Source organism: Rana temporaria, chromosome 2 (assembly GCF_905171775.1).
Source record: "Rana temporaria chromosome 2, aRanTem1.1, whole genome shotgun sequence".
Taxonomy (NCBI): domain Eukaryota; kingdom Metazoa; phylum Chordata; class Amphibia; order Anura; family Ranidae; genus Rana; species Rana temporaria.
Window position 1 is genome coordinate 303,326,155 of NC_053490.1, and position 279,980 is coordinate 303,606,134.

At 45.1% G+C, this 279,980-nt stretch overlaps 1 protein-coding gene across 3 annotated transcripts; it reads right to left on the reverse strand.

Annotated features, from left to right (window-relative positions):
• Nucleotides 1-98,897: 98,897 nt before the first annotated feature.
• On the reverse strand, nucleotides 98,898-241,759 carry ZMYM4 (zinc finger MYM-type containing 4). Of its 3 annotated transcripts, none has more exons than XM_040337306.1 (27): nucleotides 241,619-241,759; nucleotides 224,984-225,457; nucleotides 212,693-212,754; nucleotides 206,650-206,820; nucleotides 192,986-193,064; nucleotides 192,474-192,804; nucleotides 190,784-190,958; nucleotides 190,477-190,689; nucleotides 183,798-183,948; nucleotides 181,385-181,500; nucleotides 180,843-181,166; nucleotides 179,352-179,502; nucleotides 173,211-173,383; nucleotides 169,697-169,847; nucleotides 160,623-160,769; nucleotides 152,854-152,891; nucleotides 152,628-152,772; nucleotides 151,580-151,695; nucleotides 150,424-150,592; nucleotides 137,764-137,943; nucleotides 134,856-134,947; nucleotides 132,735-132,906; nucleotides 131,556-131,707; nucleotides 103,344-103,455; nucleotides 102,995-103,243; nucleotides 102,729-102,858; nucleotides 98,898-101,072 (listed from the first exon to the last, which is right to left on the reverse strand). In XM_040337306.1, the coding sequence occupies exons 2-27, from the start codon at nucleotides 225,447-225,449 to the stop codon at nucleotides 100,868-100,870; spliced, it is 4,470 nt and encodes a 1,489-aa protein (XP_040193240.1). In that variant the 5' UTR covers nucleotides 225,450-225,457; nucleotides 241,619-241,759; the 3' UTR covers nucleotides 98,898-100,867. The 3 variants fall into 3 exon arrangements, with proteins under 3 accessions (XP_040193240.1, XP_040193239.1, XP_040193241.1); XM_040337305.1 differs by lacking the exon at nucleotides 241,619-241,759 and adding an exon at nucleotides 241,425-241,530; XM_040337307.1 differs by lacking the exon at nucleotides 241,619-241,759 and adding an exon at nucleotides 241,352-241,402.
• Nucleotides 241,760-279,980: the final 38,221 nt, after the last annotated feature.

The window sequence follows — 279,980 nt, forward strand, 5'->3', positions numbered from 1 at the left end:
CCACTCTGCGCAGCAGGCGAGGAAGAAGCTTCAGAGGAGGGAAGGCGTAGATTAGGCGATAGTGACCCCATGGTGCTACCAACGCGTCTGACGCGTCCGCCCACGGATCCCTTGACCTGGCCACGAACCATGACACCTTCTGATTGAGACGGGACGCCAGAAGGTCCACGTCTGGAATGCCCCATCTTTGGCATAGACTCTGAAACGCTTCCGGGTGTAGTGACCATTCTCCTTAGTCTAGTGTTTGGCGACTTAGGTAGTCGGCTTGCCAGTTCAGCACCCCCGGAATGGACACGGCCGACAGAGCCGGAACGTACCTTTCGGCCCACCGGAGGATGTGCGCGACTTCCGTCGCTGCAGCCGAGCTCCGTGGGCCCCCCTGATGATTGAAGTACGCCACGGCCAGTCGACTCACCCAAATCTGGTAATCCAGAGATGAAGGAAGCTTGTTCCAACGTGACAGAATCTCTTTGCAACACTTGAGTGAAATTGGGCATACGGCACTGCCTCGAAAGAGGCCACCATCAGACCCAACACTCTCATGCAAAAGCGAAGCGACGCCCATTTCTGGGTCGTCAACCGCTGCACCGCAGACTGCAGTGTCTGTAGTTTTTCCGTTGGGAGGAAAACTCTCGCCTCTGAGGAGTCCAGGACTAACCCCAGGTATTCCAGCCGCTGAGACGGTACCAGTACTGACTTCTGGGTATTCAATAGCCAACCGAATTCTCGGAGGGCCCGACAGGTGATAGACACGTCCTCTTCTAATTCTGAGCTCCCAGAAGCTCTCAGAAGAAGGTCGTCCAGGTATCCTACGATATCGATCCCGCACTGCCTCAGCAGGGCCAGAATCGGAGCGAGCACCTTGGTGAAAACCCGTGGTGCCGAGACCAGGCCGAACGGGAGGGCCACAAATTGAAAGTGGTCCTCTCCGACCGCAAAACGCAGAAATCTCTGGTGTTTTGCGCATATGGGGATATACGTGTCCTTGATATCCAAGGATGCTAGGAAATCCCCCTGATGGAGCACTGCCACTACTGAGCGAATCGACTCCATCCAGAATTTTTGCACTTTGACAAAACAATTGAGGGCCTTGAGGTCCAGAATTGGACGAACCCCTTCTTTTTTGGGGACAACAAACAGATTGGAGTAAAACCCCTGAAACCGTTCCGTTGAGGGAACCGGTACAACCACTCCCCTGACCAGCAGATCCTGGACAGCCCCTGACAGATCCTTCTGGCGATCCGGAGGTTGGAGGGAAAAAAATCTGTTTGGTGGGCAAGAGAGAAACTATCTTGTACCCCGAGGAAACTACTTCACAAAACGGTCGGAAAGAAGAGACCTCCACCGAGCCGCAAATTCGCAAAGTTGGCCCCCCGCCCGCATCATGCAGAGGCAGGCTTGTTGTACCAGCGGGGCGCCTTAGCACCCTAAAAAAGTTTTCCTGCCGCACTTGGCGGGCAAAAAAAACGCTTGGGGGTAGTAAAGGAGGGCCCTTGCTTACGGCTAGGCTCCTTACCCTTTCCAGATTGCGGGAGCAGAGTGCTCTTACCGCCTGTGGCATCCTTTATGATGTCATCCAGGGACGCCCCAAAAAAGCCGTTCACCCTTAAAGGGCAAGTCCACCAAGGCCTTTTTAGAAGATTGGTCCGCAGACCAACACTTCAGCCACAAGAGGAGGCGCAGCACCACCGCGGAGGCCCTGGAGAGCAAGGGGAGCGTATCCAGGGCCGACTCACAGACAAACTTTAGGCCCTGCACCAACCAACTGGTCGGCTAGGTCCACACAGGTCTCAGAAGCATTCTGTGCCTCCAGCTCCTGCAGCAAGGACTTTGCCCGTTCGGTAAGTGTCTGCGACACCAGAGCCCCGGCCAAAACCGGTCTCACCGCCGACCCTACCAGTGTGAACATGAAGCGGGCCACAGCCTCAGTTCTATCTGCATGGTCCTTAAAAGCGGGAGCCCCTTCCACAAGTAAAGTGGTAGCCTTGTTCAGTCTGGACACAGGGGGGTCCACTGATGGAAGAGAGATCCACTTTTTTTTAAAAAAGTCCTCCTCAAAAGGATAACGGACCGCAAAGTATTTTGGAACAGCAAAAACTTTCTGCGGCCGATCCCTTTACTTGTACAACAATTTGTCCAGATATAGAACACAAGGAAATACTTTTGCGGGGTGGCTTGTGGAACCCAAAAGGGACTGGCATGTCTGATGCCTCTGCCGAATCCTCAAGTTTCTGGAGGATCTTGCACCACAGTGATAAGAGCTCCAACAAATTTTTTTATCATGCGCTGACCCTGAAGCCGAGTCACCCTCACTGTCTGTGTGGGCTAAGCCTGCATCATCTGACATAACAGAACCAGGGCCAGACGCAGAAGCAGGGCCTGATTCCATGTCAGAGACATCCCCAGAAGAAGGCGTAGGGAGGGGGGCGCTTTTTACCCCCCTTCTGGCTACTCGCCGCTTCAATCCTGGCAACAAACGCCTCTAGGACTGCCGTCATAGCATCCACTGAGGCCACAGGAATAGGGGCACTAAGGGTTAACTCTGGCATGCTTGGGGTATATGCCGCCCTTGTACTGCAAGGCAGTACCCACAGGCCAGCATGCGGGCTACAAGAAAATGGCCGCCGAGTCGAAAGAGGCGCGTCACCGGCAAAAATGGCGGCCATACACATGTTTTAAAAAATACAGTGACAAACACAGCAGACACAGTAAAAGCACCAGACTCTGCAGGCGCCCCCCAGCACACACAGCATCATACAGGACAGGAAAAACAGCACCCCACAGCAGCGCAGCCACCCGGTAGTAACGGAGCCCCCCAGGGACCCCCCACCTCACGGCCGGCACCCAGAAAGCGGGGAAGGAGGGAGAGGAAGGGAGAGAGGAAAGCAGGGCGGACCCTCGATCGACCTCCCCAGGGATGCACCAGCCGAACCACCGTGCCAAGGCAAGGGGATACTACTTACCCGTCCTGCGACCAACGGCTGGAGGCATTCCAGACAGAACCAGCGACCGCTTACGGCATGGCTGTCGGCCCGGCACACTGTGACACGGCCATAGAGACCGGTCATATGTGTGCATGTCGCTCATCGGCCACCCCTGGAGCAACGGGGAATGTCATGGACGGCCCAGCGCATAGCTAAAGGCTGGCACACGCTCGATGGTCGAACATGGGGGGACTACAAGGATCGAGTATCCAGCCTGTCACCCAGTCGGCAGTTGATTGTAGATCCCAGGATCCCAAAAAAAGCAGGAAAAATAAAATAAAAGCAAAAAAAAAAAAAAAATAGCCTAAAAACCGCCAGAGCACATGGGCCCAGAGGAGCCATGTCTTCTAACGTTAGGCAGAAAAAAAATGGGGCTGCATGATGCAGAGAGTGGGATGTACCCGGGGACCCGCCCCCTGGGAGGTGTTGTACTGAAAGAAGTGTTTTAACACTTGAAGTGCTGTTTTTTTTTTACTAAGTCTCTCCTGAAAGGAAGGATATATAACCCTAAGGTGAATGCTGCTGTGTCCGTCCATGAACGGAAGAGAAAATATATAATTTATTTTTTTTACTTTCTGCTACAATACATGTGCAAAAAAAAATATATATATATAAAAAAAAAAATGTATTCATCAGTTTAGGCAGATAAAAAAAACATTAAAAAGTGCAATAGGCATATATTGATTGGTTTGCGCAAACGTTATCTCATCTACAAACTACAGGATAGGATTTAGGGACTTTATTTTATTGTTTTTACTGGTAATGGTGGCATCTGCGTTTTTTAGGGGGACTGCGACATTACGGCGGACAAATCTGACCCCAGATGACACTTTTTGGGGACCAGTGCTATAAAAATGCACTGATCAATGTAAAAATTACACTGGCAGGGAAGGGGTTAACACTAGTGGGTGATCAAGGGGTTAAGTGTGTTCCCTGGGTGTGTTCCAACTGTAGGAGGAATGGGCTCACTGGGACAGGACAGAGATCACTGGGAACAGAAGATCTGACATGTCATTAGGCAGAATGGGGAATCGCCTTGTTTACATAGGCAGTTCCCCGTTCTGCCTCTGTGCACAGCAATCGTGGGTCGCCGGCGTACAGGTACATCGGTTTGCGCAGGAAAGCCGACCTGCTGCAGAAAATGTACGCAAGCAGGTCAGTAAGTGGTTAAAAGGATAAGTTCACCTTTCATAACATGTTATGAATGCACCGGGCACCGCCCATGCCCTCCACCCCTAATCCCTGCTTTGACAACAGACCGGGGATCATCTCCCCATGTCTGCTGCCACAATAAAAGAAAAAAAAAAAAAAGAAAAAAAAAAAAGGGACGTGGCCGTGCTGGGTTCTGCCCACCCAGCTGTGTCACTCATTCAGAGTCCTCTGTGAATGGAAAACTACAAGGTTCGGCAGCCTTTACTGCGATGTGGTAGTTCATTGAGTCTTCCTGTCAGAATGCATCAGCTTCTTCGTACAAGGTAAAGGCATGCCGATATACTGACAGATCTGCAGGTGACCTGCATGGCATCAGCGATTAACCGATTTCTAGTGCAATGCTTTACAGCAGGGCTCAAAATTTAAAGTCCTGAGCTACTAGCCAGACCTCAAGGGTAACTCGCAACCAGTTGTTCCGCCCAACCCCTACCCTGCACCACCCTCAATTCCGCCCTCATAAAATGACACTTAAATGTTTTATGCAGAAGTTAAAAAAAATATATATTAACAACAACTTTGCCCGCCAATGCAGCCTACCTGGGTGTTCCCCGCCGCGCTTTGTCCGGGAAACTCTGACAGATCATCCATCCCAGAGTTGGATGGGTGATCTGTCTATCAAAAAGGAGGGGCTGTATATGACAGCGCGCAACGGGGAACACACAGCTATTGAAATGAAAGCCGTTATGTTCTCCGCGTTCTGATCAACCGGCTCTCCTCTCTCTTCCCCTGCGGTCGGTGGGAGAAAGGCTCCTATACAACTCAGGCTGATGGCGGCGCTAGCCCCCCCCCCCCCCCCCCCCGCTCACAGGCACCATAAAAAATAAATGCACATTGTTTTTACCTGCAAAAAAGTGGGCGTTTATTTTGTCAAAAGGTGAACTTAAAATACTTAAACTGGGAATCTACACAAGCTACTTACATTCATGACTGTTAGGCCTCACCTATAATGTAGTTATAATTGGCTGGACCAGCACAGATTTTGTTAGAGATTTGAGCTTGCAGTTTAGGTGAGGTAGTGTGGGGGTTTTTCCCATTGGAAAAATTTGATGAATGAATGAATGAATGAATGAATGAATGACTTGTATAGCGCAACGCATGCGAACTGAATCGCCTCTGGGCGCTTTTTCCAGCCAGTATCTGCTTGGCTGGTGCGGTCATTTTTACCCCATAGGATCATGACACGCTAGGGACACACAGTCATACACACATATATACATATATACTGGGCCAATTTGGACGAGATCCAATATACCTACCAGCATGTCTATACCTGCACACATCTACCGGATAACATTTGTATTATTTATCTGAATAGTCCTTCACACAATTGTTCGCTAAATGTATTTTTGTGCAGCCTTCTATACACAACACAATTAAAAGAAAACAGACCAGAAAATGATTACCAAACATAAAAAACAGACAACATAATACGTATATTACTAACCTTAAAACAGTTATGCTTGCACATCAACTAGTTCTGGAGGCATTGGAGACTTGGGATGTTTGCTTTCAAAGTGCTGCTTGAACGTTTTAGGGTCTGGCATCTGTGTCTAAATTTGAATCAAAATACAAATGGAAAACCATTAAAGAAATAGCACAAATACAACAAACCAAAATGACTCTGTGTTCCCTCTTTCTATCCTAATGACTTCTTCTAAATTCCTGCTGCCAGCAGAAAGCCCTTGTTCTTCCTTCTGAAAAAGGCAAGTAAACTAGAGTTGATAAAATCCCCAGATTATGAGCAAGCTTTCAAGAGATCACAAAACTCACCATGATATTAGACAGATATTCATACAATACTGCTCACAATCGTTAATTGGTTGATTACAATTTCATCAAGCGAGTGGAACTACACAGATATAATGAGCTTGAATTCTAACTGCCCTCCCTCGAAAGCTTCATTCAGATGGGCAAAAAAAAAAAAAAAAACACAACACACACACACACACATAGGGGCGGCTATACACGGTTCAAATCTGGGCCGGTTCAGCAGGAATTGGGCAGGCTGAACGTACCAAGTTGATCGAGTGATCAACTTGGATGCAACCAGCCTTCCGGATTCACTTTCCATTATCGCCAGTGGCCATCACTACTTCCCCCACCCGCCAGGAGAAGACAATGTCCCTACAGGAGGGATTTCCCTGTCGGCACTGTCTGTGCGAATTTTGGGTTGCAGAAAAGAAAATCAGGTCATACACGGTGCAAATAAGAAGGACATCTGTTGTGACATGCAATAAATTAGAAGAAAAGGCAACATCTAAACTAGATGGTTCCTCTAGAACTGCTTATTTAATCTATGTTGCCCAACTACTTCCATACCAGGTCAATTCTGGCATTTCTCTTCTACATGTAAAAATCCTTTTTTTGGCTAGAAAAGTACTCAAACTCCATAAAACATACACACATATATGTACATATATATACACACATATACATTTTAAGCAGAGGCCCTACAGAATAAAAAAGAGTGGGTGTTGCAATTTTTTGTCACGCGGTATTTGCGCAGTGTTTTTTCAAACACCATTTTAAAAAATAAAACACAATACCCAATTTTTTGGTAAACTATTAAAGAGGAGAAGCTTTAAAAATAGTGTACGCTCATGGAATGGTGCCAAACTACGGTACTTAAAAATCTCCATAGGCGAAGCTTAGGCAATTTTTTTTTTTTTTTTACAGGTTATGAGTTTCAGAGGAGGTATAGCGCTAGAATTATTGCTCACACACACAGTGATGTCATCATGTTTTCCAGGAAAAAATGGCAGTGTTCTGGTCCACGGCCAGCTATATGGCAACTCGGCGACACAGCCGAATCAGATCCTGGGCTCTGCGAACACACGGGAGAGCCCACAGGTGGGTGGCGCTGCCTTTAAAAGGAATCCAGTGGCTAGCTAGCTGCTAGGATGGCATTTACATTGTAGGAAATTGCTGGCTGAAAAAATATAAATAAAAAGGATACCGGGACGATGGCTGTAGCTACAGGCATCATACTGATATCTTCACTTTAAGTACAGGATGTCCTATAATGTCCGACGGGCAGGAAGTGGTTAATCACAAATAAAATTTGCCAAGTAAATACTGTTAATATGCGTGTTTCTCTATGGTCATAGACTGCCCCATTTGGGCAGTCTCTTTACGCACATCTGCTTTTCCACTTCACTCTCATAAAGTTAATACACAAGTTTCACTTTTTGACCAACATACATTCACCACCTATATGACAACATTACTAAACAGCTTAATCTATTGTCATGGGGAAAATATGCCATTATATGGATCCTATATAAGGATAATCAATGTTTGGAGTGATCCCATATACTGTTAATATTCATAGTAAATTAACAGGAATGTCCAATAGGTTAACAGTCTAATCATTTTCTCTGCCCTATTTGCTGCAGGTGCAGACTCTCCCTGTCCCTCTGAGGGAGTCTTAGCGTAGCTCCTTGCAAGCTCTTTTGAGCCAAGTTCTTCGCCCTTGGGGAGGTGGGAACAGTCACAGAACTTTTCCGAATTATCTACCTGATTTTTAAACAATCTTTTTGGCTATGAGATGATCTACTCCATTCTTTAGTGTTAAATAAAGTACTAAATGTATATATTTATTTATTTTAGTGCATGATGAAATTCTCTGAAAATTTAGATTTTTAATGCATCTCTTTAGAGCAAACCATCCCCCAGAAGACGACCATAAATGCACAGGTCGAAACGCGTTGGGATGGCCACACAGTTAAACATTATGTAATGAAATACTGTGTTCTCTATGTTTGCATTGCTGTAATATGGAAAATGTATTGTAGCTTATAGCCAGAATTTGTATATTTTAATTCGTAATATGACACTGAAATTTTTCATTAAATAATTTTTCTATATATTTTACTTCTGATCCTGCTACATTACTTGGGGGAATCTTCCCATATCGTTTGTATTTGGAGTGTGCAGTCTTTACATCTCACCTAAATGCGTCTTTCCCATATATTCATAGACTGCTAACCCTCTGCACTGGTCCTTTCTTCAACAAGTGGTAGGACAAGTAATGTTACCACCTCAGACACAGCATTGTTGGTGCCAGACACAATACAGTGCGTTGAAAAAGTATTCACACCCCTTGAAATTTTCCACATGTTGTCATGTTACAAGCAAAAACCGTAAATGTATTTTGAGATTATGTGATAGACAGTGGTACATAATTGTGAAGTGGAAGGAAAATGATAAATGGTTTTCAAAACTTTTTACAAAATAAAATATGTGAAAAGTGTGGCGTGCATTTGTATTCAGCCCCCCGAATCAATACTTTGTAGAACCACCTTTCGCTGCAAGTCTTTTTTTTTTAGTAAGTCTACCAGCTTTGTACATCTAGAGAGACATTTTTGCCCATTCTTCTTTGCAAAATAGCTCAAGCTCTGTCAGATTGGATAGAAAGTGTCTGAACAGCAATTTTTAAGTCTTTTTAAGATTTTCAATTGGATTTAGGTCTGGACTTTGACTGGGCCATTCTAACACATGGCTTCTCGCAAACTGGACTTCTTATGGCTTTCTTTCAACAATGGCTTTCTTCTTGCAGATTTGTTTTAATTTTTGCCAGGAGAGAGGAAAATTCAATTAACTGCAAAGATGATAGCCATACATTTTCTAACTGCAGAAGAGACCTCTCATACTTGCAAAGCATGAATTGCAACAGTCACTTAAGCTGCACATGTAATGGCATATCGTTTACAAATCAATACAGGAGGTCATGCATATGTTAATCTGCAACAAAAAGCAACAGATGCCTTTCTTTTGTAAACCGATTTAATCTCGTGGATCATTTAAATTAGGCGCGCTCCCGCGCCGATCGTAATGCGCATGCTCCGTCGGGTAAATTACCCGACTTGCATCGCGCTAAATGACGTCTCACGGACGTCATTTGTTTTGACTGTAACGTAAATGGCGTCCAGCGCCATTGACGGACGACTTATGTAAACGACGTTCAATTTTGAAATTTCGACGCGGGATCGACGGCCATACTTAACATTGAGTACGCCACCTAGGGGGCATCTTTATCTTTACGCCGCGTATCGCTTACGGAAACGACGTTAAAACACTACGGCGGGCAAGCGTACGTTCGAGAATCGGCGTGAGTAGTCATTTGCATATTCTACGCTGACCGCCACCTAGCGGTCAGCGTAAATATTGCAGTCTAAGATACAACGGCGCAGGCTGGTGTATCTTAGGCATGTTTAAGTGTATCTCATTTTGAGAATACACTTAAACATAGGAAAGGGACAGTTACAAAAATGGAAGCGCATACCTCTAGGGCAGTTTACAAACGTTGTAAGAACACAGTTATCACACATTTAAATAAGAATACAAATCTTTAGTGAGGTAACAGTATTTCTAGGAATTGTCCAGCAACATGAGAGAACTGTTTCCTGCAGAGGAAGGAACCAAACAGAACAGTGAAAAATCATTCATATCCCCTCATCTTTCAGGCAAGATTATCCTCCCTCAGGGCAGAAGGGAAACAAATATGAATAAAACACCTAAAGATATGCTGGGAAGGAGCCTTGTTGTCCTGGAAGATTCCTAGAAATACTTTACCAGTAAAACTAAGTGGAGGTTTCCCCCCCAATCATCTTCCAGGACAACAATATGCATTTTCACAAAAGCAAAGTCCCTGGAGAATAAAATTAGAGGTGTTGCAATCTTTATGCCACATGATATTTGCACAGCATTTTACCAAATGCAAAATTTCTATAAAAAAAAAAATAAAAAAAAAAAAATTATACACTTTATTGAATGTTAGTTCACACAAAATATAAAAGTCCCAATTTCTTGGTAGAATATAAAAGATAATGTTACGCTGAGTAAATAGTAGGGGTGCAACGGATCAAAAAACTCAGTTTTAGATTTCACAGTTATTTTCAACACAAAACGGAGCTTATGTGCTTAAATACAGTGGGCCTGGATTCAGATAGAGAAACGTCGGTGTATCTCCTGATACGCCGTCGTATCTCTGAGTTCCGTCGGTCGGATCTATGCGCCCGATTCATAGAATCAGGTTCCGCATAGATCTCCCTAAGATCCGACAGGTGTAAGTGACTTACACCGTCGGATCTTAGGCTGCAATCTCAAGCTGGCCGCTAGGTGGCGCTTCCGTTTGTATACGCGAGGAATATGCAAATGAAGAGTTACGCCGATTCAGAAACGAAAGACAGACGCTTTTTTTTTTATGTCGTTTGCGTTCGTTTTTTTTCCGGCGTATAGTTACCCCTGCTATATGCGGCGTATCCTATGTTAAGTATGGCCGTCGTTCCCGGGTCGAAATTTTGAAATTTTTACGTCGTTTGCGCAAGTCGTTTGCGAATACGGATGGACATAATTTACGTTCACGTCCAAACCAATGACGTCCTAGCAACGTCATTTAGAGCAATGCAAGCTGGGAAATTATGTGCAGTTCGTTCGGCGCGGGGACGCGCCTGATTTAAATGTTACACACCCCCTAGCCGCGGAATTTGAATTCCGCCGGGGGATTTACGATACGCCGCCGCAACTTTTGAGGCAAGTGTTTTCTGAATAAAGCACTTGCCTCAAAAACTTGCGGCGGCGTAACGTAAATCAGATAGGTCAGCGGATCTCTAGATCCACGTAACCTATCTGAATCTAGCCCCCGTATATGTAAATCTGACGGACTGTTTACATGTTAAATTTTAAAAGCAGCAGCAAACCTTACATGCTTGCTAATGTGATAGAACACCTCTGATTTTCACATTTAGTTAAATTAGCACATTTAGTCACATTAGCAAGCATGCAAGGTCAGCAGGTTTTAAAATTTAACATGTAAACAGAATCAGTCAGATTCACAAATACTGTATTTAAGCACATAAGCTCTGTTTTGTGTTGAAAATAACTGTGAAATCTAAAACTCTGATTGGTGTAACAAGATGTCCGCTTGCCCCCTAATCACTATCATTACTCTAGTATAACAGGTGTCCCCAGGGCCGCCATCAGGAATTATGGGGCCCCTTACACAGCTTCAGGCATGGGCCCCCTGGAGCAGAGAACCGGAGGGGGGGGCTGCCGCCTGAAATTGAGAAGCGGGGGGGGGGGGGGAGATTGAGAAGCGGGGGGGCCCTTTACACAAAAAAGAAGAAATAAAGAAAAAAATATATAAAAAAAAGGGGGTAGCCATCTGGGGACCTCTGGGCCCTTTAATAAAAATAAAAAAAGATATAAAGATATATAAAAAACATATATATTTTTTTTAAAAAAGGGTTGCCATCTGGGCCCTTTAATAATATATATAAATGTGTGTGTGTGTGTATGTGTATGTGTATGTGTATATATATATATATATATATATATATATATATATATATATATATATATATATATATATAAAGAAATTACAAAAAAGGGGGGTTGCCATCCGGGACCTCTGGGCCCTTTAATAAAAATGAAAAAAAGAAACCTCTGGGCCCTTTAATAAAAAAAAAAAATTATATATATATATATATATATATATATATATATATATATATATATATATATATATATATAAAAATTAAAATAAACATTTATGAAAAAAAAGGGGGGTTGCCATCTGGGGACCTCAGGGCCCTTTAATTAAAATATATATATATATATATATATATATATATATATATATATATATATATATATAAACAAAAATAAAAAAATAAACATTTATAAAAAAAAGGGGGGGATTTGCCACACATGGGGCCCTGGGGACCTCTGAGCCCTTTAATTATATATATATATATATATATATATATATATATATATATATATATATATATATATATTGTCCTTACACACACACACACATATATATATATATATATATATATATATAAACATATAAAGACAAAAAAATATATATATAAAAAATATATAAAGACAAAAAAAATATATTATATATATATATATATATATATATATATATATATATATATATATATATAAAAAATATATATATATATAAAAAATATATAATTTTTTTTATAAAAAAGGGAGGTTGCCACCCGGGGCCCTGGGAACCTCTGGGCCCTTTAATAATAATAATAATATTATATATATATGGGGACCTCCGGACCTCTAAAAAAAAAAAAATGTCCCTTTATTAAAAAATAAAATAAAAATATATAAATAAAATATTTTTTTTATAAAAAATAAATAAAAAAAGGGGGGTTGCCATCCGGGGCCTCCGGGCCCCTGGGGACCTCCGGACCTCTAAAAAAAAAAAAATGTCCCTTTATTAAAAAATAAAATAAAAATATATAAATAAAATATTTTTTTTATAAAAAATAAATAAAAAAAGGGGGGTTGCCATCCGGGGCCTCCGGGCCCCTGGGGACCTCCGGACCTCAAAAAAAAATTGGCCCCTAAAAAAAAAAAAAAAAAAAAATTTTTTTTTTTTAAGGGGGTTGCCATCCGGGCCCCTGGGGACCTCCGGGCCCCTTACAGGTGTAATGCCTGTACCCCCCCTGATGGCGGCCCTGGGTGTCCCCCCTCCTGTCTTCTCCCCACTGGGGTCCCCCTTCCACTCTGGTGTCACTGGGGTCCCCCCTCCTCCGCTCAGTACAGACAGCCATGCTCCCCGGGTGATGGTGTCTCTCCTACCGGCAGGTACAGATACACTGTCTCCACATGTCTGCGGTCAGTGGTCCCGGGTCTGTAGTCAGCGCGCTGAGGAGTGTCACGCTGTGCACTGGGCTCTGGCAAGCACACTATCTCCACTGGGGTGGAGCAAGATGGCGGCGGCGACATAACGTCACTTCCTGACGAGAGTCGCCGCCGGGTGTACCAAGATGGCCGCCGCTCCGGAGCTAGACCGAAGCCGGGGACTTTCCTACGACCGAGGCTGCGGATCGCGTGGTGTGCCGATCCGAATGGGGTAACCTGTTCGGATCACAGATCGGTGATGATCCGTTGCACCACTAGTAAATAGGTACCAAACATCTCTCAATTTAAAGATCGTGTACGTCCGTGCAATAGTGGCAAAATACGGTACCTAAAAATGTCCTTAGGCGACACTTTAAAACACAGGAGGTCAGGCACCAAAATTATTGCTCTCACTCTGGCGTTCGTGACGATACTTCACCATGTGGTGCAATCATCATTTACATAGGAACCTTACCTGCACATTTGTGCGTGAACATGGGGAAACAGAACATTTTATTATTTAAATTAATTTCTGACACAGTACCTTAACTTTTTTTGTTTTACTTTATTGCTATCCCAAGGGATGAACATGCCATGTGCCATGCCAGGTCCTCTTTTTGGAGGAATCTAGGGTTCTAGTAGACCCCAGATCTCCCATTTGACTTCCAAAGCAGCCAGTTAAACCAACAACAGTTTTGACAGCTGCTTTACAAGCCAGTAATGGCTTGTAAACAAACCAGAAGTGAAGAAATCCTGATGGCTACTTCCAACAGGATAATGCACCATGTCACAAAGCTCAAATCATCTCACCAGTTTTTTTTTTAACATGACAATGAGTTCACTGTTCTTTACTGTCCTCCACAGTCACCAGATCCCAATCCACTAGAGCACCTTTGGGATGTGGTGGAACAGGAGATTCTCATGAATGTGCAGTTGACAAATCTGCAGCAACTGCGTGATGCCATCATGTCAATATGGACCAAAATCTGAGGAATGTTTCCAACACCTTGTTGAATCCATGTCACGAAGAATTAAGGCAGTTCTGAAGGAAAAAGGGGGTCCAACTTGGTACTAGCAAGGTGTACCTAATAAAGTGGTCGGCAAATTTACATTTTTTATTTATTATTTTTTAGGGGGGGGGGGGGGGGCGGGTGGATTGTCAGTGTTTTTTTTAATATTATTTGGAGGCAGCACGGAGCATGGGGGGGGGGGGGTGAAGTCAGCATGGAGCACGGGGGGGGTGAAGGCAGCATGGAGAAGACTTGCAACTCCCCTGTCGCACCGATTACCCAGGTGAAGCATCGGAGCATTTCCGTCCCCCGAGTACAAGTCACACACTGCACAGCTCAAAGAGAGAAAAGCCATGTGTAATTTGAGACCTGAGGGGGAGGGAAGAAACATACCACCCTCTACACAACCTCACAGGGAAACATGCACAGCTGAGACTGTCAATCACAGGCTGTGTACTGGAAGCCCCCTCCCCATCTCAGTCGATAATCGGCACAACCTGTTAAAAAATTAGTTTGCAGGCACAAATCACACTCTTTGGATCAAAGCAACTACACATTAATTAAGGATAGGATATGCTTTGTTCATTTTTCATGTCAGAGGTTTTCAACCACTTTATCGAACAGTCCAGTAAGAGTTCAAAGGGCGATCTAGTTAGTCAATTAAAGCGACAAAACGAGGCAAATTTGCTTTGAATCTAGGAGCCATCTAAAAAAAGTTAGCAGCCAGTTTTTTGTTTTCAATTACACTTACCTAGGCGGATGCAGCATCTGTCCCCCACTGGCTCGAAGACCGCGCTATGTGAGCAGAGAGCTGGTGACTGGGCTGTGGAGGGGGCAGGAGCGGCTGGTTCAGGCTCTCAGTGGCTCTGAGCCAAGTGCCAATCCAGGCTACTGGGTGGGCCCCCACCATATAGTTTCAATCATTCCCCAGCCTAGACCGACACTGACATCAGCGGACAGCAGGCTTCAATCCACTGACAGCTGAAAGCAGGTCACAGGAGTGCAGAACAAACTGTACTCCTGTGATCCACAGAAGTACAGCCAATGAGCTTTTACTGTACTCTCCTTTAACAAAGCTTACAGGTAGAACATGCAACATGTTCCCGAGAGGGAACTCATCCTTTAACCCTTTCCCTGCCAGAGCCATTTTTTGCATGAATCGCAAAAAGTGGCCTGATCTTTGACCAGACAAATGGTCTGGGGCTTAAGTGGTTAAAGTTAATTTTAGGGCATTTTAGAACCCCTTTGAGACAGTGAAAGGGACTAGGGACACAGATTCCCCAGTCCCTTTCTCCGCAGCCTCAGCTAAAATGAATGGACAGGAGGCTCCTCTCCATTCATAAACCGAAGCATCGCAAAAACAGGTTAAGATGTTTCACTTATATGAATGGACAGAGTCAGTGATCACCGATTCGCAAAAGGTAGGAGTCGGGTTTAGCGGCTCCTACCTCCGCTCGCCATCCTGACAGATCAAGGACAGAGGGAGTGGAGGACGACATTGAGGGGGACCCAGAGCGCAGAGGGGGAGAGCAGCAGGAGGGGGACATGGAGTGTGGCACCGATCACCGCTGTATAAATTTCACTAAAGCAGCTGAAAGGGGGGTGGGGGGGTCCAGGGAGAAGCCGTCAGGCTTCATTGAAATGTATACAGGCAGATCGGTGCATGCAGCTCCCCCGATCATCCCTGACTGCCCAGGTATCGGGTGAAGCATCGGAGCATTCCCCCCCCCCCCAGAGTACGAGTACTCGGGGAAATGCTCGGTTTCGGGACAACCCTATCCACTATCTAATGGCTTTGTAATCTGTGCTTCCCCGAAAATAAGCCCTACCCTAAAAATTAGACCTAGCGCAATTATCGGAGAGGGCTGGAATATAAGCCCTACCCCAAAAATAAGACCTTGTAAAGTTAATTTAAAAAAAATTATCCGCTTTGTAAAACGTCCACACTGGCATAAGGTGCAGTGTGTCCCCCCTGCAATAATCATGCAAAATACCCCATCCACATCTTCCACTGACCCGCCGGAGGTCTTCTCTCCTCCTGGCTGACGTCTGCAGCCCCTTCTTCTGCAGTGCTCGGAGCGGATTGACTTCAGCGGGAATCTCGGAGCGGAGAAGAGCTCAGGCAGGTTACATTATCGCCAAGGGCTGCTGTAAAAAAGGTACTTCTCATAAAACAGCCACAAAGGGAGACACACTGCACCCTACACCAGCACAATACTCCCACAAAATGGACTACACAATCTTGAAAGTACTTTAACCAAGATGTTTTTTGGGGGATTAAAATAATGTCAAAATACTGATACTAATAAGACATCCCCGAAAATAAGCCATAGGGTCTTATTTTCAGCCAAAATTAATATAAGACCCGGTCTTATTTTCGGGGAAACATGGTATTGTTTATGAAATTGTTTCTTACTGTGTTTTTCTGCCTGTAGCGTCCCCTGAGCTACTGAAACTCTTTCTTTTCCTCCTCACTTCTTTGGAACAAGTAGTGCACGTTAGTTGCAGTCCTGTAAACTGCTCTATGCATGCTACAAATCCAATAGTCCATTGTCTATCTCGAGAGTGAGCAGCTATGCTTTTACATTCAGTGAGACTATGGGGAATGAATGTATCTACCCTCTAACTCATGGGTCTTCAAACTACGGCCCTCCAGTTGTTCAGGAACTACAATTCCCATCATGCCTAGTCATGTCTGTAAATGTCAGTGTGTTGCAATGCCTCATGGGATGTGTAGTTCTACAACAGCTGGAGGGCCATAGTTTGAGGATCCCTGCTCTAACTGGAAGTTGGATCACAGCAGCAAAAAAAAAAAAAAAATGAATTTAGAATGTATTAGGAGCAAGTTCTTGGTTTACTGAAAAAAATAATCTAGAATTGCAGGTGAAACTATTCTTTTAGCATTAAGAGAAAACAAATATTGCCTCTGAAAAAAAAAACTTCTCTCGATCAGAATTTTCTGCCCAGGAACAAGGCTGTCAACTGAAGGAATTCTGGTTTAGGGAAGACTGACCTTCTCTGTAGGTCTGCAAACCAAGTTTTGCTCGGACACCAATTAGGGATCTATATAATCTTTCACTTGTGTCTTGGACAAAACGTAACTTCTGAAGCATACCCCAGGCTAAAATCAAAATCTTGTGATAGAGCAACCTTTTGCGCAAGAATATTTTTCATTGCATTTACCTTTCTGTTCAATCTCAGTGTAAACAAATCTACAACGGGCATTACAGAGTAATGTCATTACAAGATTTGATGCTCCCTTTATGGGGACTGTGGAGATGAAAAATATATTTTTCTCCCACAATCTCTTGGGATATAGGGCATTTGGGGGGTGGGGTTGAAAAGTTTAAGTGCTTGGGTGTAATTTTAATTGGGAACACTTTTTTTTTTATTATTTTCTTTCGCTAACCTTTATTTTTTTTATCACATAGTGGACAAAAAGTCCCCTATGTGGCGATTTATTAAACATTTTTGGATGAGAGGTTATCTTCAATGTGACATCAGGGGTCTAAAAGACTGCAAATGTTTTACCTGCCTTCCAGAGAAGCTAATGGATCACAGATCACGCTTCTTTCATGCCATACTGGCTGGTGAAAGCAATTATTTACACATTGTTTCCAAGTTATTAGTGAGGAGGGAAGATCAGCAAACAAAGGTTTGCTGATCGTGCTTCCCTTTACCCATCGGCCTCAGGTCTGCCGAGGAGCGATTGGATCCCAGGAAACAGGGCGGGTATGAAAGGAATAGCAGTTACAGGGGTGTGTGAAAGCGATCCCTGTGAATGACACAGCTGTGTGGGTGGAGTCCCAACAGCAGCTGCAGGGGAGAAGAACCCCCACTCGCTGTCACAGCGTGGGGAGTGGATTGAGGGTGGCAGCGGAGGCATTTGCACCATGTTACACCTCAAATACAGGTGTAACATGGTGTAAAAGAAAAACAAAAAACAGTCTTTAAAGCCTCAGAGGAGGAATTTTCATTAGCTTCCTCTTCCTGAGCAACCACTGCCCCGGAAGACTGGAGGGTAGATGCCATCTCCAGCCGCACAGTATAAACAAAATCTTTCATTAAAGCAAAAGTTTCACATGCCATCAGATTTCGAACACAATCGTTATAAAGAAACTTAGTGCCAGATGCAGACATTTTCTCACTGCCTTTACCACAGTGCTTTTTAAAGCAACTAGACCCCAATGCTGTTTCTGCAGGTGGGGTAGTACAAGTCTGAACTCAGGATTTTTCAGCCATGGGGCCCCTGCAACAAGAGAAGGCACATAGATCTCTAACTAGGTGCACAGTGACCAGGCTCAAAAGGGGAGGGAAGGAAAATCTATTATAACCCAGCAGTCACCCCCTACCGACCATCACAGTGAATAACAGACCAGCAGGTACATACACAATATGCCCAGAGGGAATGCTCACCCACTGGATGTCTTTCCTTTGACCACAATGTTCAGTGGTGCTTTGTCTTCCTCAGCCTCCCTTGGATCAATGGGTGGGATCCGCTGCAGCTCTCCATGCTGTGCCAAGCATGCATTTCATTGAGGCCAGAAATACCTCATCTGGAACTCAGCGTTACGACATGGGATCCCAGAATTAGGTCAGATACTAGCTTGGACCAAAAAATGCTCAAGTCCCCATGGCCAGGAAAAAATAAAGACACCCTAGGCCACAGCTCAGGACATCACACCTTGGATAATTGCATGTCCCCAGACTGGGGAGGAGGACTACAGGGCAACAACGGCGGGGCCTTCAGGAGTTAACTTAAAAAAAAAAAAAAAAAAAAAGGGGCACGATCCCGGGAAAAAAAAAAAAAAGAAGGGGGGGGAGGAGGCTACCATCAGGTTAGGCAGACAGACACTGCAGATCTACACCAATATAGGTTTGGCTGCTCCTGAATGGCAGGAAACTCCAGACTGATGGACTATGGGAAGGGGGGGGGTTCTTCACTATTGTGCTTGTGAATCCTGCAGAGGAAGGAACCAATCATTTCTCATGTTGCGGTAAAGGAAGATGTTCGGGGAAATAGATATTACCCTGCACACAGGACATGTGAAGACTAAAGCTGCCTTTGCGGCAGCTTTCTGATCAGACCCATGTTTCTTCTTCTCCGCTTGCTTCTTGGCATTCTTTTGCTGGGATTGTATCTTCTGCTGTCCCCTTGCCATCTTGCCAGCCCTGTAAATGCATAGTAAAGGTTATTACTTACATAAGTAAAGCTTTCAGTATCACTTGCTCTGAACTGTTGCAGTATTAAAGTTTATCAACCACTTGATTTGCAGGCCTTTTTTTTACCTTTCAGAATTTGTAGTGTACCCCATTATGAATTGTTGTTTTTTTTTTTTTTTCAGGACAGACAGAACTTCAATTTGAATGTATTTCTATGGTTTTTATTGGGAGGGGAATAAAAAAATTACAAAGTGTGGGAAAATGCATTTTCCTGTAGTTTTTTTCCCCAACAGAGAAATCATGTAACTTGCATACCCTATATATTTACTGCAAAATATCAACAAAGTCTTATTTTTAGAATATCATATCAGGGCGATTTATGTAATGTAGCAGAAAAGTGACGCTCAACATTATATGCATTTGTTCTACTTTAAAGCGGGAGTTCACCCATTTAAAAAAAAAAAAAAAATCTCCCCTTAGCTTCCTGCTCGTTCGGTCTAGGGGAATCGGCTATTTATATTAAAATAGGTGCAGTACTTACCCGTTTTCGAGCTGCATCTTCTTCCGTCGCTTCCGGGTATGGGTCTTCGGGAGCCGGCGTTCCTTCTTGAGTGACAGCCTTCCGAGAGGCTTCCGACGGTCGCATCCATCGCGTCACTCGTAGCCGAAAGAAGCCGAACGTCGGTGCGGCTCTATACTGCGCCTGCGCACCGACGTTCGGCTTCTTTCGGAAAATCGTGACGCGATGGATGCGACCGTCGGAAGCCTCTCGGAAACCTGTCAATCAAGAAGGACCGCCCATTCCCGAAGCCCATACCCGGAAGCGACGGAGAGGATGCGTCTCGTAAACGGGTAAGTACTGCACATATTTTTAAATAAATTGCCGATTCCCCTAGTAATAACGAGCAGGAAGCGAAGGGGGAAAAGTGCCCTCTAAGGGTGAACCCCCGCTTTAAGAGAGCTAACCGTATATACTCGAGTATAAGCCGAGTTTTTCAGCACATTTTTTTGTGTGCTGAAAATGCCCCCCTCGGCTTATACTCCAGTCACCTTTTTACGCCTGATCTCCCGGACTTTGGGGACCCAGTACCGGCCGGCCGTAGGTCCCCTGGACCCCATGTAGCCCAACTTGGCACACATGTAGCCCCACTCTTCCTCTATAAGTGTGCAAAGTTTATTGTCCAGGGGAACCTATGGCCGGGGAGCACCGATTTTTCAAAGCCGGGCACCCCTTCCATAGACTCCCATGTTAAACGGTAATATCTCCAGTGACTTTGGGGACCCGGTACCAGCCGGTCGTAGGTCCCCTGGATCCGGAACTTGGCACACAGATAGCCCCATGTATCCTCTACAAGTGTACAAAGTTTGTTGTCGGGGGGACCTATAGCTGGAGAGCACCCCTTCCATGAACTCCCATGTTAAACGTCAGTCGAGGCATGGACACAGTGAGGCATGAAGACGGAGACCCTAGGCTTATACTCGCGTCAATAAGTTTTCCCAGTTTTTTGTGGTAAAATTAGGTGCCTCGGCTTATATTCGGGTCGACTTATACTCGAGTATATACAGTAATTCATTTTTTGGTGATGCATGCAGTGGAAAAAGAAAGGAGGATTGCAAAAATCATAAGCATAACTTTAAAATAAGATTAACTTAAGTTGACGAGGGTACAACGTTGTATTTTTTTTTTTTTTACAGGGTTTTTGATTGCAAAAATTCAAACATAACTGCTTGCAAAGTGAACATAAATGCCATCCCTTCCATCTGATGCCATTGTTTGAAATCTGGGGAGAGACTATTTTTATATACATATATTGTTCCAACACCAGGTTCAGGAGATGCCTGGTACCCTGATGTCTACTACATCACTACAAGACTAAAAGTGGCCATAGATGGATCAAAATTTAGCTGGTTAAGCAGGGACCAGCTGAATTTAAATCCATGTGTGGCCACTGCAGTTAAACAAAAATAGATCTACAAATCCATTTCTGTTCAACTGCCCTGTAAAAAAAACACTTGATCAGCGGCTGCAGCGCTGTTCTGTGTATTCTGACAGTCAGAATACAATAGCACAATAGTTAGGATTCCCCCATCCACCTCAAATGTGTGGATGGGGAATTGGTTCATTTTTTTGTTCAGCCAGTAGGCCGAATGATAGAACTGAACCATGTTAAAAGTGGAGTTCCTGGGAAAACAAAAATTAGAAGTCAGCAGCTACAAATACTGTAGCTGCCGACTTTTAATATAAGGACACTTACCTGTCCAAGGAGCCTGCGATGTCGGCATCCAAAGTCGACCCGTCCCTCGGCTCCGGCATCCTTACGAAGGGAAACAGGAAGTGAAGCCTTGCCGCTTCACAGCCCGCTACCTATTGCGCATGCAGACATTGTGTAGATTGTCGCACAGAGTGTGGCGATCTTTCCCTGGACGTGGGGGCAGATAACTGCATTTGACAGGAAGGGGGGAGGAATGCGATCTGTGGAAGTTCCATTTCTGGGTGGCACTTTAAGTTGCCTGGGCTGGAACCTCCAGTCCAACAAGCCTGAAAATGGGCCCGATCTTCCAGATTCTGTCAACAAAATAGCTCAGCAAGACTGCGAACATTTAATAAATGACCATGGGATATGTGAATATAAACCAGTGGTTGCCAACTTGCAAGTTATAGAGGGCCTCACCTATGGCCACATATAACATTTATCATATGTAATGCTACTGAAGACGGACTAGAAAGACAGACTGTGGTACAGGAGTGACCAAAGAATGGACTAAAGTGGTAGCAGATCATCATCTGCTGGGGACATGTTACATGAGACTGTTGCTATTAAAGCAGATATATAGGTTTCCTGTCACTTTAAATAGTTTGTTTGGACCAAGCTGCTCCAAAACAAACTATTTCCTTCACTAACTGCTGCACTGGCTCAAAGCACTGTATGAAGTGTGTGTAGCTTTAGCTCCATTCAGTACACAGTGGCAGGTTCCGGTCGTGAGACAGAGTCTTCCAATCTTACACCTGGAACAAAGCGGCACTTAGCTATTCAGAGGCAGCTTTGTATTCTGTGAATGATAACAAAGATTCCTCCAATTGGCCAAGTCAGGAATTGTGACGTCATCAGCCAATCAGAGGCGGTTTTGTGTTCATTACCAGAATACAAAGCTGCCTCTGAATAGCTGAGGACACTCGTTTCGGTCCAGCTGTGTAAAGGCAAGAGTGTGCCTCACAACTGGAACCCAGCACTGTGACACTGCAGTTAGGCTGCATTAACACTGGAGCGGGCAGGCGTTGACGGTAAACCGCTGCTAGTTTTAGCGGCACTTTACCATAACTTTAGCAGCGCTATTCAGCCGCTAGCGGGCGGTATTAACCCCTTCATCGGCCGCTAGCGGGCTTAATAACGTCCTGCCAGCGCATCGCCTCAGTGTGAAAGCACTCAAGCTTCCACACTGAGACTGCAGGGGAGGTGTGTTTCAGGTGCTTTACAGGCCCTTTTCTTTAGCCCAAAAGCGACTAAAACATGCCTCAGTGTGAAAGGGGTCTTAGTGAAGGATAAAGTTCATTTGGATCAGCTTGGTCCAAACAAACTATTTAAGTGACCTGGAGATCAGCTTTAAACGCCCCTTTACAAAATCAATACTTGGCTGCAATACAAACAGCTATAAGGGGGCCCTGCATGTTGTGTGATTATATCTCTTTTGAATCACTTTAACCCACAATCTCTCTTTCTCCCCTCTCTCTACAACTTACTCCGCTTCTATATAGGAACACATTTTCTTTCCTCTGCTTTGTAGAGCCCATTTTACATGGATCTATGTAATCCAGAAAACATAGCTCCTCAGCTGACATATCCCAATCACTGGCAGTGGGATTCATTTTTATACTTCAATCCAGAATAAAACTATAACTCCTGCTTTGTCCTATGAGACGTGTAATGAAGCGGTCACAGAGCTGCCTGCATTTAGTGCTGGTCACACATAACATGTCTGGCCATATAGGAGCACCGAGGAGAGCACAATCATTTCCCCGGGCATAAGAACATGGCAATGGGCTGAGGAGCCTCTACTGATAACAGCAGCATCCATGAGCCCAGCTGCCATGCCCTCCATGTTGTCTGCCCAGACTCTAGTCTTCCCCAGCACCGGCGCTCGTCTTGGCAAACCCTTACCTACCTCTCTTCCTCCTCCTCAAGACACCACCAAACCGCACCCAACTCCTCTCCTGTCACGATAGTTCAATCACGCGGTGTCGCGACACACGGACAGCACTCACATCCGGGCCTTTCCGGCTTCTTCCAGTTTCGCCATTACGTCACTTCCTCGCTAGGTCGAGAAAGAGTGCTGCTAGGCAACAGTCACCATAGAGTAGATATGTGTAATAGAGTGAACGCTGGCTGTCCTCTGGAAAAGGCTCAGTGGGGGGTCATTTGCCACAAGAAAAACATTAAACAGACCAGACTTGTGCAAAATAAAAAGCAAATATAAAAATTAACTAATATGCATATCTGCTCGGCTTATTAAATTAACCACTTGCCTTGTAAGCCAATTCTGACACTTCTACATGCAAAGAATCATATTTTTTTTTGCTAGAAAATGACTCAAACCCCCCTTAATCATTTTTTTTTTGCTGAGACCCTAGGGAATAAAATGGATGTCGTTGTAACTTTTTATGTCGCACGGTATTTGCGCAGCATTTTTTCAAATGTGCTTTTTTTTACGAAAAAAAAGCATGAATTAAAAAAAAAATTAAAGTTAGCCCGTTTTTTTGTATAATGTGAAAAATGATGTTACGCAGAGTAAATAGATACCTCACATGTCACACTTTAAAATTGCGTACGCTCGTGGAATGACGCCAAACTTTGGTACTTAAAAATCTCTATTAGGCAACATTTAATTTTTTTTTATTTTTTTTACAGATTGCCTGTTTAGAGTTACAGAGGGGGTCTTGGGCTACAATTATTTCTCTCGCTCTAACGATCGCGGCGATACATAACATATGTGGTTTGACCGCCATTTACATATATGGGCGCAACATACGTATACGCTTGCTTCTGCGTGCAAGCACGTGGGGACGGGGTGCTTTAATTTTTGTTTTTATTGTTTATTTTACTTTTATATTTTGACACTTTCCCTTTATACTTTTTTTAACTTTTTTTTTTTTTATCACTTTTATTCCTATTACAAGGAATGTTAAAATGCCGTAATAGGAATAGGGCATGACAGGTCCTCTTTACAGAGAGATCTGGGGTCTATGATAGGTAGATTCACAAAGAGTTAGGCCGGCTTATCAGTAGATAAGCCAACCTAACTCTGAATCTACGCCGGCGTATGTTTAAGCGTATGCTTAAGATACGCTTAAACAAAGCTAAGATAGGCCGGCTTGCGCCGTTCTATCTTAGCTTGCAATGTTTCTGATGGCCGCTAGATGGCCCTTCCATTGCGGCCGGCGTAGATTATGTAAATGAGGGGATACGCCGATTCACGAACGTACGCCCCGGCCTACGCCGTCAAATTACGTAGTTTCCGTAAGGGATAGGCCGCCTAAAGTTAGAGCTATGCTCTAGTGGCCTAGCCAATGTTAAGTATGGCCGCCGTTCCCGCTGCAAAATTCGAAATGTTAACGTCGTTTGCGTAAGTCGTCTGCAAATCGGGATTTACGTTGTTTACGTCCACGTCGAAATCAATAGGCCCGTACTTAGCCGCAATGCGCACTGGGAAATGTAGTCGCCCGGCGCATGCGCAGTCAAAAAACTTAAAAAAACGTGAGGTCAAGCCTCATTTCCATACAACACGCCCCCCTCCAAGTCATTTGAATTAGGCGCCCTTACGCCCGCTCGTTTGAGGCTACGCCGCCGTAGATTAGCAGGTAAGTGGTTTGAAAATCACTACTAGCCTAACTAATTTACGGCGGTGTAGCCTAAACAGGCTAGGCTAGGCCGTCCTAAAGATAAGCCTTTCTATGTGAATCTACCTAGGAGTCCCTAGATCTCGCCTCTAGGCTGAAAAGCCTGAGATCAACATTTGAAAAAACGATCTAGGCTTCCCAGCTGAAGAAACGGCAGTGTTTACATCTGCCGAGGCCGAACATGACGTCATAATGTCGCGCCTGGCCTCCAAAGGTCATAGAGATGACCGGGAACCATTGTGATAGACGTGAAACTAAAATGAAAATTTTATGTTATGATTAGAAATATTAAAGTGTATTTCGGTAATATTTCTTTAGTATACTGCTTATTTTCCTTGATGAAGATTTTGTCATATCAGGAATGAAATGAAGAGATAGGTGTTTTAAAGTTATAAGTACATCTTGGAACTTAAGGTTGACCATACAAAGATATGTTATTAAAAACAGATGTAACCCTCCCTCCTGGATTCCTCAGTTGTAACAGGAAAAGCCTTCCCATCCCCCTCCTTCTCACTCAGACTGCTTGGAAGGAAAATGTGCAGAGCTGAATGAACTTTTTTCTACACTGGATGATGTGGGCAGCATGCCCAAATATGGACTTTGACTTCCCCTTCTACACACTCAGAACATGAAATGGACTTGTGAGGAGAAACCTCCCTTCTATATGAATTGACCAATAAAAGACTCACAAGGGTGATGGGGAGGGATTGATGGGTGTGTTGTGTGATATTCTCTCTGTGTTTTAAATAAAGAACCAGCAGGGTTTGTTCTTCCTGTTGGCCCTTGGACGATGGAGAGGTGAGGATGTGAAATCATTCTGTGTCTAGATGCATTTGTTTCACCCATAGTTTTTTGAAATCATCCGGCAGTATGGATAACCCTGATTCCTCATCAATTGGCGCCAACGTGGGTTCGTTGCTTTATTTGGGAAATGCAACGCGTCTGTGCGGGTGGAGACGGGCTGCTCACCTACACTTCGGTGCAGGCGTTTTGCGCTTCCTCAAATCAAAGACGAGATTTCTTGAGCAACGCTTGTAACCCTTTGTCCCGTCTGCCGGGTTGATATCTGTGTTTTTATGTTTAAGTGTTGTGTTAGTTTGAATGTGACTGTTTCAGGGGTCTATGTCTGTAGGCTGTGGGCGGACAGTATATTTCTTTCAGGGGTCCTGAGTCGGTGGCGCATGGTAAGTGTGTCTTAGGGTGGAGATGTTTATGTGTGCATGACTGTCCCTGGATAGGTTGGCAGTATGCCCATGTCAATATGTCTGGTCTGAATGAAGAGGTTTTTGGGGTTAGCTAAGTAATGGGGGGTTACTTTTGCTTGGCTTGGTGAGTCGAGATTTGGCCTGGCACGGTTGGTCAGGATTTGGGGGGTTCCTTGACTAAGGTAGTTCAAGGCAGAGTTTTTTTTAAGGGGGTTCCTTTTTAAGGGGTACAGGGTGTGTCAGTCACTAAGACGAGCGTTGACTGAGGGGGGACTGGAATTAACTTGGGGGGTTGCTTTGGCCTAAGCGAGTAGCGTTGGCTTTTGGCTTGAGAAAAATTGGGGGTTGCTAGTATTTTTGGGGGGATTCAAATTGGGGTGTATCAGTAAGTTGCTTGGCTTGGTGAGCCGAGATCCTTGACTAGGGCAGTTCAAGGCGGAGTTTTTTTTAAGGGGTACAGGGTGCTGTAATGAGGGGGACCCGGATGTGTCCCAGATGCCAGGCCACTCTGGGAAATTGGGGCTCATTTTTGGGGTTAAACTTTATGGGATTCTTATTTTTTTTAATTTTAGCTAAATTGGGGTTACCTTGGGGGGACCGGGGTTAAAGCAGGGTGCGGTACTGAGGGGGACCCGGGTGTGTCCCAGATGCCAGCCCACTCTGTAAAACACATTTTTGGGGTTAGGGGCTAAGAAAGCAGGGTGTGGTAATGAGGGGGACCCGGATGTGTCCCAGATGCCAGCCCACTCTGTGAAATTGGGGTTAAACTGGGGGTTGCTACATATTTTTGGGGTTAGGGGTTAAGAATTAGCGTCCTGCAGACAGGGGGGCTGAACGAGCCGTGTGTTTTGTGTGTTCTGTGTTGTTTTATTGTTTGTCCGTGCGTTTTTTTTTTACATGCATTCTTGTTCTGAGGGCTGTTAGCAGCCCACTATAAATGGCAGACAAGCACGTGCTGCAGCCAATTTTTTTTTTCTTTTTCATTTCCATCCCCCCCCCCTCTCCAGGCTGTGTGGAGTTCTATCAGCAGACTTTTTTTTGGAGTTTCAGATTTCTCTGCTGGAGTAACCAGGCAGTGATGGCCCCCTCCCCTCTCCCCCCCCTTTAACTCTTTCCCTGCTGGGCAGGATTTCTCTTTAATTCCCCCCCCCCCTCTCCTTGCTGCCAGTCTGAGAGGAACACTGTGAGATATGTGTGTATATATGTCGTGGTTTGTCTGTTTCAAAATCTCAGCAGCTGCTGGTGTATCTTTTTGATTCGCAGAAGTTTGGGGTTTTTGGGATAACGCAGACTATTTTTATATCCGAATCTATGTGTACAGTGGGGCTTATTATTTTTGCTGTTTTTTTTTATATTTCTGGGATGCCTCCCTGATATAATATATACTCCTGCCCCCTCCCTGGTGGGGGGATAGAACTGGATGTGTGAGGAATGTGGGAGGTCCAGACCCCCGTATCCTGCCCGCCCTGAGCTCTGCCACATTTGCAAGTTGGAGGATAGCCCCCCTCTCTCCCCCCCCCCAGGGACGACAACCTAGGAGACAGTTTTTTTTGTAACACAGAGGTTTTTTTTTAACAAAAGGTTGACTTGGGATATTGCACTGTCTATGTCCGTTAGAGTCTACGATTTCAGTTGCTTTGTCGCAATTAATAAACGGTAATCAGTAAATAATGGGATATTTCTCCTGAGGTTTAAAAAATATGGAACAGACATTTGATGCACATAATAAGCAATTGTTAAGTCTTTATTTTACAGTTAAAATCTTCTACAGAGAATTAATTTAGGTGAATTATTTCGTCCCGTTTTTTTATCCTTTTAATCGGATAGATTAAATGCGTGTTCTGTGGGGACCTGTCCCATCTGGGTTGCCCACTTACACTTACACTGACGATGCCATGCACTGTATTTTGACTTGATACATAGAGGGCTTTTTGCCAGTTTGGTTGTTGTAATGTGATACCCAGGGCCTGTTATTGTCTTTTCGTTTCCCTCATGTTCTGCCCACGATGCCTGCTGGATGCATGGGCCCCGCCCGACTGCCCCTTCCTTCCCCTCACATTCTGCCCAACTGTATGCCCGGCTGGAGGAAGCATGGGCCTGCCCGGATGCTCTTCCCTGCTGAAGGCTTTGCCTCGTTCTGAACGCATATGGTGTCGCCTCCTGCCCGCTGCCCGCTGCCCATACTGGATTCTGTGCCCTCCGGCCCACGGGCCTTCTTCTTCATGCCCTCCTTAGTCTGTCCAGGGGGGGGGTAACTACAATGCCACTTCGCTGGACAGACACGTAAGGGAGGAGAATGATGTAGATGGGAGTGGCAGACCTACCTGGAGGAGGAATCCGCTCATGTACCCACTGTCATGTGTGCCCCGACCTCAATGCCTTGACCTCATGGGGTGCCCAAAAGCGGTAGAGAGAGTGTGTAAATCCTGGCGTTCATGACTACAGAAGCTGTGTTCACAAGTCACAAATGAGGGATGAGGAGATTCTGGGTATCACATTGGAACAGTAGAACATTTTACATAGTACATTTAAATGGTTTTATTCCACATGCTGTGCCATGCCATCCTCAGGGTTAAGTGGGTAAGGGGCCCCAAGGGGGGAGCATTCAATACATTATCCCTTTCTGAAATCTTGTTTGAGACAGTCTCTAGATTAGATTGTTATGAGCTATGATTATGTGACCGCTTTTGAAAATAGGTAACTAATATTCGTGTACGAGTTTTTTCTCACATTTCTGATGTAGGTACCGATAATTACCAATATCCCCTGGGTGATGATTAAAAGGTTCCTTCGAAAATATTCTCTGGAGATGAGTGATATGATGGACTGTGCCCACAAATCTGAATGAAATTATATATCTTTTTTCAAATACATGGGATTGTGACCACTGGGGTTTGTGGGTTGGAATATCTCAAAGGGGGGTCCCGGTTACATGGGGTAGTTAGTTAATTAATGTCAGAGTGTAAAGAAGTTCTTTAATGAGATAATTAAGTTTACTTCTGCCTGTAAATGTTTATGAATATGTTATCCCCAACAACTGAAAATGTATTATGACATGTCAAAGCATAAACATGGGATTAGAACAAAGGTTTAATGGGAAAATTGTTGATTGAGATTGTGTGAAGAATTGTATACAATTCAGTCTATGGTAAACAACATGGTATTTTATATTTAACTGAAATCCTACAGATCTGGTTGTAAGAATTAATAAGTTGAGGTTTGAGCAATGTTTACGACAGATTCTAAACTTGGGTTTGGTTTATTATAAGGTTCCCCAGAGAAAAATATTAAAATATGAAAGTTATGTTCAATCTAACAACTTTATAAAAAATATTATTATAAAAATTGTAAAAATAAAATTAAAAAATAAACAAGAGTTAAAAGTTATTATAAAGTGACATTTTGGATAAAATATAGATTATGAGTGACATTATCGAAAGAAAACAATGGTCGGTTCATGCGCAGGGACTGGTCAGTGGATTTCATGAGATTTGTCCTCTAAGCGATCTTTTGTCGCTATTGGAAGTTAAGGAATGTCATGTTATAATGTGATGTACATGATTTTTGGCAGATGTACAAACCAAATATGTTTTAAAGTTTTTGAAAAAGAGTTAAAAATGAGAAAAACGATGCAATTCGATTGGATTGTATATGGTCTAAAACTTGTACAATCTGCTCCAAGCATGGGGGGGGGAACATATGTTTCCTCTTAAGAGCTTGTTTAAGTGATTTTCCCTAAGAAGATGCTGGAGATCAGATTACATGGTCTGACACACTGTATCAGTGCTAGCGTTGAAATCAGACACCCAGTGTAAACATCCTCAACTTTGCCTAGTTTGAAGGGAAAAATAAATAAATATCAGAGTTTATGTTAAGTAAACTATGGAAGCGTATTATGAGGGTAAATCTTTCTTTAATAATAAAAGGTAATTTGTACACAATCATTAGAAGATCTGAAAGAAAGCCCTTATTAATAAAGTATTATTTTTCTCTTTCTTTTCCTTTCTTTCTTTTTCTCTCTCTCTCTCTCTCTTTCTTTTGCTCTTTCTTTCTTTCTTTCTTTCTCTCTCATTCTTTCTTTCTCTCATATGTTACTAAACTGTGGGTTTTTGCACCATTTGGTTTGAAGAATACCTTACTTTGAGGGTGTCATTTTAAAGAGAATGATAATGGTGTTAATCTGCATAGCTTAAGAAAGTCAGTTAAAATAGTTTAAAAATAAAAATACAATATGGATAGATGATGCAGATGATGATGATACAGCTATATTTATGGATTAAAATGTCACTTTCTAGGCTTCAGATTGACGAATGTATTAATGGAAGGATAATTGATCTCTTATATTTGGATCCATGTAGGGGAACAATGAAACTTCTGTATGTTCGTTTATGCTGAAGGCTGCTATGTTTGTTTAAACAGACATGCGACAAGAATATTCATGCTGCATGATCAGTCCTGAAAACTAGTGTAATGTAATAAAGTTTCTTTAGGAAATAAAATATTTAGGACAGAGCCCAATATAAAATTAAGATGCTAATGAAGGGAAATATAGTAATTTGGTGGGAACGGATGCTTTCCTGAAATTTAACTTAGTAATGTAAATGTAGATTGGATAAATTATGGTTGCTATGGTCAATAGAGGTTTGTTAACTATAAACAAGAATGCATTCCAGTATATTACTGAACACCTAGAGGCCACTTCACAAATGACTTTGTATAAAATTATGGCCTTATACAGGATATTAGGTGAATAAGGGGGGGTGCATCTGGAATGTCACCTGGGGACAATATTTTGGGTGATAACACATTTGTGCTCAGGTATAGCAATTTTGTTTCTGTTTATATTGGTTATGATAATGTTTTGTTATATTGACCATGTCCTCCATTACCGTCCTTGTCTGTTAAGAAATAACAAAGAGAATGAACTGATAAAATATTCATTTCAAGGGGGGGCTGTGATAGACTTGAAACTAAAATGAAAATTTTATGTTATGATTAGAAATATTAAAGTGTATTTCGGTAATATTTCTTTAGTATACTGCTTATTTTCCTTGATGAAGATTTTGTCATATCAGGAATGAAATGAAGAGATAGGTGTTTTAAAGTTATAAGTACATCTTGGAACTTAAGGTTGACCATACAAAGATATGTTATTAAAAACAGATGTAACCCTCCCTCCTGGATTCCTCAGTTGTAACAGGAAAAGCCTTCCCATCCCCCTCCTTCTCACTCAGACTGCTTGGAAGGAAAATGTGCAGAGCTGAATGAACTTTTTTCTACACTGGATGATGTGGGCAGCATGCCCAAATATGGACTTTGACTTCCCCTTCTACACACTCAGAACATGAAATGGACTTGTGAGGAGAAACCTCCCTTCTATATGAATTGACCAATAAAAGACTCACAAGGGTGATGGGGAGGGATTGATGGGTGTGTTGTGTGATATTCTCTCTGTGTTTGAAATAAAGAACCAGCAGGGTTTGTTCTTCCTGTTGGTCCTTGGACGATGGAGAGGTGAGGATGTGAAATCATTCTGTGTCTAGATGCATTTGTTTCACCCATAGTTTTTTTAAATCATCCGGCAGTATGGATAACCCTGATTCCTCATCACCATGGGTGGTAGTCCCCTGCCTGTATAAACAATCAAGTGGCTGAACAGTTGCTATGATTGTTTTTACAGTGCAGGGAATCGCCAGCAGAAAAGGAGGATAGGAAGATCGATATGATAGATAGGAAGTCCACAACGTCACATGATGTCGTTGGGCAGGAAATGGCTAAAATGATTATAAACTTAATTTTTTTTTTTTACCTTAAAGTGGAGCTCCACCCAAAAGGGGAAGCTCCACTTGTTTGCAGCCCCCCCCCCTCCACTGGGGGGAGCAGGTACCTAGTTTTGACTAGGTTCCCACTTCAAGGTAAGATCTACAAGTATTTCCGGCCCCTCCACACAGGTCCCAGAAGATGGCGGGACCATTCGGAAAGCGTAGTAGGAAGCCGCCTGTGAAGCCTGAACGCTTCACTGCTGGTTTCTCTTACTTACAATTCCGGCACCCGAGGCCGAATGACAAATCGGCTCGGGGTGCCGATATCATGGGATCCCTGGACAGGTAAGTGTCCTTATATTAAAAGTCAGCTGCTGTCTTTGAATTTTTTATTTTTTTTATTATTTTAGACTTGAGCTCCTCTTTAATGTATTTCCTGCAAGACCAGGCCTTTTCTGGCACATTTTGTTTACATGTAACAATCAATATTTGTTGGTAGATAATTTGTTAAAACCCCTGGAAGTCTAGTGAAGCAAAAAAGAAATAAAAATGCTCTGTAAATACCACATAAACATTGAAGTAAATTCACTAAGGGCCCTTTCACACGGGCGGACAAACGGTCCGTTTTTTACAAGTCCGTTTGCTGAGCAGACGGACACACACGGGGCGGATCAATACGCATCCGCTCCGTGTGAAAGAGCCTTAACAGAAATAAATAACTAAATACATGTGTTAAATAAGTAGTGGCCCAGACACACTTTTCAGATCAGCCCTGATTCCTGCACTTCATACCTCAGATCAGCCTAGGGTTGCCACCTGTCCAAAATTCACCCAGACAGTCTGGGCTTTGAATCATGTGTCCTGGTTTCAGTCTGCCTGAAACCCAGACACAGTGTTCAGACCGGGTTGTGGATCCCCAGGTAACCAAGATAGTCACACACAAATCTGTTGCCATAGCGCACCACATTACTACTCTCCTTGGGGCACCCAAAGGTGTCCTGGGTCTTTTATAATCCTACAGTGTATACTATGAAAAAAAAAATTGTCCCTGTGTCGCTAAAGTGTTCAGGCTTGGCTTGAAGAAAATGTGGCAACCCTAGATCAGCCCCAATTCCTGCACCATCACACCTCCGACCAGCCCCAATTCCTGTACCTTCACACCTCTGATCATTCCAATTCCTGAAACTACACACCTCCGACCAGCCCCAATTCCTGTACCTTCACACCTCTGATCATTCCAATTCCTGAAACTTCACACCTCCGACCAGCCCCAATTCCTGTACCTTCACACCTCTGATCATTCCAATTCCTGAAACTTCACACCTCCGACCATCCCCAATTCCTGTACCTTCAAATCTCATATCACCCCAGTTCCTGCACCTTCACACCTATGATTACCCCATTTCCTGCACCTTCACACTTCTGATCAGCCCCAATTTCTGCACCTTTACACCTCAGATCACTAGGGTGACCACATTTCCAAACATTCCCCCCCCCCCCCCTTTCTAAAAAAAGATAACTTTTTATAAAAAAAAAATTGTGACCCCCCCCCCCCATGGTTTTCACCGGTTCATCCTGGGACCTGTAGTTCTTCACTAGTTGGGGGGGGGGGGTCGCATCTTCAGCTCTGAGGGGTTCATGGTGGGACCTGTAGTTCTTCACTTTTGGGGGTCACATTCCCCCCAAAAGTGAAGGACTACAAGTCCCAGCATGAACTCCTAATATATAAAGATGTAACCCCCCCCCCCCAATTTGAAGGACTACAACACCCAGCATGAAACCCCTGAGATCTAAGGGTGTGATGTGATCCCATAGATTTCACAGGTTTATGCTGGGACCTGTAGTTCTTCACTATTTGGGGGGAAGGGGGTCTCATATCTTCAGCTCTGAGGGGGGGGGTTCATTCTGGGACCGTAGTACTTAACTTTGGGGAGGTCACCCCCCCCCCCAAAGTAAAGGACTACAAATCCCAGCATGAACCGATGATATCTAAAGATGTGACCCCCACCCCCCCCCCATTTTGAAACTCCCTGCTTGAACCAATGAGATCTAAGGGTGTGACCTCATAGATTTCACAGATCTATGCTGGGACCTGTAGTTCTTCACTAGTTTGGGAGGGTGTCACATCTTAAGCTCTGAGGGGTTCATGCTGGGATCTGTGTCAGTTTCATTCCGGGACACTGTATTGTCCCAGAGTGAAGGTGCCCGGGACAGACCTGCAGAATGCGCGACTGTCCCGGGCAATCCGGGACACGTGGTCACTAGGGTGACCACATTTCCAAACTGCCATTCAGGGACAACCCCCCCCCCCCCTTTCTCAAAAAAGATAACTTTTTATAAAAAAAATTGTGATCCCCCCATGGTTTTCACCGGTTCATCCTGGGACCTGTAGTTCTTTATTAGTTGGGGGGGGTCGCATCTTCAGCTCTGAGGGGTTCATGGTGGGACCTGTAGTTCTTCACTTTTGGGGGTCACATTCCCCCGAAAAGTGAAGGACTACAAGTCCCAGCATGAACTCCTAATATCTAAAGATGTGACCCCCTCCCCAATTTGAAGGACTACAACACCCAGCATGAAACCCCTGAGATCTAAGGGTGTGATCCCATAGATTTCACAGGTTTATGCTGGGACCTGTAGTTCTTCACTATTTGGGGAGCATGGGGGTCTCACATCTTCAGATCTGGGGGGGGGGTTCATGCTGGGACCTGTAGTCCTTAACTTTGGGGAGGTCACACCCCCCCAAAGTAAAGGACTACAAATCCCAGCATGAACCGATGATATCTAAAGATGTGACCCCCCCCAATTTTGAAACTCCCCACATGAACCCATGAGATCTAAGGGTGTGACCCCATAGATTTCACAGGTCTATGCTGGGACCTGTAGTTCTTCACTATTTTGGGGGGGGGTGTCACATCTTAAGCTCTGAGGGGTTCATGCTGGGACCTGTGTCAGTTTCATTCCGGGACACTGTGTTGTCCCAAAGTGAAGGTGCCCGGGACAGACCTGCAGAATGCGGGACTGTCCCGGGCAATCCGGGACACGTGGTCACCCTACTTGAGATCACCCCAATACAGACCCTTCTCAACACCTCAAATCAGCCACAATTTCTGCATCTTTACACCTTAAATCAGACACAATTTCTGCACCTTCACACCTCATATCACCCCAAATCCTGCACCTTCACACCTCAGATCACCCCAATTCATGTACCTTCACACCTCAGATCACCCCAATTCACACCCTCCTCAACACCTCAAATCAGCCACACTTTCTGCACCTTCACACCTCAGTTCACCCCAATTTCTGCACCTTCACACCTCAGATCACCCCAATTCCTGCACCCTCACACCTCAGATCACCCCAATACCTGCACCATCACTTTGTTAGACAAAAACATGGTTGAGAGAAAGAGCATGCTTGTACTAGGACGACAGGATATCATGCTGGCAAGGTCTTGAAAACAATTGGCTGAATTGAACAGCCTTAAAAGAGGCTACCACGAGGCCCTACAACTCTCAGTGAATCTCATTGTGGAATGTCTCTTTGATCCCAACTCCTGAGAACTTTCTTCTCTTGAAGGAAAACATTTGCTTGGGATACGTCCAGGACAATATGACCACACACTGGAGCATTTAAAATTGCTCTGTGGATGTTTGCAGACAGTTGGAAGGAAGATAAGTTCTTCAGGAGAAGGTTGTCCTAATAACCTTTAACCTGGATGCCTTGAGTTTCTAGGACCTAGGACCTTTGTGAAGCAGGTGGATCGGCTAAAGGCATTGTGACAAACTGGAAATTATTGTTTGCCATGCAAAGGGCAGGAAACGCTGATGAGCTGGATACATGGGAATATTCAGATAGAAATCTTGGATGTCTACAAATGCCAGGTATTCCCCTTGTCTCAGAAAGGTAATAACAGACCTTGCAGATTCCAATCAAAATTTGGGAATTTGAAGGTATTTTTTGAGGGATGTTAGGTCCAGAATAGGATGAATGCCCCCATTGGGCTTTGGTACCATAAACAGGTTTGAATAGAATCCTTTGAACCGGTCTTATGACGGGGCTATCACGAAGACTCTCTGGCACAAGAGGTGGTTCAGGGCATTCTAGTGATTAGACCTGGAACCTGGTTGGTGTATACAACATTTGTTTGCATGTGTAGGATGCCAGCTGTTCTGCTTCCGTGGTCAGAAGTGTGGCTTTAGGTTTCTATCCAAAGATATACAAAGTATACATGCAAACAGATATTGTATACACCAGGTGCCAGGTTCAGGGCCGCCATCAGGAGGATACAGGCAGTACACCTGTAAGGGGCCCGGAGGTTTTTTAAAAAAAAACATTTAAAAAAAATCATTTTTGTAAGGAGCCCGGAGGTCCCCAGGGCCCCCGGATGGCATCCCCCCTTTTTTTTATAATACATATATATATTGTGACGAGATCCTTTCTCGCCCAGTTCTGCTCTCCCGACACTCCTCTGCTACCAGTGAGTCAGCTTGCAGATTGCAGCGTCTGATGGTCCAGTCATCCAAGGTTCCGGGATCCGAATTACAGCTATGTGCCATTCGGACCCATTAAGAACAAACACCAGGCAGGCTGTATGTAAGTTCCAACAGGACTCTTTATTTTCAAGTACACAGCACACTTTTATACAGAATTTTGGAACATCCCACTCCCAACAACCGCTTTCCTATTGGTCAATTGTAAAGTATATGCAGTCTTCACTCTGGTCCTCCTTGACCATGCAAATGAGGACTTGAAATAGTCAACAGGGATTGATCCAATAGCTTGGATAGAAAGACTTGTGTATTGAGACAGAAGCCCCAGGGGGTAATCAATGTACACAATAACCCGGTCTACTTAATTACTACCTCTGAGAGGTTACATTCCTTTTAGACAATAGAATGCTAATTCAATACAGCTGACAGGCTTCTAACCTTTAGAACAATACAAAGTCCCTTAGCGTACACACATACATCTTCAAACATACATAATAGATTCAATTAACCTTCAATCCCCAATTCTAGCCAGACGGACTGTCTCCGACACCCGCTCTTAACCTGCAGAACACAATAAAAGGTATTTCACAAGCTGGTTCCACTTAGGCCCCATACACACCATAGAATCTATCCGCAGATAAATCCCAGCAAATGGGTTTCTGCGGATAGATCCTATGGTGTGTACACGCCAGCGGATCTGTTTCCGCGGAGAAATCTCCTCTGGGATGGATTCCAGCAGATCGAATATTTGTTGTGCTGCACAACATATCCATCTGCTGGAATCCATTCCAACGGATGGATCCGCTCGTCTGTACAGACTTACCGGATCCATTCGTCCAAAGGGATTCCCCGCACGCGTCGTAATGATTTGACGCATGCGTGGAATTCCTTATATGACAGCGTCGCGCCCGTCGCCGCGTCATAATCGCGGCGACGGCGCGACACGTCATCGGCAGAGGATTTCCGCGCGGATTTCAATGCGATGGTGTGTACACTCCATCCCATCGAAATCAGCAGAAATCTTTGAGAGGATTTATCCGTGGAAACGGTCCGCTGGACCGTATCTGCGGATAAATCCTCTCGTGTGTATGGGGCCTTAGCATTTCAAAAGCCGGTGTCCTTGCGTTGAATGTCCCTCTCCTGTGTAACAGATGTCAAGTAGAAACACTTTAATATCTCAAGATCCATGACATATATATATATATATATATATATATATATATATATATATGTATATATATTTTTTTTATTAAAGGGCCCAGAGGTCGCCAGGGGCCTGGATGTCCCCAGGGCCCTGGATGGCAACCCCCATGTTTGTTTTTAATGAAATATATATATATTTTCTTTTATTAAAACATTTTTTTTTTTTATATATTTTTTTTTTGTTTTTATTAAAAGGCTCAGTGGTCCCCAGGGCCCCGGATGGCAACCCCATTTTTTTATAAAAAATATTTTTTGAATTTTTTTATTTCTTTTTTTTTCCTTTTTATTAAAGGGCCCGGAGGTCCCCAGGGCCCTGGATGGCTACCCCCCCTTTTTTTTATTTATTTTTTATACATTTTTAATATTTTTTTATATATTTTTTTGTTTTGTTTTGTTTTCATTAACCACTTGCCTACAGGGCACTTTCACCCCCTTCCTGCCCAGACCAATTTTCAGCTTTTAGCGCTGTCACACTTTGAATGACAGTTGCGTGGTCATGCAACACTGTACCCAAATGATTTTTTTTGATTTTTTTCCCCACAAATACAGCTTTCTTTTGGTGGTATTTGATCACCTCTGCGTTTTTTATTTCTTGCGCTATAAACAAAAGAAGAGGACAAGTTTGAAATAAAACACAAACACAGATCCACAGAGAGAGTACGCCGGTGTATCTACTGATACGCCGGCGTACTTTCAAATTTCCCGCGTCGTATCTTTAGTTTGAATCCTCAAACCAAGATACAACGGCATCTGGGTTTGATCCGACAGGCGTAAGGCTTCGTACGCCTTCGGATCGTAGATGCAATATTTCGGTGTCCGCTGGGTGGAGTTCGCGTTGTTTTCTGCGTCGGGTATGCAAATTAGCTATTTCCGACGATCCACGAACGTACGCGCGGCCGTTGCATTCTCTTACGTCGTCTCTAGTCGGCTTTTTCCAGCGTATAGTTAAAGCTGCTTTTTTGCGGCGTATAGTTAGATTTGCCATGTTAAGTATGGCCGTCGTTCCCGCGTCGAAATTTGAATTTTTTTTTTTTTTTGCGTAAGTCGTCCGTGAATCGGGATGGACGTAAGTCACGTCTAAGTTTAAAAAATGACGTCCTTGCGACGTCATTTCGCGCAATGCACGGCGGGAAATTTCGAAACGGAGCATGCGCAGTTCATTCGGCGCGGGGATGCGCTTCATTTAAATGAAACACCCATTTTTTAATTTTTTTATAAAAAATATTTTTTGAATTTTTTTATTTCTTTTTTTTTCCTTTTTATTAAAGGGCCCGGAGGTCCCCAGGGCCCTGGATGGCTACCCCCCCTTTTTTTTATTTATTTTTTATACATTTTTAATATTTTTTTATATATTTTTTTGTTTTGTTTTGTTTTCATTAACCACTTGCCTACAGGGCACTTTCACCCCCTTCCTGCCCAGACCAATTTTCAGCTTTTAGCGCTGTCACACTTTGAATGACAGTTGCGTGGTCATGCAACACTGTACCCAAATGATTTTTTTTGATTTTTTTCCCCACAAATACAGCTTTCTTTTGGTGGTATTTGATCACCTCTGCGTTTTTTATTTCTTGCGCTATAAACAAAAGAAGAGGACAAGTTTGAAATAAAACACAAACACAGATCCACAGAGAGAGTACGCCGGTGTATCTACTGATACGCCGGCGTACTTTCAAATTTCCCGCGTCGTATCTTTAGTTTGAATCCTCAAACCAAGATACAACGGCATCTGGGTTTGATCCGACAGGCGTAAGGCTTCGTACGCCTTCGGATCGTAGATGCAATATTTCGGTGTCCGCTGGGTGGAGTTTGCATTGTTTTCTGCGTCGGGTATGCAAATTAGCTATTTCCGACGATCCACGAACGTACGCGCGGCCGTTGCATTCTCTTACGTCGTCTCTAGTCGGCTTTTTCCAGCGTATAGTTAAAGCTGCTTTTTTGCGGCGTATAGTTAGATTTGCCATGTTAAGTATGGCCGTCGTTCCCGCGTCGAAATTTGAATTTTTTTTTTTTTTGCGTAAGTCGTCCGTGAATCGGGATGGACGTAAGTCACGTCTAAGTTTAAAAAATGACGTCCTTGCGACGTCATTTCGCGCAATGCACGGCGGGAAATTTCGAAACGGAGCATGCGCAGTTCATTCGGCGCGGGGATGCGCTTCATTTAAATGAAACACGCCCCCTAATCACCGATTTGAATTACGCTTTGAATTACGCGCCGTTACGCCGACAGAGATAGACTACGTAACTTTCGGAGCGCAATCTTTCAGGATTCGAACCAAAGCCGGAAAAGTTACGGCGGCGTAGTGTATCTCTGATACGCTGCGCCCGTGCAGATCTCTGTGGATCTGCCCCAATATTTTTTATTTTTAGCTATAATAAATATCCATTTTTTTTTTAAACAAATTTTTTCCTCAGTTTAGGCCGATACGTATTCTTCTACATATTTTTGGTAAAAAAATCGCAATAAGCGTTTATTGATTGGTCTGCGCAAAAGTTATAGCGTCTACAAAATAGGGGATAGATTGATAGCATTTTTATTATTATTTTTTTAACTAGTAATGGCGGCGATCGGCGATTTTTATTGTGACTGCGATATTGTGGCGGACACATCGGACACTTTTGACACATTTTTGGGACCATTCATATTTATACAGCGATCCCCGCTATAAAAATGCATTGATTACTGTATAAATGTGACTGTCAGGGAAGGGGCTAACACTAGGGGGCGAGGAAGGGGTTAATGTTTTCCCTAATTAGTGATTCTTACTGTGGGGGGAGCGGAGTGAATGGGGGAGGTGACTGATGGTTGTCCCTATATACAAGGGATACACCATCGGTCCCTTCTCCCTGACAAGACATGAATCTGTGTGTTTACACACACAGATCCACTTTTCTGCTCAGTTCCTGAGCAATCGTGGGCACGCGCACCGGGTCCGCGCACCCCCTTGTGGTGTTTAAAGGCGCAACGTCAAATGACGTCCACCGAGGATAACAGAGTCTTCCTCCTGCTGTCTTTTGACGGTGGGCGGGTGACTAGTGATTAAAGGGCTCAGAGGTCCCCAGGGCCCCGGATGGCAACCCCCCTTTTTCTTTCTAAAAATGTTTTTTTTACATTTTTTTAATATATATTTTTATATTCGCGATGGCAGCACCCCCCGCCCCCCCCGCTTCTCAATTCGAGGCACCCCCCCGCTTCTCAATTCACGAACCACCACCTGCTTCTCAATATGAGGCAGCAGCACTGCCCCCCCAGGTTCTCTGCTCCAGGGGGCCCATGCCTGAAGCTGTGTAAGGGGTCTCATCATTCCTGATGGTGGCCCTGGCCAGATCTAATCAGGACTTTAACAAGTGAGTGTATTTTATTTATGTAATAAACGTACCGAGCGGTGTTACACTGTGAGATTTCTTCCTGTCAACATATCCCTTTAGAGTAGTAATTCCGGGCTACAAAGTTGAGCTTAGCGAATTCAAGAGAAGCTGGAATTTAACCACTTCCGTACACAGGACGTCCTGGACTTCAGTGGGGGATATCTGAATGATACCTGTCAGATAACCTTTTTTTAGGCGGCGATTCTGTGCACCATAAGGCTGCATTCACACCTTGGCGTACAAAATCGCTGCGTTTTGTCCCGCGAATTGCGGCGACAAATTGCGGCGTTTTGTACCGCAATTTTGCGGAGACAAAACGCCGCGATTGTGAATGCAGCCTTACCCCCTCTATGGAGATGGTTCACATCTCCTATGCCGAACGCCGAAAGCCGCCTGAAAAAAAGGTCCGGGACTTGTTTTCAGGCGGCAGGCGTATGGCGTTCGGCGTTCAGCGTGGAGATGTGAACCATCTCCATAGAGGGCAATGTGAAATCATCCCTCCAGTGTCTCAGGGGCGGCTGCGGTGTCGCACTACAGGCGTATATACGCCTAGGTGTGAACGGGGGCTAAGAATTATCATAGCGCCGCTTGACCCTTCTTACAGGCGGCGGGAGGGGACATTCCCCCCTCCCGTCGCCATCTGGTGCTTCTTCGGGCTCTCCCGTGCCATCGGAGGCCCGGAGAATGAATCGGCCACCGCCGAATAAAGAGCATAGAAATTTCCGTCGGAGGCCCGGGCGCGATGTTATGACGTCACGCCCAGGTACCCAGAAGTAAACAAAGCCGTAATTGCGGTTGAAAGCATGAGATCTGTGAATTTTTTTTCCCAATCTCATGCTTTCCAGCCTGGAGGAGAGATGTGGGGTCTTATTGACCCCGCATCTCTCCATAAAGAGGACCTGTCACACACTATTCCTATTACAAGGGATGTTTACATTCCTTGTAATAGGAATAAAAGTGATAAAAAAAGTAAAAAAAAAGTGTAAAAATAAAAAAAATTAAGTAAAATAAAAAAAATATATATAATTTTTTTTTTAACCACTTCAGATCCGCGCTATAGACAAAAGACGTCCGCAGCGCGGACCTGAAGTGCCGGGTGGACGTCCTGGGACGTCCTGTGTTTACATCGCCCTGCGCGTCCCCGCGATCGCGCATCGGGCGAAAAACTGTGTTGGCCGTGTCCCTCGGACACAGCCAATCACAGATCGTGCTGAATAGCCAATCACAGCGGCCATTCAGCACTCGATCGAGCCGTCCAATGAGAGATGATCTCAAATGTAAACATATGAGATCATCTCTCATCGCCGGCTTTCTCTCCTCACACACAGACCGCGTGTGAGGAGAGAGTGACAGTGAGAGAACCGTTACAGTTAGTGAGTGAAAACACACACATCAGTGCCCACAGTCCCTGCCAGTGCCACCAGCCAGTGCCACCTGCCAGTGCAATCAGCCAGCGCCACCTGCCAGTGCAATCAGCCAGCGCCACCTGCCCCTGCCATCAGTGCCACCTGCCCCTGCCATCAGTGCCACCTGCCCCTGCCATCAGTGCCACCTGCCCCTGCCATCAGTGCCACCTGCCCCTGCCACCTGCTTGTGCCATCAGTGCAATCTGCCATCAGTGCTACCTGCCAGTGCGATCTGCCATCAGTGCCACCTGCCAGTGCAATCTGCCATCAGTGCCACCTGCCAGTGCCACCTGCCCGTGCCACCTGCCTGTGCCATCTGCCCGTGCCATCTGCCCGTGCCACCTGCCCATGCCATCTGCCCGTGCCATCTGCCCGTGCCATCTGCCCGTGCCATCTGCCCGTTCCATCTGCCCGTGCCATCTGCCCGTGCCACCTGCCCGTGCTACCTGCCCGTGCTACCTGCCTGTGCTACCTGCCTGTGCCATCTGCCTGTGCCATCTGCCCGTGCCATCTGCCTGTGCCATCTGCCTGTGCCATCTGCCCGTGCCATCTGCCCGTGCTACCTGCCCGTGCTACCTGCCCGTGCTACCTGCCCGTGCCACCTGCCCGTGCCACCTACCCGTGCCATCTACCCGTGCCATCTGCCCGTGCCATCTACCCGTGCCATTTGCCGTCATCAACAACAATGGCTAAACGATCGTTTTCCCTCAAGGAGGCGTACGAAATTATTGCGGCCGATGAGAGCAACGGGGAGCTCCCCGATTCGGATTCCTCCGCAAATTCAGACGCCGAATCTGACGTTGACTACGAGCCGGTAGTCAGCAGTGGAGCAGAGACATCCCCGGAGGAGGAGGAAGAGGAGGAAGAGGAAGAGGAAAAGGAAGAAGAAGAGGAAGAGGAAGAAGAGGAGGAAGAAGAGGAGGAAGAGGAAGAAGAAGAGGAAGAAGAAGAGGAAGTAGAGGAGGAGGAGGGTCCGCCCGTCAGACGAAGGCGTATTGCTGAGGAGGCAGTGCCATCCACCAGCACCGTGGTGCCATCCACCAGCACCCGTGTTTCATCCACCGGAACCGCAACACCTCGGCAAGCAAGGTCACGTACCAGTAGGTCCCATGCCAGCCTTCCCTATTCCCTTCAGTACCCCTTGTGGCTTCCTCCTAATTCAGGAGAAGCCAACATTTCCCCTTTCACGGCCCAGCCAGGAGTCCAAGTGGACACAGAAAATGTTGCCCCGATCGATTTTTTTAATCTAATTTTTACTGACGACTTTCTTTCCTCAATTGTTTCCCAGTCCAATCTATATGCCGAACAATTTATTTCCAGTAACCCCACGTCCTCCTATGCCCGTCCCTTCGAGTGGAGACCCGTAACAGTGGAGGAATTCAAACATTTTTTGGGCCTCGTATTCTGTATGGGACTAAACTATAAAAACCAAATACGTTCATATTGGTCAAAACGCCCCATATACCACATGCCCATCTTTTCCTCAAAAATGCCCAGGTCCAGATATCAAATGATTATGCGATTCCTACATTACAGTGACAATACCCAGTGCCCTCCCCGAGATGACCCAAATTTTGACAAACTTTATAAAATTCGGCCACTACTAGATTATTTTTCCCAAATTTTCCCCCAGTTGTTTACCCCGGACCAAAACATCTGTGTTGACGAGTCACTTGTCAAATTTTCTGGTAGGCTCGGCATAAAGCAATTTATTCCCTCCAAAAGGGCCTATGGAGTGAAGCTCTACAAATTATGTGACCATGCCACCGGATATACCTATGCCTTCAACATATATGAAGGAAAGGACAGCCAGCTACACCCCCCTAATTGTCCAGACTACATTGGGACCAGCGGGAAAATAGTTTGGCAACTCCTAAACCCACTAATGGAGAAAGGCTACCACTTGTATGTGGACAATTTTTATACCAGTTTGCCCCTGTTCCGAAACCTCTAGAGAAAAAAAACACCCGCATGCGGCACCGTACGGTCGAACCGGAAGGGCTTTCCTCAAAGCCTCGTCACCAAGAAACTAAAAAAAGGGGAGACGGCAAGTGCACGCAATGAGGAAGTTCTGGCCGTGAAATGGAGGGACAAAAGGGATGTGTACGTTCTTTCTACCATCCACAAAAACACATTTGTTACCATCAGGAGGAGGAATGGGCAAACCCGGAAACCAAAATGCATTCAAGATTATAATAAGTTCATGGGGGGGGTCGACTTGAACGACCAGATGCTGGAACCGTACCTTTCCACGAGAAGATCTTACCAGTGGTACAAGAAAGTTTCTATTTACCTATTCAATTTGGCCATGTACAACACCTACGTATTATATCGGAAATCCACTGCAAGACCCAAATCCTACCTTTATTACCAGGAGGAAGTCACCACTGCCCTTTTATACCCCAGCAACCCACCAGCAAGCATTCGTTCCGATGTGGTTAGCCGTCTTTACGAGCGCCACTTCCCAGATAGAGTCCCTCCCAGACCAACAGGCCAAAAACGTCAAAAGAAATGCCGGGTGTGCTCCAAAGGAGGAGTGAGAAGAGACACCACTTATTATTGTGCCCAATGCCCTTCCCAACCAGGCCTCTGCGTAGTTGACTGTTTCCGCATTTACCATTCCTCACTAAATTATTAGTCCCTTCCTGCCATTTACCTTCACACCCCTTATACCTCTGCTTATGACCCTGGCTTGTTATTCGACCACGATTCTGCCTACCGATTTTGTTTATACCTCTGCCCGATGTGGAACTGACCCTGGACTGTTATTTGACCACGCTTATGCTTACCGATTATGTTTATACCTCTGCCTGATCTGGAACTGACCTTGGACCGTTTGACCATTCGTTTTGCCTGCCTCTTGAACTGATCTTTTACCCTGCCAGTGGACTAGTGGGATTCAAAGCACAGGGGTCTCACATGTGAGGGGCTCCAGAAATGTTTTTCTGGATGAAGAAAACTATTGTTTGTTTTCTCATTCTAGATTAGGGTCTGGTTGCCCGGAGGCTTCAAAGAGATTTGGGTGGGAGAAGCCTCTACCCCTGTCCCCATTCTGTCCTGAACGAGGCCCTACTTCTGCCTGCTGCCTGTAGGACCTATGCCATCATGCCTGAGGTGACTATTGACAATATCCCTGCCTGTTGCCTGGAAAATTGCATTTTCTTTTGCTGACCAAGTCCCTGCCTGCTGCCTGGACCAGTGCTATCGTCCCGTGGACAACTGCGCTACTAAAACCACAGGTACATTTTTTTGTTTACCCTTTGCTTAGCATAATGTATTTTGGGGTGTAATTCTTGTCATGTGCATGCTATGTGTCCCTAGAACACCTGTTGGTGTTCCTTGCATGTTGGGCCTCTGTATGTGGTCAGGCTGTAAAAAAAGTCTCACACATGTGGTATCGCCATACTCAGGAGGAGCAGCAGAATATTTTTTGGGGTGTCATTTTTTCTATGTACATCCTATGTGTTGGAAATATCCTATAAATGGACAACTTTCTGTAAAAAAAAAATGCGTTTTTATTTTTTCCCACATTTTCCAAAAACATCTGGAAAAAAATAAACCGTTCAAAAGACTCATTATGCCTCATAGATTATACGTTGGGGTGTTAGCTTTCCAAAATGGGGTCACTTTGTGGGCATTTCCATTGTCCAGGTGCTCCAGGGCCTTCAAAAGTGTAATAGGTAGTCAACAAGTTAGATGTGTAATTTATGCTCCTAGAACACCTGATGGTGCTCCCTGCATATTGGGGCTCTGTATGTGGTCAGGCTGTAAAAAAGTCTCACACATGTGGTATCGCCATACTCAGGAGGAGCATCAGAATATATTTTGGGGTGTAATTTTTTCTATGTACATGCTATGTGTTGGAAATATCCTATAAATGGACAACTTTCTGTAAAAAAAAATGCGTTTTTTATTTTTTCCCACATTTTCCAAAAACATCTGGAAAAAAATAAACCGTTCAAAAGACTCATTATGCCTCATAGATTATACGTTAGGGTGTTAGCTTTCCAAAATGGGGTCACTTTGTGGGCATTTCCATTGTCCAGGTGCTCCAGGGCCTTCAAAAGTGTAATAGGTAGTCAACAAGTTAGATGTGTAATTTATGCTCCTAGAACACCTGATGGTGCTCCCTGCATATTGGGGCTCTGTATGTGGTCAGGCTGTGAAAAAGTCCCACACATGTGGTATCGCCATACTCAGGAGGAGTAGCAGAATGTATTTTGGGGTGTACTTTTTGCTATGTACAGGCTATGTGTTGGCAATATCTTATAAATGGACAACTTTGCATAAAAAAAATTGCGTTTTCATTTTTTTTCCACATTTTCCAAAAACGTTTGGAAAAAAATGAAACGTTCAAAAGACTCATTATGCCTCATAGATTATACGTTGGGGTGTTAGCTTTCCAAAATGGGGTCACTTTGTGGGCATTTCCATTGTCCAGGTGCTCCAGGGCCTTCAAAAGTGTAAGAGGTAGTCAACAAGTTAGATGTGTAATTTATGCTCCTAGAACACCTGATGGCGCTCCCTGCATTTTGGGCCTCTGTATGTGGCCAGGCTGTGAAAAAGTCCCACACATGTGGTATCGCCATACTCAGGAGGAGTAGCAGAATGTATTTTGGGGTGTCATTTGTGGTATACACATGCCATGTGAGAGAAATAACCTATTACAATGACAATTTTGTGAGGGGGAAAAAATAAATAAAAAAAATATTAATTTTGCAAAGAATTGTGGGAAAAAATTACAACATCAAAAACCTCATCATGCATCTTACTAAATACCTTGGAATGTCTACTTTCTAAAAAGGGGTCATTTGGGGGGTATTTGTACTTTCCTGGCGTGTTCAGGGCCCCAAGAAATGAGATAGGCACCGGTACAACAGGTGTGATCATTTTTTTATGATTTGCACCATAGCTTGTAGACTCTCTAACTTTCACAAAGAGCAAATAATATCCACTAATTTGGGTTATTTTTACCAAAGACATGTAGCAGTATAAATTGTGGCCAAAATTTATGAAGAAAAATTAATATTTTGCTAAATTTTATCGCATAAACTAAGAAAAATTAATTTTTTAAAAATTTTCCGCCTTTTTTCATTTATAGCGCAAAAAATAAAAAGTCCAGAGGTGATCAAATACCACCAAAAGAAAGCTCTATTTGTATGAAAAAAAGGACAAAAAAATCATTTGGATACAATGTTGTATGACTGAGTTATTAACATTCAAAGTGTGAGAGTGCTGAAAGCTGAAAATTGCTCCGGGAACGAAGGTGGTTTAAGTGCCCAGTAAGCAAGTGGTTAAATGCCCCTGTCCCCAGTAGCTCGCAGCCAGAAGCGAACACGCACGTAAGTCCCGCCCACATATGTAAACGCCATTCAAACCACACATGTGAGGTATCGCTGCGTGCGTTAGAGCGAGAGCAATAATTCTAGCACTAGACCTCCTCTGTAACTCTAAACTGGTAACCTGTAAAAAATAAATAAAGCGTCGCCTATGGAGATTTTTAAGCATCGAAGTTTGGCGACATTCCATGAGTGTGTGCAATTTTAAAGCGTGACAAGTTAGGTATCTTTTACTCGGCGTAACATCATCTTTCACATTATACAAAAAAATTGGGCTAACTTTACTGTTCTGTTATTTTTTAATTCATGAAACCGTTTTTTCCCCCAAAAAAGGCGTTTGAAAAATAATTGTGCAAATACTGTGCGAGATAAAAAGTTGCAATGACCGCCACTTTATTCCCTAGAGTGTCTGCTAAAAAATATATATAATGTTTGGGGGTTCGGAGTAATTTTCTAGCAAAAAAAAACGATTTTTACATGAAGAAGAGAAGTGCCAGAATAGGCGCGGTATGGAAGTGGTTAAAGGGGACATGGTCCATAAATGTAATTGACCACACTAGCGATAGTTGGTCATGTATATTTGGTGAGTGCAAATCCATGTGGGGCACTATATGCACCAAGTGTGGCAGGCGCAACACTATGAAGTGCCTTTATGCGCTGTGGCATTAGAAGAATCTTGATTTCTCTGATCTTTTAGTCCAAACAAGACTATCTGTTAGGGCTCTTTCACACGTCCGTTCCGTTCGTCCGTTTTTTGGACGTCCGTTAACGGACCGCAATGCTTTCCTATGGGTTAGCGTCTGTTAGCGGATGAGCATCCGCCAACGTCCGTTAACATCCGTCTCCGCTAAGCTCCGTTTTTTTGAACGGAAGAAAACCCTATTTTTCTTCTGTCAAAAAAACGGAACGGACGAAAAACGGACGTTCACATGGGACTTTGAACTTTGCACAAATTTGTATATACATTTGTTAATATTTTTTTTTTTTGATTGTGAAGCACATTAATGGTGCAAGTTATTCTTTGTTTACTATACTAGTAGGTAGATTCAGTAAGAGTTAGGCCGACTTATCAGTAGATAAGCCGGCCTAACTCAGAATCTACGCTGACGTATGTTTAAGCGTATGCTCAAACAGAGATACGCTTAAACATATCTAAGATACGACGGCTTGCGCCGTCCTATCTTAGATTGCAATTTTTCGGATGGCCGCTAGGTGGCACTTCCATTGTGGTCGGTGTAGATTATGTAAATGAGTTTGTACGTCGATTCACGAACGTAAGCCTGGCCGCCGCAGTCGATTTACGCCGTTTCCGTAAGGCCTTAGGAGGCCTAAAGTTATTCCACCTATTAGGTGGAATAATAATGTTAAAGTATGGCCGCCGTTCCCGCCGCGAGATTCGAAATTTTAACGTCATTTGCGTAAGTTGTCCGCGAATCGGGATTTACATCGTTTACGTCCACGTCGAAATCAATAGGTCCGTGCGGTGTACGTAACCGCAATGCACACTGGGAAATGTAGTCGCCCGGCGCATGCGCAGTGACAAAAAAACGTCAAAAACGTGAGGTCAAGCCTCATTACCATTAAACACGCCCCCCCCAACCCATTTGAATTAGGCGCCCTTACGCCCGCCGCATTTACACTACGCCGCCCTAAGTAAGGAGGCAAGTACTTTGTGAATCATGTACTTGCCTCTCTTACTTAAGGTGGCGTAGTGTAAACAGCTAGGCTACGCCGCCGCAAATTAGCGCGCCCCTACTTGAATCTACCCAACAGTGATTAACGTGACATGCCCGGTTTATTGCAAACTGTTTGATCAGTTCTCTTACAAATTAGTGCACATATTAACTGCAACTGTCACAATAATTTATGTTTGAGGTAAGCATCAGTTTAATTAATGTCATTTAGAACGTATCCAAGATGCAGAACCATTTTCTTTATTTTTTACTCTCTGCAGAAAAGCAGAGCAGAAGGTAATTGCTTTTGTTTCCTGTGCAAGGATAAGATTATGAAATACAGGGTCATGTCAGTTGTTCATTGTCCTACTCCAATTAGTTGCATCTTGATGTTCTGAAAGTGTAGCGAGAAATTGGGCCTGCCAGATTACAAACAGCCTTTAGGAGCATCTCAAACTTTCTATCTGCAGAATCTTTGAAATAAGGTACCCCTTCAACAGTAACAGTGAGATGTTTGTCTAGGACAGAGACTGCAGGATCAACTACAGGAATAGCCCACTTCTTTGCAAACTCTTTTTTTTTCCACTGGATAGAGTTCGGCAAAGATTTTGGGGGAAGCGAAAGTCCTCCCAGAAGTAACCCAACCATCAAACTGCACATTCTATCTCTTCATGAAAAATAAATGTTTTGTAGGTCTCTTTGTACCCAAAGGTCCATGGTAAGACGGAGGAGAGTCAGGTTGCACAATACCAAGGTTTTTTTGGACTAAGGCAACAAGCTTTTCTTTTTTTTTTTTTCTTTAAACTTTATCTGGTTTGTTGTTATTAACATCATAACATCATTTGTATCCATTTCATTGTATCAATCTCCACAGTTAAAAAAAAAAATACTCCCTTTACCCTTTGTAAGATGGGGGTTGTTAGCTCTCGTGGTAGATGCGTTTTTCCAGTCATTCAAGCCAGTCAGGAACTATATTTAAGGGCATGGTAGCCCATTTTTATTAAAAGGAAACAAAAGTCCAAACAACGGTTTCCCATGCAGGGGGTTCTTCTCCATCAAATACACAGAACAGAACATGCTAGCCCACCTGGCTCTCTGTAGCAGTATCTGTAGCAGTACTTCTGTACTTTATCCTGGTCACCCAGACCAGCGGACTCCTCAAAGTAGACAGCTTCCCTTTAGTGTCTAGAGCTCTGCCTCTTGCAGTCACCAACGTTATGGCTGCCTCTTGCAGTCACCAACATTCTGGCTGTCTCCTACAGCCTCTCTGACTTCTGGAGACCTTTCTGTTTCCTAGTGTGGAGCTGTCTCCAACTGGGAGCCATGAGGTCTTCCTACACTCTCATTATAAGGGCTGTGCTCACCTGAGCACACACCCTGCTGGTAATCAACAAAGTCTGGATTCAGGGTTGGAGTTCCCGTCCCACCCCAGACACTGTGGAATCTCCAAACTACAGAGCCGCATTTCAAATTACCAAAACCTGGAGAAAGCTGCAAAAGCAGTCTTCTCCAGTCCATATCTACGCTCTGTAATCTTGCACCCAGCAAATGAGCATACCCTGTGTCCAGCAAACTGTCCATTTTACCGTGACAGTAGCTCCTACTGCCACATATCCCCCCTTTGTTTCGAACCCGAAGGGGGCGGAACACACCAGCCCGAATCCTTGATTGGGGCACCTCTGCACCAGCTGTTCGCTGCATAGGCCCAATCTTTTTTTCGGGTGCGTTTCCAGGCACGCCCTACCCTTGGACCCTCTTCTTTTGGGGTTCCATACAATTTCAGGAGAGGAAGTGCTTAACAGGGCACCCCTGGTCTTTCTAACAACCCTTCTGCCTCCACGCTTCAGGTTCCAAGGTTATCCAATGACTTTGGACACCATACTGTCATGTACCTTTAACAAATTGTTTGGTTCATCATTGACAGACATATTTAAACCAACATTACACCTCTCAATGTTGCACAAGTCACCAATGCCTTTTTTTTCAGCATTTGCTAGGGCAGAGTCTGCAGAGGGCACACATACCAGAGGGTCGCCATCCCCCACAGGCACCTCACAGGACGACACCTCCCCTGGGTTCACCCTCTCTGCAGGCAGCTGTCCTAACACTTGACATGTTCTGATGCCATCTGTATTTTATCCACCTGAAGAGACAAGCTCTCGTCTGATCCACATACAATTTTTACTGCACTTCTGTTTGTCACCTAAACCAAACATTGGACTGGGGACGCCAGTCTCTTTAAACCCCTTCGGTTGAGCCCCTGGTGCTCTACCAGAGCACTGCCAGGTGCTTGACTCATACCCAACTTCTCAGGTTTAGCACCATGAACTGCACCCTTACCAGTAACAACATCACTTTGACACGCCACGTCAGCATAATTTTTGTAGGTCACGGACAAAGTGTCTGCTGTGTGCTCGCCCTTATATGGCCCATATTTCTCACAAGGGTTAACCCCTGCAGCAGCCACCGCGCCCTCAGGTATAAGCTGTTCTGCCGTCCCTCCTGCTGGCACAGCAGAAACTTTGTCCACCTTACTTTTATGCATGAAAGCCTCATCTATCAGGGACATTAGATTTTTACCCCAACTATCCCAATCTGTTGTAGCTGTGCTCCATCCATCGGCGCTCCTTAGCCCTGATCCAAACGCCCAAGGACACATATTAGAACAGATGGGTTTAGTTGCAGATTCATTACCCAAATTACAAATCATGGCAGACTTCGGTAACACATGTTTTAGCACCACAGGTTGCAATACACCACAACCACCACCTTGCTCGGGTGGCGCTCCATAAGCCTCACACACCTTTGCATTTTTCACAGGTTGTGTTAACCCACCATTTACCTGCACATTTTTAGTACTAGCAGCTTGCACTAACACATTACCATTACACGGTACAGTTCCACACTGTGCCACTAGAGTGACATCTCAGTTGTCCATGGCAACATCCGACTCCAATACATGAAGTTCCCTGGAGATTTCTGGGGACAACTGTGCTGTCTTACCACCAGTTGCTACAGTCAACGGCCCATTTGTGACAACAGCTTTTGCTCTGAAAGAACCTGGGGTTTTCCCAATAGTAGCAAACGTTTCATTAACACTTATAGCATTTTTAGTTTTTTTCAGGTTGTCCTAGCCCACTGCCTACTTGAGACTGGCAGACATTAGACAAAAACACTTGTAGTCATTAACACAGGTTCTATTTGGACTTCAACCCCTGCATTCCCACTGGGTAGGGAAAAGTCATTCTCAAGTGCACATTTAGTGGCTCCACTAACTGGGGTCACTCTCACATCATCATGGACAGTCTCGTAACCAGTTCTTTTATACCTGAAATCAGCAGTCCCAGCCATCATTTCATTAAAGACAGTCTTATACACCGCAGTAGTTGGGGTCACCATCTTCATTTGAGTACGTTGTCTTAAGAACCAGTCCTCAGCCGCACATTTACTGGCCAACTCCCCCTGGTGGCCACGGGATGAAATCACAGCAGGCATCTCCCACTGTTTAGCACTCCCTGCAGACACAACAGAAAACTCCTCCTTGTCACGACCCTTGCAGGCAGGCACACCCCATGGTCCACAGACAGCCCGACTGGCCTCCTCTTTGTTGCTATGGGCAATCACTCTCTGTCCTGGCTTTTGGTCAGCCTCTCTTCTGGCACATAATACAGGCTTTGCAGACCTTTGTATGAATAAGCACTTTTTCCAGATTTTTTGCTGTGACATCCATGTTGTGACCAGTTTTTATTAAAAGGAACAAATTTTTATTTTTGGAGTGCGGCCGTCGCGGCTCTTTCTTATACATTTTTGCACCTTATATACAGTACTTGTTATCCATCCATCCTTTCGCTGCATTCAATAAGTATGGGATCACTGTTCTTTTTTATTTATATTTATTTTGTACTACTTATTCTATTAAATAAACATGCCAATAGGTCATTTAAACATGCCCATGGGTCATTTAATATCTCCTTCCCTGTAATTTCCCTTAAATAGATTTGTATCTCTTGCCAGAATTCCTTTATTTTAATACAGTCCCACCATATGTGGGCCATGTTACCAATTTGATTGCATCCTCTCCAACACAATGGAGATTTTTCCTGTTGAATTTTATGGACTTTCTCAGGTGTCAGATACCATCTCACTAGGCACCTGTAATTAATTTCTATAGTGTTTATGTCAGTCGCGTAATCATGTACCCTGCCCATCACTTTGGCCACTTGTTGATCATCTATCTGTCAATTATAGTGAGTATAGGGGGCGCTGTGCAAAAACTAATATGCATCCATACCACATAATATGATAGTGAAATAGTGATTAAATTTAGTGTTAACACCAGGGCTGTGGAGTCGGAGTCGGAGTCGAGGAGTCGGAGGAAATTTTGGGTACCTGGAGTCGGAGTCGGCAAACAATGCACTGACTCCGACTCCTACTAAATTTAGATTGGAATAAAAAAAAAAAAAGCAAGTTTAAATGTCCCAATTCACAAAAAGTTATAATTAATGACTTCTCTACTGTAAGAATAAAGACCAATGCATGCAGTGCCTCACGTAACCGCAAAACGAACACGTTAAGTGACCGTGAAGAAGCATGCTTTTCATGTGCTTCACTATATGGCACGCACCGCACAATTAGGAGCTGCAATACTTATACTTTCCATAGTGTTGTGTTCTGCTTTTACAGGGAACGCATGTTAGAGAACCAGTAAGTGTCCAAATAAAAAAATTCCAACAGGAGTTTTATAAAGCACTAAAAGAAGTTGAAAAGTATGATCGCTCATCAAAACTTACTGTTGAAGAAGCCATCCTTGTTTATCCAGAGATCGTTAGTGATGTGGCCAGAATAGTTACTGCAATGCCACCCACCCAAGTCAGTGTCGAAAGATTATTTTCAGCCCTAAAAATAATAAAGTCTGACTTAAGAGCCTCTATGAAAGAGGATCTGGCAGAGGCAATTCTCTTCCTTAGAACTCTACATTGAATTGATTTGCATTTGCTAAGCCTATAACTACATTTCAAGATTAATATAAACCATTTCTAGGTTTTACAGATTTTGTTTTTGGTTCATTATAGATAATCTTTGTTTTTGTTCTAAAACAACCAAATAATGTGGTTTGTATTTTTGAACTGGTAAAGATCCTGTTCCTGATGTTTATGCCTGCTGCTACTAACCAGCCACTTGATTGTTTTCATTGTGTTTGTGTTTTCATTGTGTTTGTCTTTTGCTTAAACTGTGCAATACAGTAGACTGTTGGCTTCCCAGCCAGTAGTCCTGTGGTAGGTTGCGTTTCTTTCCCTCAAGGAATGTATAAAATACATTCGCATATTAATACAGAGGAGTCGGAGTCGGGGAGTCGGAGTCGGAAGTACATAAAACTGAGGAGTCGGAGTCGGAACATTTATCTACCGACTCCACAGCCCTGGTTAACACATTACATTTTCATCAATACGTCCCAGATGAAAAAAATCCTGTTTTAAAAAACATGTGTATATATAAAGAATACGTAGTGCCAAAGTAAAAAGTATATTGCAAAAAAGTCTAGTTGCAAAATATTGATTACAAAGTAATGTGATTTAAATAGTTGCTGATAATAATCTTTTACCAGATACACGCCACCCAAAGTGAACGATATTAAGATCTGTTTACCAGATGTATTTGACTTCTTTGATTAGAAAGAAAGTCAAATATCGCTTTGACAGGATAGTGCCTGCTCACATAAGTGTATGGCTTGGAGATATGCACCGGACCCTTGTCCTTAGAGTTGCAGATGGGAAATATGCAAGAAATATAGGACATCCTTAGCATAATAATGTTTATTAAAATACGTTGTTTAAAAAGATTTAGCCGAATGGCTCCTTACATTTGTGGGTGCCTACCCGGCACTGGGGCTGCTGGCTTGTCACAGTGGATCGACTAATTCAAGTTTCTGTCCACCTTTGTGGATAGCGTGCGCTCCACCGCCCACAGGGGACAACCAGAGAAGCGGATATGGCGTAAGACAGCGTGACCAGGTACCGCCTCGATGTACGTTTTGTTAATTACATATTCAGGGGGCGAACCTGGTCACTAGTGATCACGTTATTTGTAGTCTTAAAATCTAATTCTTGGATAAGGGAAATGTGTGTGCGCAGCCACAGTGCTGGTTTACAGATGTACCAAACAAAGATACACATAAAAACCATACCACAGCACCACACCTGGTGGCCCAAGTGAGCACAGCAAATTAGGTACTGTTATAAAATATGCCTTCACACCATGTAGTCCCGCTTCCACAATAAACCTATTAACACTAACTGCTAAAAAAAATTGTAAAATATATAAAATACATTTTAATAGATTCCAATCTATATGCTATATGCTCATTTGTGTATTCAGCACCCACCCATAGGCTGGGCAAGATGTGCATGGAAAACAGTTCAAGGTGGACAACCTTTGCTATATATGTTGTAAGATATACCACAATTATGTGTTGGTGAATGTTTCTCTTCTAAAAAATAATGTCATTTATGCAACATATAAATTCAGACCACAAGGGGGCAACATGAGTCATTAATTGTTGGATAGAAAGCAGTTAAGGTCAAGCTCAATATTCATACCATATGGCTGCATGGTGTGTAATTTATATAGCCATTTCGTCTCATTCTGCGAGATTGTTCTCTTCATATGTCTACCCCTCCAATGTTTTGAAACCTTATGTCATGGATATGCAGTAATGTTTGTCTGTCAGCTTACCTCCTCCATGTGTTCACCTTAGAGGCCAGCCACTCTCACCTGGCTGCTTAAGTAATCTCTCCTCTAGCATGGCTCCACCCCAGGCCCTATCAGGGAACTCTATATTAACCTGTGCACTGCAAGCCAGCCATGCTGATCAACAGTCTTTGTTAAGCTATTGTGTGTTTGAGTTCCTGCTTGCCGTGTGCTACGTCTGTCTCTGTTTTACCGATCTTGGCTTGTTCTCGACTATCCCTGTCTGCTTGTGACCTTGACCTTTGGCGTGTCCTTTGTTTATCCTTGTCTGCTAGTCGCTCTGACCTTTGGCGTGTCCTTTGTTTATCCTTGTCTGCTAGTCGCTCCGAACTTTGGCTTATCCCCTCACTATCTCTTGTATCCTGAGCTGCTGCTTCCCCTCTATCCTCTATAGCCTACTGTGAGCATGAGCTTGGGGACTCTGGGGGCCGCGACCTGGATCGAGTTGCAGCCCAGTCCATCCTCACTACTAGAGGCTTTGGTGAACACCTGCTGGATCTTAGACTCCGCGCCCTGGGTAATCTTAGGCTCTAGCTCCCTGTGGGATCCCTGTCAGTGATCCAGTGGACCTGGCCTCCTTAGCCACCCAGTGTTCTGTCCGCAGCAGTCAGCCGTAGGGTCCACTACCTTAGTGGTGCACTCCTGACCCCAACGGTATGCATCTGTCATCTGACACCTTATCAATACCATAAAAAGTTCATAGGGTGGGGTCACTATTATGAAAGAGTTTAAAATGTCTGGCTACACTGTGATTTGGGTATTCTTTCTTAATATTTGCCTTGTTTATTCTAATTCTGAGTTGACGTGTAGTTCGGCCCACATACTGAAGTGAACATGGACACTCCAGTACGTAGGTGACGTGGTCTGAGTTACACGTGATCAGAGGATTGATTTTGACATTTTCTTTAGTAACCACAGACTGGAAGTGAGAGATTTTTTTAGGGGCCCATGGTTTCCTAGTGGTTCTACAGGCTTTGCACCTTGTGCAGAAATGAAATCCAGACCGATCCAAAAAAGTTGATGGTTTCCTTGGAGGATCTGGTACATTCCTGTCTATTTTATTTCTTAGGCCTGGGGCCCTCCGATATATAAATTTGGGTTTGGGGGGAATAATGTTCTGCAAATCTCTATCTTTTAAAAGTATAGGCCAAAACTTTTTGAAAATAGATTCTACCTCCTTATATTGCCTGTGAAATCCTGACACAAAAGCCACCTGATCTTTAAATTCCTTTTTCGGTTCGGTTTCCAAAGGGGACTGCCTATTCATTGAGGACACTTGCTGTAGCACCTGATTCAGTGTCCCCATCCATCTGTGCTCCCAATTCAACTTCCCATTTTCCAATAAATGGGGGTCTTCCTTGTCCTTCAAGATCCAAGATATTCCGTGTTTAAATGTTGTCTGTACACTATATAATCGTTCTATAGGATTCAGGTTCTCTTCTGTTCTAATTGGCTGTGTTATTGTTATTACCATATGTTTAAACTGTTGATGCCTCTATTCATTTATCTTTAATAACTCACTTTTACTTTTTAATTCCTGTAGGGTTTTTATTTTTCCTTTATTTAATATGTCTTTTAATTGTGCCTTCTCAATCCACGTGCCAAAATGTGTCCCATTACCTGGTAAAAATAAATTTGTCCCGGAAAGTGCAATTAGTGAAGAATTATATTCCCATTTTTCGTGTCTATAAATTACATCCCAAATTTTAAAAACATTTCTGGTCAAATCATGCATATCTCTATCTAGTGTTCTGTGTTTTTTGATATCCATATATTTTTACCTAATTGTGTTTTATGTAAAGTGTTTTGCATACTAACCCATCTTTTTGTATTTTTTGTGTTTGTCCATTGTCATGGACATGCAATACTGTCTGGCAGCTTACCTTCTCCTCATGTCTCCATTAGAGGACTGACTGGCTGCCTTTTTATCATCTCTCCTTCCTGTATGGCCCCACCCCAGGCCATCCCAGAAAGTCTATATTAACTGTTGCACTGCAGGACTGCTTTGCTGTTCAACTTTGTTTGTTAGCTGTTCCTGTCTGTCGTGTGATATGTTAACCTTTCTGTGTACCGATTTTGGCTCGTCCCTGACTACTCTTGTTTGCCTGTGACCCTGACCTTTTGGCCTGACCCCTGGTTACCCTTGTCTGCCTGTTGCCCCGACCTTGGCTTACCCATCACTATCCTTTGTGTTCTCGGTGGCTGCTTCCCCTCTCTCCCTACGGAGCGTGACCTGGGGGACCCCAGGGGTCTCGACCTGGGTTCAGCTGCAGCGAAGGCCATCCTCACCACTAGAGGCTCTGGTGAACACCTGCTGTACCTTAGACTCTGTGCCCTGGGGAATCTTGGGTTCACGTTTCCTGTCCATTTGCAGCAGTCGGCTACTAGGTTCACTACTTTGCGGTGCACTCCTGTCTTCAATGGGGTGCATCTGTCACCTGGCCACAGGTGACCTGACAGTTTAAACAGCCATGAACCCGGCCGACGTGCTGCGCCCCGCAGACGATCCATTACAGGGCATAGTTCGCAGACTCGAGACGCATGAAGCTAATCAGATTCAAGTGATGTGATTCCTACAGGATCTGGCTTCCCGCTTTGAACAGCTTCAGACCTCGTTGAGAACCCCGAATTCCGCAACCCCAAGTACAACCAGTGGCTGCGCCAGTCGCACCAGTCGCAGAGTCGCATTCTCTGAAACTACCACCTCCAATCCGTTTTTCTGGAGACTCCAAGGCCTGCAGGGTTTTCTTAGCCAATGCACCATCCATTTTGAGCTTCAGCTTCAAAACTTCCTGTCCGGGCTAAGGTAGCCTATATTATTTCCCTTCTTTCCGGTGAAGCTCTAGCCTGGGCTGCCTCCATGTGGGAGAAGAATGATCCGGTAGTTTCCAGCTTGTCCGACTTCTTGAAGCTCTTTCCTAACATCTGCGAGGAACCGGCTCGGGTTTCTTCAGCGGCTAGTGCTCTTTTACGTCTCCGCCAAGAATCCCGTTTAGTGGGACAATATGCTCTCCAGTTCCGTATCCTCTCAGCTGAATTGAGCTGGAACAATGAGGCCCTGGTCGCTACCTTTTTACATGGCCTCTCTGACCGAGTGAAAGACGAATTAGCGGGAAGAACCATCCCCGTCGGTCTGGACGATGTCATCTCCTTATGCAACCAGATCGATATTCGTTTTCAGGAGAGGTCCATAGAGAAAAGACGTCAACACTTCCTAGGCCCTAGCCACTCTGAGCTCCCCTCGCCTCGTCCCGTGGAGCATCCTCTGCCTGCTGAGGAACCTATGCAGCTGGGCCGGACCAGACTAACCCCCAAAGGCGCAGAACTCTGGGCTTGTGCCTCTACTGTGGAGGCAAGGGCCACTTTCGTGACTCCTGCTTGCTTCGTCTGGGAAACACTCGGGTCTAATACATTTAGAAGGTGGAGTATTGGACCCATAAACATCACCTTCCCGTCTTCTTCTTCCAGTGTCCCTTCATGTAAGCACTTCTCCCCAGTCGACCCTTGCATATCTGGATTCCGGGGGCTGCCGGCAACTTTATTGACTAGAGAACTGCTTCTTCTCTGAAGCTCACCCTTTCACCCCTCTCTATGCCATTGGTAGTCTCAGCAATTGATGGCACTGTTCTCCCAGGGGGTCCTATTCGCTTCCAGACACTACCTATTAGGATGTCGGTAGGGATTCTTCACCAGGAGTGGATATCTTTTCTCATCCTACCCAAAGCCTCTACCCCCATTGTATTGGGCCTTCCTTGGCTACGGCTCCACTCTCCCCATGTGGACTGGGTCTCTGGGCAGATCCTGGCTTGGGGCCCTTCATGTTTCTCGTCATGTCTTTGCAAGGTGACCCCCAATGAGAGACTTTCGGTTGCTACCACATCGGTATCTCCTGATCTTCCCACTGCATACAGCGATTACCGGGATGTGTTCTGTAAGAAATCAGCTGAGGTGCTTCCTCCCCACAGGTCTTTTGACTGTGCCATTGACCTTGTTCCCAGAGCAACTTTGCCCAGGGGTCGCACCTACCCTTTGTCCATCCCAGAGATCCAGGCCATGTCGGAGTATGTCGCAGATAATCTCGAGAGAGGTTTCATCCAGAAATCCTCACCGCCTGCAGGAGAAGGGTTCTTTTTTGTAGCCAAGAAGGATGGTACCTTGAGACCCTGCATTGATTATCGAGGCTTAAATGATGTTACTATTAAAAATCGAAACCCCTTACCCTTAATATCTGAGTTATTCGATAGGTTGAAGGGTGCCTCCATTTTCACCAAGTTGGATCTCAGAGGGGAGTACAACCTCATTTGAATACGAGAAGGTGATGAATGGAAAACTGCGTTTAACACTCGAGACGGCCATTACGAATACCTTTTTTTTTAAATCTCTTTATTATTTTTTCTCATATACAAACATACAAATATACATTTCACATTTCATATTTCCATTAAAATCACATAAATACCCACATTCCCATACATATTTCACATTTGTGTCTTCTTCCGTTTACCTCCTTTTTTCCCTTTCTTCCATTGGTGTAGTTCCATCCCACTTCCCTATCCCCCTACCCTGAGGCTGTTGTCACGTTTTCTATCCAATTTGCCCATATTTTCTTATATTTCTCCCCATTTCCGCCATTATAGTATGTCTCTTTATACAAAGGCAAATTACTATTTATCAAGTTCTTCCATTGCGCCACCGAGGGGGCTTCCACTTTCTTCCAATTTAACACTATTACCTTTCTTGCGTAGAAGAGCAACAGACCCACCTGTGTTCTTCTTTCTATGGGGGCCCTAATTTCCTCTATTAAACCTAACAGACAGATCTCTGCCTCTAGGTCGAGTTGAACTAATGTCACTTCATCAATTATTCTCAAAACCTCTCTCCAAAACCCCCCTATCTTTGGGCAGGTCCAGAATATATGTATAAAATTTCCGGGAATACCTGCACATCTCCAACAGTTTTAAGAATTTGATAGGAATATTTTAAACAACTTATATGGTGTGTAATAAATCCTATGTGCTATTTTAAATTGGATTAATTTGTCTCGAAGTGAAACTAGGATCTGAAAAGGGAATTTATATATTTTCCCCCAATTTTCTGATGACAATTTTGGGACATCTCTCAACCAACATTCATATAGTTGATTCATATTTGATGGTTCTGTTTTTCCTAAATACGAGTATAACGTTGAGATCATCCCTTTTTCCTTTCTCTTTCTCACCATTTGTTCTAAGCCTGTTTCTATTAGTTGTGGAATACCATCAGGGAATTGGGCTGTCAGAGCATGAACTACCTGCATATGTCTAAAAAAAATAACTCTCCGGTACATAAAATTTTTCTCTCATATCTGCAAATGAAGCTATTTTTCCCTCATGTATTACTTGTGATATTTTTCTTACGTCATATTTCGTCCATGCTCTGGGGTCCTGAATGGAAGATAAGTGTACCAATTCGGGGTTTCGCCACAGTGGTGTATTTGGGGATATATCTGTTTTTAGATTACTCTCTCTTGCTATGCCGACTTTCCATGCCCTTAGTGTTGTTATCATTGACGGGGTCAAATCTTGCCTACATTTCAGCCCACGAAATGGCAATGCCTGCAGTGCCTCCAAAGACTGGACCACTGCAGCCTCCACCATTGTAGCAGGATCATATCCATCTGGATTCAACCATCTCCCTATTGTCACCAGCTGAGTTGAAAGATAATATTTATATAGGTCTGGAAATGCCAGCCCCCCCTGTTCCACTGGGCGCATGTTTTTAATTTTATTCTAGCTATTTTATTTTGCCATAAATGAGGATAAAATACCCTGCATCTGTATAAAAAAACTTTTTGGTAACTATTGTGGTGAATTTCTAAACAAATATAGCAACCTAGGAAGGATCTTCATTTTTATTAAATGTATACGTCCCAAAAGAGACAAAGGAAGTGCTTCCCATATCTTTAGTTTTTTCCTGTATTCCTGCAACACTGGATCCAAATTAAATTTTTTAAATTCCTCAGCCTGGCTTGATATTATTATGCCCAAATATTTAAATTCTGTTACCCATCTCAGGGAAAGGTTTGGGGTTGCTGTATCCTGTGCTCCCTGATCAATAGCAAACAACAGTGATTTATCCCAGTTCACTTTAAGTCCTGTAAAACCTGAGAAGACATTCAGTAGCTCTAAAGCTCCCTTCAATGATTTAGAAATCGCAGCTTCACATTTTCAAATTGTATGTCCCCTTTTATCCTGGATGCTGATAGAATTTGATCTCTGTCTCTGAAATTTAGTAAACGCAACAGAAAGAGTCTCGGAAACTCTCCTGGTTTAGGAATACGATAAGAGATCCTGTGTGCTCTCTCTATTACAAAAGCCGGGGATATTTTTATCAGGTCCAGAGTGTCTGTTAGTAATTTTTCTGAAAACTCCACTGGATTATCCCCTTCTACTCGCTCAGGTAGTCCTAAAATCTGCATGTTGTTCCTTCTTAAACGGCTTTCTGTGTCAATTGCCCTTTCTCGGAGTGTCTTAATTTGCTTTTTCATTATATGCCATTCCCCTCTGTCCGTTTTTTGTTTTTCTTCTATTTTTAAGACCTGGGTTTCCATCGCTGCAGTTCATAACTGTACTTTATTAAACTCATGTCTCATTATACTGACATCCGCTGCTAAGGCATCTATTTTTAATGTAAGAGCCTTACCGCTTTTTTTTATTTCTTCCATAATGTCTTTAACAAAAGAGGGTTGCTCTATTTCTTTTTCCATTGTGTTTTTAACCTCCTCTGTTTTTCCAATAACTTGAGGAGATTTCTCCAATAAAGATAATTTTGCTGATGCTTTTGCTGCTCCTTTTGCTGTTTTTGTTACGGGGGAGGAGCAAGGGGTAACAGGGGTAGCAGGGGTAACAGGAGCAGCATTCTGTGTTTTACCTCTAGTTTTGCTAAGAGCCATTCAGGCTCCTGATTTGATAGGAGTATTGAGGAGTATAGTCTATAGCTTTTCCTGCCTCCCTTAAAAATAAAGGGTATGCAGAGAAAAAATCTCCTCCTTCTTAGGGCAGTTTAATGCTTCGCGTACTTTCCCACCAATGTTCACAATATCTGTTTTTCACTCCAGCAAAGCCCCCATTCTCCTAATGCTGATTCAGCAAGGAGGTGACACAAAGTGCAAACTTAAAATATTTCAAAGTAGGCACGTAGCAAGTAGGCAAGCAGCAAGTAGCAAGGAGCAATTAACAGATATCAAAGCCAGAACGTACTTTCCTGCTGTCTTTCCTTTTTTTTCTCCTCCTCTCCTCTCCTCCTTGCATATGTCAGCTAGATGGGGTGCTCAGAGAAAAGTTCAGGAAAAGTTCAGGAGAGCCGCAGATCTGGGGTGCCCGGGATGCTGGAATTCAGTAGCAGAGTGCAAAGCCGCGCTGAGGGATCTCATCCGAAGGGAAGCAAGGTGTGCCAATTGTGCAAAGAGGCCGTTTCTCACCGAGAGAGGACACCGGCCCAGCTATTGATCTCCCCCAGCTCCTCCAGCTCAACCGCCGCTGCCACCGACGGATCGCAGCTTCTCCTTGCCGCCTGCACAATCGCTGGGTCCCAGACTGATCACAGGCTGAAGAGGGAGGAACCATCGGCGGAAGAGAGGTTAGAAGCTCACACCAGCCGCAGCAGAGCCCGCCCACACACGTCAAACGCTCGCTCTGCTCACTCCGTCATCACGTGTCCTGATTCATAGTCCAGTAAGCCATTACGAATACCTAGTCATGCCTTTTGGGTTATGTAATGCCCCAGCCGTATTTCAAAACGTTGTCAATGAAATCTTCAGGGACCTGCTGTACCAGTTTGTTGTCATCTATCTGGATGATATTCTTATCTTTTCGGAAAATCTGCGTGTCCACAGAAACCATGTCTGCACTGTACTCCAGCGCCTTAGAGAGAATAATCTCTATGCCAAGCTGGAGAAATGTTCCTTTGAATGAGGTCCTATTTTTGGGATGCTTTGTCTCAAGTTTGGGGCTTCGTATGGATCCTGTGAAGGTCTTAGCCATTACCAACTGGCCTCTTCCTGCTCGCCTCAAGGCCACACAGCGCTTTCTTGGCTTCACAAACTATTATAGGCAGTTCATAAGGAATTACTCTTCCATTGCCGCGCCTATTATCACTTTGACCAAGAAGGGTGCTAATGCCAAAGACTGGCCCCCCGAAGCTGTCTCTGCGTTTCACGATCTGAAACAGGCTTTTGTCTCTGGACCTCTCTTGAGGAGACCAAATCCTGGGGAGGCATTCTTTATTGAAGTGGACACTTCTTCAGTGGGGGTGGGAGCGGTGCTTCTTCAACTCTTTTAGAAGAGACGTCAACCATGTGCATTCTTTTCCCCAAAAAATTCCCAGGCAGAGAGAAATTATGCCATCGGCGACTGGGAACTTCTCGCAATCAAATTGGCGCTAGAAGAGTGGCGTCATCTTTTGGATGGTTCCCCTCACTCCATAACGATCTTCACCGATCACAAGAATCTACAGTACTTACAGAATGCTAAACGTCTGAATCCCAGACAGGCCAGGTGGAGTCTCTTCTTTTTCCATTTTAATTTCACGATTATGTACAAACCAGGCTCTTACAACGGTCGGGATGATGCGCTCTCTAGGTCCTTTGACACTTTGGACGAGGAGTCCACTCTTGAACCTGAGCCGATCATTCCAACTTCATGCATTGTTGCCCATTCTACCACCCTGGACTCAAAAATTCCTCCTGTTAAGACCTTTGTCCCCACTGAGCTAAGATCCTTCGTTGGGGACATGATTCCAAGGTGGCGGGCCACGCTGGATTCCTCCGGTCCTTCTTACTCATCAGTCGTCACTATTGGTGGCCTAATCTCCGCTCGGAGGTCAACGACTATGTCAAGGCTTGTCATGTCTGTGCTCAGTCTAAATTAGGCATGTCCCGATACCGATACTAGTATCGGTATCGGTACCGATACCAAGCATTTCCTCGAGTACTTGTCCTCGGGGCAAATGCTCCGATGCCTCAGCCGATACCTGGGCAGGCAGGGGAGTTGCAAGTCTTCTCCCCCCGTGCTGCCCTCTCTTTCCCCCGTGCTCCGTGCTGTCTTTCCCCTGTGTTCCGTGCTGTCCTCTCTTTCCCCTGTGTTCTGTGCTGTCCTCTCTTTCCCACATGTTCCGTGCTGTCCTCTCTTTCCCCCGTGTTTCGTGGTGTCCTCTCTTTCCCCCGTGTTCCGTGCTGTCTTTCCCCCGTGTTCCGTGCTGTCTTTCCCCCGTGTTCCGTGCTGTCCTCTCTTTCCCCTGTGATCCGTGCTGTCCTCTCTTTCCCCCGTGTTCCGTGCTGTCTTTCCCCGTGTTCCGTCCTCTCTTTCCCCCGTGTTTCGTGGTGTCCTCTCGTTCCCCCGTGTTCCGTGCTGTCTTTCCCCCGTGTTCCGCGCTGTCCTATCTTTCCCCCTTGTTTCGTGCTGTCCTCTCTTTCCCCCGTGTTCCGTGCTGTGCTCTCTTTCCCCCGTGTTCCGTGCTGTCCTATCTTTCCCCCGTGTTTCGTGCTGTCCTCTCTTTCCCCCTGTGTTCCGTGCTGTCCTCTCTTTCCCCCATGTTCCGTGCTGTCCTCTCTCCCCCCCGTGTTCTGTGCTGTGCTCTCTCCCCCCTCAATTTGTCAGGATGGAGAGCGGAGGTAGGAGTCTGTTAAGACCCTTGATATCTCTCCAAAGACCCCCAACAGGGCTGATTAAAAATAAAAATTAAATTGCAATAAATATTTAAAAATAAATAAAAATAAAATGTAAATAAAAAAATAAAAAAACACACTGACAATCCACCTCCCCCTAAAAAAACAAAAACAAACAAAAAAAATCACAAAAAAAAAAAAAAAATTGTATAGAAAAAAATTGTTAAAAAAAAAAAATACTGTCACATGACATTAAAAAAAAGTATCGGTAATCGGTATCGGCGAGTTCTTGAAAAAAAGTATTGGTACTTGTACTCTGTCTCAAAAAAGTGGTATCGGGACAACCCTAGTCTAAATCTTCCACACAAGCTCCTGCTGATCTCCTCATGCCCTTGCCCATTCTTAGGGAGCCCTGGGCTCATATTGCCATGGATTTTTTCACCTATCTCCCACTGTCTGACGGTAATACGATCATTTGGGTGGTAGTCGATCGGTTCTCCAAGATGGCTCATTTTGTTCCCCTTCCTGGTCTTCCTTCTGCTCCTGCCTTGGTCCCCATTTTTGTTCAAGAAATTTTCTGCCTTCATGGGGTTCCTTCTCATATTGTTTCCGACAGGGGTGTTCAATTTACGTCTCGCTTCTGGAGAGCCTTTTGCAAATCCCTCAATATTGCCTTGGATTTTTCCTCTTCTTACCATCCTAAATCCAATGGGCAGACGGAGAGGGTTAATCAGGAGTTAGAGGTTTTTCTTTGCACCTTATCGCTCATCATGACGATTGGTCCTCTCTACTTCCGTGGGCAGAATTTTCTCATAACAATCATGTAAATACCAGTTCGCAGAGAACACCCCTTTTCCCAGTTTATGGAAGACATCCTCAACTTCCGCTTCCCATGACCTGTTCTCCGGATATTCCAGCTTTGGCTTCAGCTCAGGAGTCTTTCAATTCCATCTGGAGTGGCTTTCATGATTCCCTCCAGGCAGCTGCCGACAAATTCAAAGGCTTTGCTGACCGTCGCAGGCGTAAACAGCCTTCTCTTCAGCCAGGGGACAAAGTTTGGCTCTCCACCAGGAACATCAAGCTCTGAGTTCCTTCTCTTAAGTTTGCTCCAAGATTCATTGGTCCATACACTATAACGTCTAAACTGAATCCGGTTTGTTTCAAACTTCAGATTCCCAAAAGCCTCAAAATCGCTAACTCCTTCCATGTTTCCCTTCTGAAGCCTTTAGTCCTCAATAAGTTCTCTCGTCCTCTCCCTACCAAGGCGCCAGTCTCTGAGGATAATCAGGAATACGAGGTCAGTCAAGTTCTGGATTCCCGACTCTGTAGAGGTGCTCTTCAGTACCTTGTTCATTGGAAAGGCTTTGGCCCTGAGGAGAGGTCTTGGGTCCCTGCATCAGAGGTCTTTGCACCTCGTCTGTTGAAGAAGTTTCATCTGAAGTTTCCCTCTAAACCCGGACCTAGGCAGGGAAGGGGGAGGCCTCGTAAGAGGGAGGGTACTGTCATGGACATGCAATAATGTTTGGCAGCTTACCTTCTCCTCATGTCTCCATTAGAGGCCTGACTCTCTTCTGGCTGCCTTTTTATCATCTCTCCTTCCTGTATAGCCCCATTCCCAGGCCATCCCTGGAAGTTCTATATTGGAGAAGGATCAACTTATGTAGGGAGGCATGTGGTTGCCATCATCCCTTGATTGCTAAACAATTGAAAAAAACTCAAAAAGGATTGGGATTTTGGAGGCAACAAATAGAAACTTCAAAAATATACAAAAAATATACAAATTTATTACAAAATATAAATATTACAAAATTGGTTGATACAAAAATTATATAAATATACAATGAATTGAATGATAAGTGTGATATGGATACTGTCCGTCATGGAGTACCATCACCAGATGATTGATTGCAAAAGGCGGATAACCGATGCGTTTCGAATGAGAACATTCTTCATCAAGGTATTTAACAGTATCACATCTAGAACAAATCAAAATATGGATACTGTAAATATTAAACATATATATAACAGAAAAATTCACCAAGTCTATATTAACTGTTGCACTGCAGGTCTGCTTTGCTGTTCAACTTTGTTTGTTAGCTGTTCCTGTCTGCTGTGTTATACGTTAACCTTTCTGTGCACCGATTTTGGCACGTCCCTGACTACTCTTGTTTGCCTGTGACCCTGACCTTTTGGCCTGTCCCCTGGTTACCCTTGTCTGCCTGTTGCCCTGACCTCGGCTTAACCATCACTATCCCTTGTGTTCTCGGTGGCTGCTTCCCCTCCCTCCCTACGGAGCGTGACCTGGGGGACCCCAGGGGTCGCGACCTGGGTTCAGCTGCAGCGAAGGCCATCCTCACCACTAGAGGCTCTGGTGAACACCTGCTGGACCTTAGACTCCACGCCCTGGGGAATCTTGGGTTCACGTTTCCTGTCCATCTGCAGCAGTTGGCTACTAGGTTCACTACTTTGAGGTGCACTCCTGTCTCCAACGGGGTGCATCTGTCACCTGGCCACAGGTGACCTGACATCCATTCTATCATCCGTGTTAGTATCACTACATTATAATATCTTTTTATGTCAGGTGCTGCCAAACCCCCATTCATTTTATCTCTACTTAAAACTGCATACTGCACTCCACATCTATACTGTTAGAGAGTTGCTAGAAATAGTTCCAGCATCAATACATGTAAGAGAGGCTACAGAGGGCAGTCTGGTCTGGTCCTGTTGAACATCTTAAATGGTAACGATATGTCTCCATTTATTTTAATTGATGCTGTAGGCAAGGGCGGATCCAGAGTCTAGTCTCGGGAGGGGCACTGCCAGAAAATAAGGTGTTGCTTACAGAACTCAATTAGGTGTCCGGTGTGTCCACTGCAATGTTGCAGTACCGCTAAAAAATCAATGATCGCCGCCATTACTAGTAAAAAATATTTAAATATAAATGCCATAAATCTATCCCATAGTTTGTAGACGATTGTCAGGGACTGCAGACATGGTACAAGAGATGGTCAGAGACTGCAGACGTGGTACAAGAGATGGTCAGAGACTGCAGACGTGGTACAAGAGATAGTCAGAGAATGCAGACATGATACAGGAGATGGTCAGAGACTGCAGGCGTGGTACAAGGGATGGTCAGAGACTGCAGACATGGTACAAGAGATGGTCAGAGACTGTAGACATGGTACAAGAGATGGTCAGAGACTGCAGACGTGGTACAAGAGATGGTCAGAGACTGCAGACGTGGTACAAGGGATGGTCAGAGACTGCAGACATGGTACAAGAGATGGTCAGAGACTGTAGACATGGTACAAGAGATGGTCAGAGACTGCAGATATGGTACAAGAGATGGTCAGAGACTGCAGACATGGTACAAGAGATGGTCAGAGACTGCAGACATGGTACAAGAGATGGTCAGAGACTGCAGACATGGTACAAGAGATGGTCAGAGACTGCAGACATGGTACAAGAGATGGTCAGAGAATGCAGACATGGTACAAGAGATGGTCAGAGAATGCAGACATGATACAGGAGATGGTCAGAGACTGCAGACGTGGTACAAGGGATAATCAGAGACTGCAGACATGGTACAAGAGATGGTCAGAGACTGTAGACATGGTACAAGAGATGGTCAGAGACTGCAGACATGGTACAAGAGATGGTCAGAGACTGCAGACATGGTACAAGAGATGGTCAGAGACTGCAGATATGGTACAAGAGATGGTCAGAGACTGCAGACATGGTACAAGAGATGGTCAGAGACTGCAGACATGGTACAAGGGATGGTCAGAGACTGCAGACATGGTACAAGAGATGGTCAGAGACTGCAGACATGGTACAATGGATGGTCAGAGACTGCAGACATGGTACAAGAGATGGTCAGAGACTGCAGACATGGTACAAGGGATGGTCAGAGACTGCAGACGTGGTACAAGGGATGGTCATGGTACAAGGGATGGTCAGAGACTGGAGACATGGTACAAGAGATGGTCAGAGACTGAAGACATGGTACAAGAGATGGTCAGAGACTGAAGACATGGTACAAGAGATCAATGCAGCCTCATCAGTGCCCATCATTGCAGCCTCACTGTACATATGAACGCAGCCCCACTTTTGTAGATAAATGCAGCCCCACTTTTGTATATGAATGCAGCCCCACTTTTGTATATGAATGCAGCCCCACTTTTGTATATAAATGCAGCCCCACTTTTGTATATAAATTCAGTCCCACTCTTGTATATAAATGCAGTCCCATTTTTGTAAATAAATGGAGCCCCACTGTATATATAAATACAGCCCCACTTTTGTATATTAATGCAGTCCCTCTTTTGTATTTGAATGCAGTCCCACTTTTGTATATGAATGCAGTCCCACTTTTGTATATGAATGCAGCCCCACTTTTGTATATAAATGCAGTCCCACTTTTGTATATAAATTCAGTCCCACTTTTGTATATTAATGCAGTCCCACTTTTGTATATGAATGCAGTCCCACTTTTGTATATGAATGCAGCCCCACTTTTGTATATAAATGCAGTCCCACTTTTGTATATAAATTCAGTCCCACTTTTGTATATTAATGCAGTCCCACTTGTATATTAATGCAGCCCCACATGTATATTAATGCAGCCCCACTTGTATATTAATGCAGCCCCACTTTGTATATGGATGCAGCCCCACTTTGTATATGGATGCAGCCCCACTTTGTAAATGAATGCAGCCCCACTTTGTAAATGAATGGAGCCCCACTTTGTATATTAATGCAGCCCCATGTTGTATATTAATGCAGCCCCACTTTGTATATTAATGCAGCCCCACTTTGTATATTAATGCAGCCCCACTTTTGTATATGAATGAAGCCCCCCTGTGCATGGCACTCACCATGGCATTGCCTCGATCACAAACAGCAGGGATCTCCTCTCCCGACATGTGTCATGGAACAAACAGGAGCTGTAGGTCTGTGTTCGGCAGGGCAATGTGCTCTAGCAAGGTCCCCCCCCCCCCTAGACGGGCTTGTGTGATAGACAAAACACTGATTCAATCAGTGTTCCATCTCCATCTACTATCACACAAGCAGGTCTAGGACAGGCAGCACAGCCGAACACAGACCCAGCTCTCACACACAGCGAGAGATGCCCGGTGTCATACACGCAGAAGAGAGGGGGAGCGCTGCAGTCAGCTACAGCTCAAAGCAGCCTCAGGACAGGCAGCCTACCGGGCTGGGCCAGTCTGGCCCTGGTGATGAGAGAGAGTGAGAGACTCGGCAGCGGCAGCTGCAGCTGCAGGCACCGCAAAGCAGTTTTAAAAAAAAGATAAACAAAAAAAATGTGCCAATGTGACATGATTGTCTCGGGGGGGGGGGGGCCATTGCCCTGTCCCCCCCCCTGGATCCGCCATTGGCTGTCGGATGATTATATACATTTTTGATCCCTTGTTTAATTTTTGGGTCTTAATCCCAGGGTTTCTAATGTTTTCATCATGAATCCCCAGTCTACCCTGTCAAATGCTTTTTCTGCATCTATGGACAGGAGTACAACTGGGGATTCCCCCCTTCTCTCTTAATTTACCATTATCTTTACTTTACTTTCGCGCCCCAGTATAAATCCTGTTTGATCCTCATGGATCCACTCTGGCATTATCTTTTTTTTAGCCTTGTTGCTATCACTTTAGCAAAATAGTTTTGTATCAGCATTTAAGAGTGCTGTGGGACTATAACTAGAGAATATTGTGGCGTCTTTTCCCTCATTAGTTGTCACCGTAACTACGCCCATAGTGACTCTCTCCTCATCTTCCCCTCCCCCAAACCATTTAGATATTCGCATAAGTATGGAATTAGTTGTTCCTTACGTTTTATTGCAATATTTAATTGTAAATCCATCTGGGCCTGGAGTTTTCCCTGCTGTTGTACTCTTTATTGCAGCTCTAATCTCCTCTTGTGTTATTGGGTCTTCCTATGATAGAAATTTTTAATTTCTAAAATAATCCTGCAATTTTCCCCCTCCTTTTTTTTTCACTTCTTGTGTCACCTTCTCTCTCACAGAATAGAGAGCACTATAATAACTTTGGAATACTTTTGCAATTTCTGTTGTTTCGTATACCATCTCCCCTTTGATGTTTTTCATCTTTTCTATATAATTTGATGTTTTTTTATATTTTAATACATTTGCAAGATATTTTCCTGGCTTATTTTCCCATGTATATCTATCTTTGGCAGCCTTATTAAAGACCTTTCTAGTTTCCTTTTCCGTCAGGTCCTTTGGGTGGTCCCTTTTTATTATTAATCTTTGATGTATGTCAACATCCAACATCCAAGCATTTTTTTATGCTTTTGTTCTAGATCAGACCTGGGCAAACTACGGCCCCCCCCGCAACCTACCGTTATCACTGCGGCGGGGAACATAACAGACAGCGTTCGTTTGAACAGCTGTTTTCCCCGCTGCGCATAGACACTCCCCCTTGGACGGATCTGTCCAATCGCGAGCAAGGGGGAGTACATAGACACTCCCCCTTGCTCGCGATTGGACAGATCCGTCCAAGGGGGAGTGTCTATGGCATAGACACTTCCCCTTGGACGGATCTGTCCAATCGCGAGCAAGGGGGAGTCACATAGACACTCCCCCTTGCTCGCGATTGGACAGATCCGTCCAAGGGGGAGTGTCTATGCGCAGCGGGGAAAACAGCTGTTCAAACGAACATTGTCTGTTATCACCGCGGCGGGGAACATAACAGACAATGTTCGTTTGAACAGCTGTTTTCCCCGCTGCGCATAGACACTCCCCCTTGGACGGATCTGTCCAATCGCGAGCAAGGGGGAGTACATAGACACTCCCCCTTGCTCGCGATTGGACAGATCCGTCCAAGGGGGAGTGTCTATGGCATAGACACTTCCCCTTGGACGGATCTGTCCAATCGCGAGCAAGGGGGAGTCACATAGACACTCCCCCTTGCTCGCGATTGGACAGATCCGTCCAAGGGGGAGTGTCTATGCGCACTGTGCCAATCACACTCAGCCACTGTGCCCATCACACGCAGCCACTTGTGCCAACACATGCAGCCACTTGTGCCAACACACGCAGCCACTTGGCCACCATAAATTGTCGCCACTGTGCCAATCACACGCAGCCACTGTGCCAATCACACGCAGCCACTGTGCCAATCACACGTAGCCACTGTGCCAATCACACGCAGCCACTGTGCCAATCACACGCAGCCACTGTTCCCATCAAACGCAGCCACTGTGCCAATCACACTCAGCCACTGTGCAATCAATTGTTGCCACTGTTCCCAAAGACAGCCACTGTGCCAATCACATGCAGCCACTGTGCCAATCACATGCAGCCACTGTGCCAATCACACGCAGCCACTGTGCCAATCACATGCAGCCACTGTGCCCATCAAACGCAGCCACTGTGCCAATCACACGCAGCCACTGTGCCAATAACACGCAGCCACTCTGCCCATCAAACGCAGCCATTGTGCCAATCACACGCAGCCACTGTGCCCATCAAACGCAGCCACTGTGCCATCACATGCAGCCACTGTGCCAACACACGCAGTCACTGTGCCATTAATTGTTGCCACTGTGCCCATCACACGCAGCCACTGTGCCATCAATTGTCGCCACTGTGCCCATCAAACGCAACCACTGTGCCATCACACGCAGCCACTGTGCCATCACATGCAGCCACTGTTTAATCAATTGTTATTGATTAAACAGTGGCTGCCTGTCCCCAGCCTCTGTCCCCCTCCTGTGTCATGTCCCCAGCGTCTGTCCCCCTCCTGTGTCATGTCCCCAGCGTCTGTCCCCCTCCTGTGTCATGTCCCCAGCGTCTGTCCCCCTCCTGTGTCATGTCCCCAGCGTCTGTCCCCCTCCTGTGTCATGTCCCCAGCGTCTGTCCCCCTCCTGTGTCATGTCCCCAGCCTCTGTCCCCCTCCTGTGTCATGTCCCCAGCCTCTGTCCCCCTCCTGTGTCATGTCCCCAGCCTCTGTCCCCCTCCTGTGTCATGTCCCCAGCCTCTGTCCCCCTCCTGTGTCATGTCCCCAGCCTCTGTCCCCCAGTTTTCCAACAATGATATTTACTGCTTTTTATAAAGAAATACAATTGATTTTATGCAGTATTGAGTTTAGCCTTTTGGCCCGGCCCTCCAAAATATTTTTAGTTTCTCATGTGGCCCCATCGAAAAAATAATTGCCCACCCCTGTTCTAGATCATCGATTTCTTTTATTGTCCTTTCCATATCTCTTGCTCCATCTTTATTTTTTCTATCTCCAATGGAAATCAATATTCCTCTGATGTATGCCTTATGTGCTTCCCATATTGTGGCCCCTGAGACCCCCGGGACCCATTCAGAAAAAAGTCTTGCTCTATTTACTGCTTTTATTTTTTATTTTACTTCTATGTCTTGTATCAGATCTTCATTTAATCTCCAAGTTCACCTTCCTTTTTGTTTCCCCACAGGTCTCAACTGCACAATTACTGGGCCATGGTCTGAGAGGGATGATATTTCAATGGATGATTTTGCCACTACCTACAATAATCGATGTTCAACCATGACATAATCTATCCTCATGTACGTGTTATGCACTGTGGAATGGAATGTATAGTCTCTTGCACTAGCTGACATTGATTTAACTTTTTCTTTACCATTTTCAATGCAGGGTTTCCCATTTTTGGTGCATTCAACGTACTATCCATTCAAGGATCTAAACAGAAATTAAAGTCTGCTGACAATACTGTATTGCCCCCCTTGAAGTTTATCAGTCTATTTAGGATTTCTTTCAAGTAATTTACTTTGCCTCTGTTAGGGCAGTACACATTGGCCAAGGTACAGTCTGTCTCCTGCAATTTTCCCTTCAAAAATAAGTATCTTCCCTCTGGGTCTATCTACCTATCCTCCAATACAAATCTTATCTCTTTTCAAAAGCCTATTGCTACTCCTTTCACTTTACTTGTTGGTGAGTCCCCATAGTACCATGTTGGGTAAGTTTTGGAATATAGTTTGATATTTGTATTTTGTGCAATGTGTGTCTCCTGCATAAACACAATATTTGCCCCATAACTTTCCATATCTTTTAAAATGTTATACGTTTTTTTTTCTGGGGTATTCAGACCTCTGACATTATATGTTAAGTATTTAAAGGAAGACACTTTATTTTTCTATTTCTACTCCCCCACCCCCAGGCCAAAGGCCGATAGCAGGGGGAGGGGGTTACTTGTGAAAAACAAAAATTTATATAAAAAATCCACAACAATATGTGTGATATATGCTGGGAAAGAAACCCAAAAATGTCAATCAAAATCAATCCACAAATGAATGTGCATAATTGATCAATCAATTAAACATTGGTTCCATAGTCCATAGATGCTGACGATATTCAATAGAGGGAAAAAAAAGGCTTGACTGCAGATAACACATACATGCTCTGTTCATCAGAATAAAAAGGCGATCAACGCCGCTTACCAGATTGGATGGATCTCAAGTTATAGAGATTGTAAAGGCATATAACAAGACACCCAGCCGACCACGGATAACCTTCCAAGGATTCCTATGCTGATGGAATTACTTGGCTTATGCTGTGTTAGGCTCCTGTTTCAATGTATCCTTTCAGTTTCTCGGCAAGTAAATGTCCAGATATACTTCCAGATCCAGTGTTAATGGATAGGGCAGAGAAGAAAAAACTTCATGGTGCAGTAATCATTTAAAAGGTTTATTTTAGGAAACACACATGATACTGTCAACCACAAAAGTAACAAAGTTCAAAAAACACAAAGTCACGGCATGTAACCAGACCGGCTCTTGTTTGGTGACGTCAAGGATAGTGGCTCCACCTGATGCGTTTCCCCATACAAGGCTTCGACTGGAAACGGAGATCGTATCCGGACGTCACTCACCACATAACTTAAATAGCAAAAAAGGTGCAAAACAAAGAGAGACACCGGAAACAACACTGAGAAGGAACTCACATGTGTCACCGGTGTGACCCGTACATCACAAATGCTAAGGCCCCATACACACGATAGAATTTATCCGCGAATACGGTCCAGCGGACCGTTTCCGCGGATAAATCCTCTCGAGGATTTCAGCAGATTTTAATGCGATGGAGTGTACTCACCATCGCATTGAAATCCGCGCCAAAATCCTCTGGCGATGACGTGTCGCGCCGTCGCCGCGATTATGACGTGGCGACGTGCGCGACGCTGTCATATAAGGAATTCCACGCATGCGTCGAATCATTACGACGCATGCGGGGGATCCCTTCGGACGGATGGATCCGGTGAGTCTGTACAGACCAGCGGATCCATCCGTTGGGATGGACTCCAGCAGATGGATATGTTCTGCATGTCAGCAAATATTCGATCTGCTGGAATCCATCCCAGGGGAGATATATCCGCGGAAACAGATCCGCTGGCGTGTACACACCATAGGATCTATCCGCTGAAACCCATTTGCTGGGATTTATCTGCGGATGGATTCTATGGTGTGTACGGGGCCTAAGAGAGCTCAGAGGATAGATCTCAACCAACATATCCCAGAAGCTACTCCCAGCACCTAACAAGGATTATATTAACAAACATCAATGTTAAAAATTAATATACATATATAAAAATAGGCAATTGTAAAACAGAAATTGCAGCATATATGACACATGCTGCAAATACAATTTTATACATATAATAAATATGTTGCAAGGAGGATAATTCATAATAGTAATTGAGATGGCTGAAAAACATATATAAAAAAGGTGAATAAAAATGGAGATCAGCCACTCAGAAATATCCACCCCCAACATATGAAAAAAATGAATCCAGTAATGAAAACTGTATTCAATATTTAAACAATTATTATGGAAGAAAAAACTCTTGAAAGATGGTGTTACTCTATTGTATCTTTCCTTATACAAGGAAAGAAAGGGACAATTCTTTAAAGGGACATCAAATCAATTGGCTCATTAAATATGATGAGGGATATAAAAAAAAGTCTGTGTCAGTCCATTCCATTCACCGCCAAGGGAAGCTAGGAGAGGGGCGGAAAATGGAAAGGGCTAGACACAGGGGGGTCACATTTTTAATTGTTATTAATATAACAATACATGTCCCATTCCACGTTGAGTCCCAGGGGACTGTAACACTGGATGTCAAAAATCCACCTGGTCTTTCTCCAGAAAATGTGCCTCTTCAAGTCATTCCCTCTCCAATGGGGGACAAATTTCTCAATAGCTATTACTTAAAGTACAGAGGTATACCGGTTATGGAGCTGGCGAAAATGTTGGAACACACTGTGACCTATTAAAACCCCTGCGTATGTTCAAGAGGTGTTCCCTTATACGTATATTAAGGACCCTGGAGGTGCGCCCCACATATTGAAACCTGCAGGGGCACCTAAGGAGGTATATGACCCCTACTGTACTTCATGTGATAAACTCGGAAATTTGATAGGTCCTAGAGGTCACATGAGAGGTAAATGTGGGAATTTGGATGGTTTGTGATGTTTTACAAACAGTACACATTTTACAGGGAAAGAAACCCTTTAGATTACCAAACATGGTAGGGCGTTTGGGTGGATCTATGGCACTGGGGGCCACTAAATCTTTCAACAATCGTCTGTACAGAATCTTAGGTTTATCCGGTAAGGTGGTTCCCAGAATTTTGTCGCACTTAAGAACCTGCCAGTGCTTCCTAAATATTCTGTTGACCCACCAATACTGAGATGAGAAGGTCGTTAGAAAGGACCATTCGTAATCGGTACCATTAGAAGCACTTCTGTTTTTGGGGACTAATAGATCCCTTCTATCAAGGGCAGAGACAGCCCCTAAGTCTCTTTCCAAGACCTTGGGGTCATACCCCTTCTCCATAAACTGTTCCTTCATAGCATTAGCCTGGATCTGGAAATCTTTAGAATGAGTGCAGTTACGCTTCATGCATTGAAACTGCCCTTTGGGAATGGCTTTTAGCCAGTTGGGGTGGTGACTACTGTTAATGGGGATGTAGCTATTCCTGTCTGTGCTCTTAAAGAACGTTTTAGTGCACAAACGTCTTTCTTCCTTAAAAAAATGACAAAATCCAGGAAATTGTTTGAAGTTTTGCTAGATTCATACGTGAATCTGATACCCCGATTGTTATTAATACCTGCCATGAACTTATATAATGACTCCTCCTCTCCCCTCCAAAGGATGAAGGCATCATCAATATAACGTCGCCAAAAAAGGAGGCGGGGCTCATTCTTGGAAAAAAAAAATCATCCTTTTCCCAAAGAGCCATAAAAAGTTCAGCAAAACTGGGGGGCATACTTTGCCTCCATGGCTACTCCAGTGCTCTGTAAATAAAAATCTCCCCCGTGATAAAAATAATTATGCTCCATAGCAAATATAAATAATTGCATGATAAACTCCAAAGTAGCATCTTGTAAATTAGATTCTTGTTTTAGGAAAAATCACGCAGCATGATAACCTAGTTTATGTGGTATTATAGTATACAGTGACGCGACATTCACTGTCACCAAAAGAACATCCTCCCCCACCTCACACTGTGAAATCTCGTTGATTATCTGCATTGAACCTCTCAAAAAAGCTGGGGTCTTTTTTACCAACGGCTGCAAGAACTGATTAACTAATTTTTCTAATCGTAAAAGGTGAGGGAGTCTATGCCGCTAACTATGGGAGAGGTTACTTACCAGGAGGCGGGGAAATATCCCCCTGATGGTCTCTGGGGATTTTACAAATTTAGCTTTCCCGACCTTTCTCCCTCCTCCTCCCCACTTTCTCCTCGGTGGTATTTTGACCTTCACCTGGTCATTGAGCAGCTCTGTATTCTATCTATTTGAGCTTCCTTTGCCCTTCTGCTCCTTCAGACCTGAGGTGGCGCTTTATTTGGTGCTCTTACTGGGACCCCTTTCCTTTAAAAATATTTACAGTGCCTTGCAAAAGAATTCACCCCCTTGGCATTTTTGTGTTTTGTTGCCTCACAACCTGGAATTAACATGGATTGTTTGAGGATTTGCATCATTTAATTTACAGAACATGTCCACAACTTTGAAGATGTTTTTTTTTTTTTTTGTGAAGCAAACAACAAATAGGACAAAATAACTATTCACCCCCCTAAAGTCAATACTTTGTAGAGTCACCTTTTGTGGCTATCACAGCTCCAAGTGCCTTTGGATAATGAGCTATGAGCTTGCCACATCTTACCACTGGGATTTTTGCCCATTCCTCCTTGCAAAACTGCTCCAGCTCCTTCAAGTTGGATGGTTTGTGCTTGTGAACAGCAATCTTTAAGTCTGACCACAGATTTTCTATTGGATTGAAGTCTGGATTTTGATTAGACCATTCCAACACATTTACATGTTTCCCCTTAAACCACTCAAGTGTTGCTTTAGCAGTGTGTTTGGGGTCAGTGTCCTGCTGGGAGGTGAACCTCCAGCCTATCCTCAAATCACACACAGAGTGGTACAGGTTTTGCTCAAGAATATCCCTGTATTTAGCACCATCCATTTTTACCTCAACTCTGACCAGTTTCCCAGTCCCGACTGCTGAAAAACATCCCCACAGCATGATGCTGCCACCACCATGTTTCACTATGGTGATGTGATGCGTTGAGTTTGCACCAGACATAGCATTTTCTTTGATGGCCAAAAAGTACAATTTTTGTCTCATCAGACCAGAGTACCTTCCTCCATACATTTTGAGAGTCTCCTACATGCCTTTCTCGCAAACTCAAAACGTGCCATTTGTTTTTTTGCTAAAGTAATGGCTTTCTTCTGGCCACTCTGCCATAAAGCCCAACTCTATGGAGCGTATGTACATATACTCCAGTCTCTGCTGTGGAACTCTGCAGCACCTCCAGAGTTACTTTATATCTCTGTGCTGCCTCTCTGATTAATGCCCTCCTTGCCCGGTCCGTGAGTTTTGGTGTGCAGCCGTCTCTTGCCGGGTTTGCTGTTGTGCCATGTTCTTTTCATTTCGTTATGATAGATTTGATGGTGCTCCTAGGGATCATCAAAGATTTGGATATTTTTTATAACCTAACTCTGACTTGTACTTCCCAACAACATTGTCCCTTACTTGTTTGGAGAGTTCCTTGGTCTTCATGGCAGTGTTTGGTTAGTGGTGCCTCTTTCTTAGGTGTTGCAGCCTCTGGGGGCTTTTCAAAAAGGTGTGTATATGTAATGACAGATCATGTGACACTTATATTGCACACAGGTGGACATCATTTCACTAAATATGTGACTTCTGAATACATACGCATATGCCAATTATCAGTTTTTTATTTCTGAAAAAGTTTTATGTATATATTTTTCTAATTTTACTTCACCAACTTAAACTATTGTGTTCTGATCCATCACATATAATTCAGATTAAAAAAACATTGAACTAAAGGCTAAAAGAAAATTTGGGAAAAATAGACTGAGCGGGTATTAGCCAACTCAGAATAATTAGGACCTTTTGGAGAAAAGTGTGTCTATTATAGGCGAGCAAGGATAACAACAAAGTTTTGATACAAAAGTATAAATTTATTTAAATAAATTAAAAATGATAATAAAATCAGTTTTGCCCTGATACAGTGCTGATGACAGAATTGTTTAGATGGAGATAGTGCTGGTCGCCAACATGTTTCACAGTTAAGCGTCATCAGGGCGCTGCATCCATCTATTTCTTCATCTAGTCATATACAAAACAAAGCATAAGGCATGTTACTAGTATAGATTCACATTACAGGGTATAATAACATTTTTCAATTATAAATTTACTAGTAATCTAATTACAATTTCATGCTCACCTATTCTGTCGGATTTTTATAGGGACTGCATAAGGCGGCTCGTGGACATCAAAGGCAGTAACGATCATACACAAAAGGACACACAACTGATGGGAGCCAGACCCATCAGATTGCTGTGGAGCTGCTGGACCTTGTAAGCACCTATTGAGATATGTGGTTTCCAGTGTCTAAAAATAATTTAAATAATGATAATTAATGTAATAATAATATAGGTTTGCATTAGATAATTGAATCCAACGCAGGGATCTATATAACGTTTGGTAATTCTTAGGCCCCGTACACACGACCGAACATGTCTGCTGAAACTGGTCCGCGGACCTGTTTCAGCAGACATGTTCGGTCGTGTGTAGGCCCGAGCGGACAGGATTCCAGCATACATTTGCCCGCCGGGCCTTTTCCCAGCGGGCAAATATTTCCGGACTTGTTTTAAAACAGTCCGCTGGAATCCTGTCCCCCTCGGACATGTTCGGTCGTCTGTACAGACCTACCGTACATGTCCGAGCGCCCGCCATCCCTCGCATGCGTCGAATGACTTTGACGCATGCGTGGAAGCATTGAACTGGCAGGGCCGCGTCATCGTCGCGGACACGCCCCGCATATTGTTTATGCGCGGATTTCTGTATGATGGGGAGTACAGCCACCATACAGAAATCCCCGGGCATACATGTACGGTGAAAACGGTCCGGCGGAACGGTTTCATCGTACATGTATGCTCGTCTGTACGCGGCCTTAAAGTACCTACTGATTAAATAGTTGGTGTTCCACATAAATATTTTACCCAGAATTAGGTGGAAACACTGACATTTTCCGTAACCTTATAGCCAATAATTGGCACTTTTTGGCCGAAGACCAAATCATTTCTAAATATGATGCAGCAAAGCCCGAAATAGTCTATAGAAGGCCACGCTCCATCAGAGACAGGTTAGTTCACAGTCACCTTACCCCCCGATTGCAGCTGCGACGGGGGGAAAAGGAACGTTCAAATGTGGGAGATGTGATCAATGCCCCTGGGTTAAGGAGGGGACGATATGCCCTCTGCCGAGAGGGGGTTAGCATAGGTCAAAGTCATACGCTGATTGCACCACAATCGGAGTGGTATACCTAGCTACATGCCTATGTGGCACATTCTATATTGGCAAAACAAAACGTCCATTTGCCAGGCGCATACAAGATCATTTATATTACCTAGATACAGTTCTATTATATACCCCTATATGCAAACACATTGGACTACAGCACAGCTATGACCCGTCCTATGTCTCCTTCTTTGTATTGGAGGTCATCCCTGAACAGGAAAGAGGAGGTAATTTTGACAAAAAAGTTCTCCAACAAGAAGCAAGGTGGATATTTAACCAAAGGGCCACCTATGCACCAGGGCTCAATACAGCCCTATCATTCAAACCATTTCTGTAAACATTATGGGACTAGTTACAGTGAAAATGCTTATTTTCCAAATATGTACCAATCTAGCCAATTTTCAATTACTGTTCCAATGAATGTGACCTCATTATGTCATCTAGTGGTCATCTCTATGTTAAACAATAGTGAATATCTAATTCTAACCCCTTTTACTTTGTATGTTCACATGCTAAGTTTAGTGATGTACAATACAATATTATAATTTAGTTTGCTGCCCTTAATACATGTAAATGCAAGTATCCTTTTTATATATTATATTTAATACATTGCTTTTGTCTTCTTTGCGGATAGGTACAGTAATAAGGTGCCTGGTTCTCTTTCATATGCGGTCGATCGACATTTGAGGACACACCGCTAGGTGGAGCTGTATAGCTAGATCCTATGGTGGGGAGATACACTTCCTCCCCACACCCTGATCTGCATTATATGGGGATTGCGACGCATGCGCGTTGTGACCGGCGCCTGTGGTCCATCTGCGCATGCGCCGCCTAGGAATAGCCGCCGGAAGTGATGTCAGGGGTCAGTCATGACCCTTCACTTCTGGGTGGACCTTACGATTTAGGACGCTGATGCGCACGCATGATCGTCAGATGCGTCCGGCGGGCGTCCTATGAAGGCAGTAGGCGGCGGGAGTATACAGCGGGGGGAACCCTAATATAGCGCTCCTAGAAGGTAAAATGGCCACTGGGATTTTCCAGTTTTAATTAGTATTTAAATACCCTCTGTATCTTGCAACAAGCAAGCATCAGTAATGGATATGTTTGATTAGGAGAGCGGTTTGCTTTATATAGCAACACTTCCTTTCTTTCCTCTCCTTGTTTAAGGAGTTGAATTTATATACTATTTGGTTTATACTTTTTATACACTTTGTATTATTATCCTTTACTTTTAGAGCACTACCATCTGGTGGCCCCAGCCCTCCACCAGTCTCAGGCCTCTTATAGAAATATCCACCTAATTCTGGGTAAAATATCTATGTGGAACACCAACTATTTAATCAGTAGGTACTTTAAGAATTACCAAACGTAATATAGATCCCTGCGTTGGATTCAATTATCTAATGCAAACCTATATTATTATTACATTAATTATCATTATATAAATTATTTTTAGACACTGGAAACCACATATCTCGATAGGTGCTTACAAGGTCCAGCAGCTCCACAGCAACCTGATGGGTCTGGCTCCCATCAGTTGTGTGTCCTTTTGTGTATGATCGTTACTGCCTTTGATGTCCACGAGCCGCCTTATGCAGTCCCTATAAAAATCCGACAGAATAGGTGAGCATGAAATTGTAATTAGATTACTAGTAAATTTATAATTGAAAAATGTTATTATACCCTGTAATGTGAATCTATACTAGTAACATGCCTTATGCTTTGTTTTGTATATGACTAGATGAAGAAATAGATGGATGCGGCGCCCTGATGACGCTTAACTGTGAAACATGTTGGCGACCAGCACTATCTCCGTCTAAATAATTCTGTCATCAGCACTGTATCAGGGCAAAACTGATTTTATTATCATTTTTAATTTATTTAAATAAATTTATACTTTTGTATCAAAACTTTGTTGTTATCCTTGCTCGCCTATAATAGACACACTTTTCTCCAAAAGGTCCTAATTATTCTGAGTTGGCTAATACCCGCTCAGTCTATTTTTCCCAAATTTTCTTTTAACACTTCAAGGACTGGAGCATCGTGTCTATTCTGGAAACTGTCCAATTCTTCTTCTCCAAATATACATTGAACTAAAGGCTGTAATGTAACAAAAAAAGGTAAAAAGCCAAGGGGGGTGAATACTTTTGCAAGGCACTGTATGTTATTATTTTTTCCTATAGATCAGTTGCCATTGCTCTTCATCTAGTGTCAATCTTTATTTTCTTGCATCTGTCTATCCAGGAATTTCCGATATAGGGATTTTCATGCTTTTGCAGAAATCTTTGATTTCTTCTGGGAATCTAAGTTTTGCTGAACGACCATCTTTCCGGCCTATCAAGCAAACAGGAAAACCCCAATTGTATCGTAGTTCGTTGTTTTGCATGACTTGCAATAGTAGTTTTAGCATCCTCCTTCTTCTAAAAGTTTCTTGTGACAGATCTGCAAATATCTGTAAGGTCTTGCCCTCATATCTTATTGGTGGTTTTCCTCTCATATTACTCCATATTAGATTTTTTTTCCTTCAAAATCATGAAATCTTACAATTGTATCTCTTGGGGTATCGGTTGATGCACTTTATGGTCTTTTAATATTATGAATCCTCTTTCTATTTTTAGGGGACTTGTTTCTTCTTTACCCATTATAGGGTTTAATATTTTCTGTACTTTTTCTGTTAAATCTTCACCTTGTGTTGGTTCTGGTAGGCCTCGTATTCTTAGGTTTTTCCTCCTATACTGGTTCTCCTGGTCTTCCAGTTTATATGCCATCTCTCGTTGTTCAGTTTTTAATACCTTCATCTCTTTTTTCAATTCTTTTATAATTTGTATCTGATCTCTTTTCCATTTCTTCCACGCTTGTGAGTACATGTCCCAAGTTTTTTTGTATTGTTGCCATCTCTACTTTCAAGGAGTTCTCCAGAGCCGTGAACATGGCTGCCATTTCTACTTTTGTAGGTAGTAGGTCCTTCAGTTGTTGCTCTTCTTTGTACTCTGTCTCTAGCTCTATTTTGAGATCTTGTTCTATTCTTGACTGGGAAAGTGTACTCATGTCTATTGCTGTTCTATTCTGTTCTTCCCCCCCCCCTTTACTTCTGCTTGTCTTCCTTGGGCTCCTTGTTGCTTTTCTGTTGTTTGTCTTTCTGCGCTGGCCCCTTGGGTCGTGTACTTTTTTTTTTATTGAGACGGGGCTCAGGCTTGGTCCGGGTGATTTTGTCACCGCTCCTCTTGCTGCTCTCCCCTCATTCTAATCAGCTCTTACTTTATGTCCCTGTCTGTATCCCTTTTGTTGAACTGCCCCTTTTTTTTTTATCTTTTGCTTTATTCCTCTTTATTATAATGTGTAGTGGTGAGCCACCTTTTCTGTGAGTTTTTATTTTCAGCAATCTATCACCCGATGCAATAAATCTCTCATTAAAGCCAGTCTCCATGCATTACACCAGGGGTGCCCAACCAGTGGCCCGTGGAGCCCTCTGATGGGGCCCGCAACCTCCTGCTCTGGGATTGCTGGTTGAGCCATAGACCTCTGTTATTACCTACAGTTTGTTGCGCTTTCAGAAAGTGCACCACACCTGCAGGATATAATAGAAGTCTATGGCAAAGTGCAGCTAACCCGCAGGAAAGCCACAAGTGCACTTTGCTGCACCCACGGTGTCGGTAAATCAGAGTGCATCAGTGTGAAAGCAGCCTTGGGCCTCTTTCACATGATCAGTCCGACCCAATCAGACCCTCCATTCACCTCTATGGAGTGGCAAATGTAAACAGACTTGTGTCCGTTTACACCCGCCTACCTTTAATCCGATCTGCTAAAAAAAAAACACAGAAGGGGCGGGACGGAGGGCCCATAGAGTCAAGTGGGCTGTGTCCATGTCCATTCTGCATATGTGGAGTGTAGCCCGCGACCGATTACCAAGCCGCTTAAGTGGCCCTCGCTTTTCAAAAGGTTGGGCACCCCTGTATTACTCAGTCTGTTTATTTCTATAAGCAAAATTATGCAAGATGCAAAGCCTGTACTCTACGTTATAGACATCTGTTCAAATCTAATAAATGTTGCTTGGCTTAAAGTGCAGGTTAAGAGTACTTGTCTCACCAAGCCATGTTATGTGAGGTATTTCACGGTAAATGCCAGGTACTCGCCACTCCATTTGTTATCACAGGCTCTTGTTATCCATATTGATGCAAATGATGATCATTAGAAAGGGGTTACATTTTGATTGTGATGCTTGGTAATGAGGGGGTCCCAGGATCTTCTGTTTGGGCTGCTCCACTTATGTTTCCCCTTGCTTGGTATTTCAATCTCACTCCATTTTTTGTAGCTGTCAATTTTTCCTTCCAGGGGGTCGCCGAATGAATCCAGGCGTTAACACTTTTCCCCGATGTCTCCGGGTGCTGCCGAGCATATCCAGCTCCGCCTCTCCTCTCACAAGGACTCATTGCCTCACCCTCCGCCACTGCCACTCAGATACCCTTCAGCTGCTTTCAGGCAGCCCCTCTCACCTTACTCCCTGCATGTCTCGAGGTATAGAGGGAGAGATAGTACCAGAGGCACAAAAAGCAGAGCTGGTTTGGGGCGGTCAGTCTGTTACGCCACTAGGGATCGGGGGCATCCAGAGCTCCTACCATGAGCTCCCAGCCGATGCCATTGCTAGGTTTCTCCCTCCTGCCATTTACAATAGCACATAATGCACTGGCAACAAGCTTTTCAACATTAGCACGCATATTGTGTGAAGCTCCTTCTTCAATACAGTAACAATCTGGGCAAGAAAAACCTGCCATATCTTCCTCCAGTACTGACTTATACTCTTCCTTCCCTTATGTTTGTCTTGTCTAGGACCAGCATATCAGGATCCAATTCCAGTTAATAAATAGAATTAGAAGTAGCATCTTTAGATGGGGATGGCTCTATTAAAGTGATTGTAAAGGTTCCTTGCTCCTCCACTTCATCAGGTGCACCCCACGGAGAGCCGCTTTCCCTGGGGGCACCCGTGCAGGCACGCTCACGAGTCCCACTGCTGCGTCCATTGACACAGACAGCAGGACTTGGCCCCACCCCCCACTCTCGTGTCACTGGATTTTATTGACAGCATCGGGAGCCAATAGCTTCTGCTGCTATCAATCTATCCAATGAGGACAAAGACAGCGGCAGGACCTGCTGGGCTCGTGGTCATTGCTGGAATGGACAGGTTCAGGTAGGAAAAAGGAGGGCAGCTGCAGCACAGGTTTTTGTGAAACAAAAAAAAAAAATGCCTTAAGACTTTACAACCCCTTAAAGGCTGTCATTTATCTAAGGAAACACTATATTACCAAAAGTTTTGAGACACCTTCCTTTACACGAACTGTAATAGCATCTCAGTCTTCGGCCTTAGGGTTCAGTATCGAGTTTACCAACCCTTTTCAGCTATAACTCTTCTGGAAAGGCTGTCCACAATGTTTAGGAGTGTGTCTATGAGAATGTTTGATCATTCTTCCAGAAGCGCATTTGTGAGGTCAGGCACTGATATGGATGAGAAGGCCTGGCTCACAGTCTCCGCTCTAATGCATCCCAAGGGTGTTCTATCGAGTTGAGGTCAGGACTCTGTGCAGGCCAGTCCAGTTCCTCCACCCCAAACTGGCTCATCCATGTCTTTATGGACCTTGCTTTGTGCACTGGTCCAAATCATTCACAACTTTGTGGGAACAGTTTGGGGATGGCCCTTTCCTGTTCCAGCATGACTGCGCACCAGTGCACAAAAACAAGGTCCATAGTCGCCCCCATATATATATATATTTTATATAACCTCCCATACAGGGAGTACTTGAGCTTTTGTGGCAAAGCAAAATACATATATCCCAACAAGAGGGGAGGGACCTCTGTGTCTGTTGATGTACTCCAATAAAAGGATTTTACAGGTAAGCTGTTATAAAAATCCTATTTTCTTTATCGTACATCATGGGACACAGAGCATCATAGTAATTACTATGTGGGATGTCCCAAATCAATGCCATCTGAGGGGAGGGAGATACAAATAAAAGTAGGCTGACATGAGGACCTATACTGCTGCCTGCAGCACACTGTGCCAAAAGATGCATCCTCCTGCTGTCTTACGTCCAAGCGATAACATTTTGTAAATGTATGGACTGACGACCAAGTTGTGGCCTTGCAAATCTGAGTCATGGAGGCTTGGTGATGCACTGCCCATGAAGCACTAACTGCTCTGGTAGAGTGCGCTCTAACTTAAAAAAGTTGGAACTCTCCTCTTCAAGCCATAAGCCAGAATAATAACTTGCCAAATCTGCTTAGAAATGGTAGATTCGACACTGCCTGCCCCTTCCTGGGGCCTTCTGGCAGAACAAACAAAGCATCAGTTTTCCGAATCTGATCAGTCGCCTTTAGATAGACCTTAACCGCTCTCAGTACATCAAGAGAATGTAATGAATTTTCTTCTGCAGAACAAAGTTCTGGATAAAAGGAAGGCAGGGCAACATCCTGGTTCACATGAAACCCCAAAACTACCTTAGGTAGAAATATTGGATGAGGGCGTAACACCACCTTATCCTTGTGAACAATTAAATATTGCTCTTTACAAGAAAAAGCAGCTTACTCTGATACCCTTCTTGCAGAGGATATAGCAATCAGAAAAAAAACAATTTTCTTGTCAAAAGGACTAAAGCAATATGTCGTATCGGCTCAAATAAGGCTATCTTTGCAATACCGACAAAACTAAAATCAAGCCACATGGGCACAAGGGTGACCCAACTGGTGGATTAATACGCGTTACCCCTTGTATAAAGGCCCGGATCAAGGAATTAGAAGCAAGAGGTCTTTGAAACAATACAGATAAGGCCGAGACCTGACCTTTGATAGCACTTAAGGACAGCTTAATTTTGACCCCCAACTGTAGAAAGGCAAGAATTCTACCTATGACATACTTCCGAGGTGCCCCTGATGACGTCAATACGACGAAACGATGGTCGGGCAGATACACACGCACAGCGCATGCGCGAACGGCCCAAGGCGATTTGCTATCATACGGAGCTTTATCCTTGCAAGGACTTTTGTTTCACTGCTCTCTATGTATGAGAGTTTTTTTATGGAATTTTAAAAATAAACCTATTTTAGACGTCTGCACTATGGGACCATCTCCTTTTTTCTCCCTATGTGGTGTGTTGATCCGCGCCAACACATATATATGAGAATCTCTTCTGGGAGTAACATCGATCTACACGAGGAGTCGGGGATTTCATCGTTTGAGTCGTGAGAGACGCCGATCCGCCTCCATCACCTCAAGGGATAACCATTTCCCATCACGCCTGTTTAGACCGATCCTGAGAAGGATAGGTCACAGGCTTTCTGGTAAGCCTTCAATTATTCTGGTGTTGGGTCCTTTGAAGATTGCCTTTTCCTCTGTCTTCACCTGCAGACTTCTTACATTGGATTATCACCGTTTCCATCACTTCTATTGGAGGGGGCTAATAACCCCTAGTTTTTCTTTTTGTGGACTATACCATTTATATATTTTGAGGACTTGCACTGTATGCACTGCATTAATCACTACTAACAATTTGAATTGATCATTACTGGTCAACCTATTTATTTATTAATCACTTGTGGTATAGAGGTTATATTATACCAGTGGACATTTGTTTTATTGTTGCGCACTGAGTCACTACATATTTTGCACATTTACTTATGTTTTAGTTTTATATTTGTTTATTACTCCTTATATTTTATTTATAGGGTATTTTTCCGTTCAGCGCTGCACTGTTTTTTCTCACATGTTTCTTTTACTTTCTATATCAAAGTATTAGTGTTCAGCAGCAGGACGTCCTTCCCAGGACCCACCCTTAATTGTCTTATTGATATAATTAGTCTTTCCACCAAGCGCAGATTCCCCCATCCCCATTTTTCCCTCTTTACACATACTTCCGAGGATGCCAAACCTTAGATTCGCACCAAGAAACATATGCCCTCCAGATTCTATAATAAATGACTCTGGAGGCCAGTTTCCTAGCATTAATCAGGGTAGACACCACTGAACCTGAAAGCCCCCGATTCTTTTGAATGTGGGTTTCAACAGCTAAACCGTTAAATTTAGAGTTTGTAAAGCAGGATGGAACACTGGTCCCTGCGAGAGCAGGTCTGGGCGTAGCGGAAGGGTCCACGGGTCCCCCTACTGCCATATTTATGATCTCTGCATACAGGATCTTCTGGGCCATGCCCGGGCTACAAGAAGCACTGGCTTCCTTTCCTCCTTGATCCTGCAAAGAAGCCATGGTAGCAACTGAACAGGGGGGGAACGCATGAATCAGTGAAAACTGATCCCACGGGGTCACTAATGGATCCCGTATGCAAGTGGTTCTCTTGTCGAGACAAAGTTGACCAGTTTCTTGTTGAACCTGGATGCCAGCAGGTCTACGTCCGTGGTACCCCATATTTGGCATATGGCCAGAAAGATGTCAGGGTGAAGAGACCATTTCCCCAGGAATAACTGCTGGCGACTTAAGAAGTCCGCCTGACAGTTGTCTATTCCCGGGATGAAGACTGCAGATAGGCAAGGGACATGCCTCTCTGCCCAGGCCAGAATATGGTTTACCTCCCTCTGGGCTGCATGACTCCTGGTGCCTCCTTGGTGATTGATATATGCCACTGCTGTGGCGTTGTCAGATTGAATCTTGACTGGACAATCCTGAAACCTGAATGTCCAGGCCCTCAGAGCCAGGCGTGCTGTCCAAATTTCTAGGATGTTGATTGCAAGTTTCTTTCGGTCTTGGACCACTTCCCTTGGACAGTAACCTCTTCCAGGACTGCTTCACAACCCAAAAAGGCTGGCATCTGTTACAACCTTCCAGGTAACCGGTATGAAGGATTTCCCCTTCTGCCGATTTTTTGGCCACCAACTGAGGCTCTGGCATACCCTTAGGCTCAGATACATTGGGAAGTCCAGAGCTTGGACCTACTTGTTACAAGCGAATAGGATACTGTTTTGCAACATTCTTGAATGAAATTAGGCATAGGGAACTGCTTCGAATGGAGCCACCATCTTCCCCAACAACCTCATGCAAAGGCAAATACAGGGATTTTTCTTCATCTTGACCAACTCCCTTATGGCGCCGACCTTTGTTTGAGGCAAAAAATAAAACATTTTGGGCTTTATCTATGATCAGACCTAAGTACTCCAGGCTTTTTACAAGCCGCAAGGATGATTTCTCTAGGTTGAAAATCCAACCCAGGTGTTCCAGATACTTAAAGGGGTTGTAAAGGAATTTTTACCTCATCCTTAGATTTTGCTTTTAAATGTCCTTATTTACCGTAATGCAAGGCTTTCTTCCTGGTGGGGAGAAAGCCTCTTGAGGGGGGAAGGGGCGAGCAGGAGTGTCAGGACGCCCACTAACACACAGCTCCTTTCTCCATCTGCAAAGTAGAGAGTGTCCTGACTTGCCTGCTCGCCCCCTCCCCCCTCAAGAGGCTTTCTCCACACTAGGAAGATAGCCTTGCATTACGGTGTTGAGTTACTGACAGAAGAACAAGAAGTGAGCATTTCTCAGAAGAAATAAGGACATTTAAAAGCAAAATAGAAGGATGAGGTAAGTGAAGGTAGAGGAAGCTATTTAGGGGGGAAAAAAAATTAATTTACAACACTTTTAACCATGCTGACCACACCTTGGTCCAAGCGGGCTACGGACTGGTCTACCAGCAGCAGGTCGTCCAGGTATGCCATTACTGTTATACTTTGGGCCCTTGGTCTTGCCAGAAGCTTTGTGAACACTCGGGGTGCAGTAGCCAAACTGAAGGGCAGGGCTACAAAAAAATGTCTCGAATTGCAGAAACTTCTGGTGAGCTGATAAAATAGGCACATGCAGATAAGCATCTTTGATGTCAATTGACGCTAGAAGTTCTCCTTCCCGCAGGGTGGAAACTACTGACCGGATTGACTCCATGCGCAAGGAGCGGATATTCAGGATTTCGATTTTTGAGATCTAGAATGGGTCTGACAGCTCCATTTGGTTTTGGAACCGTGAAGAGATTTGAATAAAACCCCAAGCCCTGCTCTTCTGTGGGGATTTCCATTATCACCCCTTGAAACATTAAATGGTCTAGCGCCAGAAACAAAGATTTTCTTTTCCCTGGATCTTTGGGAACGATTGATCTCAGAAAACGAGACAGTAAAAATTCCTGAAACTTTGTAGCTTGGAGATGACCCACTTGTCCTGGATCTCTTCCTGCCAATTCTCTGAAAACTGAAGAAGCATCCCCCCACTCGAGCGAGCAGGGGCGCCAATTCATAAGGAGGCCTTGGGACTCTGTTTTGTAGGTTTCCAACCCCAGGACGAATTCTGCCCCTGGGCTTGACCTTGAGGTTTACCTCTTGAACTTGACGGCGGACGTCTACTCCTTTCTTTAAACTGGTAAAAGAGTACTCTTGCTACTTGAATTCTTTTGGATGTATTTATCCAAATCATCCCCAGCTGTTCCCCATGAAATGGAAATCCAGCCAAAAAGCTTTTTGCATGGCAACTCGTCTGACCAGTTCTTTAACCAGAGAATTCTGCGTATATGGACCAAATAGAGAGCAAGACGCGATGCCTGATGAATAGAATCTTTAATAGCGTGAAACGCAAAACATAAACGCCCTAGCTAGCTCGGCCAAGTCCTGGCACTTCTCTCCTACATGTACAAATCATCATTCTTTTTCTAGAAAATTACTCAGAACCCCCAAACATTATATATGTTTTTTTTTTTAGCAGACACCCTAGGGAATAAAATAGCGGTCATTGCAACTTTTTATCTTGCACGGTATTTGCGCAATAATTTTTTAAACGCCTTTTAAAAAAAAAAAAAGGTTTCATGAATTAAAAAATAACAAAAAACAGTAAAGTTATCCCAATTTTTTTTGTAAAATATGAAAGATGATGTTACACCGAGTAAATAGACGCCGAACATGGCACGCTTTAAAATTGCGCACACTCAAGGAATGGCGGCAAACTTTGTTACTTAAAAATCTCCATAGGCGACGCTTACATTTTTTTACAGGTTACCAGTTTAGAGAGGTCTAGCGCTAGAATTGTTGCACGCGCTCTAACGCACGCGGCAACACCTCACGTGTGGTTTGAATGACATTTACATACGTGGGCGGGACTTACGTGTGCGTTCGCTTCTAAACGCAAGCTACCGGGGACAGGGGCATTTAATTATTTTTATTTTACTTTTTTTTTTTGATCGCTTTTATTTCTATTACAAGGAATGTAAACATCCCTTGTAATAGGAATAGTGTGTGACAGGTCGTCTTTAAGGAGAGATGCGGGGTCAATAAGACCCCACATCTCTCCTCCAGGCTGGAAAGAATGAGATTGTGAAAAAAAATTCACAGATCTCATTCTTACTAGCCGCAATTGCGGTTTGTTTACTTACGGGTACCCGGGCGTGACATCATCACATTGCGCCTGGGCCTCTGACGATTATAGAGATGACTGGTGACCATCTGGTCACGTCATCTCTATGCTGCACATCCGGCGGACGGCGATCATCTCTCCGGGCCCCCGATGGCACGGGAGAGCCTGGAGAAGCACCGGATGGCGGGGTGTCCCCTCCCGCCGCCTATAAGAACAATCATTGGCATAAAATGAAGGATGGATGGCCACACTCCAAACCAAACAGGTTGTCTTTATTTAAACGAACAGCAAAAACATACCGGATCACAGCAACAGAAACAGGAGGATAACCGACGTTTCGCACTGACTTCGTGCTTATTCATGGCCATGAATAAGCACGAAGTCAGTGCGAAACGTCGGTTAAATAAAGACAACCTGTTTGGTTTGGAGTGCGGCCATCCATCCTTCATTTTATGCCAATGCTTGCCTAGTGCACTGCCAGCACCCTTGGAATCCTACACCTGTGTATGACCCTATAGTAGACCCACCTTGAGCGGTGATTTTCCTTCTTCTACAAGAACAATCAAGCGGAGGAACTGATCGTTCTTACGGTGCGCAGGATCGGCACCGGAAGAAAATTATATCTGAATGATGCCTCTAGGTGCAGGCATCATTCAGATATCCTTGCACAAAGTACAGGACGTCATGACGTCCACCCGGGATAACGGATCCCTTTTTGGACGTCATATGACGGCGTGCGGTTTTAAAGTGGTTAAACGCAGAGCGGACCAACTCTAAGGGATTGCACCAGCAATTTCTGAGATTGCGAGGCTGAAAAGGGTTCTTCTAAAGTTAATTCCTTAGACGAGGAACCCTCAGTTTGTCCCTCTTCCCGTTCCCCTGATGGTGACTCATCCCCATTTGCCCACTTGCTGCTCCGTTAATTGAGGACCCGGAGTGGGAGGAGGAAATCTATCACGCTTTCTCCCACCCTGGGAAAAGGGTGCAATAAGAGCAGCCAACCTTTCCTCTAACCCCACCAGGGCTAAAGAAAATACGTCTTCAATAACGTAAACAGGGGCTGGGATGTTGGAATCGGCTACAACACCCGACAGTCCCAATGGCTCACCCTGTCCAGGTGCTTCTGGTCTTTCCAGGGAGCATGGTATCGTGGAGGCATGACTAGATCCTCAGAGCCCGATGGAGACGCCCTTGCACTCTTTTTGAGCTGCTTGAACCCCCCGCCCTTCGGGAAGGCATAGTCCTAGGCACAAAAGCAGAGGTACCAACAAAAATGCATCCCCTGCTAAGCTATAGTCCAGCAATCTAATATACTGTATATGCTGCTATTACCACTCAGCCTGATGTTTGATTAGATGTGTCTTTGGGAATGCTCTTAGAGGAGGAGGCTTTTAACAACTAAGCAGCCCCACGCCTGCGCCGTGTGAGCAACATGGATGCTGAGCCACGCACACGCCGTGCTAAGCCACACCCCTCTCCTTCTTGAGAACGCCTTCTTAAATTAAAAAAACGGTTTCCTGCGCACATGGGGGGGAGAGTTAGGAGGAAGGGGGGGGGGGGTAAAAGACTGCATGCCGCAGCCTCCACGCAGCGAACGGGAGCAGCCCTGACTTGGGGGCAGAGGGGGAGGGCGTGACATGGGACAGCCTCAAGGGGGGTCATCGCGACCAAGCAGACCTGTCCTGAGCAATCACCCCCAACAACCTCCCAGTGGATGGACTGCATGATAGCGAGGAGGCTAGGAGTTTCACACAAACCTGCTGACATTGAGCGCAGCTACTGAGGAGCATGGTTCAGGTATGTGCTTTCACACCCTTTAGTGGCGACATCTTTACTCAATAGGGAAGAAATCCATAAGTGAACTGAATATCTTCACTTGCCTTTTCGGGCGCAGGATTCTGCTGGCAACGAGACAGACCCAATCTTCACCTATCACGGCGGGTTGTGTCATAAAAATCTTGAAGGACTGGGTCCCTTTTATACAGGGTCCACTCCCTTGGAGGTCTCTCACTCCTGAGTGGCTCAGATACAGCTGCTAATCAGAGCCAGTGATGAAGGAGCGGAGCCAAGCCCCAAATTTTGTGCCATACTGCACTCAGCGCAGCACTCAGAAGCAAGCATGCATGAGTGCCCCCATACCAAGCAGCTTGCTATGGGAGCTCTCAGTGGGGGACCCCAGAAGGGGAAGATCGAGGCAAGTATGACATTTGTGATTTTAGGAAATGAAAACCCAAGGCTTTACAATAACCTTAAGCCAAGTGTGCTTTTCTCCATGAAGAAGTCCATCACTTTAAAGACACTAGAACAAAACCGAGCTAGGACTCAAGAGTCTAGTAGGATTATAGGGGGTGGCGACTTTAAAAAGTGTCCAGTTGCCTGAAGTTACACACCTATAACCAATGGTGTATGATTACTCTGCCTGTGTCCTATACTGTAGGATTAAGACATACCTTTTCCAAATAAGCCCAATTGGCATCATCACTTCCTGCAAGTGAGGGTGCATTGTAACTTGTTTACTTCCTGGATTTACAGAGGCACACCTCCAGTTCTCATTACCCCTCTTATGACTCATTCCCCCCTCCCTTTCTTGCAAAATCTCACGAGAGAGAGAGAACTGTGCATGTCGTCATAAGCCTAGGCTAATGACCAGACAAGAAACCAGAAGTGGGCTGTATAAGGTATTTACTAGCAGAAAAAAAATGTTTTACTATCCAAATTTAAAACAAGGGCAGAAGATTTAATAGATGGAAAGTTGAAAACATGACTGAACTGGAAGGGGGTTAGGTCTGAGTGAGGATTTCTTGTCTTTTTTGGCCAGTGTCCATTTAGGTGGCAGCATAACGCAAGTGAATATGAAGTACATGGAGTCCTGTGATATATAAATGAAAAACATACATTTTGTAATTTAAAGCTGAACACATGGCAAAACGGCTAACAAACAGATGAAAAACAAATGAATATGAGAGCCGTTTTAGCCATCAGAAGATTTGTATTTTTGTTCAATAATGAGCTTAAACACAGCTCTGTCACGCATCCTTGCCTTGCAGGGGAATGAACTTAACCTACACCCCACCTTGTGACTGGACAATGAAAGCAGAAGCAGCAGAATGATATTCTTCTATATGAAATCCCTCCTCCTTTTCATTAACAATCTCAAATTTCTCTTACAACTATGGCATCAATGTTTGTATCCAACTGCTCACAAACATGGCTCATTGCCTCTTCACAGCAGTTCATAGACATTTTGGTCATATTACATGCAGTATGTTAAAATGATAAAGGCACTCTTTCCTGTACTAGGAGTAACTCAATGGTGAGAAACTTGCTTTGTATTGGTAAGTATTCACACAATATTGTTTTTGAAACCTGGTATAATATTTTGTTCATAAATGTTACAGCTTCAAACTACAATGTAGTGTGAATATCTACCCAAGCAATATTTATTACAAATATCTGATAAACAGAAAGTGTTTAGTTTGTTATAATGAAAGTATTTCATTATAACAAATGTATAATGTAAAGTATTTCATTATAACAAATGTATAATGTAAAGTATTTCATTATAACAAATTGTAGGCTCACAAATTTTTTTTTTTTAAATTATACTAATCCAACCTACCTTAACCCCTTAACGCCCGCCGCACGACTATTTACATCCGCAAAATGGCACGGACAGGCAGAAGGGCGTATATATACACGTCCTTGCCTTCTAGCGGGTGGGGGGTCCGATCGGGACCCCCCCCCCCCACAGCGTGCGGATTCCCGCGGGGAGCGATCCGGGACGACGGCACGGCTATTCGTTTATAGCCGCTCCGTCGCGATCGCTCCCCGGAGCTGAAGAACGGGGAAAGCTGTGTGTAAACACGGCTTCCCCGTGCTTCAATGTGGTGACGTATCGATCGAGTGATCCCTTTTATAGGGAGACTCGATCGATGACGTCAGTCCTACAGCCACACCCCCCTACAGTTGTAAACACACACTAGGTGAACCCTAACTCCTACAGCGCCCCCTGTGGTTAACTCCCAAACTGCAACTGTCATTTTCACAATAAACAATGCAATTTAAATGCATTTTTTGCTGTGAAAATGACAATGGTCCCAAAAATGTGTCAAAATTGTCCGAAGTGTCCGCCATAATGTCGCAGTCAGGAAAAAAAAAATCGCTGATCGCCGCCAATAGTAGTAAAAAAAAAAAAAAATTATAAAAATGCAAAAAAACTATCCCCTATTTTGTAAACGCTATAAATTTTGCGCAAACCAATCGATAAACACTTATTGCGATTTTTTTTACCAAAAATAGGTAGAAGAATACGTATCGGCCTAAACTGAGGAAAAAAAATGTTTTTATATATGTTTTTGGGGGATATTTATTATAGCAAAAAGTAAAAAATATTGATTTTTTTTCAAAATTGTGGCTCTATTTTTGTTTATAGCGCAAAAAATAAAAATCGCAGAGGTGATCAAATACCACCAAAAGAAAGCTCTATTTGTGGGGAAAAAAGGACGCCAATTTTGTTTGGGAGCCACGTTGCATGACCGCGCAATTGTCTGTTAAAGCGACGCAGTGCCGAATTGTAAAAACGCCTTTGGGCATTTAGCAGCACATTGGTCCGGGGCTTAAGTGGTTAAAAGGAGAACTGCCACGGAGAAAGTTGACTACAGTATAAAATGAAGCACCCCCTTTCTGTTTTTTCCATCTCAAAGTGCCTGTGTATACAGGCTTTTTGTTCGCTTTGGAGTTGCTTTTCCTCGCCATACAATTCAATTCAATGTACTACAAGGCTTATAGGTAGGTACACTTTCTTTTAGAGCCTCACCAAAATACATCTACTCTATTGGGACCTTAGTTTGAAGTTGTTCCCTTTAACCTAGCAAAACAACGGTCCTCCATTTTGGTGAAATGTAAATGTGTAGTTTATATTTTTACCAACTATTCAGAGACTCCTTTAGGTAACCTAGCCCACGTGTTGTCTTGGATGTCAAAGCCATTTTACATTTCTACAAGAGATTTTTACCATCTAAAACAGTGGTTCTTAACCTTGTTGGAGGTACTGAACCCCACCAGTTTCATATGCGCATTCGCCGAACCCTTCTTAATTGAAAAAATAAAATATGATTTTGCGTGTGATGAGCACAGTGGCTGCGTGTGATGGCATAGTGAGGCTGCAAAATAAATAAATATATATATATATATATATATATATATATATATATATATATATATTTTTTTTTTTCTGCTAGTCAGAGAAGGCTCATTTAAAAAAAAAACACAAAAACATTTTTTTTTTATCTGCCATTTTATATTAATAAAGTGCTGGTCACCTCACCTCAGTCAGCCTCCTCCCCCCCCCCCCAATCCAGCCATTTCATTATATGCTCTTAACAGGTTCTACTTACTTTTAAACAGGCAGGCTTCTCGAGACTAGTCCTTGCCTCTCTAGCTCGTCACAGGCAGCGCCAACACACAGCTCTCTGCGCAGCGCTCCTAGTCCCCCGCTTCCGGCCGTGAGTGGAGTGACGTCACACTGCTGGAAGGGACCAAGAGACTCCTTCATAGGGGGAGTAAACAGGCGTCAGCAGACAGGAAAGGGAGCCGGGAGGTGGCGGTCCCGGATGCAGGAGTGCACTCAGCACACAATTTGTACAGTGCCGCTGGCCGCGGCAGAGCTTCACCTGCGGCTGCGCCCTCCCCCCCTCCTATACGAAATGGTATCGCCCAGGGCACCCGTCCGCCCCTGCCTTGTACCGGCGGCCCTGTGTGACCTCCGCCGAATCCCCGAGACTCACTCACCGATCGAACCTAGGTTAAGAACCACTGATCTAAAAGCCAACATCTGGTGAATGAATAGAGGCAAATAATTAACCAATGAACATGGAAAAAAGGGCAAGGAGCTTTTTCTTTTTATGCTTGCCATATAAAGCTCTGTACATAAAAAACACAAATCAGTTATTTATTGTACAAGCAGGGTAAAAGACACAAAATGTGACTACTTTGTCTTTAATATTAAACTCTTTAACTGCTAAAACAAAAAAAATAAAACAAAAAAACAATTTAAAGACGTGAAAAATGAGAATCGTTACAACTCTTTAAAATACAAGGGGATAGCAACATAACACAATGAAACATGTTGAGGTCCCCTCTGATAGAAAAGAGAGTAATGAATAATCAGTGACATACAGAATAATTTGCTTCTCTCTGAACGCCAAAATCCTTCTTTTGAGAGTGCATGTTCTGCAAGAGTCTCCAGCAGATCTTCTATGATTTACAAATGCTAAAAATTCCTCTGGAAATGTACCCCTCTTTTCTTATTTCTACAATAAAAAAAATCCAAGCTATTTTTTAGGTTTCTCTGTTTCAAAGAGTAAGAGGGTTAATACAATTGAAAGTTTCTGAAAAAATGGCCTTGTGTTTAATGCCCTTGGAAGGAAAGATGCATGGGTAATTAAAACTGTGTAACAATCAAATATTCAAGGGGTCTTGTAGAACATAATTTTCTTGTCATGTTTGAAACCAAGAGCAATATACTTTTAAAATTCTTTGATGTTTCTCTTTTACGGTGCATCAAAACTATGTTATAAAGTAGCTTCAAGGTTTCCTTTCTAAGCAACACCTGCCTTATATAAACTAAAAAAAAAAAAAAAAATACAAAAATGAGACAAACGTGTTTGGTTTATTCTATTTACTGTATGCATCTGTAAATAGCAGGGCAAAAAAAAAAAAAAAACTTCTTAGAAGGAAAACTTTGGAGATATTTAAAAAAAAAAAAAAAAAAAACTTGTAGTGAAAATAGGCAACTTGTATTTTTTTTTTTTTTAATATATATTCTCAAAACCTGCAAACCATTCAGTTTTTACGGCTCTGTGGGGGTAAATAATTAAATAGTGTATGTAAGCATATTATTTTCCTAACAAAATGCAAAGCTGACAGATTTCAGCCTGCATTCGTTTTCAAAATGTTCATAATTCATGTTTACGGCCTTTTTCACAGTGGGAATTCTGGGGGCCGAGACGTATAAAAGTAAATCCTAAATGATTTAATATCTGCCTTCTTGTGATTACGTGACATAAATATTTTTATCAACCAGAGGTGCGTGCAGTTTCATATTGTTTTGCCATAGACTTATCAGCCTTATTTAATGGTTTCCCTAGCGTAAACATCACCACTCCTTTTTAAGCACAAGAGATATATTGGTTGTGCCAATTCCACACTACAAGTGGTAGATCTGGTCCAATTGGTCTAAGAACCATTTTCTACTGGTTGCAGGACTACTGGTTTCCAGTTTAGAATAGCAATGTAATTACGTAGACAGAGAAAACGCCAAATCTGAAGTATAATGTGACCCCCACAATTACTGGGTAAATGTTAAGTGGATTGTTTAATTGGAAGGATGCCAAAACTCCTTGGAAAGTCAAAATGGCTTGCTACAGAGTTTACATATATTTTCAAACTGTCAATGAATAAAGTAAAATGGGTGGTACCTTTATGCACCCTTTACAGTGTTACACAACACTAGTGTGAAGAGACTCTTGTCTTAACTCTTTCAGCTGCTCCTACTATATTTCTGCAGTAGAGAGTTAAAAGCAATCATCCCTATGCTCCAGTTACAAATTACAGTTCCTACTTTGGGGTTTAACACCTAAAGTTAGGTGTACAATTTAGAGTCCATTGCTCATCTCTGTGCCGGCCACAAAGATATAGGGCTGTTATGTCCATATCCTGTTTAGAATCCGCAGGGAAATGCTTACATATAAACAGGGATGGACTCATGGGCAAAAAGGGCAGTGTATCAGTTCCAGGTGAGAAAGTTCACAGTTTAGTGCTTGCCCAGCCCAGCTTTATGTAGAACATATAGTACTTAGGGCTTTGGAAGTTGGAAAGATGGGAGGATCTGAAGAAACTTTAATCAGATAGTTCCCCCTCTGAGTCCTCTTTCGCTTTGGTCAGCTCTTCATGAATTTCTCGAACCATAAGGATGCGAGTCAGCATGCTGTCCAATGTGCCCAGGTCAATGGGCATGGTGGAGAACCACATAGGGCTATTAGGTACACAGGAGCGCTCTGGCTGAAGGTAAAAGACATCACTCCGCTGCTTTACACTTTCAGAACTGTAAAAGACAGAAGATGACATTTAATCAACATTAGCAATGTCTAGGCTCCCTTATAGGCATTAAGGAAAATCACAAAAAAAATGCATACATATATATTTAAAAAATTATACCAAACAGTAAAGGCCTTGCATGACATTTTGAGTTTTTCCATCCCTAACCTATTGCTTTTCCTAAGGTTTATGTAAACGCTAACAAATTCTCTTTTTTGCTCTCCTTTGGTTTGTATGGTTATAGTAAAGTGATTGTAAAAGTAGTTTTTTTTACTTTAACGCATTCTCTGCATTAAGGTAAAAAAACACGTTTTAATATTGGTTACAAGTTAAACCCCCCCAAAATACTCACCTGTCTGCAAAAGCTCTTCTGCCCTCTCCAGGCCTCCAGTCTCACAGGCTTGGCTGACAGAGAAATCCATTAGTCCTGATGAATTGACTGCCCATCTAATTTCTTGAGGCCCTAAAATGCCAGGACAGGACAAATACCTGCAAAATTACCCTTTTTGGGAAAGCCGACAGTCCAAGGTATTTGTTAAGGGGCATGGTGAGTTTTTTGAAGGATGATTAAATAACGTTTTTATTTTGTTTTGTACATGCCATCACCAGAGCAGTACAGAATCATATGACTGGTGTGGTGGTGATTCGGGACACTGACAAGAGACTGCGTAAAAAAAAAATGTTTTACTTTTTTTTTTACACTATGATTGCTTATAACAGTGATAATCACTGTTAAAATAAGTGCTTTTCATGAATAGCATCCATTCCATTCATTGTGTACTATTGTAAAGCTGTGATTGCCCACAGCTATCCCATGGTACAAATGCAGTGTCAGTACCATGTGATCACTATGACCAATTCCAGTGATGAACACAACAGTACAATGAATGGCTATGAATGAAAGCCATTCATTTTGTACAATGGCCATGTGATCACATGATACCAGCAGTGGCCAGGTACATTGATTTCTCATCCACTGTGTCTGGTGGACAGAGCGGATGACAGATTGCACTGCAGCACAATCCTTAGGGAATGCACAAGGCATGATCCTGGGTGGACATCATGTGTCATCTACCCAGGATGGGAGAGCTCCCGATTGGCCGTCATTTGACAAAAGGCCATGTAGGAAGCAGTTAATGTGACCCCAGAGCTTTTCTCATCTGTTAGACTAACAGATCTCTGGTTAACGGGCAACAGTTTGAAAGTGAGAGGAGATGGTAAAGAATGCAGAGCAGCCAGTGAGGGAAGAGCTGCCAAAGTAGCCTTTGCAATTTAGTTTGGGGAGAGCTGCCAAAGTAGCCTTTGCAATTTAGTTTGGGGAGAGCTGCCAAAGTAGCCTTTGCAATTTAGTTTGGGGAGAGCCGACGTGTGTCCTGGGACAGCGTTGCAAGACAAAAATCCAGAAGTATTCAAAATACACGTTCCTGCTACATTAATTCCTAGCGTCCGCTGTAAAGGAGAATGGTACATCTATTTACCACACAGAAAAAGAGGCCTGAAACTCCCATTTTCTATGAGCACTTGGCAAGGACTGAGAATCATGTGCCGTGAGCAGCTAGTCAGAGATAGTTACTCCAAGTGAGAGAAGGAAGTTCCAATTCCATTGAAAAAGATTATATATCAGATTGGGATTATACCAAATCATAAAAACCAAAGCACTTACCATTTGGATAAGTAAAATTCATATAGCCTGACAGGACACCTGAGTGGATTGTCTGTGTTCTCAGCCATCTCCATCACAAACTGACCATCCTCTTCCTCTAACCTTTTTCGCTTGCCACCTGTTACTTTTTCTGTAATGCAAAAAAGTGGTTTTAGTAAAAAAGAGGATCTTTCTCCTTAAATAGGGGATAAACAGCTTTTCTACACATCACATTTAATGGTCTAGAATTTTTCATAAAATTGTTTTTTGAATGAAAATACACACACCATGTTCTGACTCCTGCTTTGGAAAAGGAGGCATAAAGCGCAGGTAGGTGGTTTTTGTGTTGTATTTCAGCGTTTTTGTACGTCTCATGACATAGGCAAAGGAGAGTTGATGGTGTTCTGTCACAGTCTTTAACTGGAAGAATTTGGTGGTGAAGAATAAAAGGGTGTTGAGAAGGATTATAGGCGAGTAGGCACCAAGCTGCTTACACTCCCACAAATGTTCTTCTTCGATCCTTGAAAACAAATAACCTGGAAAAGAGATTAAAAGGCAGCTAAATCGAACCTGTAATAGCACATTTTTAGAGACATACAAATGTTACCAATGTATGAAAACTTGTGTATGGCTTACCATTAGGTAAGACAGGTGGGTGCCAATTCTTCAACAGCTTTGTAAGTTCCACCATGAACCTGGAGTAGGGTTCCATAAAGATATTATCTATCCTCCCGTTTTCAAAAAGATACTGAAAAATAAGGAGAAAGATCATGTTATATGAAGGTTATATTACCTCTGATGTAGTCAGATGGTAAGAGTAAAACGTATCTAGTTTTGGCGCTCTATCCAAGTTGTTCATTGGTTTGACTGCATGCCCTTACAACTTGAAGCCTTGTTTAGGAGTATAAACCATTTGTACTTTTTTTGTATATTTGTTTGCATGTGCATATGTGAAGTTTTAAGCTTAACTATGTATTTGTAGTTTCTATTCACATGAAGTGTCCAGTTCTAGAGTCCTCATTTACAAAAAAAAATGATAAGATAGCAAGTCCAGAGATGTGCGACAAAAATGGTGAAAGGTCTAAGGGATAAAACATACCAGTAGAGAGTTCAGGAACTTAATATGTACAGTCTGGAGGAAAGAGGGGAAAGGGCAAACATGACTGAATTTTTTAAATGAATTAAAAGGAGGGGGGAATAAGGTTCAGGAGGGCAGTATTTTCAACATAGAAAATGAGACGAAGAACACAGGGACCTGACCTCAAACTAGCAGGAAGAAAGTTCAAAATGAACCTTAGTATTTTACCGAAAGTAGTTAATGCGTGAAATATACTATATATACAGTGCTCAGCATAAAGGAGTACGCCCCTTTTGAAAAGTACCATATATACTCGAGTACAAGCCAAGTATTTCCAGCACTTTTTTTGTGCTGAAAATCCCCTTCTTGTCTTATACTCGAGTGTCTGCAGCCTAATCATACCGGCAATCATTGACGTTTTATTTCCCTGTCCGTCCGGGATGAGAGGAGACACAGCCGATCTCACTGCTCCCCCTTCCCTCCCCTGTGTGCTCGGGGGTCAGTCAAGGGTGAAGCCAACAAGCTCACATTTCCCACGGAGCACACAGGAGAGAGGAGGGGGAGAAGGGGGAGCAGTGAGATCAGCTGTGTGTCCTCTCATCCCGGGCAAATATATGCTGAGGCGCACACTTAAAACTTTGCGAGAACCGTATGACGTAATTTGCAATGGGTCTGTGCATAACACCTATACCTAGAAAGGAGTTTGTATCAGCTATAAGAAACACAGTGAGAACTGTTTGATGCTGTTAATAGCGACAGATTGCAAGCATAATTGAAATGCACAAAACAAGTGGAGTGAACACAAAAATAGTATTTTATAACAGCTTACCTGTAAAATCCATTTCTTTGAGTACATCACGGGACACAGAGAAGCATAGTAATTACTATGTGGGTTATAGAGTCTACCTTCAGGTGATGGACACTGGCACGCCCTTAAGGCAGGAAGTTCCCTCCCCTATATAACCCCTCCCATACCGGGAGTACCTCAGTTTTGTAGCAAAGCAATAAGTGTCCCAATATCCCCATCATGAGGGGCGGGAGCTCTGTGTCCCGTGATGTACTCCAAGAAAAGGATTTTACAGGTAAGCTGTTATAAAAAATAGGATTTTTGTACTCACCGTAAAATCCATTTCTCTAAGTTCATTGACGGACACAGGAGCCTTTGACCTTAGGGTTATATCCGCTTCCTTCCATGAGAGTTAGGCAGAAATACAGCATTTAAAGTGTTAACAACTTTTCTTCAGTGCAGCTCCCCCCAGGGGGCGTGGTTCCCCGGGTATAACCCACACCCTGCTCTAGCAGCCTCAGTTCGTAACAAGCAGTACAAACAAAGGAGGGGTGGGAGCTGTGTCCGTCCATGAACTTAGAGAAATGGATTTTACGGTGAGTACAAAAATCCTATTTACTCTTCCGTTCATGGACGAACACAGCAGCCTTTGACCTTAGGGACGTCCCCAAGCAGTGTAAATTTTTTTCGAGGGGTGGGAAAACACCACAGCAAACCAAAATTCACCCCAAACAAAACCGGAGTTACTCAACGGAGGAACTCCAACCTTAAACTGCCGCCTGTAACACCCTGCGGCCGAAGGAGGCATCAGAAGATGTACTCACATCCACCTTGTAAAACTTTGAAAAAGTGTGGACCGACGACCAGGTCGCTGCCTTACACACCTGCAACACAGAGGCTTGATGGCAGAAAGCCCAAGAGGCACCGATCGCCCTGGTCGAATGCGTCGTGACTCGAAAAGAAGGCGCCCGCCCCTTCAGGGCATAGGCCTGAAGCACAACCTGTCGCATCCACCTAGAAATGGTGGCAGACGAGACTGCCAGGCCCTTTCTAGGACCAGTCACCTCCACGAACAGTGAGTCCGACTTCCGGAACTGAGCCGTCGCCGATAAGTACACTCGAAGGGCCCGAACCACATCCAGGGAACGTAAAGTGGCCTCCTTCGGGTTCTTCGGCTGAGGACGTAAGGATGGAAGAACAATGTCCTCATTAATGTGAAAAGCCGAAACGACCTTTGGGAGAAAAGAAGGCTGCGGACGCAGCACCACCTTATCCTTATGGAGGACCAAGTAGGGAGCCTTGCAGGACAAGGCCGCCAGTTGAGACACCCGTCTGATCGAGGTAATTGCTACCAGAAAAAACACCTTCTGTGACAGAGTCAACAAGGGGATCTTGTTGAAGCACCGAGAGGACCAAATTCAAGTCCGGCAGTGGGGGGCGCACCGAAGGGGCCACATGCAGGACCCCCTGCACAAACGTGCGTACCAAGGAGTGCGCTGCCAAGGGTCGCTGAAAGTAAACAGCCAGAGCAGAAATCTGACTCTTGACCGTACTTAAGGCGAGAGCTTGTTCCACTCCCCGCTGAAGAAACAGCAGAATCCGGGACACCGCGTATGTACGGGGGTGCCACTTCATCTCCTCACACAGAGATGTAGGCCTTCCACGTACGATGGTAAATTCTCCTAGAAGTAGACTTCCGTGCACGCAGCATGGTAGAAACCACCAAGCCCCATAGGCCCCGATCCTTCAACAGCCACACCGTTAAAGCCAGCGACCGTAAAGCAGGATGGAAAATCGGACCCTGCGACAGAAGATCTTCTCTCAGGGGTAGACGCCAGGGGACGTCTGGCACCAGGTCCGCGTACCAGGAGCGGCGCGGCCAATCTGGGGTGATCAGGATTGTTGGAATCCCTTCATTTCCACTCCGCGCAGCCGGGGAGGAAGAAGTTTCAGAGGAGGGAAGGCGTAGATTAGGCGATAGTGACCCCAAGGTGCTACCAATGCGTCTGACGCGTCCGGCCACAGGTCCTTCAACCTGACCACAAACCATGGCATCTTCCGATTGAGACGGGACACTAGGAGGTCCACGTCCGGAGTGCCCCACTTTTGGCACAGACTCTGAAACAACTCCGGGTGGAGCGACCACTCTCCTTGGTCTAGTGTTGTGCGACTTAGGACGTCGGCTTGCCAATTCTGTACTCCCGGAATGTACACGGCCGATAGAGCCGGAACGGACCTTTCGGCCCACCGAAGGATGTGCGCGACCTCCGTCGCTGCAGCTGAGCTCCTTGTGCCTCCCTGATGATTGATGTACGCCACGGCCATGGCTTTGTCGGACTGGATCCTGACCGTTCGACCTTGCAGATCCAGGGACCACCTGGCAAGGCACAACTTGATTGCTCGGAGCTCCAGAATATTGATCGGTAGGCGGGACCCCTCCTGAGTCCAGCGCCCCTGGGCTGAATGGGTGCTCCAAACGCCCCCCCCCCCCAACTGGAGAGGCTGGCATCTGTCGTGACCACTGTCCAGCGGGCACGGTAGAAAGGACTTCCCGGTCCGAAGAACCGGAGACGTCAGCCACCACACCAGGGATGGCTCAATTGAATCTGGTAATGCAGAGAAGATGGGAGCTTGTCCCAACGTGACAGAATTTCCTTCTGTAGTTCCCTGGTGTGGAATTGGGCATACGGGACCGCCTCGAAAGAGGCCACCATCAGACCCAGAACTCTCATGCAGAATCGAAGAGACGACCACTTCTGGGTCGACAACTGCTTCACTGCAGATTGCAGGGTCTTCAGTTTCTCCGTCGGGAGGAAAACTCTCGCCTCCGCGGAATCCATGAATAGTCCGAGGTATATCAGTCTCTGGGACGGAACTAACACAGACTTCTGGATATTCAGAAACCAGCCGAACTCTTGGAGAGTCTGACACATGATAGACACGTCCTCTTCCAATTCTGAGCCTGAGGAAGCTCGCAGGAGAAGGTCGTCCAGATATCCCATGATAGCGATCCCTTGCTGCCTCAGCAGGGCTAGTATCGGGGCGAGCACCTTAGTGAAAACCTGCGGTGCCGAGACCAAGCCGAACGGGAGCGCCACAAATTGAAAGTGGTCCTCCCCAATCGCAAAGCGCAGAAATCTCTGATGCTTTAGGCAAATGGAAACATGTAGGTACGCGTCCATGATATCCAAGGACGCCAGAAAGTCCCCCTGATGGAGTGCCGCTATCACCGAGCGAATCGACTCCATCCTGAATTTTTGGACCTTGACAAAAACAATTGAGGGCCTTGAGGTCCAGGATTGGACGGACTCCTTCCTTCTTGGGGACCACGAACAGATTGGAGTAAAACCCCTGAAACCGTTCTTGTGAGGGAACTGGCACAGTCACTCCCCTGTCCAGTAGATCCTGGACAGCCCCTGCCAGTGATTCGGAAGAAGCTGGAAGGAAAGAATCTGTTTGGCTGACAAGAGAGAAAAACTATCTTGTACCCCCGAGGAAACTACTTCGCAAACCCAACGGTCAGAAAGAAGAGACCTCCACCGAGCCGCAAATTCACAAAGCCGGCCCCCCACCCGAGACCCGGGCGGGAGCAGACCTTCATGCGGGAGCAGACCTTCATGCGGAAGCAGGCTTGTCGGGCTTGCGGTACCAGGTGCGCTTCTGTCCCGCAGCGGGGGCCTTAGCACCTTGTGGACTTTTTCCACCGCCGCGCTGGGCGCACAAAAAAAATGCTTGGGAGCAGTAAAGGAGGGTCCTTGCTTACGGCGAGGGTCCTTGCCCTTCCCAGACTGTGGGAGCAACTTGCTCTTACCACCTGTGGCATCCTTAATGATGTCATCCAGGGATGCCCCAAAAAGCTGCTTACCCTTAAAGGGCAAATCCACCAAGGCCTTTTTTAAAGACTGGTCCGCAGACAAGCATTTTAGCCACACAAGGCGGTGCAATACCACCGCATAGGCGGAAGCCCTGGAAAGCAAGGGGAGCGTATCCAGGACCGACTCACAGACAAACTTCAGACCCTGAACCAGAGACCCGGCCAAAACCGGCCTCACAGCCTAACCCACTACAGTGAAGAGGGAGCGGGCCACAGCCTCCACTCTCCTATCAGCAGGGTCCTTAAATACAGGAGCCCTTTCCATAGGCAACGTGGTGGCTTTGCTCAATCTGGACACGGGAGGGTCCACAGACGGAGAAGAGACCCACTTTTTCAAAAAGTCCTCCTCAAAGGGATAACGGGTTGCAAAGTATTTTGGAACGGCAAAAACTTTTTGCGGCGTATCCCATTCCTTGTACAACAATTTGTCCAAATAAGGAACACAAGGAAACACTTTTGCGGTGCGTGGCGGTTTGCGGAACCCAAAAGGGACATCAGGTGCCTCCGCCAAATCCTCAAGTCTGAGTATCACGCACCGCAGAAATAAGAGCTCCAACAAATTCCTTATCAGCAACTGACCCTGAAGCAGAGTCATCCTCACTGTCTGCGTGGGTTAAGCCTGCATCATCTGACATTACAGAGGCAGAAGCAATAGCAGGGCCCGATTCCGTGTCAGAGACATCCCCAGAAGCAGGCTCAGGGAGGGGGCGCTTTTTACCCCCCTTCTGGCCACTAGCCGCTTCAAACCTGGCGAGAAACGCCTCCAGGACAGCCAACATTGCCTCAACAGATGTGGCAGGGGGAGGGGCACCAAGGGTTAACTCAGGCATTGCTGGGGCAGAAGTACCCAGTTCAGGCTCCATAATGCCCCACACCGCTGTGTCACCCTGAACTGCAAGGCAGAACCACTCACCGGTCACCTCCTGGCTGCTACAACAGAGGTAGAGGCCCCCACCCCACCCGGTGCAGCGTGAGCTGAGAAAGATCTGAGGTGTGCACTAAAACTGGCTGCGCTGCGCCTGTCACCTCAGGGAGATTTGCGGTCTTTTTGCAGCGCTAAAACGATCCCACGAGGCCAAGAGCAAAATGGTGGCCGTTGCACAGTTTAAAATACCCATAGTGACACAGCACCCAGCGCAGCACACAGTACACACAGCGCAGTACACAAAAACCTGTATGTAAAAACACACACAGCCCCCGCTATACACACACACCGGTCCCGTGGTAATAGAGACCCCAGAAGGCCCCCCCCCCTCACAGCCGCTACCCAAATGGTGAAGGAGGGAGAGGAAAGCAGGGTGAACCCTCAGTCGACCTCCCAGGGGAAAATTCCAGCCATACCACCTTACCTGAGCAAGGGGCCACTACTTACCCATCCTGTGACCACCGGCTGGAGGTATCCCAGACAGAACCAACATCCACTAACGGCATGGCTGTCGGCCAGACACACTGTGACAAAGCCATAGAGACTGGTCATATGTGTGCCCTGGAACATGAAGTTCCCCGGCCACCCCTGGAGCAATGGGGCCTGTCGTTGACGACCCAAAGCTGAGCTGAGGGCCGGCACACGCTCGATGGCCGAACATGGGGGGACTTACAAGAGTCAAGACCCAGCCTGTCACCCAGTCAGCAGTTGATAGAAGAATCTCAGGATCCAAAAATGCAGAAACAAAAACAATAAAAAGCGCAAAAAAATCTCCAGAGTACAGGGACTCTAGAGGGCCTGTCCTCTCCTGACGTTAGGCAGAGAAAAAAACTGAGGCTGCTAGAGCAGGGTGTGGGTTATATCCGGGGAACCACGCCCCCTGGGAGGAGCTGCACTGAAGAAAAGTTAACACTTTAAGTGCTTTATTTCTGCCTAACTCTCCTGGAAGGAAGCGGATATAACCCTAAGGTCAAAGGCTGCTGTGTCCGTCCATGAACGGAAGAGAAATCCTATTTTCTTTATCGTACATCACGGGACACAGAGAAGTATAGTAATTACTATGTGGGATGTCCTAAAGCAATGCCAAATGAGGGGAAGGAGACACCAAAAATAAGCCGGGCGCCATCAGACGTGAGGAGTCAAACTGCAGCCTGCAGCACACTGCGCCCAAAGGCGGCTTCCTCATTCTTTCTGATATCCAATTGGTAAAATTTAGTGAAAGTATGGACTGACGACCAAGTCGCGGCCTTACAGACCTGAGCCATGGAGGCTTGATGATGCACTGCCCAAGAAGTGCCAACCACTCTAGTGGAGTGCGCTTTAACCTTAAACTGAACCTTTCCTTTCAAGCCATAGGCTTGAGTAATGACTTGTCGAATCCATTTAGAGATAGTGGATTTAGAATCAATTTAGAGATAGTGGATTTAGATGCTGCCAGTCCGCTTCTGGGACCTTCCGGCAGAACAAACAAAATGTCTGTTTTCGGGATCTGAGCAGTAGACTTAAAGTGGGGGTTCACCCAAAAATCTATTTTTAACATTACATTCAGCTGAGTTGTCCTAATGACAATCGGCTGTTTTTTTTTTCCGTACATACCTTATTTCACCGCCGCTTCCGGGTATGTCTTCTCCGGGACTGGGCGTTCCTATCCGATTGACAGGCTTCCGACCGTCGCATACTACGCATCACGAGTTGCCGAAAGAAGCCGAACGTCGGTGCGGCTCTATACGGCGCCTGCGCACCGACGTTCAGCTTCTTTCGGCAACTCGTGACTCGTAGTATGCGACGGTCGGAAGCCTGTCAATCAGATAGGAACGCCCAGTCCCGCAGAAGACATACCCGCAAGCGGTGGTGAAAATAAGGTATGTACGGGAAAAAATAAATTAAAAAAACAGCCGATTGTCATTAGGACAACTCGGCTGAATGTAATATTAAAAATAGATTTTTTGGGTGAACCTCCATTTTAAGATAGATCATAAACGCTCTCAGCACATCTAGATTGTGCAAAGATCTCTCCTTTGCAGAACTAGGCTCCAGAAAAAAAGAAGGGAGAACCAGATCCTGGTTCAGATGAAAGTTTGAAATCACCTTGGTAAGGAAGGCTGGATGAGGCCGCAGGACCACTCTGTCCTTGTGAAGAATTAGGTATGGTTCCTTACGTGAAAGGGCCGCCAACTCTGATACCCTCCTAGCAGAGGCTATGGCTACCAAAAACACCCCCTTCCTGGTCAAGAGGACCAAGGGAATGTGAGACAAAGGGTTGTCTCTGGAGGGCCGAAAGGACCAGATTCAGGTCCCACGGGCACAAGGGGGTCTTTATTGGAGCATTAACACGAATCACCACCTGTAAGAAGGTCTTAACCAGAGAATGTGTAGCCTTTGAAAAAATATTGAGAAGGCCGAGACCTGGCCCTTGATGGCACGTAAGGCTAACTTCATGTCTGCCCCCAACTGCAGAAAATCCAGTATTCTGCCAATGAACATACCTGCGAGGATGCCACCCTTTGGCTTCGCACCAGGTCACATATGCCTTCCAAACTCTGTAATAAATAAGCCTAGATGCTGGCTTTCTGGCATTAGTGTAGACACTACATAATTAGAGAGACCCCTCCTCTTTAGGATATGGGATTCAACAGCCAGACCGTTAAAGTTAGAGACCGTAAGGAAGCGTGGAATATTGGCCCCTGTGAGAGCAGGACGAAGCGGAAGGGTCCATGGATGTCCCACCGACATCCTTATAATCTCCGCGTACCAGGCCCTTCTGGGCCAAGCTGGAGCGACTGGTTTTCCTTCCGACTTTATCATGCGAAGGAGGCGGGGTAACAATTGCAGCGGAGGAAACGCATAGATTAGGGAGAACCGATCCCACGGAAACACCAGCGCATCTGTTCCGCAAGCGAGCGGATCTCTCGTCTGGGACAGAAAATTGTCCACTTTCGCATTGAACCTTGATGCCAAGAGATCAGAATCTGGTGTTCCCCACCTCTGACAAATGCCCCGGAAGATGTCGGGGTGAAGAGTCCATTCTCCTGGGAGCAACTGTTGGCGACTTAAGTCTGCCTGCCAATTGTCTACTCCCGGAATGAAGATCGCCGATATGCACGGGACATGTTTTTCTGCCCAGGATCTGATCTACTTATTTTTGGGCCGCACTCCTCATGCCACCCTGGTGATTTATGTATGCCACAGCTGTGGCATTGTCAGATTCTTTCCTGACTGGATACCCCCGCAACTTGTCTGTCCATGCCGTTAGGGCTAGACGCACTGCCTGAATCTCTAGCAGGTTGATGGGTAGAGATTTCTCGGAGACTGACCACTATCTTAGGATATCTCCCCCAGTACTGCACCCCAGCCCAGAAGACTGGCATCCGTAGTCACTACCTGCCCAGAGATTGGAACAAAGGACCTCCCTTTTAGCAGATTCTGGGGAATCAACCACCAACAAAGGCTCTGCCGAACTGTTGGGGAGAGCACCATAGGGAAGTCTAAGGCTTGGACTTTCTTGTTCCAAGCGGACAAGATTGCGTTCTGTAGTTTCCTTGAGTGGAACTGGGCAAACGGGACGGCCTCGAACGAGGCTACAATCTTGCCGAGCAGCCGTATACAAAGGCGAATGGAAGGCTGACGCTTTGAACTGACCACCTGGACTAGTTCCATTAAAGAATCAACCTTTATTTGAGGCAAAAATGTCTCTCTCTGATCTGTGTCTATGAGTAGACCTAAATATTCCAGCCTCTTCACAGGAACTAAGGCTGACTTGTCCAGGTTGAGAATCCAACCCATGGACTCCAGGTACCTCACAGTTCTGTGTATTGCTTGATTTAGAGATCGGCAACTGAGAGATCTACCAGCAACACATCGTCCAAATAGGCTACTAAAGACATGCCGTGAGACCTTAGATTGGCCAACAGGGGGGCCAGCACCTTAGTGAACACCCGAGGTTCCGTGGCTAGTCCGAAGGGTAAAGCCACGAACTGAAAACGGCGCAGATTTATCGCAAAGTGTAACAGCTTCTGATGGCTGAGAAAGATAGGTATGCGTCTTTGATATCTATGGACGCTAAAAGTTCCCCTCCCCGCAGGGAGGAGGCCACTGACCGGATTGATTCCATCCGAAAGGATCGGACATTTAGGAACTGGTTTAGGGCCTTGAGATCCAGAATGGGTCTTACGTCTCCATTCGGCTTGGGGACGGTAAAAAGATTTGAATAGAAACCCAAACCTTGCTCTTCCACCGGCAGTTCTATGATCACCCCTTGGGAGAGCAGAAGATCCAAGGCCAACGCTAGAGACTCTTTTTCCCGGGTCTTTCGGGACGCTTGAGGCCAGGAAGAGGGGTGGAGGAAACTCTCGCAACTCCAGCCTGTACCCCTCCGAGACTGTGGAGAGGACCCAATTGTCTTGGATCCTTTCTTGCCAGGCCCCCGCAAATAGCTGAAGTCTTCCTTCCACCCGGCTGAGTGGGGGTGAACCTTCATAATGCTGACGGTTCCAGGGTTTCTTGGGAGCCCGAGATTGCCCTTGAGGTTTTCCTCCTGTATTAAACCTTCCGGGAGGCCGTCGGAACTGCCTGGAGGCAGAAGGCCCAGGAACTGGAGAGGAGGGCCCTTTTAAAAGGAGGGGGGACCCCTAAACCTCTTTTTAACTGGCAACAGCGTGCTTTTGTCACTGGAAATTTTCTGGATATACTTATCCAGATCTTGCCCAAACAAACGCTCTCCGTGGAAGGGAAACCCGGCAAGAAGTTTTTTGCAAGGGGTTTCAGCTGACCAGTTCTTCAACCAGAGCTGCCTACGCATATGTACTAAAAGTAGCGTAAGGCGGGAGTCCTTGATGGCATCTACTGCAAAGCATAATGCCTTGGGAAAGTCGGCCAACTCCCGAGCTTGCTGAGCCGGAATATATTTCAAAACCTGCTTCATCTGGTCTCTTAAGGCTTGGCAGATACCAATAGCTGCCTGCAGGTTGGGCTACCCCTCTGGCTGTAGCGAATGATGTTTTTTTTTTTTTTATCCAGAAAACGAGTTTATTGAAGCACACATATAAAATTACATACATCGAGATTGCATTCAGGTATAAGGCATTAGGCTACATTCCGTTACAATTTTCAACAATGGTACATCGCATCACTCCACCATCCACATACATGTCAAAATCCGATCCGTCCCCGACCCCATCCCAACCCCCCTACACAATGAATTAAAAAGAAAAAAAAAAAAAAAAAAAAGAAAAAGAACAAGAAAAAGGGATTTTTAATACAGCTTACCTGTAAAATCCTTTTCTTGGAGTACATCACGGGACACAGAGCGGCATATTCATTACTAGTGGGTTATATGGAGTACCTTCAGGTGATGGACACTGGCAATCTCAAACAGGAAGTGCCCCTCCCTATATAACCCCCTCCCATAGGAGGAGTACCTCAGTTTTGTAGCAAGCAGTATGCCTCCCAAAATGGTCCCCATAAGAGGGGTGGGAGCTCTGTGTCCCGTGATGTACTCCAAGAAAAGGATTTTACAGGTAAGCTGTATTAAAAATCCCTTTTTCTTTCTCGTACATCACGGGACACAGAGCGACATATTCATTACTAGTGGGATGTCCCAAAGCAATGCTTACAATGAGGGGAGGGAGACATCTTCCCAAGACAAAAGGATTTAATTTAGAGATATACTCAAATCATAATAAATCCAACTTAGTTGAGAAAAATAAATTTAAATTTTTAAATTTTACTCAAAAGGGAGCCCCCGGAATCCGAGGGTCTCAAACTGCAGCCCGCAGCACTGCCTGCCCAAAGGCTGCATCAGTATTCCTTCTTACGTCCAACTGGTAGAACCTTGTAAACGTGTGGACAGAAGACCAGGTTGCCGCCTTGCAAACTTGAGCCATAGAGATCTGGTGGTGTGCTGCCCAGGAGGCGCCCATGGCCCTAGTAGAATGAGCCTTTAATGATAACGGAGGAGGCAACCCCTTCAAGCCGTAGGCCTGAGTGATTAACTGTTTAATCCACCTTGCGATGGTGGATTTTTCAGTTGCCTGCCCCTTCTTGGGCCCATCCGGTAAAATGAACAACACATCTGTTTTCCGGATCTTCTCTGTAGCTTTAAGATAGGCCTTCATGGCCCTGACAATATCCAAGGTATGCAGCAACCCTTCCTTTCTGGAAGTAGGTTTAGGAAAGAAGGATGGTAATACCAAATCCTGGTTTAGATGAAAACTGGATATAACCTTTGGTAGGAAGGAAGGATGAGGGCGGAGAACGACCTTGTCCTTATGCAAAATAAGATATGGTTCCTTACAGGATAAGGCTGCCAGTTCCGATACTCTTCTGGCGGAAACTATGGCGACCAAAAATACTAACTTCCTTGTCAGTAAAACCAAAGGAATTTCAGCCAACGGCTCAAAAGGTTGTTTCTGTAAACTTGACAGAACAAGATTTAAATCCCACGGACAAAGCGGGGATTTAACTGGAGGATTAATGCGTAAGACCCCTTGAATGAAGGTCTTAACCAGCGAGTGGGTGGCCAGCGGCCGCTGAAACCATACTGACAAAGCTGAAATCTGTCCTTTGATTGTGCTTAATGCCAGTCCTTTATCCACTGCGAGCTGGAGAAAACTTAATACCCTATCGATGGTAAACTTACGAGAAAGCCATAACTTGGACTCACACCAGCCTGCATAGGCCTTCCAGACCCTGTAATAAATCACCCTAGAGACCGGTTTCCTGGCTCTGATTAGGGTAGAGATTACTTTCTGAGACAGACCTCTACCCCTGAGAATCAGGGATTCAGCCTCCAGGCCGTCAACTTTAGATGCCGTAAGGCAGGGTGGAGGATCGGACCTTGCGATAGCAGTACTGGCCGTAGAGGAAGAGTCCAAGGGTCTCCCACTACCATCCTTAGGATTAGTGAATACCATGCCCTTCTGGGCCATGCTGGAGCTACCAGGAAGACTGGTATGTGCTCCACCCTGATCCTGCGCAGCAGGCAGGGTAGTAACTGGAGCGGGGAAAATGCATAAAGAAGTTTGAACTGATGCCAAGGGCAAACTAACGCATCGGTTCCGCAGGCCCTGGGATCCCTTGTGCGGGACATGAACCTGTCTAGCTTCTTGTTCAGTCTCGATGCCATGGTATCCACGTCCGGCACTCCCCATTTCTGGCAGAGTGTCTGAAAGACCTGTGGATGCAGAGACCACTCCCCCGGCAACAGAGTCTGGCGACTTAAGAAGTCTGCCTGTAGGTTGTCGACTCCGGGAATGAATATAGCCGATATGCAGGGCACATGGGCTTCTGCCCACAAGAAAATCAAGCTCACTTCTTTCTGAGCGGCTTGACTCTTGGTTCCCCCTTGGTGATTTATATATATGCCACCGCCGTGGCATTGTCCGATTGTATTTTCACCGGGAACCCTTGTAGTTTGGACGTCCAAGCCCTGAGGGCTAGTCGAGCAGCTCTGAGCTCCAAGATATTGATGGGCAACTGCTTCTCTGCCGCTGCCCAAGAGCCCTGGCGAGTGCAACCATCCAAAATTGCTCCCCAGCCCATCAGGCTGGCGTCTGTGGTTACTATCTTCCAGGTCACAGGACTGAAAGCCTTTCCCTTCAGGAGATTCTGAGGGTTTAACCACCAAGCTAGACTTTGCCGCACTCTTGGTGAGAGTGGCCAAGGAATTTCTAAGGCCTGAGGCCTCTTGCTCCAGGCTGACAGGATGGCTGCCTGCAGGATGCGAGTGTGGCTCTGAGCGTACGGAACCGCCTCGAATGTGGCCACCTGTGGCCACCATCTTGCCTAGTAGCCGCATACATAGGCGAACAGTTGGCCTTCTCTTGCTTAGAACCATTTGTATTAGCTCTTTGATGGCCTTTAATAGGGGTAGAAACACCCTCTGTTCTGTATCCAATCTCATGCCGAGATAATCCAGCTGCCTTGTGGGCAGGAATGCTGACCTGTCTTGATTTAGGACCCAGCCGAACCTCTCGAGGTACTGAACCGTGAGGGCCACTGCTCTTTCCAGGCCAGGAGACGAATGGTCTACGACCAAGAGGTCGTCCAGGTAAGCCAGGACCGTGACCCCCTGGATCCTTAGATTGGCTAGGATTGGGGCTAGGACCTTCGTGAATACCCGGGGGGCCGTAGCCAACCCGAAGGGGAGCGCCACAAATTGGAAATGACGCTGAGCCACCGAGAAGCATAGAAATACTTGATGTGGCTGAAAAATTGGCACATAAAGGTAAGCATCCTTTATGTCTATGGACGCCATGAAGTCGTCCTTCTGGAGCACGGCGACAGCTGACCGAATAGTTTCCATCCGGAATGAGCGGACCTTTAGATACGCATTTACTCCCTTTAAGTCCAAAATTGGCCTGACATCGCCGTTGGGCTTTGGGATGATAAACAGGTTGGAGTAGAACCCCAATCCCTGTTCCCGGACTGGTACTTCTACTATCACCTTCTGGCATAGCAGATGATTCAATGCCGCCATCAATGCGGCTCCTTTCACAGGGTCGCCTGGTACTCTTGACTCCTGGTAATGAGGAGGGAATTTTAGAAATTCTAGCTTGTAGCCCGTGGTCACGGAAGACCGTACCCAGCAGTCGGGAATGGTGGCCTCCCAAACCTCTGCAGAGAGACGCAGCCTTCCCCCCACCATCGTGGGTGGGGGCGCCCCTTCATAGGGCCGACTTGGGGGCTGGCTTCGCAGGCTTGCGGTACCACTGCTTCTTGCCCCCAGTGGCTTGGCCCTGCGGCTTATTGTTAATGCCTGATCTTGCAGGAGGCCGTCGATACTGTTTGGTATTAGAGGGCCCCTGCCCCGGGGAGGGCTGGCGCCTAAATGCGGGCCCTCGTGCCTTCTTCTTGACTGGCAAGAGAGTGCTTTTGCCGCTTGATATAGTCTGAATATATCTATCCAAGTCTTCTCCGAAGAGACGTCCTCCATGGAAGGGAACCCTACCAGGAGTTTTTTGCACGGGGGCTCAGCCTCCCAATTCTTCAACCATAAGAGCCTTCTCATATGGATTAGAAATAAGAATAAACGTGACGCCTGCTGGATGGAGTCCTTGATAGCATCCACCGTAAAGCGTATAGCCTTGGGTATATCCAAAATTCCTCTGCCTGCTGGGCAGGGATAAGTTTAAGCATTTGCTTAGTCTTATCTGATAATGCTTGGGCCACTCCAATAGCAGCCACAGCGGGCTGAACTATCGCCCCTGCTGAAGTAAAGGAGGCCTTAAGTAATGTTACCAAGCGTTTATCAACCGGATCCTTCAACACCTGCAAGTTAAAGATCTGTTCACACATGAGATGGCTGCGTCCACAGTAGGGACAGCCCATCTCTTTGAAAACTCTTCCTCTAAGGGTTACCTGTCTGGCTTAGCCCAGTCCTGAAAAATCAGGTCCTTTAACAAAGGATGTACCGGGAATACCAAATTGGCTTGGGGCGCTTTCAGGGAGCCCAATGAGGATACCGCGGAGGCCAGAGGCTGAGGCACAGGTATCTTAAAAGCCAACCGCACCATATCCGTTAGGGACTGAACCCACAGTCTTTCTGCGTGAGAAGCTGAAAAAGGTTCCTCTATTGTAGAATCCTCAGAACCCAAATGGTCAAGGTGATCCTGACCTCCCTCGTCAGTCGGAGAGGATATCCTCCTCCAGAGACTCAGACCTGGGAGACGGGGATCTAACCCGCTTCTTCCCTGCCAAAGATGCCGTAATTAGAGCGGCCATCCTCCTTTCCAATCCACCCAAGGTGGAGGCTAACATCTCTTCCGTTACATAGGAAGGAGCTGGTTGAGTAGGGCCAGCCATAGCACCTAGCAACCCTGATGGCTCACCTAGGACAACAACTTCCGGGCATTCCGGAGTAGTAGGGGCCACTAGATTTTGGATATCCTCAGAGCCCAATGGAGAACCTTTTGGTTTTTTAACCGTTTTAGCGTTCTTAGCGCTACCTGCACCCTTAGGAGCCATAATATACAAATTCTGAGGCACTCCGCTAGTATACAACTGACTGTAATAGCTGGAGAAAATACACATATAATCAAATAAATGTGAAACAATAGGATAGGGTAATGTTAGAGGGACTCCAAACCTCCCATAACCTATAAAAAGGGAAAATCAATACTGAGCCCCAAGGGCTTCAACCAGAAAAAATCTTTTTTTTTTTTTTTTTTGTCTGGTATTGACCCCCTAATGCTGGACTAGGTGAGCACCCTAAGTGTTCAAAGGCGCTGCTTAGTACACAGGCTTGAATGCAAACTTTTAAGCCAGAGGCTCCTTAGTAAGGTGTACTTCCCACAACTGCCACCGGGTGTCACTGTGCCAGAAAGCTCTGTCAAACCTTCCTATGCTGTAGCCAGCATCGCTGCTCCGTGTCCCCTCACAGCCTTTACAGACTGAACAGCCCTCCAGGATTTATCCTCCCTGTGTGCAGGGGGGAGGAGCCGTCCGGCGTCAACCGCCCCCTCCCCGCAGCACCGCCGCGTATGCGCGCGCACAGATAAGTAAAAGCGCGCGCACGCGCGCGCGTCAAACGCCGCTAGGGGAAGCAGGAAGCCATGTGGAGAGGAGACACCAGGACCTTAGACGCTGGAGCAGCAGACACAGGTAAAAGGGAAGCTTTAAACTGTCTCCCTAATGGTATGGTTCCTTCTCTGTGGAACACCCTGCCCAAAAAAGGCCCTCCTTGTGACAGAAGCAGCAGCAGCCTACTAGCCCAGCCAGGGGAACTATACCTGGGTGTTTTGAGCCATCCCGTTTGAAAACTTTGTGGTTCTCCTTTGCCCATGCACAGAGGCATAAATAGGCTGCCCAAGAATCCCCTGTAGGAAGCCTACTGACAAACCAAGTTCCGTAGGCCCCCTGCTTACCTTTCCACGCCGCAGGGTATTGCTCTGCAAGAGGCCCAATCTTCACCCTTCACCGTGGGTATGGTCATAGACCTTCAGGGACTGGGGTCTTAAAAGAACACCACAACCTGGACCTATACAGCACCACTGGCAACAGGTATTCTCTAGGTTAGAAACCAGACCTGGAACCCAGGGTCCAGCCCTCAAAGGAGAGGCATTATAGGCAAAACCCCATCCACGAATTGGGGCCCGGGTACCGTCCACTTTGGCTATGAAGCACCTTGGACGGATCCGGTCAGCTGGCCCTGGTCCCAAGGACTACTACAGGCACAGCCTCAACGTGCACCAACACCTAAGACACTGGCGAAAAAACTGAGGTACTCCTCCTATGGGAGGGGGTTATATAGGGAGGGGCACTTCCTGTTTGAGATTGCCAGTGTCCATCACCTGAAGGTACTCCATATAACCCACTAGTAATGAATATGCCGCTCTGTGTCCCGTGATGTACGAGAAAGAAAAGTGGTTTTCCCCATCCCTCCGACCTATTTCATTTACATTTCGCAGATCAGGTTGGATTGCTCAGGCCGAGTAATCTGCCCGTGACCAGGTCCACCGGGGCCAAGCCCGGTACATCCAGCCACCTGCCCCACAACTTCTCAAATTTCTGGGAGCACCCTCTGTGTTGGTATATCACCTTTTCCTTTCGGAGCATCTCCCCCATTATATTGATCCACTCCTTCAGGCTGGGAGGTTCCTCCGCTATCCAGTGAGACATTATGAGTTTGCGAGCTTGGAATAGGGATCTAGCAACCGCCATCTTGGTACCTTCCTCCCACTCCAGCTCATCTAATATAAGGAGTAAGCATCGTTTAGGGTCAGTAGGGAGCAAGACTTGGAACACCCTATTAATGGTGTCCACTATTCCCGCCCAATAGGGGTGGAGCTTCGGGCATCTCCATAGTAGGTGGATCAGGTCGCCATGATCTCTCTTACACCTAGTGCATAGCGGGGTGGGCCTTAGCCCCATAGCAAAAAGCCTATGGGGGGTGTAATACACCCTCAGTAATAGGTATAATTGCGACACCTTCTGGGACACATTCAAGGAACAAAGTGGTACTGCCTGTAAGGCTTCATCCCACTGTTCGCCGTCCATTGGGCCCACATCGCTCTCCCACTTGGCCTTCACTCTCAGCGGATGCTTGGACATGAAGCTGTGTAACAGCATATTGTAACACTGCGATATGAACCCCTTGGTAGAGGCTGCCCCTGCAATCAGATTAAACAAAGGGGTAGGAGAAGGAAGCCAGTCTGAGGCGTCACCCTGGGCCTTTACCGCATGACTAAGTTGCATATAGTAGAACTGCATGGATTGTGGTAACTTGAAAAGATCCCGCAGATCTTCAAACGGGAGGAGTTTCCCGTTGCGAAATATCTGTTTCAGATGAACTATCCCATATCTCCTCCAGAGTGCCCCATGTTGTAACTTGGCCAATTCAGGGTATGAGTCATTTGACCAGATGGGGCTATAGTCCGTGTATCCTGTCACTCCCTGCAGGTACCTAGCTTTGTTCCATACTTTTTACATAAGGTTATAAGTGGGGTATTGCTTGTTCGGCTTCCCGAAGGCGAGCGCCTCAAGGGCAGGAGCTACCGACTCCCTCCCAACTGTATGGAGCATCACCATCTCCGAGGAGCCCCCTCCCTCCCCCTCCCTCCTCTCCCCAGTGCTAACAACCCCAACCAGCTGTTGCAGCTGCGCTGCTATATAGTATAACCAGGGATTAGGGAGGGCGAGCCCCCCCTCGTCCTTCGGGCACTGGAGATGCTCTAACTTTATCCTGGGGGTACGATTTTTCCAAATGAGTGAGCGGAACAGGGAGTTAACAATCCTAAATATCTTCAGGGTCACTACTGTGGGGGCATTATGAAGTACATAAAGCAACTGGGGCATTAGGATCATTTTGATCAAGTTCACCCTACCGGCCACTGATAGGGACAGGGAATTCCATGTTTTAATACGGTCACGAAATTTTTGCAGCAGCGGGGATACATTCAGTCTACCATACTCGCATATCTTGGGTGTCACCTGGATTCCCAGATATCTAAATGAGGCAGTCAGGGGCACCGTAGACGACGTTGGGGGAGCCCCCCCTTCGTCAATAAGCATCAGTGAGGACTTAGTCCAGTTTATCTGTAGTCCCGAGAACCTACCAAACTCCCGTATTACAGTCATGGCCCCCGTCAGTGAGCTCTCCACATCCCCTAACAAGATCATGGTATCATCTGCATACAGCATTATTTTCTCCTGCCTGTCCCCGTATCTGAACCCCACTACCTCCGAGCTGGCTCTGATTTTAATTGCAAGAGGTTCTATCGCCAAGGCGAATAGCAGAGGCGACAGTGGGCATCCCTGTCGCGTGCCTCTCCCCAAAGTGAAAGTGTGTGAAATCGCCCCTGAGGACCGAATGGCCGCCTTTGGGTCATAGTATAATAGCCGGACCCAGGAAACAAAGGATTCCCCGAAACCAAACCTCTCGAGAACCTCCCATAAATACTCCCACTCAACGCTATCGAAAGCCTTCATAGCGTCCAGTGAGAGCAAGGCCCTTTGTCCCACATTGTCTGCTGAGGATTGCATATTAAGGTATAGCCTACGCAAGTTGACAGCCGTCGACTTGTCAGGCATAAATCCTGCTTGGTCCGGATGGACCAAGCTAGTAATGACCCCATTCAGCCTGATCGCTAGCATTTTAGCCAGCAGCTTAATGTCGCTCTGGAGCAGCGATATCGGCCTGTAGGAGCCCGGATCCAACGGATCCTTGCCAGGCTTTAATATCAGTACAATGTTAGCAGTAGTCATGGAAGTGGGCAAAGTCTGTCGTTCCCTGGCCGCATTAAACACCGCCAGGAGTTTCGGTAGGAGTATACCCGCGTAGTGTTTGTACACTTCAATGGGCAGTCCGTCTGCCCCCGGTGCCTTACAGTTAGGAAACGCGGCTAGCGCTGTTTGCAGCTCTTCTAATGTGAAAGGGGCGTCCAAGGTCCTCCGCTGCACCTGACTCAGTCGGGGGAAGTCAATGTCCTGCATGTAGGTCAACAGTTCTGTCCGGGTAAATAGCTCCGTCGGGAGGTACAATGTCTCATAAAATCTAGCCAGTTCTGCCAAGACCGCGTCCGGGGAATTCACTATCTTGCCCTCTCTATTTCTGATTGCCCCAATACTGGGAGACCTCTGCTGGGAGTTAGCTATCCTGGCAAGCATACGCCCTGTACTTTCACCCTCCTCAAAGAAAGCCAGCCTAGAGAAAAATAACTTTTTTTCTGCCTTAGAGGACAGCAGCCGCTCATATGCTGATTGAGCCGACTGCCATGCCTCCTTAGCAGCCTCCGTTGGGGTTTGCACGAAGGCCTCCTCCAGGGCCGTTACCTGTTTTTCAAGGTCCTCTATGAGCCCCGAAGAATCCCTCTTCACCCTGGTAATTTCCCGGATAAGTAACCCCCTCACATAGGCTTTAAAGGCATCCCACTGTTCCGACGGGGATTCAGCAAAGCTCCCTCTATCCAAAAACTCCCGCATGCTCCGCTCCACCTCCTCGTGCGACAGGAAAAGTTCCAGCCAAAAGGCGTTAAATTTCCATGGAGATCTGGGAAGTGTAGAGGGTGGGGAAGCAATTAATCTAGTCACCAAATGTGAATGATCTGAGACACTACGGGGCTTGTACGTCACATCCGAGATGGATGGGAGCATGGCGGGGTTGCATACTACTAGGTCTATCCTAGACAATGTCCCGTGGGTCTTGGAAAAGCAGGAAAACTGCCTCTCCATTGGGTTCCTAGACCTCCATACATCTATCCATCCTACCTCGGTGAGCAATCTTAGCAATGGAGAGTCCCTCAGAGGGGACGAAACCCCGAATGCGGGGTGTCGGTCCATCGAGGGACTCAGCCAGCAATTAAAGTCCCCCACTATCAGCAGCGGGAGGTCCGGCCTGCCCTCCAAATAGGCTAGCAGCGACCGGAGCACTGCCACCGTGAACGGCGGGGGTATATAAACACATGCCAATATACAGTTCAGTTTTCCCACCCGGCAATGTAGAAAAATAAACCGCCCCTCCGTATCAATACACACATCCATTTCCTGAAAATCAATAGCAGCGTGTATCATTACGCTCACACCTCTAGAGTACGAGGTGTGAGTGGAATGGTAGGCCTTACCCACCCAGGCATATTTAAGACAGCATTGCGTTTCAGTGGTTAAGTGCGTTTCCTGCATACATAAAATCATAGGATGATACTTTTTCAGACAAGTGGATACCATCATACGCTTCAGTGGGGAGCCTAGGCCCCTCACATTCCACGATACCACCGGTAGCTCAGCCATTGGGATATAGCATGTATAAATGAAAGAGTAAAGGCAATATAAATAAAAACATCAGCCTCCAGTTGGTACCTAGAGTCCCGGGTGTGGTCAGGACAGAACGGACATGGTATCTCGGTGTAGCCATTCGTTCGCAAAGTTCTCGATGTAGGTGGTAAAGGTGCAAAAAATAATAACAGGCCTGGGCCGTCAACAGAACGAACCCGTATTCATGGCCTGTGCTCCAAAAACAGCACTGCAGTGTGAGAAAAGAAAAAAAACAAGTCCAGGCCGCCAACAGAGCTGGCCCCTTGGCTCCAACAGGGAGCAAACCATAATAAGGCACTTTTGCTCCACGTAGATTGTGGAGTAACCGCATTTTCCTTGCAACTTTACAAGATGACTCAGAGTTCACATCCTAATATAACGTCTCCCAGCAGAACATAGTAAAAAAAAAAAAAAAAAACTTTTAGTCACTCAGGTAAAGGAAGTGAAACAAAATTGAAAGGGGTCCTTTGTGCAAAGGTCAATGAGTAATAACAGCAGATCATCTTCCGCAGTCCGGGGAAGGGGGAAGAGGGGACCAGAATCAAGCCCTCCGTTTCAAAGAGTGCACGCATGGCACCGAAAAACAAGACTAGAACTTAAAACATAATAACCTGCTCCAGCTTCTGTAGGGTCAGTCTCCTTCCTCCTCTCTCTCGCGGTGTCTCAGGGCCTGCTCGTTGCGATCTAGCCACATTGCCGCGTCCTGGGCTGATTCAAAGAATTGGGCTTGTCGATTAGCGGTAACTCTCAGCTTGGCAGGGTAGAGCATGGCATATGGCAGTTGTAGTGCGCGAAGGCGCCTTTTCACATCCAAAAATTTTGCCCGGCGGCGTTGCACCTCAGCAGAGAAGTCCGGGTAGAAGGACACCCGGACCCCATTAACCTGGACATTGGCCTTCTCTCTAGCATGTCTCAGCACCGCTTCCCTGTCCCTATAGTGAAGCATTCTGGCCAGAATAGGCCTAGGGGGGGCCCCAGGCTGTGGTGGGCGACCCGGTGTGCGGTGTGCTCTTTCAACTGTGAAAAACGGAGAGAAGGCCTCTTTTCCAAATACTTCTATCAACCAGCCTTCGACAAAGGTGGTGGGGTCCCGGCCTTCCGTCTTCTCCGGCAGCCCCACTATGCGCACATTGTTGCGGCGTAAACGATTCTCAATGTCGTCAGCCCTGTTGTTAGTGTCTCTGGCCAGCTGCATAGCTGCATGGGCCTCTCGAGCAACTGGGGGCAGCCTATCTTCCACTTCACTCACCCTGCTCTCCACAGCCGTCGTTCGCTCCCGTATCTTTTGCATGTCCTGCCGCAACAGAGACACATCCTCTCTGAGACCCCCAAACTGTTCCTTGAGTGTATTTACAGAAGCAGTGCATACATGAACCGCTCTCAATATTTCAGCCAGGGTCGGTTGCTCTGTATCCCCCGTCTCAGCGTCTGTATCTGTGGGTATGGAAAGTGGTTGTTCCACTGCATTCCCCCGTTCTACACATCTCCAGGCCCCTCCATCTGCCTGTCCCTGTAAGGCCTGCCCCGAGTCCTGGGCCCGATCAGCTTCTCCCCTTCCTTCCTGCTCCGAGGGACCCCCCAGCTTTTGTGTAAAGAAAGTCATGTCTCTCGGGTAATCCTTACCCTGTGCCTTTGCTGTTTTTTTGCTAGTCTCCCCCCTGGGCCTGTCAGCGCCTCGTGGAGTGCGGAGAGCCTGGGCCGTGGCGGCGCCATCTTGAATCTCGAGCGCCGGCCAATCATCCTTTTTTTTGGCCATTCCGCGGGTGCAGAGAGCCGGCGGGTGGACCGGGAGGGTGACCGGGTGAGTAGCCAGCTGAACAGCCGTTCAAATCCGTCGGATCGCTGCCGGGAGAGGATCAATGCCAGGTGCTACGGAGGAGCTGTGAGAAACACGTCTTCTCACATGCCGGTCTTGGCCACGCCCCCAGCGAATGATGTTTTTAACAACGTCTCCAGTCACTTATCTGTCGGGTCTTTAAACATCTGCACATTGCCCACCGGACAGGTCAGAGTCTTGTTCACACAGGAGATAGCTGCGTCTACTGTAGGGACACTCCACTTTTTAGTAAACTTCTCCTCCATGGGATATAAAACAGAATTATTTTTAGGAGGCAGAAACAATCTGGATGTTCCCAATCTTGATAGACAAGACCTTCTAGTAGCGGATGAGCCGGAAAGGAATAATCAGCCCAAGGGGCTTTCAAAGAGCCCAAAGAAGAGGCCGAGCTAGAAGCTGGCTCTAAAAGAGGTAACTTGAAGGCCGAACGGACCATCTCAGTAAGGGATGGTACTAACAATTTTCGGACTGAGAAGCCAAAAACGGTTCCTCCAGGGTAGAATCCTCACAGTCAGAGACATCTGACTGACCCTCTGCTTGATCCTCCGATGGTAAATCAACCTCTTCCGGGGATAGTTGTTCCGTCAAAAGGAACTCTGCAGGGAGAGAGGGAGACCTGGTGCGTTTATCTCTTGAAAGAGAAAATGCAATTAAAGTCGCCAATCTTTTCTCCAGTCCACCCATGGCGGAGGCCAAAGCCTCCTCTGATACAAAAACTGGAGCAGGCGGGGCAAGGGCAGCTGAGGAACCCAACAGCCCTGATGAGACACCCAACAGCCCCGATGAATCACCCTGTGCCACCTCTAATTTATCAGGAGAAAAAATAGCCGCAGGAGCATGCCCGAGATCCTCTGAGCCTGATGGCGAACCCTTTGACTTTTTTGCATTTTTAGTCCCTGAGCCCTTTGCCATAGTAAAGCCGAGGTACTCACAGCCAGGAATTGCATCCACTTGCAGACCTATAGACCAGCACTGACGCTGCTATTTGATGGTCAGCGAGATGCAGAGCACACTATGCGCCTTAAGAAAATGCCACTGTCAATATATGCATGAAAAAACTGTGTCCACCGTCAGCCAGGATGGGTGAGGTAGACTGAGCTTTATGGTCTAGGTCGGGGATATGCAATTAGCGGACCTCCAGCTGTTGCAGAACTACGATTCCCATGAGGCATAGCAAGACTCTGACAGCCACAAGCATGACACCCAGAGTCAGAGGCATGATGGGACTTTTTACAACGTTTTTTACGTTTACGTTTTTTACGTTTTACAACAGCTGGAGGTCCGCTAACTGCATATCCCTGGTCTAGGTGCAAGTCACCTGACCTGCTCTGTCCTGCAATTTCAGCCTCATAGAGAGCAGCTGAAATTAATCCTCTCACACGCGTGTCGTTGCCGCGCGCCTATCCCGAGGCCGCGCGCATCCAGTAGTGCATAAATCTAGGCTATTGCGCGCACACCTATGATGGCTATTGCGCACGTGCGCCTGATGACTATTGCGCGCGTACGTGACGCTGACGTGCCCGTGCACGAGGTCTGCTGTCAGCCGAAGCCAGCATGTGAGGACCAAAAACAAACTTTTCTGTAGCCTAAGTTTTGGAGGGACTTTCCCCAGGAACCAACTACCAGCAGGCTAAATGATGCACTCAGGCAAGTACTCATTATAGATAAACCTCACAATCACTGCTACACCAGGACAAATGAAAAGATAGAGAAGGCACAGACAGGCAAACTTTAGGCAAACTAGCATAATGGCTCAAAAGAAGGAAACTTTCAGAACCAAGTTCTGAAAGACCCTTCACTTACCTTATCCAACGCTGCAGGCAGTCCATCCTTGCCCACCACGGAGAGCTGAGTCTGTAGACCTTCAGGGACCGGGGTCTATGGACAGGAACACCACACCCCTGGACCTGTATCGCACCCTGTCAGTAAGCTTTTGGTATTGGGTATGACCAAAGCACTGAAAACCCATGATCCAGCCCTCAAAAGAGCATTACAGGCAAAACCCCGTTCTTCTCAACCGAGGCCCGGGTACCGTCCCACTTTGGCTAAGAAGCACTTTGGACGGATCCGGTTTCTATGGAGGCTTTTTAAATCCAGCATGGATCCCTCCAGTGGAGCTCCTCAGAGCACATGTTCACTCGTGACCAACACCTTAGACACTGGCGAAAAAACTGAGGTACTCCCGGTATGGGAGGGGTTATATAGGGGAGGGAACTTCCTGCCTTAAGGGCGTGCCAGTGTCCATCACCTGAAGGTAGACTCTATAACCCACATAGTAATTACTATGCTTCTCTGTGTCCCGTGATGTACGAATAAAGAAAAGGTACTAGCACGTAAGCCCTTGTATCGAGTTGTCTGACCCATTTAGCAACGGTGGACTTAGGCAGGCCTTACACTGTTCGAATCTCGGCCATTCAGACCACGTATGGGACAGGCTGAATGTACCAAGTTGATTAATTTGGGTACAGTCAGCCTTCTGGATTTTAGCTATTATCGCTAGCAATGACTGTCTTCACCTGGCGTGGAGAATACAATGGCTCGGCAGGAGGGATTTCCACATTAACACTGTCTGTGTTGCTAGAGGAATTAAGGGAATTTAACTGCAATCACCATGTATGGACGGTATTAGAAACAGGATTTACTTTATGAAGACGTGCGCAAACCAGTGAGAGTGTTTTTCAGATAGGGTCTATTTGATAGCCACAGCCGTTGACAGCTCTGAACATGTCCATACAATGTAAAGCAATTGCTCTGGGATGCTTTGGGGCAGGGCACAAAGTAAGGACAATGTCCTCATTGAGTTGGAAGGCTGGTACCACCTTAGGCAAAAAATAGGGTCTTTAGACCCAAGACCACTTTATCCATGTGAAGAATCAGGAAGATGGAATGGATCAGGATGGAATGGAATTGTCAGTTAAGAGTACTTAAAGCGGGGGTTCGGTGCGACTCTATACGGCGCCTGCGCACCAACGTTCGGCTTCTTTCGGCAACTCGTGACGCGTAGTATGCGACGGTCGGAAGCCTGTCAATCAGATAGGAACGCCCAGTCCCGCAGAGGACATACCCGGAAGCGGCGGTGAAAATAAGGTATGTACGGGAAAAAAAAACAAAAAAAAACAGCCGATTGTCATTAGGACAACTCGGCTGAATGTAATGTTAAAAATTTATTTTTTGGGTGAACCTCCACTTTAATCCTAAACCCATAACGGTAAAATCAGTCTGTATATTCAATAAAGCATGATTATACTCCTGGCGGAAACCTAAGTGGGTAATCCTTTGCATTGTGGAAAAAGGCTGCTTGATCTTGTATGCACCGATCCTCCTCTTCTTCCGACTCCAAAACATGTCTGGATAGTACAGAGCCTTTGGAGTCCGGCTGCACATGCTCAGTTTGGTGTGTATTTTTTTTCCTTTTTCTTGGAAGCGTGCATGTGATCAGCACAGGGCCAATCAGCACTGTCCAGACAGAGGGTCAGGGGCCCTGCAGCCTGATACATCAGTATGAAAACTGCTATATACTGCTGATAAGAAATGGTATTTAGAAGTTTATATTTACTTAAATAATTGCATTTCCATGTTCCGTGTACTGTGGGAGACCAGATATACTGAATGCAGGCTCCTTGGTTCAGTAACACTTAAAGACCAAATTCTGGTCAAGTCCCAATTATAGAAACGCAAGAATGTGAGGTACAGAGTAAATAAATTACCAGATACGGTAGAGATTTCATGAAGTGGATTTTCGGTCTCTGTACGAACAGAGTGAGATAAATAAACCCCTGTCTTTCAAGGCTTAGGTCTCAACAGCCATGCTGTTAAAGTCAGTGACCGAGAAGCATGATGGATCAGGGGGCCGAGAAGTTCAAATAGGTATGTGTACCAGACCGGTTTCTTCTGGGCCAGTTAGGTGGGACGAAAGCCACAGATTTCTACTCTTCCTCTATTTTGCAGAGCAGTCGAGGAAGAATCTGCACCAGATAGAAGACATATTAACCCAAATGAAGTACAGAAAATTACCAGGGCACCCAATCCTAGTGCTGGAGGATACTTAGTTCTGGCCACAAACGGGTAACTTCTTGTTGAACTTAAAAGACAGGAAGGGAGCGAGAGATTGTTCTAATCTAGGCCAACAGAATGTTGTTGAAGAGGCCTTAGGTGGTTGGACCATAATGGCCAGGACCCTCTAAGAATCTATTCTAAAGAATAAGCTGAGCATATGATCTTTGGGAGGAAAGTCTGTTTGCCAGAAGGAAAACTTTTGCCTGGGACTTGTCCAGAATGAGGGGAAGGCTAAAGGGCAGACTTTTGGAAGCCGGAAAAACCAGGTGACAGTGAGGAATCTAGGTAGTCTTGAAGTAAAGGTTAAGGAGATATTTCTTGCACCTACAGAAAAGCCTTAATCTAGGTAAAAAAAATAAAATAAAACACTTGTTAAGTGTATAATAATTGGTTTGTGTGATCACGGACACATGTGTGCAGATGATCATTGGGAAATATGATTTTACTGTTACATATGTGGAATACATATGATTTTACTGCTGCATATGTGTGGGGACATGTGTGGGAACAGTGTTTTGGGGACATGTGTGGGAACAGTGTTTTGGGGACATTGTGTGGGAACAGTGTTTTGGGGACATTGTGTGGGAACAGTGTTTTGGGGACATTGTGTGGGGACACTGGGCCGGTAATCAGTGTGTAAAGAGCTGTAAAAAACAGCTCATCCTCACTGATCACGGGCCGGCTGCAGCGATCCGCTCTCCTTACTGAATTCGCCTAGCAACCGGCTTTCTATTTACATCACATGATGGCTGTGATTGGACACAACCATCATGTGATCAGGAGGGCCAATCACAGAGCCTCTTGCCAAATCGGAGATGTGCCGTGTTCGGGTGACACGAGCGCGCGATCGACCCTCCTTCTGAAGGACATTCCTGAACGTCAACTCCGAAGGAGGAAGCGCCCACCTGGCCGTATAAGTGCAGTGGCCGGGTGGGAGGTGGTTAAGTCTTTCTATGGGTTACAAACTTCACTAATCTTTTCCTATGTAATACAAAAGTATGGATGGACACTGTTGGCAATGGATGTTAAAACCACTGCTATTTACCTGCTGAATTCCAAGGCACAGATATAGGATGCTGTCTGCATTGTATTTTTCTCCATTTGGCCGTTGTACCTCCTGAATAAACTGGCACAAACCATAACTTAGTTCAGCAAAGGTGCATGATAGAATATCTTCTTTTAACTTTACAGGTCGCACTAGGAGGGAAAGAGAAGGAAATAGAGAATTTTTAAGGATTAAACAATATTCTTGGTAAACATGTACCATACGCATCATGTCATAGAAATGCATATTTCACCAAATTTTCTAGTTGGCACACAAAAATTGTACAGCAAAAAAAATTATAAAAAGGTATCTGAGAGGAATGCATACTGAACAGACAAAACTGAACTAGCAATGAGAAAACAGATCTACAATGAAGCTGCTGGTCAGTTCTACATGCTCTGTCACTATGCATTTTTTTTCTTGCTCTCCATGGTGACACACAGTAAAGCCTGTTGATCGTGGGAAGCCGACAGGTAGATTACAATCAGGTCTGTGCCAAGCTGTTTCCCCTGCAGCATGGCTCTGGATGGAAGGAGGGAGCACGGCAGCTGCTTTAGTTTACTTTGCAAGTTAACCAGCAGGTGATTGGCTGCTAGGCGGTCCTAGCAACCAATCATCAGCTTAACATAAAAAAAAAAAATCGGCTTCCGGTCCCTCCATCCAGCACCGTGCTGCCTCATATTCCTCTGTGATGTAAACCCGCTGTAAGGTAGGAGAGAGCTACCTACAGCTCATGTGAAAAGGGGTGTGTGGCAAAGGATAGCACTGTGGGGTGGGAGTGATTTGAAACGGGGCATAAGGACACATGTTTTTATTGTAGGCCCCCCTCCGGGGATCTTTGCATTCTTTAACGTTTTCCAAGTAGATCTCAACCTCTGGATGGACTTGGCCGTGGGAAGCGAAAAATGCATGCATGTCATCCCTGGTAAACACAGTTCTGAAGTCAAAACTACCACTACCTCACATTAAGTGTTTTAGTAGACCATCCAATGGGTAATACAATAGACTGTTTCTTGTGAACTCATGTCAATAAACCTACCCTGCTTGCCCACTACACAAAGAACACAAGATCTGTACATGTAAAAAGAGGTACAAACATCTCCTTTACAGTAAATGTATGAAACTTGGTGCCAAAGTTTATCATACACACTGGTTACCTGATTTAAGTATTGAATTTACCTCCAAACTTGATGTCTTCTGGCTCCTCTTGAGAGTTTTTCCACCGTACCCAATTCCTCCAAGCATTTACCCCATACATATATTTTAATGTGGAACCTAAAACCGAACATCCAGGATATGAACCCTGAATAAGGTTTCGTGGTTCCACAGCTACTACTGACTTTTTGCGACCCTATAAAAAATAAAAATAAAAAATTAATAACAATGCTGCAAACTGTTAAATAAGCTAAATCTGTGCTCAGTTGATTTGCTTCCATATAATAAAACAGCATCATCTGTTAATAATGTAAATGATCCACAACTGAATTTAATTGGTCTCAAAAGAAGATAGAAGGTCTTTTGAGGACGGCGCTAACTTTCTAGTGCACTATACAGACCAACATGGTAACAGTATTGAATTGGTCATGTGCCAGCTTTATACCTGAAGTAGTCATTGTAATGTGTGCATGTATGAGGGAACCCTTCACCTTAACCACTTAAGGACCCCTTCACGCCGATATACGTCGGCAGAATGGCACATCAACGTATATGTATGTTGTCCTTTAAGCCCAGCCATGGGGTCCCGGGCGCGCTCCCGCGACCCGGTCCGAAGCTCCGTGACCGCGGGGACCCGATCACCGCTGGAGTCCCGCGATCGGTCCCCGGAGCTGAAGAACGGGGAGAGCCGTGTGAAAACACGGCTTCCCCGTTCTTTACTGTGGCGGCGTCATCGATCGTGTCATCCCTTTTATAGGGGGACATAATTCATGACGTCACACGTACAGCCACACCCCCCTACAGTTGTAAACACACTTGAGGTAACACATAACCCCATCAGCGCCCCCTGTGGTTAACTCCCAAACTGCAATTGTCATTTTCACAATAAACAATGCATTTTAAGCTGTGAAAATGACAATGGTCCCAAAAATGTGTCAAAATTGTCCGAAGAGTCCGCCATAATGTCGCAGTCACGGAAAAAAAAAAAATCGCTGAACGCTGCCATTAGTAGTAAAAAAAAAAAAAAAAAAATCATAAAAATGCAATAAAACTATCTCCTATTTTGTAAACGCTATAAATTTTACGCAAACCAACCGATAAACGCTTATTGCGATTTTTTTACCAAAAATAGGTAGAAGAATACGTATCGGCCTAAACTGAGGAAAAAACATTGTTTATATATATTTTTGGGGGATATTTATTATAGCAAAAAGTAAAAAATATTGAATTTTTTTAAAAAAATTATCGCTCTAGTTTTGTGTATAGCGCAAAAAATAAAAACTGCAGAGGTGATCAAATACCACCAAAAGAAAGGTCCATTAGTGGGGAAAAAAAGGACGCAGTGCCGAATCTCAAAAAGGGGCAAGGTCCTTTAGCTGCATTTTGGTCCGGGTCTTAAGTGGTTAAATGGAACCCAGAATGGAGTGCAAATTTTCCACTCTCAAACGCAATGCCTTTGAGATGTGGTGCAACTACAAGAATGAAAAACGTAAAAAATAAAAAAAATTAAAGACATTTGCACAATTAAACATATTCAAATTTTGAGTAAGAATTTAAATCACGATTGTTCACAAATGGTAAAAAAGGCTCTGGGACACATTGTACTCCGGACTTATGAAATTATGCTTATGTAATTCAACCAAACCTAGAGTAAACATTATGGCTTTTAATGTGCCAATGTAAAATTTTCCTCAGTTCAATAAATGGGAGAAGATTATTCATAGGAGTTGTGCCTTTTCCTATTCATCACCTTCTTTCAAGGCATATGCTATTCAGCCAAGAGTGGTCATAATATGGCAAAATGTATACACAAAGATCACTTCTTAGTCCTTACTGTTAAGGCCAATTAAACAGAAAGATGCATACTGAATATGTACTTGCATTTGTGCAATAAAGTGTCACAGAAAAGACGACTTATCCTTTGGAACACGAAACCAAACTCTCAAAATATTGCATTTGCATACATATTGCAAAATATAAATTTGTCTATTGCTTGTATGAATGCCAAGTATTTCTTCAAATTAAAAGAACTGCATCAGCCATCTACCCAGCAGGATATCCTCAAAATCCCTACTATTCCTCTGAACACATTTGAGTTCCCTCCTTTACTAGTAAGATTTACATGAATACGAGGCTCCCACTTACCCGTTTTTTAGGTTGGGGAAATCCATCTCTGTGTTTTCGTCTGCCTCTGGACCGACCAAATCCACTGGAACCTTTTAGTGGGTCAAATGATTCTGTAAAGTGAATTAAAAGGACAGGTAAAAACGTGCAGTCTTGCATTTCTGCTACTGAATAGTATTCTAGAACACATTTGCCACCGCAATTCACGCTGTTCATTCTAAAAAAAATGTTTTGTTCAGTTTTAGATAAACTGGTGTGAGGTTAGAGTCCTTGCGTTTTGGGTGAAATTAAAGCTGTTTATACACTTAAATGTGTTTTTTTTTTTTTTTTTTTCAAACAGAATTCTCCATCCACCACAAACCAAGTCTCTTGTCTAACAAAAAAAAAAAAAAATCTTGTCATACAGTACAGGACACAGGCCAGATATTCAAAGACCCTGTGTATATAGGCTGCCATCTTCAATTGATTAGACACTAGCAAAGCTTTGCTGGACATGCCCTTTGGGGATACCCCTATAACCCTTTACCACTCTGAGAGACCTCTGTTTATTTTAGCAAATAATGCAGAGTGACACAAGAACAGAGTGGAGGGTGGCAATCGCGCGGCCTTCTGCAGGCCTATGCTTCCTTCTGTGATCTGGCGCCATCTTGTGGTGCCCGTTGGTATGACAATAAAACCAGCAATGCTAATGGTGCTTCCCCTGTGTTTTCACTGCCATCTCCTTCCCTCTAATTAGAACCCCCAAACATTATATATATTTTTTATTCTAACACCCTAGAGAATAAAATAGTGGTCTCTGCAATACTCTGTCACACCGTATATGTGCAGCGTTCTTACAAGCGTACTTTTTTGGGGAGATGGGGAAACACACTTTTTTTGTAAAAATAAATAAGACAACAGTAAAGTGGCCAAATTTTTTTTATATTGTGAAAGATAATGTTACGCCGAGTAAATTTATACCCAACATGTCACACTTCAAAATTGCGTCTGCTTGTGGAATGCCGACAAACTTTAACCCTTTAAAATCTCCATAGGCGACATAAAAAAATTCTACAGGTTGCATGTTTTGAGTTACAGAGGAGGTCTAGGGCTAGAATTATTTCTCTCGCTCTACCAAATCGCTGCGATAACTCATGTGTGGTTTGAACACCACTTTCATATGCGAGCGCTACTCACGTACGCGTTCGCTTCTGCGCGCAAGCTTGGCGGGGCGCGTTTCTGGCTCCTAACTTTTTTAGCTGGCTCCTAGAGTCCAAGCAAATTTGTCAAACCCTGGCATAATGCACATCACTTCAGTGTTGATTCTAGCGAAGGGAGATCGCTGGTTTCCATTCCCTCCACCTAGTAACATCTGCCACGGCAGTGGCCTTGTTTGATTTACATGCACCTGCGATACCAAACAAGTGTTGAGCAATAGTCATTTATGTAGATGTGAGTTTGTGTACTTTAGTTGGGGTAGGGAATTGAAATTTAAACATTTTTATCTCCCCATACATTTTTTTTTTCCTCATAACTTTATTGCTATCACAAGGTGGTTGATAAAGCACTGTCTCATAGGGAGGGAGCTTAACAGTTACTCTTTATTGAGATATCAGGGGTTTCTTTTTAAACACCGATGCCTCTAGTGTTCTCAGGAAACTCGAAGAAAGAATTACTAAATGTTGGGACTTTAAATGAAGCACACTGCTTAACTCAATGAATCAACGGAAGTAAATACATTTATTAGTTACAGATAGGGCATGACAAACGCCACTAAGGAGTAGGTAGGTAGGAAACTCCATCTTTTCTACAATATAGCCCACAGTCTGCTTTTAAAAAAGAAAAATCATGGCTGCAAGTGTGACTTTGAGTGTCTTTACATATCATTACTGCCACCCATAAGTTATGTTAGTTGCGGGGAAAAAAAGGGGGGGGGGGGGGTTGGTTAATTGTGGTTTGTGCTAAAACACGTAACAAATAGACTTCAGATTTGCAAATTTTATATATACATAGTTAATAAAGGATATTCAAGTTAGCGAGTTAGTATAAGGCTTCGGTCATATCACTGCAAGTGGTGTTGTGTGTGTGCGCAGGACAGCCAATTCTATCCTACAACAAGAAATGCAGGGGGGGGTGACTTTTTTTTTAAAAAAATCGCACTGGACTGAATTACATGGCGCTAGTTTAAAAGTGAATAACTTTTGACAAGTTCTCCGACAACCAAATAGAGCCAGCCTGAAACTTGTGTTGGGATGGGCGATTATTATTATTTAAGGTATTTATATAGCGCCACCAATTTTCACAGCGCTTTACATATACATTCACATCGGTCTCTACCCTCAAGGAACTTACAATCTAACGTCCCTAAGTCACATTCATATACTAGGGCCAATTTAGACAGAAGCCAATTAACCTAGATTAGCAGAGAGCTGGTCTATTCACAGCACAGCTCTGTACATTCCTTCCCTCCTCTGCCTATGTGGAGTGTGTGTGTGTGTGTGCGCCTTTCCTCCAATCAGCTGTCTGCCAGCGTATACAAAGACTTCACTCCCAGTGCTGAACAGGAAGAAAAAAAATTCTAACACGCTGTGCACTTTCTAAAGAATATAGCAAGCTGAAGACAGCAGATATACATGTAAAACTTATGAAGGGAGATTTGTTTCATCTCTGTATCATCTGAGGCTGTTCACTTCACTAGGTATATCTGAGGGTTTACATCCACTTTAGTGTGTGCAAAAAGATGCCACGGTTTCCAATGCATGGCGGAGCCATTTAGAATGGCACACTCATGGCGGTGCTAAACAGCAGTGCATTTCATGTGTCAAGAACGTGCATGTATGTGAAAGTGTTTCCGAGACGCAGTAGTGTAAATCTAGCCCAAAATGTCCAGGTCTGTTGGCTCTAAATGCGCTAATTTTTTTTTTTTTTTAAAGATCTACAATTGACAAACCTGTTGGGAAGTCTGTCTCCAAGTCCTGCTCGATTCCCACTCTGGACAGCTGCTGAAGGTCTGCATCAGTTTCTTGCAAGTTGTTTGACCTCAAAGTATAGTGGTTTAATTCATCCTCCCAGCTGTGTGGTGTAGACACTGCTTCAGATTCCAAGTCTCCACTGTATGTACTGCCCTGGTCTGTGACAAACACAACAATTTCAAAATAGCGATTACCTTATTATTTAAGACTGGCAATTATGAAAAATAATCCATCAATCTTTATGCAGTGCTAGTTGGGTATAGATCTTGGTGATAAGCAACAAGATCTTACACAATTACCGTTTTAAATATAATTTATGGTAAAACATTTTTTAGCCTGCATACTTCATGTTAAAAGATATCTATACCTGGGTTTGGTACTGAAGAGCTGGATCAATGTAACTATGCATATACAGTACCAAGCCTGAGAATCCCTCTAGAACAGGTGTCTTGAATTAAGATTTACGGAGGTCTGGTCAATAAAATTTCTTTCTGGCAGAGGTCTGAATCTGAGGTTTGTGCTATAACACCAGTTTCTCTGTACATCATGTCTTCAGACTACCCTTCACATCACAGACCCCTCTTCAAATCCGTGTAGATAGACCCCCCTTTCACATCACTGTCCCCCCCCCCGTCCCCCCAATTAAAGCAGTCCCAGAGTGTTCTTAGTTCCCCTTCACATTACAATGCTCCTTTAGATTGTAGTGCCCCAAAAAACAGTGTTCATTTATATCACAATGCCACATTCAATGCAAGCCTCCCCTGCACTGTCCTACCTTCGTCAGGGTAGGGGCACTTAGTCTAGGGCAGGGGTGGCAAACACAAGGCCCGCGGGACGAATCCGGCCCACCAGACCTTGCCATGTGGCCCGCGCAACGGTCGTCAGGTCGCCACCTCTTTTGTCTCCCAGGCAACACAAGTAAACATCCTCCCGGAAACACATTTAGACCAGATGGTGTCTTCCTCTATGCAGTCTTTCGGGAGAGTGTTTATACCAGCCTGCACAGAACCCGCCCATCACCTCCCCCGCTCTCACTATCTCTCTCTCTCTCTGTCACTGTGTTCATTTCCGGGATTGAGGAGACGCTGCTGAGCATGGAATACTTGCAGATATGTGTGCGGGCTGCGAGGTATGTGTTCACCCCTGGTAAAGTGTCCTTTCCATCTCCAAGGGAGCGCCATGCAATGTGACTGTCAGCGGTGTAGCGAGTGAGAGGCACAGGATTAGCCCAGGTGACATCGTACAGGCTCTTGCAGGTACAAGTGTCCCCTCGTTCATCACAGCTCAGAAAGAGGCAGCACAGGTGGGGGAGGTTATGCTCTCTAGCAGTAGAGAGCCGGTGGAGGAAGCAGTCATCGTGCAGCAGTGACACCGAGCAGGTCTGTGCAAGTTACAACACACACAGGGGTTGGGGGCATGGATACTTGCTGTGTGCTCTATTGGTCATAAGTGAGATCTGTAAGACTTCCACACACACCAAACCCCATCCCATCCACCCCCATCCTGTCCCCACTCCACCCCATCCTATCCCACCCCACCCTATCCTACCCCACTCCACCCCATCCTACTCCACTCCAACCCATCCCACTCAGCCCCATCTCATCCTACCCCATCCCACTCCATCCTACCCGACCCACCTCCATCCCATCCCATCCCACCCTATCCTACCCCATCCCATCCACCCCACCTCATCCTATCCCATCCTACCCCACCCCGTCACCATCCCATCCCGGCCCTCATCCCATCCCATCCTACTCCACTCCAACCCATCCCACCCCACCCCATCCGTCCGTCCCCATCACATAGTCCTACAGATACAACTGGCCCTTTGAGGGCAACCATACTGCTAATGCGGCCCCCGATGAATTTTAATTTGACACCCCTGGTCTAGGGTGTCCTCTTCTGGGTCTCCAGCTTGGCCACCGCTGTCAGCCTCACAGCAGAGCAGGGGGTGGGAGTGGGTGCTGTTAACAAGCGGTGATTACCCACTTGTTAATTTGAAAAGACTCCCACTCTCTGGACAGGACAGTCACTTGATTTGAGTCCAAACTGCAGTTCCGCCATTTTGTGATCCCTGCTCTAGAAGCCAGAAATCACTGTAGTATCATGCTACTTCAGTGATCTCCACTAGCTTCTCGGCCCCCTGCCAAGTGGTTGTCCTGCTGCATTCTATACATGAACGCTTTCTGAAGAACTCAGAGACTGGTAGAAACAATTTTGTCAGAGGCTGAATTATATGCACCTGAAGGGGGGGAGGGGGGGGTGATGACAATGCAAAGTCATAAGGAGGGCAATGCTTCGAAAAAAGTGAACAGCTATTACCCAGATTGCTTTTTAAGGTTTCCTGTAGGCCATTAGCAGAATGCATATTAACCACTTGCCGACTACCTAACGACTATATACAAATCGGCAGAATGGCACAGGCAGGCAAAGCAATGTACCTACAAGTTGCTTTGGATCTGCTGCCTAGCGGGCACACGCCCGCTGCGAGCTCCGTGACCATACCAGCGGACTCTATGTCTGCCGGTGTCCCGCGATCGTGTCACGGAGCTGCAGAACGAGGAGATGCCTATGTAAACAAGGCATTTGCCTGTTCTGCCTAGTGACAGGACAGTGATCTCCTGCTGCCTGGCAACGGGAGCAGCGATCATGGTCGTGTCACTTGTAGACCAGCCCCCTCACAGTTAGAATCACTGCCTAGGACACACTTAACCCCTTCCTCGCCCCCTAGTGTTCAACCCCTTCCCTGCCTGTGTCATTTACACAGTAATCAGTGCATTTTTATAGCACGGATTGCTGTATAAGTGACAATGGTCTTAAAATAGTGTCAAAAGTGTTCGTTGTGTCCACTTCCAAATTTTTTTTCACTCTTTTTTTAAAGGGCAAAAAATAAAAACCGCAGAGGTGATCAAATACCACAAAAAGAAAGCTCTATTTGTGGGGGAAAAAAGGATGTCAATTTTTGTTTGGGTGCAAAATCGTACGACCACGCAATTGTCAGTTCAAGTGACAGTGCCGCAAAAAAATAGGATTTTTGTACTCTGAGTTCATGGACGGACACAGCAGCCTTGACCTTAGGTTATATCCGCTTTTCCAGGAGAGGTTTACCCAGAAACACAGCACTTAAAGTGTCAACAACTTTCCTTCAGTGCAGCTCCTCCCAGGGGGCGTGGTTCCCCGGGTATAACCCACACCCTGTTCTAACAGCCTCAGTTCGTAACAAGCAGTACAAACAAAAGGAGGGGTGGGTGCTGTGTCCGTCCATGAACTTAGAGAAATGGATTTTACGATGAGTACAAAAATCCTATTTTCTCTTCCGTTCATGGACGGACACAGCAGCCTTGACCTTAGGGACGCCCCCAAACAGTGTCAAAAAATTTGAGGGGTAGGAAAACAACATAGCAAACCAAACTTCACCCCAAACAAAACCGGAGTTACTCAACGGAGGAACTCCAACCTTAAACTGCCGCCTGTAACACCCTGCGGCCAAAGGAGGCATCAGAAGATGCACTCGCATCCACCTTGTAAAATTTTGAAAACGTGTGGACCGACGACCAGGTCGCTGCCTTACACACCTGTAGTACAGAGGCTTGATGGCGGAAAGCCCAAGAAGCACCGATCGCCCTGGTCGAATGCGCCGTGACCCGAAAGGGAGGCGCCCGCCCCTTCAGGGCATAGGCCTGAAGCACAACCCGTCAGATCCACCTGGAAATGGTGGCCGACGAGACTGCCAGACCTTTTCTGGGACCAGACACCGACAAGAACAGTGAGTCCGACTTCCGGAGCGGAGCTGTCGCCAACAAGTACACTCGAAGGGCCCGAGCCACATCCAGGGAATGTAAAGTGGCCTCCTTCAGGTTCTTCGGCTGAGGACATAAGGATTGAAGAACATTGTCCTCATTAATGTGAAAGGCCGAAACAACCTTTGGGAGAACAGAAGGCTGCGGACGCAGCACCACCTTATCCTTATGGATGACTAAGTAGGGAGCCTTGCAGGACAAGGCCGCCAGTTCAGACACCCATTTGATCGAGGTAATCGCCACCAGAAAAACCACCTTCTGTGACAGAGTCAACAAGGGAATCTTCCGAATGTCCTCAAAGGGAGCTCGTTGAAGCACCGAAAGGACTAAATTCAAATCCCATGGAGGCAGTGGAGGGCGCACAGCAGGGGCCACATGCCGGACCCCCTGCACAAACGTGCGTATCAAAGAGTGCGCTGCCAAGGGACGCTGAAAGTAAACAGCCAGAGCAGAAATCTGGCTCTTGACCGTACTCAAGGCGAGAGCCTGGTCCACTCCCCGCTGTAGAAACAGAACAGCAGAATCCGGGACACCACGTATGTACGGGGGTGCCACTTCATCTCCTCACACAGAGATGTAGGCCTTCCACGTACGATGGTAAATTCTCCTAGAAGTAGACTTCCGTGCACGCAGCATGGTAGAAATCACTGAGCCCGATAGGCCCCGGTCCTTCAACACCTGGCTCTCAACAGCCACGCCATTAAAGCCAGCGACTGTAAAGCAGGGTGAAAGATCGGACCCTGCGACAGAAGATCTTCTCTCAGGGGTAGACGCCAGGGGACGTCTGCCACCAGACGCACCAGGTCCGCGTACCAGGAGCGGCGCAGCCAATATGGGGCGATCAGGATTGTTGGAATCCCTTCGGCTTCCACTCTGCGCAGCAGGCAAAGAAGAAGCTTCAGAGAAGGGAAGGCGTAAATTAGGCGATAATGACCCCAAGGTGCCACCAACGCGTCCGCCCACGGGTCTTTCGACCTGGCAACGAACCATGGCACCTTCCGATTGAGACGGGACGCTAGAAGGTCCACGTCCGGAGTGCCCCACTTTTGTTCAGTCCAGTGTTTGGCGACTCAGGTAGTCGGCTTGCCAATTCTGAACACCCGGACGTGGCGTTGTCGGACTGGATCCTGACCGGTCGGTCCTGCAGATCCAGGGACCACCTGGCAAGGTGCACAGCTTGATCGCTCGGAGCTCCAGAATATTGATCGGCAGGCGGGACTCCTCCTGAGTAAAGCGCCCCTGGGCTGACCGGGTGCCCCAAACGCCCCCCCCTCCCAACTGGAGAGGCAGGCATCCGTCGTGACTATTGTCCAGCGGCACGGTAGAAAAGACTTCCCGGTCCGAAGCACCGGAGAAGTCCACCACCACACCAGGGAGGACTTGACCAGATGGCTCAACTGAATCTGGAAATCCAGAGATGACGGGGGCTTGTCCCAACGTGACAGAATTTCCTTCTGTAGCTCCCTGGTGTGGAATTGGGCATATGGGACTGCTTCGAAAGAGGCCACCATCAGACCCAGAACTCTCATGCAGAATCGAAGAGACGACCACTTCTGGGTCGACAACTGCTGCACAGCAGATCGCAGGATCTTCAGTTTCTCCGTCGGGAGGAAAACCCGCGCCTCCGCAGCATCCAGGACTAGCCCCAGGTATTCCAGTCTCTGGGACGGAACTAACACTGACTTCTGGAAATTCAGAAGCCAGCCGAACTCTTGGAGAGTCTGACACGTGATAGACACATCCTCCTCTAACTCTGAGCCTGAGGAAGCTCGCAGGAGAAGGTCGTCCAGATACCCCACGATAGCGATCCCTCGCTGTCTCAGCAGGGCCAGTATCGGGGTGAGCACCTTGGTAAAAACCTGTGGTGCCGATGCCAGGCCGAACGGGAGGGCCACAAATTGAAAGTGGTCCTCCCCGACCGCAAATTGCAGAAATCTCTGGTGCTTTGTGCATATGGTAACATGCAGGTACGCGTCCATGATATCCAAGGACGCCATGAAGTCCCCCTGATGGAGTGCCGCTATCACCGAGCGAATCGACTCCATCCTGAATTTTTGGACCTTGACAAAAACAATTGAGGGCCTTGAGGTCCAGGATTGGACGGACCCCTTCCTTCTTGGGGACCACAAACAGATTGGAGTAAAACCCCTGAAACCGTTCCTGCGAGGGAACTGGCACAATCACTCCTGACCAGAAGATCCTGGACAGCCCCCGCCAGCGTTCCGGAGGAAGCTGGAGGTTGGAAGGAAAGAATCGGTTTGGTGGACAAGAGAGAAACTATCTTGTACCCAGAGGAAACCACTTCGCAAACCCAACGGTCGGAAAGACGAGACCTCCACTGAGCAGCGAATTCGCGAAGCCGGCCCCCCACCCGAGACACCCGCGGGGCAGACCTTCATGCGGAAGCAGGTTTGTCCGCAGGCTTGTTAGGCTTGCAGTACCAGGCGCGCCTCTGCCCCGCAGCGGGGGCCTTAGCACCTTGCGGATTTTTTCCCGCCGTGCTGGGCGCACAAAAAAAAAAATGCTTGGGGGTAGTAAAGGAGGGGCCTTGCTTACGGCGAGGCTCCTTGCCCTTCCCAGACTGTGGAAGCAGCATGCTATTACCACCCGTGGCATCCTTAATGATGTCATCCAGGGATGACCCAAAAAGCCGCTCACCCTTAAAGGGCAAATCCACCAAGGCCTTTTTTGAGGATTGGTCTGCATTGACCAGCATTTTAGCCACACAAGGCGGCGCAATACCACCACATAGGCGGAGGCCCTGGAAAGCAAGGGAAGCATATCAAGGACCGACTCACAGACGAACATCAGACCCTGAACCAATTGTTCAGCCAGGTCCTTACAGGTTTCTGAAGCATTCCGCTCCTCCAGCTCCTGCAGCAGGAGCTTCGCCCTTTCGGTCAGTCTGACACCAGGGTCCCAGCCAAAACCGTCCTTACAGCCGAACCCACTACAGTGAAAAGGGAGTGGGCCACAGCCTCCACTCTCCTATCAGCAGGGTCCTTAAATGCAGGAGCCCCTTCCACGGGTAACGTGGTGGCCTTACTCAATCTGGACACGGGAGGGTCCACAGACGGAGGAGAGACCCACTTTTTAAAAAAGTCCTCCTCAAAGGGATAACGGGTCGCAAAGTACTTTGGAACAGCAAAAACTTTCTGCGGTGTATCCCATTCCTTGCACAATAAGTTGTCCAAATAAGGAACACAAGGAAACACTTTTGTGGTGCGCGGCGGTTTGCGGAACCCAAAAGGGACCGGCACATCTGGTGCCTCCGCCAAAACCTCAAGTTTTTGAGTTTCACGCACCGCAGAAATAAGAGCTCTAACAAATTCCTTATCAGCAGCTGTCCCTGAAGCAGAGTCATCCTCACTGTCCGCGTGGGTTAAGGCCGCATCCTCTGACACTACAGAACCAGAGGCAGAAGCAATAGCAGGGCATGACTCGGTGTCAAGAGGCATCCCCAGAAGCAGGCTCAGGGAGGGGGCGCTTTTTACCCCCCATGTGGGCACTAGCTGCTTCAAACCTGGTGCGAAAAGCCTCCAGGACAGCAGACATTGCCTCAACAGATGTGGCAGGGGGAGGGACATCAAGGGTTAACTCAGGCATTGCTGGGGAAGAAGTGCCTGGTTCAGGCTCCATAGTGCCCCACCGCTGTGTCACCCAAACTGCAAAGCAGAAACACCCACCGGTCACCTCCTGGCCGTTAGTAACAGAGATAGGGACCCCCAGGGAACGCTCAACCCCGCCCGGTGCAGCGTGAGCCGAGACAAGCCTGTGGTGTGCTGAGAAGCCGGCTGCGCTGCGTCTGTCCCCTCAGGAGGATTTGCGGTCTTTTTGCAGCGCTAAAACGGCCGCACGAGGCCAAACAAAATCCAAGATGGCCGCCGTATGTGAAAAAAGCACCATAGGACCACAGGAAAATGGCCGCCGAGCTATATAACGCGCGACCACGTCAAAAGGGCGGCCGTTGCACATTTAAAACACCAAGAATGACAGTACACAGCGCAGCACAGTATTAACACAGTGCAACACTCAAAAGACCTGAAAGTGAACACACACAGCCCCCGGTGTAATAAAGTGACCCCGGAAGGCCCCACCTCACAGCCGCTACCCAAATGGGAAAGGAGGGAGAGGAATTAAGTGAGAGAGGAAAGCAGGGCAAACCCTCAGTCGACCTCCCAGGGGAAAATTCCAGCCACACCACCTTACCTGAGCAAGGGGCCACTACTTACCTGTCCTGCGACCACCGGCTGGAGGTATCCCAGACAGAACCAACGTCCGCTAAACGGCATGGCTGTCGGCCAGACACACTGTGACAAAGCCATAGAGACCGGTCATATGTGTGCCCTAGAACAAAATGTTCCCCGGCCGCCCCTGGAGCAAAGGGGGGTGTCGTGGACGACCCAGAGCAGAGCCGAGGGCCGGCACACGATCGATGTCCGAAAATGGGGGGACTACAAGAGTCAAGACCCAGCCTGTCACCCAGTCGGCAGTTGATAGAAGAATCTCAGGATCCAAAAATGCAGAAACAAAACAATAAAAAGCGAAAAAAATCGCAAGAAAAAAAATCTCCAGAGTACAGGACTCCAGAGTGCCTGTCCTCTCCTGACGTTAGGCAGAGAAAAACTGAGGCTGTTAGAACAGGGTGTGGGTTATACCCGGGGAACCACGCCCCCTGGGAGGAGCTGCATTGAAGGAAAGTTGTTGACACTTTAAGTCAGGGATCCTCAAACTACGGCCCTCCAGCTATTGTAGAACTACACATCCCATGAGGCATTGTAACACACTGACATTCACAGACATGACTAGGCATGATGGGAATTGTAGTTCCTGAACAACTGGAGGGCCATAGTTTGAAGACCCATGCTTTAAGTGCTGTGTTTCTGCCTAAACCTCTCCTGGAGAAGCGGATATAACCCAAGGTCAAGGCTGCTGTGTCCGTTCATGAACGGAAGAGAAATAGCCCCGTCATTGGGCAGCCAATTTTTCCGGGGGTTAAGGTAGTTAAGTCAAAAATGTATTGTTGTTCCAAAGGGTAGCAAGAGAAGTCTTCTCCATTCCCAGAACTAAATACTGACTCTACAGGCCAGGAGCAAACCCATTCTCAGGGACAGACAATTCAGTGGGCTTAGAAACTTCAACCAGAGCAAGAAAGGAAAGAGCTGATATAATCTAAGAGGAGACAGGTTGGCTCTAAGAGGGTGACCCACAGTCACATAACTCTCCTGTAACAGCCAAGATAAAGGGTATAGACGCGAAAACCAGGATGCTCTTGTTTCTTTTGCCGAATAAAAATCATGAGTAAAACTGCCTGCAGGTGATGAAAAAAATTCCAACACTGATTTTTAACGATGCAAGATTCATCCTAACCCTGGAGACACTTAGACCATCAGGTCAACCCAGGTTGACCGTTTTCACCACAGGAGGTTGTTGTCTGGGTGTACCAAAATGGGGGTTTCCATGAGATGCACCAAGTCAGACCCTGGATAGGCTGCCTGCCCGAAGGGAAAAACTACACAACAGCCTAGTCACACCTATTCCAAGAACAGGGAAAGGAAAGGGAGGCGACTTATTCACACACACTGAGGCAAATGGGCACTTTAGCTTCCAGGAGAATGTGAAGGGTGCCCGGAGTAAAAGAAATACCCGACAGCCCATAAGGTTCCTCCACTTGGGAAAAAAATAAAGGGGGGGGGGGGGGGATGCAACGACACCTTTATGCTGATGAAGGCTTTGCTGGTGGTTTTGCCATAAGCCTGCAAGAAGCCAGAGAACCAGGCTTGGAAAGCCTAAATGTCTCTATTCCAAGAATAGTGGAAGGAAAGTGGAAACCTCTCTGGACTCTTTACACTGAGGCAGACGGGCACTTTTGCCTCCAGTGATATCATTGATGATAATGTGAAGGCTATTGGTCTGAAGAGGCATCATTCCTTGAAGAGCAAGCAGGTCACACGCTCCTTGGACAGAAGGTCCATATGCCAGCAATTTAACCAGAGTAATCTGCGCATGTGTATACACAATACCCAATACTGGAAAGCCGAGAAGCTTCCAGCAGGTCCTCACAGTTTAAGTGGAATGCCGCGTACACACGATCGGAAATTCCGACAAGAAAAGTCAGATGTGAGCCTTTGGTCGGAAATGCTGACCGTGTGTATGCTCTATCGAACTTTTGATGTCGGAATTTCCGCCAACAAAAGATTGAGAGCAGGTTCTCTATTTTTCCGACGGAAAAACCGCTCGTCTTTATGCAACTCCGACGTGCAAAAAAACACTCATGCTCAGAATCAAGCATTGAACTTCACTGATCTCAGCTCGTCGTACGTCACCGCATTCTTGACGGTCGTAAATTCCGACAAGATTTGTTTGACCATGTGTATGCAACAGTAGTTTGAGACAAAATATCGAAATATCAAAAAATCCAGTTTTCTTGTCGGAATTTCCAATCGTGTGTACACGGCATTAGGTTCCAGTTTGACATATTAATCTCACAGCCAGAGTTACGGGCCCACTAGTAAGGACAGTTTTAGTTCCTGACCTACCAGGCTACATGCTTGGATAAGGCTCTGGTATTGATTTTGGGGGAAAGGGGGACCCTTGCACCTTTTTTTTTTTTGCGTGAGGTCGACTGCAAAATAAAAAAAATCGGACCGACCCAAAGGGCATTGTACGAATTGGGGGGTACTGCACACTTTAAAAAAAACAAAAAATAATTATACTGTTGGCTCTTCTGTTTACATTTTGCTGTCAGTGAGGAATCCCCGGCTGACAACAAAGATGGGTCATGGTTGTTAGGGGGCTGGCTCCTTAAAAGTCAGCAGCCCTGAGCAGTCACTACCAAATGTTTCAGGTTCCTGCTGCAGTATGTCTGCGGTACAATAATGTGCAAACATACATATAAATACTGCAAAATTAAATAAACGTGATGTGACATTTAACATGCATTTTGTGGATTGCACGTTCCCAAGTTAAATACTGCATGTGTCATTTAAAACTAAAACAATCATGCTTTAACACCTAGTGAACTGAGCCCAGTATTCATTAACCAGTTCCCGACCTCCTCATGTACATATTCGTCAGCAGAATGGCACGGACAGGCACATGTACGTACCTGTACGTCCTCTGCTAGACGTGGGTGGGGGGTCCGATCGGGACCCCCCCCCCCCCCCCCGGTACATGCGGAGGTCGGGTCCGCTCGGGGAGCGATCCGGGACGACGGCGCGGCTATTTGTTTTTAGCCGCTCCGTCGCGATCGCTCCCCGGAGCTGAAGAACGGGGAGAGCCGTGTGCAAACACGGCTTCCCCGTGCTTCACTGTGGCGGCGCATCGATCGAGTGATCCCTTATATAGGGAAGACTCGATCGATGGTGTCAGTCCTACAGCCACACCCCCCTACACTAGTAAACACACACTAGGTGATCCCTAAATGTTACAGCGCCCCCTGTGTTTAACTCCCAAACTGCAACTGTCATTTTCACAATAAAGAATGCAATTTAAATGCATTTTTTGCTGTGAAAATGACAATGGTCCCAAAAATGTGTCAAAATTGTCCGCCATAATGTCGCAGTCACGAAAAAAATCGCTGATCGCCGCCATTACTAGTAAAAAAAAAAAAACCATCCCCTATTTTGTAAACGCTATAAATTTTGCGCAAACCAACCGATAAACGATTATTGCGATTTGTTTTACCAAAAATAGGTAGAAGAATACGTATCGGCCTAAACTGAGGAAATTTTTTTTTTTTTATATATATGTTTTTGGGGGATATTTATTACAGCAAAAAGTAAAAAATATTGCATTTTTTTAAAAATTGTCGCTCTATTTTTGTTTATAGCGCAAAAAATAAAAACCGCAGAGGTGATCAAATACCACCAAAAGAAAGCTCTATTTGTGGGGAAAAAAGGAAGCCAATTTTGTTTGGGAGCCATGTCGCACGACCGCGCAATTGTCTGTTAAAGCGACGCAGTCCTGAACTGTAAAAACCCCTTGGGTCTTTAGCCAGCATATTGGTCCGGGGCTTAAGTGGTTAAATAGAGCTATAGTTAAATGTTTTTTATATTTAAATTTTTTTATTTTTTTTTAGCAAATTGATAGGTTTATGCAGTATTTTTACTGAGCATTTATTTTTGCAAAATTTCCATTATCAAAAGCATTATTTTGATTAAATGTATCACATGATTTTGAGCCCCGTGGCTGGATACACCGGGACTTGCCCCGTTGGACCTGGTCATGGACAGGTTATTGGGACGGAATGTGGGGTGAGTAGCTCCGCATATATGTATTAGGAGTGGTGACATTGTGGAAATGCAGAATTTATTTTAACCCGTTTTAGATGGTTGTGTGTATGGACATGTTGGTTAATGTATCGCTGTTAATGGCTGTATACCACCTTTTAATCAATAAAAAACTTTTGTTGGATAAAATATATATATATATATATATATATATATATAAAAATAAAAATCACGATACAAATATTGCATGCTATATCGTTTTTTGATCTTTGCCCGCAGTTATTTATAAAAACAAAAACAAAAAACACATGAGTATGTGGGGAAGCAGAAAAAGGTAAGATTGTGGTGCCCCTGTTCAACAAATCTCATCATGAGATTTTTCTACTTTCTGCTTCAAACACTCTCTGCCTGTGCACACAAAGCCAAACATGACCAAAGGTACAACACTGCACTCATAATTCAGAAAACAGAATACAATAATGTGAAAGCAAAGTAATGACAAATATGCCCACCAACCATAATCTGGAGATCAATGAAAATTACTATGGTAATACCAAGCTATACTTTTGCCAAAGCTCTTCACACTACATCCACTATTGTTGCTCACCTCCGTGTGATGTTTTCTCTTTTTCTTCATCTTCAGCAATCATTTCTGCCATCTGGAGAATGTCTGCCTCAAAGGGATCTGATGGAACTTTTTCTTTGAGGTCTTCAATTGCATCTATAATTTTATCAGCATTGTCCAGAGTTGTGGGGATCAGCACTGGGACTGGAACCTACAAATGAATGCGATTGTTATATGTCATAAAAAAAACTTTACAAATTATTTGACAATTGCAATCCAGAGTTTAAATCATACATATAAAAAGAATGTTAGTAGATTTTCTGCACTAGTGAAATCAAATTCACACGTGTCTGCTTTCGTGTTGCTGCATTAAGGTGGCCCATTTATTTTTAATGGGATGCCAAAGTACCAGGGGTGGACAGGAAAATAAACCTGCAGTATTTTTTCCAAAAGATATTGCACCACCACACACAATGGCACTGCAGCAAACCAACACAGGTAAATCAAGAAACTCATTTATTTCGCTTTAAAAAAAAAATTACATATTACTATGCCTTTGTTTAGTGACACACTTAGGCATGATTTTATTATGCGGGTCCAAAAGACCCCTTTATAGCCAAATACTTGCAACAATTATTTTGTTATATATAATAATCGAAAATCAATAAACAATTGCCTTTTTAACAAGTAAAATTTCTAGCCTTTGGCCAATTTTACAAAAAAGTAAAAAATCTGCCTTATATCAATGACTATATATTTTTACATTAACACTTCTCTGAATTTTATTGGTTCACATTTTAAGTGGAGCAAAGCCCAGAAACAAAAATTTTTATGCAGCTTACTAGTGCTTAGATCTGGTGGCTACAACACTTGGTGACACTGCCAGTAACACACTTCCTATCCTAGGGTCACAGCACTGATTGACCATACATCAATGAAGGAGAAGCATTGTCACCCTAAAGCAGAAAGTGTGTTTATACTACAGGGCATCTTCTCTCACCTCCATAACATAGGTGAAGGAGTTTTGTAGTCCACAGAAGTGAGCTGGGCATGCCATATACTCTATATAAAAACACACTACATAGGACAGCACTGGATTTCTGGCACTTCTCAAAGGGTGCGGATATGTTCTTGCCCTGTACTAATCAGCTTTACAGGAGAGTTCTAGCATTATCAGTCGACCAAAAAATAAACTCACGGGTAGTGGAAAACTAAGCGGGACTGGGGCAAACTGGGTGTACAGGTGCATGGGAACAGGAATAAACACTGGCACAGGAACAGGAAGCACCAAAATCTGTGGTTTTCCATCATCCTCTGCAGAGAAATACATAAGAGTCAAATAACAGCATATATCATACAAAAAACAAGATATGTCAAATTTTGAACGTCTCAAAGAACTATTATATGACATTTACATGCCTGTTCCTTCCAAGAGAATACCTACACATTCTTAATGTATGCATATCTATATATGCATAAACTAACATTTATTTGTGGAAATGTACAAGGGGTACCTTGTATAAATGTTCAGTCTTTGGCAGTTTCGGGAGCACTTAACTGAATTTGGGGGAGTGACAGGTCAAGGGACTTCTGCTGAGCAGGAAAATAGGGGCAGTTTTTGGGGTTGGACTTGAGTCCTATTCTCCAGGGATATCATTCCTGCATCAAAGATAAAGTATAATGAGTGGCTGAGGCAGGGGTTGAAGTACAAGGATACTTCTAACAGCTCTGTTGGGATGACCTGATATTAAGGTGAGAATAGTTGCTATCGGGAGCACTGCAGAGTCAGAATGTGAGGGATAATAACTCACTGCTGACTTGGGGATGGGAAAAAAACAATGAGATCTACTGGGACAATGTACTATTTAGCAGCATGAAATCTTTGGCAGAGAATAATGCTAAATTACTGAGGCATTGCTGAGTTGGGGATGGGTGTCAATGATAAAGCCGAGCCAGCAACACTGTATAAGATGGTAAGACAGTGGACAAATGGTTCAATTGTCAACACAGCCAATTTGCCTTTTTTTTTACAACAAGCACACATTTGATTCTCTTGAACTTTTTACTGTTCAATGAATGGGCAATCTTCTGCCAGTACATATAAATTCACAAACACCCATTCTATCAGTATGGTTTATAGTCCTCTTCTGTTCGGTACATGAAGTAGTGCTGAAATGTAGATGTATAGTGATGTTTTTGTCAAAGAGGAAAAACACACCCCTACCAAGCTCCAGTTTTACGTATACCTGTTTGACACTCCTTGTGTTGTGTGTGAGGTTTACAAGAGGTGGCCTTGGTCTGGGACAATGGCTTGCACAGTAGAGCTTTGTTCTTGAGGATTCTAGGGGGCTGTGAAGGAGGAAGCTTAAGGGCATCTGTTTGGGTACTTGCCTGAAAGATATAAATTAAATAACAAATGCGTAATACAAAAAAAGTCACAAACGTTCTCATAATGAACATCACTTTACTTACATCTCCAATTATTTTAGCCATTACAGTTGGAACAGCACCTGCAAAAAACAAAGCATCGATTAGGAAACCATACAAAATTAAAAAGGAGTACCTAGACCTCTGACATCAATCAGGTTAAAAGAAATACATTTCACAAAATAAACTTCTAGAAAAAACTTAAAAAAAAGTCCTAGCGAAAGTATCTCTTCAGTGCAGAACAATCTTCTACGTACTGTCAACAATGAATGCCTTCACCAGCTGAACAAATGATAACCCAAAGTGCTCCATAAGTGGGTTCTGCTTACCAGATAATGGTGACCTCTTTACTTAAAAAGCAGGTCTAAGACACTTTTGGCAAGATAATACTTGCTGTAGTGATGGAAACTATAGAAGTATAAAAATCTTTCCTCCGACAGATCATAGATGGGATATAAGGTAAAAATATAAAAGGCGCCAATAATGTAATCCCATTTATTTAAAAGAAGCAATAAAAAAACAGTGCCACGTGACTGCTTACATATGTGGTGCCTTAGCCCAGCACTGAGGCTGCATGCATGTCGGGTGGCCGAATGGTGCCCCGCGGCTCTAACTTGTAGCTGCCATGCGTTCCACCGTCCAGCACACAAACCAAAAGGGACTATAAGTGACATGACCAAGACTCGCCTCAATGTACGTTTAAGTTTTTACGTCAGACACTTTCTTATACTTATGGCGATACTTTGGAATAACATCTATAGACCTGGTGGATTCCATGTAGATTTTCTGGGCCTGAAAGAAGACCAGGCCTTTCGTCGTAAGGTCGAAGATAGGATGAATGGCAACTTTTGGTTTGGAACAGTACAATGGTTGGGAGTACAACCTCTGGAACCGTTCCTGCCACAGGGACTGGTAGGACAACACCCTGCTCCAGAAGAGACACTGGGACTGCATGAAGATTTGCCAATCTGTGTGGTGACACAGGTAGGTTGGAAGTTTTTAACCAGAAAAGGGTCTGGGAGTTAGAGTAGCTTGTAGTCCTTTGTAAACTACTACCCTCTTTCAAGCTGTCTATTGTTCACAGGCTATCAGACATCCTCCCAGTATGAAAAGTGGTGACAAACCCACATTCTAAGAAATATTTACCAGAGGGTAACCTGGGGGACTTGGAAGTCCAAGATTTACAGCTGAACTTGGCAATGGGCATGGATTTTGAAGTTGAGAGCAAAGGAGAACGTAAATAACATTTCTTCTCCTGTCAAGGGGTGAGTTTTTACAGATTGAGCCTTGGATGTCTTTTCTTCTGTTGGCATTTTTGATGAGGGCATCCAGGGCAGAAAAGTGGTGTCGTCCCTCAAGGGTCATGCAGATCAAGTGCTTTTTGTGTGCAAGCTCTTCAGCCCAACATTTTAGCCAAACAGTCCTCATATTCACTGACTGGAAACTCATTAGGGAGACGAGGCAGAAGACCTTGAAAACCGATCCATGCTGTAACTTAGGGCTTGCCAGATTAAGGTCATGACCAAGACCGTTTACAGTGCTGGACCTCTCTGGGAACAGAGCTCTAAAATGGGCCTCATATTGCTTGTAGATAGGGGTCCAAAAAATAGGTGCATCCTTCATTGGGACTGTGGATTCTATGTTAGGACAGGATGCTGCCGGATCTAGAGGGGACAGCCCTCTTACCAAAACCTTCCTCAAACAGATACAAGGCCAACAGATGCTTTTGGAGGTACTAACATCTTTCCAGTATATTTCTCAAAGGAAAACTGCATACAGCAGGTGCACTAGAATGTATTAGCAGCCTTAACACAACCTTGACAAAGAACAGCATGAGGCTGTAGCTGATAGTGATGCAGTACTCACTGTTAAAACTCGAGTACCAAGCTGTAGCTTGGTACTCGAGATTTAACAGTGAGTACTGCATCAGCAAGAGCAAAAACAATCCTGATTTAGAAGTAATGGTAAAAGACCAACTCTAGTTTGATTCACTGGGACTAGGAAGGCGAGGGGCGAGGAAGGGGTTAAAGGGGTTGTAAATGCCACTGGCAGTGAAGGGGTTAAGTATGTTCCCTGGGTGTGTTCTAACTGTAGGGGGGGGTGGACTCACTAGGGGAAATGACTGATCTTCCGTTCATACATTGTATGAACAGAAGATCGGCATTTCTCCCCCTGACAGGACCAGGAGCTGTGTGTTTACACACACAGCTCCCGGTCCCCGCTCTGTAACGAGCAATCGCAGGTACCCGGCGGCGATCACGCCCGCCGCAATCCAGAAATTACCAAACTGGGGTCCCACAGAGTTTTAACCAGTGGAACAATATGCATGACACCTTGGACAAAAGGCACATAACCAAGTAATGGGAAGCATTTGGTCTCTAAAAAACTGCACCAAAGCCAAAATTTGACCCTTGATCATACTCAGTGTCAGTCCCTGGTCAACTTGGACTGGAGAAACACCAGGAATCAGCCCACAACATACCTTACAGCAGGTAAAACAGGACTTCAAAGTCCTTTTGTAAATCTTCCTAAAAGTCACCTTTAGCAGGGTAGGAATGACTGAATCAGAATCCCCTACTGCTCAAGACCCTGGCTTCAACAGCCATGCCATTGACTGCAAAGAAGAATGGAGGATTAGACCTTGTAACATAAGGGTGATCAAAATTTCCACAATGCCTTCCACTCGAGCAAAACAGATGAGGAAGAAGCTTAATGGTGGGATAACTAGTCCCACAGTGTCACCAGAACATCCACCTAAAATGCTGGAAGATCCCTGGTCCTGGAAACAAACCAGTGCAATTTCACATTATTTCACCGGAAGATATACATCCGAGGGTTCCACACCTTCACCCAGAGGTTTTTCGAGGAGCTCTGCTTAACAGTCCACTCCCACAGAGGCAACTGTTGGCAGCTGAGAAAATTGAATACCTTTAAATAGAATATAAACAGTGAACAGCACGGGAACATAGAGTTCCGCCCAAGACAGGATGAGATGCACTTCCTTCTGCTCAATTTCTGGTGCTTAGTCGATTTACATACACCACTGCTGTGGCATTGTCTAACTGAACAGGGAGACCCCTCAGCTGTACGCACCAAAGTTAAAGGGCAAGGCGAATCGCCCTCAGTTCCAGGATGTTAAAAAGCAACAACGTCTCCTGCAGTGACAAATTTCCCTGGACCAAAACATTGTCCAGAACTACACCCCAGACCACTTTGCTTGCATCTGTCATCAGAACTCTTAAAGATGGAGAGAGAAACCAATTCATAGAGTTACGTGTGCAGTAATAACAGCATTCAAGAATCCGATGACTGGATCCTCCTGTCCCATGCCACCAAGACATTCTCTTGAAAGGGCCTGGAATGAAATATCTTGAAGGAGGCTACCATCTTTCCCAGAAGCTTCATGCAAAAGGTAAATCTGGTAATTTGTCAGCTTACTGAGCAAGTCTGAGTCCTCAGAGCAAGACATTTGTCTGGAGGAAGGATCACTTCTGCTTAGTCAGAATTCATCCAAATCTCTCCAGTGTGCCTAGTGTTCTGGTTGAAACGGTATCCAGAATGATTGTATCGGTGTACTGAACAAAATTAAATAAAATCAGTGTTCCAATGAATAAGGTAAAAACAAACCATGTGAAACAATGCAGAACAATGTAATACGATAATAATCAATATAAAAGCAGGAGCTTATAAAAAGCTGGATACTGCAGGTAACCTAGAGTGCTATACAATACACTGCTGATACAACTCTGGAAGTGCTGCTTCAATCCAGCATGGTGTGTGCTACGTGGCTGTGAAAAACAAAGGAGGGGGAGAGAGAAGTGCAACAACCATAGTGTAGAGCAGTGTTTCTCAACTCCAGTCCTCGGGGCGCACCAACAGGTCATGTTTTCAGGATTTCCCTCAGATCAAACTGCTGTGGTAATTACTAAGGCAGTGAAACTGATAAAATCACCTGTGCACAATAATGAAAAGCCTGAAAACAAGACCTGTTGGTGCGCCCCGAGGACTGGAGTTGAGAAACACTGGTGTAGAGCATGTAAAAAACGAATTTAATGGAAAATGTAAATTGCACTCACAATAATAGAAACTCAGCATGACAGGGCAGGCAACCAGGAAGTCTTGAATTGGCCACTGGCAAGGGAGCAGATGAGTGTGAACTAGGAGCTGCTAAAGAAGCAAGATTGCTTTGAAACACATTCCTGTCCCAGCTCCCTCCAGCGACACAAGGCAACTTCCATACTCGGGCTATGCTTTCCATCATCGGCTCCTCAGTCACAGACTCCCAGTTCACACTCCTCTGCTACCTTACCAGTGACCAAGGCAAGACTTCCTGGTTGCCTGCCTGTACCTGCCCGACTGTCATGCTGAGCTCAATTTACATTTTCCATTAAATTCGTTTTTTACATGCTACACTTTGGTTATTGCACTTCTCGATCTACTTTTTGTTTTTCACTTCTATTGATGTAATTAATGCATACCGCATCTGCCAGGAAGCACACATTGGTCTCCTGTTTGAGACAGACCCGGACCCTCAGCTTCCTTCTGTGGGGACACGTCTACAGAGAATTCCAGATCCCTAACAGATACCATGTTTTCATCTTCCAAAGAATTTCCTCCAATGTCTCATCCTCCCTTAAAATAGAGAGGGAAGGAGAGTGCCCACATTTTCACCACCGAGAACCCCTGAGGGACGATGTCTCGGTTCAGATATGAAGAGGATTCTTTTCTAGACACAAAGGATGTGCAGAATCAAATGGGCAGGCATTCTTGCCTTTTTTAATGGCAAGTGTCCATTCATCTGAAGATGTAAGCATAACCCAACTAGTGATGTTTATTACAGCCTCAGTATCCTGTGTATGATTAAATACATATTTATTTGCCTAATCCCTTTGTAAGACAATCAAAAAAAAAGGAATATATTGAAGTCATGCACCCTCAAAAAAGAATGCGTTCTTAACCACTTAAGACCCGGACCTTTAGGCAGCTAAAGGACCCGGCCAGGTTTTGCGATTCGGCACTGCGTCGCTTTAACTGACAATTGCGCGGTCGTGGGACATGGCTCCGAAACAAAATTGGCAGCCTTTTTTCCCCCCACAAATAGAGCTTTCTTTTGGTGGTATTTGATCACCTTTGCGCTATAAATAAAAATAGAGTGACAATTTTGAAAAAAATTCTATATTTTTTACTTTTTGCTATAATAAATATCCCCCAAAAAAATGTTTTCCCTCAGTTTAGGCCGATCTACCTATTTTTGGTTAAAAAAAAAAAAAAACGCAATAAAGCGTTTATCGGTTGGTTTGCGCAAAATTTATAGCGTTTACGAAATAGGGGATAGTTTTATTGCATTTTTTTTAATAATTTTTTTTTTTTTAATACTAAATGGTGGCGGCGATCAGCGATTTTTTTCGTGACTGCGACATTATGGCGGACACTTCGGACAATTTTGACACATTTATGGGTCATTTTCACAGCAAAAAATGCATTTAAAATGCATTGTTTACTGTGAAAATGACAATTGCAGTTTGGGAGTTAACCACAAGGGGGCGCTGAAGGGGTTATGTATGACCTAATATGTGTTTCTAACTGTAGGGGGGTGTGGCTGTAGGTGTGACATCATCGATTGTGTATCCCTATAAAAGGGATCACACGATAGATGACGGCGCCACAGTGAAGAACGGGGAAGCTGTGTTTACATACAGCTCTCCCCGTTCTTCAGCTCCGGGGACCGATCGCGGGACTCCAGCGCCGATCGGGTCCGCGGTACCTGTATGTGCATGTGCCCAGCCGTGCCATTCTGCCGACATAAATGTGCAGGAGGCGGTCCTTAAGCGGTTAAAGTGGACCTTAACTTTTCTTTTGTAGGCTTCATGGGAAGTCATAGCCAGCTAACAAATCCAAGATGGTGACAGGAATAAAGACAGTACTGAAAATTGAGGAGGAGGTTTTTAAAGCCCCCAAGTCCCCCCATGCAAACATGTATGTAGGTCTTGCACGCATTTGTAAACAGTGATCCAACCACACGTAGCGTCATGAACATCAGGAGCGAGAGAAATAATTCTATCGCCAGAGCTCCTATTGAACTCTAAACTGGTAACCTATGGAAAATTTAATGTACTGTAATTTGTCGCCGTTCCATGGGTATATACAATTTTAAAGCGTGCCATGTTAGGTATCTATTTACTAGGCAGAACATCTTTTAGATGTTACCAAAAATGGGTATTATATTGTGTGCACCAAGATTCATTAAAGAGTGTTTTTTTCCTGAAAATTAGTGTAGGATAAACGGCTGTGCAAATATTGTGTGATAAACTGCAACCACTATTTTTCAAGGCCTCTTCTTTCTGAAAATATATGTTAGGGGGTTTCTTAGTGACTTTCTAGAAAGAAAAAAAAAAAAAAACGCAGATTTTTACATGCATTTTTTTTGAGCAGTGTATTGTGATACCATTTATTGCAGATGGCTCCCCAATGCACTGTACAGTAGTGGGTAAAGAGATGCAGTGCATCACAATGAACATACCGTGGTGCATCCCCACCAAAAAAGTAAGAGTCAGATATTCTTGCCTGCACTGCAGTAGGACATTTAAAATGCCTGCTAATGCAATGCCAACATATGCTTCAAGAAAAACTTCACCCAGCTACTTGAGATTTTAATCCACCACTTAAAGAGGAAGTTTTACAGATCAGAAAGCAGCTCGTGTTTACGCACCTGTGTGAATTGTTCAGATCCATAATTAAACACTTGTATATGCAGTATTTTTTTTTTACGGGCATGTGAATGAAGCTTTAAACACCTGTTTACCTTTTCCAAATGCAGAAGTGATCTGAGAAGTAAACTACTTTTACGCTTTCCAGATAACTTGCCTGTTTATATATTACTGCGTTAAGGTAGTTTACCCAAGATTGGCGTTTCTAATAAGAAACTGGACACACAGGGGTTGATTTAATAAAACTGGAACTCTGGTGCAGCAGTGTATGGTAGCCAATTAGCTTATAACAACTTCAGCTTGTTCAATTAAACTTTGAAATAAAACCTAGAAGCGGATCGGTTTCTATGCAGAGTTGCACCAGATTTTTTACTCCCCAGTTTAAGTAAAGCAACACCACAGAATTCTATTTTCTCAAAGAAATGTTTTGTGTAAATGGCACAGTTGAAAAAAAAATCAAGCATTTAGAAATGTACTCTTAAAGCGGTGGTTCACCCTCCTTCACATCATTATACCATTACATTCGGCATCGTAGCGCGAGCTACGGTATGCCGGTCTTAAATTTTTAATCCCCGTACTCACTGTGCTATCGATCATTGAAGAATCCGACTCCCGCGGGGAATGGGCGTGCCTATGGAGAGGGAGGATGATTGACGGCCGGCTCTGGCACGTCACGCTCCCCGAAGACAGCCGGAGTAGGTCTCGGCTCTTCACGGCGCCTGCGCACAGGCTATGCGCAGGCGCCGTGAAGAGCCAACCCTATTTCGGCTATTTCCGGAGAAGCGCGACGTGCCAGGGCCGGCCGTCAATCACCTTCTCTCACCATAGGAACGCCCATTCCCCGGAATCTTCAATGAGCCATAGCACAGTGAGTACGGGGATAAAACATGTAAGACCGGCATACCGTAGCTCGCGCTACGATGCCGAATGTAATGGTATAATAAAAAAAAACATTTTTTTTTTTTTTTTTTAACAGGGTGAACCCCCGCTTTAATGCAAAAAAATAAAATAAAAAATGCAGGTTTGACAGTGCCGGTGTGAATGAGGCCTTATTCAGACAACTTGTCTGAACTGTATAGTGTTCTCTTGTAATTTTTTGCATCTTACCTTGTAGGACATTGGTAGAGGTTGCAGTAGGCTGCGCAGCAGGGGCACTTGCGAGTGACACCACATTGGCAATGACTGGAGTGGAATCTTTAGCCCCAGAGGAGCCTGGGGAAGCTGGAACTGGTTGAATCATAGGGGCATTGGATGCTGCAATAAAAAAAGCATAGGCTTACAAAAGTATTCCACAAGACTGGCATTGACAATACTTCTTAAATAGTCAGATATTGCAGGAACAAACTAAGGAAAATCAAAACATTAATGAAAGAGTTACCAGGTAACTCACATTTTAAGAATCTTCCAGGATAGCATGTGACAGAAGATCCCCCTTTATGAAGCAATAAATACATCATCCACTATCAATAAAAGAGCACAGACACCCAGTAACCTCAGTACTAAGCATGAACTGAAGGTAAAAGACTGAAAAGATAATGCTCTAACATATAGTACTGGGCGTGAGTCCCCGCTTGTCCTGAAAGATTCTGGGAAAATCGAGCCAACAGGTAACATTCTGTTTTTCCCAGTAATCTTCCAGGATAGCATATCAGAGGACAAGCTAGAAATACCTGCTTAGGGTGGAAAAGCAGTCTGCAGAACCTTCCTATGGAAGGCCTGGTCCTGGCCAGAGAGAGGATCCACCCTATAAAGCCAAACAAAGATTTGAAAAACATTGGCTGCCTTACAGGTGGTCTGGAAGCTCTCCCGCTTTTTCTGCCCATGATAAAGGTCAAATTCTTTGCAGAATGTACTGCAATGCCTTCTAGTAGGTTAAGTACCGTATTTATCGGCGTATAACGCGCACCCTAATTTTAGGAGGGAAGTTTTAGGAAAAAAACAACTTTCAACAGCCCCTTTTATATTCCAAAGCCCCCCTGCACATTACACAGATCCCAGCACATAGATCCCAGCACATTGCACATAGATCCCAGCACATTGCACATAGATCCCAGCACATTGCACATAGATCCCAGCACATTGCACAATACTCTGCCCTCCTACCTGCTTCTCCTGTCACAGCATGAGCCGCTCCACGCACCCAGCTTCGACGTCAGCCGATACCCGCGCCAAGTTTGAATACTGCGCCGGCATATACCGAGCGCAGTACACTCGCGTATAGTCGGCAATGCTCGGCTACTCTCGCGCTCACGTCCTGTACGTCCAGGACGTGAGCGCGAGAGGAGCCGAGCCTGCCCGACTATACACGAGTGTACTGCGCTCGGTATATGCTGGCGCAGTATTCAAACTTGGCGCGGGAAAGCGGGTATCGGCATATATGGCGCACCCACGATTTTGCCCTGATTTTCAGGGCAAAAAGGTGTGCGGTATACGCCGATAAATACGGTAATTGAGCCTGGTAAGAGATTAGAATGGAGTTTTCCAGTTTTCAAAGGATAATACCCTAAGGTCAATTGCTGCTGTGTCCGTCCATGAACTCAGAGAAATTGATTTTATGGTGAGTGCAAAAAATCCTATTTTTGGTAGCCCCTGTTTTAGCAAAAATGATCTACACATACTTGGCCCCCTCATGGGTACAACTGCCCAAGACCGACCACCCACCTACAGCAAGTCTGCGCCTCACATCATGGCTTATGAAAGGGAAATCTTAAAAAAAAAAAATAACAAATTTGTGTCTACTATGGCTAGAAGAAAATACCCACTATAGTACTTATTGAAACATTTTGAAAAAATGTTCCCACTGGCAAATTTCAAGTGGTACCAAGGATCGTCCGGTCAATTCTTCAGTCCTGGTTTCTTGCAGGATAGAGCTGACAAAAGGTTGTCATATAGCACCTTAACAGTACAAGTAGCAAGTGTCATGCAACTTTCTGGAAGTCATATTGGCAGGAGAACCTCTCATTAAGATATTACTTCTGTCTTCTGCAGGAACCGAATGGCCCCTAGTTAGTAAGTTCACTACTTGGGACCACTCAACAGTTTAGAGGTTTCCTGCAGGCACTTATGAAACCCATTGAAGAATATGCCGAGGAGATACTGACTGCTCGGCTGCAGGGATCGTGAAATGTCTCCCTGGCTGTTATTAGCGCAGCGCCGTGCACACTTCCTGGCGGGCTCTGCACGTGTTCTATGCGAACACGCCAGAGCTCATCCTTACTCAGCACCAATCCAGTTTCGTTTTGCAAAACCTTCACTGCCCTCTATTGGCTCTCTGGGTCTGTACATCAGAGAACCAGGAAACAACAGCAAAAACTAAACTAAACTGTAGGTACATTATATGATTGTTTTTTATCTATTTTTAATCATTTTTAAAAGGAATCAGTTAACTATTATGTCTCTATACCCTGTAAACAGTCATTTCAGCCAAAATTTTTTTTCCTTTAGTGGCCATTTAAGGCGAGAGCCTGATCCACTCCACGCTGCAAGAACAGCAGAATCCGGGACAACACGTATGTACGGGGGTGCCAATTCATCTCCTCACACAGAGATGTAGGCCTTCTACGTACGATGGTAAATCTTCCGTGAAGTAGCCTTCCGTGCACACAGCATGGTAGAGATCCCCGAGTCCGACAGGCCTCGATCCTTCAGCACCTGGCTCTCAACAACCACGTCATTAAAGCCAACGACTGTAAAGCAGGGTGGAAAATAGGACCCTGCGACAGAAGATCCTCTCGCAGAGTCAGACGCCAAGGAACGTCTGCCACCAGATGCACCAGATCCTTGTACCAGGGATGGCGCGGCCAATCCGGAGCGATCAGGATTGTTGGTATCCCCTAGGCTTCCACTCTGTGCAGCAGGCGAGGAAGAAGCTTCAGGAGGAGGGAAGGTGTAGATTAGGCGATATGAACCCCATGGCGCTACCAACGCCCACGGGTCTCTTGACCTGGCAACTAACCATGACACCTTTCGATTGAGACGGGACGCCAGAAGATCCACGTCTGAAGGTGGCCCATTTCAGACACAGACTCTGAAACACATCCGGGTGTAGTGACCATTCTCCTTGGTCTAGCGTTTGGTGACTTAAAGGGTCACTAAAGGAATTTTTTTTTTTTTTTTTTAAGCTAAATAGCTTCCTTTACCTTACTGCAGTCCTGGTTTCGTGTCCTCATTGTTTGTTTTTGCTTTGAAGTAGCTGTAATCCTTCTCTGATCTCCACACTTCCTGCTTGTCTGGCTCCTTATGAAAAAACTCATGCGAGCTTCTTACTGTGGACCATGATCAAGAAGGTGTGATTACTGTGTGTCTAAAACTCCTCAGAACCAATCGGATTCATTTTTTTTAAAAAACACTGCCCTGTGTTTGTTTGTTTTTGTTCTGTGTGTCTCTGTACATCACAGAAACATGAAACTAGTTTAAAAACGAAACTGAACTGTAGGCACATTATATGATTGATTTTTATCCATGTTAACTGATTCCTTTTAGAAATTATTAAACTATTATGTCTCTATACCCTGTAAACAGTCATTTCAGCAAAAAATGTTTTTCCCTTTACTGCTCCTTTAAGCAGTCCGCCTGCCAGTTCTGTACCCCCAGAATGTACACGGCCGACAGAGCCGGTACCTACTTTTCGGCCCACCGGAAGATGTGCACGACTTCCGCCACTGCAGCCGAGCTCCGTGTGCCCCCTTGATGATTGACATACGCCACAGCCGTGGTGTTGTCGAACTGGATCCTGACCTGTTGGTCCTGCAGACCCAGAGACCACTTGGAGAGGCACAGCCTGATCGCCCGGAGTTCCAGGACATTGATCGGGAGCCGGGACTCCTCCCGAGTCCAGCGCCCCTGGGCTGACTGGACACCCCAGACACCCCCCCCCCCCCAGCCAGAGAGGCTGGCATCCGTCGTGACCACCGTCCAATGGCATGGCAGGAACGATTTCCCGGTCCGAAGTACCGGAGATGTCAGCCACCACACTAGGGAGGACATGACCAGGCAACTCACCTGGACCTGGTAATCCAGAGACGAAGGAAGCTTGTCCTAACATGACAGAATTTCTCTCTGTAACACTCGAGTGTGGAATTGAGCATACGGAACCGCCTCAAAGGAGGCCACCATCAGACCCAGAACCCGCATGCAAAAGCGAAGCGACGACCACCTCTGGATCGCCAACCGCTGCACCGCAGATTGCAGTGTCTGTAGTTTCTCCGTTGGAAGGAAAACTCTCGCCTCCGAGGAATCCAGGATCAACCCCAGGTATTCTAGACGCTGGGACGGTACCAACACTGACTTCTGGACATTTAGCAGCCAACCGAATTCCCAGAGGGCCTAGCAGGTGATAGACACATCCACCTCTAACTCTGAGCTTGAAGAAGCTCTCATGAGAGGGTCGTCCAGGTATCCTACGATAGCGATCCCGCGCTGTCTCAGCAGGGCCATTATCGGAGCGAGCACCTTGGTGAAAACCCGAGGTGCCGAGGCCAGGCCGAAAGGGAGGGCCACAAATTGAAAGTGGTCCTCCCCGTTTGCAAAGCGCAGAAATCTCTGGTGCTTTGCGCATATGGGGATATGCAGGTACACGTCCTTGATATCCAAGGACGCCAGAAAATCCCCCTGATGGAGTGCCGCCACTACAGAGCGAACCGACTCCATCCTGAACTTTTGCACCTTGACAAAACAGTTGAGGGCCTTGAGGTCCAGGATTGGACGGACCCCTTTCTTCTTGGAGACTACAAACAGATTGGAGTAAAACCCCTGAAACTGTTCCAGTAAAGGAACCGGCACAATCACTCCCCTGACCAGCAGATCCTGAACAGCCCCTGACAGGGCCTCCCGACGTTCCGGAGGAAGCTGGAGGTTGGAAGGAAAAAATCTGTTTGGCGGACAAGAGAGAAACTATCTTGTACCCCGAGGAAACTACTTCGCAAACTCACCAGTTGGAAAGAAGAGACCTCCACCAAGCCGCAAATTCGTGAAGCCGGCCCCCCACCCGAGATACGGACGGGGGCAGACCTTCATGCGGAAGCAGGCTCATCTGCAGGCTTGTTGGGCTTGCGGAACCAGGGGCGCTTCAGCGGGCGCCTTAGCGCCCTGGAAATGTTTACCTGCCGCACCGGGCGGGAAGAAAAAACGTTTGGGTGCGGTAAAGGAGGGCCCCTGCTTACAGCGAGGCTCCTTACCTTTTCCCAATTGTGGGAGCAGAGTACTCTTGCCTCCCGTGGCATCTTTTATGATGTCATCCAGAGACGCCCCGAAAAGCCGTTAACCCTTAAAGGGTAAGTCCACCAAGGCCTTTTTAGAAGACTGGTCCGCAGACCAACACTTCAGCCACACAAGGCAGTGTAACTCCACCGCGGAGGCCCTGGAGAGCAAGGGAAGCGTATCCAGAGCCGACTCACAGACAAATTTTAGGCCCTGCACCAACTGGTCGGCCAGCGCCACACAGTCCTCAGAGGCATTATGCGCCTCCAGCTCCTGCAGCAACAACTTTGCTCGTTCGGTAAGTGTCTGACACTAGAGCCCCCGCCAAGACCGGTCTCACTGCCTACCCCACCACTGTGAACATGGAGCGGGCCACAGTCTCAGCTCTCCTATCTGCGGGGTCCTTAAAGGCGAGAGCCCCTTCCACAGGCAATGTGGTCGCCTTGACGGAGGAGAGGTCCACTTTTTAAGGAAGTCCTCCTCAAACGGATAACGGACCGCAAAGCATTTTGGAACAGAAAAAAATTTCTGCGGCCGATCTTATTCCTTGTACAAAAATTTTTCCAGATAAGGAACACAAGGAAACACTTTTGCAGTGCGGGTCGGCTTGCGGAACACAAAAGGGACCGACATCCCTGATGACTCCGCTGAATCCTCAAGTTTTTGAGTATCCCGCACAGCAGTGATAAGAGCTCCAACAAGCACCCTATCATGCGCTGACCCTGGGGCAGAGTCATCCTCACTGTCCGTGTGGACTAGGCCTGCATCCACTAACATAACGGAACCAGGGCCGGACGCAGTAGCAGGTCCCGATTCCGTGTCAGAGACATCCCCAGAAGAAGGCGGGGGCGCTTTTTACCCCCCCTCTGGCCACTCGCCGCTTCGATCCTGGCAACAAACGCCTGAAGGACTGCCGTCATAGCATCCACGGAGGCCGCAGGAACAGGAGCACTAAGGGTTAACTCCGGCATTTCTAGGGGAGAAGCCTCCAGTTCGGACGCCATGCTGACCTACTCCAATGCCACCCTTGTACTGCAAGGCAGGATCCACAGGCCACCCTCCCGGCCGCAGCAGAGAGCAGGGGACCCCCCAGAGGACTCACCACCCGACCAGGCTGTACTGCTGCTGCGACTGCCCAGAGCGCTGTCCGTGCTGTGCCATCCCTTAGGAAGTGTGCTGGAGCCGTTCGCGCCGTTATTCTGGCCACTAGAGCCAAAAACCCCTTCCAAAATGGCCACCGGCATGCAAAAAACAGTATGCGGGCTACAAGAAAATGGCCGTCGATCGCCAAGTCACCGGCAAAATGGCGGCCGTGCACAGTGCATAAAACACAGTAAAAAAACAGCAAAACATCCAGGCCCCCCCCCCCCCCCGCATCAATAAAGATCACCCAGCACCCCCGACAGCAGCCCCAGCCACCGGACGGAGCCCCCCAGGCGGACCCCCCAAAATGCGGGGAAGGAGGGAGAGGAAGGGAGAGAGGAAAGTAGGGCGGACCCCCGATCGACCTCCCTAGGAATGCACCAGCCGAACCACCATGCCAAGGCAAGAGAACTGCTACTTACCCGTCCTGCGACCACTGGCTGGCGACATCCCGGACAGAACCAACGTCCGCGCAGTTACGGCATGGCTGTCGGCCCAGCACACTATGACACGGACATAAAGCCCGGTTATATGTGTGCCCTATAGCGTATAGCTCACTGGCCACCCCTGGAGCAATGGGGCATGTCGTGGACGGCCCAGCGCGTAGCTAAAGGCTGGCACACACTCGATGGCCGAACATGGGGTGACTACAAGGATCGAGGATCCAGTCTGTCACCCAGTCGGCAGTTGATTGTAGATCCCAGGATCCAAAAATGCAGGAAAAAAGAAAAGAAAAGAAAAGCGAGAAAAATCTCAAAAAATCTCCAGAGCACATGGGCCCAGAAGAGCCATGTCATCTCCTTTTGCAAGGAGGCACAAGCCATTTTTTAAATTCCATTGGAGTGAAGGCACACTAAGGCCCGGCCGAGGCCTCCATACTTTTCTTCATGCAAGAACTGTTCCAGTTTTTAGTTTCTTTGAGGCGAGAAGGTCCACCTCTGGGACTCCCCATCTGGCTGCAATCTGACTAAATGCCTGCTGGTGTAGTGTTAAAAACAGTAGACAGTTTTTGACACGTCTTCTATTAATTTCTTCTTCTCCTGCATCATCTTGGCCCCCTGCTGCTTCTTCCACCCTTTCTTCGGTGTCCTTCCTTTGCCACCACTCCCGCTGACGACCCTCCTCCGATGATGCATCGCACCAATCTGTCCGCGCCGATGTCCTGCATCTTGTAAATTACGATGGGGGCGTGGCAATCCGATTACGTCACACAGAGGCCACACCTCCTTGTGACGTCACCACCTGGGGTATGATGGGACTGTGACGTCATAGGGGGTGTAGCCTCCGTGTTATGTAATCCGATTGCCACGCCCCATCATTATTTAAGAAATGCAGGACATCGGCGCCGACAGATCAGCAGGGTGTAGCATCGGAGGAGGGTCGTCGGCGGTAGCGGAGGCAGAGGAAGGAGGACACCGGAGAAAGAAGACTGGAAGAAGAAGCAGGGGGAGAAGATGAAGAAGATAATAAAAGACTGGCCAAAAACAGTTTACTGTTGTTTTTAACACTACACTACTTTTTCGGTGAATGGGGGTGGGGGGGGTCAGATGAGGGGGGCTCCCCTTGTCAAAGGGGGCTTTCAGATTCCGATAAGCCCTGCACCCGCAGACCGACAACCACCGGGCAATGGTTGCCGGGAAGAGGCCAGTGTCCCCATCAACATGGGGGGCAAGGTGCTTTGAAGTGGTGGGGGTGCAGAGCCGCCCCTTCCCTAAAGCACCCATCCCCCCATGTTGAGGGCATGCAGCCTGGTATGGTTCAGGAGGGAGGGCTCGCTCGTCCCCTCCCTTTCCTGACCTGCATGCTTGGATAAGGGTCTGGTATGGATTTTGGGTGGACACCCACACAAGTTTTAAACTTTTTTTTAACTATTTTTTTTTTTTTTACATTAAGCGGGAAGCCAGCTGACGACTTCCCGGCCCCCTCCTTAGCAACCAGCTAGATACATTGTTAAAAAAAAATAAAAAAATACGCAAATCGCTGCAAAAACACGGTACCTGCATTTTGGATGCGGGCCCATTGAATTCTATTACATGCAAAACGCTGCATTTTGCGGGAATGAAAGTCTACAACCCTTTCCAAAAACGCAGAGGCACAAAAATGCATTGATGTGAACATGTTCCATAGGAACCCATGTTAAAAAATTTCCCTGCATTTCTGCAAAATGCATAAAAAAAGCATTAGTGTAAATCGAGCCTTATATGTGCTGTACTAGATAAAGTTAATCTGTAAAATACTCAAAAAGGTAGTGAAAGATTTACCATAGGGGCGGCAAAATTTTAACCATAATGGCAACATGTAAAAACGATGTTTAGTATACCCTTTTGCAGTTTTGTACTTAAAGTGGAGTTCCACCCATATATACATTTTTTTTTTAACCAAAAAAGGGCTGTTGCTATGCGGAAGCATCTCTTCTGCCTCGTCCTCTTCTTTCTTCACCCTGCGTCGCGGTGTTTTGTAGTGAATGGGGTGCGCTGCCTTCTAGGAAGTGTGTGTGTGTGTGTGTGTGTGTAACCCAGGAGGCAGCCACCCATTCACAAAGTGCCGTGCGAGTGGCACATGCGCAGTGGGAAACGGGCAGTGAAGCCGTAAGACTTTGCTGCTTGTTTCCCTTAGTCAGGATGGAGGCGCCAGGACCGATCGATCAGTCGGGGGCCCATCATCGCTGGCGCCTAGGACAGGCAAGTGTCCTTATTAAAAGTCAGCAGCTACACATTAAAAGCAAGGTTTGCTGAAAGAAGTTTAATGCCGTTACTCACCTTTCTTTTCATCATGAATGTATACTGTTAAACAAATAAATTAGTTGCGAGTATAAATATTACGGTGCTGCATCAACAAACCTGTATTGTTGACTGGAGATGCTTCTCCTGTGCTCGGCTGACTGCAGAACACCACTAAACACATTAGGTTACAAAAGTGCTTCATCTCCCCTCTCCACTTCAGCGATTCGTTCAGCTTGCCTTGTCGCTTGCAACTTTCACATTTACCCATCTAATTAAAAAGGAAATTTGATTATTAGATGTTCATTACTCAAATAATAATTCTAAGAGCTTATCGAGCACAAAATGTGAAATCAACAAACTACAATCATAAGGTTTTACATGTTTGATATGTGGTCCACATATACATTTTATGGAGCAGTCTCAACGGGTATAGCTGGAAGATATACTGAAAAGGTAACTGTATGATGAGGAAACCTAACTAAAGGACCTATTCAAAACACACATGCTATTACAACATATACATCTTATAGCCATTTCCATGTCCTATAAAATCTGCCTATGAAGTTTATTTGTATTAGAAATGAGCAACAGATAACACACAGATAACAATTGGAGAAAATGTGACCAGGCCCTCAAAATTTCAGAAAAAATACTTTGTGTTCCAGCCTTACCTCAAAATTATTCTAGTGACAACTTTTCATTCTAGTAGATGTGGAATATTTAAAAAATAAACCAAAAAACAATGCACATGCATAAGAGACTTGCACATACTGTATATGAAATAACCAAAACCCTCAAATGTCCACACACACACACCCCTTTGGCATTGGACATCCCCACATATTTTACAGACCTCATTTTAGTCCAAATGTAAATGTGTTGCTTATTAAATTTATCATATCCTCATTTTTAGCCATTTTGAAAAATCTCTTTGTGATTTCCACGCAATGACGACACTGTTCTTACATATAGGAAAATCTTGGTGTGACATAACTCCTTGCTTAGATCAGCCATTTTCAACCAGAGTGCCTTGGCAAAATGCCTAAAAATTGCTTAAAATTGTATACAATCCACAGGGTGGACGAAGCCTGCCTTTTAGTTACACAAATCCACAGGTTTTCATTGTGCACCATTGCAACCTTCCAGCCACCGGCGTCCAAACTACCAATGACATCCCTGGTTGATAAGGACACAGATGAGCGAGGGAGAGAAACTGCAATACTTGCTAGTACCAGTGTGCAAAGGCGTATTTGCATTGGCAGAAAAGTATTGGGTGTCCTACATGTGTGGTGGATGTTGCCTTGTTAAGTAAAACTATTTGTTTAGTTTACATTTTAGAATGGGGCTCCTTGAGATTGTGCATAATTTTAAACAATTCAAGACAAGGCCTTTTCTAGCACTTTGTTTTGATGTCAAAATCAGTATTTTTTGCATTTTAAAGCAGAGCCCCTGGAGAATAAATTGATGGGTGCAAAAAAATAAAAAAATTATCACCTGGTATTTGCACAGCGGTTTTCAAAACACATTTTTAGTGCACAAAAACACAATACAAAACCCAAATGTTTGATAAAATGTTAAAGATGTTGCACCGAGTAAATAGATACCAATCATGTCACGCTTTAACAGGGACAAACGACATGCATTTTACCATCTATAGGCAACGTTTTACAGGTTACCACTTTAGATTTACACTGGAGGTTTGGTGCTAGAATCACTGCCCGTACTTTGACGTTTGCAGCGATACTTCATATAACTGGGACGATTGCAGTTTGTGTGCCAGCAAGACCGGGGTGCTTTAAATGTATTTTTATTTTTTATTGTCTAATTGTTTTTTGAATAACTTATCACAGGCTATAGACACTTTCCCTGTGATAGCAATAGGCAGTGACAGCTTGGGGGGGGGGGGGGGTGCTTGTCAAAGCAATCTGGCGGCTAGTTAACTGCCAAGATTGCTTTTGAAAGGGTGCAGACAATCGGATCTAAAAAAAAAAAAAAAAAAAAAAAAAACACAATACGGGGATGATGGGCAGACATCATCCCAGTATAAACCATTTGCAGTCCAGGGATGTACCAGTGTCATCAAGGGGTTGAAGGTGGTAGTAAACTGCAGTTGAAGGAAAAAAAGAAAAAAATCCCCTTGTCATAATGTGCTAATATGCATCACATACTAGCACATAATGAGACGCTCCTTAAAACAAAGCCTTCCACTGCTGAGATCCATCTTCACCCAGTCTTCCTTCCAGATTTGCAGCCTCCAGCTACACGAGTGGCTAGTGGCACAATGACGTCACTCCCGCACATGCACGCAGGAGCCTCCGTTTACGGCATGGGCTCTGAAGGTCTGGCGCGACATTCCGGACCTTCAGAGCGAATGTGCCGGTGACGTCACCGCTGTATGCACTCTGAATATCTCCTAAACAGTGCAAGTTTAGGAGGTATTCACAGTAACTACAGGTAAGCCATTTTATATTTTACCTAAATAGCTTCCTTTACCTTAGTGCAGTAGTCCTTCACTTACCTCATCCTTTGATTTTGCTTTTAAATGCTTTTATTTCTTCTGAGAAATCCTCACTTCCTGTTCTTCGGTCTGTAACTCCACACAGTGATGCAAGGCTTTCTCCCTGGGGTGGAGCGTCATGCTCGCCCCCTCCCTTGAGGGGGGAGGGGGCAAGCAGGAGAGTCCGGAAGCCCACTAACACACAGCTCCTTTCTCTATATGCAATGTAGAGAGCGTCCTGACTCTCCTGTAGTCCAAGGGAGGGGGAGAGTACAACACTCCACACCAGGGAGAAAGCCTTGCATTACTATGTGGAGTTACAGACAGAAGAACAGGAAGGGAGGACTTCTCAGAAGAAATTAGGACATTTAAAAGCAAAATCAAAAGGATGAGGTAAGTGAAGGAGGACTGCACTAAGGTAAAGGAAGCAATTTAGGAAAAAACATTTTTACCTTTACAATCCCTTTAAACACAGTGCACATTCGCACCTTCCTGTCCAGGCCAATTTTCAGCTTTCAGTGCTGTCAGTATTGAAATGACAATTACACAAACAAATAACCAAACTACATTTTTATCATTTCTGCGGCTGTTTATTTTTTGCTAAACTAATAAAAAAAAACAGAATTTTTGTTATAAAATTTTGTAAATAAGTACATTTTCTCCTTCACTGATGAGCACTGATAAAATGGCATGGTCACTTATGGATGGCACTGATAGATTTCACTGATGACACTTGCAGGCATTTTTCATTGGCAGCCCCTGGGCACCGATTGGCATTTCCCTGGTGGTCTAGGGTGGCATACCAGGTGGTCCAGTGTGGTGGCCATCCAAAGGGGGGGGGGGGGGGGGGGTGGGCTGGGACACTGGGGCAGCGCAGACCCCCCCCGTCAGGAGAGCAGCCGATCGGCTCGCCTCTACTCAATTTGTCAGACGCGAGACTCTTCCTGTTTACATCATGAGCAGCCGTGATTGGACACGGCTGATCACGTGTTAAAGAGTCTGTCACAAAACTGCTACATTTATGTAAGCACTGGAGCTAGCTAAAATCAGGTAGGATCATGAATAAGGATTTAAAAACTATGCTGGCATAAAGCAACCTGAGTTTCCCAGTTTATCTTAAATTGATTTCCTCACCTGATAAAACAGCACTGTGAATTTTGACATGCATTCCTCTCCACAGAACTCTTCCAACTTCCCTCCAAAATGATTCCGCACCAACTTTGGAGAGGTTTGGCAGCAGTAACTGCACATCTTACAGTAACTTCCCCACTTTTTAGAAAGGTCATGTTTGTACAGTAGCTTGCAACCTATAAAAATACACCAAATATAAGGTCAGGACTCACAAATACGATAATTTACTAAGCTACTATTACACACACATAATCTATATAGGAACTCTAGTACAGTAATTCAATCAAAAGCTAGAAAGATACAAGAAATAAGTATTTGTATGGGTCGACTGTTTAATCTCTTGCTGCTCAGCCAATTTTGACATTTCTCACTCACATACCACAGGTAAAAGCGGTATTGAACACGTCGCCATTTTCTAGGTAATATATATTTCTAAAGGTGTCATTGACATGAAAATGTCACCACGTCAGTAACAACCCATGCAATCCATACATATAAAACAAATAAGTAAAAAAACCGGGGTTACACTTACCATCAACGTCAATTTCCAGGAGTCTTTCAGGACAGCCACCATAGAGACCTTGGCTCCTCCTTTCTCAGGAAACGCTGCCTCATACTGCAAGAGTTAAGCCTCACTGTCCCGCTGGCCCCTCAGTTCTCCAAGTACCTCCGGCCAGCTCGAGAAACACAAGAACACGTTCATACTAACCATTATCTTACCTGACAGTCTCACGTCAGGGGCTTCCAGAGATGGACCAAAGTTTCGGGTGGGTATGGGTGCTGTCCTGAAAGACTCCTGGAAAAAAGGACGTTACCAGTAAGTGTAACCCCCATGTTCGTCTTTCAGGACAGCCACCATAGAGAGGCTAACCGAGCACCTACCCTAGGGTGGGACCACTGCTTGCAGCACTTCACACCCAAAGCCCTTGGCCGAAAGTAGGTCCAGCCTGTAATGCTTTACGAAGGTGGTAAAGCTGGACCAGGTTGCCGCTTTACGGATTTGCTCTGGAGAAGCACCAGCCCACTCTGCTTGGGATGTTGCCATAGCTCTAGTGGAATGTGCCTTCATACCCTTTCAACCACATAAGCCTGATTAATAGCCAACCTCAACCATCTAGCTATCATACGTCTAGAGGCTTTGGACAGTTTCCTAGACCATGAAAAAAAAAAAGGAATCAGACTTCCTAAACTCAAATAGAAAGAAGCCAACATTTCCTGGCTTCTATGAAACTTAGAGGCCACCTTTGGCAAAAAGGCAGGATCCGTTTTAAAAATCACACGGTCTGGAAAAATTTGAAGAAAAGGAGCCCTAATAGAGAGGGCATTGCGTTCACTAACCCTCCTTGCAGGAGTAATCGCCACCAAAAACACTGAGGGAAACCAATTTTACTGCACAAGAGTCCAGTGGCTCAAAGGGCTTCCCCTGTGAGGGCTTGCAACAATAAGGAGAGATTCTACGTGGGAAAGGGGGAGCGCTTCTGACTGGTCTCTGGCTGCTTAAGGCTTTAAAAAAACCTGACTATCAATGGATCTGCCGCTAGCGGCTTTTACAGTAACACACTCAAAGCGGATACCTGTCCCTTCAGAGTGCTAACCTTATCCACCACAGACTGCAGGAAATCCAACACTGACACTGGGCTGTGCACGTCAAAGAGATTTCAGTGCACCAGCCATTGAACAGTCTCCACACCTTTTAGGTAAATAGAATAGGTCTGTCTGCTACTTAGGAGGGTCTCCACTAAACGATCCGAGAAACCCTTGCCCCTCATTTCCTCCTCCGTAACCAGGCTGCGAGATTCTACCGCACCACCTGGGGACAACATATCGGCCCTTGATAAAGAAAATCCTTCTGGACAGGCAGAATCCAGAGAGGCTCTACAGCTAGCTCCTTCAGGATGGAGACCCATGACCTCCTGTGCTAGTGTGGCACAATTAGAATAAGTGGTGTGTTCGCCGATTCAAATTTCCTCAATACTGCTGGTACCAGTACAGTCTCACCTGACAGAACCCGTACCACTACCTCTTGTTCCTCCAACTCCTGCAGGGAGGATAGAAGAGCCGACGCCTTCTCCGCACATTTTGGCAGCTCAGTGATGAGAAGTCTGTGGGGGAGGTTTTGAAAACTCCATCCGGTACTCTTCTCTCGATCCCCAGAACGAACGGGTTGGAGATGACCATCTCCTACAGTGGGAGGAAGGCTCACAATCTTCGTCCCACTGTGGTCAACCTGTCATTGGGTTATCAGGGCTGTTCAGGTGTTCAGGAGGATGAAAAATTACCGCCCACGCCCTTTGCCCCGCAAACTTTTCTGCCCTTCCACTTTTGGGGACCCAAACTTCCACTGTGGGCGATATTTTTTTTAGTCCAAACTTTCTCTTGATGGGAAAGGCCTTTTTCTTATCATCTGTCTGATCCAAAACAGCCTCCAAACCTGGCCCCAAACAACCTTGACCTCGGACGCAATATCTCCCTGCCATGTCTTAAGCCATAGGGCTCTCCTTGCTGAGCTGACCAGCGCTGAGGATCTTGCGGACATGCACACCGATTCAGCAGGGGCATCTGCAATGTACGCCACCCCTTTTTGGAGCATCGGAAAGAAGACAGGATCATCTCTTTTGGAGTCCCGGCTTCAATGTGCACCTTAATTTGTGTTAGCCAATATGCCATGTTGCGGGCCACCACTGTGACCGCCATGGCAGGCTTAAGGATTCCCGGGACTTTCAAAAGAAGATCCAGCCTCTTGTCCATGGGGTCCTCAAAGGCCAGGTCAGTATGCCTGGAAACTTGTGAAAAGGCAGCGTCCAGCCTAGGAGATTTATTCCAGACTAATGCAGCCTCCTACACAAATGGAAACCTGCGTTTTAAGGCCCTTGAAAGGAAAAGTTTCCTCTCAGGATCTTGCCACTCCCTTTTGATGACTTAAACCAAGAAGTTGTGGACCGGGAACATCCTCTTCTTTTGCTCCCCAAGGCCCTTGTACATATGGTCATGGAGCGACAACGTCCTTTTTCTTGAAAGCTGCCTGTGAATCCTTCATCTCCCGCTGATTGGTGGTCGCTGTGCCTTCGTCCGCTGCCTCTACAGCAAGAAGGCCGCACCAGCCTGGCGCGCTTTTTAGATCCCAGGGCCAGAACCTGAAGGACTGGTCGGAAATGCCCCCCCTCTCCGGAACAGACGTTGCCAGTCATCCGGCCCAGCTTCTAATGCTCCATCGCTGGTCCCAGAGAACAGGGGGGACCTGGCGCACTTCCCTCCCCTGGGCAGAAGAAAGCGGACCCCGGATCTTCCACCTTCCCCCAAGAGAAGCTGGAGTGCGCACGATGCAGCGTACAGGTATTTCCCAGGCTCCCTGGCTGCAGGATAAGAGACCTTTGTCTCCCCCTCTTAGAAAACACTCAGCCTCTTTCTTGTGAAAAAAAAGAAAACACTCAGCCTCAGGGATGGGAGGACATGATCCTGGGGCTCCGCTGCAGAAAAGCCCCGACACTGCATTGTGATAGCACACAGTGCATAGTGCCTGGAGTGTGGCTAATGACTGTTGGCGCTACATAGAATCCTGTGCTTTTCCTGCACTAGCAGGGTCTCGTAACTGTGACGTTGCCCCCTCCTTGTGGGGACCGAGTTTTATTTTGCACAGCTGCTTCCAGATATATTTATTTATTTAATTTTTCTTTTTACCCCTTCCTCCACTTTACGGTCTATTTAAGGCTCTCAGCCAATAACAGGCTGGGGCCTCCCGTTACAAAAAAAAAAGTCAGGGACAAGGCCATGTATCCCTTATGAAGGTAGCAAAAGCCGCTGGAGGCCCTGGGAGAGGAGCCGGAGAACGAGCGGTCAAAGTCATCAACCAGAACAGGAAAAAAAAGGAGAAAAAAAAACTTTCATAATAAGCATCCTTTACCTGCAGACATTCCTCTTTTCACTTCCTCATTGTTAGTTTTTGCTCAGAAGTTGCTCTATTTCTTCTCTGTTCTGTTCACTTCCTGCTTGTCTGATTTTACTGACCACCATGACAGGAGGGTTTACTGCGGTGGTCAGTAACGTGCTCACCCCCTCCTGGGAACTACATCTGTGCGGCAGGACGCTCTCTATGTGTTAGAGACCTCAAGGAGGTGTAAATTACTGGGCGTGCCGCAATTCATACTGGGAAATGTAGTTCTTACATGAACGAACAATGCAAACCAGGCAGTGAATGAGAGAACAGAAACTAGAATGCCGGAGGTGATATAAATGAAGGAATTTAATAGGTATTTACTCGTTTTTTAACAGAATCATTACACTATTCTGTCTGTCTACCTTGCAGACATTAATTTTAGGCAAAAAAACAATTTCCCTTACAACTCCTTTAAGATAAACTGGGAAAAGTCTGTGCCTCTTGCCAGTAGATCCCTTGGACGGGCTCTTGCCTAGAGAGGTAGCCCAGGTGCAAGTAGCGAACAAATCTAAATATTTGGGTATAATTATCTCTAGAGACCCGCAACAGTACATAGAAGATAATTTAATCAAATTGCTGTATAAGTTAAGGGGGGGGGGGGGGGGGAAGTATGGGAAAGTCTACCAATATCAGCGGCTGGTTGCAATATGCAGTACCAAACAAATCTTTCTTCAGGTACCTACAGGTCAAGCACGCATTAGAGGTGCAGTTTAGAGGTGCAACCCTGGAATGGAGCACGATACCGGTGCTCCAAAAGATAATCAAATCACAATCTGAGAAAGGACTTAATTCAAAGACATACCCACATATAAACAGGGGACGGAGGGGGGGGGGGGGGGGGGGGGAGGGCAGAGGCTCCAAGTATAAGGAAAAGTGGGTACAAGACGTGGGAAATATATTTGAAACTCAGTGGAACAGAATCCTAGAACTTGCCCCAAATGGCATCACTTGCCCCCTCCCAGGGGATGATAGATACGTTTTTAATATATAGAACATATCGCACTCCACGTAAACTTTTCCAGTTCGGCCGGACGCAAGTTGTCTTAGGTGTGGGGACATAGATGTGGACTTGGATCCACATGTTCTGGAGATGCCCGAAGTTATTTCGCTACTGGAGGGAGGTAATGGGAATCATCGACCGGGTGTTTGGAACCTCTACAGAGTTGGAGGCAAAGTATTGTCTACTGGGATTAGTAGAGGGGATGGGTAACCTAGGAAACACCCAGACCACGGTTTTGAGATGCCTTTTTCAGGCCAGGAAGCGGATTGCGCAAAGATGGCAGTCGGCACTACCGCCATCCAGTAGTGAATGGATAAATAACAAACACGACAATTCGCAAAGAGAAATAAAGTATATGTACAGCAAGGGGCATTAAAGAAATATGATAATCCCTCTTGCTTCCCACCAGGGTTTCCAGAGGTTAACACTTAATATAACAAATAGCGTAGTTTAGAATTCAAGTGAAGTAGGTGACCCGACAGGATAGAGGGTGGAAGGGAAGGATGAATGGATGTTCTGGAAGGTGGTTGAACGAATGGGTTAGGACTTTAGGGTTAAAAAGAAGAACTGGACAGGGCTACATGAAGGTATATAACCCCCCCCCCCCCCCAACTAGGAGAACGAGGGGGGGGGGGGGGGGGCGACGACGACGACAGGGATATGTTTGGTTCACAGTTGCTAAATGTTGCACAAAAAAAAAAAACTATATATATATATATATATATATATATATATATATATATATATATATATATATATAATAAAAATAGTGACATGTTTAATACGGTACTTACTTTACCCGCTGTACATGTTAAATCAGCTTTTGCAAGAAATTACTTAGAATCACCAAACATTATATATTTTCTGAAAGCAGAGGCCCTGGAGAATACAACGGTGGTTTCTTCAATTTCAGTGCACAATATTTGCATGGACATTTATTAAAGGCAAATTTTAAAGAAGAAAAAAAATGGACAAATACAATGTGCACCCTGTAAAAGTGATCAGGCGGGTGTAGAACTGCTCGATCAATTTTACATTAAAGCAAGTTGCTGGCTGAAAATGTTGATATCAGGACCAAGCTGCAGCCATGATCCTGGTATAACCACTTGAACCCAAGGCCGTATTATATACAGCCTAAGGGTTGAACGTGGTTAGTAAAACACAAACAATTTAGACTCCTAATGAAAGAAACATAATACAAATAGCAAACCTTCACTGCAGAAAACCTTTTCAACTCCTGAGAAGCGCACCAATTCCTTAATAGTCTTCTCTATTTTGCAGTATTCACATATTGCCGTAATCATGTTAATTTTTTTGTATTCATCACAGCAGGCTTTACCGCAAAACTGATACATTTTACCCTAAGATGAAAGATGTATTAAAATCAGTGCATTTCAAAACAAACTTGTATTTTTTGGTTTAGTGTGGATCAATCAACTGCAAAGCCTCATTCACATACATCGGATTTCAGCATCAAGAATCAGCAGATTCTTGCAGTTGGAATGACAGGTGCATGCGAATTACAGCAGTCGCTCAGCCTGTAGAGTGTTGACACATGCAGAGGCATGTCGCTGTTCACATGTAGCCACACACCAAGTGTTTACCTGTAGTGAAAGCCGAATATAATATTTACATAGGCTCAAATATCTGTACCTAACCACAGTTAACCACTTGGTGTGTGGCTACATGTGAACAGTACTGGCCGCTGTCAGCCTGTCAATATTTTGCACTGGTTAAGCGGCTGCTGCTATTTCAGCCACAAGTCATTCCAGCCACAAGAATTTGGTGTATGAGGCTAAATGGCAGTGTGAAGGCGGTCCAACACTACTACATGCTTTGGACACTTCATCAAATACAACCAGTAAACTTAAAAGGGGATTTCCATTTTCAATAGGAAAGTGGGCACACGCTTTGCATTTTTGCAAAAATACTTATTTGTCTTCTTTCCATGCATTAGCAGAAACCGGTGGAGTCAAATCATAACTAAGACGAGATTTGCAATACAACGAATATGAATCTACATGATGATCATCAAACTGTCTCAGGGTTGCCAACTTTCAGTAAATTTGCGAACAGTTTGTAAAATCCGTACTTTTTGCATTTGTCCTTGGAATGTCCATTGCGGACATGTAGGCTGCATGTCTGTAACTGACATTCATGGACAAATGCAACAATTATGGATTTTACAAACGGTTTGTAAATTTACTGAAAGTTGGCAACCCTGAACTGTCTGCAAATCTAGGCAAGCAAACATGCCTAGACTCGCCTGCTTTTACTAAATATGCTCCTTTGTCTAAATGTATTTATTAGTTTCACAGAGAACTTAAATCTTTCTCTGTTTAATATCAATTCAGGAATACTTATTTACTGGTTTATGGCACAGTGAGCTAAGAGATTTCTTCCCTGTGTAAGATGCTCATTTCCCCACAGATACAAACTGTACAAGTGACAAATCTTAATATAATCTCAGAGCAAGCCAAACCTTTCAGAATTGTCCGTATTCAGATATTTTACATTTTGAAGTGTCTATATTGTGTATACATTATTTAGGTACATGAACAACAGCTGGGTGTATATGTGTATATATATATATATATATATATATATATATATATATATATATATATATATTCATATTCTATCTTTAAGTGACAATCACCACTATCTTTACATATCCAACATATAACACTAGGTTTTATACCTTATAGTCCAAGAGTTCTGGCTTGGTGGCAAACAGTCGACTGCAATGCTGACACCTTAACTTCACTGAAAGGCGAGAAAGGTTGTTCTGCTGTTGTGTCTGTGTCTGTGACTGTGCAGCTAACCTCTGAAGTCCAGCAGCAGCCGAATTGCTGCTGCTGCTGCTGCTAACTGTTGAAGTAGAGGTGGTTGACGTGGCAGACACCACAGATTGTGTACTGCTTCCAGCTTGTGTCACTGTACTTGCATTGGCGTTCATGATCACTTGGCCTTGGGTAAGAGGGACCACTGAAGAATTAACCCCAGGGGATTTGCTAAAGAGGTTCTGTTGGATTGAGTAAGACAAAGAGGAAAAAATCATGCTCCAGGTGAAAAAATAACCATGTTTTATTTACACCAATATAAGACATCAGGAAACAAAATGTATGCAATATTCAACACCATCTAGTGAAGTGTAAAAAAAAAAAAAAAAAAGACATAAATATCTTTACCAAAGAAAATACTAACGTAAAGGCAGTTAAACTTAGTCAAGACAAGACTCACTTGAAATGAAACTACACAGTTATAACTGCAGAAATTTCGAATGCTCCCATCAGACATTGCCAAATGATACTGTGGTATGGCCATAGTTTTGCAGCTATTACACTGAATTTGTACACCTGTGAAAGACATATACATTTTACAATGTGAACGTAAAAGTAAAAAAAACATTTAAAGCTTTATATGCAGCCACCTTCACCCCCAGGTACAATAGTAGGATTTTGTACCCACCATTAAATCTTTATTTTTAGAGTCTATTGAGGGACACAGGAAGTCATCCTGTTGGGTTATACAGCCACATGCAAAAAGATTGGACACTGACAAAATAAAAAAACTGTAGGACAGGAGAGGATAAGCCTCCCTACCACCAGGTTGTACCATGAGCATGGACACAAACACAAGGGAGTGGACCTGTATCAAAGGGGCAGAAAAAAAAAGTTAATACTGCGAGAAGAACTCACAGCTGGACCTGTATGCAATAAGGAGAAAAGCTCCTGCCAGAGAATTAGGATTAGGCGGAGGGTTTAAAGAACAGATTTTGGGAGAGAGGAGGTCAACATCATCGTAAGTCAGTGAAAGTTGAAATCCCCAGTTCCCCGATTGCCAAATGGGACAAATAGGAAACAAGCAGTCCATGACTGTAAAGACTATCAGAGGCATTTACTTTACCAAAGCAAAGATTACCAGAATTTTTTGGGGGAAAAAATAAGAAAAATAGGATTGGATTACCCAATGGTGAGTGGGTGGTTCAGGTGAGCTCATAACAAACCAGGTATTAATCCAACAATGACCAAAACAGAACAAGGTACACGGGGAGTCCCAAACAAGAATTAGGCATGGGGTAGACAAGAGATAGAGGTATAATCCCTTCACCAAAAATATCATGAAAAAATTGACCTGACAGAGCCGAAGACCAAACCAAGCCCTGGAAATCTGCAAGAAGCTAGAATGTCCCCACGGTGGAACATCCCAGGTAAATCCCTTCTGAACATCCTTCCTAAACTTGAGCATTCAAAGTAGTAGGGACTCAAAGATGCCCGACTGCCGAGATCAAAATCCATGGGGCAGCAGGCAGAAGCTTCAACCAAGTCAGCAAGGCATAGTCACCTGGGTCAATATGAAGTAAAGGCTATTGCAAGAAAGCCCCCTCTATCTCTAGACCGTGTGGCGTTAGGGGGGGGGGGGGGGGGACAGGCCTAGAGCTAAATGCAGAGTGCTCTGTACTGCTGTCAGGGTAGCCCACAAACAAACATGATCAACATAAGGTTTAACTAGGAAAACATGGGAGCCACATCCAGCGTTCACCTTCACTACAGAGGACAATATATGGAGATCAAGACTGGAATGAAAAGTTCCTCCCAGGTCAGAGCCAAAACCGCTTCTTTGGTCACAGCAAGGACTCCTGGTATACTTTAATGGTAGGTGGCAGTATAACCTAAAAGTGAAAGACTTCCTGTGTCTCATAATGAACAAGAGAGGATAATTTAACTGCACAACCAATAGAAAACAGAGGCTGCTATGTAATGTAAGAAGTACTTTACAAGTTATTACATCTGGGTAGTAACAGATTCTGGAAAGTAGAACACAAGTGTCTCTGAAAAACAATGATTAACAGCTTAAAGGATCACTAAAGGAAAACATTTTATTTGCTAAAATGACTGTTTACAGGGTATAGAGAGACATATTAGTTAACTGATTCCTTTTAAAAACGATTAAAAATAGATAAAAATCTATCATATAATGTACCTCCTAGATGCAAAAGTGAAACTGAAACTAGTTTAGTCTTTGCATGTTATTTTATGCCTCTGTGCTGGACAGTGCCATAGAGAGTCATGGCTAGGAAAACGAAACTAAACTCTCCCATTACTTTTTTCATAAGGAGCCAGACAACCAGGAAGTGTCCAGAACAGAGCAGTATTACAGTAACATCAGAGCAAAAACGAGCAATGAGGACATGAAACCAGGACTGCAGTAAGGTAAAGGAAGCTATTTAGCTAAAAAAAAATTCCTTTAGTGATCCTTTAACTACTGGGACTGCCACAGAGAGAAGTGAAGCTTAAAAGCGGAACTATACTCCCCTCAGCTCCAGAGATGCGATGTCCCGGATCTCCCTGTCAGGCCGCTGACAACTGCAGGCAGTAGGCTTCCGGGTCTCAATCACCAGCCACTTTAATTGGCCCGGGCAGGAATGGTGTCATTCCCACGCATGAGTGGGAGTTAAGTTCGATTCAAGCATTGCCAAATTTGTACAGTGGGCTCACTGTACAGAGGCGGACAAGCATGTTACAAAAGACATCAGCGGCTAAATCATTGCAAATATTCATATACATTTTGTAAGACGTGTAACTGAGCTTTAAGTCTAAGCACCTGAGAACTTACAATCAGATTTAGAGTAACAAAAATGAACTCCCAATACCTGATGAAGTCACGCTTTGGACCCTGTAGGCGGACAAACAGTTAACAGAACAGTACAGCTCAGTGCGACCCATGCTGTTGGTGTTCTCAATCATTTCTGCCGAGGAACGTAAGGTTTTGCACAGAGCACATGGAGTGATTTTAGCAGATTTCTGTAAAAAAAAAAATACATAATATATATGAATTAAAATAAAAAACACAAATGTACAACTGGTTAGATACATGGACTATGTAAGCTAATCATAAACAATGATGCAAATGTATTTTCACCTCTTCCTGACGACGTGGTACATATATGCAGCTGCTCGGCAGGTGGGCTTTAATGCCTGAGAGGCTGCATATATGTGGACTTATCTAAAGGCTTTCCTGTGCTGTGAGCGGGCACCCTTGCAATATGGAGATTTCTGATCATGTAACCACTGCGACAGGCAATCACAGTGGTCACATGACCCGAAAGCCTAGTATTCAGAAACTCTTAAAGGAACAGGAGGTGAAAGCGGGAAAGGGTAAACTTTGTGTTTTAATGTGCATATGTATGCATGGGTATGAACTAACACAAACATGACAATGGTTTCCCAAAGCACTAAGGGTTTAGAGCAGGGATATGCAATTAGCGGACCTCCAGCTGTTGCAAAACTACAAGTCCCATCATGCCTCTGCCTCTGGGTTCATGCTTGTGGCTGTCAGAGTCTTGCTATGCCTCATGGGAATTGTAGTTCTGCAACATCTGGAGGTCCGCTAATTGCATATCCCTGGTTTAGAGGCAGCATGGCAAACAAAGCTTTCAGCTTAAAGTGTAAGTAAACCCACCTATCATTTTCAGGCAAGGAAGCTGCCATCTTGGCCTATGTTTAATCTTCAACTGCCATGATGCTGCACATGTGATCAGTTATGACACCAGCCATTGGATGGTTTGACAGTTTGGTTGAGAGCACAACCAATGTGACAGTTAGCAATCCTGGCATGCCGGAAATGTAACTGCTTTTTGAAACTATAAAAACGATGGGTTTACTTCCGCTTTTAGGCTCCATTCACACCTAGGCGTATTGTCGCCTGTAGCGCGACACTACTGCAGCCTGCAATACGCTGGAGGGGTGATTTAACATTGTCGGCTATGGAGATGGTTCACATCTCCACGCCGAATGCCTAAAGCTCAAAACAAGTCCCGGACCTTTTTTTCAGGTGGCTTTTGGCATAGCCGACAAGGTTGATCACCCCTCCGGCGTACGTTAGGTTTAAAAAATGCTGCGTTTTGTCGCGGCAAATCGCGGGACAAAACGCCGCAATTTGTCGCGGTAACATACGCCGCGCGTTCAGCTGTGAATGCAGCCTAAGAGATGAGCGACAGCTATGACGACTAATTGGAGATCAGTAATCAAGGCTTCTTTCAGTACATCTGAAAGATGAAATAGCTGAACACTTAAAAAAGGACAAAGCTCCATCTACTGACTAGATCAAATACAGCATAGAAATATGCAATATTTCATATTGACTTTAAATATTGTTTTTTTCTTGTGACTAGGGTTAAAAAGTATGTTTTAACCCACTATACAGTGGGGCAAAAAAGTATTTAGTCAGCCACCAATTGTGCAAGTTCTCCCACTTAAAAAGATGAGAGGCCTGTAATTGTCATCATAGGTATACCTCAACTATAAGAGACAAAATGTGAAAAAAAATCCAGACAATCACATTGTCTGATTTGGAAAGAATTTATTTGCAAATTGTGGTGGAAAATAAGTATTTGGTCAATATCAAAAGTTCATCTCAATACTTTGTTATATATCCTTTGTTGGCAATGACAGAGGTCAAACGTTTTCTGTAAGTCTTCACAAGGTTGTCACACACTGTTGCTGGTATGTTGGCCCATTCCTCCATGCAGATCTCCTCTAGAGCAGTGATGTTTTGGGGCTGTCGCTGGGCAACACGGACTTTCAACTCCTTCCAAAGGTTTTCTATGGGGTTGAGATCTGGAGACTGGCTAGGCCACTCAAGGACCTTGAAATGCTTCTTACGAAGCCACTCCTTCGTTGCCCGGGCAGTGTGTTTGGGATCATTGTCATGCTGAAAGACCCAGCCACATTTCATCTCCAATGCCCTTGCTAATGGGAGGAGGTTTGCACTCAAAATCTCACGATACATGGCCCCATTCATTCTTTCATGTACATGGATTAGTTGTCCTGTTCCCTTTGCAGAGAAATAGCCCAAAAGCATGATGTTGCCACCCCAATGCTTCACAGTAGGTATGGTGTTCTTTGGTTGCAACTCGGCATTCTCTCTCCTCCAAACAAAACGAGCTGTGTTTCTACCAAACAGTTCTACTTTGGTTTCATGTGACCATATAACATTCTCCAAATCCTCTTCTGAATCATCCAAATGCTCTCTAGCAAACCTCAGATGGGCCCGGACATGTACTGGCTTAAGCAGGGGGACACGTCTGGCACTGCAGGATCTGAGTCCCTGGCGGCGTAGTGTGTTACTGATGGTAGCCTTTGTTACGTTGGTCTCAGCTCTCTGCAGGTCATTCACTAGGCCCCCCCGTGTGGTTCTGGGATTTTTGCTCACCGTTCTTGTGATCATTTTGATCCCACCGGGTGAGATCTTGCATGAAGCCCCAGATCGAGGGAGATTATCAGTGGTCTTGTATGTCTACCATTTTCTAATTATTGCTCCCACAGTTGATTTCTTCACACCAAGCTGCTTGCCTATTGCAGATTCAGTCTTCCCAGCCTGGTGCAGGGCTACAGTCTTGTTTCTGGTGTCCTTCGACAGCTCTTTGGTCTTCACCATAGTGGAGTTTGGAGTGTGACTGTTTGAGGTTGTGGACAGGTGTCTTTTATACGGATAAAAAGTTCAAACAGGTGCCATTAATACAGGTAATGAGTGGAGGACAGAGGAGCCTCTTAAAGAAGAAGTTACAGGTCTGTGAGAGAGAAATCTTGCTTGTTTGTAGAGGAGACCAAATACTTATTTTCCACCATAATTTGCAAATAAATTCTTTCCAAATCAGACAATGTGATTGTCTGGATTTGTTTCCACATTTTGGCCTTCATAGTTGAGGTATACCTATGATGACAATTACAGGCCTCTCATCTTTTTAAGTGGGAGAACTTGCACAATCGGTGGCTGACTAAATACTTTTTTGCCCCACTGTTTTTTATATATATATATATATATATATATATATATATATATATATATATATATATATATATATATATATATATATATATAGGGATTTTATGTTCTAGACCAACACAAAGTGGTACATAATTGTGAAGTGGAAGGAAAATTAATGTTTTAAACATTTAGTTTTTTTTCAAATACTGTATGTGAAAAGTCCAACGTGCATATGTATTCAGCCCCCTACTACTCTAAGGGTAGTAACTAAAATATAGTTGAACCAATTGCCTTCAGAAGTCACCTAATTGGTACATAGAGTCCACCTGTGTAATTTAATCTCAGTATAAATACAGCTGTTCTGTAAAGCGCGTTTAGAGGTTTGTTAGAGAACCTTAGTTGTGGAGAAGTTTAAAGTGGATGTAAACCCGAAAAAAAAAAAAAAAAAAAAAAATTCTTTGCTGTCACAATGTACAGTATAATATTTCCCATCATCTGTGCCCAGTCTTGCCACACATAAATTAATCCAGCTCTGAGCAATCCTCTTATTGTTCAGTGAAATAAAACGGATTTACAGAGAAAAACCTTAGTCCGTTCCGCCCCCTTGCTGTGAGTGACAGGTTATTTACATAGCTCATGCACTAGCCTGGAGACGGGCATTATTTTTTAATTCCCATCCCCACTCCTTTTCTGAAGTCATGTGGTTACTTTTCTGGATGTTAGTGATCATAGCAGAATTCAGTTTAAGGGGAGTGTAGAGGTGGGCGGGGGAGTCTACTGACATCACGACTCCAGTTTAGAAAGCATGAGAGTGGGTTTACATCCACTTTAAAGCAGGTTTAGATTATAAAAAAAAAAAATCCTAAACTTTGAACATCTCACGGAGCATTGTTCAATCTATCATCCGAAAATGGAAAGAGTATAGCACAACTGCAAACCTGCCAGGACATGGCTGTCTACCTAAACTGACAGGCAGGGCAGGGAGAGCATTCAGAGAAGCAGCAAAGAGGTCCAGGGTAACTGTATTTCATCTCCAAATACGGAAAGGTTTCTTCACAGTAAGAGCTGTGAAAATGTGGAACAGACTCCCTCCAGAGGTGGTTCTGGCCAGCTCAGTAGATTGCTTTAAGAAAGGCCTGGATACTTTCCTAAATGTACATAACATAACTGAGTACTAAGATTTGTAGGTAAAGTTGATCCAGGGTAAATCCGATTGCCTCTCGGGGGATCAGGAAGGAATTTTTTCCCCTGCTGTAGCAAATTGGATCATGCTCTGCTGTTTTTTTTTGCCTTCCTCTGGATCAACTGTGGGTATGGAGTTGGGTGTATGGGATTGTACTGCGTTTTAATTTTTTTTATTTTTTTGTGGTTGAACTGGATGGACTTGTGTCTTTTTTCAACCCAACTATGTAACTCTGGAGATCCACAGCTCAGGTGGGAGAATCTGTCGACAGGACAACTATTAGTTATGCCCTTGAAAGCCCTTGTTGAAAGAAGTCAAATTTGCAAGAAGCCATGTGGGGGACACAGCAAACATGTGGAAGAAGGTGCTCTGGTCAAAACCAAAATTTAATTTAGCCTAAAAGCAAAATGCTATGTGTGGCAGAAAACGAACACTGCACACAACCCTGAATACAACCTTTCTTCAGCAGGGACAGGGAAGCTGGTCAAGAGTTGGTGGGCAGATGGATGGAGCCAAATACATCTGCCCACCACACGATCAGATTATCTGATGGGAATTGTGTGATGGCAGGCTGTTGTCGGAAAATCTGACTGTTTGTATGCTCTATCAGACAATTGTTGTTGGATTTTCTGCCAATAAAAGTGGGATAGCATGCTTTAAAATTGTCCTCCAACAAATGTGTGTTGTCGATTATCCGATCGCGTGTACACAAGTCCTTCGAATAATACCCTGCATGCTCAGTAGCAATGCTAAACCAAAACAAAACATTAGCAGAAGTTGTCCAAATGAGCACTAGAGCTGAAAAAACACGTAGTTTTGTGTTTGTTGGCCGACAATTCTTTGCAGTTTGTATGCAATACAAGTTTCTGGGCCAATGCCCTTCGGACAAAAGTCTTACGCTTTGTCCGCAGAAAATCTGATCGTGTGTACCAGGCTTTAGAAGAAAACCTGTTCGAGTCTGCAAAAGACTTAAAGGGGTTGTAAAAGTTTGTTTTTTATTTTCTAAATAGGTTCCTTTAAAGCTAGTGCATTGTTGGTTCACTAACCTTTTCCTTTGATTTCCCTTCTAAATATTTTTTTTCTTTGTTTTCTTTGTCTGAATTTTTCACTTCCTGTTCCTCCTCAGTAAGGTGTTCAGTAAGTTGTTCTAAATGACTTTCCACCGCTCGGATGATGGTGGAAAGCTTACTGAGGAGAAACAGGAAGTGAGAAATTCAAACAAAGAAAAAAAACATTTAGAAGGGAAATCGAAGGAAAAGGTTAGTGAACCAACAATGCACTAGCTTAAAGGAACCTATTTAGAAGATAAAAGACGAACCTTTACAATCCCTTTAAGACTGGGGCAGAAGCTCTCCTTCAAGCAGGACAACTACCCTAAACATACAGGCAAAGCTACAATGGAATGGTTTAGATCAAAGCATATTCATGTGTTCGAATGGACCAAAGTCCAGACCTAAATCCAATTGAGAATCTGTGGCAAGACTTGAAAACTTCTGTTCACAGACACTCTCCATCCAATCTGACAGCGCTTAAGCCATTTTGAAAAGAAGAATGGTCAAAAATGTTACTCTAGATGTGCAAAGCTGGTAGAGACATCCCCAAAAAGACTTGCAGCTGTAATTGCAGTGAAAGGTGATTCTACAAAGTATCGACGTCCGGGGGGCTGAATACAAAGGCATGCCACACTTTTCACATATTTGTAAAAAATGTTGAAAACCATTTATCGTCTTCCTTCCACTTCACAATTACGTGCCACAGTGTTGGTCTATCACATAAAATCAATTTACGTTTTTGGTTACAAAATGACAAAATGTCAAGGGGTGTGTGTAAAATCTTTTCTGGTGTTCCACAGTCTGATTTGCAAATAAGCTCAGAGCCATTTTTCAACATGGCATCATGTTAGTATGCCCAATATTATTTATTCACCCTCAGTTCTCACTCTCAACAAAATACCATACATTTCGTTTCACTTTCGGGGGGAAACAGTAAAAACAGGACGAAAGGGTGAAGGGTGGTGAATCTCCCAAATAGGGGCACAGAGAGAACAAGGTGTTCCAATTCCTCTCCACTCTATTCAAAACTAAAAAAAACAACTTGTTTTTGTTTTTAGATGCACTTCAATATATTTTGTACATTATACACTGTTAAACATTTATTCTGGCACCAGAAGCAGCAAACATTTTCACACACTAAATTTGATCTAGCTTTCAACATTATAACAATTTATTGGTTGCACACATTTTCCCACAGTGATATGACCGAGTTATTAAAAGCAGCATATATGGCCATGCAATCTAAAATTAGTTCCAGATTTACATTGCAGTTCTGATAATTGGCAATTAATTTGAAGATGTAATGACTATGTAACTATGAATCATACCTGTTTGAAAGCAGTAACGCAAGTTGAACTGCAGAATTTCTTGCACTGACCATCAATGTTCAGCAAATGGCACTGGCCAGAACCGCTGTAACAGTATCCTCCACAGTTCTCACAACAGTTCATCGTAAGGTTATTGGCAGAGCGAAATTTAGAAAAGCAAGCGTCACTGCAGAGCTTATGCACCACATTTTGGTAATTTACCTCATGCCGAATCTATAAAAATAAAAAAAAGGAACAAATAAGTTAAAAACACAAATTAGGGAACATGGGAATTGGACAGATAAATATTAACCATGTAGCTACTTACAACAGCATTTTTTAGACAAACACTGCACTTTGTGGAAATGCTATTGGTATGGATGGTGACAGAAGCTTTCCTCTTGATCTCAAAAGTAGAGAGGCAGGATTGGCTGCAAAAGTCCTTACTGCCACCAGGCTCATCAAACTGAGCTGTGATGACATCCTTGGGATTAGCAATTATTCTATAAAAAAAATATATATATATTTTATGTTAATAGGATAGAATAACCAAAACAAAAGCCAAGTATACACTAGAACAGGGGTCTCCAAAACGTTTTAACCACTTCAATACAGGGCATTTTTACCCCCTTCCGGCCCAGGCCAATTTTCAGTGCTGTAACATTTAGAATGACAATTGCGCGATCATGCAAAACTGTACCCAAATTAAATCATTGTTTCCCCCACAAATAGAGCTTTATTTATTTGATCACCTTTTATTTTTTGCGCTATAAACAAAAGAATGACACGTTTGAAAAAAAAAAAAACACAACCGTATTTTTACTTTTTCCTCAGTTCAGGCCGATATGTTTTCGTCTACATAATTTTGGTTAAAAAATAAAATAAAAAAATAAATTCTAAATCGCAATAAGCACATTGATTTTTTTTTACTAGTAATGGTGGCGATCTGCAAATTTTTATTGTGACTGGACATTGCGGCGAACATATCGGACACTTTTTGACACATTTTTGGGACCATTGACATTTATACAGCGATCAGTGCTATAAAAATGCACCGGTTACTGTATAAAGTAAAGTATAGAGTGAATACCAGTAAACAGCGGGTTCCTTGACAATATGGATTATTACATAGTATCACAACTTTTAATCTACAGAATTCCATACAGAGTCAAAAGTATTCGGGTGCATTCACACCTGTGAACGCACCCATTCTCTGATTATATGGGAGAACCCCAGTGGTGGGTTCCTGCGATTAGCTATGGGAGACAGCCCCACTAAAAGCAGTGGGAGGCTGCCAGCTTTCGCAGAAAACTGTGCCAATTACATGTAATGGCTCAGGTGACGATCACATACCAGTGATTGGCCTGGGACGCCGACAGCCTACGTCCAGGGCCGATCTCACACACAATCGCTGCAGGTGTGAACACAGCTACTGCTGTTAAGATCTGAGCACAGACTCATTTTTAATTCTTCTGTAAGCCCAATACTGTAAAGCCCCATACACACCATTAGATTTTCTGCAGATTTTTCTTAAGCCCTATACACACTATTAGATTTTTTGCAGATTTTTGTCTTCAGATTTAGCAAAACCATGTAGTGCAAGGGCTTGTCTGATTGCATACAAATTGAAACTGTTTGACTTACCAAAACCATTTTAATAAGAGTTTCAATTTGTATGCAATCAGACAGGCCCTTGCACTACATGGTTTTGGTAAATCTGAAGACAAAAATCTGCAGAAAATCTAATACAGTGTGTATAGGGCTTAAGAAAAATAATAATTACATAATACAGGGTGGAAATCAGCCGAGGTGGCATACCCCCCCCCCCTCCGAAATAGTCTGCTACCCATTTCCTTTTCCACCCCCTTTCTTCTACCATCTGATCCTAGAATCTGAACTGTTCTTTTAGTTGTTTACGGCTTCTCAGAATCTTAATTTCATTACAAATGAAACAGATTGTAATGTTTAAAAACGTTTTTTTCTCCCATCTGTACCTTAAAAACTTAAATACAACTTACTTTGAGCAGCTGGAACATGTTTTCCTGGTGGTAGCAGGCATGGGTGGGCGGGCGGGGGGTACATTGTAGCCAGTAAGGCAAAGGGTGGAACAGAAAAGCTGTGTAGACCCCTTACGTTGGTATGCTGTCTGTCCTTTTTGAAGAATCTTTTTGCAGCCTGAACAGGAAACCCTGACAGCGGTTGTGGGGACTGCAGGAACAGCAGGGACTGCTGGAACAGCCGGAACTGCAGGAACAGCTGGAACGGCAGGAACAGCCGGAACTGCAGGAAGAGACTTATTCAAACCTGGAGAACTTAGTGGAGTCTGTATTCCACTCGAGAGCTGAGGGGCTTTAAAAAAGAAAGAAAAAAAAAAAAAAAAAGGTAAAGCTGAACACGGTACACCACAGGACAACTGGTTTAACTTCTAATAAAGAATTCACTTTGGGAAGGGGGGGGGGGGGCGGGTGAAATATAAAAATAAATAAAATATCTCGACACGTTCGCACACTCAAAAAAATAAAACACTCACCTAGGGGGCTGCCACTGACTGAAAACACGGCACTGATCTTCAGTTCCCCATCAGAAACTTTCGGCTGCTGGGAATATTCCTGTGAGGAATAGAAGAAAAAAATAATAATGTGAAGGTTTTTCTACTTAAACTTTCATTCCACCATATCCCTTTATAAATCCTATTAAAAAGGTATACCCTACCAAGAAAGATGCAGCATTATATTCTATTACTCAATAAAGTGAACTAATGCATACTGCAACTATACAAGCAGAGCAGTGCGAATTTACTGCTACTATTAGGGTTGTCCCGATACCACTTTTTTAGGACTGAGTACAAGTACCGATACTTTTTTTTATGTACTCGCCGATACCGAATACCGATACTTTTTTTAAATGTGTCCCCAAATGCAGCCATGTCCCCCCACATATGCAGCCATGTCCCCCACATATTGCAGCCATGTCCCCCGTATATCCAGCCATGTCCCCCGTATATCCACCTACTGTTAATCACCGCGGCGCGGGAACATTACAGACAGCGTTCGTTTGAACAGCTGTTTTCCCGATTGGACAGATCCGTCCAAGGGGGAGTGTCTATGCGTGGCGGCGAAAACAGCTATTCAAAACGAAAGCTGTCTGTAATGTTCCCCGCGCTGCGGTGATTAACGTTGTGGCGGTGGCGTTGGTGGCGGTACGAGTACTCCCGCTAATACTCGGTATCGGTCCCAATACCGATACTGGTATCGGGACAACCCTAGCTACTATACATTATAATTTAGGTTTAACCCGAGTTTATCAACACATTTTTCACATATACAGATAGTACATGATAGACCATAACAAAAAGGGAAGGAAAGTTATTGTGAGATAGATATGCTTTGATAAAAATGCAAATAAGTGAAATATTCGAAGCATGATTTAACATTGCAAATAGGTCACAAATAGTACACGGTACTATCAGGAATACAATGTCCAAGTCAAAGAAATCTGATCCATAGGGTATAAAAGTGAGAAAGCAAACATGGTGTATAAAAGAAAAGTGAACCCCAGGTGAGTTCATGTATCGGACTAAGCCTGGATGAAAATCAAAACATTAACAGTGCTTGTTCAAATATTTATAAATGTTCAGTGGTAAATATTTCCTACCGAGCAGTATAAAATTGTTCACGCGCTTCACACCGACGTGTAAAAATGCATGAGTTTCTAGACAGACAAATCTATCAGTGAAAAAAACAATGCATGCAAGGAGTATTATTTCAAAAAGACTATTCTTCCAATGAAACAATAAGTCCATGGAATCAAGATTGGATGATGTATTGTGCCTTAAATCCAAGAATCAATCTCGTGTGAAGAATATTAAGCTTCTACACCATCACCGATCCACCTCGTGAACACCCTTTTGGGCTTCTAATCACCAGAGGCAAGTACAACTAGGGCCTATAGATTCCTCTCAAGGGGTCCTAGCTCCCACCTTGGATATTCAGCAAACTTTCACAGTAACTGTTCAAAAAGGTAGATCATAGCATGTAAAAATACAAGGGGATACTCTCCATAGTGTAAAACCATTTATTGAGATCCAAAAACCCCCAGCTTACAAGATGTGCTTACAAGAGTAAAAGTTAAAATGGCATGTCTGAGCACTGCATCAAGATCACCACCTGAGTCTTCTGAAGACTTAATCACGAAACGCGTCAATATGTGACCACGCTGCTCACCTGTCTGGCACAGCTAGCATCATCCTGGGACTCATCTATCTCCAGGAGGTGGCGAGCTTGATGCAGTGCTGTGCTCCGACATGCCATTTTAACTTACTCTTGTAAGCATAACTTGTAAGCAGTTTTTTTTTTGGGGATTTTACAATAGGATTTTTTGTACTTACCGTAAAATCCTTTTCTCTGTCGTCCATGGACAGACACAGCCCCTTAATTCTTGACAAGTGGGTTATGTTCCCTGTTTACAGGAGAGGACTAGGCAGAAACATGTTAGATATTTATGTCCCTCCCTCCGGACATAACCCACCTCCCTGCAGCATGCAGCCTCAGTTCGTAACAAGCAGTACAAACCTAAAAAGGAGGGGTGGGGGCTGTGTCCGTCTATGGACGACAGAGAAAAGGATTTTACGGGGAGTACAAAAAATACTATTTTCTCTGATCGTCCATGGACAGACACAGCCTCTTAATTCTTGACAAGTGGGACTTCCCCAAGCAGTGTCAAAAAATGAGGGGTGGGAACAGCAAAGGTAAAAAATACACAACTTCATCCCAAACAGGCAGATCTCCTTAACGGAGGAGATGCAACTTTAAACAGAAGCCTGCAAAAGCGGCCGAAGGAAGCATCCGAAGATGCACTCACATCAACCTTGTAAAATTTGGAAAAAGTGTGAACGGACGACCAAGTCGGCGCTTTACACACCTGTGAGACTGGCGCCTGATGTCGGAAAGCCCAGGAAGCACCAATTGCCCTGGTCGAATGTGCCGTGACTGGAAAGGGGGGGGGGGGCGGCCGCCCCCTAAGAGCATAGGCCTGTATGAGTGTCTGTATGATCCACCAAGAAATGGTGGCCGACGAGACCGCTAGGCCCTTTTGTGGACCGGATACCGACACAAAAAGTGAGTCAGACCTCCGAAACTGAGCCGTAGCCGACAGGTACACCCGTAGAGCACGTACCACGTCTAAGGCATGAAGTGCAACCTCCTAAGCATGCGCCGGCCGAGGACACAAGGATGGAAGCACGATGTCCTCGTTGAGGTGAAAAGACGAAACCACCTTCGGAAGAAAGGAAGGTCGCGGGCGTAACACCACCTTATCCTTATGGAGGACCAAGTATGGTGACTTGCAGGACAAGGCAGTCAACTCAGAAACCCTTCTGACAGACGTAATGGCCACCAAAAAGGCCACCTTCTGAGAAAGCGTCAAGAGAAGAATCTCCCTGATGTCCTCGAGGGGAGTTTTCTGAAGAACCAAGGAGCACCAGATTCAAATCCCATGAGGAAAGAGGTGGTCTAAGAGGGGGAAGAAGTATATGACGAACCCCCTGCACAAAAGGTACCCACCAGAGAATGGGCCGCCAAAGGCCGCTGAAAGAACACAGCCAAGGCTGAAATCTGACCCTTAACGGTGCTTAAGGCAAGCTTCTGATTGACACTGCGCTGTAAAAACAGCAGGAGCCGGGACACCGAATACGTCCGTGGACGCCAACCCATCTCTTCGCACAGAGATGTAGGCCTTTCAGGTGCGATGGTAAATCTTCCTAGAAGAAGACTTCCGTGCCCTCAACATAGTTGGAATGACAGTCAGAAAGACCTCGATACCTTAGAACCTGGCTTTCAAAAGACATGTCGTTAAAGCCAGCGACTGTAAAGCAGGACTGAGTATGGGACCTTGAGACAGAAGGTCCTCCCACATTGGCAGCCGCCAAGGCGCATCCGTCACTAGGCGCACGAGATCGGCGTGCCAAGGACGCTGGGGCCAATCCGGGGCGATTAGAATCATCGGGATCCCCTCGGCCTCCACTCTGTGGAGCAGCCAAGGAAACAACTTCAATGGGGGAAAGGCATAAATTAATCGATACTGACCCCAACTACCAACGCGTCTGACGTGTCCGCCCAGGGATCCCTGGACCTGGCCACATCCGGTGTTCCCCCATCTCCTGCAAAGGCGTTGAAACACCTCCGGATGCAATGACCATTCTCCCTGGTCCAGCATTTGGCAAATCAGGTAGTCTGCCTGCCAGTTCTCCACGCCTGGAATGTAGACGGCCGACAGAGCCGGCACACTTCTTTCCGCCCACCTTAGGATGTGAGCAACCTCGGACGCTGCATCCGAGCTCTGAGTTCCCCCCTGATGGTTGATATAAGCCACCGCCGTGGCGTTGTCAAACTGGATCCTGGTCGGGCGGTCTTGCAGCCTCCTTGACCACGAGGAGAGGCATAGCCTGATCGCTCGAAATTCCAAGACATTGATCGGCAGACGGGATTCTTCTAGAGCAGTGGTCATCAACCCTGCCCTACAGGGCCCACTAACAGGCCAGGTTTTATGTATTACCATGGGGAGATGCAGTCTAGAATACTGCAATCACTGAGCAGCAAATGATATCACCTGTGATGTATTTCAGTTATCTTGCAAACCTGGCCTGTTAGTAGGGCAGGGTTGATGACCACTGTTCTAGAGTCCAACGACCCTGGGCCAACTGGACCCCCCAGACGCCCCCCCCCCAGCCCGTGAGGCTGGCGCCCATCGTAACCACCGTCCACTGAAAGGGGAGAAAAGACTTCCCTGACCGAAGAGCCGGGGATCTCAGCCACCAATTCAGAGAGGCCCTGACTAGGTGGCTGACCTGAATCTGATGATCCAGCGACAATGGAGATCTGTTCCACTTTGACAGGATCTCCCTCTGTAGTACTCGAGTGTGGAACTGGGCATATGGTACAGCCTCGAACTAGGCCACCATGAGGCCCAGAACTCGCATGCAAAAGCGGAGAGACAACCATTTGCGGGACGCCAACACTGACTGCAGACTGGAGCGTCTGCAATTTTTTCAAGGGTAGAAAGACCCTCGCTTCCGAGGAGTCCAGAATCAACCCCAGATATTCCAAACGCCAAGTCGGAATCAGAAACTGACTTCTGAACGTTCACCACCCACCCAAATTCTTGGAGGGTCTGGCTGGTTATAGACACGTCCTCCTCTAATTCTGAGCCAGAAGCTGCTCTCAGAAGAAGATCGTCTAAGTAGCCCACGATGGCAATGCCTCGGTGTCTCAGCAAAGCTAGGATCACCTTGGTAAAAACTCTTGGTGCTGCCGCCAGGCCAAAAGGCAGGGCCACAAACTGACAGTGGTCCTCCCCGATCGCAAAACTCAGAAACCTCTGGTGACTTGCGCAGATTGGGACATGCAAGTATGTGTTCTTGATGTCCAAGGACGCCAGAAAGTCCCCCGGGTGGAGCGCAGCTACCACCAAGCAAAGGGATTCCATACTGAACTTCTTTACTTTAACAAAGGCATTCAGAGCCTTGAGGTCCAGGATCGGACGGACCCCATCCTCCTTCGGGACCACAAACAGATTCGAATAAAATCCCTGAAACCTCTCGTCCTGCGGAAAGGGTAAAATTACTCTGCAACTTAGCAAGTCCTTTACTGCCCCTAACAGGGCAGCCTGACGAGCCGGTAGGAGAGGGAGACCCGAAGGAAAGAAACTATCTTGTACCCCAAAGAGACCACCTCGCAGACCCATTGATCGGAGAGCAGAGAGGTTCACAGAGTCGTGAATCTGCAAAGCCGTCTCCCCACCCATGAGTCGGGCGGTGACAGGCCTTCATGCAGCGGCGGGCTTGGGTGCCGGCTTGTTCAGCTTACGCACCCAGGGACGTTTCTGTCCCCCAGCTGAAGCCTTGGCGGCCTGGGAGGGTTTACCCGCGGGCCCTGACTGACGAAATAATCGCTTCTGTGTGGGAAAGGAAGGACCCGGCTAACGGCCGGGTTCCTTCCTCTTGGAGGACTGAGGGAGGAGAGTGCTCTTCCCTCCCGTGACGTCCATGATAATGTCATCCAGTGAAGACCCAAAAAGCCTCCCACCTTTAAAGGGTAAATCCGCCAGGGCTTTTTTAGAGGCCTGGTCCGCAGACCATCATTTCAGCCAAAGCAGGCAGCGTAAAACCACCGCCGAAACAGAAGCCCTGAAAAACAAGGGTGCTGCATCTAGTGAAGCATCACAGACATAGACAAGGCCCTGGACCAGCTGGTCAGCCAGTCTATTAACTTTGGATGGGAGTCGGTTCTCCTCTGCAGTCTGGCGCAAAACCTTTGCCCATTCAGTAAGTGTCTGAGACACCAGGGTAGTGGCCACAATAGGCCGCAAGGCAGACCCCAGCATGGTAAACATGCAGCGGGTCAGTGCTTTGGATCTATCAGTCTGATCCTTAAAATCAATGGTTCCCTCTACAGGAAGAGTGGTTACCTTATTTAACCGGGAAACCGGAGGGTCAACCACCGGAGGAGAAGTCCATTTTTTTAAAAAGGTTCTCCTCAAAGGGATACCGAACCGCCAGGCGGTGAGGGACTACAAAAGCCTTCTGCGGTTTTTCCCATTCCGCATCAATGAATTTATCAAAGAAGGGTACATAAGGAAAAACCTTCACACAGCGGTCTGATTTGTGTGAACCAAAAGAGACCAAGCCCTCAGCGGATACCTCAGCTGCACTATCCAGCTTAAGGGAGTCCCTTACAGCATTGATAAGCTCGACAAGTGCCTTATCATGCCCCGACCCAGTTAATGTGTCTTCCTCACAAGGAAGGTCCTGGTCCACGTCTTCAGATAAAACAGAACCAGGTACCTGAGCCGCAGCCGGGTCCTGGTCTGAATCTGAGCATTCCCCAGGGGATAGCGGAGGGAGGGGGGGCTTTTAACCCCCCTTACCTCCGCACGCCGAACAAAGGTTTCCAGGACTGCCGACAAAGTGTCTATCGTAAGAGCTGGTGCAGAAGTACCAGCTGCCGCCTCTGTCATGTTTGGGGAAGAAGGACCAGATACTGACTCCATTATAAGGAAAACTCACAGGGCCCAGTTCAGACCTGAACAAAAACCCACCACTCCTGCTGCGCTGATCGGGAAAGGGGGGGGGTTACCCAGGGGACTCACCACACCGGAGGAGACTGCTTAGCCTCTTTGCAAAGGTGTTCTCTTTGCTCGCTGGCCAGACTGAGAAGACTACAAGGATCTATAATGTCCAGCCTGTCTCTCAGCCGACAAAAAAGTCAAAAAGACAAAAATAAAATAAAAACTTTTCCTCAGGGCGCTGGGCCCAAAGGGAGCCATACGTCCTTCACCTTTGCTAGGCAGAACGAAACTGAGGCTGCATGCTGCAGGAAGGTGGGTTATGTCCGGAGGGACCACCCCCTGGGCGAGGCTGTTCAACTCTATTTAAAATGACATGTACAGTGCCTTGTGAAAGTATTCTGCCCCCTTGAACTTTGCGACCTTTTGCCACATTTCAGGCTTCAAACAAAGATATAAAACTAATTTTTTTTGAAGAATCAACAACAAGTGGGACACAATCCTGAAGTGGAACGAAATTTATTGGATATTTCAAACAAATAAAAAACTGAAAAATTGGGCGTGCAAAATTATTCAGCCCCTTTACTTTCAGTGCAGCAAACTCTCTCCAGAAGTTCAGTGAGGATCTCTGAATGATCCAATGTTGACCTAAATGACTAATGATGATAAATAGAATCCACCTGTGTGTAATCAAGTCTCTGTGTAAATGCACCTGCACTGTGATAGTCTCAGAGGTCCATTTAAAGCGCAGAGAGCATCATGAAGAACAAGGAACACGCCAGGCAGGTCCGAGATACTGTTGTGAAGAAGTTTAAAGCCGCATTTGGATACAAAAAGATTTCCCAAGCTTTAAACATCCCAAGGAGCACTGTGCAAGCGATAATATTGAAATGGAAGGCGTATCAGACCACTGCAAATCTATGAAGACCTGGCCGTCCCTCTAAACTTTCAGCTCATACAAGGAGAAGACTGATCAGAGATGCAGCCAAAAGGCCCATGATCATTCTGGATGAACTGCAGAGATCTACAGCTGAGGTGGGAGACTCTGTCCATAGGACAACAATCAGTTGTATACTGCACAAATCTGACCTTTATGGAAGAGTGGCAAGAAGAAAGCCATTTCTTAAAAATATCCATAAAAAGTGTTGTTTAAAGTTTGCCACAAGCCACACCAAACATGTGGAAGAAGGTGCTCTGGTAAGATGAAACCAAAATCGAACTTTTTGGCAACAATGCAAAACGTTATGTTTGGCGTAAAAGAAACACAGCTCATCACCCTGAACACACCATCCCCACTGTCAAACATGGTGGTGGCAGCATCATGGTTTGGGCCCGCTTTTCTTCAGCAGGGACCAGGGAAGATAGTTAAAATTGATGGGAAGATGGATGGAGCCAAATACAGGACCATTCTGGAAGAAAACCTGATGGAGTCTGCAAAAGACCTGAGACTGGGACGGAGATTTGTCTTCCAACAAGACAATGATCCAAAACATAAAGCAAAATCTACAATGGAATGGTTCACAAATAAACATATCCAGGTGTTAGAATGGCCAAGTCAAAGTCCAGACCTGAATCCAATCGAGAATCTGTGGAAAGAACTGAAAACTGCTGTTCACAAACACTCTCCATCCAACCTCGCTGAGCTCGAGCTGTTTTGCAAGGAGGAATGGGCAAAAATGTCAGTCTCTCGATTTGCAAAACTGATAGAGACATACCCCAAGCGACTTACAGCTGTAATCGCAGCAAAAGGTGGCGCTACAACGTATTAACTTAAGGGGGCTGAATAATTTTGCACGCCCAATTTTTCAGTTTTTTTATTTGTTAAAAAAGTTTGAAATATCCAATAAATTTCGTACCACTTCATGATTGTGTCCCACTTGTTGATTCTTCAAAAAAAATTACAGTTTTATATCTTTATGTTTGAAGCCTGAAATGTGGCAAAAGGTCGCAAAGTTCAAGGGGGCGAATACTTTCGCAAGGCACTGTATATGAATATCCAACATGTTTCTGCCTAGTGCTCTCCTGTAAACAGGGAACATAACCCACTTGTCAAGAATTAAGAGGCTGGGTCCGTCCATAGACGATCAGAGAAAAATGGTTTTACACTATGGAGAGTATCCCCTTGTATTTTTACATGCTAGGATCTACCTTTTTGAACAGTTACTGTGAAAGTTTGCTGAATATCCAAGGAGGAGCTAAAGCCTTACCCCTTGAGAGGAATCTATAGGCCCTAGTTGTACTTGCCTCTGGTGAGTAGAAGCACAAAGGGGTGTTCACGAGGTGGATCGGTGATGGTGTAGAAGTTTAATATTCTTCACACAAGATTGATTATTGGACTTAAGGCACAATACATCATCCAATCTTGATTGCATGGACTTTTGTTTCATTGGAAGACTAGTCTTTTTGAAATAATACTCCTTGCATGCATTATTTTGTTCACCGATAGATTTATCTGTCTGTCTAGAAACTCATGCATTTTTACACGTCAGTCAGAAGCGCGTGAACAATTTTATACTGCTCGGTAGGAAATATTTACCGCTGAATATTTATGAATATTTGAACAAACGCTGTTAATGTTTTGATTTTCATTAAGGCATATTTTTTGATATACATATTTTTTATAATAGCGGCTAAAAAGCAGTTTACCCATTTAGATTGAGTGCTGGGATCAGTGTCAGTACTAGGGATGAGCTTCATGTTCCACTCAAACATCGTATGTTCGATCGTTCGCCAAATTACGAAAGTTTTGGGCTGTTTGCGCCAAATTCGAGTGGCGTGTCACGGCCCATAATTCACTGCGGCATCTCAGTGCATTGCTGGCTGATGATTGGCCAAGCATGCACTATGACCTGCATGCTTGGCCAATCACAGCTTGCAAAAAACATATATGCATCCCAGGTGTTGTATATATATTTATACACTGTATAGTTTAGCTAGATCCGCTCTTCCTAATTTACAGGCAGGCAAGCGATTGTGCTAGCTGCAGTATTCTCACGTAGTGTACTGCCTGTGTCCTCTGCAGTGTGCACCTAAAGCTACGTGGTGTGTACTGCCTGTGTCCTCTGCAGTGTGCACCTAAAGCTACGTGGTGTGTGTGCTGCCTGGGTCCTCTGCAGTGTGCACCTAAAGGTACGTGGTGTGTGTACTGTCTGTGCTATTTTTCTCAATGATTTTCATCCAGATTGCAGGGACCAGACATTACATTAAAGCCGCAAGCAGTTTTAAATTACTTTTTTCTTATAGTGATCTCATTTTGTGCAGGGACAGTTCTAAACACGTGCCAGTTCACAGGCATACTATAGACACCCAGCAGGTACGATATTTAAAGGAATTTTTCTTTTTCTTTTTTTCACTTTAAGCATCATTAAAATCACTGCTCCAGAAAAAACGACCGTTTTTAAAACTTTTTTTTCCATTGATATATGTTCCCTGGGGCAAGACCCGGGTTCTCAAACACGTTTTACGACAATAACTTGCATGTTAGACTTTAAAATTAGCACTTCTGAATTCGAACGTTCGAGTCCCATAGACGTCAATGGGGGTTCTAAATGTTCGCACGGTCAGTCCGTTCGAAGGTTCTGGTGCGAACCGAACGGGGGGGGGGGGGGTGTTTGGCTGATCTCTAGTCAGTACGTGTCTCTGATATTTAACATATTATGTATAGGACTGCTTCAGAGTAAGAGGATAAGTCTGTCACTAACTGTTGTGACGCCAATTACCACCTTACGCAACTAAACTATGTATTGCATAATTTACAGAAATGAAGAAGAAGAGAAAAAGAGAGAGGTAAATAGTAAGCAGTACAAGAGAGAGATATTATATATATATAAAAATAAATAAATAAAAAGTGTTAGCCTCCTCTGTAACATTTGTTTTGCTGTCCATGTCCCTGTCCAGAAGATTTCAACCTACTTTCTGTCCCTTTGACAACTGGATTTTGAAAATGTTGGGATGTTGTGGAAACAAAGATTGGTGATAAATAGGGCTGCAACTAACGATTATTTTCATAATCGATTAGTTGGCCGATTATTGTTTCGATTAATCGAATAGCCTTAAAAAAAAAATTGCATTTTTAAATTTTGTTGTTGGGCATATTACAAAACACAAATTGCTGCAAAAACACATTACGTGCTTTTCTGCAGCTTCTCCATTGAAGTATATTGAACCAAAAAAACAAAATAGAACCGTTTTGCGTTAAAAAGTCCTTGCCCTTGCCAAATACGCAGCAGCTGAAAAAAAAAATCATGGATGTGAACGTGTCCCATAGGAAAACATGTAAATGAACTGTAGTGCGTTTCTGCAAAAAAAGGTGTGAACCCAGGCCTGAGATGTTTAATAACAGAATGAGGTTAAAAAAACAAAAATAGCACAAAGTACAAAAAGAGCAAATAATCGCTATCGTAAGGTTTTTTTTTTACTGTGGGACAGTGAAAGTAATATTTACAGTAGCGATTTGCCTTTTTTGTACTATAAAGGGCTCATTTTAGTTTTTTTTTTAACCCCATTATGTTACTGGCCGATTAATCGATTATGAAAATTGTAATCGATAAATTTCATAATCGATTAGTTGTCGATCGATTAGTTGTTTCGGCCCTAGTGATAAAGCTTCAATGGAGACCCTTATCCCCCCATGAGGACTCTTACAGGAGTGAATTTCCCTTTTCAAATGGGTAGAATTCCTCTTACTTCCTGTTATCTCCCTCCATTTGTAAGCAAGCAAGAGTCATCTGATGTTTGTAACCCAGGGACTGCCTGTAATGGGATTAGTTTTAAGATTTACACTGGGACAATTTGGCTCAAATTATGCAGATGCAAACTTCACGTGGTTGATGCTGAAGCTGCAATTCACTGGTGTAGCCTACAATACATTACAGTAAGTATTGTGCTCTTCTGGAGAGTGGTCATGCAACTTCCACTCTGTGCACTAAATACAGAGTCACTTGCTCCTGCAACTCAGCCACTCAGGAAAAGCTTTGCATTTTTATTTTGCTTGAGCCAAGCTGGTCCAAAGTATCTGTTCAAACTAATCTCAGTTTTATGTTAAATGTGTTCATACCAGTTATCACCAGCCAGGAAATAAAACTGATTGGATAGCAGACCAGCCAAGCCAAAGACGGTCCATATTAAGTGATTTGCCTTCTGATTATTTCTGTTGTGGTCGTATGTAGTTGTCCGTGATAATGGTATATACAGTGGGGAAAATATTTGATCCCCTGCAGATTTTGTAAGTTTGTCCACTTACAAAGAAATGAAGGGTCTATACTTTTTACATCTAAATGATTCAGAAGGATTGGGAAAAAGTCCCTTCTGAGATGTGTGCAAACATGGTCACCAACTACAGAAAACATCTAACCTCTGTGCTTGCCAACAGGGGGTTCTCCACCAATAGGCCCCTTTCACACTCATGCGACTTCAAAGTCGCACGTTTTTACCACGATTCGGGGCTGCGGTTTTAACAAGACTGTGGATCCGACTTGAAGTACGACTTCAATGAGCAGGGACGAGACTTTGATCCCCTAAAAATTAGAGGGGGAACTCCACGCCAATATTTAAAAAAAGAAAAAAAGGCATGGGTTCCCCCTTCATTGGCATTCCGGGCTCATCGGTCTGGTAAGGGTTTTAAGGGGAACCCACGCGGAAAAAACGGCGTGGGTTCCCCCCACAAAATGCATACCAGACCCTTATCTGAGCACCAGCCCTGCCGGTCAGGAAAGGGGGTGGGGACGAGCGAGCGCCCCCCCCTCCTGAGCCGTACCAGGCTGCATGCCCACAACATGGTGGGTGGGTACTTTGGGGCAGGGCCCTGCGCCCCCCCACCCCAAAGCACCTTGCCCCCATGTTGATGATGATAAGGGCCCCTTCCCGACAACCCTGGCCGTTGGTTGTCGGGGTCTGCGGGCGGGGGGCTTATCGGAATCTGGGAGAGCCCAGATCCCAGCCCCCCACCCTATGTGAATGAGTATGGGGTACCCCATGCACAGGTTTTTAAAAGTAATTTGTTAGGCATCTCTGGGGGGTCTTCTTCCGACTCTCCGGTGCCTTCTCCCGGGCTACGCCATCTTCTTGCAGCTGTTTTACTACGGGACTGTGACGTCCTATGGGACGGGGTGACATCGCCACCACTCCATGCCTATATAAATCATTGCGCACCGCACACACGCATTACAACAGGACAGATCGTCGTGTCAACATCAGGATAAGAGAAGAGGGAAGAAGCTGTCGGGGAAGACCGGGCCGCCGCTAGTAAAAGAGCGGCAAGAAGATAGCAGAGCCCGGCAGAATGCAGGAAGCACCAGAGAGCACGGAGAAGCCTTCTCATCCTCGAACGAGAGGACATCCGTGATAGGCGGAACACAGAACAGAGGCGCTGCTGGGAAGATTTGTGTTCCGCCTATCACAGGACAGTCTGAGAAGAAGGCGCGGCTTTCAAATCATGGACGCTCGCAGCAGACGGAGACTGTCACCGGCCTGGAAGCCAGAAGCTGCAAAACGTGAGTGATGGCACAGTGGGGGGGAAAGCGGGGGCAAGTGATGGCACAGCGGGGGCAAGTGATGGCACAGCGGGGGCAAGTGATGGCACAGCGGGGGCAAGTGATGGCACAGCGGGGGCAAGTGATGGCACAGCGGGGGCAAGTGATGGCACAGCGGGGGCAAGTGATGGCACAGCGGGGGCAAGTGATGGCACAGCGGGGGCAAGTGATGGCACAGTGGGGGCAAGTGATGGCACAGTGGGGGCATGTAATGTGATGGCATGTAATGTGATGGCACAGTGGGGGCATGTAATGTGATGGCACAGTGGGGGCATGTAATGTGATGGCACAGTGGGGGCATGTAATGTGATGGCACAGTGGGGCATGTAATGTAATGGCACAGTGGGGTATGCAATGTAATGGCACAGTGGGGCATGTAATGTAATGGCACAGTGGGGCATTAGGAAAATTAGGGGGTCGTCATATGCCCAGTCGTCTTATACGCCGGCAAATACGGTACCTGATAAAAATCATAGACCCTTCATTTCTTTGCAAGTTGGCAAACTTACAAAACCTGCAAGGGATCAAATAATTATTTTCCCCACTGTAAGGTCTACAACAAGGCATATAAGAATTAAGAGATAAGGTTACTTGATATTCTTACCTCTGAGTTATCAGGCTCCTCTTTGACTTTCTCTACAACGGTGGAAGCAGGTGCCAGGGCCCGTTCATAATCTTCATCCATAGGTTCCTCCTTTATCCTTACACCTGATGTATACGAGTTTCCATGATTTTCACCCATTGGAGATTTGCTGCTATAGCTGTAACTAGATTCCTGCAAAGAGAAAAAAAAAAATATATAAGCTCAGGTTGGTATTAGCAAAAATACACCACTGAGATGTTGAATGATGTAACTGTTCATTTTAAATCAGATAAATAAAATGCTATGAACTGCGTAAAAAATAATAATAATTCTTACCTGTGAATTCCTTTAATAAACTGAAGAGTGGTCACAGCAATTAGAACTCTCCACAGGCCCACAAAAACAAGGGTTAAAGCGGGGGTTCACCCCCAAAAAATTTTTTAACATTACATCCAGCATACTTCGGACATTTACTGTATGCAGGTCATTTCTTTCTTTTTTATCCGTACATCCCGTTATATTGTCATTTTGTCCAGGGCTTCCGGGTTCTGATGACTGCGGGACTGGGCGTTCCTTTCCTTAGATTACATGATTGACGGCTTGTGAAACAGTTCCCCTGGTCGCACAACGCGCGTCACCAGATTTCCGGAAATAGCCGAGCTGCGAGTCGGCACTATACAGTGCATGCGCCGGTCGTGTAGAGCTGACTGCGCAGGTGCCGTATAGTGCCGACTCGCAGCTCGGCTATTTCCGGAAATCTGGTGACGCGCGTTGTGCGACAGGGGAACTGTTTCACAAGCCATCAATCATGTAATCCAAGGATAGGAACGCCCAGTCCCGCAGTCATCAGAACCCGGAAGCCCTGGAAAAAAATCTGAATATAACGGTATGCAAGGAGAAAAAAAAAAAAAAAGACCTGCATACAGTAAATTTCCTTAGTATGCTGGCTCTAATGTTAGAAAATGTGTTTTTAGGGTGAACCCCCCGCTTTAAGGAATCAGACAAAAATGCTCAGATGAAGAGTTTTAAGCACCATGCGGCCAACACGTCGAGTTGAGACCTGACCATCCACCTGCTATAACCTAGAGAACATGTGAACAAAGGATCAAGTGGACATGCAAATCTGAGATAGATGTTTTTTTTGCTGGAAGGCCTGACACACCAACAGATCTGGTGGAATGAGCCCCGATAGGAATAGGGGGAACTCTATCCTTAAGGGTTTAAGCTCTGAAAAGAAGTTGTCCGATGCACATGGCAATGCCAGAATGTCCGCTACAACAGCCTGTAGGAAGAAAAAAAAAAAGGGAGAATCAGTTTTGCGAATAGAAGCTGCAGAGTGAAGAGGGGGGAAGGCAGGACAATATCCTTATTGAGGTGGAAGGAATAAACCACCTTGGGTAGAGAAGCTGGTCTGAAGAGCACCTTGTCTATGAAATACAAGAAATAACTCCTTACAAGAAAAGGGCTGACAGGAAGGCTGTTCCATTTGTACCGAATTTGGATTATCTATCCTTATGCTTGAAAGGAAAGTCCCAATATATTTGGTTGTCTGTTTATATCTGTTGGTCCTCCTCCCAGGGGAAGATTATGTGTGACTGGTAGTCCCCAGGCCCCTGATCCCAAGAGGCAGAAGAATCCTTGTGATGTCATGCTCAAAGTCTTTTACCAAGTAATGAGCGGTCAGGTTTCAGAAAAAGAATGGCCAAAACTGAGATCTGCCCCTTGATGGTACTTAAAGCCAGATACACCTCCACACAAGACAAAGCAAAACATTTGCTCCCTGGCCATACTGTTGATGAAACTCACTAGCCTCATATAAGGCAAAATAAGCCTTCCATGTAAAATGGTACATTTTCCTGTAGAGGTTGAATTTCTTGCCATGAGGATGGTAGAGATTACAGAGTCAGAAACACCCCTATTCTTCAGGACTTGGGCTTCAATAACCATGCCATTTAACCACTTCCATACTGGGCCTATTTTGGCACTTCTCTCCTACATGCATAAATCATAATTGTTTTGCTAGAAAATTACTCAGAACCCTCAAACACTATATATGTTTTTTTATCAGACACCCTAGGGAATAAAATGCCGGCCATTGCAACTTTTTATCTCGCACAGTATTTGCGCAATAATTTTTCAAACGCCTTTTTTTGGGGAAAAAAAAACGGTTTTGTGAATTAAAAAATAACAAAACAGTAAAGTTAGCCCAATTTTTGTGTATACTGTGAAAGATGAAGTTACGCCGAGTAAATAGATACCCAACATGTCACGCTTTAAAATTGCGCACACTCATGGAATGGCGCCAAACGTCAGTACTTAAAAATCTCCACAGGCGTCGCTTATTTTTTTTTTACAAGTTACAAATTTAGAGTTACAGAGTAGGTCTAAAGCTAGAATTGTTGCTGGCGCTCTAACGCACGCGGCGATACCTCACATGTGTGGTTTGAACGGCGTTTACATATGTGGGCGGGACTTACGTGTGTGTTCGGTTCTGAGCGCGAGCTACCGGGGATAGGGGCGTTTAAAAAAAAAAAAAATTTAGTATTTTATTTTACTCAATTTCTTTTATTTTATTTTTTTACATTTTTTTTTTTATCACTTTTATTCCTATTACAAGGAATGTAAACATTCCTTGTAATAGGAATGGTTCGTGGCAGGTACTCTTTATGGAGAGATGCAGGGTCAATAAGACCCCACATCTCTCCTCCAGGCTGGAAAGCATTCGATTGCGGCTGTGTTTACATTCCAGGACCCGGGCGTGACGTCATAACATCGCGCCCGGGCCTCAGACGATCATAGAGATGACTGGTGACCATCTGGTCACAAGTCTTCTCTATGGTTTCCATCGGACGCCGGCGGATCGTTTCTCCCGGTCACCGATTGCAAAGGAGAGCCCGGAGAAGCACCGGATGGCGGCGGGCGTCCCCTCCCGCCGCCTATAAGAACGATCAAGCCGCTATGATCGTTCTTATGGTGCAGGGATTCGCCGGCTGAAGAGATGGATATCTGAATGATGCCTGTGGCTGCAGGCATCTTTCAGATATCCCCACTGAAAGTCCAGGACGTCATATGAGGAATTTAACAAGGATGGCAGGCAGCACAGTGGCCAAGTGATGGGCAGAATTGCTTATCAGCACAAAGGTCGTCGGTTCGAAACCCAACCACGGCACTACCTGCCTGGAGTTTGCATGTTCTCCCTGTACTCCGGCTTCCTCCAAAGACATGCTGGAATGGTAATTGGCTCTTGGCTAAATTTGCCCTAGTATGTGTATGTATAAATGTGGATTAGGGACCTTTGATCAGAAGGAAGGATCTTCCACGTAGATGCTGGATGCCGGAAATCTACCATCACAGAGCCAAAACTTGTCTTGCGAGTCAGTTGAATTAGCAGAGCCAAAAGACCTTCCTCCCCAGCACCCTCGTACTGACCTGAATTAAGAGACGTTTGAACATACTCAGGGTCTGAATCAAGGACATGCCTAAAAACTCCAGATGCTGTGTCAGAACCAGAGCCGACTTTTCAATGTTGAACACAAAATTGAATCTTTCCAGGACTGTACCTTCTGCCTACAATTTGATATCAGCATCAGACAATTGCTCCCAAGAAGCTGATCACACAGGTATCAAACAATCTTAAGACACCAGGTCCTCAAACCCCCCAGAAAAAACACTTTAGTATACACTCTGGGAGTCGTGGACAGGCCAAACAGCAATGCCATAAACTATTAGTGGTGACCCTCTACTGTGAACCACAGGGACCAAATGTGAGGCAGGAAAGTCGAGATGTGTGGGTAGTCATCCTTGAAATTCACAGACGCCAGGAAGATCCCCTGGTAAAAAAAAAGCAAGCATTGACTATGTAGACTCCAGCCTGAATTTCAGAACCAACAATAACTTGTTGAGACCCATGAGGATGAGAAAAGGCCAGACTGACATTTGTCTTGGGAACCATAAAAGATGCAAGACCTCTACTCGTTGGCACAGGAATTACTGCCCCCTGGGACTGTAACCTCTGCACATCCAGTCATCTGAGACTGAGTTCAGACAGTCAAAGGCCAATAAACCATCCCCCCTTCCCACACGAGAGGGGGTGACCTTCATTAAAAGGGGTTGTAAGGGTTCATCTTTTATTTTCTACATTGGTTCCTTTAAGCTAGTGCATTGTTAGTTCACTTACCTTTTCCTTCGATTCCCCTTCTAAATGTTTTTTTTTCTTTGTTTGAAATTCTCACTTCCGGTTTCTCCTCAGTAAGCTTTCTACCATCATCCGAGCGGTGGAAAGTGAGGAGGAACAGGAAGTGAAATTCAGACAAAGAAAAAAACATTTAGAAGGGAAATTGAAGGAAAAGGTAAGTGAACCAACAATGTACTAGCTTAAAATAACCTATTTAGAAAAAAAAACCTTTACAACCCCTTTAAGAGTATTACTTGCCTCCAGACCTGGAGGATTTGGTGGTCCAGTTCTTCATACAAAACTGGGAAGTAGACTTCTGCATTGAAACCAGGGCTTGCTGTTTAGAATATAACTTGGTTTCTGATGATGAAAACTGGTTTCTGACCCATTACACTTACCTTCTCCTTAACGGGATATAACCATGGTTTCCCCCCACAGTCACCTCCTGGGTAAAGGCATTCAAGGACGGTTCAAACAAGGGCTCACCCTCCTGCATTGCTTCTTGCATACATGTTCCGCCGAGCAGAACTTGAGCCAGAGGATCCTTCTCACATGGACAGACATTGTGTCCTATCGGATAAGTCTTTCAAGACACCCATTGAAAAACTCAAGGCTTTTGCGAAAATCTTTAAAGGAACTGCCAAATGGCACGATTCCCTGGAACGAAGCATACACTTTGCCCAAACTGAAAGCTTGGCAATTCCCACCACAGGCTGCAAAGCTGCTCCTACCATAGAGAAGGACGCTTTAAAGAGGGCCTCAGTCTTATCCATGGCAGCTTTAAAGACCAGGACCTCATCCGCCAGGATCATAAGGGTCTTATTCAAGTTGAAAATTGCTGGCTCAACCATCAGAGAATGCAATTTCTTTTAAAATTCATCCTCCATGAAGTAATGTTGCGCAAAACAATTTGAAGGTGAGAACACCACTCCTTGTACTGGAAATTGACATGGAGCTGCCCACAAATGTACCTCTCTTTAAGGTGAAGCTGGCAGATTGAAGAAGAATCGAGGAGGGGCAGATTCTAATTTATTTTCTAATTTATAGCCCACAGAAATGTACCACTTCACTGTGAGGAGGGATGCTGGGCATTTTAGAGACCTTGGGAAGTACATTCTCAGGGGGGTCAATGCAAAGTAGCAGCGCTGAAGGCATGAGCTGCAATTGTTCCAGTAGGACAGAGTCCTCAAAGACAGGATCATATTATATATTCATCTGTTTAGTCCACTTAGCAACAGTCTGACAAATGGCAGCAATTGCCCAGAGAGAACAAAGATTGTCCACAATAGGTTTTCAAAGCTTCCATCAACAGAATCCTTAGGAGGGAACATCCTCAACAAGGACAGCAAAAAAGCTTACCAAGAACAAAAATGGCAGGATCCACTACCAGGACAGACAATTCTTTCCTTTTCCATAGGCTAGCACTCAGTAAAAAGTTTGAGAAAGGAACACCTTTTCAGGATTTGAGCAATCCTAATGAAGTTAAATTTGCATGTTCTGCAAGGGAAAAGTCTTTCTGGACGTCACCAGCCAATTCTTGCCCTAAAGCATTTGTTTAGGATGTGGAGATTCCAGCGCTGCTAGGCAAAGGCTAGTACGCACCGAATCAATAAGTGAACTCACAGTAGAAACGTATAGTGCAGAGCCTTATTCATGTCTCGTTAAAGCTTCTGCATCCACCTCACCCTGAAAAAGGCTGGGAGGTTCAGGATCATGCTCTTGAATAGATTCAGGTGGTGGTAAAGCAGAAGTGCACTTTGGGGCCCTGGAGACCAATGGTTCTAGACAGGCAGAGTTTCCCCAAAGAAAACTTTATCCTACATGGACACAGAGATTCAGCTAAAAGACAAACATGCATACATATAGATATCTACATAAGCATTGCCTTACCCTAAAATTACTATCTGGGGCTTGTGCTGCCAGTTGTGTTCGGGAAGACTCCTCCATTTGACCTGTAAATACGTAAAAAAAAAAAATTAAAACAATGGCCGTTCTAGAGGTTGTGTATCCAGCTAATGTTATTTTACTTTGCGGCTTTGCATGCGATTGCCTACACGGTTATACACTGTTGAAAACTCAAATATGTATTGAATAACACAATAGAGAGGATACGTTGTCAGTCTTACTTTGCAGTCATAGTTAAAAAAAAAAAGGAGGGAGCAAAAACAAGCAAGCTACAACCAATTCTCAAGTTTTATTTAACCACTTCCCGCCCAATAGCAAATTGACGTCCGGGGAGTGGTTGCGTTATCCTGACTGGACCTCAAATTAAAACGTCCAGCCGGACAACAGCTGCCGCGCGCCCGTGGGGGCGCGTTGCGGCGATCGGTGGTGCGGTGTGTGAGTTTGACACATCGCTACACTGATCTCGGTAAAGAGCCTCTGGCGGAGGCTCTTAACCGCGTGATCAGCCATGTCAAATCATGGCTGATCACAGCGTAAACAGGAAAAGCCCCCTCGGATCCCCACCCAAGACCACCAGTATGCCGCTCAGGACAACCAGGCATGGGCATTTCCCTAGACCACCAGGGAAATGCAAATCTGTGCCAAGGCAGCTGTCAATCAATGCTCAGGCAGCTGCCAACCAGTGCCCACCCAAAATCGCTGCCAGTGCCACCAGGGATAAGCATCAGTGCCACATATTAGTGCAATTATCAGTGCCCAGCAGTGCCGCCCATAAGTACCCATCATTGCAGCCTTTCAGTGCCCACCAGTGTCACCCATGAGTGCCCATCAGTGCCACTGCATTGGAGCCGCCTCATCGGTGCCGGCTTATCAGTGAAGGAGAAAACTTACTGATGTACAAAATGTTATAAAAAAAAGCGGGCATCCACTCACTTTCCACCATTTCCCTCACCTTGTTGCGTCACTGCTGCATCACCAGCCCTCCCATTAAAGTGAATAGGACTAGGGTTGTCCCGGTACCACTTTTTTTAGACCGAGTACAAGTACCGATACTTTTTTTTTCAATTTTATTTTGAAATTGGCACTATTATGCAGTACCGACGCGTGGACGGTCAGTTTTTTTGTTTTCTACAATTTTATTTTTTACAATTTTTTTTAAAATATTCTTTACATTTTTTTTTTACAATGCTTTCTTTTGGGGGGGCGGTGTCAGTGTTTTTTTCTATTTAACTATTATTTTTACAATTCATTTTACATTTTTTTTTTGTTTTTATCAGCCCTGTTGGGGGGGGCTTTGGTGAGATATTGGGGGTCTTAACAGAGCCCTGATATCTCCTCTGAGACAGAGAAAGGGACTAAGGACACAGATTCCCCAGTCCCTTTCTCTGCCGGCCCAACTGCACTGTAGTTGAAGGTAAATTAGACAGCTGCTCCTCTCCACTCATAAACTGAGACATTGTAACACAGTTACTATGCTCAGTTATGAATGGACAGTCAGTTTTCACTGACAAAAAAAAAAGATCACTGACTGTTCATTCGGAAAAGGGCTCCTTCCTTCTGACAGATCGGGGACAGAGGGGGGAGCACGGCGGGGGACCTGTCTATCAAAGTTTCTGGGCAAGGGGGAGGGGCTATACATGACGGTGCGGCGGGGCTATTCAAATGCAAATGACAGCTGTTGTGTTCCCCCAGCGCATAGTAACTAGATGTCGGCGGCAGCGGCGGGGGGGGGGGGGGGGTTGACTTAGCTTTGTCTTAGGGGACACAAGGCTGCATTAGGGACATGGCTGAATTTAGGGACATGGCTGATTTCAGGGACACAAGGCTGCATTTGGGGACACGTGGCTGCATTTAAAAAAAAGTATCGGTATTGGCGAGTACATGAAAAAAAAGTATCGGTACTTGTACTTGGTCCTAAAAAAGTGGTATCGGGACAACCCTACAGCAAGGAGGTGGATATCGGTTTTCTGTTAGAAACCTCATATTCCTAGCAGAGCAGTGGATGGTAACATGTAGGGGCCGCAACTTGGATACAACTGTGACGAGCTCTCCAGAGATGCAACCTCTTATAACTCCTGCATTAGGCTTGGCTGGGATTTCCAGTGACCTTTGATTCCCCCAGAACATCACCATGGCATGCTGACCCCAAGACATCATTGGTTTTTCTTCCAAGTTAAATATTCTAGTTATGCCATGCTATATCACGTTATGTAATAAAAGAAAGTGCAGCGCTGAAATAGTCCATAAGTCACACTCTCTAAAGAACCATCAGTGTGTTTCTTCAATGGTGATAGACAATAAAATAACATGCAAGTGATATCGTGATGAGGGACCTCCACCAGTGATAAAAATTGTCCGCTCACCTTCCTCTGTGGACCCTTATGTTACAGAGGGTCACAAACACCTTCCCTTACGGGTAATATCCAAAGGATACAGAAATCCTGAGATGGCAGCGACTATTGAATTCACAGTTTACTCCAATATGGTATAAATCATAGAAGCAAAAAGAAGAAAAATAGTGCTCTCTGCCATGTAAAGATTTTAATGAATAAAAACGTAATTGCACTTACAAATAAAGCACTATAGCCAGTGCTTGGCAATACAGCATGAACATGCAAACAGGTACGATGGCTGCAGGGGACGTCACGATCTTCCCATCCGTACGTTACATCCCTATAGGCGGGACTTCACTGATGGTTCTTTAGAAGAGTGGGACTTATGGACCATATCAGCGCTGCACTTTCTTTTATTATTACATAACGTGATATAGCATGGCATTACTAGAGGATTTAACTCAGGAGAAAGACCAATGATGTCTTGGGGTCAGCATGCCCATGACATATCGGCCTGAACTGAGAAAAAAAAAAATTGGGATATTATAGTGTAGCGCCCCCTTTACTTTCAGTAAGGGCACTACGCTAAAGTTAGTGGGGGGAATGAGTGAGATAGTTTGCTCTCATTCCGAATTATGTCAAATTTGGCTTTCGCCAAATCTGGATTGTTCTGTGTGCTAGACTGCGTGCTAGGGATGCAGTGCCATCCCTGGGTGGCAGGTGACGCCAGAGAGGTCCAAGCGGAGCCGCTTTTCCTCAGCAGCCAATTAGAGGAGTTTTCCCTCGCGGGGCATGCTGGGGAGGGGTATTTCTGTGGCGGAGGCCGTTCTTGGTTCTTCGCGGGTTCCAGGTGCGGCACCCACCTTTAAGGTGTGCGCACATTGCGGGCCCCACCACTATGGCCTACCTGGCCTGGGGTCGCGCGCAACGCAGAGTTCCTGACTCTGGGCCCTCCTGGCCCGGACCAACTGATGCCACAGAGGGGCATCTACTACTGAGGAGATCCCAGGCTGTATGCCGTTCGGTGGGGGGGGGGGGGATCGGCTTGAGGAGAACCCGGGGGCAGTTTGTCCAAAAGGGCTTGAACGAACCATCGGGGATCTGGTGACAGGGACATTGACAGGTACACTTCCACTGTCAACCGGTGACCCTAGCGCAAATTTACTGGGAAGATACGCTCAACCATTTAGCTCATCCAAGTTCTAGGCCAGTGGCAGAGGCTCCATCAGAGCCAGGTCTGTGGCAGAGACCTGCACCTCCAAGCATCCTTAAAGTGACACTTCGGCTGCCAGGTCTGTGGCAGAAGTCTGTCCGAGGGCACTTCACCCACTCTGGCTGGAGTGGCAACGAACTGTATCTACTACTACTACTACTGAGAGCAGGATTGCTCGTCTTCTATCCAAGCATGATACTGCAAGATTTCTTACCTCATCAACCTTTCCTGTCCTACCTCATGTTGATGTTGGTCGTGTTGGGCCGAGAAAAAAAAAGCATTCAGAAAACCTATTTCGCTGATTGGACATTCGTTTACTGCTCTACTCACTGCTATCACCCTAGACAACGATTAGGGGTAACTTAATTTGCCAATCCCAAAAACAACCAACGGCTCCTGAGGGGGTAGTGCTACAATAGCAAAAAGTACAAAATGTGCATTTAAAAAAAAAATGTTTTTTTTTTTTGTTTATAGAGATGATCAAATACCACCAAAAGAAAGCTCTATTAGTTGCTTCCACTCATCCATGCATAACCACTTTCCGACAAGGGTGTGTGTGTGTGTGTGCGCAATATAAATATATATATATAACACACACACATATACATATACACACACTCACACACACACACACACACATGTCCATTCACAAAAAATTAGCATATTGTGATAAAGTTCATTATTTTCTGTAATGTACTGACAAACATTAGACTTTCATATATTTTAGATTCATTACACACAACTGAAGTAGTTCAAGCCTTTTATTGTTTTAATATTGATGATTTTGGCATACAGCTCATGAAAACCCAAAATTCCTATCTCAAAAAATTAGCATATCGTGAAAAGGTTGTCTAAACGAGCTCTTAACTTAATCATCTGAATCAACTAATTAATTCTAAACACCTGCAAAAGATTCCTGAGGCTTTTAAAAACTCCCAGCCTGGTTCATTACTCCAAACCGCAATCATGGGTAAGACTGCCGACCTGACTGCTGTCCAGAAGGCCATCATTGACACCCTCAAGCAAGAGGGTAAGACACAGAAAGAAATTTCTGAACGAATAGGCTGTTCCCAGAGTGCTGTATCAAGGCACCTCAGTGGGAAGTCTGTGGGAAGGAAACAGTGTGGCAGAAAACGCTGCACAACGAGAAGAGGTGACCGGACCCTGAGGAAGATTGTGGAGAAGGACCGATTCCAGACCTTGGGGGACCTGCGGAAGCAGTGGACTGAGTCTGGAGTAGAAACATCCAGAGCCACCGTGTACAGGCGTGTGCAGGAAATGGGCTACAGGTGCCGCATTCCCCAGGTCAAGCCACTTTTGAAACAGCGGCAGAAGCACCTGACCTGGGCTACAGAGAAGCAACACTGAACTGTTGCTCAGTGGTCCAAAGTACTTTTTTCGGATGAAAGCAAATTTTGCATGTCATTCGGTAATCAAGGTGCCAGAGTCTGGAGGGAAATGCCAAAATGCCTGAAGTCCAGTGTCAAGTACCCACAGTCAGTGATGGTCTGGGGTGCCATGTCAGCTGCTGGTGTTGGTCCACTGTGTTTTATCAAGGGGAGGGTGAATGCAGCTAGCTATCAGGAGATTTTGGAGCACTTCATGCTTCCATCTGCTGAAAAGCTTTATGGAGATGAAGATTTAATTTTTCAGCACGACCTGGCACCTGCTCACAGTGCCAAAACCACTGGTAAATGGTTTACGGACCATGGTATTACTGTGCTCAATTGGCCTGCCAACTCTCCTGACCTGAACCCCATAGAGAATCTGTGGGATATTGGGAAGAGAAAGTTGAGAGACGCAAGACCCAGCACTCTGGATGAGCTTAAAGGGTCACTAAAGGAAATTTTTTTTTTAGCTGAAATGACTGTTTACAGGGCACAGAGACATAATAGTTAACTGATTCCTTTTAAAAATGATTAAAAATAGATAAAAAAACAATCATATTATGTGCCTGCAGTGTAGTTTCGTTTTTGCTGTTGTTTGCTGGTTCTCTGATGTACAGAGAGCCACTAGAGGGCAGTCAGCCAATAGAGAGCAGTGATACTTTGTCTAAAACTCCTCAGCACCAATCCAGTTTCGTTTTACACACAGCTCCTTGATTAGTGACCACCGTGAGAAATCTCCCAGTACTGTGGTTATCAGGAAACAGGCAACCAGGAAGTGTCCAGAACAGAGAGGATTTACAGCAACATCAAAGCAAAAACGAACCATGAGCACATGAAACCAGGACTGCAGCAAGGTAAAGGAAGCTATTTAGCTAAAAAAAAAAATTCCTTTAGTGACCCTTTAAGGCCGCTACCGAAGCATCCTGGGCCTCCATAACACCCCAGCAGTGCCACAGGCTGATTGCCTCCATGCCACGCCACATTGAAGCAGTCATTTCTGCAAAAGGATTCCCGACCAAGTATTGAGTGCATAAGTGAATTATTTGAAGGTTGACTTTTTTTTTTAATTAAAAACACTTTTCTTTTATTGGTTGGATGAAATATGCTAATTTTATGAGATAGGAATTTTGGGTTTTCATGAGCTGTATGCCAAAATCATCAATCTTAAAACAATAAAAAGGCTTGAACTACTTCAGTTGTGTGGAATTAATCTAAAATATGAAAGTCTAATGTTTATCAGTACATTACAGAAAATAATGAACTTTATCACAATATGCAAATTTTTTGAGAATGACATATATATATATATATATATATATATATATATAATTACACACGCACACACACACACACACACACACACACACACAATCGCTATACCATATCAAAATGACATATGTCCATAAATACTTTTCCTGTAAAGAAAGTCTCTTGCAGGCATTCACATCTCTGGAAGGGTCAATTTCCTTATCCCCCACAGTATTACCTAGTTTCTTAAATCAACCTCCATATCCTGTACTGGAAGACACAGGGTGGATTTTTTTTTTTTTTTTAAGTAATCTTTATTTTTCATATCAACAAAGAGAAAATCAGAAACATGAAATCATTCTAAATAGCCAAGTCAAATCAGGCAACAGTCAGTGCAGTATAGAGTTTGGTCAAATGAGGGCTGCCGAGACATAAAGAACATCATAACCATTTTATAGCTGCTAAACCTTTACACTACATAGTCACGCAACCACCTAATACCAGGCCACAGATCCAGAAACCTTTAAAAGAGAAGGTAAAGTAAAAGGGAGAAAGGAGGAGGGCAGGGAAAAAAAAAAAAAGGGATATTCAAGAACAATTCTAAAGAACAAAGGAAGCACTCAATTGCATAACGTGATATAGGAAAATCTGATATAAAAAAAACAAAATCAGCGCAATAAAACAACCCAAATATAGTGCTGAACACCAAGGGTCAAAAATTCAAATCCCTAAAATACAATAATAAAACAAAGTACAGCGCTGAAATAGTCCATAAGTCACACTCTCTAAAGCAAGGCTTGACAAATTTGCTTGGAATCTAGGAGCCAGCTAAAAAAGTTAGGAGCTAGGTTTTTTTTTTTTTTTTTTAACGACCAACAAGACCTCCATATTCCTGCTTAGGCCCCTTCCACACGGGACGGATCCACTTGCAGCGGTCTGCCAGTTCAGCGGGAGATCTCTCCGCTGAGCCGGCGGATGACAGGTCCCTCTCTGCTCACTGAGCGGGAGAGGCTTGTCCAGCACCGTTGTCTTCTATGGAGAGATTGGACGAAAACGGACAGCATGTCCGTTTTCATCAGTTCTCACCTGATCCGGTCTGCCATGGACGTATCGCCATCTGTCCGATTTTAGCGGATCAGATCGGATGTCAGCGCACATGTCACCGCTGACATCCGATGCTCCATAGAGAAGCATTGAGCGCCCGTTCAGGTCCGCCGGAAAAACTGACAGGCGGACTTGAACGGTCCGATTGTGTGAAAGGGGCATAGGGTCCGATCAGGTCCGCCTGAAAAACTGACAGGCGAACCTGATCAGACAGCCCGTGTGAATGAGGCCAAGCAGGGAGATGACAAATAATCATAATTTTTTTTTAAAAAAAAGTAAAATTAAGTAAAACTAAGCTATAAAAAAAATAAATAAAAAAAAAGGGCTATATGAAGCTATTTAAACCAGCCCCCCCCCCCCCCCCCACACGCACCATTAGGCAAAAGGCGCCAGATGACGGCCACAATCACTTCCTTCTCTTCTCCACTTTGGGAAGGAGATGGGCGGGCAGTAAATACAGGCAGAAATCCACATTAGTATTGCTGGTTGTCTCTTGTCATACCAGCGGCGACCACAAGATGGCGCCAGACTACAGAAGAAATCATAGGCCAGCAGTAGGCCGCAAAGTCGCGGCCTCAATTACGGCTGGAGCGGCGCTGTGCACAGAGCCGCAGGTTACCCCAGGTCGTTAATTCTAGTCGTAATTGCGACCTGGCACCTGGGAATTGTCGAGCCCTGCTCTAAAGAACCATCAGTGTGAATTCCCGAGCGCCGGGGGGCCACAAAAGATATACATGTATACATGCTGGCTGCCTCGGACGGGTTGGGACAAGTGCCGTACACACACACAGGTGAAATTTCTGTTTGCACGGCGGCCTCTGTAATAGAAGTCCCGTCCCCTGTGCTGCCATTGGACGACTGTTCTGTCAATCATAGAAGGCGGGACTTTGTATTAAAGAGGCCAAAGAGAAAACAGATTCTCCTGTATGAAATCTGTTGGTGCTTGTCCTGCCCCCTTCATGTCCCCTCCGAGGCTGCAGATGGTCATCAATCAGGCTGCACTAATGGTAAGGCTGCATTCATAGCAATGGTCGGTCTGCATTCCTGGCAAATGTGGGGCTGCAGATGGGCACTTATTTTGCTTCAAAAGTTCTTTATTTTAAAATGTCATTTTTTTTTCCTGAAACTTCCCTCTTAAAGTGTTATCCGCCGATAAATACAGAATCCAAATAACACACCCAAGGTCACCTGTTCACCACACACAGCCACAAAAGGCAAGAGAATTCTTGTTGAGCAATGTATTAGTGCTCGAACGAACACACCGAATTTTAATGGTTCAAAGAATGTCAAGCAAAATGGTCGGCCCTCACGCACCGTCACTTCCATCAAATCTAGTCCTCTTTTAAAAATGTTTGGACACCCCTGATATACACCCTTTCTGCAAAAATAGTTGCATTTATTATTTTTTTTAAATGTCGACAGACACCAACACCTTTGCTGCCAAAGATGTTTTTGGGTTTTTTTTTGCACACATTTAAATAATAATTTTAGGCCTGAAGATTACATTTAACCACCAAAACATATATTTTCTGAAAGAAGACAAACTAAAGAACAAAACAGTGGTAGCGCCAATTTTTAAATGTCACACGATATCAGCACACCTATTTAAAAGAAACTATTTCAGTAACAAGTACACCAAAAATAAAAAAAGGCCACACAAAACATAATAAATCACCCAATTTTTTTGTAAATTATAAAAACTATGTGGCTGTGTAAATAAGAACCCAACATCAACTGATAAAATTGCAAGACTTTAGCACCCTATATTTTCCATAAGCAATGCTTTAAAAACCCCTACAGGTCATCAGTTTAGAGTTTACTTGTGAATAATAGGCCTAGAATTAGTGCAAGCATGCACAGGTATTTAACATGTGCAGCACAAGCCACATTTTCATGCATAGGTGCCCTTGACAGCTGCATTTACATTCTTACGTGCATGTAAGTGGGGTGAGAGAGAGATGGGAGTTTAAATGCCTGGGCGTAACTGTCATTCTTTAACACTTTTTTGTTTTTACAAACTTTTTTTCATGACATAAGGGGCCTGTGTGTGCATGAAAACTAGACAATGACAAAAAAAAAACACAACAACCGTAGGCCAACCAAGGATAACCCTTTCCTACTACAGGCATGACTCAGTTTTTCAGAAAAGCAGTACAGAGAGCATGATCATAAAACACAAACACAGATGGATGGGACCTTTGTACCTCTTCGGACTCCCAGTAAAGGTTTTGTGAAAAATACAAAAGTGCCATTTTCTTACTCGTCTATTAAGGGACACAGGAAATTCCTTAACTTTTGGGATATCCAAAAGCAGTCTAAACACTGAGCTGTGAGCAACAGAGCAAACACAATTTCAAAGAGCCAGCTGATGGACCTGAGTTCAGCATCAGAGGAGGCCAAAACATCCATCTAAAAGAAGTTAGAGAAAGTATGAACAGAAGACCAGGTGGCAGCTTTGCAAATCTTAGAAACAGTTGCTGGATGCTAAAAGCCCAAGAATCATTCACAGGTTTAGTGGAGTATGCCTTGACAGGAAACTGTGAAAACTGATCCTTGACACCATGAAATCGGTTGATGATCTATAAAAGGACCCGAGACCTCCTTCAAGCCCAGAAATGTCTTATTGAATACACCAGGTCTGTCATCTCTTCCCCTTTACCAGGGAAGCTTTTTGGCTTCTGTGGACATCAAGGACATGTACTAGCATGTTGCCATCTTTCCAGGGCATAAAGGTTTCCAGTGTTTTGTTGATGGGTCCTTACTTATGAAGGTGCTGGCTCCAGTGTTGTCAATGTTGCACCCTCTTTTGAACCAACTCAGTGTGTAGATTTGGGCTGAGTCCTGTACACAGATCAGGCCAGAGTGGTTATATAATGAACAATAAAACAAGTCTGTTACACCTCAAAACAAGCCAGTATTGGGGGAGGTTGTTGGAGGCCTGGGGGAGATTGTTGTCACTGTTACGAACAAGTCTTACCCAATTGTCAGTGGTGACTGAACTCAATAAAAAAGCCAGTAAATAGTGAAGTACAAGCTGAAAAGTTCATAATGACCACATAGGCTATATAATGGGTAGGCTTAGCTGGCTTCAATAAGACTCAGTGCAGCTCTTTAGCAGTGAGAAGGAATATCTGAGGCTTAAAACATTACTGCCTTATTCTACTACATGTGAGTGGTTTATTTACTTTGCAGTATATAAGAAAGATTTATTAATACACTTAGAACCACCCTCTTGTGTGTCATGTTTTTTACAAAAAAAAAAAATATATATATATATATATATATATATATATATCTCCTTTACAACCGCTTTAATTCAGCATTATGCTGTACTTTTAAGGGTCCTTTCACACGGAGCGGACCGTTTCTGTGTCCGCCAAAGCTCAGCGGGGATCCCCGCTGAGCTGTCGGCGGATAGGGCGGTCCCCGCACACAGTGCAGAGACCACCCTGTCTCTGCTCCGCTCTCCCCTATGGGGGATCGGATGCAGACGGGCCGTCTGTCCGTCTGCATCCGATCCGTTCCGCCGAACGGAAGAAAAATAGGGTTTCTTCCGTTCGCAAAAGCGGATCCTGACGGACGCGGACGCTAGCGGATGCTCCATCCGCTAACGGACGCGATCCCATAGGGATTCATTACAAGTCCGTTAACGGACTTGGAATGAACGGACCCTAACTGGGTTGTGTCAGACAGTGGAGCAATCTATAGGGGACACATTATTTATGACTCCTGGTTTCCTAGTAAAAAGCCATCTTTATTTTATCAGGATGCAAGCTCCTGGAGTGCAGACCTTTTCCTATTTTTAAAATATGGAACACTCCAATATCCTGAGTTGCAACCAGAAGGAGGCATGGGTGGTGACTCCGAAGGGTTACTCAACTGGCCAATGGGGAGGATCAGTTAAAACACAACTATGCCATCTTCAGACAAAATTTGCAAAACAGTGCTCTAGAGTCCAAAATTAAGGGAGTCCCAAGGCTTTCGGGCAAAAAATTAAATAAGAACCCAGCAAGGCCCCTTGAGAATCCTGCTACACAGTGTAGAGGTGGTTTGGTAAGATCACCATTGGAGTTGTAAGGTACTTTTGCTTTTCTTCTCATCTTTGTCAAAACAAAAAACAGCTTACTGTAGTCTTGCTCTTTGACAGTTAAAAATGCAGAGCTGTGTAGGATTATGCACCTAAACTAAAGAAAACTGACAGCACTGCTCTGCACTCCACATGACAGGCAGTATATACAGGAGAGCCGAGCCGAATGGTCACAGATGAGGGGGGCAAGCAGGAAGAATCATAGTAGACAGGAGCATGAGATCGGTGCACTGGGTGAAGGGGGGCAATTACAGGAACAATCTTGTGTCAGTCTCTCCCTGCAGCTACTTAAAGTCAGCTTCTCCTCCTCTGCCTCTTGCTGGCTTTCAGCAACTGCAGGGAGAGAGACACAGGAGATTATTCCTGTATTGACATACTTCTGTCCACCACACTTCTTCCTGCTGCCCCCTTATCTGTCGCTGTGCGGTATACTATCCGATCATCCACATCCTCCCTGCTTGCCAGCCCCACTTCCCAGCACTCCTGTCTGCCCTCCTGTCTCTTCCACCAGCACACAGGGGGATATTTCTCTATGGAAAGTGGGAAACTGCACTGTCGAACCACATTTTTTCCCAGCAGGGATCACTGATAGAGAGGAAAGCATAGTGGCCACTGATGACAGAATGAGGACACAGGATGTGATGTCAATCTGTGCATGAAAACTGATGACAACATGCATAAAATCCTCACTGAAACGCGCATAAAAACTGATGTATACTTGTGTCTCTGCAAGTAAAATCTCGGCACTTTTAAAAAAAAAATATATTATTTTGCACTTATGGTGTCAACAAGGTCCATCAAAATTTTTGAACCAGGATTCAACAACCCCTTATTCTTTATTTAACATACTGTCTGTCTTGTTACATCACTTTATAAAACGATGTTTACTAGAGTACTACTTACCTTGCTTAGTGTTAAAACTTCCTCTTAATCTGGACTCTGGTTCTCTGGAAAGCGTGTCCTGGAATATATGTTCGCGGCCCGTTTCCTTAGATGAGAATGCGTCCTCAGTGTCTCTGTCTCTAGACAATTTGAAGTCCGTTTTGATTGATTGTAGCATGGACTGCTTATTTAACTGAGGAATGAATTCTGTAAGTCTCTGTAAGTTGCTGATATGTATTTCCCTTTGTTCAATAGGAATTCTCCCTTCTTCCATACTCCCTTGGGAGTATAAACCAGGAGAACTGTATCCCTTCAACAAGTTATTTTGCTCTTCATCAGCATCAGGAAATGGAACTTTTGTTAGCACCTCCGAGTTCAGAAAATAGTTTTCATCTAGTAGCGATTCGTCTGGTACTCTTGGAGCCTGTTGACTATTTGTGCTTTCTATGGTCTCAGGTTTCAAGCCGTTATTAAAATTGCCATCCATATTTCTGCCTGTATGAAAAAGAAAGAAAAAAAACATTATTTTAGTTATACCTGAATATTTTACACCATGGGGTTCCATTGATAAAAAATTGTATTGCTACTCATCCAGCAAATCTGCATGTATATTAGTTCTGTGGAGAAGAGTGAATGTTCTTTGGGATATTTTCTCTTCTGAACAAATGTTATTATGGGCATTTGTACAGCATCATGGCCACTAGATGGTGCTCAGTAGCATATGAAATTTCCATGCGTTTTGTAGCAATAGATACAATCTAACAATTTCTAGAGAGCGCTTGAGAATTAAATACCTGTAACGAATTCTCTGCCGACTCCCTCTAGTGCGGTTACATTGACTATCGTTACAAAATGTGTATTTCCTACATTACACAGATCCATTTAGTGGCCATATTGTGGTATTTTGCTAATTTCCATAATAAAAAGAAAAAAGAGAAAATAGCCCAATACACACAGAACAAAGTGTGTATACAGAGTCACTCGATGAATGGCTATGCAATTCATTTATTTATTTTAAATCGGATGGAATAGTATTTGTTAAATCATTTTAATCTCATGATTTTTTTCACCGAAATGTTTATATTTGTTAATAGATAAATGACGGAATCAAAAGCTAAATTTCTCTTACAATACTAAAAGCAGACCCATCAGCCATTTTAAACATTTCAAACTCTAATCCCGCGTACACACGATAGGTAAAACCGATGAGAATGGTCTGATGGACCGTTTTCATCGGTCAAAACCGATCGTGTGTGGGCGCCATCGGTTATTTAACCATCGGTTAAAAAACAAGCAAACTTGCTTTAACCACTTACCCCCCGGAACATATTGCTGCCTAAAGACCAGAGTACTTTTTGCGATTCGGGACTGCGTCGCTTTAACAGACAATTGCGCGGTCGTGCGACGTGGCTCCCAAACAAAATTGGCGTCCTTTTTTTCCCACAAATAGAGCTTTCTTTTGGTGGTATTTGATCACCTCTGCGTTTTTTATTTTTTGCGCTATAAACAAAAATAGAGCGACAATTTTGAAAAAAATGAATATTTTTTACTTTTTGCTGTAATAAATATCCCCCAAAAATATATAAAAAAACATTTTTTTTCCTCAGTTTAGGCCGATACGTATTCTTCTACATATTTTTCGTAAAAAAAATCGCAATAAGCGTTTATTGATTGGTTTGCGCAAAAGTTATAGCGTTTACAAAATAGGGGGTATTTTTATGGCATTTTTATTAATATTTTTTTTACTAGTAATGGCGGCGATCAGCGATTTTTTTTTCGGTATTGCGACATTATGGCGGACACTTCGGACATTTTTGACACATTTTTGGGACCATTGGCATTTTTATAGCGATCAGTGCTATAAAAATGCATTAGATTACTATAAAAATGCCACTGGCAGTGAAGGGGTTAACACTAGGGGGCGGGGAAGGGGTTAAGTATGCCTGGGTGTGTTCTTACTGTGGGGGGGGGGGGGGTGGCCTCACTAGGGGAAACACTGATTTTCTGTTCATACATTGTATGAACAGAAAATCAGCATTTCCCCTGCTGACAGGAACGAGAGCTGTGTGTTTACACACACAGCTCCCGTTCCCCGCTCTGTACCGAGCGATCGCGTGTGCCCGGCGGCGATCGCGCCCGCCGGGCACACGCACGGGAGTCGGGGGCGAGCGGGGAGCGCGCGCGCGCGCCTCCGGCGGCGCGCACGCGCCCCCTAGTGGCGGCTATACGATAGGACGTATAGCTAAGGGCTCTCGCCCAGGAGAGCCGACCTGCCGCCGTATAATGACGGTGCGCGGTCGGCTACTAGTTAAATTTAACCGATGGATTCCTAACCGATAGGTCAAAACCGATCGTTAGTAGGCACAACCATCGGTTAAAAATCCACGCATGCTCAGAATCAAGTCGACGCATGCTTGGAAGCATTGAACTTCGTTTTTTTCAGCACGTCGTGTTTTACGTCACCGCGTTCTGACACGATCGTTTTTTTAACAGATGGTGTGTAGGCGCGACGGACCATCAGTCAGCTTCATCGGTTAATCGATGAAAACAGTCCATTGGTCTGCTCTCATCGGATGGACTGATCGTGTGTACTCGGCATTAGACATCCCACTAAGGGTACCCTTTATGGAAGGACATAGGAACAGCAGGTTAAGCTACATTGCAAGTCAAAATCCCAGGCTGTGGTCCATGGTCAGGGAGTAGAGATAGGCTTTTTGTGCCCTGACACCCCCCCCCCCCCCTTATTTTTATATTTCTGTTTATTTCTTGTCTGTTCCCCTCTTTTACTTAGATGTCCTAGTTTCTTCTTTTTGCTCTTGGGAACTGGATACCCCCAGCTTGTTGGTAAGCGCTTAGACGCGAGTTTCACAACTCGCATTCGGCGCTCTATAAGTATTTATTCCAATCCAATCCAAAAAAAAAAAAGACTGAAGAAAAAAAAGTTTAGCCAAACAGACAAAACTTGTATTTTAGTTTACATTTAAATGTACTTTCAGAGAGGGAGAAAAAAAAAAAAAGAGAAATGATGTACAAGCTTTATCCTTAAAGGGGTTGAAAACCCTTGTGTTTTTTCACCTTAATGCATCCTATGCAGGTGAAAACACTTATTACAGTACCCAGCCCCCCCTTTTTACTTGCCTAATCTCTTTGATCACGGCTCGTGCCTCGGCTCTTGATTGGAGAAATCGATAGCAGGGCTGCCATTGGCTGCCGCTGCTGTCAATCAAATCCAATGAAGCGTGCGCCGGGGCTGAGTCCGGCATTCTGTGTCTATGGAAGTAAATGCTGGACTCAGGAGCACACCTGCAAGGTAACCCCAGGGAGAGCGCTTCTCCTAGAGGGTTTACGGATGCGAGGAGGAGCTGCAAGAGCCGTTGGAGGATCCGAGAAGACGATGATCTGGGCCACACTGTGCAAAACGAACTGCACAGTGGAAATATATATATATTTTATTTTTTTTACAAGGGTTTACAATCCATTTTAATGCAGTATTCAAGATGTGAGAACCTGACACAATCCTATGTCCCGGCAGGGGACCCAAAAAGAAGAGGTTTACGGCCGCTTTTGTGTAATTGACATACCTGACCTTGGCATCAAGAGAGCCCCAAATGTTCCACTTAAGTGATTGAACAGTACTGACTGGCATATTCAAGGCTTTGGATATCTTTTCCCCCCCATCTTTAAAAAAGTTTAATTACCTTGTTACGCAGGTCTTTTGACTGTTCTTTTCTACCGCCTCATGGCTCGGTGTCTAGAATGCTTAGTGCATCCGTGTAAGAGATAACAAACTCATTGGCTATTTATACAGACACCAATTGTGATTTAAAAAGCCACAATTGGGGAAAATTAAACTTTAATTGCCATTTTAACCTGTGTGTACCACCTTCTGTGTCTCTACCAAAGCCAAACATTCCAGGGTATGTAAACTTTTTATCAGGGCCATTTGGGCGATTTGTTATGATTTAAAAAGGGTGCAAAACACTATGATAATAAATGGCTTCAATTGATTGCTATCCTTAAATATAAGCCATTTTTTTGGCATGATCAGTCATATTTTCAATATTAATGCCAACATTTCACCATTTCTGCCAGGGTATGCAAACTTTTGAGCCCAACTGTATGTCACACAATTAGCATACCTGCTATTAAAAAAAAAAAGGAAAAGGGTGCTACAAAAACCAAAGATGTCAGAACCCAAAAAAGTGTGTTACATTAAAATGGCAACAAACTATGGTACCTAAAATATTTCATAGGTTACACTTTAATAGCTTTACAGGTTAAGAGTGTAGCGCTAAACAAAAAAAGTGTCTCCATTATTGTTCTCACTCCAACATTTGCAGTGATACCTTATGCGTGGTCAGGGCTGCAGATAAGGGGGTACCACCAGGCCTCCTCACTATAACAGAGGAAGTCTGGCCGACGACTACTTTTTACAAGGTTATAGGCATCCAAACTGCAGGCACTACTATGCTTCCCCCGTTCCCTGCAACGCCCATGTGGTCTAAATCATATTTTGGGCCCCCTCAGTTCATTCAGAGGGGCCGAGGAGGTTGTGCAATGGGGGGGGGACCAATTTTATTTTATCCAAGTCCGCACACAGATTAACACCACCTGGCGCCTCATTTCCCAAAGATTTGATGAAGGTTGGCGGAGTGATATCAGTCAACGCTTGTCACCAGCTTCTTCACTGCCTGCCTCCTTCAGCAAGCAGGTGCTGAGGAGAGAGCAAGTGCAGCCTGAGGGGAAATCAGAGGCAACTGGCAGCCATCAACACAGTGTGAGAGCTGTGGGAGAAAAGTGGGGACCAGCAAGTCTGCCGTGAACTTTGTCTCCAAAAAAGGTACAGTCAGCAAAACATACCCCCATTCATGGTTCACCTATGCCCGGTTGCCCATGAATGATTTATACAGCAGCTAAATTTGATCATTCTCATGTTATCACATCTGTATTATGTGATCATCACCATGAGGATCATAGGACAATCAATTGCATCTTTAGGCCTTTAGAGCCCATTAATACATGGCGCTGCAGAGATTGTATACGTCTCCTATGCAGGGCCGTCTTTTGCCAGCAGAGATGAACAAACTGTTGCGTCCATCCCCCTTCATTTGTGTTGGGACACAACCGCTGTGTGCCAATACATCATATGGGTGCAGCTGGCTCCCACAATACATACAGGTCATGTCATACTGAGACACAGCAGTTGTAACCATCCAGTCACGTGTCCCAATAGAAATGAATGGGACTCAAGCACGAGGATGCACACAACACTTAGTGCATTCATGTGCTGGTAAAATACAGCCCTGCACAGGAGGCACATATCTGCAGTGCCATGTATAAAGGAGTCCTTACACTTGGGTTTTTGGGAGGTGGTAAAGACTTGCTGTTTTTATAGACCCCAACAACTCACCCTAAAAGGCTGGAACACACAAGAAAAAAAAAAGTCACTGTACGAACACAAGCAGTGTTAGTGCAGCGATCTCCCCTGTTGTGCTATTGTGTTCCGACACGGGGACCCCCCCCACCCAAGGCATCACAAGGGATGTTATTCATCCCTTGTGATGTCAAAAAAGTTGAAAAAAAATGCAATATTTCTAGCATCAGAGCTCACATTTAACTGTAAACTGGTAACGTGTAAAGTCTTTTAAAGCATGGACTACGGAGAATATCATGTACTGTAGTTTGTTGCCATTCCACTGGCATTTGCAATTTTTTTCAAGGTGGGTCAGGAGAGGGGTTAGGGGGTAGGGTTGAGGGGGGTCCCATGATTTCTAGCGGCCCTGTGTGTAGTGAGAGCCTCAGAAACTGCTGGAAAGGCACAAGGACAGATCGGCTGACCTCGGCAACAGAGTATTTCCGTGTCTTACTGAGCATTTCCGAACCACGCCGGTCGCCTCCGCTTTGCTCTGGCGCCCCCCACCTTTGGCCAAAACGCAGTACTGCACACCGTTTTGACCTGAATCCTGCTCGTTTTGCGAGGCAACACTCGCAAACAGAGTTAGGATTTTTTCAAATACACTGTTTGTTAACCACGTTACTCACAATCCAAGGTTCCACTGTAGCAGTAGCTCCAGTTTTGTACGTAGCACAATTTTTACACATTAAAAATTTCACTGGAGTTAAAGTGGTTGTAAACCTTCATGTATACCCAGTGAAGTTATTGGCCTAAGGTGATGCCCAAAGATGAAACAAATCCTACATAAGTTCTACCTGCTCATCTACAAATAAAATGTATAAATCCTTCCGCACTGATGGATATAATCAATTGTTAGAAAATTATATTGCAAAACTGTGAAACAAACCAGCAGCTATAAATATAAGCCCCTAAGGGATATAACAAAATAATAAATTTCACGCTGGTTCAATAATCAAGCTGATTCAAAAATATAAAATATTTATCAGTGTGAAAATTCATGCACCGTAAATCATTCAATAAATATTGTGATCAAATAAAGTCCTCCAAACAATACACGAAAAAACATTTATAACCAATATTAATTTCAAATGAAATGAGCTCAAATGAAGAAATCTAGGGAAGGGGGAACTTGATGGAAGTCAGAATGGACGAAACATATAGGAGCTGAGCCTGACAATGGGAGCGGGTAAGAACTGTGTCTTTTTTGGTGGTATCTGCGAGCTGGAAATGATTGCAGTGGCTGGTGGCTTCTCTGTAAATCTTTGCTTTCCTTTAGGCTTATGTTTAAAGAACTTCTGCGAGTACCTTGAATACTGTTTTTTTTTATATTTGCATGCTGGCTATGAAATCTAACCACCGAATGGAAAGAGGACAGCAGTGGAGATAAAGCCTTTTGGACCCTTTCACACGATCGGACGGGTCTGCCTCATCGGTTTTCCAGGCGTACCCAATCGGACCACCCAATGTCCTCTATGGGGAGGCGGATGTCTGCCAAGAACAGGAATGATCGCCATACAGTCGCCATCCGCCCAGCGGGTTGGATGAGATGAAAAATTGACACCCAACCTCCCCATAGAGGAGAGCGGGACTCTGACAGGTCTGTCTCTGCACTGTGATTGATCAGAGACAAACCTGTCATCCGCCTGCTCAGCGAGGATGAACGGAGCGATCCCCACTGAGCAAGCAAAGTGCGTCAAAACGGATCCGCCCCCTTTGAAAGGGGTCTTGGGTGGACTGTACCGGTTTGGAAAATCTTTGGATTAAATAATTCAAAATTAAGCTATGTTTACCGAAGCTTGTAGCGAGATCGACACACACTTCTGGTGTGCACTTTCCTGTATTAGGGGTGGTGGTCACCTTGGAACAAAGATTTTTCTACATTTGAAAGAACAATTCTGGCGATGTGAGTTTTTTACAACTTGTCTGATTTCTCAGAAAGCAGGGGGCAGGAGCGCATGTTACTCTACAGAACACAGTGAGAGCTGATTGGAGGGAAGACCCCCCCCCCTTTCCCACAGCACACAGGAACAGAGCTGAGGCAGTCAATCGCAGGGTGTGCGTTGGAGATTCCTCATCTGCCACCTTTTTATCTCTTGGCATCAGGAAAACATGTCAGAAGTGACTCATGCTGATAGCAAAGGAATGAGGGAGCAGTGTTCCAGTGTTCTGGATTAGGATGCACTATAGAGGGATATGCTTTATTCAGATTTCAGGCTTACAACCACTTTACTTTAAGGGCACTAAAAAACACAATATTACCCAATTGTTTGATAAAAATATAAAAAGGTGAGTTCGTACTGAGTAAATAACTCAACATTAGAGTTGCACCAATACTTTCAGTCAGAGCTTTTTTTCTTAGAAAATAGGTGCAGGAACTCAACCACGACCCCGTTCAGATTTCAAAAACAGTAGACGGGTCTTAAAGGGGCATTAAATACCAGGATTGCATTACATACAGTGCAGAGTTCAGGGGGTTACACACAGAGTGCAGAGCTGTCACTTGTAAACACAGAAATCAGACTTCTGTGTTTACATGTGATTGTTGTGAGCAGGCAACAAAGGGTCTGAGCCAGAGGTGGTGGAACTGAGTTCCCCCAAGTTCCCCCTGAAAAAAAGCCCCGCTTTCGGTCAAGTACTCGCAGATATAGAGCACCAATAACTCTGCATTGGGATTTGAGTGCATACAAAATGAATGCGCTTAAATCGCACTGCAAAGAATCACGATTTGAACATGAATGCAGTGCGCTTCTTTTTTTTTTTTTAAAGGGGGGGGGGGGGTGGGAGGGTTTAGGTGCTTTGGGGTAACTATTTCTTTATTTTCACTAAACTTTTTTTTTTTTTTAAATCACACAGGGGTCAAAAAAAGTTCTTTATTAAAGACATCAGGAAGGCAAATTTGTCCAAGATGAGTGGAAGCATTAGGCACTGAATGGCTTCCAATTGACAGTCGGCCCGTTTCCTACAGGCTTCAGCTTGTATAAGAGCAGTGTGAACAGGAAGCTTTTAGGAAACTTTTGGTAAACTTTAAGCAACTGTCTCTAAACATTTAAAGCGCTCTTCAGTTCCTGTTTGGAAAACGTTATACACAGATTCGAAAAGGAGTGCGATTGTCACTTTAACCAGTTACCGACTGCACTATAGCCGAATGATGGCTACAGTGCAGCTCGATAACTCTGGGAGGGCATACATTGACGTCCTCCCAGAATCGCGCTCCCGCGCGCACATGGGAGTATCCGTGACCTCTCTTTTTACGAGTACCAATACACCTGCAAATGCCTATTATCGGTGCAACCCTAGTTTGAAGTGTTACCTTGGGGAGATGCAGACTAGAATACTGCAATCACTGAGCAACAAATGATATCACCTGTGATGTATTTCAGTTATGCTGCAAACCTGGCCTGTTAGTGGGTCCTGGGGACAGGAGTTGAGAACCGCTGCCCTAGAGAAATAACTTTGCCTGGACTATGTCCTGCTAGAATCCCAGATACTCCCATCTCTGAATACTCCAATTACTGGTGTGGAAAAGTGTTGGAACCAATGCTGACCTCTGGAATATTGAAAACCCATCCAACTTCTGCAGGGTGCAAACAGAGATAAATTATGCTCCAACTGATAAAAGGATTATCTCTGAGCAGCAAATAGTCCAGTTATCCCCAAATCCCCCTGGACCCTCAAAAGGCCTAGAAATGGAACTAGGACCTCACAAATACTCATGGAAGTGTGGACTGATCAAACGGCAACACCAAAAAACGAAAAACGCCAGCTTTCCATTTCAAACTGCCAAAAAAAAAAATCTGATGGAGGAGAGAGATTGGGACATGTATGTAGGTACCCTTTATGTCCACTTATGTCCTGCAGCCACAAGAAGGCTCAAAATGGCAAAAAGAGAAAAGGCAAACATACATCACAGTGGGCAATGCACGAAGGTAAAAAAAAAAAAAACCTTCAGTAGGTATCTCTCCACAGAGTGGGGCTTAGGAGCAAGCAAACACACACACACACACGTGCCCCCATAGCAAGGGGCTTGCTAAGGAGGCAGCCAGAGAAGAAGAGGAGTCAGGAGCACTGCCAGGGGACATGAAAAGAGAAGGATCGGGGCTGCTCTTTGCATGATTATCCCTCCTTTCAGACCCTCTAAACGTTGGTATACCAATCTTAGACCTAAACTCTTAACTTTTCCATGATAAAACTCAGGAGGGGAAACTTAGTTTATGTGTCATGAGAAGAATATGAAGGTGGCTACTGTGTAAAAGGGGTTGCCTCATCCCTTTAAAACCGAACACACATTAATAACACAGGTTCTGTGGCCGAGGTGGTAATAAAACAAATTTGGTGCCCTATCGGCAATAAATTTGCCTCAGAAACTGTGTAATTCATATGTGTTCGGGTTTAAAGGGGTGGCAACAATATATGTACCTGCTGCTGAAAATGCCACCAGTTACGCTGCTGTGCTGTCCCACTGATTTTACTGCTTTCTGAATCAGTGCAAAAATATGCAGATGAGGAAGTTAGTGTCAAGTCAGAAGTCCTGATCTGCATACATTCTTATCTGCCCGTCTTAAAAATCTGCCTCCGTGTGCCTGTAAAGCTCAGCGGGTATCCTCCGTAAAATCACCGCTGAGCCGTCGTCTGAAAGGCCGGTCCCCGCACACTGTCCTATGGGGGGGATCGGATGAACACGGACCGTATGTCCGTGTTCATCCGATCCGCCAGACGGAAGAAAAATAGGATTTTCTTCCAATCCGAAAAATCTGAACTTTGCGGAGGCGGGTAATTACGGGTGTCAGCGGATGGTCATCCGCTGACACCCGCAATCACATAGGGACCAAAGTATGTCCCGTTTTCATCCGCAACGGATGGATGAAAATGCGGACATACGGTCTGCACGTGTGAAAGGGGCCTAAAGGTGGTTCTCACAGCACTTAAGCTGGCCATACACCATACAATTTCCTTTAGATTTACCTTCAATCGTGTAGTACTAGGGCCTGCCTGCCTGCCTACAAATTGAAAGTGTTTAGATTTGACTGCGTATTATATGGTTTTGGAAAATCTATAGATAAAAATTGTAAAATGTATGGCCAGCCTTAGAGATTCTTCTTGCCAAACCCAATGTCATTATAGGGCCCAGTAGTGATGTGACCAATGGGAGGAAAGGGATACAGAGAAACTGACATGTATGCAAGCGACCTTTTACACATTGTAGTTAGAGAAACCTTTTTTTTTTTATTATTCTTTTGAAATAAAAAGCCAATTCACACTAGTGCAGTGACCAGTGTTTTACAGCACTGTTATATGCCAGTTACCACAAGGACACACAGAAAACTGTCATCTATGCGTCCTATGCGCACTGAAACAGCTCAGAGCTGCGCTGCAGTGTTCTCCAGTACAATGGAGACATGCTGCATTGTATCACAGCGCACTGGACAACACATGCACAGAATTACATGTTACTGTACAGAGACATGAAAGTAGTGTCACTTTTGCCCACTTCAGCTGTGTCAGTCCCTTACATGAATAAATATAAGCTGATCATTGTAAGCAACCCGCCAGTGGTAAAAGGTTTGTCTTAACACTAATTGCTACATTTGCATGAGAGCTTGTTCTGTTGCAAAACAAACTTACTGACCCAGATCACCAGCCAGAAACAAAGAAAAAAAAAAGCCTAAAAAGAATAACTAATGCAGCCAGATCTAAGAGCTGGTAAGCTGCAATATAATAGAATGTTTGCTTTTGGGTTGAATATTACTTTAATAAAAAAGATGACAATTACAAACAAGATTCACCCATCAACCGTCACATTAGAGTGAAATTTCAGGCATCCCCTGCAACAGAAGGTTTTGTGAAATACTCTCTAGGGTAAACTCAAAAAATACTTATCTTACACCCACACTTCTGGAACACTGTCATAGGTGAGGGTCACATCACTTGACCTCCGTATAAGATCTATAAAAGTACAGTGCTGGAGCATCTTCTCAAGATATGGGATGGTAAGCTTTCCCATAATCCTGCAGCGAGGCCCATTAATGTCACTGGTGCCTACATGGAGCAGCTTAAAAGCAGGGTATTGGTTACTTTTTACAAGTATCTTCCAATGTATTAAAGCTTTCATTCAGCAGTTGTAATTCCAGGGGGCTACTGTATTTTAAAGGGGAGTTCCAGGCTTCTTTTATGTTTGTTTTTTATGTTTATTAAAAGTCAGCAGCTACAAAGTGTAGCTGCTGGCTTTTAATAAACAGACACTCACCTGTCCCATGGTCCAGCGATGCGCCACCCGGAGCTCCGCTTCTCTCCCCCTCTCCGGCCCGCGTCTTCATTCTTAGTGTGGGCACCCGGCCGCGACAGCTTTCGGCTTCACGGCGGGGCACTCACTGCGCATGCGCGAGCTGCGCTGTGATTGGTCAGACGATCGCCTGGGACAGGGAGGGTGCCGCTGTAGGCGATATGAGGTTTCTCAATTGGGTTTAGGTCTGGATATTGACTGGGCCATTCTAACACATGAATATGCTTTGATCTAAAACATTCCATTGTAGCTCTGGCTGTATGTTTAGGTTTGTTGTCCTACTGGAAGATGAACCTCCACTGTAGTCTCAAGTCTTTTGTAGACTCTAACAGGTATTTTCTAAGATTGCCTTGTATTTGGCTCCATCCATCTTCCCATCAACTCTGACCAGCTTCCCTGTCCCTGCTGAAGAATGGTGTGTTCAGGGTAATGCACAGTGTTTGTTTTCCACCACACATAACGTTTTGCTTTTAGGCCAAAAGGTTAAATTTTGGTCTCATCTGACCAGAGAACCTTCTTCCACATGTTTGCTGCGTCTCCCACATGGCTGCTTGCAAACGGGACTTGTTATGGCTGTCTTCTTGCCACTTCCATAAAAGCCAGATTTGTGGCACGACTAATAGTTGTCCTGTGGATCTGTGCAGCTCCTCCAGAGTTACCATGGGCCTCTTGGCTGTTTCCCTGATTAATACTCTCCTTGCCTGGCCTGTATGTTTAGGTGGATGGCCATGCCTTGGTAGGTTTGCCGCTGTGCCATACACTTTCCATTTTCAGATGATGGGTTGAACAGTGCTCTGTGAGATGTTCAAAGCTTGGGATTTTTTTTTTATTTTATCTTATAACCCAACCCCTGCTTTAAACATCGCCCTAGCATTATCCCTGACCTGGCTAGTGTGTTCATTGGCCTTCATGATGCCATTTGTTCACTAAAGGTTTTCGAACACATCACTGAGGGCTTCACAGAACAGCTGTATTTATACTGAGATTAAATTACAGACAGGTGAACTCTTTACTAATTAGGCGACTTCTGAAGGCAATTGGTTCCACTAGATTTTAGTTAGGGGTTGCAGAGTAAAGAGGGCTGAATACAAATGGACGCCACACTTTTCCGATATATATTTGTAACAATTTTTGAAAAACATTTATCATTTTCCTTCCACTTCACAATTATGTACCACTTTGTGTTGGTCTATCACATAAAATCCCAATAAAATATATTTACATTTTTTGGTTGTAACATGAGAAAGTGTGGAAAATGTTGAGGGGTACGAATACTTTTCCAATGCACTGTATGAAAAATCTAACCAGTACATTTGCTAATGCCAACAAAATCTCACAAACTTAGTTAGAAAGTACTTCAGAAAGTGACTGCATTTAAAACAGAACGTCACCTGTTTTGACAAGTTCCCCCGCTCCAACCCTCCTCTACACAAATACCAGAGTTTTTTTATTTTACCTTTTTTTTCTGCAAACAGCTCGGCCCCACCCCTCAATGCATGTAATTTGCCACAAATGGCCCCCGAGGATATGCACGTCACATATGCCAGGAGACCTTGTGTCTCTCATTCAGTATGTTGGAAGCGGATGGGCTTAGTGGCACATCATTGCGATTACCCACCAGCTCAACCAGGAAGAGCAGGTGGGCATCACAATGACGTCACAAGCAGGATGGCGGCGCGGGACCCAGCGGTGCCAATAGCTAGATACAGTAGCTAGTAAATTTCCAAACTGTGCTTACAAAACCACCAGGTAAGCTGAGGCAGAGAGAAGAAAAAATGGGGGGCGGGGGTGGTAAATTAACATTTAATTTTGGTTTGAATGGAATTTCTCAAATGAGACACACCATTTAAAAATTGTTTGCGATACATTTTCCATCATGTGCCTTCAAATTCTTAACTCTTAACATTTGAATTTTGGAACATACTCCTTTATGCTTACTAACACTGGCAATAAGAACCCAAAACATTGTCAACTACACAGAACAAACTGCAGATAAGGCTGGGTTCACACTACTACACTACTTTCATCCTACTTTGCTCTGCTACATTGGTCCTACATTTATCCTACATTGGTCCTACATCCATCCTACTTTCATGAACAGGATACAACTTTGGTCCGACTTCAATGATATTCTATTGGCTGAAGTAGGATCAATGTAGGACCAAAAGTAGTACCGGGAGCATTTTCAAAGTCGGACCGACTTGTGTAGGACCAGTTAAGACAGCTCTGATAGGGAAACATTGATTTTCACACGTCATGCTACATGAGGCTCCCAATGTAGGACCGTTTGTAGGACAAGTGTGAACCCAGCCTTAAGCACAAAATTGCCTTATATGCGAGAACAAAAAAGTGAAATCACTACTGGGTGGGTTTGGCCTTTAAAAGCTACATGACTATCTAATGTTGACTGTGTAACGTCATGGTATCTCATGGCAGGATATGGAATATTATGTTTACAAGTGTGAGATTTAAATAAAGGTAAATGTGTAGTGGGACAAGCTGTATAAAGTGCAGAAATGTAGGTTAGAGAAATGTATTAAAGCCGACATGGATTGAAATCAGAACCAGTCGATCCATCAAGCATCCTGTTAGGTTTCTCTTGAACGATTATTGCCGCCGGCTATAAGCCGGCAACACTAATCATTGATTTCTGCTGGCAGAGAAGGCTCCCCACTGGCAGAACACAAGAGTGCAGCCGGAGGGATTCCCCATCAACACTGTTGATGGGGTATCAAACAATTATCTTTCGGTGGAAGAAAAGAAAATTGCATAATGTATGACCTGCTTAAAGTGAGCATTTATTTTTGAGAAAATAACAAACATGTCTATAAAACTAACTTGCTTTGTGCAATAGAATTGCACAGATTGGCCCTAAACCACCTCTATTCAAATTCCTCTCGCTCTTGGCCCCTCCACTCTGTCCAGTGCTCCCATGAGAAGTTTCTTCCCATAAGGGCACTTGTGCATACTCGCCTCTGAGCCTCGCCGCTGTGTACATTGACACAGACAGTGGGACACGGCCCTGATGCTGCTTCCTCGTCACCGGCTTTGACAACAACGGGTGCCAATAGCTCCCAGTGTCCCAGCAAAGCCAATGAGACATGGAAGTGAGAGGAGTGACTAGCTGCAGAGGTGCAAACAGAGCTAGATTGAATTAGAGATCAGCCAAGTAAAAAGGAGTCACACAGACATTGGGACTTTGCTCCGCCTCCCGCGCTGGCTTTGATTGACAGCAGCGGGAGCCAATGGCTCCCAGTACCCCAGCAAGACCCAGAGGTGAGGGGAGAGAAGAGGTGCAGACGTGCTGGATCGATAGAGATCTGAGGTAAGTAAAAGGGAGTGCCACTTTAAATCAGACCATTTCATTCACCCAGTGAGGAGGATTTCCCCCATACATTAGTCTTTTTCTGTTGGATCAGTGGGAAGGATTCCCCCATCCACACCTTGTGGCTGGGGGAATCCATCCCGCTAAGTTACTGTATTCTGTCTACTCTGCCGTCAGAACACCCCAAGAGTATTTTCACACTGCTCGGGAGTTGGCGGTAAATCGCTGCTAAAAACCCCCACTAGCAGCCGAAGAAGGGTTAAAAGCGCCGCTATAGGGGTGCTCCTAAAGCGGCTGGCGGGACTTTTTTTTTCGACACCCTGCCAGCGCACCGCTCCAGTGTGAAAGCACTTAGGCTTTTACGCTGGGATTGCAGCTGAGGCTTTTTTCAGGCGCTACTTTAAGCACATGAAAAACGCCTCCAGTGCGATAGGGGTCTTGGCAGTGCTGCCAGCCAGCGACACTGATCAGCAAAAGCCTGACAGGGTGCTTGTACAGAAGTTGATCGGTAGATTGAATGCTGTACTACCAGCCTGCCCATTCATGGATGCTTGCTAAACATCAATTCATGTATGGATGGGTTTACACCAATGCGCTGCGGTTTGAGTGCGGTGCAATTTATGCACTCTCCCATTGACTTCTATTGTCATGCATTTTCTGAACATGCATCACAGATGCAGCACAGCGAGACTGATGCGTTTACAAAAATGCACGGTCTAAAAGAAGTTAATGGGAGCGTACCTAAAACTGTGTGCAAAATGCTCAAACCGCACTACACCCAAACTGCAGCACAACAAGCCCCGGCCTAGGACTGGAGCAGCTGTGCATGGCAACCAATCAGCTTCTAGCTTTCATTTTCAAAGCTTCACTGAGCAAGTTGAAGCTAGATGAGGATTGGGTACCATGCACAGCGGCTTGTCCAACTTTCAAAGTGCCCAGGGAGGGATGAAGAAGGGGGGGGGATATCAGGAGAGAGAGAGAAGAGTTTTATTGTTTGGTTTCTTCAGCACGTGTTACTACCTAAGTGACCATTGTATGTAGCCGGCTGGCATACTTTACACAGACAAGCAATGTGGGTAAACACCATCGGTGACCTTTCAGGAAGCTACGGCAATAGTATGACAATAGACTCCCTCTCATATAGAGATCTAACTCCCCTATTAGACTAGATGTGGATGCGCACGCCGCCCGTACAGACAATCCAGCGTCCCCCCTCCAGAACAATACATGCGGTCCTATATAACACAGTGCGCGCCTCCCGCACTAGTCCCCTAGGACAGAGGTACATGGAGCCGAGGGGGAGCATGGTATACGGTCACATACATACAAATACAGGGTCACCTCACACACAGCATGTACAAAACAAACCCGGCTTCCGCCATTTATCTCTTCCTTCTTCCCCCACATACCCAGCAACCCCTCCCACAGCACGTTCCCTTACCCCCCGGCCAACCCGGGCTCTGTATCCCGCCGTTCCGCCATGTCGGCCCCGGACCCGTCCAACTGCAACACTCCGCAGGGGGGGTGAGAGAGGGGGTGGGTCAAGGCACAACCAAAAACCCACAGAGGGGGCTTCCTAGAACGTACCAATACATTTGCTAGTACCGTACTCGGAAAGGAAAAAGTCGAAGTTACCCGTCTATTTTGTCCACCTAAACAACGCAGAAGATTTAGCGGCACTTCGTGGGTAAGACACTACCGAGAAAACTTCATTACAACTGCAGGGGAAAACTCCCCATTCCATTGTGTGAATTAGTTCAATCCGTAAAGCGGGAGTAAGGCGCAAGCGCAGCATGGTAGGGCGGGAAAAGGGCAAGCACGCAGGCGTGGGGAGGAGGGCTCTACGCCTGCGCAGTGCTGGAAAATCGGCTAGCAGCAATGCACTCTTAAAGAGGTAGCAGCACATGATTGCTGCTTCCATTTTGTTTCTTATCTCAAGGCAGGTTTTTTTTGGTCATTCAAAATACCGGCTTTTGGGAAACGAAAACAAAGCCTGAGAGAAGGCTTGCATGGAGAAAAATCACACCTGATGTGCAAATGCAAACACATTGCAGCAAGTTGAAGACTACTGGCATGCTGGTTAAAATTTTAGAATATAAAAGAAGCTTCTAAAATCTAATCTGCTTGGTCAAAAGAATAGTTTAATAGTAATTGGTGTGCAAAGTGCAGTGATGGGTTGGAAATAGCCGTTCACACATACTATGTTAAAATGAAATCTAAACATTTACCATGGGATTTTTGTATTTCCTGACAGACTTCCATAGCATAAGAAATTCCCAAATGTATGCTGCCATGGCGTCCAACAGAAAAGGAAAATTACGGTAAGTATTTGATAGTAAGTTTTCCTAACAGACTTCCATGGCAGAAGGAGTTCCCAAACGTATGCTGCCATGGAGTCCAACAGGAAAGGAAAAATATGGTAAGTAGTAAATTTTCAGTTTTCCTGACAGACTTCCATGGCAGAAGGAGTTCCCAAACGTGGGCTGCCATGGGGTACATCAGGAAAGGAAAATTACGGTAAGTATTTGATAGTAAGTTTTCCTAACAGACTTCCATGGCAGAAGGAGTTCCCAAACGTATGCTGCCATGGCGTCTATCAGGAAATGAAAATGACGGTAAGTATTTGATAGTAAATTTTCAGTTTTCCTGACAGACTTCCATGGCAGAAGGAGTTCCCAAACGTGGGCTGCCATGGGGTACATCAGGAAAGGAAAATTACGGTAAGTATTTGATAGTAAGTTTTCCTAACAGACTTCCATGGCAGAAGGAGTTCCCAAACGTATGCTGCCATGGCGTCCATCAGGAAATGAAAATTACGGTAAGTATTTGATAGTAAGTTTTCCTGACAGACTTCCATGGCAGAAGGAGTTCCCAAACGTGGGCTGCCATGGGGTACATCAGGAAATGAAAATTACGGTAAGTATTTGATAGTAAGTTTTCCTGACAGACTTCCATGGCAGAAGGAGTTCCCAAACGTGGGCTGCCATGGGGTACATCAGGAAATGAAAATTACGGTAAGCATTTGATAGTAAGTTTTCCTGACAGACTTCCATGGCAGAAGGAATTCCCAAACGTATGCTGCCATGGCGTCCATCAGGAAATGAAAATTACGGTAAGTATTTGATATTAAGTTTTCCTGACAGACTTTCATGGCAGAAGGAATTCCCAAACGTATGCTGCCATGGCGTCCAACAGGAAAGGAAAATTACGATAAGCATTTGATAGTAAATTTTCCGTTTTCCTGACAGACTTCCATGGCAGAAGGAGTTCCCAAACGTGGGCTGCCATGGGGTACATCAGGAAAGGAAAATTACAGTAAGTATTTGATAGTAAATTTTCAGTTTTCCTGACAGACTTCCATGGCAGAAGGAGTTCCCAAACGTGGGCTGCCATGGCGTCCATCAGGAAATGAAAATTACGGTAAGTATTTGATAGTAAGTTTTCCTGACAGACTTCCATGGCAGAAGGAGTTCCCAAACGTATATATATATATATATATATATATATATATGTATGTCTAGTATAAAGATTTTAGAGAGGACACGTTCCCAGTTACATATAGAAGAAAGCAGACTTTACCATAAAAAAAAGAAGGAAGTAAGAGGAAATTTAAAGAGGATCTGCAATCTGCTCACATAATTTGTAATAAAAAACATCTTTGCCATTCTGAAGCTTCTCTCCAATCACTTTGCATATTATTTTATATATACTGTAATTCTGTACTTGCCAAATATGCGGCAGAAATCTCCCTCCGTTGAGTCTGGCTGCATCCATTTTAACTGTGGGCAGCTGAAGCTACTGCCTGTTCACTTCCTGGATTTTCACAGACACACAGAGGCACACCTCTAGCTCTGCAGCCATGCACCTCTCATTGGCCCTCTTATGACTCATCCCCCCTCCCTTCCTGGAAAACTCTCATGAGAGTGAGAGAGAGCTGTGCATGATGTCATAAACCAAGGCTTTTAACCAGACAAGAAACAGAGATTGGGCTGTATAAGGTATTTATTGGCAGAAAAAAAAAATATTCTCCAGGGTCTTTTCTTTCAGAAAACATATACTGTTTGGGGGGGGCAACTGATCTTCAGGTCCAAAATGTGCATTTTACCATGTGTGCAAGAATGGAAAATATAGCCAATGGTAGACAAGTGATTGTCCTGTCCACAAGACTTATATTCTGATTACCTGTATCCGTGTTGTTAAAAATAAAATTTAAAGGAGTTGTAAAGGAAAATGTTTTTTCACCTTAATGCAATCTATGCATTAAGGTGAAAAAACATCTGATACTGCTGCCCCCCCCCCCCCCCCCGAGCCCCCCTTATACTTACCTGACCCCTTGAAAGTCCCGTGCCCGATCCCGCGATCCTCTTCGCCGCTCAGCCTGCCCGCTGATTGGCTAGAGCGGATGGATTGAGAGCAGCGCAGCCATTCACTGGCGCTGCTCTCAATCACATCCAGTGACGCGGGGCCGAGTGATACAGTGAGCGTTAAGGCCGCTCACTGTATCACGGGAGCGCGCCCGCAATTAGTGACCACCATGCGAGCTCTCACATGACTGTGGTGACTAATTGTGGGGAGGACCAGAGACAGCCGTCGAGGGACCCCAGAAGACATGGATCGGGGGCCACTCTGTGCAAAACGAACTGCACAGTGGAGGTAAGTATGACATGTTTGTTATTTAAAAAATAATAATTCCTTTAGTAACGCTTTTAAGGTTTGTAATTTACATAAGACAATCAAATGCGGAGTGCAGGCGCCATCTAGCGTCCTTTTTTGGTATTGCTTCAGTTCTGTTTATTTGATTCACTGTGTGTGTAGTTAAGGAAGTTGTTAGTAAGCAGGGAATTCTGGGTAGAATCTTCACAGGAAGTGAAAAAAGCCACCATGCTTTGAGAAGACACTGCAGGGAGCAGGACATGTCTTGCTCAATCTATCGCCATCACCCCTTGGAGAACTTAAAACGTACATTTTTACTATGTCATCTTGTATTGTATATCGTTGTTTCTGCTATGTATGCTGTATTGTATGCAATATTGTACTTATTAAGGTCTATTTCTGTTATTTTGTAGTTTCACCTAGCTTATTCTAATAAAACTGAGATCAAAGAAATATGGTATCTGAAGTTTATGGGACAAGAAGGTTTAGATGTCTGCCTTAGAGACAGAATGGTAAAATTTTTAAGCTGACCTTGGAGGGAAGATAAGCTGACTTCGGAAGTCTGTACAGCCCGGGGCTACGCAGTATCCATACAGGTCAGAAGCCTTAAAGAAACAGGCCTGCGGCAGGCGAAGCAAACAGCCACGCTACACAGAGATGCACCCTGTCAAGCAGCATCGACACTAGAACAGTGTCTATACAGCAAGACAGCTTCTTCCCCGCAGCCATGTCTCACAGTGGGACATCTTCTTACAAAACATGTTCATGAGTAAGCTCATCTAAGTCATCTGTCGCAAATGCAGCAGCTATCGCCCGTTTAAAAGCTGAAGCAGCAAGAGCCAGGGCCGCATTCCCAGACCAAGAGCTGCAGATGAAAAAAGAAAAGACCCACCTTGAAGCAGAAAAGGTGAGACAGGAACAAGAGAGAGAGAAGGAAAGAGTATGCATGGAACAAGAAAGAGAGAAGGAAAGAATACGCCTGGAAGCAGAAAAGGTGAGACAGGAACAAGAAAAAGAGAAGGAAAAAGTATGCATGGAGCAAGAGAAAGAACAACAAAGAATACACCTGGAGGCCGAGCTAGCTCAGCAAGAGGCATCTCTGAAATTGCAGCAAGCTTTCCTAGAAGCTAACATGGAAAGGCTGGCAGTGGACCGAGATGCTGCTGCTGCTATTGCAGAAGCAGAAGCTATAAAAGCAGCCGTCTATGATGAGCCAAGAGTAGACAGCAGCTTACCAGGCCTAGAGGAGGACCAACAAGATTCCTTGCAATGCACATCAGATTATGTCTACCAGCACTGTGACGACCTTGGACCCCAGTGCTACAAGCAAGAAAAATCTGACAGAGTTCCAGTCTCAACCAAACCTTCTACTCCACAAGGTACCCAGCCTTCATACAAACATCGAACACCTGTCTTCACCCCAAAAGGGTATACAACGAGCCGGTACAAACTGCCAACCTTATGCAAGTATGAGTCCAACGCGAAGAGACTTCTATCAGGTACGCTTATACACCAGCAGCTACCCCAGTGCCAATCAGGCTACTGTAGACTTTGCCAAGTTCCTTGCCAAACATGAGTTAGTTACCCAAGGACTTGTCAAATTTAGCAATTGCCCTCAATACTACAGGGCGTGGCGACCCCCTTTCCAGAGTGTCATTCAAGGTCTAGATTTATCCTGCAGGGAACAGATAGAACTCCTGTAAAGTGGCTTGGCAATGATTCTGCTGAACATGCCAGGATTAAAGACATTTACATAAACCACCCTGAGATAGGCCTTACAAACACCTGAAACAGACTGGATAGATGTTATGGCTCACCAGAGGCTATAGAGAGTACACTTTAAAAGGATAGAGGACTTCCCAAAAATACCTAGCAGAGGTTATTAAAGACTCAGAGAATTCAGTGACCTGTGTATGGAGTTACAAGGTGCTAAAGCAGAAGGGGACTTACCTGGCATTTCTTATCTTGACTCTGCTAGAGGTATTAACTCCTTAGCACAAAAACGTCCTTATAAGTTACACAAAAGATGGATTGCTCATGGCTGTAACTACAAACGAAAACACAATGTGCCTTTTCCACCCTTTAGTGAGTTTGTGGACTTTGTAGACAGACAAGCAGAAACGAAAGATGACCCCAGCTTCATTTTTCCAGTGTCTTATACCACTTCTTCTGGCCCCAAAAAAATCAAAACAGTGCACAAAACTAACATTCCTTCCCACAGATTTGCAGAGGATCAAGACAGCGACCCTGCTAAGTTCTGCCCTCTACATAAGATGCCACATCCTCTTCTGAAATGCAGGGCCTTCAGGACAAAGACCATCCAGGATCGCAAAGCTTTCCTAAAAAAGAACAACATCTGTTACAAGTGCTGCTTTTCATCCACACACTTCGCCAAGGACTGTAAGGCCAGTGTCAAATGTATAGTGTGTGATAGCACAGAGCACAACACAGCTCTATACCCAAGGCCTACTCCAAGAACCTTCCCACCTGTTCATGGTGACAAGGAGCAGCCACAGCAATCACTTCACAGTGCACTGAAGTCTGCAAAGGAAGTACAGTTGGCAGATCCTGCTCCAAAATCTGTTTAGTGAGAGTTTACCCAAAAGGACACAGAGACAAAGCAGTCTAGCTCTACGTCATCTTGGATGATAAGAGTAATAAGTCACTAGCTAGATCAGTATTTTTTGACATTCTAAACCTTAAAGGCCCCAGCAGCCCTTACTCCCTTAGGACTTATGAAGGTACAGTGGAAACGGCGGGGAAAAGAGCTGACTGCCTACAAATTGAGTCTTTGGATGGTAAGACATGCCTACCCTTACTGACCATAATAGAGTGCAACCAGATGCCAGACAACAGATCAGAGATTCCCACACCAGATGCAGCAGCTCACCAGACTCATTTGAATCACATAGCACACCTCATACCAGAACTAGATGATCAGGCTCAGATAATCTTACTCCTAGGGAGAGATATCTTGCAAGTCCACAAAGTAAGAAAACTGATCAACGGTCCTCGAAACGCCCCATATGCCCAAAAACTGGATCTTGGGTGGGTCATTATAGGTGATGTTTGCCTGGAAGGTGCACACAAACTGGCATCCGTTAATAAACTGCTAACTTGTACCCTCGAGAACGGTCGTCCTTCTCTTTTCCAAACCTGTAAAAATCACATCCTCATAAAGGAGCTACCACACAACAACCCTGTACCTCTTCCTTTCCTAAGTCCCCTCTGTGACAGCAATATCTATGACAGTGACCAAAGCGACTTAGAAAGCACAGTGTTCAGGAGAACAAAGGAAGATGACTAGGTAGCAATGTCCATTGAGGATAGGGTCTTCCTAGAAGTTATGGAAAGGAGTATGGAGAAAGACTCGACTAATAGCTGGGTTGCACTTCTTCTCCTCAAGCCACAAAGACAACGTTTGCCTACTAACAGAGAACTAGCATATAAACGCCTCACTTCCCTAAGACACATTCTTCAAAGAAAACCAGAGATGAGAGCACATTTCTTTTCTTTCATGGAGAAAATATTCCAGAATGGTCATGCTGAGATAGCCCCAAACCTCAAAGACTCAGAGGAATGTTGGTACATACCCATATTTGGGGTCTATCACCCTAAGAAGCCAGGGCAGATTAGAGTGGTGTTCGATTCCAGTGCCAAGCATGAGGGTGTCTCTCTAAATGATGTCCTTCTCTCTGGCCCTGACCTTAACAACAGACTATTAGGAGTACTTCTCCACTTTCGCAAAGATTCAGTCACATTCATGGCAGACATACAACAAATGTTCTATTGCTTTCTTGTTAAAGAAGAACACCAAAACTTTCTGAGGTTTCTCTGGTTCAGGGACAACAACCCCTCTGGAGACATCACAGAATACCGCATGAGGGTGCACATATTTGGCAACAGTCCTTCCCCTGCAGTTGCTATATATGGCCTCAGTCAGAGTATGGGTCAGATCATGTCAGACAATTTGTGGACAAGGATTTCTATGTAGACGATTGCTTGAAATCACTACCCACAAATGAAGCTGCAATCAATCTCCTCAAAAGAACTCAGGCAATGCTTGCTTGTTCCAACTTAGGACTCCACAAGATTGCTTCCAACAGTAGAGAAGTTTTAGAAGCCTTCCCTGTCCAAGATCATTCTAACGAGCTAAAGGACTTAGATCTAGGCACAGACTCACTTCCCCTGCAACGCAGCCTTGGTTTGCTTTGGGACTTAAGATCTGACACCTTTACTCCAAGTAAACACAGAAGAAAAACCCTTTACCCGTTGAGGTGTCCTGTCTACCATAAACAGCCTGTATGATCCTTTAGGCTTTGCAGCACCTGTCACCATCTAGGGTAAGGCACTACTTAGAGACTTAGGGGCAGATCCTCAAAGAAATTACGCGGCGTATCTCTTGATACGCCGCGTAATTTCAAATTTTGCGCCTCGTATCTTTGTTTTGGTATCCCCAAAACAAGATACGACGGCATCTATGTTAGATCCGACAGGCGTACGTCTTCGTACGCCGTCGGATCTTAGATGCAATTTTTCGTCGTCCGCTAGGTGGCATTCACGTCGTAATCCGCGTCGAGTATGCAAATTAGCTATTTCCGACGATCCACGAACGTACGAGCGGCCATCGCATTTTTTTACGTCGTTTCCGTTCAGCTTTTTCCGGCGTATAGTTAAAGCTGCTATATGGTGGCGTACTCAATGTAAAGTATGGCCGTCGTTCCCGCGTCTAATTTTGAAAATTTTACGTCGTTTGCGTAAGTCGTCCGTGAATGGGGCTGGACGCCATTTACGTTCACGTTGAAAACAATGACGTCCTTGCGACGTCATTTGGAGCAATGCACCCTGGGAGTTTTTACGGATGGCGCATGCGCAGTTCGTTCGGCGCGGGGACGCGCTTCATTTAAATGAAAATTAAATTAAATGTAACTTACGGCGCAAATTCGTTGAGGATTCAAACCAAAGCCAAGTAAGTTATAGCAGCGTAGCGTATCTTACATCTGCGCCGGGCGCAGCGGAGGTATGTGGATCTGCCCCTTAAGCTGTGAGTCATTAGATTGGGACCACAGTCTCCCCACAGACAGGAAGAACCTATGGCTTGAGTGGAAGGACTCACTAACAGCTTTATCCAACCTTAAAATTCCACGCCATGTGCTTCTCTGCCATCTACAGACGTTCAGATGCAAAGACTTTGGGCCAGATTCAGGTACAATTGCGCCAGTGTAACGTAAGCCGTTTACGTTACACCGCCGCAAGTTTTCAGTTTTAGTGCCCGATCCACAAAGCACTTACCTGAAAACTTGCGGCGGTGTATCGTAAATACGTCTGGCGCAAGGCGGTCCAAATCGAATGGGCGGGTACAATTTAAATTAGGCGTGCTCCCGCGCCGGACCTACTGCGCATGCTCCGTTTCTTAACTCCCGCCGTGCTTTGCGCGAACTGACGTCATTTTTGCGATCGGCGACATGCGTAGCGTACTTCCGTATTCCCGGACGTGTTACGCAAATGACGTGAAATTTTAAATTTAGACGCGGGAACGACGGCCATACTTTAGACAGCAATACGTTTGCTGACTAAAGTTAAGGCACCCAAAACGACGACTAACTTTGCGACGGGAAACTAGACTAGCGGCGATGAAGCGAACGCGAAAAACCGTCGTGGATCGCCGTAACTCCTAATTTGCATACCCGACGCTGGTTTACGACGCAAACTCCCCCCAGCGGCGGCCGTGGTACTGCATCCTAAGATCCGACAGTGTAAAACAATTACACCTGTCGGATCTTAGGGCTATCTATGCGTAACTGATTCTATGAATCAGTCGCATAGATACGACGGAGTATCTGAGATACTCCGTCGTATCTCCTTTGTGAATCTGGGCCTATGTGTGTTTTCGGATGCTTCTGTTAAAGAGGAAGTAAACGCTGATGGATGTTACTTCCTCTTTGTTTCCCTGCAAAGGTAAAGCATAATGGGCTACTATGCATCGCATAGTAGCCCATAATGTGACACTTACCTGCAGGAGAAGCCTGTGATGTCACCGTCTTCCTCGCGACTAGCAAGCGTCCATTCTTCACCCCTCTTCCTTCCGGGGCTGCGAACTCCGGCTCTGTGAGTGGCCGGAGTCGTGTGACGTCACTCCCGCGCATGCGCTTGGGAGCCTCCACTCACGGCATGACCCGAGTTAGAAGCGGCACAGCGTGCCCTTTCTAACTCCGGCACAGAAGAAATAGTCATAAGCCGATTTGCCAATATCTCCTAGACCGTGCAGGTCTGGGAGATATTTCAAGCACCTACAGGTAAGCCTTAATCTAGCTGCAGGTGTTAGGCTGCAGTATATCTACCGACCAGAAGGCAGCACTGTGCCATTTTCTCGGCCTGGCAGAAAATGACACATTTTTTCCCTGCTATGATTTCTAGGCAGCTGTTCTGAGGAGAGAATATCTTATTGGATCCCAAAATCACAGATTCTGGTGGCCATCTTGACATCTTGACACATAAGTCCTTAAATACAAGATTCTGCATCATTCTGGGGGTTATTTACGAAAGGCAAATCCACTTTGCACAACAAGTGCAAACTACAAGTGCAAAGTGCACTTGCAATTGCACTGAAAGTGCACTTGGAAGTGCAGTCGCTGTAAATCTGAGGGGTAGATCTGAAATGAGGGGAAGCTCTGCTGATTTTATTATCCAATCATGAGCCATCTAAAATGCTCTTTTTTATTTTCCTTGCATGTCCTCCTCAGATCTACAGCAACTGAACTTCCAAGTGCACTTTCAGTGAAATGTCAAGTGCAATTAGCACTTGTAGTGCAAAGTGGATTTGCCTTTAGTAAATAACCCCCTCTGTGTGGGTGTAAGATTGGGCTAAAGCCCTTGCTGTATTGGAGTAGGAGTAGCATTAGGAGAAATACCTGTTAAAGTGTCACTAAACCCAAATCCTAAAACAAACTATCAATAAGTGCTGTTACATGCTGTTTATACGCACTCAGTCACTATGAGTTTAGCTTTCTGTAATCTGCAAAAAATCAGGTTGATCCTGCTGCTCACCATCTCCCTCTTCTGTTCATTTCCCCAATTCAGCTGGGGATTTTGAAGCTGTGGTGGCAACTCTGCACATGCTCAGTTTTCAGTGAGTTTCTATGCTGATTGCTGAGCATTTCCTTCCTATCATATCTGAGCAGCTCATATGACTATCAGACTAGCAGATTTCCCCCATACAATGTTATTTGTACAAAATAATAAAGATTTGGTTTCAGTATGTATGTAAAAACATTCAGGGCCTGTTCACACTACATGCAGTTCAGTGCATTTTTTTCTGCATCAAAAACGCATGGAAAGTAGGTTATATGGTTTTCAAAAAAGGTTTTATTTAGGTTATATGGTTTTCAATGGCATAGTTCACACCAGTGCTTTCAGTTCCAGAAAAACAAGTAGAACATGCTGCATTTTACCTGCACTGGACTGTACTGGAACGCTGTAAAACGCATCAAAAATGTACTACAACGCACCTAAATGCACCAAAAACGCACTGGAACACAATTGTCATTATTGAGGGCCAGTTCACACCAGACGCAGTTCCGTTCAGTTCTGTGTGCTTTTTTTCGGCACAAAATGCATGCACAGTGTTTTCCATGTATTCCAATGGCTCTAGTTCACACCATGCAGTCAGTTTCTGCACCGGAAACTGACCAGAAACTGACTGCATGGTGTGAACTAGAGACAACTAGAGCCATTGGAATACATGGAAAACACTGTGCATGCATTTTTAGTGCAGAAAAAATGCACATGAAACTGTACGGAACTGCGTCTGGTGTGAACTGGCCCTTAAAGCGGATGTGCCACGGGAAAATAATATTAAAAGCCAGCAGATACAAATACTGCAGCTGCTGACTTTTAATATTAGGACACTTACCTGTCCTGGAGTCCAGCGCCGATCGCAGCAGAGCACGAGCGATCGCTCGTCTCTCTGCTGCTCCCCCCGCCATCCACGCTGAGGGAACCAGGAAGTGAAGCGCTGCCCGGTTCCCTACGGCGCATGCGCGAGTCGCGCCGCGCCCGCCGATTGGCTCCCGCTGTGTGCTGGGAGCCGAGTGTTCCCAGCACACAACGGGGGGGGGAGACAGGATGTGATGGAATGCCCGTCTTTTGCCGGGCCAGAAGTGGGTGCAAATACCTTTATCTGCACCCCCCTCCCCCCTGAAAGGTGTCAAATGTGACACCGGAGGGGGGGAGGGTTCCAATCAGCGGGAACTCCACTTTAGGGTGGAGAAACCGCTTTAAGGTTAAGAAAAAAGTGCGCTGAAAAAAACACTGGACAGCATAAAAAAAGTACCAAAGACGCACTGGAACGCATCAAAAAGGCGTCAAAAACGTGCATGCAAAAAAGCACCTGGAACGCATCCAAAATGTATTTCTATGGTGTGAACTGGCCCTCAAAATCCGCTGTGTGACTGCAGTAACCCCACAACCCCTCTAAGTGTCCATGCACACATTCACGTTTTTTTTGCATTTTAAAGCAGTTGGGTTCAGGCTCGTTTTTTCAGAAGCGAAATTTTGGGTTCAGACGCAAAAGTTTTTGCGTTTCAAAGCTTTGGGAGGGTCTACAATGTCTTTGTTATAAACGCTGATAGCCGCAAACGCGGCAAAACGCAGCGAAATTCGCGGCACAAACGGGCGTTTTAAACGCCGGTTTTTGCCTTTGAAAACTTGAGTTTACATGTGTTTGCATTTGCTTCTCGTGTGCATGGGGCCTAAGTGAAGTGCTGCTCCTGTATCCTGAAATCTGTAAATGAGCATCATAACATTGCTGAAAAACTGCCTTGTTGATAAACATTACGTTCTCTGCCTGAAGAACTGTATGGTTTGCAGCACACGTACCTTGTAATACCATTGTTATAACTGCCTATTCAATTTCTGCAATGTAAACAAAGTTTAAATACCTCCATGTGGTGTTTCCTCCTAGTCTTCGTACACTAATTAGGCCCTGCCCACATACAAGAATGAAGATACTGCAGAGGATACAGCAGTGTGAAATTGGTGACAAGAAGGACAATTTTAATTAGAGATAGAAGTCCTATCCGGTGTATGCCTCATTTTTAATTTATAATGAGGACTGGGAGGGCCGATGTGAATGTGAATGACAGAATTTGAGGTGGTCAATCGGGATTAAACCCAAAGAGCAAACATTTATTATATTGTGGTTTACCAGCTCTTAGATGTCTCTTTTTTATGTTTTCTTTTATTTACACCTGGTGATCTAGCCGTTAAGTCTGTTATTTTTCAACAGAACAAGCTGTCCTGCAGATTGAGCAGTTAGAGGGTGTGAGACAAAAAATGTACCACTGACAAGGTGCTTACAAGCATCATCTTTTATTCATTCATTTTTAACCTCTATATAAAAAGGAAATAAACTGTTGCTACACCTTCTTAAATACCATTAGCTGGAGTTTGACTTCAATTTGTTAGTGTGCCTAAATCTGCTACTGCATCTGACAATCAGACTGACTGACCCCCCCCCCCCCCCCCCCCGTGCTCCTTTATACAGAATGGGGGCATTCTAATACTGGAGGTGTGTTACTGGCCAGATCACCAGATTAAAACAGATGGGGGAAAAAGCCTTAAAAAAGTAAACTAATATAATACAGCCACCACATCTAATAACTGGTAAACTGCAACATTTTTCATTTAGGGGTTTAATACTGCTTTAAGATGGGTACTTTTCATTTTAGTATTTTTTTTTTTCGTTTTAACCACTTTCATACCGGGCATTTTCACCCCCTTCCTACCCAGACCAATTTCTAGTATTCAGCACTGTCAAATTTTGAATGACAATTGCGCAGTCATGCAACACTGTACCCAAATGAAAAAATAGGGTTGGTAGAGCCTACCTTGGATAGCAAGAAAAAATAAGAAGAATAAAAAAGAGAGATAGAGAAACTAATAAATAAAGAGGAGGTAGTAGCGAGATCGGCGCATCTTTAGTTTGGCGTAGCGCATCTCATAGGCAACTTTAGCGTAATTGATTTGAGAATGTATGTCCCTTTAAGATATTCCACAGCGGTCAGCTGAAGACACACTAAATAATCCCAAGCAGCAGGATAGTATTAAATAAGCCCATTTTAAATACAGTACTTGTAAAGGCTATATGTGAAGCAGGTAATTCTAGAGCAGTAAATGTAACAAAGTCATAAAATTGCACCTGGAAAAGAACAGAGATAAAAGTGCTTGTCTAGAAGATAATGTTTTGCAGAACAAATTAATTCCAAATTTTTATGATCAATGAAAACAGTTAAAAGGATGATTAGCCCCTTCCAGCAGATGCCTCCCTTTTCGAAAAGGCTTCCTTAAAGCGGAGCTCCACCCTAAAGTGGAACTCCCGCTGATCGCAACCCTCCCCCCTCCGGTGTAACATTTGACACCTTTCAGGGGGAGTGTCAGGAAGGGCATGCCAGCACCCAAAATGGCGGCCATAGAGGTCGAGCTGGGTCTTCAGCTTCCACAGGAGCGCCGTTAGCGCGCGTGCGCGCTCCCGTGCGCGCGCCCGTGCGTGCGCGTGCACGTGCGGGCGCCGCGGCGTGCACTCTCTGGAGTGTTTTTGGGGCGCCAGACAGGCTATTTAGGCTGGCCTCTTCTTGGACTCAGGTGCTGTCCGTTCTATAGCGTTTTGGCTAACCTACCTAGTAACCTGTATCCTGTTTCCTGTACCGTTGACCCGACCCGGCTTGCCTTTGATATCCCTGCTCTCCGCCTGCACCGACCCGGCTTGTTTTGGACCCTGCTTTCGCCTACTGATTCTGCTACTCTGCTGCCAGCCCAATACCGACCCAGCCTGCCCTGTGACCTCGCTTCCCGGCTTCCGCCTGTGTTCCAGAACGTATCCGATAGTGCATGACCCGGTTTGACCACTTCCTCAACCCGCTGACAGTTGCCTGGGACTACCACCTGCACCTGTGCCTCTCCGCTACCTGCTCAGCAACTCCAGCTTAGCGACTCACCAGCGACCCTGCAAGGCACTCGTGTGACTTTGTACTTTGGAGTCTCCTGTCCACTTTACCAGGAGCACGGAGTCAGAGCTGCAAGGAAGGCCGTCTTCCGCACATCAGGCTCTTACCGTCAGGGGCGTGACAGTAACGGACAGCCATGACTGAGCCTGTGCGGGGACCCTCTCCTATGGACGAAACTATGCCAGCATCTGGCCGAACTAAAACGGGCAGTAAAGGACTTACAATCCGGCTATACCCAGCTGCAAGGACAAGTGCAAGCTTTATCTTCTGCTGCCCCAGGACCTGCATCTGCCTCTGCTGCCCACCAGGGGGGCCTCCGCCACTCCGGCAGTTGTCATGCTTCACACCTGAACCAGGGTCCCGACCCCAGAAAAATTCCTTGGAGATCGCAGTAAGTTTAGGTCCTTCAAGAATGCATGTGACCTATATTTTGCACTGCAGCCGCGCACCTTTTCCTTAGAGGCCACAAAGGTCGGCTTTGTAATCTCCTTGTTGCAAGGGGAACCGCAATCCTGGGCCCATCGTCACCTAGAACAGAAGTCGAGTGTTTAACTGATGCAGCTTATTTTTCACCGCCATGGCCAGTTATACGAGGATCCCCCCAGCAGGCCGCCTCCGCTGAAGCGGCTCTTCGCTCTCTCCAGCAAGGTCGCAGACCGGTGGAAGACTACGTCGCTGAATTTAGACGATGGGGCTTTGACACTGATTGGAACGATGTATGCATTACGCTCCCAGTTCCGCATGGGGCCTCTCTGAGCCCCTTAAGGATGAAATAGCCCGTGTGGGAATGCCTTCCACCTTGATGGCCTGTTTGACTTATCCATTCAGATTGATCGCCGGTTGAGAGAACGGAGATCAGAGAGGGTGCGGGCCAGTCACGCCCGGTATGGATGCTACCACGGATTCCCAGCCCATTCAACCCCTGCTCCACCGGTCCCAACTCCGACCACGTCCGACGCACGGAGCCAATGCAGATCGGCCTACTTCGCCCTTCCCTCTCCTTCGAAGAACGTCAACGCCGCCGCCAGCAGAACCTGTGTCTGTACTGCGGAGGGTCCAGGCCACTACGTAAGATCTTGTCCAGTCAAACCCCGTAAGAGCCTCTCAGTTACTTCACCCTCTGAAAAATATGAACTTACCCAGCATTTCTGCTCACCTTGCTCTCTCCATCTCATTACAGCTGCCAGAAGGGACCATCCAGACGCCCGCCTTAATTGACTCCGGGCCTGCAGTTGTTTCGTGGACCTATCCTTTGCTGTGAAACACCGTATCCCGCTCCAACCCAAACCACAGAGACTCTCCGTCTACCTGGCCGATGGCTCCGTTATCAAGTCTGGGGCAGTTACTCATGAGACTGTCCCTCTATTAGCCACCATGGCTAACGGTCACAAAGAACTACTCATTTATTTACTTATTCTCGGCATGCCTTGGCTGAAAGTCCATAACCCCAGCATCGACTGTGACCACAGATGAAATTAACTTCCGCTCACCCTACTGCCTTCAACACTGCCTTCCCACCCCTTTGTGACCAGCCTTCCCTACTAGTCTTGATTCAGACCTCTAAAGCTCGTCAACTGGTGCCTACAGTATACCACGACTTTTTGGACGTATTTAGTAAGAAAGGGGCAGAGACGCTCCCTCCCATCGTTCCTATGATTGTCCAGTCGACCTCCTCCCGGAGTTGAAGTCCCCTTTGGCCGGATTTTCCCCCTTATCTGAAAATGAACTGGTAGCCTTAAGGACTATGTGGATGAGAATCTGAAAAAAGGGTTCATCCGCCCTTCCACGTCCCCGGCTGGTGCGGGTATCTTCTTCGTGGAAAAGAGGACCACTCCTTACGTCCATGTATAGACTTACCGCAAGCTAAACAAAATTACGGTCAAAAACCGTTACCCCTGCCGTTAGTGCCTGAACTTTTCCAAAGACTTGGTGCTGCCTCATTTTTACTAAGCTGATCTTCGGGGTTGCTTATAATTTGATCCGTATACGGGAGGGTCATGAATGGAAGACTGCCTTCGTACACGTTTGGGCATTTCGAGTACCTGGTGATGCCCTTCGGACTTTGCAATGCCCCGCCACGTTCCAGCACTTTATCAATGATGTCTTTCGAGATTTCCTGGACCTGTTTGTGTGGTGTACCTTGATGATATACTAATTTTTTCTTCCTCCTTAGTTGACCATCGCAGACACGTCAGAAATGTTCTGGCCCGCCTTCGACAACATGGACTTTACGCCAAGGCTGAAAAGTGCGAATTCGAACGCCAGAGCATCAAATTTTTGGGCCTGATTATATCCACTGAGGGTATCAAGATGGACCCTCAAAAAGTCGCAGCCATCCTGGATTGGCCAGCTCCAGTGATAAGAAAGGCATCCAACGTTTCGTAGGTTTTGCGAACTTTTACAGAAAATTTATCAAGGGTTTCTCAGCAATCATCTCCCCCATCACCCAGTTCACCAAGCAAGGCGTCAGGTTCCAGTGGTCTTTCTGAGGCCCAAACTGCTTTCGAGACCCTGAAAAAGTTATTTACCTCCGCATCGTCTTGAAACACCCTGATTTGGCCCAACCCTATAGTTCTTGAGGTGGATGCGTCAGAGACGGCAGTCGGGGCCATACTTTCCAGAGACAGGGACCTAAAGCTCTGTTGTACCCTGTCGCCTTCTTCTCTCGTTAAATTGTCCAGTGCGGAGAAAGAACTACGATGTCGGGGATCGCGAACTCCTAGCGATCAAAGCGGCCTTAGAAGAATGGAGGTATCTTCTGGAAGGGGCCGCACACCCAATATTAATCTACACGGACCATAAGAACCTTGAATACCTGAGAACGGCAAAGAGACTAAAACCACGGCAGGCCAGATGGGCACTTTTTTTTTCCCGATTCACCTTTCATTTGACATACAGACCAGGATCCAAAGAACATAAAACCAGATGCGTTGTCACGCCTATGTTTAGCAAACCTCAAGAAACTTCCCCCGCCCGATACAATCTTGTCTCCTGGCAACTTTCTTCTGTTGCAAGGAAACTTAATCAATCAAATTAAGCAAGCTTCAGTAGGTAACCCTTCCCCACTCGGGACCGTTCTGTTGGCAAGGGATGGGCTACTCTGGCACGGAGACAAGGTCTTTGTGCCAGAAAGCCTGCGAGTCCCCACCTTGGGGTTGTGCCACGACCACAAGCTTGCGGGACATTTTGGTACGAATAAGACGTCCGAACTGTTGCAAGAACATTCTGGTGGCCCGAGATACAGAAAGACTGTAAAAAAGTATGTGGAGTCATGTACCACGTGTTCCGTAACAAGAACAGCAGGTCTAAGGCCTGGGGCCTACTCAAGCCACTGCCGGTTCCAAGCAGACCGTGGCAGATGATTTCCATCGATTTTATTGTGGAGTTGCCGCCATCCGGGGGCTATAATACCATCTTTGTGGTCGTTGACCGCTTATCCAAGATGGCCCACTTTCTACCTATGAAAGGCACTCCTTCTGCACAGGAGACCGCACAGGTCTTCATCAAAGAAATCATAAGACTTCACGGAGCACCGGCAAACATAGTCTCCGACAGAGGGGTCCAGTTCACCTCTAGGTTCTGGAGGTCATTATGTGAATCCCTGGGGATCGAACTTTCATTTTCATCAGCTTACCATCCGCAGACGAATGGACAGACGGAGAGGACCAATCAGACTCTCGAACAATATCTTCGCTGTTTTTCTTCTTTCTCCCAAGATGATTGGATGCACTTACTTCCTCTGGCCGAATTCGCCTATAACAACTCCTCCCACTCTGCCACCAAGCAATCGCCCTTCTTTGCAAATTATGGGTTTCACCCATCCTTTTTGTTCAACTCGATTCCTGAATGCTCAGTACCTGCCGTCCTTGAAACAGTGGACTTCTTTAATACCAACAACAAAGTGTTACAGGAAACAATGGCCAAGACCCAGGCTTACAACAAAGAAGTTTTTGATAGAAGGAGAAGAGGGGAATTAATACTAGATCCAGGCGACCAAGTTTGGTTGGCAACCACTAATCTGAAACTCGCTTGTCCCTCGAAAAAGTTAGGACCTAAAGTTTCTGGGACCATTCCCTGTGAAGAGGCGAATCAATAATGTCGCTTATGAACTCGAGTTACCAGACTCCTTAAGGGTCCATCCCGTATTCCATGTAACCCTGCTAAAACCTGCTGTGTCATAATCCATTCCCTGATCGAGACGTGGCCCACCTGAACCTGTGCTTGTGAACGGCGAGGAAGAATTTGTAGTAGAAGGCGGTACTAGATTGCAGAAGAAGGAGGAATCAGGTTCAATACCTAATCAAGTGGCAGGATACGGACCGGAGAACAACTCGGTGGGAACCGGAAGACAATATTCACGCCCAAAGGCTCGTTCAAGCTTTCAAGAACTCTCATCCTGACAAGTTGGCTAGATTGGGCATCCGGAGGCTGCCCATATGAGGGGCAATGTCAGGAAGGGCATGCCAGCACCCAAAATGGCGGCCATAGAGGTCGAGCTGGGTCTTCAGCTTCCACAGGAGCGCCGTTAGCGCGCGTGCGCGCTCCCATGCGCGCGCCCGTGCGCGTGCGCGCTCCCGTGCGCGCGCCCATGCGCGTGCACGTGCGGGCGCCACGGCGTGCACTCTCTGAGTGTTTTTGGCGCCAGACAGGCTATTTAGGCTGGCCTCTTCTTGGACTCAGGTGCTGTCCGTTCTATAGCGTTTGGCTAACCTACCTAGTAACCTGTATCCTGTTTCCTGTACCGTTGACCCGACCCGGCTTGCCTTTGATATCCCTGCTCTCCGCCTGCACCGACCCGGCTTGTTTTGGACCCTGCTTTCGCCTACTGATTCTGCTACTCTGCTGCCAGCCCAATACCGACCCAGCCTGCCCTGTGACCTCGCTTCCGGCTTCCGCCTGTGTTCCAGACGTATCCGATAGTGCATGACCCGGCTTGACCACTTCCTCTACCCGCTGACAGTTGCCTGGGACTACCACCTGCACCTGTGCCTCTCCGCTACCTGCTCAGCAACTCCAGCTTAGCGACTCACCAGCGACCCTGCAAGGCACTCGTGCGACTTTGTACTTTGGAGTCTCCTGTCCACTTTACCAGGAGCTCGGAGTCAGAGCTGCAAGGGAGGCCGTCTTCCGCACATCAGGCTCTTACCGTCAGGGGCGTGACAGGGAGGGAGGTGCAGATACCTGTCTAAAGACAGGTATTTGCACCCACTTCCGGCCACACAGTCTCGGGCAGACTGCGGGCATGACGTCACCTCCCGTCCCCATCCCCCATTGTGTTTTGGGAACACTCGGCTCCCAGTACACAGCGGGAGCCAATCGGCAGGTGTAGCGCGACTCGCACATGCACCGTAGGGAACCATCAGTGAAGCCAGAGCGCTTCAGTTCCTGGTTCCCTCACCGAGGATGGCGGGGGGCATGGGCATCCGCTCCATAGAGCAAGGGGAGGCAATTGACCCCCCCTGGAAAACCTAGAAGGTGTTGAAGAGTGAACACCCCTCCGCGACTCAAGCAGTAACAGCGCCGTGGTGACAGGCAGGTTAGAACAGGGAGAGAGAGGCGAGCTTCTGGCCGTGGTGTTGCAAGGGGGGGCAGTGGGGTGGTCTGGTGCGGGGTGACACCACTGCACCTGACCAACCATCCCCTTCTCCGCGGCTGTGGGCTGTCTGAGCGGTCCTGGGCTGGATGTCACACAGGCACAGCGAGCAGAGTGAAGCTGCCTCCCCCTCCAGGGAACCTGCTGTGCCGCGCTGATCTGAGGTACTGAATGGGATGGGGGGAGGGTGGTCCGTCTGTGCTGAAGGGGGGGTTTGTGCTCAATGGGGGTCAATCTGTGCGAAAGGGGGGTCTGTACTGAAGGGGGGTATGTGCTGAAGGGGGGTCCATCTGTGCTGAAGGGGGGTCTGTGCTGAATGGAGGGGTCTGTGTGGAATGGGGGGTCTGTGCTGAAGGGGGTCCATCCTTGCTGAATGGAGGGGTCTGTGCTGAAGGGGAGGTCATCTGTGCTGAATGGAGGGGTCTGTGCGGAATGGAGGGGTCTGTGCTGAAGGGTTGTCCATCTGTCCTGAAAGGGGGGTTTGTGCTGAATAGGGGGTCCATCTGTGCTGAAGGGGGGGGTCTGTACTGAAGGGGGGTCCATCTGTGCTGAAAGGGGGTCTGTGCTGAATGGGGGGTCTGTGCTGAAGGGGGGTCCATCTGTGTTAAATGGAGGGGTCTGTGCTTAAGGTGGGGTCCATCTGTGCTGAAGGGGGTCTGTACATTGTCTAGGCTATTTTTATATGGGCATGGAGTGAAGCTGAATTATCTCAAGAGCTATTTCACACTGCCAGCTGACCGTGTTATCGTTAAAGTGCCACTAAAAAGCGGCGCTTTACCATTGTGTTAGCTGCGCTATTCGGCCACTAGCCGGCGCTTTTAAAGCCCACTAGCGTTTGAAGAAAGGGTTAAATGCGACTGTCTCTCTGACTGCCGAAGTCGCCCTCCCTGAAAAAATTTCAGCGGACGCCCATGTCGCTATACTGTCGTAATTGCCGCGGGATTCGGCCGCTAGCGGTGCGGTATTAACCCCTGCTAGCGCCCGATAAAGGGTTAATATAGCCCACAATGCGCCTCTGCAGAGGCGCATTGCGGGCGGTATTACAGCGGTTTCCCATTGTTTTAAATGGGAAGGAGCGGTGAAGGAGCGGTATACATACCGCTCGTCTCACCGCTCCAAAGATGCTGCTTGCAGGAGATTTTTTTTCTCTCCTGCCAGCGCATCGCCTCAGTGTGAAAGCCCTCCGGCTTTCACATTGAGGTTGCTGGGCAGAAGTTTTTCAGGCGGGGTAGCATCGCTATTTTTAGCGCTGTACCGCCTGAAAAACTCCTCAGTGTGAAAGGGGTCTAAAGATGAAGCTGTACATTTTCTTGTTTTCGCTGAGAAAGGATAGCTCCCACACTGCTGTGGGAAAACTCATATGTGAGAGTTTGAAGCATCCACTTCTATGATAAAAAGCAGTTCAGGATTTGGATGTAAAGAAAAAAAAAAGAGAAAAAATAAACTGCGCTAGGAAAATTGGCAAACAAATGTTGGCACAAAAAATGCCTAAAGCTCTATTTATAAGCAGCAACTAACCTGAAAACATAAATCAGTGAATAGACAGGAGAAAAAATATATATAGTTGTGCTAAGCTTAAATCAATTATAAATAATATTGACAGTGGATTGTCCTGACATATACGGTAACTACTGTCAAGAACCCAAAAGTTGAATCTGGTAACACACAATTCAATCCAATCCAAATACCATGAATTAGTATATGCAATAAATTATAAATAGTATATGATTAACCACCTGTGAAGTGCAAAAGATTATTCATAATGTGCAGACAGTGATCCAAATGTGCCATCAATAAAGTGACCACATATAAATGAGTTCATAAAGTGAAAAAATGGTTCATATGTTGCAGAAATAAGTCCACAAATAGCATCAGTGCTAGGGCACACCCGTGCAGATATCCAGATAACAACCCGCCTCTCCACTGAGTGATTGAAGGACGAAGTGCAATCCACCACCATATAGTAAGTAGATCTGCTTACCAGAGCAACTTGGTCGCTCTTCTTTTGTTTATAGCGCAAAAAAATAAAAACCGCAGAGATGATCAAATACCACCAAACGAAAGCTCTATTTGTGGGGGGGAAAAAACATAAAGGCCGGGATTCAGAGAGATCGGCGCATCTTTAGTTTGGCGTAGCGCATCTCATATGCGCTACGCCGACGTAACTTGGAGAGGCAAGTACTGTATTCAGAAAGCACTTGCTCCCATATGTGCGCCGGCGTAATGTAAATGGGCCGGCGTAAGCCTGCGTAATTCAAAGTAGGCAAGTAGTGGGCGTGTTGTATGATAATGAAGCGTGACCCCATGTAAGTGCATGGATGAACGAACGGCGCATGCGCGCGCATGCTCAGAATCACGTCAAATTTACTCCCTAAGATACGCCGGCTCAATGCCTGTGACGTGAACGTAACCTACGCCCAGCCCCATTTACGTACGACTTACGTAAACGACGTAAAAATCTACGCTTGTTCCGACGTCCATACTTTGCATTACCTGCGCCTCATAAAGCAGGGGTAACTTTACGTACGCCTTACGCAAACGGCGTAGCTTACTGCGACGGGCGCAACTACGTTTCTGAATCGGCGTATCTAGCTCATTTACATATTTGACGCGTAAATCTATGGAAGCGCCCCTAGCGGCCAGCGTAAATATGCACCCAAGATACGACGGCGTAAGGAGACTTACGCCGGTCGTATCTTGCAAAATTCAGGCGTATCTCATAGATACGGCGGCGCACATTTGGACTTACGACGGCGTATCTGGAGATACGCCGTCGTAAGTCCTTTCTGAATCCGGGCCAAAGATTTCATTTGGGTACAGTGTTGCATGACCGCTCAATTGTCATTCAAAGAGCAACAGCGCTGAAAACTAAAAATTGGTCTGGGCAGGAAGGGGGTTAAAATGCCCTGTATGGAAGGGGTTAATAAACACCTAAGATTTTACACCATCAAGGCATCCCCCTTTTTTTTGCATGTCTATCAACATCAAATGCTGTGGAATGTGCTTAACGATGAGGCTGTGGACATGGTGGCTGTTATCATTTAGCTGGGATTCATTACATGTGGTTTTAGGTCCTCCGTTATAGGGGACCAAGTTGCTCTGGTAAGCAGATCTACTTACTATATGGTGGTGGATTGCACTTCGTCCTTCAATCATTCAGTGGAGAGGCGGGTTGTCATCTGGATATCTGCACGGGTGATGCTATATGTGGACTTATTTCTGCAACATATGAACCATTTTTTCACTTTATGAACTCATTTATATGTGGTCACTTTATTGATGGCACATTTGGATCACTGTCTGTGCACTGATGGTCTGATGGACTGATGGTCTGATGGTCTGATGGACTGATGGTCTGATGTGCGTACACACCATCAGTTCAAAATCCGATCGAGTCCAACACAGTGATGTAAAACACAACGACGTGCTGAAAAAAACGAAGTTCAATGCTTCCAAGCATGCGTCGACTTGATTCTGAGCATGCGCGAGTTTTGAACCAATGCTTTTGCGTACTAACCATCGGTTTTGACCGATCGGTCATCAGTCCATCAGTCCGATTTTAAAGCAAGTTCTAAAACTTTGGTCTAAAGGACAAAAGTCTGATGGGAGGTACACACAGTAGGTTTGGACTGATGAAACTGAACTTCAGTCCGTTTTCATCAGTTTGGACTGATCGTGTGTACAAGGCCTAATGCCCCATACAGACGGTCATTTTGTGTGATGAAAAAAAAATGACGTTTGAAGTGATGAAAAAAAACGACATTTTTGAAACTTCATTTTCAAAAACGATGTAGCATACACACCATCATTTTGAAAATGATGAACAAAGTGACGGCACTCTAAAGGGGAAGTTCTATTCGCCTTGAGGCTGCTTTTAGCTGATTCCGTGTTAGTAAAAGATGATTCGTGCTTTTTTGTCTGTTACAGCGTGATGAATGTGCTTACTCCATTATGAATGGTAGTTTTACCTCCCGTCTCAAAACTTGCTTCTGGGCATGTGCGGGTTTAAAAACGTCGTTTTGCCCACACACTATCATTTTCATTGACACACAAAATGACATTTTGAAAAACGACACAAAAAATTCGAGCATGTTCGAATTTTTTTTTTGTCATTTTTCAGAAGACATAAAATGACATTTTGCCCACACACGATCATTTTAATTGACATTTTTAAAAATGTCATTTTATTTCATCACAAAAAATGACCGTCTGTACGCGGCATTACTCTCTGGTGATGGTATCAATAAGGCCATCACTTTCCAGGGGCCAGCAGATATGTAGTGCATCTGTGTAAAATAAGTGCTCACCACTGGAGTCACAAATGCTCATATAGTGTAGTATTTCTTTTAAAAACTGGGCTCAACAAACCAATATAAAAAGCAAGTATCCAAAAACTCACAAACATGGCTGCCACATGCAAAGCCACGCGGCAGCAAGACTTTATCACTCTTTAGCTCCCTTTCGTAAGTCTAGTTTTGTAAAGATTTTGGCTGAACAGAGTCTTTGCAACATTTCAGGGATTGGGGGAAGTGGGTAACAGTTTTTAATAGTGATTTTATTCAAATCCATGTAATCGATGCACAGACGCAAAGTGTAGTCCTTTTTTTCAACAAAGAACAGGGTTGTCCCTACATTGGGTATCTAATAAAGCCCTTTTCTAAATTCTCATTACGCCGCTCCCTGAGTACCTTTTAATTTAGGTTCTGTTGGATTGAAAAGGCGACCAAAAGCTATTTCTGCCTCATAGACCAGTTCAATGGGACAATCATATGGCCAATGAGGAGGTAATTCATCGGTATTCTTTTTATCACAGACATCCTGGAACTCATGGTATTGAGGAGCCAGGCCATACTGTATATGTTGGAATTTCCATGTGGACTTCAATATGTGGGACATGCATTCAGAATGTTTGTGTGTGGATTCCGCAGCATATATATAACATTAAGAAAGGGTATCTAAAACACACTGGCCCGGATTCACAGACATCGGCGCATATTTACGCTGCGCCGAGGCAGCGCAGAGAGGCAAGCACTGAATTCACAAAGCACTTCCTCCCAAATCTGCGCTGGGTTTCTCAGGTGTAAGCGGGAGTAGGTGGAAGTGGGCGTGAGCCATGCTAATGAGGCGTTACCCCATGTAAATGATGGGCTGAGCGCCAGACAGATATGTTTCGCCAACTGTGCATGCGCCGTCCCGTGGACACATTCCCAGTGCGCATGCTCACAAATACGTCGGAACAACTGCCTAAGATCCGACGGATCACTGCCTATGGCGTGAACGTAACCTACGCCCAGCCATATTCTCGTCCAACGTAAACTACATAAAATACTACGGCTTGAGTTCCCTGGTGCAGACCTGCTGCTGAGTTACACCTCCTTTATGGGGAATAACTTTACGCCGGACGTACGACTTACGCAAACCGTGTATAGCATGCGCCGGGGGCACGTACGTTCGTGAATCGACGTATCTCCCTCAATCAATGGGAGCGCCAAATACGTCCAGCGTAAATATGCGCCCACTCTACTCCGGCGTAGGCAAGTTACGTCAGTCAGATGAAGCCTGTTTTCTGGTGTATCTTAGTTTTGTGGGCACGGCACACAGATACGATCTCGAGATACGTCGGCGCAAGTGCTTTGTGAATCCGGGCCAGTGTTTCCAAACATTTCAAGATGTTTCACAATAAAGATCCAGGGGAATTATAGTTTTTTTTTTGGGGGGGGGGGGGGGGGGCTAAAGAAAGTAAGGAAGCACTAGATGGGTGGCAATTTTATCAGTAAATTTAGTAAATGTGAATCCTGGTGGATTTATAAAACCAAAGTATTGAATCCAGAAGGAATGAACATTGTATTTGATTAGTGACTACTAGATAAAAAAATGTTGTTTGATAATGTTGATCAGATTAGGTGTAATACCTTTTAATTATGATTAAAATATTTACATTTAATATAACACTTGTTATATTAATAAATATTCATATTTATAAGGGGTTACTAGTTCATAACCAATAACCTTTTAAATAGTATCACACAGTGTATGTGCCCCTTCAAGGTGGTAAAATGTCTCAGTGATAAATTGATTTTATTCTTTAATCTTGTATTTGTTAATAGTTTTAGAGGAGTTCTTTTAAAATAAAGATATTATAAATAAAATAATTTGTTAGTATAAGGAAGTTTTTATTATGTTGGATAGGTTTCTAATACATGGTAATAAAGATTTTTTACTATTCCATTATTTTTATGTATATTTTAACAGATTTTTTTTAGTGTGGTATATTTATTCAGTATACTGTATATACTATGTAATAATATCATAGGTAGAAGGATGAAATGAGGTAGCAAGTTTGTATTTATTCCATTGTAAATGTTCACAATAAGGATTGGTCCATTGTCATTAGCAAGCCCTTAGCAGTCCAATGCATTTTTTATACTTTGTCAGGCCAACTGGCATTAAATATAGAGATATTTAATGGCTGTGAAGTCCATAGCCCAGCACCACCCCAACCTTTCTTTTGATAAAGTACAGAGGACGCAGCAGTAAGGCAGGAGTAGTGACGTCACCACAAGCAAGCAGGTGGGACAGTGGCTTTGCAGCTATTTATAGCAGTTTTCTCCAATCCACTTGTATACATTGCATTGTTATGGAAGATGTAATGTAAGTGCATTTTTATTCAATAGGCTTTAATAAAAAGAAGGAATACACTGAGATCTTTTTTATCCTTATAAGTTCATCTGAGGATTTGTATTTTGAAAAGAACTACTGGAGCCAGCTGGAAAGAGGGCTGAGATCCCCCCTACACACCCTTTGGGATTGATTTGCTAAAACTGGAGAGTGCAAAATCTGGTGCAGTTGTGCACAGTAGCCAATCAGCTTCTAACTAAAACTTGTTCAGTTAAACTTTGACAAAATAATGTAAGTTGATTGGTTTCTATTTAGAGCTGCACCAGATTTTGCACTTTCCAGTTTTAGTAGATCAACCCCTTTTTTAGCACAAAGACAATTTACTGTTGATGAAATAGATATATATTTGTCAGGCCTCGTCCACACGACCGAGGAACTCGGCGGGCTCCTTGTTAGGCTGTCGAGGTCTTTGTTAGGCTGTCGAGGAACTCGTCGAGCCAATTTTCTCCATTCCCATCGAGGAAAAATAGAATATGCTCTCTTTTTGGCTCGTCGAGTTCCTCGACAGTTTCCTTGTCGAAAAATGTACACACAACCGGTTTCCTCTGCAAAAAAAAAAATCCCAGCAAGTTTCTTGCTGGTTTTTGCCGAGAAACTCGGTTCGTGTGTACGAGGCCTGAAAAGTTGGAAGTATAAGACATTTTTTTTTTTTAATAAATAACATATGTTTAAAATTGGTTGGATCTTAGCATATTTTGAAGCACAGAGACACTTTTTTATTTCGGGAATTATGCACTTTTTGAAATGAATTACCGTATTTATTGGGGTATTGCACGCACCTGCGTATAGCGCGCACCCCCAACCTGGAAGGGAAATTTCAGAAAAAAAAATACTTACAGTTTGAATGCCCCTCGTCGGTGTCTTGCCCGGCGTCCATCGGCGGCCTTGTCCGGCCACGCTTGGCTTCTCACGCATAAAGGCTAGGAGGCGTCACAGAGCGTGACCGCTAGCTAAGCCGAGCCTGGCCGAATGTACCCGAGTGTACTGCGCTCGGTATATGTCGGCGGCGCAGTTCAAACTCAGCGCAGGTATCGGCGTATATCGTGCACCCACGATTTTGCCCTTATTTTAAGGGCAAAAAAGTGCACGGTATACGCCGATAAATACGGTATGTATGTTTTTAATTGGTGTATGAATTAATTGTTATAGGAAGCACTAAACTGTTATTAATTGATTTTCCTTTACTCTGTTTTAATGATTTCACAGGGGTGTTTTAACAGCTCCTAATATAAAAGTATAATATTGTTGCTTTATAGCTTACAGTATTACAGTAACAACACCTTTCTTAAGATAATGAAGTCGATTGCATTTGAAAATATATGCAAAATTGGTTAAAGAAACCCCTGTAATGGCTACAGTCTCTATTGGTTTATGAGTGGTAGGCCGGGTACTCACGAGCAAACATGTACGGTGAAACCGGTCCGTCGGACCATTTTCACCGTACATGCCTGCCAGAGGGCTTCTGTACGATGGTTGTACTAACCATCGTACAGAAGTCCGCGCGTAAACACTACGTGGGGCGTGTCCGCGTCGTCGCCGCGACGATGACGCGGCGACATGGGCGGGCCTGCCATTTAAAGGCTTCCACTCATGCGTCGAAGTCATTCGACGCATGCGAGGGACGGCGGGCGCTCGGACATGTACAGTAGGTCTGTACTGACGACCGTACATGTCCGAGCGGGCAGGATTCCAGCGGACGGTTTTAAAACACGTCCAGGAATATTTGCCCGCTGGGAAAAGGCCCGGCGGGCAAATGTTTGCTGGAATTCGGCCCGCTCGCGCCTACACACGACTGAACATGTATGCTGAAACTGGCCCGCGGACCAGTTTCAGCATACATGTTTGGTCGTGTGTACGGGGCCGTAAAGGCATATGTGCTGTAGCATAATTTCAGGAATGTAAGTCTAACAATTGTCTCTGCAGAGCATGGATTTCCTTCCATTGTCCTTTCACCATACTTTCTAGTTTTTTTTCTTGGTAGGTAACACCAAAATCTTGCAGCTTTGCCATTTGCTGCCTGAAAGCAGCCACACCATTTGCTATAGTGGTCTCCACGTTTAAGCCAGATTATTTTGTCACAGTCAGGGATCAGGCTCTGAGAGCAGTAGCTATAGCAGTATAGAGGCTCCCACTAACTGGCAGGATATGTATACAAGCAGATCACTCTGGCGGATGACACGGAGCTATCTATACCAGAAGCCTATGTGACAGGGGGACAATGCAGAAGCACAGCTGGGAGAAAGGGACAGAGCTCTGTCACCCAAAAAAGAAGAGGTGCCTGAACAAAAACCATCTTGGCAGGGTTACCAGGTAATAATTTACTTAAAGGGGCAGATTACACCGCTTTAATAGGGGGCACTTCCTGCCCAGGCCAAGTTTAAGCTTTCAGCGCTGTCACACTTTGAATGAGAATTTCGTGGTTATGCAACACTGTACCCATAAGGATTTTTTATCATTGTTTTCACACAAATAGAACTTTCTTTAGGTGGTATTTTTTTTATTTTGGGTTTTTTACTTTTTGCTAAATAAACAAATAAAGACCAAAATTTTGGTTCCCGTTATACAATTTTGCAAATAAAAAATCTTTCTTCAGAAATGTAGATTCAAATGTATTCTGCTACATTTACTGGGTGAAAATAACCCAAATCACTGGTTATTATTTAGTCTGTTGCAAAGTTATAGTCCACAAACTATGGTATATATCTGAAAATGTATCAATCCTGATGAACTGACACCCTATCTAATTTCCTGAGGCCAGAAAATGCCAGGACAGAATATATACCCCCAAATTACCCCTTTTTGTAAAGTAGACAGTACAAGGTATTCAGTATACGGCATAGCAAGTTTTTTGAAGTTGTAATTTTTTGTCGCAATTTTTTGGAAAATTAAGAAATCCAAAAAATTGAATTCACACATTTTTCTTTTTTACATACTGTCACCAGTGCAGTAATCATACAACTGATGTGTCGGTGACCAGGGACACTTACTGGTGACAGTATGTAAAATAAATAAATAATAAAGGCCAGATTCAGAGAGACGGGCGCATCTTTAGTTAGGCGTAGCGCATCTCATATGCGCTACGCCGACGTAACATTGAGAGGCAAATACTGTATTCACAAAGCACTTGCTCCCATATGTGCGCCGGCGTAACGTAAATGGGCCGGCGTAAGCCAGCGTAATTCAAAGTAGGCGGGTAGTGGGCGTGTTGTATTAAAATGAATCGTGACCCCATGTAAATGCATGGCCGTACGAACGGCGCATACGCGTGCATGCTCAGAAATCACGTTGCATATACTTCCTAAGAAACGCCGGCGCAATGCGTACGACGTGAACGTCACTTACGCCCAGCCCCATTCACGAACGACTTACGTAAATGACGTAAAATCCGACGGCACTTCCGATGTCCATACCCTAAACGACTTATCCCTGCTTTTTGATGGTTTAACTTTACGCCGGAAAAACGCCTTACGTAAACGACGTAGATTACAGCGACGGGCGCAAGTACGTTCGTGAATCGGCGTATCTAGCTCATTTACATATTTGAGGCGTAAATCAACGGAAGCGCCCCTTGCGGCCAGCGTAAATATGCACCCAAGATACAACGGCGTAGGAGACTTACGTCGGTCGTATCTTGGCAAAATTCAGGCGTATCTAGTTACCTGAATACCGCGCATAGATACGACGGCGCACATTTGGACTTACGACGGCGTATCAGTAGATACGTCGGTGTAAGTCTCTCTGAATCTGGCCCTATATATATATTTTTATTACTATTTTTTTAAGATTTTTTTAAGACACTGTGACCAAAGCAAAACGGTGTTACCATAGTAACACTGTACTACTCTGAGTAAGTGATCTTGTTTTCATTCAAAAAGTGACTGGCTCCCATCATTTCTTCTTGCATCACACCCACCATGCCTGGTAACCCACTTACAAGGAACAATGTCAGTTCTCCCTAACCCTTGAGGTCACCATTGGGCCTCTGGGGCCCCCGGGTCCTTGCATTCAGGGAGGACGTCATATTACATCCACCCAGATGAGGAAAGTCCTGCCTGTCACTTAAAGGTGCGGTGGTCGGGAAAATATTAATGTATGCTATGGACTTTTTGTTGTTCTTAAAAGATTTATGGATATATGTTGTTGATTGTTATCATTATTTACAGTGTTTTGGTGTTAACATCACCATCTTAAGACCCCTTTCACACTGAGGGCGTATTGCAGGCGCTATAGTGTTTAAAATAGCGCCTGCAATCTGCCCTCAAACAGCTGCTCTATTGTCTCCAGTGTGAAAGCCTGAGGGCTTTCACACTGGAGCGTTGCGCTAGCAGGACAGTAAAAAAAGTCCTGCTAGCCGCATCTTTGGAGCGGTTCAGAAGCTGTGTGTTTACCGCTCCTCCACCGCTCCTGCACATTGAAATCAATGGAACAGCGTGGCTATACCGCCTGCAATGCGCTGCTTCAGCAGCGCATTGCGGGCGGTTTTAACCCTTTCTCTGTTGCTAGCGGGGGTTAAAAATGTCCCGCTAGCGGCCGAAATGCACCGCAAATCCACCCATAGAGTCGGCGGTAAAAATAGCAGCGTTTTACCGCCGACGCTATGGGCGGCTCAGTGTGGAAGGGGTCTTAAGGAGTAGTGCCTACCTTTACACTGTTCCTATGTTTTAAAGTGGTTGTAAACCCTTACAGACCACTTTTTTGCTACAGGTAAGCTTATAATAAGGCTTACTTGTAGCTGCCCAAGATATCTCCTAAACTTGCACGGTTTAGGAGATATCCCCAGTCCCCTGTATGTGCCGATGTCATCGGCACATGCGCAATGAAGCAAACTGAAGTAATCGCATCTTAGTGCCGTCGCTTCAGTAAATGTCTCATTACTGGTGGCTCCCGCGCACATGCGCAGGAGTGAGGTCATCGCAGCTCCGGCCAATCACAGCGCCGGAGCCGCGATACCCAGAAGTAACCCCCAGGTGTGATGTCTCCGGCCGGTGCTGTGTACGGGCACCGCAGCGAGGGCTTCGATCTCAGGTGAGTATTACATAAAGAGCTAGTATGCTATGCATACTAGCTCATTATGCCTTTGTCTTGCAGGTGTTAGTTTTTTTTTGTCTTTTTTTTCAAAGTGGGGTTACAACCACTTTAAGGCTGCATGTTGTGTGTCTGAAATGAAGCCCGAACAAAACAAAAAAACAGCTATCAACCTGAATGGAACCTGGAATTTCCTAAGGGCCTACTACTGGATTCCTGCTGTTTGTCCCATGTGCTCTCGCTCCTGAGTGCCTGTAACCTGCCATTGCTAAGTGAGGATCTTCACCAGCAGCCCCCTTTCATCATAGTGTCCCCATTACCAGCATCCCCCTTACATCATTGTGTCCTCCCTCTCCTCCCCCTTCCATGTGTACTCACAGTTCTGTAATAAGGGGAGCGAGGAAGAAAAGTCTGCTGGCTTTCTATCCCCCCCTGCAGGCTGGAGGGAGCAAAAAGCCTAATCCTCTCTCCAGCAAGTGACGGCAGCCGCTCCTCCTGACAGGAGTGAAATCGCTATCACTTACTGTCAGAGAGGAGCGGCTCCAAGAATGCATCTGACCGTCCCACTGAGCCATCGGCCCACCGGGAAACTCCCGGTAGTCCCGATGGCCAATACATGCCTGAATATACACGACAGTGATACAAGAAATAAGCCACGGCCCAATCTAAAGCTGGCCATCGCAGTAAGCAGCATTGGAAGGCTACATTAGATTTAAACAGGGCCATGGATAAATCCATGGGAAAAAAACAAGCTTACTTACCAACCAGCTTGCAGACAACCAATTAAACCTGTCTAACAGTATGCGTTAAAAACAGGGGTTTGGTCCGTATGCATTTGCAAATGCATGCGTAAGCCACAGAGCCTCGCTGCGGCACGTTGGTATCTGTGGTACCTAACACTAACTTATGAGTGTCCCCACATTTTTCCCATGGATTTATCGGTTGGCTGAGAACTGAGCGATCAAACACCATTTATTGCTCGGTTCTCAGAGCTTTGTGAGCAGAGGGATGGTGGCTGCCAGTCACCTCTATCTGCTCTGCCCCCCCCTCTGTGCTAGGGTTGCCACCTGTCCGGGATTCACCTGGACAGTCCGGGTTTTGAATCATGTGTCTGGGTTTCAGACAGACTGAAACCCGGACACATTATTCAGACCGGGCTGTGGCTCCCCAAGTAACCAAGATAGTCACACACAAATCTGTTGCCGTCTGGGAGCTAGAGCATCCCAGTGGTTAAATGGACAGAAAGGGTTCCTCTTATGGAACTTTAAAGGAAAGTTACTCTGGTAGTAAAGGCGTAAAAAATGAAGTAGAATAAAGGGTATTTAGTATCTTGTAGACAGCATCTAGTAGACAGCAGCGTCTGTTGAAATGAGGCTGGGGCTGGGGCTGGGTCCCAGCCTCATTTCAACAGACGCTGCTGTCTACTAGATGCCTCCCTGATCCTGCTTCAGGGTGTGAACATCAGGGAGTCACTCTCCATCCGATTGGATCTACCTGAGGACTCCCACTTCAGCTTGGCTGTCCCCTCCAGCACATGCACCTCACCAGGTGCAGGATAGGCCAGTGGACCACAGCAAGCCTGTTCCTCACCACCCCACAGTGATCGTATGCTATACCCCGATCCCTGAACACACCTTCCAATCACCAGTGCCTCGTGTCCCCTGCCGGGGAGTCCTACCGCAGGGGGTATTTCACATCTGGGCGCATAGTGCTCGCCGGACCTTGGTACCTTGGTGGGGCGCAATTATCGAAGCAAAGGCACTCGGTTTGTTTTTAAACGGATGCAGTAATATGACTTTCAGGCAACTACATATGACATGCTAATCATTGCTGATACAATCACTTTCCCTGAAGAAGAAAACTGTTTTCGAAACGCGTCGGTTTCACATCTGCATATAAATGGTGCCTCTGATTGCCAGCCTTATGTACTGCATGTTACTATGTTTGCATCCTTTCATGTCATACAATTGTTAAATGTAATGTAGAACTCATCCATTTACCACCTTGTTTTGACAATAAATACCCTTTATTGTACTTAATTTTTTACGCCTTTACCACCAGAGTAACTTCCCTTTAAAGTCCCATAAGAGGAACCCTTTCTGTCCATCTGGGAGCTGCAGGAGGCTGTTTAGAAGCAGGTTCCGCTTCACTGGTGGCAGGGCAATGATGTCAGCAAGAGCAATTTGGCCACACCCAATGTTAACTGTGGCACGATATGCGCACCGCATAACTCCTCTCTTTGGGGTACCCAAAGGTGTCCCACACAAAGTGTTCGGGTTTGGCTTGAAGAAAAGGTGGCAACCCTAGTCCCAATTTATATCACACAGAGCAAGTAAGCCAGACCCAGACAGGAACCCACCAAAAAGATCAGAAGAGCGGGAGAAACATTAACCCCGTCCCTCCCAAGCGGGACAGCACCTAATGACCACTTCAACCTGCTTACAACTATCCCCATCCATACATGACATTGTAAAATATCACGAATATTCTGAGCCAATCAGAGTGCTCCTACAGCATTTGTCGAAATTGCGCAGTAAATATCGCATTCGCATTTTGCGAAATTTCGAAAAAATATCAAGAATATTCTGAGCCAATCAGAGTGCTCCTACCGCAGTTGTCGAAAATTCGCAATTATTTTCGCATTCGCAATAGCGAAAATTCGCAATCATTTCATTTCGATAAAATATCACGAATATTCGAATTTAGCGAATATATCTCGAATATTCGACTATATATTCGAGATATATTGCGAAATCGAATATGGCATATTCTGCTCAACACTATTCAAGACACAGTGGTGTCTTGCTTGAAGCATACAGTAAGTACCTTCTTTGCCACTCTTCTCCAGCACCCCCATCTTTAATGGGGATGTAGAACATGTACAGACATGATGTGAGTCCCTACCAAGTCTATGTAACCTGACACAGACCCCACGGCGTGTTTGCACACGCTATGTTACGGGTGGCACTTACATGCTTCAGAACTATGTGGTCCTTAAAATTCTAAATTTTAACTCACTGCCAGACCCTTTATTACAGTGGTCATCAACCCTGTCCTCAAGGCCCACCAACAGGCCAGGTTTGCAAGATAACTGAAATACATCACAGGTGATATCATTTGCTCCTCAGTGATTGCAGTATTCTAGTCTGCATCTCCCCAAGGTAATACATAAAATCTGGCCTGTTAGTGGGCCCTGAGGACAGGGTGGATGACCACGTCTTTATTAAAGGCAGGCATACCACACTATGCAAGTCATTTCTAAAAACAAGGCTTGTAAATACCTATTTAGAGCGATCTTTAGGCCGGTCACGTGACTCGTGGACGCTTTACAGCTCTGATACATGGCTTCTGCAGGAGGGGCTGAGATCTCCCTCCCGCAGAAGCCCTGTCTCGGAGATGTAAAGCGTCCACAAGTCAGACACACAGACACAGAGCTGACAGGCAGGGAGGAGGGGATGAGGGGGAGAGATGATAGAAGAGAGGACAGCTTCAGATGACAGGGGGACGTTCTCTGACCACAGTGGTCAGGGCTCAGCATACAGGAAGTGGCAGATTCAGCCAGGTTTTTTACAGATTGGGGGGGGGGGGGCAAATTACACTTTAAGCCTAGTACGCACAATAATATTATCGGACGAATGATCTTCTGTTTTGTTTTTTTTTGCATGCAAAAAGTGTATGATCTGATATCATGCGAGAAACATTTTTGTGTTTGTCTCTGTGTACCAACGTTCAGATTATTGTACAAAAGCAGTATTTTTTGTTAAATTTTCTGATCGTGTGTACGGGCCTTTAACCACATGCCGACCAGCCACTGTCGTTATACAGCGGCAGGTCGACATGATCCCGCGAACCCGCCGTCGATATACGTTGGTCCCTTTAAGCGGGATAGCAGGCGTGCGCGGGAGAGGCAGAACACACATGCCTGTTCTGTGAGGAAAGATAGATTGTGAGTTCCTAATAGCTAGGAACCACGATCTGTCATTTCCTCTAGGTCAGTCCCATCCCCCTACAGTTAGAAACACACTAGGGAACACAGTTAACCCCTTGATCGCATAATTGCATCTTAGATCCGAAGGCGTACAAAGACGTACACCTGTCGGATCTAACCCAGATGCCGTCGTATCTTGTTTTGAGGATTCAAAACAAAGATACGACGCAGGAAATTTGAAAGTACGCCGGCGTATCAGTAGATACGCCGGCGTACTCCCTTTGTGGATCTGCCCCTATAACTTTTGCGCAAACCAATCAATATACGCTTATTGCGATTTTTATTAAAAATATGTAGAATACATATCGGCCTAAACTGAGAAAAAATTTGCTTTTTTTACAAAAAAAAAAGGATATTTATTATAACAAAAAGTACAAAATATTGTTTTTTTTTTTTTCAAAATGTTCCCTTTTTTTGTTTATAGAGCAACAAATAAAAATCGAAGAGATGATCAAATACCACCAAAAGAAAGCTCTATTTGTGGTCAAAAGGACAATTTTGTTTGGGTACAGCGTCGCACGACCGCACAATTGTCAATTAAAGCGGTGCCGTATTGCAAAAAATGGCTCGGTCATTGGGTAGCCAATTCTTCCGGGGCTGAAGTCGTTAATCATAGCAAGGTGGAGCCTGCAACATAGCTCAATTTAAAACCTCCACACCCAATAAATAAGCAGATAACACAGTGCATATTAGATTACATTAACAGAAATGTGGCAATATAAAAGTTTCAACATAACATCAATTCACAATGATACATTAAAAACAAATTTAGGAACTATGTACAAACATGTAACCATACAGGGGAGGTATGGTGTCCACAAACAAATCATTTTTAATTAAAAAATAAACAAATGTCCCAACTCTGTTTTAGCCAATGGCGGGTGCGAGTATTACGCTTGCGGATTCACCATGTCTTATGCCTTAACGCATGCACCAGATCCCCCACATATGCACAGACACGCCGCTGGTCCCTGCTAATTTTCTAGCATAGACTAGTGTGTTACGTCTCTATGAGATCTCGTGCATGTGCAAGAGGCCTGAGGCTTGTCTGCACTTGCACCTTAGCCTAAGCTGAGATTTAAGAAGCAAAAATTATTTTTTCGAATTTTTAAAAAAAAATTGGGGAGGAAAAGCGTTGGGAGGGGGGAGGGGAGAAGACAGTTCACACTGCAGCACACTCCAGCTCACAGCAGGATTCCAGTGCATTCCCATTCCCCATTTCAGGTCCGATTTCAGCCCAATTTTTTTATCCAAAGGATGCTCAGGACCTGCTGCGAAGATGTGTGAACCGGATCCATAGAGAGTCGGTCACAATCTCCTGCTATGCGAATTGCATAGCAATTCTCAACAGTGTGAACCCAGCCTAAAGGTCTTCACTTTAAATCCTTAATCAAACATATCAATGGTGTTTTCATTTACTAGCACATATGCAGTGCATGCTACATTCAAGGCGTGCGTCTGGAGTCAACTGTCTCAGCTGCCTAGGTGCTTATGTCAGCTCTCTAGCAAACTTTCTGTTTCAATATTTTTTATTAATGCATTTTCAATTTCCACATAACAAAATGGAACAATAAAATCGTACAAGTAAGTCACAAGAATAAGAGTAGCATAAAATATATATAGAATGTATCCTCAACTGTAATGTATAAGATGGTAATCCATGCATACAATACAGGACTCCCAGCAGAGTTTACTATTCGGCACACACAGTAGTATGCCAACCAATCAGGAGTCCGTGACTAAAACTCATGTCAAAGCCAACGAAATCCAAGGCATTCACCCAACAAATAAATGCGTGGAAAGACAGAACAGTATTGTCATCAATAAAAATGTACACTATAAAACAAATTTCAGAGGACCAACACCATTCCCAATACACAGAATATCGGGTTTGGCATCGGGATAGCGCAAGAAAGATTTAGGTATCTTAAATCTCTCACTGCAAGTTAAGCAAGGCAAATAAACGAAGTAAAACAAATAAAAAAAAATAATAAATAATAAACTAATAATAATGATAATAATAATAAAATAACATAGAAATAATAATAAAACATAAGGGTATGTGGGGGGAAATATCTCCGTGCCAGCCAATTAAATATCCAATAACTAGATCAGAAGAGACCTAGGATCACTTGATATGTAATTGATCCATGGATCCCAGACAGCCTTGAAGAAATCCAGTTTGTCATGAAGGATTAGTGTTGAGCAGAATATGCCATATTCGATTTCGCGATATATCTCGAATATATATTCGAATATTCGAGATATATTCGCTAAATTCGAATATTCGTGATATTTTATCGAAATTAATTGAATGCGATTTTTCGCTATTGCGAATGCGAAAATAATTGCGATTTTTTAATAACTGCGGTAGGAGCGCTCTGATTGGCTTAGAATATTCGTGATATTTTATCGAAATATCGCAACATGCGAATGCGATATTTATTGCGCAATTTCGAGATATGCTGGAGGAGCGCTCTGATTGGCTCAGAATATTCGTGATATTTTATCGAAATATCGCAACATGCGAATGCGATATTTATTGCGCAATTTCGAGATATGCTGGAGGAGCGCTCTGATTGGCTCAGAATATTCGTGATATTTTATCGAAATATCGCAACATGCGAATGCGATATTTATTGCGCAATTTCGAGATATGCTGGAGGAGCGCTCTGATTGGCTCAGAATATTCCTGATATTTTATCGAAATATCGCAACATGCGAATGCGAAATTTATTGCAGATATTTCGAAAACTGCTGTAGCAGCACTCTGAAATCGAATATGTATGATATTTTAACCAAAATACATATTGCGATTGCGATTTTTCGATCGCGCATGCGCAATTGCGCGAACAACACGCGACCATTTCCTGGAGCCTTGCCAGTTTCCCAATATTACAGCAACATGGTGGGAAGCAATTTCTCAAAGTCTGAGGAAAAGTTGCTGATTTGTGTAAGTATTTTGACCACTGTTATTTCATCATCTTCAACTGCATTTAAGTCTAGTTTAAAAGTTAGTATATATGATCAGATATTAGTATTTAACCAAAAATGTGT

Bases quoted from the DNA above. Each gene is read 5' to 3' on its own strand.
- ZMYM4 (XM_040337306.1), bottom strand. From the start codon at position 225,449: ATGGATGGCAATTTTAATAACGGCTTGAAACCTGAGACCATAGAAAGC. The intron at 179,503-180,842 runs GTATAAAACCTA...CTTTCATCTTAG, and splicing joins CAGAACTCTTGGACTATAAG to GGTAAAATGTATCAGTTTTG. The intron at 173,384-179,351 runs GTTTGCTATTTG...GTATTTTTATAG, and splicing joins AAAGGTTTTCTGCAGTGAAG to GTTGCAAGCTACTGTACAAA.